This window comes from Mustela nivalis (genome assembly GCF_964662115.1).
Source record: "Mustela nivalis genome assembly, chromosome: 2".
Classification (NCBI taxonomy): Eukaryota; Metazoa; Chordata; class Mammalia; order Carnivora; family Mustelidae; genus Mustela; species Mustela nivalis.
Window position 1 is genome coordinate 172,922,305 of NC_139021.1, and position 248,803 is coordinate 173,171,107.

Sequence of the window (248,803 nt, forward strand, 5' to 3'; positions counted from 1 at the left end):
CCCACCCCTCTGGGCTGGATCTCAGAGCACTCAGAAGCGCAGGTGATGCTACCCGCTGAACCACCTCAGGCTTGTCTCCAGGAGCGGGGAGGGAGGAGCACATCAGAGAGCACTGGGGACAACCAAGGGATGCCTGCTGAGGATGAGCAGAGAAGACCATCCCATGGCTAAGGAGAGGAAGCTCAGAAGAGGGGAGGGCTGGATGGGGGAGCTGCCTGCTTGGAGGATTAACATCACCCTCAGATTGCTGGACTCCTGAGAGAAGCTTGTCTGTCTTCAAAAAGCCAGGGTTCCGTGTACAGTGGGCATCTGGCAGAGGAAGAGTCAATCTGGGCAGGACTACACTGAGAATGATTTGGATGAAAAATCCCCAGGAGGGGACCCTGTTAAACTGTTAAGTGATAAAGAACAGGAATGGGCACTGGGGCCCCCATAATCGACGTGAAAGGGATCAGAGTCGGCCCATCCTCTCAAGACAACTCTTCCTTGTGAAATGAGATGGCCCCCCAGACAGGCACAGCCCAGGAGGGAGGCAGCAGCAAAACCACCGACTGAAAGCCTCTGCCAGGAGAGCGTGTTCTGATGCAGAGTCCTCAAGGAGAATTCTAGACAAGAGACTCAGAACAAATGGTCACTCGAGAAGAAGAGTTGGGTCAGAGTCAGGAAGTGTCAGATACGTACATGAGATGCCTCTCTTAGGGATGAGAGGAAAACATAGCTGCTAAGGGTTTCTGAATGAATCCTCAGTTGTTTTACAGTTTTAGAATTTCTAAAAGGAAATGTCTTCCCATGTCGTCCAGATATCAGCTCCGGCTTGCTTTCCACCAAGACACGGCTGTCTAATTCAAGGGACTCCGGCTATTCTTGTGAGGACGAAGCTCCTATTTGGATCGGAAAGGAACACCAAGGGACCGCAGGACACTTACACCCATGGCGCCTGGCCTCCTGCCGCGCCTTGATTTTGCTCTTCATCTCTCCCAACTTCCTGAGTTGAGGGCAGATGGGTCCTTCTGTCCTCCCTGTTCCCAGCCCCTTGGTAACTCACGCCCATCTGTTGCCACTGCTTTTTGGTCTTTCTCGAAACTGTTGGTCCCCCATAGTCTCATTTGCTTAATCAAAGAACAGAAGCAACAAAAATCACAGGGATATGACTCCAGGAGATCAAGAACAGCGTTGAAAGGGAAATAGAAAATGCAAATGCATTTAAGCAACCCTTTTCTGGTCTACAGTTTATTGACTCAAATAAGTCACGCATGTCGGACTGCATGAATGAAAACTTATTTTCTAAACAATAGCTCCTCCAAGGCCACTGTTTTGTAAATAGTAACAACAGAAAAACATTTTTGCTCGTTCTAAGAAAAGAATTTGCTAATTATACCAACTCCCACTGCTTTTACATCTCGTTTCCCAATAAGCACTTAACACTGACTCAGAAATGCTTCCCCTCTCCTCCCTTCCCAGTTCAGCAGATGGAGTGTTTGGGAGTGTCAACTTTAGATAGAGGACAAAGGGACAAATGGGCGACAGGATGCCATTGGAGAGGACCCATCCTCGGAGCGTATGGACGATACCAGCAGTCTTCACAGAGACCAAATTCAAGGCCACAGCAGCTCTGGAGAAACCCTGTCCCATATTCGATTAACTCGAAGATTGCTTCCAAGACATTTTTTACTTTAAGATAAAGAATTATTAAATACATATTTTTTTAATGAAAACCACACTCCTCTTAGAGTCTGGATACAGTTCACTATACTTAATAAAAATAATCTGTGTAACTCTTAACTCATACTCTAGGGGCTTGAAAAAATTCTGATATGGGAAAATAAACATGGAAGGGGCATTCTGAATCCTTCTCTGTATTGTGCACTTCTTCCTTCATGTGCTCTATTCAAAAGATATTCAAACAGATATTGGTTAAAGATACTCAACACCAACTTGGAATGAATGTGCTTCCAATCAGTTTGGCAGTAGTGCCCTTTTTTTTCATTCTCTCAATAAGCAGCAGGGCATGGCTAGACTTGACCTATGGTCAAGTCTTGACCATAGTCTACATGGACCTAAGACCTACTAGGACCTACTGTTTCTGTGTTGTCAAAATCAGCTACAATGAGACGCTTTCTGCAGAAAGATCCCCTTACGTCTGCTGATACCCCAAATGCAGGGCCTGAGGGACAGGAAGTAATGCTTTTTAATGTCAGTATTGTTGCACAAGGAAGTCAAAGATTTAAGTCACTTGCCTGCTTTAGTCCCATGGCAAGCGATGATGGTGTTTCGGGTCCACTGTGTTAAACTGGGAATCACGCTGAATGGCAGAAACACCCGCTTGGCATGAATTTGTAAGAATCTCTCTAATGTGCTGTCATCGAACAACCTTTCCCCCTGTTTATTTCATCAGCAATTTATTTTCAAATTTAGAATTTGGTAACTCTAATATGCTTCTTTCTGAGAAGAAAAATGAGATCTTTGTTGGTGATCGATGAGGCTTTCCCAAATTTAATTTATGGGTTGCACATCCCCGTGTTCGTCACTGAAGGCCACCCTTGTTAGCTCTGATAAGTCCTATTTCCTCTCCGGTCATCTGAAGCTAATTACAACGCTGCTTACTGCAGAAGGAATCAATAGCTTTCTACAGTAGATCACATAGAATCAGACCCATATGCAATTAGTCTAGTGTAGATACACAGAGATACCTTAATTAAAACAAAATATGCTCTGTAAGAGATAGGCTTTCATAGAGGACCGGAATTCCAAATGTTCCGACACATTTAACGTTGTTTATTCAAAGAAAGAGTCTTCATGAAACCTTTCACTAATCAAATCTGTTTGATGAATTTTCCTTGGAAACATTGTGAACTGAAAAAACACGGAACTTAGTATTATACATTATGTTTATTAACATTTGGATATAAATGTACTTCAAACACCAACAGAGCTAAAAGACTATGCCTTTATCTTGGATTGAATAGATTTCCCACCCCAGTGATTTGATTAATTCTTACAAGGCAAACATCAGCGGGCAAAGGGGATCAGTATGAACTGTGCACCTTGGGTTCCTCCTCCAGCCCCTCTACTGATGTGGGGAGAAATAATGCTCCCAGCACTCCAGTTGGGTGGATACTCCTCTTATCTATTCAGTGTTGGAGAAGCATGGCTCCTAGCGCTCGATAGCTGTAGATTCTGAATGACCCCATCAACCAGCCTTCAAAAGTGCACTTCAAGGTCTACTCGTTTAAGAATGGAGAATGATGGAAGTGATGTGCGGAGAACAAGCCACACGCCTTGTTTCCAGAGTTCTGTTCTGGTCCGCGTATCTTTTGCCGGCCACCAACTCATCTCTACACACCTATTGTTGGTCTTCTTGATCCACAAGCCTTTCTTTCTACACGGTCAGTCCCCGTCTGTCATGGAGGACGCATAACAAGACGCGAGTTGATTCCTGATGACCTCCGGACTAAATCCCTCTAAACAGTGGGCAGGTCATCACCGCTGAGTACAACCCTTAGGAAAACAACTGCGTACCCCGGCATGGATCAGCTTCAGAAGAGAGGGTGGCACGTTCCTGTCCCCCAGCCCAGTCAAACCGGCCTGTGTCAAGTAACATGGAAGCTGAGGTCCTGGATTATGTCAACCGGCACGCATGCCGTCAGCCGCTGCAGCGCATCTACAAGGGGCCGCCAGTTTCCTCACAGGTATGCAAGCTTGTGTTTCAAGAAATGACAAAAGACAACACTTGGCTGCTCTGTTTCCTCCTGCCTGTCCACAGTTACGTGATGCAGAGCTTTCTGCTAAAGCACGAGGCTCCTCAGGGTCTGCTTCTGAAAAGCTGTCTTCGTGAAGTTAATATTGGAGCTAACACTATTTAGGAGAGGAAAACGAGCTCCATGTATTTTGTATTAAATCATCAGTAAAAAAATGAAGACAATATCATTACTTTCAAAATATAGAAAGCCAATAGTTGAAATCATTTAGTAGTAAAATTTTTTTCTACATATAACCTCATACATGTAGAGTATTAGAATGACATGTCAGCTATATTTGACTCTTGTTAGTGAAAGGGCTTCTCCCTCAGGTAAGGCTTAGGTCTTTCAGTGATCAAGGTACTGTTAAGTTTCACTCACACTCTATTCTGACTAGAAGACAGACACTACATCTGGATGAGACAGGTGTCTTTTGTTTGGTAGGAGAGCGTAAAACTCTTCACAGTACACAAACAGTGTGGAAAATGCCAGTACATATAGAAAGGGGAACACTGGCGCAAGCTTGTTTGCACGAAGTCCATCAAGATCCTCTGGATAAGAATCTTTGCTTTGTGACAAAGTAAGCTTGCATCCACCCATGGTAGGCTAAAGTGATGTCATCAGAAACCAAAGCCATTATAGGAGATATGGAAGATTTTTTAGAAATACTAAGTCCTTCTCTTGCTAGGAAAGGTCAGAATTAAATTGTTAAAATCATCCCCATCATCATCATCATCACGTCGAACATGGGCCCCATTGGTTTTATAGCCAAATTCACGCACTGCCCCTCGACAACACAGCAGGCCCCAAAGCCTTTTCAGTATGGAATGTAGCACTGTATTGGGTAGCCCGCAGAAGCCCTAAGGATCACAAGAAGATTTCTTAAAAACAAAAAACAAAAAAACAACAAAAACAAAAAAAGAAAAAAAAAAAGAAGAAGAAACAAAAGATAAAGTTCCAGTTGGATGAAACTGTTTTCTCAGTATCTCAACTGGGCTCCTAAAACTGGAATTTCAGATACACAAGAGGACAGGAAACAGCTTGGTTTTTGTCTTTTTACATGTCCATATTGTTGTTCAAATGCAGCTACGATGTTTCTGCCAAAGACAAAGATAATAAGGTGGACAGGGTGGTGACCACCAGAACCAGCAGTGGGCTCAGATTGCAGCGTGGAGGAGCAGCCATTGATTTTGTGGTTATGTGGCTGGAAGGACCAGCGAGACCATTCTTTTCGTAATCACGCTGTAAGAGAGAATATTTTCATTGTCACCCACTGCATGTATTCCCCCCATCCCAGTATATTTTAGCCACACTCTTTCTCTCTCCCACCTCCAACTCCCAACTAGCTGTAGCACTCACCCAAGCTGACCTAAGATAAGACCATGGAAACTTCAATTCCCTGACAGAAAAGAATCATGAATCTGGTTGAGAACTGGATATACAGACTTACAGAGTTTACGATAAACTGGCCAATGCTTGCTACTTGCTCCTCCACTGTGGCTTTTACTGAAAGCCATTTGTGGGACAGCTTTGCGTCTTCCTTCACTCCTACCTTCTGGATCTCCCCGTAGCTAGGGGAACGTCGAATGCTTCTCCTGGTACTGACTGAGGAGGAAGCTTGCTGTCCCTCCCCGTCCCGGAGGAAGGGTAGGAAAAATCATCTCAGAAAACTGGTACAGGCAAGTGTCAGTTCACATGGAGATGGGCCACAAATCACACTGAGATAGGCAGGGCTGTCTACAACTTTTCTCTCCATTTGCCCTTTCAACCCCAGATTTTCTAGATGAAGGCGCCTGCCCCTCACATCACTGGGACATCCCACACCAGAACCCTGGCTTTCGGACTCCCAGTTGGCACAGCTCTCCTTCCCTAAGATGGATGCCTCCGTCCCCACCACAGCATCTACTCAGTCCCATAATGCCGCATCCCACCACAACGACTGGCACCTGACAGCATCATTCATCTCCTCTGTACAATGGGAAGAGGAATGTGGTCTGCCCTAGCTACCTCTGGGTTGCTGCAGAGGTCAAAGGAGCTGTAGACAGAAAACCTCTGGTAAGCAGTGAGAGTTTCTGAGTGTCTTCTCTGTGAGGGCCGATTCTACAAGACTGTGGTCACACAGTCTCTGGCATTGAAACAATGGTATTTGTGCTGACTCTAGCTTGGGATGAGGATCCTGGGTCCCATATGTAGTTGGAACTTTGTGCCCTGGGATCCAAAGACCTCACTTGGCTCAAAGGGCAGAGGGACATGGAGGGTGCTTTAGATCTTTTTCCTAGACCTGAAACCTCATCGTCCTTGAACCTTTCCATCTTCACCACGGACCCATTGTTCTATGTCTAGAAATGCAGGGAGACCCAGAGAGAAACATAACTTACATCAGAAAGACAGAGGTGTGTACTGCCCGACATATTGGATTTCAGCTTCTGGGCCTGGGAAAGATAAACACATACACACATAAAGTCACTCACATTTCATAAGGAATAATGGTTACCGATGATCCACTAATCAGTTGTCTAGGACAGGGCCACTGGTAGAAATATGTGAGCCACAATTATGAGCCCATATATAATCTCAAATTTTCTAGTAACCACATAAGAGCTAAAGGTAAAGATAATTGTGATGACATATTTTATTTAACCCAATATATTATCTTTTCAACATGTATTCAATATAAAAAGTTATTAAATACTTTACTTTTTTTTTTTTCATACTAAGTCTTCAAAATCTGGTGTGTTTGACACTGCACATCTTATTTCAGACCTGCCCCACTTCAAAGGCTCAGTAGCTCTCTGTGGCTGGTGGCTAGCAGGGGCCACACAAGACTAGGTTACTAAAAACAAAGTTTTGTTTTTGCTTTTGTTTTTTTAGAGAGGGGAGGGGAGAGGCTTGAGAGCATGGGCTAGGGACAGAGGCAGAGGGAGAAAGAGGATTTTAAGTGAGATCCATGCCCAGCACAGAACCCAACATGGCACTTGATCTCATGACCTTGAAATCATGACCTGAGCTAAAATCAAGAGTCAGACGCTTAACTGATAGAGCCAACCAGGCACCCCAAGACAAAGCTTTGAAGTCATTCACATTCAGAACTCATTTATACCTATGAATGTTCATTCTGGGGATGTGCCTTTGAGGTAAAAATGTCACAATAAAAATCGGTGTTTGTTAGTCATATAGAGATAGGTCTTCCCGAAGCTCGTTTGATCATTTGTTTTATTTTTGCGTCCGTCAACAAGCATGGAGCTTGTTGGGCATTGCTGGGCATCAGGTGGTCGGAGCCAAAGGATGTAGTCACTGGGCTCATGGGGCTGACCTCTAGTTGAGTAAACCACTCATGGCTTGAGAGTTTGGACACAGGGCAGGGACTCTAACAGACGGATCCCCCTGGAGGAGCTGTGCAGGGTATTATGGGTCCCGACCCGGTAATGATAAAATTGCTTCCAGGGCTGTGGCAGGGGGCTAAGCTGTGAAGGCTGTGAGCTCCCCAACTCCTCACACCAGAACTAGTCCCCACTGAGCTTCTACCAGAGTTAAAGAAGAGTTTCCATCACTCAGACAATTATAGTAAGAACTGCTGACCCAATATCGTCCTTTTGTTTTGTAAAGGAAAACAGAGTGCAGTGAAGTTGAGTGACCTCTCCAAGGTCACATATTTACTGTGCAATTTACTGGTAGAGTCAGGATATAGACCAGGTCTCTAAAACTCTTGAAAGGAAAATGTGCTCTTTCCTCCATTACAGTATTTCTCCCAGGCAATCTTGGCACGCTTGGTTCTTCATGCTCTACCTGCCCCCAAATCTACATGAAGAGCCCCCCGCCCCACCCTTTCTCCCAAAACAGGAGTCTGTTGGCACCAAAGACAGATGTCTTTGGTGCCAACAGGATGATGCTGGTCAAGCATCACACCCTAAGGAGTGTCTGGGCACCTGGCTCCATGTGAACGGCTGCCGGTCGCAGGAAGACTTCTGGAACTCATTGGAGACACGCTAGGCTGCGGATGGCATGTTCACCCAAGGAGTAATTTATTGACCATAACGCTACTTGGGAGGCATCATAATCTTTACCTATATTTGCATATGCCAACTGTGAATATGAAATAGAAACCTTTAAAAAGGCATCGAGAGTAAGACAATGTGAAGCATCCTCAGGCTGTTCAAAGGTCACAAAATGTTATATGTAAGAGGATCAAAGGAGGAATGGGAAGAGGAGTCTTTTCCCAAAAGCCTCCTTTTAATCTATAGTACTAGCAAATCTGGTCCCTTGCATTGTTACCTGCAGAGAATAATGTACAGAACTTTACATGTTTTATTTCTGTTCAAGATTGGAATTGTGCCCAGATACCAAAATGGCCTTAAAACATCCCATTCTCTTTTTCCTTTGCTAGGCCATAATCTACAAAAAAGACACAAACCCTTGCTGTGGGCCTTTGCGTAATGAAGAAGCTCACTAAAATGTGCAGAGAAAGCAGCCAGACTTCTAGTCTGAGAAACATTATACCTTCAAGTTGTTTCTGTGCTTGTGATCACAGCTAAACTATGCCTCCGTGTTGTAAACCACAGGCCTCTGAGTTCTAAGGGTCGGGGAGGCCTCTTTCCTACTTTGTTCTGTATGATAGCACCAGTATGTAGGTTTTTACTCACTAAGTACACAATCTGAGAATATTCACCAGCTATACTCAGTCACTTTAGGAATGTGCTGAATACTTGTTCAATACCCATCAATATTAAATAATTATAAATTATAAATCTACCAATTATCCATCTACCAATGGATAAGAAGTCTCCTGTCTTGACAGATTGTCTGAAGTGCACTCTAGATCTGCAGAGGTAGATTTCTGACCCTCACTGGTCACCGAGGGTTCACACTGTTTAGTGCTTTACAGGCATGCAGGCTCTCGCCTTCCACCCGGAAAGAGCTCCATAACCCAGGAAAATACATTTAAACCAGCTCCAGGTCTGGGATGTCTCTGAGCTCTTTACCCCGCAAGGCAGGCATCTTGGTATCTAACTACAGGAAATGGTCAACCCCAGGTCTTGTCTCACTGTAGCCCCATTGGCTTCACTAAAACTAGAGGCAGCATCTCTAAGCTCGTCTTACCGGGAGGACCATTCTTGTTGGCATAACTGGATAACCTGCAGAGAGCAAAGGTAATAATGTGCGCCAGGGCCCTACAGAGGCTCTGAGAAAATGCTTCCTCTCCTGTTAAGCACCTTCCCAAACCACCAAAGCCCTTAGCACTCTAGAGGCTCAGCTTTGCATGCACACTGGCCTTTAAATGCCCTGCTTACACAGTGTGTTAACGCAGCGTTCCAATGCAAGGCGTGGGTAGAAACTCCCAGTACATGGAGGCAGAGTGGAAAGCCCTGGAATTCTACCTGAACTCTGCAAGGACCACGGTGAGGTCTGGCAGTCTGATGAGAAGGTGACGGGCAAATGTTACCAGTTATGGGAATAGCAGCTGGCTTCTGGGTAACAGAATCACAAGACTGGACAGACAGGAGATTTCCCCCCCCCAGCAAACCTGCAGTGCGTATGAGGAGACGAGGACCGTGGGTCTGCTGCTGAGACTGGCTAGCACTGCGTACAGGAGGCGCGCGGCCACACTGGGCGTCTAGGGCCTCTACAGGTTTGTCAGCTGCACATGGAGGGGCAGAGCCTGGGAGTTTAGGTTGCATGCTTGTGAGTCCTGTATGCAGTCGGAACCCCTCCGGTAACGCTGAGGGTCAGAAACATCCTATGCAGATTCAGAGTCCACTAAGGAAATCTGGCTCTTAGAGCTCATCTTAGAAGCCTGAGCAACCTGTTATTTCCACACCTGAAGGGCTTTTATCCCGAGCATTTTCGGCCACATCATCAAGCTATCGCTGTCTTGCTAATCAGGTAGGATAGATGCAAACAGAATTACAAGGGGGCTCCGCCTTTGACTACTGCGAAGTGCACTTACACGCTTGAAACATCATCTCACAGGTGATTAAAAATGGGGATGGTCCCAGGAAAGTTAAAAAAAAAAAAAAAAGTTAAAAAAACTTCTGAGACCTTGTAAGAGACTAGAAGTGTGCTTCTCCCTGCTGAGCTCTCGCCCCAGAAGACAAAGCGTGGAGCAATGGGGGAGCCAGCTCAAGGTCCTGTCCGTGGGCCCAGCAGTCTGGCTCATTAACGGGGGTCACAGGGACCCAGCACAGAGCATGGCCAGCCCGGACCTATCTAGACACCAAACCTTACAGTGTGGCTTTAAAATAGGACCTCTCCTAAAACAAACAAACAAACAAACAAAAAAACAAAAAGGAGAGAATGAGAGAGAGAGAAGGATAAAGAAGATAACAAAGACAGTGCATTTCGTTCTCCAAAAGTCCATTTTAACCACTGGAATGACGTGTTGAAAAATGAATCCTTTAATCTCTTTGAGGAAAGAGGGTTTCCTAGCGGCTAATTCATAGTCCTGTGGTTACTGGGGAAACCACCTGACTCTGAACAGAGGGGAAACGTCACCAGCAAACCACGGGACCACAAGGCTTTCAACTCGAGGATGAGGAGATGAAAGGGACTGGTGAGCCCGTTTCCAGCCGAGCAGACTTGCTGTCATTTTGGAAAACTGGAGAACTTGTATTCAGGCCCCTCCTAAGACCTGTCCCTCCAACAGTGTTGTAAAACTGTCCCTGGAGGTGATCTGCTAGTCCAGGTACGTCGGGTAATAGAATTTCCACCGCATTATAATTGTAGGGCCAGACCTTGCCAGTCCCTGGCACCAGAGGGTTAATAAATGCATTAGATGCTGTTAACCTCTGTTACCTGGAGTCAGACTGATGAGGCTCCTGCTTTTTAGCCCAGTGATTAGCATTTGGAAAGTCAGCCCTGGTTCCAGGAGGCTTCCTGTTCAGAAGACACAGATACACCCCTCGCCGGGAGGCCTCCATCCAGTGCCCTCCCCCTGCCCCAGGCCAGCACACAGACACAGGAGCTCTGCCCACAGCAGGATCCTGGCTTTTGCTGCCCCAGGACTCCGTTTCTGCAGAGAAGTCGGGGCTTCATCTTGGGCTTTCAGGCAGCGATCAGCGAGCAGGGCAAGGACCATTTCTCCACTCTGCTCCATGCATAAGGGCAGCCCGTTTCTGCTCTATCTCCAGAAAATAAAACCAGAGGAAGTTACCCAATCCAATAGCAACAGACTGTCCAGGCTGCAGCCAAATGGTCATAATTAATGATGCTTCTGGATCTTTTCTCCCTTGCTTTACTGATTAGAGAGATTTGCTATATTAGGAACCTGTTTGCTTAATGACAGAATACAAGCAATAAACAGAGAAATACACAGACTGTAAAATGCAATCAACTTCGCTCTCCAGCACTCACTAAGTACCGAGCTGCATCTATCACGCTTGTCAATACCTAGTTTATGAGCGTACGGGTCTCTTCGAAGCAGCACAAATTGGACCTTTGTGAGGGGAAACTGCTGCAGGAGTTCTTCCTGAAACAGCCCTTCCCCAGCTTCAATCTACACATCTTACATTTTCGGGCAGGACCAGACACAGGAAGGAAGGTTCTCTGAGCAGAGGAACCTGCACTTTTACATTGCATTTGAGAAAGGCAGACTCCCCTGACTACAGACTTTCGTGGGCAGTACTCACCGCACAGCAATTCTATTGTGACCTTGAAGCATATTCGTCCAAATTAATTTCTACACAAAAAAAGACAAAACAACTGCCTCATGAATCCGAGCTGTGGTCTGTCCAGGGCTCTGTTGTGTTACGCTCTTTTCAGCTTTTTGGATTTTGCCTGCTGGATGTGGGCGACCCTGGGAGATTTTACCACTGGTCTGGTCACAAGCCGCTGGCCGGCCTTTCTAAAGTCCCTGCCACGGTCTGTTTTGAAACTCACCTTCCTACGGATCTGCTTTTCCTACAAACTTGTTAACAACCACTTGCAACCACTGGTCTGAATAATGTGCAGTAAAGTCAGCTGCGTAAGACAAGTGGACACATAAATAAGCCTTGTTCTGAGCCCCTGGGCTTGAATGTTTGTCTTCTCGCACCCGTGCTCAGCAGGGAAGGGGTCCATTTCTACCAGGCTGCTCTCTGCCAGCCCCCCGGACGCTGGCATAGATTGGGGAGAGGCCGAGGGGCTATGGGGACAGGAAGCGTGAGATGGGGCGAGTGTCCTTCCGGGAAAGGGGCTGCTTTTCTACTCTCTCGGCAAGACACCATGTCGGAACTGAACTTCAGCCAGAAGACTTCCATTACACGAAGCTCTAAGAAGGCCTTATAAAGATATTTCCCTCAGCATGGGTTTGGGAAGGCCCCCTGGGTGCCAAGTTTCCTTAGTCTGGTATGCTCTGGGCAGGTTGAGCCTGGTTGTAAGACGGGGGCAGGGAAAGGCTTGGAGGCCTGGAGTCAGGCCTTCCCCAGAAAAAGTGCAGGCTCCGATCCTGGTTGAGCTGTTTAGACAAGGCCTCCAAAGTCAGTGAAGTGAACTGAACTGAGGCCAGATTGCGGGGGGCGGGGAGGTGTCGTAGCCTTAAAAGAGAGGTGGATTCCTGTTCTTGAGTCACACCCACGGAGGTCTTGGATTCCCGGCACCCACGGAGTATCCCAAGTTTAACTGTGCACTTGAGCTTAGGGCCAAGCCTAGAGCAGAAACCCTCTCACCTGACTGGTCTGGGGACGGCACCCGCAGAGTATCTGTCACTTGAGAAATGAAGTTAAAGGGCAAAATCATTAAAGTACTCAAAAATGACACATTTGTCTCAAATTTTTATTTCAAAGTTGCTTTTTTTTTTTAAATTAAAGCGTGAAATAACACTGAATGTGAGATCTACTCGTAACGAAATTTGAAGTACACAATACAGTCTTGCTGACTATAGGCCCAATGCTACCCATCTTGCATCACTGAAACTCTACACCCGCTGAACAACCACTTCCTGTTTCCCCTCCCCCAGCCTCTGGCAACCACAATCCCATTCTTAGCTTCTATGAGTTGGAGGATATTAGATATCTGATGTACGTAGAATCATGCAGTATTTGTCCTTCTGTGGCTGCTTATTTCACTAAGTATAACATCCTTCAGATTTACCCCTATTGTTGCATACGGCAGGATTCCTTGTTTATTAAGGCTGAATAATAATAGTTCATTGTATGTGTCAAATCAAATATTCTTATGTCAAATCTGAACATCAGGCATTTATTGATTTGGGGAGACAGGACCAAGGCCACCTTCTTTAAAAAAGTGTTTTCAGGCACCTGTGTGGGTCAGTCGGTTCGGTGTCTGACGTCGGCTCAGGTTATGATCTCAGGGTCCTGACACTGAGCCCTGTGTCGGGCTCCACACTCAGCAAGGAGTCTGCTTGAGAGTCTCTCTCCCTCTCTCCTTTGTCCTTCCTGCTCATAAGCACTCTCTCTCTCAAATAATTTGACATATAAATCTTTAAAAAAAAGTTTTTTAAAGGAAGAGTTTCCTGATTGGAGTTCCCTGGCTTATGTTCTGCAGAATCTACCTCTATAATTAGTTCATGGTCTATAATTTCCAGGTTTACTTTCTTTAAAACAGGAGACACTTTGTTTGATACCTACAGAGGAATCGCAGAGCAGATTTTTTTTTACCATTTTATAATTTTTCTCAGTCTTTTATGATTTTGCCCCACCCACACCTGATCCGAAGACATTTTCTAAAGGAATTTGGCTTTCTCAATGTGTTCAACTTAGTTTTCATTGAAACAACTATGCTTTCTTTTGTGCTTTTATTTCAATCCTTCATATAATACTGATTTAAATTTGCAAGCAAAACACCAACCATAAGAGCATAAAAAAGGTTTGAGAACAAACGTGCCTGACCCTTTTAACCCTGTCTCTCAACTGGAGAGACCAAGGGCAGAGGTGAACAGGAGAACAGAGGCACAAGCTTGGGGCATGCAGTCGGCCTTGGGCATTAGATATTTACAAGAGAACGGAGAGGCTGTCTTCTGTGATAAGTTGGTTACATGAGGGTCCATTATGAAAGCTTCTACTATGGTTTAGAACTTATTCCTGGTACCAGCTTGATTGATAAAAGATGATAAATGGAACACAGGCTAGGAAAGTCCTGTTCTTGGCTCTTCAACCGTCAGTTTTAATGATAATAAGCCCCGCCCTCCTTCTTACCTCCCAGAGTTGTTCTGAGAATCAAAGGTAAAGGGGAAAGTCCCTTCAGACCTCAGGGTGATGTGGAGGCTTGCCTGGCCTCTCTGTGTTCTCTAGGCTGGTATTCTTGGGCCAGGGCAGGGACTGGAGAAATGCAAAAGCTCAAGCTAATTTGGCTGGTGAACACAATATTGACTAGAACGGGCTCACGATCTTCTGTGAGTCCTCGGATTTAAAAATGAATGCACTGAAAGAGATACAGTCCAGTAAGATATATCAACAGTCCTCCATTAGCTAAGCAGTCCCCCGGGCTTGGTCATCAGTCTCCAGCACGCCATAAAAAGGATGCCTACAGCTCCGCACTTGTAATTCAACACTAATGGCACGATGGTGCCGACACTGTCTCCAGCAGGAAGCCCTAACACGGCACTCGGGCTGGCCTCTCTCCCTGCCAGACTTCCCGGGACCGTCCTGCAGCTGTGTCCCTTTTCCCTAAGCTGGAGCAAACACAGGCTGCAAACTACACCAGAGAACTGTGTTTTCCTTCATGGTTAACTTGTTTGATTTGTAATGTATCCAGACAAGAACCAATTATGACCTGTGTTTTAGAAAATGATGCCCTATTAACAGTGAGATTATACCAAACAGTGTGTGAAAGACATTTGGGCGTGGGGCCCAGGGGGTGTTTTGCAGAGCAAACCTTCAGTGAGTAGGGTCGAAAGGCGGCTCAGGGGATGGACCCAAAATGAAACATTCGTTTTCTCAAATGTGCAGTCGGAAATGCAAATGCGCGAGAGCAACAGAAAAGATTCATTGTGGTTTCTGATGAGAAGTGCATGAAGCCTGTCTCGTCAGACACGCATCCTCACCGCCATCAGATAATATTTATTAAGTCTCTCATTCTCCCGTGCATTTACGTGCAGCTGAGTGCGGCCCCGTAATGGTTCCGTGACTTATGGTGGTAACTAAGGGTTCATATAAAATGCTGTGGTCTGCCGACGTACTCGACCCTGGGCTTTTGTTCACCTCCTCTTCAGAAAAGGGAGCACCCTGTGTGCTGTGAAAAACCAGGTGAAAAGCCAACCTTAAAAAACTTTAAAGAAAAGCATGCTTTTAGTAGACGGAGAAAACACAGATAACTGAGGGACACTGAGCAGACTCACCGCAAGAACTGTGACCAGCTCCCGTTCACGACAGTCCCCTCCTATAACTGACCCCATGGGCGCCTCCCTGAACACTCCCCACCGCTCCAGGACTTCCTGAGCAGAGCTCTCCCCTAGCACCGATCGGGAAACATGGGCTCAGAGAGGCGGGCCCTTTGCCGGGTCTCTGCAGCTCGAGTGGCCGCACTGAGATGCATCTGTTTGACCTCAGTCCCCTCAACGCCCAAACCCATGCCAGCGGACTCTGTGCCGGACATGGCGCGCACGATCTCCCATCACCCCCAGACCAACCCCTGGAAGTAGTTCTGGTTATCCTGCAGACAGCCAAGAAGGTGCCCACCTTCTTGGAGGCAGTAAGAAGCCGGGGTCACGCCGGCTGCCTAGGAAATAGACAACAATGACCACTCTGGGGAAAACTCTTGCGATGTCCACTCCATGCCCACCATCCGCAGCTTCCCTTCCAGACAGCTCTGTCCATGGCCTGACTCCTCTAGGGCTTCAAACAGGAAGGGTCCAGTGGAGGGGAGCCTTTGGTTGAACCTCACCAGAGAACAGGGCCATTTTCCTTCCGTGCACGAGCTCCACGGCTCAAACACAAGGCAGGGGCTGTTATTCAGGGAGGCAGAGCTGGTTAGAAGTCCTGAGGATAAAAGGTCAGTAGGGGATACAAGAAATTGGATTTATTTATGGTATGTGACCTAAGTGTGCTGAGAGGTATTCTCATAGGTTACCCAGAACCAGAGAGCGTATTTATGGCCAAGATGGTGCAGACGTCCTAGCCCTTTTTATTAAGTATGTTTATTACCCAGCAATTGGGTTAAGCAATTGTCCAACTGCTGAATTACTGTCCCTCTGATGGGTCAGCTCACTGCCCCCTAAACCACAGGTGCGGATGGCCTAATGGCTCTTCCTAGAATGCACTGAGCACCGTTCTTCCCATCCCCATCCTAACGTTATTATTCCCATTTTTTTTTTTTAATTTTTGACAAAAGTGGTAAAGAAAAGATGTTTGGGGGAAGACATGGTAAGTAAGTAATCATAACAAACAGCTTCAGTCTGAGGCTGGCTCCCTTCTGCAGGACACACGCCCTGTATGATGCCCAAGTTCATGTTCCCCAGGAATTTGGGGGTAAAGGTCACCAAATGCCCCCTTAGTACAAGCTGCTTCTGTCTCATGCTCGAGCACAGACCCACCAGGAAGATAAAATCATGATAAAAGCAGTTGCTCGGCTGAACTGGAGGCTCAGTAACTACGCTGGAGAATTTTAATTCGTTTAATGATGACCATCCTCCGAGGCAGTAGTGCTCATTGTTCCCATATCACAGGGGATGAATCCAAGGGTTAAGGAGGCGAAGTTACTCGCCCCTGAAGTCCACAGGAAGGTTTGATTCTGTCGTAGCAAGAAGCCTGATCCTTCAGGATTTCCTATTCTTAAGCCCACCCTCTTTTTCTTAAAAACAAAAGCACTCAGCACGCTGCTGTAGGCCTACTGTGCGCATGGTCGATCATCGGGCATCAGCACACTCCATGTTTGGGTTATATTATCGCAAAGCCAGCTTGGTTTGGGTATAAACTGAGAGATGGTGTTGCCTGCGTGCTGCACGGACTTCAGAATCAGTAAGTGCTGCCTCCCCCCCTTGTTATAACGTCGGGGAGGCCACGTGCTGGGGCACAGAATGGGTACAGACGGCAGGTGACACCTAGGACAGCAAGAACGCCTGCCACCTGTGGGCAGCGTTGCTGATGTGACGGTGACCTGGCAAGGGCTACCCAGACACCCTTGGGACAGACAGCCGTCAGTTGTTGCCAAGCAGCACCACATTTCAGCCAGAAGATCTCTGGAGCTGACCAAGAAGGGGGAACTGAGTGGGAAGCAGGGAAAAGGAGCCTCTGTCATTTCAGGGTGATGCAAGAGAGAGTTTACCACTGCAGGAGCTTCCTTCCCACTCCCAGCCCAGGGGGCGGTTCAGAGTCAGCCTCTCCACCATTACGTCACAGCCACTGCTGCTAACAGAGCGGAAATGCGCTGTGAGCCCCAAGTCCTTGCACCGCACCCCCACCAGGAAGGACTCCAGCCACGTGGGCTCTTCCTTCCATCCTGTGCCATTTCTCTGCGATGGGGCCCTGACCCACAGCTGGTCCACCCAAGGATCACTGCACCCAAGGGTCCTGGGACTGTGGTCCCAGGGTGTGCTCCATGGTGACTATCTGTGTACCTGGTCTGGAGCCTCCTCTTTTAACGGTTTCAGTTGTCTGACAACATAACCCTGGAAAATCCCAGAAATTTAACAGCACGAACTATAATTCCAATGACAACATGAGATAGTGCCTATATGCTATATGCTAATACTTTTATTACTCTTAACAACAGTACACAATTATGGTATAATGTAGGGCTTCCCATTTTGCCACACACTCACAGAATGGTGAGGTCTGGGCTATCTGGAGGCATTATTAATACGGGGTTTTATTTAAGTCAGGAGCCGGGGTTGAAGCACTGTGATCAGGGGTCTTTGGTAAAACAAAGAACCTTCTCAAGAGAGAACCAATTTACTCCCTGTTCCTGCTAAAGCCCTTCAGGCCTTGCTGGTGTCCACCTTGCGCTTGGCAAATAGACTTATTCTGGCTGTAGGAGATTAGGGAAAAAAGATTTTTTTAAAAGAAGGAGAAAAAACATAACTCAGATACAGCGCTCTGTGTGCTTAATTTGGAGGGCTTTGTGGTTGAGAAAAATAGATGCGATGATCTACCTTCATCAAAAAGGTGACATCTGGGTTCATTAAAGATATACGTTAGATTTTGATAAAGGCTATTTTTCTAAGTCATTAAATTGGTTTTTAGAAACCTTATACTCTCCTTCATTTGAACAATTATTAAACTATAAAATAGAATTGCACAATTGCTAAAACCGTAATCTGAAAGTTTATAGCCGGCTATAAAACGCTATATTATTAAACTATACTGAAGATGCTCAAGCCCATTACAACTTTTTAAATGAATTATAAAACCCTTTACTGCTGATAAAATAATCTTAAATTACAGTACTGTGTATTCTAACAATATGTTCAACCAAAGTTTGCTACAATGCAAACATGCCAATCACAGAAAATCGTTCCTTGAATTAAGTTTGCAGAAGCTCGTCGGTGACAGCAGTTAGGAGAGGGGACACTGGCAGGCTGGGTGGGTCGGCCCTTCTGCCCCAGGGAGGGTCTTTCCCCATGTCCCTTCCACCAGAGGACCAGCCAAGAGGGAGTCTCTCATGTTCAAAGTCTACACAAGAGACAGCAGAACCCTGTGTACTGCATTGCAGGGAGGCTTGTAGCAACAGTGATTTTTAAATTCACCCCATAAATGAGATTTTTAAACTGTCAAATATTTAGTTATGCAGGACCTGCCCCTCCCACATATGTTATGGACGGAATGGGGTCCCCCCCCCAACTCATATACGAAAGCCCTGTTCCCCAGGTCTTCCGGATGGGACTTGATTTGAAGTCAGGCCTTTAGGGAGGCGATTCAGTGAAAATGAGACGGGTCCCAGACCAGTCGGACTGGTGTCCTTATCAGAAGAGGAGATTTGGACATACAGCGGGACGCTGGGGACGCACAGGCACAAGGAAAGGCCACGGGAAGGCTCAGTGAGAGGGTGGCCATGTGCAAGCCACAGAGAGGGGCCTCAGGAGGAACCAGACCCCCAGACCTTCCTCCGATTTCTGGCCCCCAGAGCCGTGAGGAATAAATATGTGTGGTTGAAGCCCCCAGCATGGGTGCTTCGTTGCGGGGGCTGAGCACACCGTTGGGGGTGCCGACGCTGCTGTCGGCGGATGGGCCGTGTGCGCACCTACCCACCGCGGAGCCTGACTCCCAAGAGGAAACGTCTGTCTTTTTGGTCCCAGTTACACGTTCCAAGCTTCCAAGCCTAATGGGGTTCGAATGCACTACGGAAGGCGCATGTCGGCAGGCTGCGTGGCAGCCTTCATGGAGTCATCCCCAATTTTTGAGCTCTGAATTCAAGCACTCTCCTGGATGAAAGGCTTTGAAAACGCTCTACAAGCAGTTATTCCAAGAACTGTTTTTACAACAGCCTCTTTCCTCCCAGGGCTAACGTGGGCGGATTCTGGGAGGCAGCTCCCCTCTGAGCTCATCGGCTGGCACCTGGCGCTGCGAAGATTAAGTCCCAGGAGGCCGCTGTTGGCCTCTCTGCGCTGGGAATAGTCGGGCCCATCACGCAGGGCCTCTAGGCCACTTAGCAGCCCAGTCCAGAGCTCTGCTGTGAGGCTTCCAGGGGAGCCCAGAAGCAGCCTGGGTGGGGGGGCCCCTGAGGCTTAGCACTTCTGCTCAGGGAAGACCCCTTGCAGCTCATCTCTCCTGGAGTGGGGGAAATCAACTCGCTCTGAGCATTATGCAAAGGTAGCTCTAGCCAACATTTGGACTTTTTTTTTTTTTTTTTTTAATGGGACCGACATGCTGGTGGGGACTAGAAAATACTCTGTAATAGCCAGAAATGATGGAGACCTGACAAAGACCATAAACCAGATACCACATATCACAGGCAGCACCAAGGTCGTTTTCTCAAACAAAAGGCTCAGGAAATGGCATCTGTGTGGCCAGAGTCATTTAGATTCCGCACACGAGCTGCAGCTCGGCGGTGACTGGTCTGGCACGGGCCAGCGGTGACTGGTCTGGCATGGGCCGCACAATCCTGCTCGACTCCCCTCGCCGCCCCCCTGAATGCCCCCATGTCCCGGGTCCACATGCGAATCCTGAAGGGGGTCGGGAATACACATTTCCACCCACTCTGGTCAGCTGGCAAAAGTCTCCTTTGAAATGTCCCCTCTGGGTGGCTCGTCCAGGGTGCTGAGTGGTGAGAACACATTCGTCAGAAGGTTGAGGGTGTGCGGGGCCCTGTGGGCTGGGAAGACCAGCAGGTCCTCGGATGACGAGAAGCCAGCGGAGAGCCTCAGTCAGTGCCTCCACAGGTTCCACTCCAAGAACAGTGTCACCTTGGGAAAATTAACTTAAATATCCCAACATGGGCATTTGGTGACTACTGCTGCCCCTTCCCATTGTTTTGCCTGTGCGACCCAGGGAAGACTTGGTCCAGTGAGGCTGCTTGCTCTCCCATCTCCACACGCCCCTTACCATGCAGGGAACCTGAAAACACTCTCCAACAACTTAATTTCCCCTGTTATAGAAAGGAAAAGGGGGTCTTTGAGGCAGCCCTCATTTCCCGGGCAGTGGTCCACCTTCAGGGACGATTCTGCCCTCTAGGGGGCATCTGGCTCTGTCTGGGGACGTGTGTGGTTGTCACCATAGGGGAAAAGTGCTACTGGTATTTAGAAGACAGAGGCAGGCGTGTTGCTCAACATCCTACAGTGCACAGGGCAGCCCCAAACAAAGAATTTCCAGACCAAAATGTCAAGAGGGCCAAGGCTGAAGAAGTCTGATCTGGGGGAACTGTCCAGTTCCTGACCAAGAGATCACCCCACGGTCCTTGCTGAAGTTTCTAAGATCGGCGCAGAGGCACACAGTCCACCTCCTGGAAAGAACAGAGAAGCATCTGACTCTAAATTATATTCCCAAACCACCACCCTGACAAGATCTCACCTTTCCTTGACCTTAACAAGCCTGTGCTACCCGTGCAAAGCCACTGGAAAACGGGACCCATCAGGCAATGCACAACACAGCCCGGCCCCCACAGGGCATTTCTCTATGACTGGAGATGGGACAAAAAGGACCAGTGCTATCCAAGGGCCAAAAGCATCACAAAACTTACAAAGAATAAAGACTTACACGGTATCTCCTCTGAGCTGGGCGCCACACTTTACACACAGGATCGCACCGAATCCCTGTAACAGCCCAGGAAGCTCCAGCCCTCCTGGGCGGCCATGGCCATCCCCACTTCAGGGATGAGGAAGTCCAAGCTAAGTAGTTTGCCCAAGTGGGGCAAGTGGGGGAAATGAGCCCACGCTAGAAGTTCAACTCCAGCTTTCTTATGAGAAGTTTCACTCTTTGGTCCTAGAATTAAAATTAGAATTTGGCTAACTTTTGTTCCTGGTTTCTGGGAGAAAACCTTTACACACTTGGAAGTTCTTCAGCAATAGGAGTGCCTTTGGTATTCATGAGCCCTTCCGATCCTACCTGTGTTTATGGTAATGAGATCGGGGTTTGGTCACCAGAGAGACCAACTACTGGCCAAGGGGCTGGGGCTTTGAATCATGGGAGGTCCCCCCAACTGCTTGACCTCCAGGCAGCAGAGAAGGGTAGAAGACTGCATTCAATCACAGGCCCAATGGCTCAATCAATCACGCCTGTGTAATGAAACCCCAATTAAAGCTGGTCACTGCAGCTCAGTGGCGCTCCCTGGTGGGTGAATGCATCAATGCCCTGGGAGGGGGCAATGTACCAACCCCACAGGGAGAGGGAACAAAAGCTCTCTCCCGGAGACTGTCTCAGATCTCAGCCTCTGTATCTCTCCATTTGGCTAGTCCTGATCTGTTTCCTTTATAATAAAACCGTAATCCTAAGCAGAGTACTTTCCTGACTTCTGAGTCATTCTAGCGGATTGAATGTGAAGGGTCTTGGGAAGCCCTGAATTTGTAGCTGGTTGGTGGCCTGGGGAATCCCTGAAGTGTGGCTGGCACCTGAAGTCAGGGCCGTCTTGTTGGGGACCGTGCCCTTAACCTCTGGCGTCTGTGCTGTCTCTGAGAGCTGGCGTCAGACCTGAGTTCCAGGGACACCGGTTGTTGTCAGAATAGATGTTGTTTCCTTTCTTTATGCCGGTTTACGAACCAGTCTGGCTCCTCCATCTGCCAGATGTTGCGCAAGAACGTAGAGACTGACTTTCATCTCTATTGAGTGAATAATGTTACCTAGAAACCGAAAGCTAAAGTGCTCTGATTTAGGTAACACAGTGTAGTCCTTTAAAACGCAGAGAAGGGAAGATGCTCCTTTGGTCGCCCCCCTCCCCCGATCCAGCCCCTCTGGGTCTCAGGCCTATTGTCGGAACAAATGGGAATAATAACAGTACTGACCTCATCAGGTTACTGTGGGGATTAAGGGAGTGACTCTATATACACATAATGTGCTTAGAACAGTATCGACTCGCGGGAAGAGCATATACACATTTGCTTTATTAACATCCAACCATAAGAACTAGCACTGATGTGCGCTATCAGAGCAAATAGTTCCGGGTTCTGTCATATTCAATGGTTTATAATGCTTCTCAGAGGCGGCTTTGGGGACCACTGTTGTCTGTGACACTATGTAAGGGACATTACTAACATTTTTAATTTTAATATTTATATATGGATTATGTAGAGAGAACTAGCACACTGACTCACGTATATGTCACATGTGATTTAACAGCTTTGGATGAGTCTAAAAATTATGGTGTTCATATAAATAAGTATATCTAAAAATTGAGTTGTTTTTTTTTTTTTTAATCAGATTGAGAGAGAGAGAGCACAAGCCCGCAGAGCACCGGGCAGAGGGAGAGGCAGGCTCCCCGCTGAATAAGGAGCCGAACGCAGGACTCCATCCCAAGACCTTAGGATCATGACCTGAGCCGAAGGCAACCACTTAATTGGCTGAGCCACCCAGGCGTCCCTAGTAATTGAGTGTAAAGATAAATATGAAGCAAATAGTAATACTGGCAGAATGCAGACGTGGGAAGGAATCAAAGTCCTGGGGTCAGAGGCTGGGATGCGAAGCTGGTTCTCAGACACTATCTTTTCTGCAGCTACGACTGTTTCCTGTTTACAGCCGTGTCACATCTTCCCAAGGTCAGCGCTGGTTAAAGAGATGTGGCAACAGCCCCTGGCAGACAGTCCCACTCTGGGACCAAGGTCGGACCAAGATCTGACTATTGTCACGGCCCCAGTCATACCATCAAGAAGCTGGTTGTTAGGGTAACACTCCTAGGAGACCCTTCTGGGCGCGGGGATATGGAGTTTGGAACTGTTATAAGCCTCAACACCTTGTCCTTTCTCCCTGCCTTTTGGTTTCCCTTCCTCCAAAGTACACTTGTACTTCCCTCCGTCCTTAGGACTTTTGACAATGACCAATTCTTAGAATCAGCTGGGTATCACCCCGTTCCCACGGTTCTTAAAATCTAAGAAAGCGGCCCCATCTTTTTTCCTCCATGGACTCCCAGTCCCTGGGAAGAGCCCTTCCTTTAGGGTCCCAGGGTCCAGAGAGAAAGCGCTCACACAGCTCATGAATCACGCGAAGAGTGGTAACCCCTTAACCACGTGGAGAGGGTTGGACAGTCATGCTGGGCCCTTTGCATAAGGGAAACCAGGTCTGAACCTTCACAACCGATCTGGGAAGCAGATGACAGTGTAGAGCAGACATTCGGAGAAGGTAGGAAACGTGCCCTAGATCACAGAACAACAGGAACAGAACCAGGGTTCTCACTCTAGTCCATCTGACCCCCAAAGCTCATGCTCTTCCCAGCAAAGCCCCTCCTGGGCTGTCAACCACAGGTTAAAGGAAAGCACCGAAGAGGTGCCCCAGGGAGGCTCTGCCTGCTGGCGTAGGAGGACTGAGTCCAGGGGTGAGCGTCTCCATGCCAGCGGCCTAGTGTGGAAGCAAGCACCTCGCTCCCTCCCCCCCAGCTTCCCGCCCTCCCACCAATCACCCAGGGCAAGATCCCACCACCCTGGCCTGCCTCTCAAGTGCCTCTTCTCCAGTGGAAGATTAACAGGACGCCAAAGCACCCCATTGCGCTGCTAGCATAAATTGCAAGAAAAACATTTAGAATATTGATTAAGTGCTTCATGCTCGAAGATTTAAATTTACCTCCTGTATTTCCAGGATTAGCTGACATAATGGGGTCAGTCTGCTGGCACAAATGATTTACGGAACACCCATTGGCAGCTTTCCTTTTAAAACTCGACACTTAAAATTTTCACTTGGTCACAGCCAGAGGAGTCCTGGGTATTGAGCAGGTTTGGATGACTGCCTTCCTGCCGCCGCATCTAGAACTTTTGGGGTCTGGCCCTGGGAAGAGCTTTGAAATCATTTCTGGTTTGGTCTGACCCTATCAGGTACAAAGAGACTTTGTTTAGGTGACGAGGTCCTAAGGCGGTGGAGGGTTATGCTGTTCTTCCGGGATGGAAAGTCTTGTTTCAGGTCTAGATAAGTTTCAATATTCTAATATTTAATATTCTAATTAAATATTTGAATATTATTCTAATATGTAGGAGTTAAATGGCTGGGCAAATCTTGCCTGCCCTCTGCTCCTCTTACCAATGGGTAAACATCCTGCATCACATAAGCTCCCAGCCCATTTCTTTTTTTTTTTTTTTTTTAGTATATTTTGGTGAATATATTTCTTTCTTTTTTTTTTTAAAGATCATATTATTTATTTGACACAGAGAGATCACAAGTAGGCAGAGAGGCAGGCAGAGAGAGAGAGAGAGAGAGAGGAGGAAGCAGGCTCCCCGCCGAGCAGAGAGCCCGACGCGGGACTCGATCCCAGAACCCCGAGATCATGAACCGAACCGAAGGCAGTGGCCCAACTCACCGAGCCACCCAGGTGCCCTCCCAGCCCATTTCTATAAGCTTCAGACTATGCTCTGCGAAGAGAAGAACTGGTTCCAGTCAAGGAGGCCAGGAGTTAAAATCCAGTGGGTGCTGCAGGTTCTCCGCTCCAGGAAAAACATTCACCTCAAAGTCTTTGCCCCCACAGCCAGAGAGGATCAGTAGTGTCCCTGTTGTGGGGCCCTTAGGGCCAGCATGGTCTGACCATCAAAGCAGATGATGGATGATCGGTGGGGAAGAGAACAGCAGCCCTCGGCACTGGTGATTTCAGCAGTTAGCCTTCTCACAAAGACTATCCCTGGAGATGCTCCCATAGCTCCTGTGTCTGAGAAAACCACATTGGTGGTTTCTTTCTAGAGTGCGGCCTTAAAAGTCCCACTAGGGAGAGGGGAGGAACCCTACTTGAGATCGGTCTACAAGCTCTGGCCCTCCATGTCTCTCCACAGAGAAGCTTTCTTTGGCTCCTAAGAAAAACGGACTTTGGTCGTGGCTCTCACCGTGCACTAGAGCTCACCAACTGCTCACAGCTTTCCCCTACCCACCCGCCAGCCCTGGATCGGACTGTGTGTTCCCCAGGCTACCAGACTTTCTCTTCTCAATCACAGCCCTACAGAGTGGAAAGCGGAAAGGGGCAGAGGCAGCAACCTTTTGCCCAGCGTCCTCGGCTACGGTCCCTGGGCTGTCTTCCTCAGCCTCTAGCCCCCTGTTTGACCACAGAATCCAAGACCTACAAATGTCACTCTAAAGGGTCTTTACTTTAAGCTTCCAGAATTAAGTGGTGTACAATGAGGCAAAGTAGGGATTTTTCCAACACCTACTTACATCTCCCAAAGATATTTACTTTAAATAAGCGACGAGTACAGTCCATTTGGTTTAAATATCCTGAGCTTTTTCCAGCTAGCAGATCACTCAAGTGCACAGAAGATGAAATAATTGGTAGAATTTTTAATCTTCCTTTGTTTTTCATGTGACCACTTTGTACAATTCAAAAGGATATTCCAACAATAGCACAGCCTGCGTCATGCTTGTTACTAATATGACTGCCAATTAATCCTGACATGGGAGCTTGGCGGGTTACCCAAAACCTGGTATTTTATCACCTCAGGGGGTAAGCACTTGGACATTTCTATGACATTTTATACTAATCAATCAACTTTCCTTTTTTAAAGGCAAGCCTTTCACAGGAACTACAGAAGAGTCCTATACGCCCCACACCCAAGGCCACCCATTTCCCCACAAGAAATGCATTTAGTTCTGTTGATTATTACACTTCGAAGCCGACTTTTGAAAATGTTTATTCTTATCTCTTCCCTTCCAAAGGGGAAATCTATCTCAAATGTTAAGACAGGAATTCAAGTCCCCAAGAGTTTCCTCATATTATTGTATATTTTAAAATATTACAGGAGGGTGCCTCTCGAGGGAAGTGAACTTTAGAGCTGCCAAAGATAGTTGACTTTCTCCAAATCTGCTACCTATGGATCCCAAGCTGGTTTAAGTCAGTTCTGTTCTGAGTAATGACACACGCAGCTGCGACAAACGCCATTGTAAGATATTTCCAGGACCCCCTGGCAAATGGTAATTTATCTGGAGACCGCCAGCCAGGCAGAAGAAGGACAAATAGGGAGAATGAATCTCCTGGGAGCCCTCTTCCAAAGCAAGAGTCCTAAATCAGTGCCAGGGACCATGTTCTCGGGGTGAAGGCCCATCTCTTATCACTCACTCACCCCCCATCCTCTGGCCTCTAGTGATTCTTTCTATCGTTGTTAGGATAGGTCATTCAAAAGACATCGCCAAGCTGTGAAAATTTTACTGGCAAACTTTCAGTCTTTTCCTATTCCCTGTCTCCTGGAATTGCATGAATAACCCCAACCTAAAGCATGAGCTTTGTGCTTCCCCTATGACTTGAATGGCTGCCTTCAGGAAGCACCAAGGCACATGGTCCCTCACAAGGAGCTTTGCCCTGCCGCCATTTCTATCCTCTTCCCCCGTCACAAGCTTTACTGAGGTAACATTGAGAAATAAAAATTGTATGTATTTAAGGACTACAACCTGATGTTTTGATACACGTGTATCTGAGGAAAAGTTTATCACAGTAAAGCTAATTAACATATCACTTAGGTAGCTACCATTTTGGGGGAGGGTGGGAGCAATTAAGATGTACTCTCTTGGCAGGATCCAAGTATCCGATACACTATTACTAGCTGTAGTCACCATGTTGTATACTAGAGCTCTAGATCCCATTCATCCACGTGACTGAAACCTGTTCCCTCTGAGCGGCACCTTCCTGCCCAGCTTCTGGTAACCACCATTCTCCTCGCTTTAAAAATCGGAACTTGGGGCACCTGGGTAGCTCAGTAGGTTAAGCCTCTACCTCCAGCTCAGGTCATGATCCCAGGGTTCTGGGATCAAGCCCCGCACTGGGTTCTCTGCTCAGCGGGGAGCCTGCTTCCCCCCGACTCTCTGCCTGCTTGTGATCTCTGTCAAATAAATAGATATAATCTTTAAAAAAAAAATCTGACCTTATCAGATACTACATGGAAGTGAGATCAGGAACCTGGAGGCATTATGCTAAGTGAAATAAGCCAAATGCAGAAAGACAAATACTGTATAACTTTCTGTTTTTTTACTTCCTCCTTTCTGTCCATTTCTAATTCAAAGAAAGATCCCAGGTTGGTTGTCCAAGGTCATGGAATAAGGTGGAAATATACCGGCCATTAGGCAGAAATCCCAGGCCCTCCAGAGAATTACTGTGTGATTCTGGTTAAGTTGCTAGCCCTTCCCTGACTGTTGCCTTATGTGTAGTAGGGAAGGATGTCTGTAAATCCGGCACAACACCAACTGTCTGCTGTCAAGAGACCCAATGGCCAACTGATTGGGGATCAGACATCACATGGGACATTTTTAAAGTACCATTCTGGAGTATTCCTTCTGCCCCAGGCCCTGAGGTATTACCCCCATTTAATTCCCCCCATGCTGGCAGCTTGACCACCCTTGAGTTTCGTGAAAGCTGAGGCTCAGAGAAGCCCGGGCGCTGGTGAGGAAAAGAGCCTGGGTCTGAACACAGGCTTGGCTGCAGAGCCCAAGCTCTCACTCTCTGCTTCACGTGTGCAAAAATGGGTTCAAGCAGGCCGTTCCCTTAAGAGGAAAGGTGAGGTCTGGTAGAACCCTGAAGGACTCCCCAGAAATGAAATGCCATTTAGCTCCAACTTATGTGGATTATGTGTGTGTGTGTGTGTGTGTGTGTGTGTGTGTGTCTCCCAGGGAAGACAAGTATGGCTGCAACCTTACTCCTTGGTCAACCCCCACTGCCATTTCGCCCTCTGCAGAGAAGTTAACTAGCAGCCTCAATGTAAACATCATGCTTTAATTTTACTTTGCCCCTCTACTCAAGAGGCAGATTTCCTATCACTAATACAGGGGAAGGCAAAGCGTTGTTTCTCGGGAACAGAGCTCATGTGTCCCCTGACGTTGCCAGGGCAACCTTGCGGCAGCACCGAGTCCTCCTGACAGGGAGGGGTGGCTGGGCAGAGCTGTGTTCGAGGCACAATACTGTGGGGCCAAGACATGCGGGCACCACAGGAAGCAGAAGCCAGGCACTTTTTTAGGGGGGGGCAGTAGCAGAGGCACAGGGAGGTGGGGAGAGTGTCTCCTTATGGCTGACAGAGTCCTCTCTCATGGAGAAGACTAATTTCATAGAATTTCCAATGACGGCTAGTCTTCTGAAGCGTCATCTATTAGTTTGGTCTGACGTCCCAAAAATGTTGACAAGCTGCATCCTGCGCATTATTTATAAGTTCACTGAGGAGAGAATTGTTTCTGAGTGCCCATCCCCATGAAGTTTCCAAAACACCGAAGGAGCTGGATACACAGGCTAAACACTGCCCCCACAGCCATGCTCCCTGCGCTCAGACACCTGCAGAAAAGAACCCGGTTTTTGCCATGGCCAGAGCTTGCCTCTTCTACCAGTCAGGAGCCATCTCTGGCCCAGTCTTATCACCAAAGTACACCAGGGTCCTATCTCTCATCTGGCCACTTGTCTTACAGATGCTAGAACCAAAGCGGACCCAGTAAGAGCAGCAGGCTGGCCTAGGAGGAAGCAGGACGCCGGGGACCAGCCAGAGACAAAGAACAGATCCTGTGTCTGTGGTGCGATGCCTGGCTCCAGACTCTCCTCTCCCTGGCTGGGGGTGGAGGATGGCGGGGGGGGGGGGGGGGGGGGGCTTTGTGCAAGTCACCTCCCCTCCCCAAGCCTGAGGGCTCTGCTGCAAGAGGGAGCAGTTAGAGGCTGTAATACTGCCCAAGCATCCTACTTCTAGCAGTTTCCGCACAGAGCTTTGGACATGGGACATGCTCAGGAAATGCTTCAGAAGCATGAAGAACATCTGGTTGACCTTGGGCCGTGTGGCTCCCCTCCCCACCTTCCCCCTTAGTGCTGTGCGTGTGAGTGTGTGTGTGAGTGTGTCTGAGGGTTTGGGACATGGGGGGACGGGACAGAGATCAGTCGTCAGCTGAGCGGCACGCAGGACATCCAAGAAGAAGGGAGACATTGGGGAAGAGAGACCGCAAGCCAATCAGAAGCAGAAGAACTGCCCCAGGGTGTAGGGTCTGTAGGGAACGAAAGGGATTGTGAGTTAAGAAGGTATTGGCCAAAGAAGGTTTCCGGTGAGCCTGGTCCTTGGTGGCAGCAGAGTGGGGAGAAAAGAGAATAAACTCCAGTGACCAGTATGAAATGACAGCCAGTGCTAGGCGCCTGTGCCCTCCCCTAGCACGACAGGAAGCAGAGATCACCGCGCGGTCACTCCTTCCCCCCAAATACAGGAAGAACCATGAAAGCGGCGGGAGTCTCCTGATTCCCAGCACCGGTGCTGTGACTCACCAGCTCTGCGGGCTCCCGCGAAAGTGTTACTTCACCAAGCCCCGGGGCCCTCCAGTGCAAGCACGAGGCCGACAGTAACACTATTACTCTCCCACAGCCGTCAGGAGGGTAACGGCCGGAGACCTAAAGTGTGTGAAGAGACTTTGCAAACATATAAACACGTAATGTCTTGCTAAGTAAGTAGCTGAATAGTTGTTATTATGAAAAAAATCAATAAAAAGGCAGAATAAACACTCCGCTTTGACTAAAGGCAGGAAACCACTGTTCACATGCCATTGTGGTTCTGCCCTTGGGAGCTCTGGATTAACCCCAAGGAAGTCTCCTGGCCACTCTTCACTGGCCTCTAGTCCCACGTGAGGCTTTGCAGGGTGGCTCTACCCAGCTCCTTTGACTTCAGAAAAAAACGTTTTCTTCTGCTTCTGGAAGAACGAACCCATAGGAACTCTTGGAATTAACACCTCACTAGTGACAGTGCCCCTGGTTACCTTAAGACAGAGTTACACTCTCTGTGTTAAGTTTAAATGATACTGGTGGTGACCAACCCAAGAGTACTTTCTCTTTCAACAGGCTGCTGCTTTGGGGGGACACAGAATAAGCATAATAAAGAAATTGATCCCAGTTTGACTCTGCCGCTCCACAAATAGAAGGCCTGAAGAGTCATCACCCCAGCCCCCTCCTTCTACAGGTGAAGACACCAAGGCCAGCTCCGGGCCCAATGACCAAAGTCACACTCCCAGCAAATGCGAGTCAATCCCAGAGTTTGTCCTTCTCCCGCTCTGCGGCGCTTCGCAATCTTCATTTATCGTGGTTTAATGCACTTGTAAGATTCAAACCCAAGCAGCCCTCCCTCATTAGCCATCCATCTTTAAATGCATTGCAGGAAACTGGTCCCTGCTTTCCCCAGCCCCCCCGCAAGTGAGCTCCAAACGGGAGTTTGGTCCCCGCTCTTACCTGCAAATTTGCACAAGGTGGTAAAACGTGAGTGGGGATTTCATTCTCAGACCCTGCTGGCCCCAGGGGCTTGTTCTTGGCCCGGAAGGCTGTGGTGGTGGTGGCAGTGGTGGTCTGAACTGGGAGGGCTGGCTGCCACACGGTCACATCAGAACCATTGCCAAAGGCTTGAATTGCATTTTCTGCAGTAAAACAGGAGGAAATCCAATTTCAAAGTCAAGCAGCAAATGTAACAGACAGGATACATGAAGCCAGAGAGGCACACTAGAAATTCTGATTACAGTATTGGACTTCCCTGAACAAAACCCAACCATCCCTCCGCGCGCGGAGAGCCAGCCATCGGGTCAGGTACTCAAAAATCAATTCATTCATTAAACACCGACATGGACACTTCGGTATGCTTGAAGCACAAGACAGATCATGTTCCTTTTTATGTACCAGGGGCTGAGCAAGGTCCTTGCCCTGAAATACTCATCAGTCAAGTGCTTCGAAACTCAGCCTCGAACCTGTTTTTGGGGGATCACGATCTTCTAAGAACATCCCTGTACTCTGTTAAAATACTATACTAAAAGCAAACTAGTTAGTGATTTTTTTTTTTTTAAAGTAACATATCCCTAATCATGAGGCAACTTGGTGACCCCCACGCTAATTTGGCAGGCGGTAAAATCAAACAGCCAAAGACGTGACTCACTACCATAGAGCACCCGGCACAGGCTCTGAGCAGCTACTATGAGCCAAATGCAACTAGTACAGATGCAACTAGATTCCTTACAAGAAAAAAAAAAAAAATCTACCCCAAATCTCATCAATACATAGTGAAAATTTAAGTAAGATTATTTTTTTCCTTTCTGCTCCCAGTCTTCCAAACAAAATCTGCATAATTAGGTAGGAGCAGCCCTGCTTAAATGAAAAGTTTAAAATGTAAAACTTTAAAAGCTTATTACAATTTCATGGGATTAGATTGTTTTTATGGCAAGAGTAAATTGGTTGTGTGTTGTTCCCCTCCCCAAAATGAATTAAAAACAGTTTTTAATCAGGTCCTCGGGGATTTGGCCTGGCTTTAGGAATTTTTTATTTCATATTCATTGTATAAGAAATCAAACTCCTCCATTTGAGACCTGAATGTGCAAATTGTTAATATATGATTCTTAGCTGGCATCTTCCGATATACAAGACAGAATAATTTAAGCCTAATCTTCCTCTTAGAAGTGACATTTTGTTCTAAAATTGTTATCCTTTAAGTTCAGCAAATTGGAAGCTTGTTTTCTCAAACTTTACATTTTTCAGGCCGTAAGAAACAGCCTGGAATTAATATAAATTTGCTCCTAGCGGTCTTACATGGCTTAACGGGTGGGTGCAATGCAGAGAAAGAGGGACAGGGGGACGGGTTTCTCCGAATGGCCGAGAACCACCACCACCACAAGCTGCAGAACGCTCCTTCCTCTTTCCTGTTCAGACACGGAGATCCAGGAAACCCCTACCATGTATGGGCACTACCTGAGCTTTTCCCCTGTGGTGGTCTTGCCTCCTGGGGTGTCTGTGCACTTGCTCATTTGTTTACTCGAATGTCAGTGGAAGCATGGACTGCGTGCCAGGCTCTGCTCCGTGGGCATCCAGCAGTGAACAGGGAGGATGGCAGCAACAGACCAGAGCCTCTGCCCTCCCTAGAGCCCGTGCTGGCTGGGGAGGGTATTAAGTGAGATAGAGAATCCATTCGGTGCTGAGAAACGCCTGGAGGAAATGAAGCGGGGGCTGAGAGTGTGACGGGGAAGCATAGCTCCCACACCGCGGTCCAGGGAGGTGAAGGAGGCGTCTGGAGAAAGACCCAAGTGAGTGGAACTCTGAGCCTACCTCCATCTCCGACTCATTCTTCTCTCTTCCCCTCACCCTGGCCATCCACTTTGGCTTAAAAATAACTGCGTTTCCCCCCAAGAACCAGAAATAAACAATCGGTTAAAGCTGTGTTCGTGATAGAGGAATCTGGGAGAGATCTGGTTAATCTGAAGGCGGCAGAACAGGGTTGTGACATTCGGGTTGGAACCTACAAATTTTAATGCCTTCTACTCTACAGCCTTTTGCAGGATGTGAATTGACGGCCCTGTGTCTTTGGTGGGCTGTGCCCCTTCTCATCCAAGTCTAAATGGGATGACTGTGAAAAATTCTGGCTGGCTTTGGTCCCTGTTGAAGACCAAATGTATTTATTTTTATTGAGACGTCATCAGCAAAACGAGACCAGACCAGTCTCCCCTTCCCCAAAATATTATTAAGCAGAGACACCTTTAATTTCTCCATGAGGGAGCGGTTTTCTAGGCAGTGTGACTACAATCTTTTCTCACACTGACCTATACTGTCATTGCTTTATCTTCATTAAAACTTGCATTCTGCCAAAAGAATGTGGAAAAGGAGGATATATATATATATATATATATATATATATATATATATATATATATATGCTTTTCTTTTTTTAAGTCAAGACCAAACTGGAGAGCCGAGGTTCAGTTTGAGGGTACCCCCAATATCTCAGCAAATGTCTCCATACTTCCCACTAGTTTTGTGGTTTTCCATTTCCCTTAGGTGTCCAGAAGCTTGTGTTAGTTTTAAGATGATTAAAGCATTTGGTTACAGCCACATGACTGAAGCACCTAGTAAGCAAATCATTTAGATCTGTCTTCTCAACAAAGGAAGCGATAAAGAGGTTTGAGAATAAGTAACACTTAAAAGCTTTTCCGTGTACACATGGTAAATTGTTAGCTAATTCTCCGGCCGTCAGTCACCAGACAGCAGACCATCATGGAGAGTGTTCATGGCTCTCAGAGGGGTGGCTGAACCTTAATTCCTAGAAGCTGGCTCCACATCTCTCACCAGGAAGTCCCACTTGGTCCCCGGTGTTCCGCCATATGTTCTCAACCAATGGGCCCTTTGATATGAGGCATGACACAAAAGCCTCGGGGCACAGGGGCTGCAGAAGGAGGAACTCGAGCTTCAGATCCAACTGTGGCCTGGAGGACCCATGTGAGTAACAGCTGTCGACTCACCTGTGAAATGGAGAAGCTCCTACCTACACCTCCTCGCACTCTTGTGCAGAAAACAGTCAAGGAGACCATGTATCTATCGCACTCCCTGTGGAGTGAGTTGAAGGCCCCCAGTACACTAACGGCAGCTGCCACCAAAGGAGAGCAGGTCCTCAAGCATGTCCGCTGGATCGTCCCCTCAAACGATGCGCATCTCCACAGACAGAAGGGAGGCTCTGCACGGTCTGATGCCTGCCCATTGTTCACACCTGCATGCCTCTCGCTCTCCCTCTCCCTTTGGGAAACAGGTTTCCATATTGCCTGAAGAAAGTGGCAGTAACAGCCAATACTATTTCCAAGCAGGAGCAAGCTTCCCACCGCCCCCCCAGCTCCCGGGTGCTCATCTCTGTCTCCCGAGATAACGGACATCCCGAGGCTCCCGCCTGCACCGCCAGCTTATCCCACTCAAGAACTGTGACTTCTCCTCTGAGCCAACCCTGAACATCCAGGGGGCTATTGATGTGAACGCTCTAATTTTTCTCAGCAAGCCCTCGGAGGCTTACCCCCACCTAATTTGTCTGAGCTTCTCACACCGCATATTAGACCCAGGTTTTAAGAACCTTTGGAACAGACTTCATGCTGGTGGCCAACATCAGAATTTGATCTGTGGGTAGAAGGGTTCTATCTGACAGGATACACCCTCTGTTGTTCGAATCCTTTGCTCTCTTAGGCCTTTGGATTCACAGACTTGGCAGCACCCACTCGCTCTGTTCCCTGCTGCCTTGTGTAGTATGGCCAGGAGAGGCTGAATTCACCATCAGCGAGCCGGAAAAAAGAGAGGGGAGAGAGAGAGAGAGAGAGAGAGAAGAAGGCAGGCACAAGAAATGCAAAGGTATAGCTTGAACACAGAGAGGAAAGTGTGTTTGTGTGTTTGCCCCCCCCCCTTTTTTTTAAACTCACTGAGACAAGTATTGTCCTTGAAGAAGTTCAAAAATTTCAGGCACTCTTCTATATCGTTCCCACTGTTGCTGCAGTCACACCACGGGGCCACGCTGAGGCTGCTGGAGTCTATGTAGTTGGGGGTCATGACTGTACCTAAGAAAGTAGAAACAAGGCACCTTGTTCTTATGTGATTGTACAGAATTTACTCTAGCCTAAGGAGAGACAAATGTTCCTCTGACACGGACACATCACGGATAATTACAAACGTTGTGTTGGCTGAGTGGGAAATTATGTGAAGCAGTGCGTTTTCTTGGTAATTTATCTTGAGCACATAAAATAATTTACACATTTACTTAAAAAATTTTAACAGAACTCCTTGAGCTGCACTTAGGGTGTTGTTTTTTTTTTTTTCCTGCCCAAATGGTATGGATGTTATGGAGCAGGAGAGAATTAACTTTGAATGCATGAGTTCCCAAATCCCTTGCATTTTCTTGAAAATGTCATTAATCTCCATAAATAGATAGAACTGGTTTCACGTATCTTAAAAAATCCTTTTAGGACTTTGCATCCACTTCCCTCAGAAGCAAATGGCTTCTTCAAAGGAACACAGAGGAGCTTCGAAGCTATCTTTTGGGTTCCCTGACATCCGGAACATATATAATGAGGCCTCTGCTCACCAGACACTCAACTGCTTTAAATAAAGTCTTCCAAGTTGTGAAGGAATTGGAACTAAACTGGAAATCCTCTAAGCTGATGGCTTCTAGAGTATTGTCTCAGAAGTCCTCAAAAGCCCTCAGAGAAATGCTGGGTGGTCTCTCTTGCCTACATCTTCCTATGCTCATGGTTTTTCTGATGAGCTCTGTGCTGGCGCAAATAAGCAAAGCATTTATACTTAATACAACCCAAATGTCTTCTTCTGGGTGGTTCGCACCAGGCGATGCCTAGTCATGCCAAGAAGCCTTCTGTTTTTCTGTATTTTGTGGACATAAAAGTAATAGTGGTCAGTGAGTCACAGGATATATTTTGTTCATTACAGAAAACAAAAATTCTTTGTAAGCTCTTCTAAGTCAAAGATACGTCTTTTTTACCCTACATTCCTTACCAATTCAAACACCATTATCTCCTGTTATACCTTGGGATGGGAACTTTGACCCACAACAGAGAGTAAGCACTTAATTTGGACGAGAAAGGAGAAGGTACCCCAAACCCTGAGTCCAGAGGTTAAAATGTGTCTACTAAGTAGCCAGTGAATGCCGGACACCATGATGGGTCCCTGACATATGGAAGAAGCAGGCACAAGCTTTGTCCTGAAAGACACCAGAACCCAATGACCGGTGCGGAGGGAAAGATCCAGACCTAAGAGGGAAATAGATTTTGGTCTGTAAAATGCATTGCTTCAACCATTTCATTCCATTATATGATGAGTCTTTCATCATCCTGGCCATGCGATGGCTTCCAAGCCAGAAATGCCTGGCAGCCCTGTGCCTTGGCTACTCATGGAGGATTTAATGAACACACATGCCTGGAAGAATATGGATTGAGATATTCATAGGGATTCTATCTGGGAGTGGAGTTGTAGATCCTTCCAGCTGTCTCCTTTGGGTTTCTCTATATTTATATTTTTAACTTTTTAAAATGAGCACGGCTTAATTATTTCCATTGTTGCTCACACCTGTAATTCCATAGTTGATAAGTAACCCCTCGCAGAGATCAACTTACTTAAGAAAAGGAAAGAGCGAATGCAAATTTGGGGTATTGACTCAAGGAAGTTACACTCGTTGGGACATAGCCACAAAAATGGTAAACAGCACTGGGGAAAGGTCTTGGCCAAGAGAACACAGGTATTCTTTAAAAAAAAAAAAAAAAAAAAAACATGGGGATGAATGCGCAGGCACCTGGAATATCCCCCCATTAAATACCATCATTGATTTTCCCGAAAGCTCTTTCCAGTTTTAAGCCACTCTGGTGATTAAAAAAAAAAAAAAAAAAAATTGAGTCTGTGCTGTCATTCTTGGTGGGAAGTTCTTCCTGCCCGGTGACTTGTGCAGTCGCCGTGGCTGAGCCATCACGCTCCTGACAAGTGTGATTTCCCTCATCCCTCCACAGCCTTCACTACACGTTTGTCCTCAAATGTCAGTCGTGACGGAACCCTGCCATCGGGGCTTCTTCAGGCTCCAGGCCCCGGAACACCTGCCTCTCTGCCTGCCTGCCCCCTTTTAGCCATGGACACAAATCTGCCTCACTTCTGACCTTCTAACTCACTGGGACCCTAACCGCACTGTTGCCCCGAATGCCAAGACCCCGCTTCCCTTCTGGAGAGGCAGAAAACACTGTTTCTGCTAGGTCTGTTCTCCTGGAAACATCCTAGGCCACCTCACTCCCTGCACATCAGGAGCTGAATTACCAAAAATATCAATGGCAAGAAGGGCCCCAGTGGTTAGGGGTTTTATTTCCATTTCTGGGGAGCAGCCTTTTTTATTTCCCCCGGACGGAATGACTTCCAAGTCCCCTAATTCAATGAGCTCAGGGGACTTACTCCCCTCTTCCATGGCCATGTTATATATTTTTTCCTTTCCTGTTGTTCTGTGTGGTTGGTTCCCCGCCCCCCAAGATACTTCTCAGGTGCTCACACCACAGTCTTCCTGCACTGGGAGATTCCTTGCTTCCTGCCTTGCCTTGGCACAGCCGTGACCCCCAGGTTTCTTTTTTCTGCAGGTAAGTCCTAGAGGGCTTCATGTCAAAACCCCAGCATAAAGGTTACTGCGATTTTTCCTCTCGCAGACAGTGGCAGGCTACAATGGGAAGAGTCCGTGAGCATCTGTAAACCAGACTTCCCTCCCGTTCCGCTTCTCCCCCATCTTACCGATAAGCCCTGAGTACGCGAGGAGGCAGTCGGCATAGTTTTCCTTCAGACAGCTGCTGGCGGACCTCGACTCGGGTTGGCAGTTGGTAAAAAAATCCGCAAGGCGAGATCTGTAATGGGGAGAAAGGGAAGCTGTGTGTTTCGAAATACCCTAAACTTCTGGACCAACTTTTCTTTGTTCCTTCGTCAATACGCCTTTTTCCGCACCAAAAGAAAAGCTCTTAGGATGGGAGCACCCCCTCTTACCCGACTCCCCCACCCAACCGTCCCCTCCTTCCCCAGCCCTCTGCCCACCTGTGTGTCTGCTTATTTGCAGAGAAGTCTTCAGGGCCTGTAGCTGGAGAAATCTAGATGCTTTGAAGTTTCCATTCAATATTTATTTCTGACAGACTTATTTGCATCTTTAGGAAATATGCTTCTCTACACACTCACCAGAGATCTACACTGGGAAAATATTTACTTTATACAGAAACATGTCCCTGGCATCCAAATAGGATCCTACAGCCCATCTGCTCCCGTAATTCCTGCTGGCTTTAAAAATACGTGTATTTGTCTTGTAAGTTATCTCTCACTCCCCAGCCCAGGGGACAGGGATTGATTCCTGCCAAGTGACACTGAGGAGGGGCTCACTGCTCCAGAACCGAAGGAGGGACAGGCGATGCTCACTTGAGGCACTGTTTCACTGTGTGATGGGGCCTTCTGGGGGAGGAGGTACCTGGAGGGGCCGCTAACCATTGCTGCACCTGTCCACAGCTGGGAAGCTGCCCAGGGGCCAGCGCAGTCCACTGGGAAGCCATGAGTGGTGGCAAAACTGCAGAGCCCCAGAGATGAAGAAGGGCCACAGACACGCTGGTCTGGGGAGGCAGAAGGCTCTTTGTGGCCAAATGGCTGTTTTTCAGTCTGAAGAGCATATTGTTGGAGAGATCCTGAATGAGAGCGGGGCCACTGCCGAGGTCATCTCAGCAGACAACAGCTCTGCTTCTGAGCGAAGAACACAATGGACTTCAAGAGAATTTAAATTATCCGGCAATTATGGGAGACAATGGATGGTTGTCTCGGCTCTTTTCTCTTCAGCATACCCAAATTGGCAGACAACATACATAGTGCTGTTTTTCCCTCCTTCCACCCAAAAAACTGTCTTTACTTAGCATAACTTGGGTTATGTGCGAGCTTGCGTGGCGGGGCAGAGCCAGGTAGTGTGTATGGAGCTCACAGGGGTTTGTAAAAGGTCTGCAGGAAGCCCATGATGTGTCCCTTTACTACAATCGTAGCTCGCGGGGAGTTAAGAGGCCCAATGAAGTTGTCTGAGTTCATAGCACACTGCAAAGGCTGCAGGGTGTCTGTGAGGGTCTGCTCTCTCCTCAAACCCTTTTAAGCAGGGGTATCTGAGCCTCCCGAGCTGCGCCCATCTGGGCCCCGTCCATGTGTGCCTGGTGCCATCCCTGTCAATCCCCAGGGCAGGTGCTACAGCAAAGCTTTATTTTCTTTGCACAGCACCTGGAAGTCCTCAGAGAGGCCCCCACATCCCGCTTCCCAAGCAGGGCCATGTGCTGAAGCTAAGGGTCTTGGCAAAATCCTCCAAATGAGACTTGAGTGTGAGCCCGTCTGCGTGCCTGGATCTCCCAACCATCTAAGCCTCGTTGGTGTTTTCTGACTCTAATTGAACACACTGGAGGGCATAAAACCTGGCCATTTTCTGTAGCCTGGTTAGAGGATTCATGTTTCCGAGGAAGTCCCTAAAGGTGGCCCGGGCTTACTCAACTGACTCCAATGGCATCCAGCTTGGACTGAGTGTTAATTTCAGAAGAATTTTCCCGGTCATGAAAGTTAATGATCTGGTGCTGCCGGGCTTCTAACTTTGCAGAGGCCAACTGTGGTTCAGGCAGCTGGGCTTCCAGTGCTGCCCACAACCTGAGCAGCTCTCTGACCTGGCAGCCCTGCACTCCCAGCCTGTCCCCCAGAGATGGACAAAAGGTCGCTTTGTCTCCGAGTCCCTGTTTCTCATAGTCTCTCAAGCAGACTTTTAACTGAACGGCACCGCGATGCGGATTACTATCCTTCAGCGCGAGGCTAATGCCACCAGACTCATTTTGCTTAACAACCTCAGAATTGACTCACAATTGGACTCTGAAATGAAAGGCTAATTGAGTCAGTCTGCTGCACAGAGTAGAACCCTGATTGGGAGGATAAAACCAGATACATGGCTCTGAGCAGAAGCCCGGACAGGCTGGTTTGTGACAGAAGACTGTCAGCACAGATCCCGGTCCTAAGATGCGCACGGCTAGTGGACAGACAGAGTTTCAAGATGATGATGAGCCCAAGTAGTGTTGCCCAAACACCAACATTTGCCTGTTGTTTTTTTTTCTCTCTCATTCGACCCACCAACATTTCTACTTGGAGACAGGACTGTAACTTCAGAGGACTCACATTTTATAGATAGAAAAACTGAGGTTTACACAATGCTGTGCTGGAGGTAGCCCATGCTTGGATGACTGGTCCGTCCTTGCCAGTCGGTTAACATCACAGTGGTGTTCTGAGAGTAACCTCGAAGGGAGTATTTTCACCGCGGTGATGGGCAAACACCCGCCACATCAGGGCTCTGTGTCGTTCTTGGATAACCAGCTACTTAGCATGTATTGGCACGACCCTGTTTGAAGACCAGCAGGAGGTATTTAGTCCTACTGATAAAGCCTGTTTCATGCCTTGGGAGTGAAGTCCCAGCCCATCCAGTCTGACTTCCCCTTTATTTCCAGTCATCTTTGGGCCAAATAAAATGGTATAGGACCATTTAATCTCCAGTCCTTAGGGCCTCTCAAAGACCCTTCCTTCCTAACATCTTCTCCTTTGGACATGGTCCTGGGAAATCTCTTAAAGGAACATATGAAAATGGTAACAGATGGTTACATGTATCCTTAAAGCCACTGAGTCCTTGTCAGTTCCATAGTTCCATGGCCTGAATGATGTGTCAAGTGCCTGAGAGGCAGGAAGTTCTGTCTCTGAACTCGAATCACCCACCAAGACAAACAAGGAAACAGATTACACTACTACTGTGACGAGGCAGTATTATTGTAGAAAGGCAGAAAGGCTGCTAATAAAATAATATCTAACATGAATGAAGTATTTATCATATGCTAGGTATGTCTTTATATTTTTCCCTGAGAACTCTTAATAAGGTAGAGGCAATTATTTTCTTATCTGAATTTCACAAAGGAGGAAACCACAGCTTTAGTAGCAGAACCAGGCTATAAGCCCACGACTTAAGCTTTTAACACTCCTTGGCTAGAGATGTTTGTTCCAGAGAGCCTGGGAGTCAGAGGATGGCTCGGGTCCATCAGGCAGAGGCGGAGGGGGTATCTCAGGCAGAAGGAGGCAGCACAGGATAGAGTCAGTAAGTTCATACAACACCCGGGGTAATGATAATGGAATGTCTGTATGTGCCAGAGACTGATTTAAGAGCTTGACATGTGTGCACACGTTTAATACACCAACTTTAGCAGGTGATACTATCAGTCCCATTTTGCAGATGAAGAAACTGAGGCAAAGAGAGTTTAAGTGAACTCCCTCCAGGTCACAGAGCTCTGTGGTGGAGCTGGGACACGACTACATTCAATCTGACTACAGAGCTGGAAATCATTCGCAACTGCTACACTGAACACACGTATCACCCGGAACATTGTTAGCTGTCCCCGTGGGACGGCCAAGCCACGGGAGGCAAATGGTGAATGACAGGTGATGAGATGGCAAAGGCTTGAAGAGCCTTGAATGACCTCAGAGTTTGGATTTTATCCTCAAACCACTGGGAACCACTGAAGGTTTTTACTTGAATTTAATTTTATGTTTTAAGATTTTATTTATTTATTTGAGAGAGAGAGTGAAAGGAAAAATGAGCAGGAAAAGAGGCAGAAGGAGAGCAAGAAGCAGGCTCCGTGCTGAGCAGGGGGCCTGACGCAGGACTCCATCGCAGGACCCTGTGATCATGATCCGAGCCTAAGGCAGACGCTTGACCGACCGAGCCACCCGAGCCACCCAAGCACCCCTACTGAAGGTTTTTAAACAAAGGAGTAACATGATCAGATTTGCATGTTGGGAGGACTTTTGGATCTCTCAGCCGCTCAGCAAAGATTTGCTTGAGACGTATCCCATGCCCTCACTGCCCACAATGGGGAGGCAAGACACTGGCCAGTGGGAGACATTGCTGCTTAGGAGACTGCAGCCAGTGGGGAGCCAGCGGGGAGACCTGGAGGCCTGAAGGAGAGGAAGAAAGAAGGATGCACCGGAGGCAGGTTTTACTAGAACGGAAGTCAAGACTGTCGAAAGGAGGGGCAGAATCGAGGCATAGGCAGCTCGGCACAGGGTGGGGCTGCGGAAGATGAGGCTATACAGAGTTCAAGGAAGATGAGGCTATACAGAGTTCACTGCACCGTGGGAGGCAAGTGCCTTGCAGGTTCGAGCTTAAGATCTTCACCTGCCCAGTCACCAACCAAGGCCTGAGCACCTGCTATGCCCTGGTCCCCAGCGTCCAAGGCTGCACACACTTGCCCTGCCCGCCTTGGGTTAAAGAGTCTCATTGTAGCCTGTTGTGGTTGCTCCCCTGCCTGGGCTGCACTGATCCAAACACAAAAGCTTAAACGTCCAGTGTGGGATTAACAAAGAAATTCCACAATTGGATCTCTTCTGGAGACATGAAATCTCCATGACTACAAGCGGTGATGAACCTGATTTTCTCTAAGAAAATGAAAAGGAAATGAATAGGCACTAATGTAGAAATGTGTCTCCCTCCGAAAGAGAAAATTCCCACCCTTAGAAAGGAGGAAAACACCGTAAATGCCAAGGTAGCCTCAGGAAACCGGCAGAAGAGAAAAACAGTGGTTTATGCAGAACGTATCACACTAAGGGCAGCATGCTGCTGCTAACGGGAAATAGAAAAACGATTCTAATGATAAAATCTAGGAGAGTCTTCTCAAACAGCAGATGGTCTTTTGACAGTGGGTGGGGGAGTCATTTACCTACTTTTTCTGTAATATTTTTAGGAAAATAGTGTTATAGCAAAGAGTTAAAAAAAAATCCAACATACTAGTAATGCTCACTTTAACTCCTCCTGGATCATCCTATTCTTTTAAATGTGGTTTTTTTTTTTTTCAGGATGAATCTCACACTTGGACATAAGCCGTGTGGTTCACGGAAATGAGCTCTGGACCAGGAATTGTGAGGTCCTGAGTGAGATCCAGCCTCTTGACCCGAACTCCCCAGAACTCCCACATTCATTGCTGACTTCTTAGCTCTTGGATTTCTCTTCCACTTCAGCGATAAAATCTAGGGCTGCTTGAAGATACTTGGGAAAAAAGAGTACTTGTTTTCAAAGCATTATTATTGTTCTCACCCATGAGTTTACTTTGCTATGACACATGATTTCGCATCGAGGCATCAGAGATCCAGATTTTTCCAGTGGACCCCCTTCCTCTCCCAGGTAAGAAAACCCAAGGCCAAAAGGTTTAGCTCCTGCCTTGAGTCACACGGTGGGTGGCGGCAGATGGCAGGTGTCAGCCCTAGAAGGGGAAAATGCAGAGGGGATTGGCCAGACTGTTCTTCATTTGACCAGACTGTTCTTCAGAGCCTAATGTTGTACTCTAGCCTCCATGAGCGCTCTGAATGGCATGCGGGAGACCAGCAAAGGTCATGGATGCATCCAGGACCCTGAATCTGAGCCTGACGAGTCTATCGATGCATTAGGCTTCCCTTTACTGAGGGGCTCTGGGGCCACCGCTGGGGTCCATTGAGGACTGCAGAGCTTGACTGACTGGTCCAAACCCGGAACCTTGGGAAGGGATCCCTTTATTCACCCGCTTGGGTAAGAAATGACTAGCATTTGTCTCTGACCACAGCGGGACCATCAGGGCTTTCAAGTCTCAGTTTTCAAAGCAAGCCATGTAGTCTGGAAAGGTTTTCTTAATTAGAGGAAACCAAAGTCCGAGGAAACAAAGCACGCCAGGCCCAAGAGGGACACGCACCTGTCTCTAGCCCCAGCTCTACCTTTCATCTTCTCACACCTTAGCAAACTAGATCACTTCTCCAACTCCATTTCTTCACCTGGAAAATGGGGCGAATGCCATCCACAGTCGCTTTACGTGGCTGCTGTGAGAACTCATGGAAAGTTCTATAAAGCTCCTCACCCAGGATCCAGAATACACATTATCCAATACATTTTCATCTCCTAGCCCTTCTTTTTTTTTTTTTTTTCTCCCCAATTTCTGGTCCATTTCAACCTGAAGCCCTTGTAGCCCAGACCCACAGCAAGTTCAACACAGGGGGACATGCCTCTTAGTCTACCTTCCGCCGGCCTCTTGTATCACACACGGAGGCTACGTCAGTGGAATGACTCTGACCAAAACAAATTTCAGAAGCCTGAAGCCAGGAATCCTGTGGTGTTACTTAATACCGCTCAGTCATATGAGCTCATAGAATAAAGGCACTTTTAAGAAAAAGCTACTTTTCCCCCTGGGACTTAGGGGGAAAGACATATTTTTTAAATGACTAAGTATCAGTGAGTTTGTTAATACTGCTAATCTCTTATGCAGAATAAAAATAATTTGAAAAACATGCTGCTAATATTAGCACCGGGATGACAAAGCAAGAGTTCTAGAATGGTGATTTTCTGGTACGGTGACACAAAACAGATTTTTCTCGTTCCGTTTTTAGAAAATTACCTTAGCCCTTCTTCCCCGGCAGCCTACCGAGAGCACATCTGGAAAGCATCGTCTCGCAGATCAGAGCCTATATTCAAGACATTCTGCAGAGGTGTTTTCTTGCCTTGCTGTTCCCCACTTTGTGGGTGCATGTGAGCTTCCGGCGGGAGTGGGGGTGTCAAAGCCCAGCATGTTCTCTGGGGCACAGTTTGCAGAGCTGGGGGGATGCACAGCTTGCCCTTTAGAAAGCCAGGGTCTTCCCCAGGCCCGTGAGAGAGTGTGGCTTCCCTGGGGCAATTCTGGGGCAGGTTCACACCCCCAGACACACATACCCACAGCTCTGCGCACATTGAGTTTCTCAGCCCCCTAATGTGGGTTTCCACCCTGGTGGGATGATTAAAGCCCAACCAGTTAATGGACGTCTCATTGACAGCCAAACTATGACCCCCTATTTTCGGGAAAGTACTGTTAAGTCCAAGAAACTTTGCCTAACATCTCTGTTTCCTGGCACAATACAGCCCTCGCAGCCAAGAAGAGGTTTGCCCTGTTCCTCCCAAAGCCCTGCTCAGCTTCATCATGATACTTGGGAGGCTACAGCCCATTTAATACACGCCGCTGTCCTCACTTGCCCTGGGGAAGCCTGATCACAAGGAGCTGCTCGTCCAGCTCCTTGGTACCTCTTGGCCCAGCATGTGGGTCACAGGAGGCTATGATCACCACCTTCAGGGCTCGACCCCTGGTGTGGTGACAAAGCCCTTCCAAGGAAGGACTTCGGGAAGTGCAGGTGTCACCCAGGGCTTTAGTCCCTGTGTCCTGCTTGGGGGTTCTCTCCAGGGTGAGGGTTCCGGGCAAGCACGCCGCAGGGCAGAGATGCTGTGTTTCCTTAGCCTTTCTGAGGACGTGAAACAGCGGCAGCCCCCTGAAGGGCGTCCAGGTCGGCATCTGATCGATCTCGGCATCCCTCATGAAGCCACCTTGCACAAGCACTGACAGCTGTCAATCAGCAGCTGCGGAGGGGCTGACAGGGTTTGACAGCTAATCTCTACGTGGAAAATCTGAAAAGCAAGCTATGGCAGTTGGCAAGGGAATCCATTCCAACAGTGAAGGGGCTCTTGACAGCCTTGGGTCGGATGTCCCAGAGCTGCCCTCAGGCCAGAACTCCTCCCTTCAACCCCCCTCTCCAATCCCTCCATGGACTCACGGATGGTCATAGTGTAAGCAGACTGTAAGTCCCCCTCGGGCACAAAGACCCTGCCAACAGTCCTACACTGGCTACACGGCCAAGGCAAATAAAGTTGTTCTGTATTATCCACGCTAAGAGATGTCCTCCAGTGCACAAAACTCCACTTGGACAGTGCTTGTTTTTATGAGAAGCAATGGAAGGAAAAGAGAAATTTGAGGTTTTCTGGATGATTAAATTATCATAAAACATTCAGATATCTACTAACGGTCTGTGACAAATCAGCCAAAACTCTTTGAGAGTCCATCTTATCCAATCAGTCTTTCATATTTCTGCACAAGTATTAGTCATCAGTGTTGTGGCTTTGGGCCACAAGAAGAAACAGAAATCTAGACGCTCAACCAATCTTCATCAGTACAGCCACTCCTTAAAACTCTAGACCAACATAGGAGGAATTTACTTCGTGAAACTCTGCAGGCCCCTCCATCTTCAGGAGTGAATTATAGCAGTTGCCCTACATTCAACCCGGGAACCTGAGAAGCCCCAAGTCAACTAACTGCTCAGGCACCCCTGGGGCAGCAAAGGTCACCCTCCATGGTTTTACTGAATTATTTATGCCCACTCTCACTTTAGAAAGAATTTCAAGATGCCTTCAGATGTAGCTTTCTTTGATGCAACAGATAAATGTAAACGGAGTGAAGGTCTTTGGGGCCACTGAAAAATCAGACAGAGGGAGTAGTACTATCACTACAAAATGCACACATACCCTCGGCTGGATGAAAGTTACATACTTGGCTCTGTGATTTCTAGCAATGACCGGGGACTAATCTGTTCTGCAGTTCATGATATACTACCGTAGTAGTAGGGGACTAATCTGTTCTGCAATTCATGATAAACTACGGTAGACAGAAGATGTCTATACTCTAATCCTGGAACCACGGTGTGAACATGTTACCTGGCCCTGTGATGAAAAGGGCCTTGGAATATGTGCTTATGGTTTTAGGTCTTCAGGTGAGCAGATTCTTCTGGATCACCAGGTGGGCTCAACATAATCACAAGGTCTTTAAAAGTATAAGACGAAGGCAGATGAGGAGGTCAGACGCCATGTGCAAAAGACTGGACCAGCCTTTACTGATTTCGAAGACGGGGCCATGAGACAAAGAATGCATGTGGGCAAAAGTCAAGGTAATGGATTTGTCCCTAGAGCCTCCAAAAGGAACTCAGTCTTGCGGGCGCTTGGATTTCGGCCCCACAAGACTTGTGTATAGCTTCCAATGTCTAGAAACGTAAGAGAATCAATTTGTGTTAAAGTTATCATGTTTGTGGCAACCTGCTATAAGAGCACAGAAAACAAACACTCTTCTAAAAGTCAGTGTAGAGTAGAGGTTTTGAATACAGAATTTGAAAATGGACCAGGTCTTTAGTTTGAATTCAACCACTTGCTAAACATGGCATTTGGGGTGAATACTTTAACTTCTCTGGAGCTTGATTACTCCAGTTGAATGACAGTAACGCCTTCACAGCAGTCCTGGAAGATGAGCGTGCCAGGCACCTAGCCCCTGTGTATGACCTCCAGTTTCCTGGAGGAGGATAGGATTCGTCAGTGTGGTGTCTTCTGTTTTGCTCGGGACCAGCCCAGGATGCCCACACTGCCCTGGAGACCTCTATGAAGCCTTAGGGTAGAGACAGTCACAGTAATCTTTTTCTTCAAATTCTGCTGCTAATAATTTGGTGTATGAAATGCTTCATCCTGAGATCACTAATCTACATGTCTAAAGTCTATATGTGCTCAAATAACATCATGCTTAATCCTACTGTTATCACCAAAGAGTGACGTCTTCTGTGAGTCCTCTGCATCTTCTAGCAGAGGAATGTGTTGTATAGGCCAATGGAATCACACTCAGAAACAGTTCAGGGCAATTCCACAGGTCACTACATGTGGTCCCCAGATGTGGTCCATAGTCTACTGAGCTGGCTGGCATCAGGCCGGTATAAATTTAAGGAGGTGCTGTCTGACCTCTTGGAAAGAAGCGTTGCATCATGTAATGCTCAGAGCCAGAGAAACTGAACTCTAATTACTTTAGAGAAACATAAGTAAATTCTAGAAATTATCCCAAATGCTGCCTGGCCTCCTTCAGTCAAACCTTGCTTCTTTGGGGGTTCCCAGAAGATGAAAAATTGAAATTACACAGGCTCTCTTGACTTTAATAATTTGCAAAATTCCTCCCTTTGCCCTTACCCCCAAAGGACAAGCGCTAAACACCTCTGTGGTACCTGATCTCCAAGCTCAGCTGAATGTTAATCTACCCTCCACACATTAAAAGAGCCTAGCTTCTGCCTGCCCTGGGAGGGGGTGGAGGAAGAAGGCAACGGATGTCTGAATGGCTAACAGCCTACACTTGCACAAATAGACTTTAAGCAGAAACATATGAAAATAAGATTCCCTATTAATCTTTAATAGGGTTGCAGACTTCCTAAGGAAAATTATGTTCAATAGTAAATATACACTAGGTCGTTTTTCTTCCAGGCAAGTTGTTTTAAGGTCAACAGAGACTTTGAGCTCAGCAAACAACTAGTCCCTAATATCTTCCTTTCCGGATGGGCCAATGCTCAGGAGACAGGGAATTGTGGTGTTACACGTCAAAAGAATAAATCACTTATTCCGTTGCCATCAGGTAACGCCCCCTTTTCCAGAATATCCAAAACTCTCCTCGGTAATCCCTTCTCACACTGAATGTCCTCTTGTCAACAGCAGCCCCTCCCCCACATCTCAGCCCCATTTTCCACATTTTCCCTAACACTCTCTGCTGAATTTAAAACATTTTCCCCTTTATTGTTTAGGGCTGAAGAGCTGGTTTCTATGGTTCCCATCAGCCATTTTCTAGGACACCGTCCCCTCAACCAGTCTACCCAACCAGGTGAGCTCCGGCCTTCCTATAACCCACTCACAGTGCACTCAGGGCTCTCCTGGGAGCCTCCCCCAACTGCGTGTCCTTAGAGCCAGTCTCTGTGGGCAATGTTTTCTAAGCCCGTGTCAATGAACACACAAGAGCCTGATCACTGGGGTTAGCCCTCCTTTACAGTGGAGGACACTGGGGTCCAGAAAGGTCAACATCCAGCCGAAGTCATGGAGCTGGTTAAGAGTTAGAGCCAAATTTTCAAAAAAAAAAAAAACCATAGGTTCTCCAGTTCCTACTCACCCCCACAACACGGATAGGAAAATGAACGCTCAATTAAAAAAAAAAAAATTTTAGTCTTGGGCTTTTGACGCCATTTTGACAAGAATTGTGTGCTTGAGAAGCTGAAATCTGATTTAAGTGGATGTAAGTGATATTTACCGGGTCCAATAAAGTGTAATGACAGAATGAGTGGGCATCCTTTCAGTTTAATAGTGTTTGCAGTTTAAAAACATAAAAAAGTAATATCTGTTGTTACCGCTCAGTAAGGCTGAATGCAATCCCATGATACAGCTCCGTGAACAAGTCCCTCAGCCCAAGACTTCCCCCACTGAGCACCCTTTCCCCACCCCTGGCGGTGTATACACTCCCCCCGGAGGGTGCTACTGAAGTCAAGAAGTGCGGGGTGTAAGACAGGCCGCGGGGAGAAGTCAGCAGCCTCCCCAACAAGGCCTCTCTGGACTGCAGAGAACACTCTTGAGGCCAGAGACAGAAGGCATCTGGCAGGAGCTGGCTAGGCTGGGGCCATCTCCCTGGCGCCTTCCTGGAAGAGGAGACACATGTGTGGTCCCTTCCCAGAGCTTGTGAGTGTGGGGCATCATGGTTTGAAAAGCCAGAAGTCCTGAAGTCAGACCACAGGTTCAAAGCTCCATGGTCCCTGCTGCTGTGTTTCATCTCTGCATCCTCCCATATGGGGAGGACTGAGGTCCAGGACCCACTGCCTGGCACAGAAAAGGGCTGGATACGAATGTTACTGTGACTACACTCAAGGTGTTCCAGCGCTGGCTCTTTCTCTCTCCTCCCCCACAAGCCCAAGTCCTGCGAGGCAGGGAATGGAGCAGGTGTCTCTCCTCCGTCACATGGAAGAGCAGGTATTACCTAGTAGATTATCAGGAGCCTCAGCCAGGGAGGGCCAGACCCCGCATGGAAACGGCTTCGGCTGGGTCACCCCCTGCCCCACGTGGACAAGGAACACTTACTCTAGCTCCCTGGAGGGGCGCTCTCCCCTGTGGGTTGGAACAGAATCCAGCGGACAGGCAGTGTTTGCTGGTACCTCTTGTACACCCAGAAAGCACCCCTTCTGCTTTCTCTGAGCTCGGGGATGCTGGGGTTGCAGCCTGAGGGCTTCAGGGTAGACACGTAAGGCCGTATCAGTATTCAGGCACCCATCGCCAAGACTGCTCACCTTGAGCTTGGTAGTCCTGCCCCAGCCAGCCCAGCACCTGGCCCAGACTGCAGATGGCTCCCACAAAGCACTAACCTTCCAATGACCAGACATGATACACCGTCAGTCCAAGACACTAGGTATGAGGCCGTGGCCATGGTGAGCTAGGGTCAAGGCCAGAGATCGGTTCCTTTTGGGATATGGCCTCCCCCCACCAATATCCTCCACTGTCCCTCTCTTACAATAAGCAGCGAGCTAGTTCTGAGACCACACTGTCACTGTCCAGGCCTAGGTTCAAGGAGACCTGGGCTCATGGAATCACAGCACTTTGGCAGGTCAAACACCCGCGTGTGTCTGAGTAATCTGCATTACAGTGCGTCACCAGCAGTGCTGCCCACTCCCACTTCCTCCTGACAACCACAGACAGATGCTTCCACTCGGCAAAAGTGACAAGAGCAAAGCAAAGTGTCTATGTCAGCATTCCTCATTTGAATGGTTCAGGTCAAAGACTGCTCCAAAGGTCATTCTGGAAGGAGGATTTCTTTTCAAATAATTACCTCAAAACCCTCTGTTTTACTTCGTATTTTCCAGGCATAACTCTGCCAAATGAATTCCAATCTCTGGCCAAGCTCAGACTACGGAAAACAAACTATCTGTGTCCTCTCTGCAAAGAAGACAAGCTCCCGCCTGGCAGCCCTGCTGCTCAGGTGCCAACTTACTAGACACACGGTAGCCATTCCTCAGTAGCCTTGGCTTCTAAGGCCCTAGTCTGGCTTGGGGGTGGGTATCAGAGCCTTTCACAGCGGATCCCCACAGCCTTCCAATTAGAGCCGGACATCAGTGCAGCATGGAATCTGAACTGTTGTCCTCATTCTGCCGCTGCCACCACAGGGCTGACGGCCCACGCCGCAGCCACAATGTGCTGTCCTCTCCTACGCCCCTCCTCACTGCCTCACAAGTCCAATCTGGCTACTGCTCCTTCTCAGCCCCATTTTGCAGACCCCTCTGAGAGCAGAGCAAGACCATCAAACCAGTGTAACTGGGTCAACATTCTCGTGGCTCTCCGGCCAAGTGTGGGCTCCAGCAGCATCACTGGGAATGCTCTAGAAATGCAAGTTATCAAGCCCCATCCTAGGCTTCACAAGTCAGGAAGTGATCCCAAAGCAGGCTAACATTGGAGAGCCACTGCTACAGAACAATGGAACCTAGGAGAAGTCCCCGAGCCCAGCTCTCTTCCCTCCGTTGGGCACATTCACACTGTTCAGATGGCTCACTTGTCTCTGACTCTCTGGGTTCCTCAAAGCACCTGGCACTGCAGTCCTACTGAGCCACTGAATAAACCAACCACCAGCTGGTATGCGAAGCAAAAAAGCACATTTCTCAAGCCATATACCTAATTTTTAGCTAAACCAATTTTTTTAAATATTCTATTTATTTATTTGACACAGAGATCATAAGTAGGCAGACAGAGATAGAGAGGGGAAGCAGGCTCCCCGCTGAGCAGAGAGCCCAATGTGGGACTTGATCCCAGGACCCTGAGATCATGACCTAAGCTGAAGACAGAGGCTTAACCCCCTGAGCCACCCTGGGACATGGAAGAGGTATTTCCCCTTTTGCTTTTGCCTATTTCCGAGAGAGGTTTTCCAGCAGGGCAGTGTCAGGATTTTACACTGAGGTGAATATTCTTGCACAAAGGGCATTCTCTCTCCCCACACCTCCATCCCAGCAAGTTCAAAGCCATCAGATGGAGGCTGCCAACTCTCCAGTAGGCATTGCAACTGCTGAGCACTCACAACCAACCCTCAAACTTCCAGGGTCCTGCCGTTTGTAACTGGAAGGGTTCTCCCAGGTCCAACACCAGTATAATCCCGTAGCTCTCGCCATGGCAAAGGATCACGTGGGATGGCTCCCCTCAGGCTGTATCACCCCACCCAGCACACCAAGGAGCAGAGGCTTGCCTGCAGCATGGGCTCCTACCTATGAGAAGAGAACCACTGAGTCTTCCGGACACAGATGGATTTTACACGTCAGCCTAGAGCTCTGCCTCACTGAGCAGAACGTGACACTGAACCCCTCTGGCATGCTAGAACAGAGAAGGAAAGGCCGTCCTTGAAGGTGCTGCCCACCAGGAGGGCCTCTCTCGGAGTGAGGGGCCAGGCACGCCAGTCTGTCACACAGCCATGGGGGTGGCGGCTAATGGGAATCAGCAGTTCTGTGGGGGATCAGCATCAATTCCACCTGGCACTCGGCGGCCCCCCCCACTCTCCCAACCTCACCATTCTGACCTGGCAGAGCTGAACGGGTTGGGTACACACTCAGGATGTCCTAGTTCAAGGATGCTATGGGAACGTGTGTGCCCACACACGTCTTCCAGCCCGAGACCATTCTGGTCCTTCTAGTGCAGCAGTTGTCACAGGGAGGTCCAGGGACCCTGGTAATCTCAGCTTTTTAGGGTCCATGAGGTCAAAGCTGCTTCCTACCCATACGAAGTTCTGATTTACCTTTCTGTGTCCCATGCTGTCACTGGAGGACCCTGTTTTTTCCAGAAGCCACCCGATGTGGGATACTGCAACCAACTGAAAGCCTAAGCGAGTAGAAGACCCCAGGTGTTTTACAGGCAGACACTAGACTGGAAAAGTAGAAAACAATGCCATATTTCACCTTATATTTTTTGTTTTGTAAATATAGTGATTTTCAATAAAAATATTTTCTGTTATTTTGAGTAACATGTAATGGGCTGCTCGGTGTTATTTTTTCCCTTGATGTTATTTTTAAATGAAGGACTAAATATGTAACCCTTTCTTCACCTTTGATTCTCAATATCGTGTCAGTTAGATCTGTCCCCTGCCCCCAACAAAAACCTCTTGGGATTCTCAGTACTTTTAAGAGTGTAAAGGAGTCCTGAAACCAAAAATTAGAAAGCCACTGTTTGAACGAGAAGTGAAATGTGTTTTGTGAGGGGCACTTGAGCTCTATCTGGATGAGATCCAAAGGTCTCTTGTCCAAAATTTTTGTTTTAAGAGGAATCGATTGTGAAAACAGAGTCCCCTCAGGTATCCAACTCCACACACGCTGAGCGGCTCAGGAAAAATTCTGTAGGCTGCTTGCAAGAGGCACCCACTTCGCACCAGAGACGGGCAGCACAGCGTACACAGAACCTGGGCTCTGGCGCCCACAGACCCTCTGGGCTCTCGTCACTGCCTCCACCTGGGTGACCTCCTCATCCATGAGACAGGGTAGGAGCTAGTGACAGCCCCGCTTCAGGAGCTGTGGTGAAGGGCTCAGCACAAGGGCCTGGCACACCATAAATGTCACACAAATGTCACTCTCCTCATCATCCTTCTCATCACCATCACTGTTATCCCTGCCTTCCTGTCACGCTGTCCCCGGCTCCGCAGATTCTGGGCTCCGGAGTCCTGCACCACGAGCCACTCTGCCCCCGGCTGTGGCTAGCCTCCTAATGGGCTGATGGAATGATTCACAGCACAGAACCAGCCAGAGGACAGGAGGGACCGGTCTCAGTGGCCCTGAGTCAGTCACCGCCCTTTGCTGCATCGCTCACATCACTGACTCAGACCCAAGCCCCTCTGAGAACCCTTTATTCACAGTTACTCCGGGTCACTGAAGCAGCACGTGCCCCGAGAGGCTGCCAGGGGTCCCCCCACTGCCTATTCAGTTTCAACAATAGTGAATTTAGCACGTCAGGCTGAACAATCTCATGGCCACCTCCGTTCATGTCTTACTGGGTTATCTTTGCATGCCAATAATTGTCCATTCGCGACAGGAATGTTCTTGAGATGACACATGCTCCAAAGACCTCTGGACTTGGTCCGCCCCCGCCTCTGGCCCCCACTTTTCTCGAACGGTGCAACACTGGAAAGACGGTGACGTGTCAAGCTTAGCAACATGGTCTCACATAACGCCGTTGACATTTCCACGCACTGCTTAATGCTGTGGGTGCACAGAAGTGTAAAGCAAAGAATCTACCCCCTCCACCCACCAAGCCTACTTTAAAGGTCTCTGCCTTTAAAGGGGAAGGGTACGTTACATCGGGGATTTAAGCTTCTTTATCCTTTAGGATAACAGCTTACATGCAAAGAGTGACAGATATCATTTATTGAGTGTTTGCAGTGTTAGGCGGTAGGCACGGCGTTGATGCCTTTGCATAGATACCTCCCTTAGTCCCTAGAGCTGCCCTGGGAAGAATGGAATCCTCAGCTTCCTTTACAAACACCAGACTGAGGCCTCCAGCCACCCGCTTCCTAGAACCAGCACAACCAGGGTGCCCACTCAAGCCCACCTCACTCACCAACAACACTGACAACCACAGGGGAAGGAGAAGAAAAGTCCCAACTTCAGCCTGGAGTGGAACTTTGCACAAATTCTTGTTTTCCTTGGATGCAAAATTTTCTGCATAATTAATTGCTTTTGGAAATTACAGAGCAATTTCCCATTCACTGAATTGGAAATACTCCATAGAAATGTAAATGCCAACGTGACTGTGGGATACCTAACTTAGGGTAATGCCTGAGTAGGGGTCTGGGGCCTCCTGGCTGGAGCAAGACTCCCAGCCTGGCTGTGACAGCCTGGCCCAAGCGCTGCACAAGAGCTACCCCACAACTGAAGGGGCAGATCTCCTCCTACCAAAATGAGACTGCTCTGGGCCATGGGCTATGGGTCCTTCTGTCAACCCTAATCTTGTCTCCGGTAAAGGGCAAGTATGGAGAGGGAAAAGTCGGCTTCTTGGGGCCAGCATGCTGGTCAGCATGGGATGCCCCTGGCCCCCAAAAGTTATCGGTCTGGATGAGAGGGCTGCCCCTCCGGAATACTGAGGTCTCCCCTTTTCCCATTTTTTGTCCAGTGGATAAAACTCATTCGCAAAAGGAGCTGCAGGAAATCGAAACAACACCTTCCTTTGGAATTAAAAACAAGAAGACATCATAGACTCTATGTGGTTGGGATTAGGATGACTTGAGGAGGAAGCCAGTTTATTTGTCAGTGAACTTTGGTCTTAGCATGTGACATGGCAGCTGGGCAGAGCAGCAGACTGCACAGAGGAGCAGGGGATCGGCTGGGTCTCTCTGTGGCCGGCAGTCTTGGACAAGGCGTCGGCCATCTTGGGCCCCCCATGTCAGCACTTTCAGAAATGAGTCCACATCTCTCATCTACCCTCCCCCCCTTTTGCCCATGCTGTGGTCAAGATGCAATTCAGAAAATGGAGGTTTTCCTCTGATTAATGACATGGCCTCAGGGCAGGGAGAAGGTAGGCGGGCAAACACCTGGATGACCCCAACCTGGTGACATAACCGTGGATTATTTAGAGCTTGTTGTCACTCCGTGACAGCAAAGAATTCATCTCCCATGAGATACACAGCCAGGTCTCCGATTTCTGCTGCCTTGGGGTAGGTGAGGGTTGAGGACCCTGAACTCCCATGACAGCTGTCAGGGAGTTATGGAGCCCAACCGGGGAAGTGGGAGCTGCTGGGTGAGGGGCACATGACTTACATGTCCAGAACCCTTGAGGTCAAATAGACTGTGCTCAGTAAATGTGCTCCTAGTGAATGACTGAGTTAATAATAATAATAATAATAATAATCAGAGTAAACCAGTGTGGTCCACAAGGGTTTTCTCTTATTTGTAGAAACAGTTTTTGTCATCACTAAGCTGTCACAGAGAAACCACTCTGTAATAATCAGTGAGTGCTCAAAAGGAAATTAGATAAAGAACTTAATGAGCATGTATTACCTGAGTAGTTTTTTTTTTTTTTAAATGATGCAAAGACGGACATTATGTCCTAACTGTCTGCGAAAGCGGTCTTTAAAACTGGTGCTGTCTTAGCTACTGAGCCATGAAGTGCGTCTGGATTCAGAGGCTGGCCGGGATCATCATTCCGCCTGTCTGGAACTGAAAACCGTAAGGCTGAACAGTGTGAGAACATTGTATTCTTGTCAGGAAAGACAATCATTTGGAAAAAAGGACAGAAACCAGGTTTCTGAGTTAGCAAGACCTGGCTGAACCCCAGGGGCTCCTCGCCCACCGCCTGTCCCTGCAGGGCAGCTGGGCTGCTCAGAGACCACCTTGTGCGCTGTGTCCAGTGCTGCTCGTCGTCAAAGCCTGGTGAGTAGGTTGTTGCTGACATCCCACGCCTTCCTCACACCCACGGGCCCAGGCCTCTGTCCCATGACCACCAAGCCTCTCTCTCCAGGGCTGCTCATCCCTCCGGCCCAGCTCAGAGGCAGCTTCTCCAGGAAGCCATGCTGACCCACCCTGCTGAGGTGGCTGGTCTCACCTCTGTTCTCCCATAGCACTTTGTCCCCTCTGAGCACAGACTACCACACCAGGCTGCAATGACTCTCGGTGCCTGCCTTCCTCTCTGCCCTGTAGATGAGAAGCTGAGTCTTTACTCCTGGCACAATAACTGAAGGCCAGCTGGATGGATGGACGGACAGATGGATGGAAGGACGGACAGACGCAGGTGGATGCGTGGATGGAGAGACATCTTTATGGGTAGATGGTAGATGCACAAATGGACGGATGGGTGGATGGGTGGATGGAGAGATGGACAGATGGGGTGGGCAGATAATGGGTGGATGGGCGGATGGCTGGATGGATGGACAGATAGGTGGGCAGATGGACAGATAGGTGAGTAGATGCATACAGGGATGGCCTGATGGGTGAGTGGTCGCATGGATGGACAGATTTCCTATGTGCTAAAATCAGTGTCATTCTGAGTTCTACTCCTTTTCCCCCTCTGAGTGACTGACACCTGTGCTCACCATGATTTTCTTCCTAAAATTCTCTTCTCCCCTCAGCTTTGGGGACTGTGCCTTTACCTCTGAGGGCCTCTCTGCACAAGCCTTCCCTCTCCGTGTGGAACATGGACATCCTCGTGCACCACAGACCCCATGTTGTTTTTCTGAGCCCAGCATGTCTCCTCTGACTCTGGTAGTAGACTCTGCCAACTCTGGCTTCAATTAAGCCAAAATATACATTCCTTCTCACCTCAGTGGCTCATCCAGGGATGAGCACATGCCACAGCCAAGGCCACTCAAAGTCCTTGTGCAGGATTTTTCTAACAGGTTATAGTGGGGAAGAGTCCGTCTTTGATTATGAGGTGGCAGGGTAGGTGCCTTGCAGCTGTGGGGGCAGCATTCACTGAGAAACAGGATGAGAAGGCAGCAGAAGGAGCAGCGAGGTGACAGTGTAGCTCCGGTGACACTGTGCCTGGCATCTTGGCCGTGACCAATTACCCTGCCTCCCCAGGCCTGAGTTAATACAAGCCCCCTCTTCTGGCCTAGCCACCTAAGCTAGGTTTCTCTCATGGAACCAAGAGTCCCAAAGAACACAGCCCGCAAACACGGCAGGGCCCAAACAATTCATGTCCTCTTCCCACCCCTCCAACCCTAGAGACAAGTCTGTTCCTCCTTCTCCTGTTCCCCGTCTTGGCTACTAACGCCATCATCTCTGCCTGGTCACCAGGCTGGAGAGACCCACGGTAGCCTCTGCCCATGCCAGGCACTCTCAGTAAACTCTCCTTTCTAGGGTGCCTCACGCTTCCCAACTATCACCTTCTCCTCCTGGTTCAGCTCCCGTCCCGCTCCACCATAAGAACCTCCCACCTGCCTCCTGGACTCTCCCCAAGCTGATCCCCCTCCACACTGCCTCCTGGGAGCCCTCTGAGGCCCAGCTGGTCATGTCTTTCTTCCTTCCTAAAGCTTCCATGGATAAAGTCAATACTTCAACATGGTACTGGAGGCTCCCAATCTCTTGTCTTGTTATCACACATACGCTTCTCTCTCCAGGATGGTCTTCAGGCCCCTACTCCCACCTCCACCACAGCAACCTCCCTAAACCCAGCACCTTCCTTCTGCTGGACTTTCCCTGCTTCTCACCTCCTGAGGCCCTTGGCTCCTGAGACCCTCCGCTGTGACACCTCGCCCCCTGAGGAAATATGGGCTCTCTCTTTGGGCTTCCCGGGCAGACTCCATTCCATCCTTCTTCCGCCCACCTTCATCCTCGAAGACGGTCATACACAGTTCTGGAACCAAGGCTCCATCTGTCCATGCAGCTCTGGTAACTGACAGAATGTGCAAATATAAAGTCTCTGACTCTTTCTGTCTCGGGCCGAGAGAGGCAAAAGCAACACTGGTGAGGACGTGGGCAGGTGAGGGAAGGTGGAAGAAGGTGAGGCAGAGACTCTAAGCTCTGGGAGGCACTGGGAAGGGGTGGTAGGAGAGAGACAGGATGTGGTATAAATCTAGACCGGCATTTTTTTAGTGACAGACTCCAGCAGGAGCAGACAAATGGCCCCACACCCGCCTCTGCCCAAGGAGAGATAAGGAAAGAGAAACGAGGTGACAGGATTGCACAAGCTGTAGCGGGTTCTGTCTGATTCACCCTTCAGGTTACCCCTATGAGCTCTGACACCGCTTCCGCTTCCGGTGTGGACTTCCAGCCTACCTCAAGGGTGCACAGGCCCGGGGCAGGGGCAGGGGCTGGGGCCTGGAGGACCTGAGTAGAAGCACGTTCTTCCCCCTGCTGCACTCAAAGGCAGCAGCAGCAGAGGTCAGAGGACAGCCTGGCTCTTCTCTCAGGATCCTGATGTTGCCTGCACACAGGACCTCCCCCCTCAAGAGTCTTGGCCGGGGGGCAGGTTCCAGCACACAGTCTGGGTGGCAGGCTGCTCATGTAGGTGGGACACATCAAAAACGCAGCCGTTCACCACTCCAGATGCATGGCTAAAGACTCCCATGTAATCATTTGAAGTAAAAACTGCTCAAATGAACTGGAAAATGTTTTACTTGTATTTTCTCATATTCCCGAACCTTTCTTTCCATGGTTCAAAAGTTTGCATTGTCTAATTGCTGATTTCCATTTGTGAATGAATCAGCGTAAAATAAAATTAAGTGCCAAATTAATCTACCCATCTAGTTTTAGGCATTAATTATCCTCTGAGCCATTTTCTCCCTGTGTTTGCCACATGTTGAGACAAGCCCAGATATAGTAATATAGAAGAAGCCAGTTTGCAACTCAGGAATGCAGCCCAAGCCATGGAGGAGATGTCCTTGGTCTCTAAGATCCACAGTTTACTGCGTGGAAGGGATCTGATTCTAGGCAAAGGAAATGCTCCTCACTTTTTTTTTTTATTTTTTTTTTTATTTTTAAAGATTTTATTCATTTATTTGACAGAGATCACAAGTAGGCAGAGAGGCAGGCAGAGTGAGAAGGAAGTAGGCTCCCTGCTGAGCAGAGAGCCCGATGTGGGACTCGATCCCAGGACCCTGAGATCATGATCTGAGCCAAAGGCAGTGGCTTAACCCACTGAGCCACCCAGGTGCCCGCTCCTCACTTTTTAAAGGTTCACTAACATCTGTCAGACTAAGTTACTGGAGCAGAAATCTGTTGGATAGTTTTGTGATGTGTTTCTCAACTGCCCAGTTAATAAATTAACAACAACACATTTCCTCTAAGTGTAACAGAGTCGGGCCCAGGGTGGAGAGTGGTGCTCTCCACCTGCTACAGCAGGATTTTTGAAAATCACATAGCGGTTCTTCTGAGGCTGTATCAGAGAGACCTTCCTGGTTCTGCTAAAAACAAACAGAACTAAATACAACAAAAAAAATGGGTCTCCAGGATGCAACTGTAGCATCCTCAGTCCCCAGGAACAGGTAGAATCATCTACTTGGTGACCTGATCAAAGCCAGCATTCCTGGAAACTCTGGGGTACACGGAGCCAAAGCACCAGGACAAGCAAGTAGATGGGGGACAAAGGGCACAGAGGCCCTGATATCTTCTCTTTTGAGGTTCAGCATTATCAGAATCCTTCCAGAAGTAACGAGATATCCCTGACCAAGCACTGTTTCCTTAAAAAGGAAGAATTTCCACAATAGGAGACAACAGAGATGAACCTGGAGGAATTTATGCTAAGGGAAATAAGCCAGTCACAGAAGGACAAACACTGCATGATCTCACTTACACGAGGTATCTAAAACCATCCAACCTATAGAAGCCAAAACTGTATCACAGTTGCTGAGAGGTGGGGGAGGGGAAGCAAGGAGCCGCTAATTCGTGTATACAAATTTCAGTTATGCAAGATAAATGAGTTCTAGTGATCTGCTGCACACCCCTGTGCCTACAGATGACAACGCCAGACCGTGCGGTCAGAGGGTAGATGGCATGACAAGTGCTCTCACCATAATAAATTTTTTTTAAAGGAGGAAGGAAAGAGGACGAAGGAAGGAAGAAAGAAAGGAGATGCAACGCTGCAATGGCCACTTTGGAAGGTACCGCCAGTAAAGCAGAAGTCTTAGCTGGTGGGCGGGCTCTGGCTGGAACGTCTTAGGGCTCCACCCCTAGGGCAACACGTCATGCTTTGGGAAACAGCAGCTCCACACTGAGCATGAACGAAATTACTCGGGTGCCCAAGGTTGCCCTTGTGCAGAATGGCCAAGAAGGGCCCCGCCCACAAACCAAGAACCCTCTGGGTTGTTCTCAACAGCGACACCATGAGGCAGCACCTAAAGCCACAGGCAGGTAGCTGGTCCACAGCCTCCAGCTCACTCTCCGCCTGGCATGGGAAGCAGAAGGGGTTTTGGAGTAGAACTCTGTTGCTCTTAGCTGAGAACAGAAGGGGGCATACTCCAGAGGAAGATGCCAGACCTCTTGGTAATAAAATTGAGCTGAGGCATCTTTTTTAGTTAGAAAAATAAAGGAGAGATGAACATATTTGAGCACCCAGAGCCGGTGAGCAAGTGCAGAGTTTATTTTGGATTATCAGACTTCGGGGGAAAGGAGGTAAGGCGGAGGTTTAAATTATGCATCTGTAACAACCTGCAGCAGGAATAAAGGACGATGCCTCCTTTATGGCCAAACCCAGTCCTGACATCCTTCCAGGCACTAAGGAAAGCAACCAGAGGGACGACTGGCAAGGGAGACGCTGTGCTTCAGGGGAAGAATGTGTGCCTTTTACATTTCATCACATCCTCCTCAAAATACCTCTGCATTTGCTGTTCTATAGACAAGCTTGGAGGCCCCAAACCCCCCAAGAGGAAAGGAACCAGCCAGCTTCTCTACAAGGGAAAGGAGAAAAGAAAACAAAGTCAAAAGGGGAGACTAGCGCTGCCTCTCTTCTGTGGGAAGGCACAAGGCGGGAGAGAGACAGGTTTTGCCCAGGGGCGGCTGGACACTGATGGTGGAACCCGTGTGCCGCGACCAGGAAACCAGCAAGTGCAAGGGGAGGTTTAATGAGCCCAGGCAGCTCTGTGATGGCTGCTGATGCCAAGATGGAGGGGGGGTGTCTGAAAGGGTGAGCTTTCGAAGAAAACTGTTTTTAGGAAGCAATGTTTCTTCTTGCTGTCCCTTGCCCTTTGGAAGACTCAGATCAGGGCCTCGGTCATCCCCTCCGCGACACCTCCCTGTCTCTGGGTGGGTACGCGTCGGAGCACCTGTTATGTGAGCCCCGCTGGGGCCCCAACTCCGGAATCCCAGCTGCTGCCCGGGGCAGCAGGCACCCCAAGGGCCTCCCCAAGATGGACGGAGGAGGGATGGAATAAAAGGGATAGGATTAAATACAAGATTAATAAAATATGATGAACGAAAACACCCTGAGCCTACCCGGCAGCTGAAATTACATTTACCACATCTGTCAGGGAGGAGGTCATCCTGAGTAATACGTCCAGGCCCTGGAAAGAACTTACAGTCTAAATCCCTCACCGATGGGTACCACTGGGGAAGGTGCTGGTTTACTTTCCCAGGAAGTCTCAGCACAGGGTATAAAACCCTTCAATTCCGCTGAGACAGATCTCACTTGGGAGCACCCCTGCATGGTGCAGAATCGGGATTTCCAAACACCTTTCGAGTCATGTGCACCTGCCCTCCGCTGCGTGGCAGCTGTGGTCACCACATCCCTGCCTTGGTGTGACTAGGCACAGTTCTTATCAGGCAGGACTGTCCTGTGCTTCCCCCAGGACATTTCTGCACCATCAGCTGATGCCATTCTGCCACGGAGGCTGTGTCAGCACAAATAATTCCTGGACCCTTCCTAGAGGGTCAGTCTGAGCCCCAAACAGCACCCAAATCACCCTGTTACCTGCACACTCCCCCTGCCATCCCCCCCAGAATACTGCAAGCTCCCCATCTCTCAGCTACTTCTCACTACATCTCAGCAAAATACCAACCTGACTTAGCGAATCTACACCAACCTTCCAAGGATTCTTTAAAGGTTTTATTTACTTATTTAGAGAAAGGGGAGGGGCAGAGGGAGAGAGAGAATCTCCAGCAGACGCCAGGGTGAGCACAGAGCCTGACACACAGCTCCATCCCACAACCCTCAGATCATGACCGGAGCCGAAATCAAGAGTTGGACACGTAACTGACTAAGCCACTTGGACGCCCCCAGGAGTCTCTGTTTTGCAGTAACGCCGATGAACTGCTCAGGGTCGGCTCTCAGCCCATACAGGAGCTGTCTCAGACCTCCTCCGCAGCTTGTGTGCAAGACCAACCTCCTGAGAAGAGAAAGGAGAGGCTCCTTCACCTCTCCCAGCCCCCGTCCGCTGCTCAGCAGTCTCACACATCACTCCATTCCCCCCACTGTACAACTTCCTATCTTGAGGCCGCCTGGTTTGGACCCATCAATGAAGAAGACAACATCTACCAAAAAGCCAGGGAAGATCCTAGAAACTCAGTCCTGCTCCTAGAAGAGGGATCTCTTCTGCTCTTAGACTAACGGGGCACCAGGAACTTGAGTTTCAAATCCAGGGGTTTTCACAGGAGGGCTGTTCAGTACATCTGCTCCTTCCTGGCCTGTCCCTAGGCCTCTCCCCGTCCCACTCCTCAACCGCATTCACCTCCAGCGAATGGTTCTTCTAGTCTCTGGTTGATCAGCTTCCCCAAGTTCTGGATGCGTGGGGTCCTGCCTCATCCTTCCAGCAAGCTGCCCCTGCTTCTAGCCCGTACCTAAGAAGATCCCACGGAAACAGAGGTCCAAGAGGGTGCGAGCCCTTGGAGAAACTCCACTGTAGGAACACCTGACTCCTCCCAGGACACAACTGCCCATCTGCATTCTATCTCATATAGCAAGCCACCTGCTGAGAACTTTAAAAAAAGGTGGAGGGACATTACTTCCAGAAAAATCTTGAGCATGTGAGAATTCTACAGATAACGAGGACTTTTAATTTTCTTTGGTCCCTGTTAGAACTAGTTTAAGGAAAGAATGGGATGCCATTGTCAGCTCTACTCAGCTCACCAGAACCTTCAGAATATAACATTTCACCCTTGCTCTCTGCTCTTTAGAAATGGGGAGCCTATAAGCCAACGAGCACATAGTCATACCCTCCTCTGTTTGTCCGCCTGTAAACACTCATGGAGTGCACAGGATTTGGTCAGAGAAGGCGTTCGAAGGCTCCTGGCTCTGCCCCGGGGACAAAACACAGCTGTTGTCAAAATGGTGCCCCCTCTGAACCTCCAGCCGGGGATCCCGCCCCCGTGTCTGGGAGCAGCAAGCTCATCACCTCAGGCTACAAAGACTTGGTCTCTGCTGATCAGAATCGGCTTGCTTCCATCAGCCACTAAATTCAACCCCAAGATTTAGAAGGACACCCATCAAATTATTGACAGTGACAGTTGGTGGAAAGTGGGTGCAGAGTGAAAGCGGTCAGCTACCTAACTCTATATTCCTTAAAACAAAACAAAACAAAACAAAACAACAACAACAACAAATAACAACCATGGAGAGTATGTTCATGGATTCCTTCAAAAAGTAAAATACATTTTTTAAAAATGGCCAAAAAGGCAAAGGAAGCCACAGTTTTCAACAACAGGGCCAGGCTTAGCAGGGTTTCCGCTGGGAGCTGAGTGGGAGGGTGCCCACTTTCCTTAGCCATGGGGATGACTGAATGGCCCGAGGCATTCTGGAAGTTCTTTTCAGGGATGGACACAGCTCAGGCTCTCACGATGGTCTCTCCCAGGCTTAGACCTTGACTGTCAAGAGCCTCTCTATTTGCCACTCCCCCCACCACCAACTGAGTTAACCCCTAAGATCCCAGCAGCAGCCCAGAGTTTGCTGAGTGGGCGTGAGTTTTCACGCTCACCTGGCCTCAGGTGACCCTCTATGCTTACTAAGCACCCCTCAAAGCATTCCCCAATTAAAGACGGGAACATCTCTCATTAAAAACGCCTGACTAGCTCTGGAAGAACCTGGGGCCGAGGGTCGAGGTCTGTTTCTGGCCAGCAGGCTCCACTGCCTGCCCTCCCCTTGGCTTCCCTGCCCCAAACAGCCGCCCTGTAGAAACCCAGAAAACAGGAGCTCGGCCAGGAAAGCAGCCGCAAAGGTTTTCCCGGCCGAGCTCCTTCATCACCCAGCCCCCAGCGCCTGCTTACCTGCAGATGTAATTCGTCTTGCAGGAGTCCTGCAAATTCAGGCAGTTGGGCTTCTCCCTCTCCTCGTAGGAGCACACGGGCACGATGGTCTGCCGCCGCCGCTCGGTGCACGCGATGTCCCGGCAGGAGCAGAAGAGCATCCCGTAGCTGTGCTTGGCGGGGACCTTGTCAAAGAACTGCCGCAGGGCCTTGTGGCACTTGCGCCGGTTGCAAACCTCATTGGACATGCTGGTGGTGCACGGGGTGATGTAGGCGGACCGGTACTTCTTGCAGGTGTCGTCGAGGTTACAGGCCTTGGCGGCGTCCAGGCAGTTGTTCCCCTTGGGCACGGGCTCCACTGCAGAGGAGAGAAAGGCAGGCGTGACCCCAGGGTGGGGGACCCCGAGGCTCACATTCGCTCTGTTCTACCTGAGGCTCGGCCGGGTCCCGGGCGATGCTGGGAGCTCTGATCAGCTCTGTGTCTTGAAGCTAATAGGTAATGAGTTCATGACAAGGAGAAAGTATATGGAGTGCAAAGGCTGGGAGCCCAGGGCAGCCCACAAGCCCCTAGCGGTCCCTTAGATGGATAATTAGGTGGTACTGAGTGAGGCCAAAAGGAGCCAAAGGAGCCGAGGCACCTGCCTGACGAGGTATAAACAAGGCAACAGGAGAACACGTTTCCAGCTCCTGGTTGGTAAACTGAAATTAGGATAAAAGAAAAAGGCAACAAATTATATACTTGTTCATTATACAGTATATAAAATGATATGCTGAATCTAAGTATAATTGCCATGCAATCCTCCAGGAATATAATTATGTAATAAATGCATATAGTACATGCTAATTACTATATGATTACAGAGTAATTACATGGTTATTTGAGCCCAGAAGACAAACTATTACGCCAGCTCTCTAAACAGGAAGAAGTAACTACAGCGAACTTGTGTTTAAGTTCTAGCTCACAGACCACTGGAAGAAAACCAGAATACATTACGTGAAAATTTGCAAACCTCAATTACCACTTAACTTGCCACATACAATATGTGGGATCCATGAGTATTGAGGGCTGCAAACTAGAAAAATTCAGCGAGGATTCTGGATAGGATTTCAATGGGCTTACAAACCATAGGCCTCAGGAATCTTATAAAACATATGTTGCCTTCTACCCAAGCTCTCTGTGCTCGTGCTCAGAGAAAACAGGGTTGTCCACTGCCATGCTGCCCACTGTGCCTGGAGAGAGAGCACAGGGGAAGCAGGGCCCACTGCAGCAGCCAAGCAGACTGGCGGACAGGCCCAGGCCCAATGCCACAAGTTAAAAGATGAGCAGACAAGGTTAATGTAGCTTGACATGATGACACAGGTGTTTTCACAGGAGGGAAGTGATGGAAAAACCTTGTAGGGCCTGGTTATAAGGGGATCCATGGAAAACCGATCATTAGGTGTAGCAGTGACCTTCTGGAGACAGCAAAGAGGTAGAAGACAACCTCGCTCAGTTGTGAGAATTGTTTTCCCCACACCCTTCCACTAAGTTCCTGCTCAGGCCTCGGCCCCTGCTTTGGTTCTGGAACGCCCGTTCATTCTCCTTGTGCCCTGGTCAGTGGAGGCCACGAAGGCATTTGGGAAATTACAAGAGGCCAGAGAACTGATTAAGAGAGGAGAAAGGGTCCAAAAGACAGGGCAGTGCACTTAGTGTACATTCAAAGGGCACATGGCACATTCCCCAACCTTAAAGAAGGCAACCCTGTCAGCAGTGTGACAACAAGGATGAACCGTGAGGGCATTATGCTAAATGAAATAAACCAGTCATAAGAGGATAACTACTATATGACTCCACTTACAGGAGGTTCCTAAAACACTCAAGCTCAGACAAACGGAGAGTACAATGCTAATGGCCGGGGCTTGAGGAGGCAGAAATGGGGAGTTTCTATTCAAGGGGCATCAAGTTTTAGTTACGCAAAAGGAGTAAGTTCTAGAAGTCTGCCATCCAACACCATGCCTACCGCCAGTGCTGCTGTATTGTACACTTAAAAATCTGTTGAGAGGGTAAATCTCCTGTTAAATCTTCTCACTACAATTTTTTTCTTAAATGTAAGTAAGTGAAGGGCACACAAAGAGAGTCTACATTTCAGGCAGCGAGAAAGACCCCCTGTTTCATGATGGTGTGTCTTGCTTTAAGAAAGCCCAGTATGCAAAAGTCTGAAGTCACCCAATTACACCCTGGCACCACGAGCTAGTACCCTAGTATGCCTTAGGTTCGTGTTTCTGCGATGACATCTGAATCCAACTATTTAATGTGAAGGCAATAAACAAGACATGCAGCCCTTCTTGGGTAAGCAGGACAAGAAGCCAGCAGCCGCACAGAGATCCCTGTTGCTTTAACAAGCACACCTGGTACATTTTCTCCATCATGACCTTCCCAGACCAGCTTCTCTCTGGCTCCTCTGCCTTCACACTCAAGCTCCTCTGCACTCAAGAAATGAAATAGGCACCATGTGCCCGGACGGCATCACCAGGACCTATAGGCCTTGGTAACCCTTCCTGTCTTTTCCTCTTTTGAGACTTTTAATGTTGTGCTGTTGGGCCCGTCAACAACAGTGGTTTATATTCTCAAAGGTCTAGAGTTTCACAGAAGATTTCTAAATTATCCATTTTTCATGAGAGTCTAAAATAAATTAATATAACCAAAGACCAAATTCTGGACCATCTGGATTAGGCCCTGCAGGGGAGATACAGGAACATAATTTTACTGCCTGCATTTACACTTGTCCTGGTATTGAATGGTGTTTTACGATCTCTAGCTAAAAAGGGAAGAATAGAGGTGCAGAGATGCACCTAACACCTAAATGATGTAGCCAGTGATATAGGAACAAACAGTTGAAAGAAGTTCAGATGGAGGAAAATGGCGGAAGAATTAAGTCATCACATGACAGCCAGTAACACAGGCCTGCTCAACTCCAGAAAACTCAGGCTGACACAGGAGTCTATCCCAATTGGAAGCACTGATTTAGCTTCAACAAAATGGTATTTTACCCCTTACATGAATGTCATTAACTTGCATTTCATTGTTTACAAAGTTCTGTTCATATTTAATTTGTGAGTATTGTTTTTACAGTTGTGTAAAATTACAAAATAAAAGTGTATAGTTCTGGGGCGCCTGGGTGGCTCAGTGGGCTAAGCTGCTGCCTTCGGCTCAGGTCATGATCTCAGGGTCCTGGGATCGAGTCCCGCATCAGGTTCTCTGCTCAGCAGGGAGCCTGCTTCCCTATCTCTCTCTCTCTCTCTCTGGCTGCCTCTCCGTCTACTTGTGATTTCTCTCTGTCAAATTAATAAATAAAAGCTTTAAAAAAAAAAAGTGTATAGTTCTATGTTCATGTGTCAAATAAAATTATAGTAAAAATTATAAAATTAAACACATAAGGTCAAGGAAATTTATTTTTCTTTCTTAAAGTAAACTGTATAATATATAAGTTTTTTTAAAAAATTGGTCTGGAGAGAGGCTCCTTGACATGGGTCTTCGCAATGAAATTTGGGATATGACACAAGCAACAACATCAAAAATAAACAAAGGGGATGATATCAAACTAAAAATCTTCTGCACAGCAAAGGAAACCATTAATACCATGAAAAGGCAGGCTATGAAATAAGAGAAAATATTTGCAAATCATATATCTGATGGGGATTAATATCCAAAATGTATAAATAACTCAGACAACTCAGTAACAAAGTAATAATTATGATAATAATAATAATAATAATTCCATTTAAAAATGAGCAAAAAACCTAGATAAACATTTTGCCAAAGGAGATATTCCGATGGCCAACAGGTACTTGAAAAGATGCTCAGCATCACTAATCATCAAGGAAATGGATATCAAAACCCCATTGAGCTATCAAAGTACACCTGTTAGAAGGGCTAAAGTCAAGCCAAGAAATAATAAATTGTGCGGGGGAAAAGGGAACCTTGGGCACTGCAGGTAGGATTGTAAATTGACACAACCATTATGAAAGACGGTGTGGACTTTCTTTGAAAAATCAAAAATAAAACTATCATGTGATCCAACAACTCCACTTCTAGGCATACATGTGAAGGAAACCAAATCACTATGTCAGAGAGATCTGAACCCCTATTTTCACTGAAATGTTATTCACAATAGGCAAGACATGGAAACAACTGAAGTGTCTGTCAGTAGATAAATGGGTAAAGAAAACAGGCTGTATATACACACAATGGAATAATATTCAGCTGTAAAAAAGGAAATCCTGCCATGATAAGTAACAAAAGTCAGATAAAGAAAAATACAGTATGATCTCACTTTTATGTGGCATCTAAACACACACACACACACCATCAAAAAAACCAAACTCATAGGAAAAAAAAAAATCAGCTTTGTAGTCACCAGAGGCAGGGGAAGGTAAACTGAATGTAGGTAGCCGAAAGGTACAGACTCTGAGTTATAAAATACATATGTGGGGCGCCTGGGTGGCTCAGTGAGTTAAAGCCTCTGCCTTCGGCTCAGGTCATGATCCCAGGGTTCTGGGATCGAGCCCCGCATCGGGCTCTCTGCTCTGCGGGGAGCCTGCTTCCTTCCCCCTCTCTCTCTGCCTGCCTCTCTGCCTACTTGTGATTTCTCTCTCTCTGTCAAGTAAAAAAAATCTTAAAAAAAAAAAAAGATACATATGTAATGGGAAATGTCAAGTAAATAAAATCTTAAAAAAAAAAAAGATACATATGTAATGGGAAATGTCATGTACAACATGATGACTATAGTTAACAATGTTCCATGCTATATCTGAAAATTGCTAAGAAAATAAATCCTAAAAGTTCTCATCAAATACACAAAGACAATTTTTTCTTTTTCTGTGTATCTATAGGAGGTAACAGATGTTAACTAAACTTGTGATTATCGTTTCGCAATATACACAAGTCGAGTCATGATGCCATACATTTCAAACTTCTACAGAGCTGTCTTTTAATTATATCTTAAGAAAATTAAAAGAAAAACATTGGTCTAGTGTATTCCTGCTTTATTACAATAATGTCAGCTTCCTTTTTGAAGTTGGTAAAACTACATACACCATGATTTTTTCCTTCTTAATGTTACCAAAAAGAAAAGCGATATCTTAAAGTAAAAGCTCTGTACAAAGTGGGAATAGAATGAATTATTTTATGTCCAAACCAACTGCTTAAATTTTACTTCATTTAGCAAACTCACTTTCAGCTGATTCAGTTTTCATCAATACATAACCCAGCCAGTGCACCATCTCTTTACCATTATTTCAGAGCCTGTGACAAATCCAGAATGCACAACCTGAAACATTCAGAGAAGCAAACAAAACAAAACAAAACAAAACAAGTGAATTGATGTCCTGCACACAGGTCAGTGTGTGACTAGCTTTTTGTTTCTGATTCTCATTCACACAAAATATTCTCATGACCCTTTTTCCAACTTTTTATGTGAGGCCAATCTTACCCAAAAAGCAGAACCTGGTAAAGACGAAAGAAGAAAACTGCAGACTAATATTCCTTATGTAGATTCAAAAAGTTCGGTAGATAGCATTTAGCAATATGTTAAAAGGATAACGTACCAAGCTCAACTTGGGTTTATCTCAGAATGTGAGGCTGGTTTAGTATTTAAAAATTAACATAATTTATCATATTAACTAACCAGAAGAAAACCATATGGCTGCTTAAGTGGACAAAGAAAAAGTGTTCAACGAATTTCAGCACTCCTTCCACAATAGAAAATGCTCAGCAATATAAGAATAGTAAAAAACCTTAATCTGATTAAGGGCATTTATGAAAAACCTACAAATAAAAATCATATTAATAGTGAAATATTGACTTTTCCCCCACAATGTTAGAAACAGATGAAGGATATTCACTCTTACCACCTGTAGTCAACACTGTTGGACTAGGACTAGAGGCCCTAACCATTGCAATTAAGCAATGAAAAGAAATAAAAGGTGTAGAGATTGGAAAGGATGACATTTCTATTTGCAGATGACTTGGAAAATCTTAAATAATTTACAAAACAACTATTAGAATCGGTAAGTGTATTTACCAAAGTCAAAGGATATAAAATTATATATAATAACCAGTTGCATTTTTTAAACTATTAACAAAGTTTTAGGAAATAAAATTTAAAAACATAATTTCATTTGTAAGAGAACCAAAAAAGGAGTGCTTAAAAATGAACAAAAGACATGCAAGATCTCTACACTGAAAACTAAAAAGCACTGCTGAGAAAATTAAGGAAGACCTAAATAAATGGAAATAGATACCATGTTCATGGATCAGAGAACTCAGTATCATTAAGATACCAGTTATCTTCAAATCATACTATGTTTTGACATAGGCAAGTAGATTCTAAAATTTATATGGAAATGTCAATGACATAGCATAGTCAAAGCAATCTGAAGAACAACAAAGTTGAAAGAGTTTATACTGATCCCAAGATTTACCACAAAGCTGTACGCATCAAAACAGTGGGGTACAACACAGGCATCAACAAGTCAATAAATGGAACATAAAACAGAACTTGGCTTAAATACACCCACACACCTAGAGTTATTTGTTTTTTGACAAAGTCACTAAAAAATATCTAACAGTATTAGAATAATTAAAAATCAATGTAAAAAAATAAAAACAAAACCCCTTATTTCACACCATACATAAAAATTAATACAAGATGGATCACAGACTTAAATCTAAAAGTCAAAATCACATTTTTTTAATTAAAAAAAAAAAAGATAATATTGGAAGTAGGCGAAGATTTCTTAGGACCACAGAAAGCCAAAACATAAAAGAAGAAAATTGGTATGTGAGATTCCAATAAAATTAAAAAGCTCAGCTCATCAAAAGACAGTGATAAAAAATGAAGAAAAGGAACAGACAAATCACAGACTAGAAGAAAGTAATTGCAAAACACTATCTGACAAAGGACCAGTATCTAAAACATATGTAGAATACCCAAGACTCAACAATAAGAAACAATCCAATTAAAAAGTAGGTGAAACATGTGAGCAGACACTCCACAAAAGAAGATATATGAATGGCCAATAAGCACATGAAAAGCACTCAGGATCACTAGTTATCAGGCAAATAAATGGAAAAGAAAACCACAATGAGATCTGCTATACACCCACCACAGTGGTTAAAATTAGTCTGACAACCCAAATACTTTCAAAGATGTTGAGCTTCTCCATTGTTGGCGGGAGTGTAAAACGGTCCAATCATTTTGGGAAGCTACTGAGCAGGTTTTTAATAAAATGAAGCACACCATTACCCTATAACCCAGTATTTCCACTTCTAGGTATTCATCCAAGAGACATGGGGATATATGCCCATAAAAAGGAATAAGAGTACAATTATACTATATTGATAATAATCAAAACTGGAAAAACAGCTCACATATCCATTAATAGGAAAACAGCTACACAAGCTGTGGTCTCTTTGTGCAGTGGAATACCACTCAGAAATAAGAACTCATGAACTACGAGATACACACAATAGCATGGATACATCTTTAAAAATACTACACTGGGGTGCCTGGGTGGCTCAGTGGGTTAAAGCCTCTGCCTTCGGCTCAGGTCATGATCCCAGGGTCCTGGGATCGAGCCCTGCATCGGGCTCTCTGCTCAGCAGGGAGCCTGCTTCCTCCTCTCTCTCTGCCTCTCCCTCTCTGCCTCCTTGTGATCTCTGTCTGTCAAATAAATAAATAAAATCTTAAAAAAAAAAAAAACTACACTGAAGGAAAAAACAAAAGTCTTACACAAAGAGTACACACTGAATGAGTCTATATATGTTCACTTCTAGGGCAGAAAAACCCAATTTATGATGAAAAACATCAGAAGAATGGTTGCTTCTAGAGGTTGGAGGGGGGAATTGGCTGGGAAGGGGCAAGAGGGAACTTTCTAGAGTGACGGTAACTTCTATCCTGATACAAGTTTGAGTTAATGCCCACAGAATGGTACACTTAAGGTTTGTACATATACCAAATTTTACCTCAAAAGGAATAAGTATTAAGCAAGGATTAAGAACTGGTCACTAACAGGTATGCTAAAGCATATAGAGAAAATATACTGATATCTGCATTTTTAAAATGTAGTGATGGGTGGAAAGAAGGATAGGTAGATGGATACTTAACGAAGCAACTGTATTCTAATTTAATGATAGAATCTAGATGGGTTAACTGTAGAATTTTTTCCACACGTTTGAAAACATTCAAATAAACAACTGGAAAAAAAAATAGCCCCAATCCATATAAATCCTATTATAATAAAAAGTTTATTTTAACATGCACAGGATATGGAGCAACTCTTGGCACCCCTGAGCCTCCTTTCCCGGTTAAACACTCCTGAAATCATAGGAGACGTAAGTAAGAGTTGAGTTTTCACTTGGTAAGAAGATTGATTCCCGTATCTATATTTGACAGACACCCCCCACCCCCAGTGCACGCACAAAACGCTACATTGATGACTCCAGGTCAGAGGGAGGAACATGCAGAAGGACTCCATTTAGGCCACTTGAGTCACACCCAATTCACCAGCCGCTCACACGGCGCGGGGAGGAGCAGGAGCGCGCCTGTGTTTTATGGGCTGGGCACACGCGCCTCCTCGCCTGCGCGGGAAGGCTTCCGGACAGCTTTGCCATAACTCTGAGTGCCATCCTCTCCACAGCTCATTTTAGAGCTCGGCACTAAAATGCTGCTTTCCCCTCCTCCCTTCCGTCTCTAATCTCTCCCTCCATCTGCTGTTATTCATTCTTTAACTTGGTAGAATGTCTGGGATGCTGCCTGAATGGGGAGTATTCTCAGAATGAAGGCTGTTTACTAGAAATCCTTTTTTCTTGTGGGAGGACGCGTGTGTGTGTGTGGGCTGTGGAGGCTGAGAAGCTCCTTTCCAGCATCAGCCTCGCCCTGTGTTCTGGAGAATGCCACCGAACCAGCTTTTCCTTCCAAAGTTGGATAAAACCATGCTGTTACTTTGCAGGTTATGTACTGCTTTTCTCGATCATCATTCTGAGGCTCTTTGGCTGGGTTCACATCTGATGTGACTTATTTCCTGTTTTCTTGGGCACATGAGGTAAAACCTGCATAGCGAAGGGAGGGCCAGCTCCCAGAGCTGTGGAATATAAAAGGGTCAGGTGCTGCTGAAAAAAAACAATGAATTAATTAAGAGTCACAGATTTTAAATGTGGTCCAGTCATTCCATGGTCTTCAAACAAGTCAGCTTTCCCCTGGTGGACCTCAGTTTCCCCATTTGGGAGATGATATATCCACGTTCCCTTTGTGCCTCAAGGTTCTTTGATTTGACAGTTATAATTTAAGAAATGCCTTTTCTGATTATGACATCAAGTATTTAGGATAAAACTTGAAGATCGGGAACACAATGTTAAAAAAAAACAAAAAACACAAAACCTGGTGCTCGAAAGTGCAGGGCTCTTGGCTATGTGCTATTTCAAAGAGGACATGGACCAACATTTCCAACCCTGACCTACAGGCAGAGCGAATGTAAAACATCCCTCCAACGCTGGGAGACATGGAAGTGTCAGGCATGAATTATGCACCAGAAGAAGCTTTCACATTCTAAATTCCTTTGGAGCGAGGAACTGCCTTTATTCCAAGTACAATCCTCACACTGTCCCCAATCAAAGAGGCGATCACTGTGGCCACAGCCCCTCACTACTTACACTTAGATTTATACTTAGAAAATGCCACCGTTATTGGCAGATGCTGGAGGTAGCTAACGAGTCAGAATGATTCAGGAGGAAACACATATGGAAGCAACTAGAAATCCATTGCTGTAGATTATGAGGTGGAATAAAACAGTAAATATATTAAAATCCGCATGGCCTGCATGATGTGGGTTATCAAGAAGAAGGTTCATAAGGCGCGTGGAGAGAACGTTTATGAAGGCCTGCCAATTTCTGGGAATCTTTCTGTCTTTCTTCTTTTGGGCAGCAGAAGCGAAGTCACCACCGGTTTCCTCTTTCTTTCTGACATGATTAATTACCATGTTAACATAACTAGCGTTCTTCTTCTAATAGGATCCCTCTCACGTGTGATTCCAGCAAATAAGCAAATGGGCAAAAGCTTCAAGATCTTCACGGAGTAGAACAGGCTTTTCTGGAAGCTTACATCTACAGTCCGGTCTTCTGATACCCACGCGCGTCAGATGGCAAATCCGATCACACAGGTTGCGACCTTCACAATCGATCCTTCAAGAGCTTGGCCTTTTCCAGATGGGGGGCCAAAGATTACATTTAAAACGCACATGTTGCCCCTTTGGAGCCCATTTGGTCTTCACACACCGTTCCAGGCATATTGTATTACACCATGATGGATTTCCTCCTCCCTCGATTTTTTTTTCCCTTTATGTTACACAACTATTCTGAGCCTCGAGCCATGCCCATGTTGTCTCTGGGGTTCACAGTGACTGAATTATGCTGAAGACCTGTGAATTGGGAAATAACGCTTGTGTCTGATGAAGATCGTGCCCAAAGTGAACCACTAGTCATGGGCTCACTCGGTGCTCACTCACCCCAAGCTCACCCCGATCGACCCTCCATTTTCATAATGCGCACCCTGGGGTCCACCACCCCCATCTGTACCTAAAAAAAAAAATCAGATGCCTCCTGTAAGTGGTATGCAAGTCGCATGCTTGCTGCTGCTAGATGATGAATAGTGCTGTCTCAGCAAATGGGATCATTACATTTTTAATTAACCTTTCCAACCTCCTCCACCTTTTCCTTTTGTTATACATCGGATCTCTGAAGTTTTCTCTTGTTTATGTTCAACTAGGTTGGAAATACAGGGATGAGAAAGGATAGCAGGTGACGCAGGAGGGGTTGCCCAGGTGAGAAGGCTCGCGAGGTGCCATGCCTCATGGTGCGCGGAACATGGGGACAGGCGCTCCGAACTCGGTGGCTGGGTTCCCACCTAATTTTTGTTTTGGCAGCTTTGTGTTATTTAATGGCCTTGGCTACCAGGAAACTGGCTTTTTAAAATCTCTTTCAACCTAATTATAATTACGGTGTATAAATCATACAATGATCGATTATAAAAATCTCAGGTTCATAAATATTTAACTTAGCATTTAAATCCACACTGCAGGAGTGCATGAAATTTCTGAGCCCATTCCTCTGCAAACAACTGCTTTATTACAGTTCCAATGCCAATTACTGAAAGCTGAACCAAGTTTGTCTTGCGGCACACTCAGGCACATATCTGAGCACCACGGCTCTCTGCGTATTAAGATGGCACGATTTCGTTATTTCTAAAATATGCATGCCTCTCATTAAAAAGATATTCTGCAAAGTCTTCTAGCGTCATCTTTTAATTCCTCAAGTATGGAGAGACACAATTATGATATTACACATAAAAACACTCATTAAAATATATTTTATCTAATGTAAGATTGATTCTGAGATAATTGAGGTCAGATTTGTTTGGAAAATGTATTGTGATATGCGCAGACTCTGATGCAAAGAGGAAATGATCTTCTCCGAGGACGCGAGCAAAACAGCTAAATATTTTTCAGCAAAATCATAAAGCCATAATTGGATTTCAATTTAGTAATAGTCGGCCCAAGACAGGCCATTTTTAATAATCTAATTATGTGTTCAGGGCCTACCCCAGAACTCAACGATGGCTTCAGAACTATTAATTGTACTCAATCCTGTTGCATCTTCAACCATGAAATTTGCTATTACATGTAGGATTGGCTCCTAGTTATGAGTATTTTTTTTTCCAATCTCAGATAATCTTTAAAACATCCCCCCAAAATGCCTTCTCCATTCATTTTCTACAAGTGAACTATTTTAATGACTTTCTCTGGACCAGAATCCTTGAACCCAAGGAGCTCAGATGCGTGGTCCTTCTACAGAAAAAAAATTCACAATGAGATCTACAAAAATCTTCCCTATTTTTATGAAGACACAAACAACAGCCCTTTGCTTTTGTCTGATTTTCATTAATTAAAGGTATTTAATTGCTAACATCTCATTAGCAGTAAAATTAATGAGTACTTCAACTACAGAAAAAGATCTGCATGATAATGTAAACCTAATTCATTTTATGAGTACAAACTGTAGCTCTACTAATATTTAGGCTGTGCAAACTCCAGTGATATTTAGCCATTTCAACAGTAAAAGGCTAAACACGCCTTCAAAACCAGTGCTACTTCTCTCCAGAGAAAAACACTGGATGTGAGTCAAACAGGTAACAAAGATTCTAGCTCCCTCTGCCCTCTTCCACTAACATATCGTCTCAGAGAGGACTAATTAGAAGGCAAATACACAGTGGTTTGTTTTCACTAATTGTCTAAGTTACTGTTAAATAAAAAGGTAGACTGAAAATAATATGTCCAAACTTTTAAACTGGCATACTCAAATTTAGAAACTTCTAAGTGTGTGCCAGGAAAAAGAATCGCTCTGGGAAGCTGGACTCTTATCTCAAGGAGGTTGCCAGCACTCCAGACATTTCTTGAAACTCTTCCCTAGGAGCCTGAGGCATGTTCTTTGCAATACTCTGAGCTACAACAAATCTCGGCATCGGGGACAGATTTTAAAAACCAAATGTCACTTAGCACCAAATGTGGTAATATAGCAGGCAAGGATGCTGGGCAATGCTCATGGGGAGCAAATACGTGATAAATGCACGTAAGGATTTTTTTTTCCCCTTTGGGTGACTTACCAATCATGTCTGACAACGATCTGTGAAGTGGGGCTTCTTGAGAAGGTGTTGAGCCAGTGATAGCACGGGAGTAAGGAACTTACTTGAGAAGTTTTGCTTCTCAAGGTGAACCCTGTGAAGGACGTTGGTCATTTGGATGTGTGCCTTCTTGGTAGGCTCGTTAGCCATACTCACGCTGGGCATTTGATATGTTTCTCCAAGGAGCTAGAGCAAAAGAATGCCACCAGAAGGCAGGCCAGTGGCTCGAATGTCACTTCCACTACACAGTCTATGGAAATGGTTCTGGCCTCTGCTGTACACAAAGAGAAGGGAAAGTATGCATTCTAAAGTCAAAGCACTGGCCAAAACGATGAAAAATGTAGAAGCTGAGGATCCTATTAAGTAGCCTGAACGATGCTGAGATAATAATGAATCACTGATGATGTTGGCAGTTGTCAGGACCCTCGCCGTGCGGGATTTCAGCAAAGATAAGCTAAATATCAGGTCTTTATTTTTAGTTAAGGAGCATAAAATTCAATGCCTTTCCTCCCACGAGCCTATTTACATACCTGCTGTGCTACCTATTTGCCTTCACCTGCTTCCCAATTAATACCCCATTAAGCCGCTCCACCTGCAGTGGCTTTTTCCTTCACCACAGCCCAGCAAACATCACTCATCTGCTACAGCTCAATTGTTTCTTTGGGGAAAAGAAACAAAAGCTGCATGAATAATAATGGCAGGACTTTTATAGAGTTTCCAGAGTGTGCTTCCTCAAAAGCCAGTAGCCAGGGCAGAATGTCTAGAACTGAGTGTAGACACATTCCGGAAGACGACAGACAGAAGGAGTGTCCATCTTCATTAGTCAGATCTGTGAATCTGGCTTCTACATATACAGGTGTTTTTTGTTTTTTTGGTTTTTTTAAAGATTTTATTTATTTTTTTGACAGGCAGAGGTCACAAGTAGGCAGAGAGGCAGGCAGAGAGAAAGCGGGGGAAGCAGGCTTCCCACTGAGCAGAGAGCCCTGCATCGGGCTCCATCCCAGGATGCTGAGATCATGACCTGAGCTGACAGCAGAGGCTTTAACCCACCGAGTCACCCAGATGTCCCTCTACAGATACAATTTCAATGATTTTTGTTACATTTAAAAAGGGTTTCATGACAAGTCGGGTTAGTATTTTGTTTGGTGAAGGGTGCTCAAGCAACGTATTTTAATTAAGATTAGCACATTGCTTCTCTTTGATGCAAAGAGATTTTAAGCGTTTCAAGAGTTGGTTCCTTCAAGTAGTGACCAAAACCTAGGGGGCGTCAGATTCCCCTAGAGAACAAAGTTTCCAGCATGGATTCCCCAATCCTGTCCCAAGCCCTCAGAATCTGTGTTTTCAGGTTCTTCTGATGATCAGACTTGGAATTCACTGACTTTCAATGAGCAAAACCTTTTGTACTTACAACCCATCTGTACCCCCACGTATTGTCCTAGTAAATCCTGGCTTTCTGGTTGGTTCTGGTCAGTTTCAGGAACGTAGTCCCTAAGAGGAGCCTTCTCATTGGGTAGCTCTTAGGGGCTTCCTTCCACGACAATCCTGTTGACAAGAGGGTTTTTCTTGCCCACGTTCGCAGTGTAAGTTCAGAATCAAGCCCAGGCTGGAGTTAGCAGGCGGCCCTGGCACAGATACTTCCAAGATGCGCTAAAACAAAGCCTCCTCCCCCCACCCCTCATCGCCTCCCGTGAGCTGCAGGGGAAGCAGGCAGCAGAACACGCATGTGCGCGTCCACCTACATGCCTCAGTGAACCTCTGTGTTTTATCTCAACATTATGCTGGCAAGTGTTCCTGCTCGTTTCATTTCTAGCTTTAAATTGGTTCCAAATGCATTCACACGTTTACCCTTCTGAGCCTCAGTGTAACTCCTGTTAGATCCCCATTTGAAGAACTACACTAGTTAGCTCAAGGATTAAGTCTAAACCCTGGCACTTTTTCCATTAAAATTCCTTACTCAGGACCTCTGTGGTGTCTCTGCAACTTAATCTGCCGCTCTGTCTCCTGTAGGAATTGCAAAGTAAATACAGCTATATCTGGGTGGTGTTCCGTGGGCACCAAGCCACCTCGCCCTGGGAGGTCCTCGCCCACCTGGCTCCTGTCCACGGGATGCTGAGTGTGTGGAGGCAGGTGGAGGCAGGTGGGAAACCCAGTGCACTCAGAGTGTATCTGGAACAACTTTTCTCAGTGTCTCACACAAGCATATCTGCTGTGGAGTTGTCTCTCTAATGTGCACACATAAATTAAGAAGCCTGGGCTCACTGAGAGCAACCCCAGCTCCTAGAGCCCTATGTTTCCGCTTAGCTAGGACAGGTATAGGAAGGGGCGCCTGGGTGGCTCAGTCGTTAAGTGTCTGCCTTCAGCTCAGGCCATGATCCCGGGGTCCTGGGATTGAGCCCCGTATCAGGCTCAGCGGAAAGGCTGCTTCTCTCTCCCCCTCTCCCCCTGCCTGTATTCCCTCTCAGACTGTCTCTCTCTCTCCCTGTGTCAAATAAATAAATAAAACTTAAAAATAGGAATTAAAAAAAAAAGACAGGTATACATTAGGCAAAATGCACCTGTTCCAATCCCAAAACTCGTGTAAGCCTCTACGTGTGCCTTCCCTGACAGAGATCTGGACTTGTACACCAGCTAGTTTTTGTGAGAAATGGCCACTTAACGAGTGGCAAGGCCGAAGCTGGCTATGAGTGTTGGGGTCAAGATGATCTTATGGGGTTTATGCCTAGAGAGATCAGAATGACATCCAGCACACCTGTGGCTGTACAGGCCAGCTACTGCTGCTGCTCTTAACACCCCTGGATATGCCAGAGGTACGGAGTCACCCTTTTGCTAGGGCATTCAGGGACAAGAGATGTGAGGAAGACCAGCCTCACGATGGCCAGCCATGCTGCCCTTCAGCAGGGAAGGTGTGGAGAGATGAAGAGTAACAGTGAATTTCTGCCTTATAGGAAGATAGCTTGGGTCCCCGATCCCCCTGCACTGGTAAAAGAGGCTCTGTATTGTAGAAAATCCTGTTTTGTTTTTATTTTTGTTGGGCCCAGACTCACAACCCTGGGGGCAAGACAAGACCTGAGCTGGAATCAAGAGTCAGGTGCTTAACTGACTGAGCACTCATGCACCCCAGAAAAATCCTGTTTTACCATATAGGAAGAACCACGCCAGACCTTGACTCTTTGTGATTTAGACTTCTTACTACAATAGCACCAAACATAGGTATTAGCCTTTGTACCGTTGGCCTTAAAAATAGAATAATGGCTCCTGAGAATTTCCCCTGATGTTTCTAGAGCTGCCCCCATTATCAGAAGTGATCAGACAGACTCCTCCCTATGGCATTAGCTAATGAACTGAGTCAAGAAAGCTGAGAAAGCTCTTAAAGTGTAAAATATGGTAGAACTAGGGTTCCCAAGATAGTAGCATGAAGGTTGAAATGGAGACTGGTCTGACTCAGTAAGAAAGCTGGCATTCCTCAAACTAGCGAGTGCCCTCCAAGAAGTTCTTGGGAAAAAAACAAAACAAAACAAAACAAAATGGAAGTCCAGTTGGCCATTTGGTGGGGAACAAAGTTTTCCCAGTTTCTATTTTATTTATGAGGTGTGACAGACGGTCTTCAATATTAAATTTCAGAGCTGTTAGTTTTAACTGAAAGGAGATCCCTCCTATAGAGTCTTCTATGAGCAGCCCCCCCATGATTTCACATAAGAAGTTCTGTTCACTATTTTAAGTGGGACCATTTTAAGTGATTTTGCGAGTTGTAGTGGTGGTTTATGCAGTTCAGAGATTTGGCTTACGAATACATTCGTAAAAAGAAGTAAAAATTAAATATATCTTCCAGAAAGATAGGTCAAATAGTAAAATAACAGAGAACCAAAGCTTTAGAAGTTTAACCTATGCCCTGAAAATTGGGAACTCATTTCTAGTATGGTGTCTGCATGTTTAAAAAAAAAAAAAAAAAAGTGAAAGCAACTGTTTACATCTATTTCTTGATACCAGTAAGAGGTTCTCCTAGTGTGGCGAAGACTTCTTTAAATGACCAATAACTGGAGTGCTCTGCATTTGAGAAAGAACAGAAAAAAAAATTATAAATGTGATCACAAACCTCACACAATCTTCTAAGGAAAGGGTTCACAATCATGTGGGTAAAACCCAACACTGCAAAGGGGGCAAAGGTATCCACAGGAGATTAGTGTGTCAGTAAATACATAAAGTACAGAAGTCCCACATATTTGACATTTGAAGAACAAAGCTATCCATCAATGTCCTGGCACAGATCGATCAAACAGAATGCTACTGTTGAAAACCTAATAGTACGATGGTAATAATGTAGCCATAAAACCTCTGGTCTGTAATTGACTGTTTCCACTTGAAGCTAAAACAGTGACTAATGCTCACCTAAAGATTTCACTTGTGTTGAATGACAATCAGTTACACCTGACACTAGTCTCAGTGGATGGTCTGTGCTGGATAATGGCTCAGGGACAGATGCCAAGGGGGTGCAGGGAGAGTCCATCCCTACGAGCAACGCAGGTATGGGATGTTGAAATATAGATCTCAGGTATGTTCCCCCCTGGCTGCCTCCTTTTCAAGGGCTGAAGCTGTCTCTCTCTGACAGAGTAATTAGAAATGTATGAGGCTGTAGAGTCTAGTACCATTACAGAAAGTTCCTCAGGGCATCCACGTCTTAGTTGTCGAGTTTTGTTTAGTGAGCATATTACTATAAATTACATCCCCAGATCCTAAGTGCTGATGCTCTCTCTCCTTGCAGTAAGACACTAGACCTGCCAACCCCATGGACAGGGGGCCAAACGGTAAGGGCAGCATCTGCAAGACTTGACCTTCTCTTTTCTTCTTCTTCTTCTCTTCCCTTCTTTTTCTTTCTTTCTTTCTTTTTTTTTTTTTTTTTTTTTTTTAAGCTCCTACATGGTCTGTGAGTTCTGGATGCCAGTCTGGTGAACGGTTGGTTAAGTGGGTCTTCTTGGACAAGAGATGCAGCTGGACTGTCGACAGGGAGAACCAAAAGTTTGAAAGGAAAGCTTATTGTTGTTGCTAGATGACAAAACGAAAGATTATTTAGCCCTAGCACCAATTCAAAGTCTTCCATCAGTATCAATGGCTGCCAAAGGAATCATTCATTGTGGGCCCTTGCCACACCCAGACTGCTCAAGTTCAACGATGCCCGGAGACACACACAGTAAGACCGTGAAAGGGCTGTGTCACACCTCTTCGTGTTCTCTTTTGTTTTTAATCTCCAGTGAGGTTTTACCTGCATTACCCGAAAACCACTACCACTTTGGGAATGCTTCATTTTCAAAGCATGAGAATTCCACCCTTCCTTTCAAGATGCACCCGTGAGGAGCCCTCTGCATCTTTCAGTTCATGGTCCTGAGTAAAAGCCCTTAATGCGCTGCATTCAAGTAAAAGGAAGTCTTCCCTGGGTTTCATTGTGGCAAAAATCCCCAAGACCTTTTCATGCCCCAAGATGGATTTGCACATCTCAGCTGTTCAGTTGGCTGGTAACTGTTGGCTACCAAAAGCAGAAATTTTTGTCTACATTGTGAAGCTCACTGTAACTAGAAATTTTAATTAATATGTCTGGTGACTTCTAATGGACTTTGAGTATACATCAGATTGCTTTGTGCCCTTTGATATATACTTAAAGGTAATTGGGTAGTCTTACTGATGTATTTTTAAAGAGCAAAGTATTGATTAATAATGTTTCAGTATTAATATAACCACTTTGTGCAGATCAAGAAACATCAATAGTAGAAAACCCATATTTATCTACAAATTAACAACTCCATATAGATCTGTTACTTTAAACTAAATGGGGTGCATCCACTCATTACATTCCAACAGAATGAGGCTCCTCATAACAAAGATTAAAGCGAGAGTTGGCCTTATTTTCCCACTGCATGAAATGAATGCTTTTCACCACTTCATGCCCCAGTGCAACAGAATAGCTACAGTAAAGCACACGATCGCTTCCCCTCTAACAGGCTGATATTTTTAATGCCTTCCTTGATGAAAACATTTCATACTTTGAGAGATTTAATTGCTGCCACTGCCGAGCAGAGTGAAATAAAAAATGATTGTACCACTCAAGACGGAGGTGGGGATGATCCTGGCTTTATTCCCGCTTAAAACCGGTTGTATGGTTCATATATTCGGAGTGTAAGTCCATTCAGATTGAATTACTGCAAAGAGGAAGTGCTGCAGTCTTTTGGCTTCTCTTGATGAGCCGGTTCCTGAGGCTGGGTTTTAGGACCCCGCGCCCAGTGCTTCTCCAACAAATAGGACCAATCTGTTCTCTTGTGTTTGTTTATATTTCTAAAACCTAAGAGTCCCAATGATTCTACTCAAGAAGTTGGTTGGAGTAAAATTCTTCAGTTGTCTGTAGCAGAGCATAAAGGGTCCACTGACCTCCTGGCAGTTACTCTGTGTGGCCAAGACAGCCTGCAAAATGGCAGCCATGGGTTTCCATGCCAGAGGCATGGAAATTTCTGAAATTTCTGAAAGACTCACTTTGCTCTGAGTTGATGACAAAATATCCATACGTTGCCCCTGCAACCTGAACATTATGTCGATTTAGAGAGAGAGGAAGAGAGAGCAGCTGGCAGGGCTCCCTATCCTAGTTAACCCCCACCCCCCATCTCTCTTCTATAATAAGGAAAGTGGCCGCAAAAGCCACAACCAGGGAAATCCAGACTCAGAACTGAGGAGCCTCACCCAAGGAGATCACATGAGAAGATGTCAGTACCCTCAGAAGACAGGAATATGAGACTCCTGGAACCCAGTCCCAAGCCCATGTGTCTCCCTCTGATGTGTTTTGACCTGCAAGTCCACTGGCTTTGTTCAAAGAGGTATGTGGACCGAAATGTCATTGCTCTGTTTGGGAGAACCTCTGAACGAGGGCTCTGAAGGACATTTCATTAAACCCGTTTTTGAGCAAATGAATCTCCCGGCAGGCGTGAATCCCACTCCCATTAGAGTGTGACTCAGGGGACGTGGGGTGGGACCCAGGAATCTGCATTTGAACACACTTCCCATGGGATTCCGCTAGACCACATTTTGAGAAATACTACACTGCTAAAAGAAATGGCTTCCTAGAAGACTGAATCTATTAATGAATCAATTTTCCACATCCAGAAGTATAACAAGCCAATAGTAATCTAAGCCATAATGGGGAATGGTACTCTTTAATAATTCTATCGGAATTCTATCACATCATTCATTGATTTGCCCACTCATTCATTCATGGCGTTTGTGCTAACATTTATAGTGTTCACTACAGGCTAAGCCATTTAAATTTTGCCCCTATTTTTCCAAGACCAATCTACCTATTTGTATTCAGTTCGAGTGAGTGGGTACTAACTAAACAAATGGGGTGGTATAAATGTGCTATTTACCTGTAAGGAATAAAAAACAAAAAACAAAAAACAAAAACAAAAAAACCAAGCATGTCATCCAAGCAGAAAATAGTCCCTTCCTAAAAACTCAAGAAGCAAATATACCTAAGGAATAAAATACAGTTAGAGATATATATGAGAATTTGGCAGAAACTATCAGCTGGCAAATGATGAACTACTTAAAAATAGTCCTATGACAACTGGGTATCCCCTTGGAAAAAGATAAAATTAAATTTCTTAGACAACCATACAGAAAAATAAATTCTAAAGTGGATGAAAGAATTAAATGGGAAAAAACAAAATTTTAAAACTTTCCAGAAGGAAGCAAGGGAGATAATCTTTTATGACTTTGAGATAGGAAAGAAATTTTTTAAACAAGGCACACATACTCCAAACATAAAGGAAAGATATAATAAATTAACTACATTAAAATAAAGAATTTAGTACGGGCAAAACATTCCAAAAACGAAGTACAAAGATAAGCCATAGACCAGGTTAAGATGTTTAAGACCACAAAGTAACAAAAGAATGACATCCAGAAATCCCATGAACTCGTATGAATCAATACAAAAGAAGAATATGATGAGGGGATCAATAAAAGATTGCTGGGGGGAGGGCGGTATGGAGAGGTGGTTGGGATATGGACATTGGGGAGGGTATGTGCTATGGTGAGTGCTGTGAAGTGTGTAAACCTGACGATTTACAGACCTGTACTCCTGGGGCTAATAATACATTATATGTTAATAAAAATAATTAATAATAAAAAATATTTAAAAGAATATATTGCATTAAGATAAATTCCAAGGATGGAAAAGAACAGAATTTCAAGGTCAAAGGGCAAAAAGTGATATAAACTTTCTATTAAGAAAAATCTTAGTAGTATATTATTTAAATGGTGCTAGTGAGAATCAAATCATTATGCTATTTTCATTTTATCAAACTCTTTGAAAAAAGTGCTCTTAATTTTATTGTTAAATACCTACATTACAATATTACATGAATTAAACCCCTTCCAACTACATGAACTTAAGTGGAAAATTTTATATTTCTATTTAACAATGATGAGGTTCACAGTTTTCTAAGATTCTTTTGGGGGGTATCTGAGCAAAAGCACTTGAGGACCACAGCTATAGAGAACCTACAAGACATATAAATAAACACAAGATTTTTCATTATTCATTGCTTACTTCCAATTAGCCATTATTATTACCCAAATGCCCACTGACAGAAGACAGGATAAATGAATTCTGAGACAGTCACATACTATAAATGGCAATGAAAATGAATAAACAAGAGCTGTGTGCATCCAGATGGATAAAGCTCAAAAGAATGTCTGAGAACAAGGCAAGTTGTCAGAGTCTAGATATGAAGTGGTAACAATTACATAAAGATAAATACTTAAAAACCAATTGTGTGCACATCTATGTATATATGCATACATGTAGTGAAGATTAAAAAAAAATGCAAGAGAATAACAAACACCAAGCCAACCTGGGAACAAATCCAGCAGATCCCAGGTCAGGAGGCTCTCTTTAAGAAGAAGAATACAGAGTTTTGAACAAAAATTGATGTGGATTTTATTGTATATGCTACATTGTCAAGTATATTCTGGACAGGAGAGCACTTGAGCCGGTGTTTATAAGAATAAAATCATGTATTTATTTGAGGGGTTGCATGGTCTGCCATGTTTTCCCTGGACTAACTTCGGGCTCCATACATTCCGTGCTTTGTTTCTCTCTCAGGAGTAGGCACCACAGGACACATTCATTTTGCTCTATGACCTCTGGTCCTGTGCGTTCGAGTCGTGCCACGTTGCTCGCGAGTGGGCAGCTGGAACATTCCAGCAGCTATGCCACCAGTCCTGCCCTGGGATGTCTAGCAATAATTTAACCATGAAACCAAAGTAACCGGGACCACACAAGACTATCCTGCTAAGCCCAAACTCCGCTTATGTCACTGTTTACCTTTGTTTGTGTATTTGAAATGTTCCATGGAGAGACAGAGGCAGAGAACATGCTGAGTGTGCTCGCATCCTGAAGTCCCCTGGAGAACAGCGGTGGGGAGTTCTGCAGAAGTGACTGAAGTGACTGGGAGAGCTGTCTGGCTCCAGGGGTGGGGCCACGGCTAGATCCTGTGACAGCTGCCAGTCATCAAAGGTCAAGCTCACGTGCAGCCCTGGCTGGCACAGGAGGTTCGCACCACACCATCCCATCTGGACACGCACACAGTGACACATCCTTTCTTCCAGAAGAGACCGGTTTATGCCCCCCGCTCCTGACTCCCCACAGAAAGGGCTACCTGTTTTATCAAGACAAAAGAAATCGCTAGAGCCAAGCGGGACTCTGTCACCACATGTCACTTCATATCAGCCAGTACATGTCAAAGAATGACACAAAAAGCTGCCACCTGCCATCCGCTCACAGAGCACATCACACTTCTTTTTGTAAAACACTTCAACAGTAACCAAGAGAAAATTTCCTTTATGAACCACAATGCCATCTCGGTGAATGAGAATGAGTGAAAATCTCATTTTCTAGAACGGGAGACAAACAGAGGAGGAAGGGACTTTGCAAAAGATCTTAAGTTAAAAATACACCCTCCACTCTCCCCCCTACCATCATTCCTCCCTCACATATCCGTTTCCTGGGGACCACAGCGGAGGTGTCAGAAAGCAGCGTGGAGCCTTTTTTGGGAAAGGAGTTGTAACAATTTCTACCTAAAATGACGGATATTATAGGCTATGACAGTTGGGATTCTTCCCACTGTGCTTTTATCAACAGTGATAACAACCAAAGTTATTTGCTGGGGTGGGGGAGGAGGCTGTTCTGAGAATCACCCCTTTTGTCTCCTGGCTAAATCCTGGAACCCTTTGGAACAATTACCAAGAATTATATAATTGAAGGCCAAATGTGATTTTAGAGATAATCTAGTCCAGTATTCTAATTTAAAGGTGGAAGAAAGCAGCGAGGTGTCCGAAACCACACAGCCAGCTAAGGGCAGAGGCAGCAGAAAAGCTCCTGTCCTTCCTGTGGCAGAGAAACGTGAGTGGTGGGCTGAGCTTACGGGGGCAGACCCTGACACCAGACCCTACAAGTGTGTGCCTTGGGCAAGTGACTTAACCTCTGTGCCTCCATTTTCTCATCTGCTGAATGGGAATGTGGTGGTAACAATATGAGCCTTTAAAGGTTGTTGGAAGGATTCGATGAGATAATACACGCCCCCTAGCAAGAGCTGTTAGCACTGGCTGTTTTCGTTCTACCGTGAACCAGCTCACTCACTTGTTCCACACCACTGCCATGACTCTGCTATCAGAGCCACTGTTCCAGAAAGAGCTTTACCGGGGGTATGGACAGACAGCCTAATGAATGTAAAATGATCATGTCTGTATGATGGCTGATGTAAAATAATTGGCTTTGATCTTAAGGATAAAAGTCACTAAACACAAGGATGCAGCTTTTTCCAGGGAAGGGGAAAAATGAGGGGAAGGACGAGAGAGAACAAGGAGACGCACAACGGAGACGCGGAGAAAGATGCATCTGTATTCTAATGGGATCAATTTTTAACTTGATTCAAATCAAATTGCAAACGCATTATTTTTTAAAGGAAAGAGATTGTTCTAATAACCAGAGCAGACTGTGTGGAAGGACGGCTGCACACATCCAGACAAGGGACTGGCTGGGCACCGGCACCACATAAGCACTCCACAAGCCTAGGGGGGATCGCTCTATGGATCAACTACCTCCAATGCCATGCATGCTTTTAAAAGATGCTTCTAGAATGTTCCTGGAAGACAGAGTCACCATCATGTTGGAGAAGTTATAGCAAATTAATAAGGATCTCGACATGCTTGAGAATACTTGGTGTATAAAAATGAAGTCATTACTCTTTATCTCCTTAAATTCCAAGAAAGCAAGAAATAGCAGCACAATAAAAAAATCTTTCATAACAGTTGATTAGAAAATATGGCCTGCGGAAAACCAGGCTCTCGTCGTACTTCGCACATTAAAAATCCAAATATGTTAGAGAAACTGGGATTTTTAACCCCCCACAGCTTTAACACAAAGGATCACATTAATAAGATACAATTTAGATTTGCATTTTTTAATAAGCTCGGGATCAAAGGGAATACATAGCTGAAGGGGTATTAAACTGTGAGCACACAAATTGCTCTCCACACACTGGAAGAAGAAAACACGTTTCCTTACCGCAGGAAGACATCTATAATTTGAGAAGCAGAAAATGTATTCTTTCTTTGGTACATTAGGACTACGTACCATTTCCAGGCACTTCGACTCAGTCCAGGCAGATGTACCTGTGCTGACTTGGTCCATTGTAACCTTACACGTTCCAACGTGTTATTTGAGGACATCAGCCAAGGAGCTGATTTAGAACTTTTCATCTCATGTCCATTCCTCGTGATGTAAAGACAAGAATAAGTCCTTTAACCCCTCAGGTTGGGTAGGATATAGCTGTGGTTTACTATTTATCAAAGCATCCTTCATTATCATCAAAAACAAAACCACTACCATTCTAAAGCTTGAACTCAGGACTCCAGGGGCCATAGAGGCTCGCTTGTAACATGTTTCAAGCACACCAAGAATGACCTTCTGGAGATGAATGGTTATGTTAGTCAATATTTGCTGGGAGTTCATGATGTGTCTAGCACGGTATCGAGGAAGCACTCTACATGCATTATTTCACAGTGTTCTCCCCCATTTTAAAGATGAAGAAATGGAGGCCCAGAAAGACTAAGCGGTGTGGTTGGGATTTGAACTCAGGCAGATCCCTGCCCTTTGGATCCACTGCACCCCTGAAAACCAAGTTATTCTTTCCCTGGCTCCCCAGCCCAGCCACCAGACCCTGGATCTTCTCAGGAGCATACTCAGAGTTTGCATGGGTCCTCCTCTTCCCATGTGGTGAATGAAGTTTTTATTTGCTGTCCCATTGCTCTTCTTAGGAAAAGCCCTGGCTACACTATATTTCCTTCAGGAACTTTCCCAGATCAGAGCTGGCCAGCCTTTTCTGCTGGTGCTCCTGCCTGATGTGTGATCTGGAAATGCTTCTGAGGGGTTCCACAGTAGGTGTCTCCTGGCTATCTTCACAGACCACACCTCCCAAAGAACAGTTTCAATATTCAAAGAGCATCTCTCTGGTGTCTCCTGCCCCAGCCTCATTTGCTTAAACCAAGGTGTCACTATCTGGATCAAATACTGCCTTGAAGAAATCTGATGTTGGAACTCTCCATTGGAGTGCATAAAATAGGACTGGGAATCCAGGCACGGCCCCCTACAAGCCGTGGATGTGTTTTTTCTCCTGCTGGGTTTCCATGAAACATACCTGAGTTCTTACTCCCCTCTGTGAGTTAAGCAAGTTGAATTGGTTTCTGCTACCCCAAACCAAGAGACCACGGACTACGAACCACCCCAAAGAGGAGCCTTTGTAGTTTATGCTACTGAACCGAGGACACAGGGAAGCCCCTCCCCTGGCAGGGATGCTGGGAACACACATGCACCTGTCACAAGGCCAGACAAGAAGGGAGCACCCAGTATGCCACAGCCACTAATTCCTTCTTGCGGGAGAGACAGCTGATGATCATTAACGTGGGATGAGAGCAATAGCTTTGGTTACTGGATAAAATGATATTTAAGGAGAGACTTTTGAATGGTAGTGATGGATCTGCTAGGGAGGTAAGAGGCTCCATCTCCTTTGGCAAGATGGAAAGAAGAGGACCCATGTGGGATTTGTGAACGACACTGAAGAGGGCAGAGAGCAGGGCTCACTGGTTGGTGAGGGGAGGGCGCGGGAGGGTATATCCGTGATGAAAACCTGCGAGGCTGGCAGTCTGAAACTCTTGGATGGGCACAGGCCAATAACAAATGGTCATTCATTTATTTAACTGGTTATCGATCATCTACCATGCTCTACAAATGAACCACAGTTTAGATTCCAGTGGGAGAGAAAAGCAAAGCAGAAAAATGAATGAAAAAGATACGTATTATGGAGGGAACAATTTCACGGTATGATGAGGAATCTGCCGCCGGGTTTGGGGAGAGGAGTCAGGGAAGAGCCCTCCCTGTGGGTAAGAGAAGACCTGGGGCAGGGAAAACCTCTGTCATGTGGGGACACCAGGAGTAAGGCTTTTGTGTCTGGAGCAGGATGGGAGAGGGGCAGCAGTAGGAAATGAAGTCAGACAAGCCGGCAAGGGTCAGGGATGCATAGATTCATAAGCATGGAAATGAGCTGGGATTTTACTCGAAGGGCAATGGGAAATCGTTGCAGGCTCTGAGCAGAGACGTGACATGATCCTAATCGCATCTGCTGGGTGGTGTATGGAGGGCATGGTAGAGTGCGGTGAGCAGAGAGCAAACAGGAATCGTGGTTGGAAGGCAAGCGCGATAACTCAGGACTCCACACTGTGCTATCCCACAGCCTCGACTCCGGAATCACCACTTAAAAACGTTCACCAACAGGCACCTCTCTAGCACCATACTCACCCACTCCGCAGCAGTAGGTCCATTCCAATGTAAACACTGTAAGACAGTGTCTTTTAGGTATTAATTTATTTGGGGGAATGTTAGAAAATCACACATGCTTGCTACCGTGACCGTGAGGCAAAGTTGTGCTGTGGACTTCCTAACATAATTTAGACTTATTTTAATATCTGCTGCACTAGTTTGCTAAGCTGATGACTTTTTATTATTCAGCAAGTAATTATCACTTGTTAGGAAGGGAGGAGACAAGTCCTTTTGTTGAGCCCTGAACTGCACATCAACAGTGGGCTGAACACGCTATCAAACTACTCTTATTTAATGGTCAGCACCATCCACTGTGCATCTGTCCATCCAGCCAGACAGACAGACATCCAACATACAAATTCTCCACGTGATCCTCTTTATTGTTCCAATTTTACAGACCAAGAAACAGACTCAGGATGGCAAAGTGATTTGTTTAACACTACAAAGGCAGTAATCCATGGAGTTCCTGGGTCAGGAGAGCAGGTTTAGAAGATGGACATGAAGGTTTCAAAAGACATGGAGACAGGGAGAGTAAGGGGAATGCTAAGCAAAGCATGAAGACTTCCCAGAGCCCTCAGGGCTAGTGTGTCACTATGTCCCCTCCTTCCTACACCGTTCTGGAATTCCTGGAGTGGGAGTAGGCAGGTAAGGTGAGGACTAGGACACCTATGAAAAGTAAGAAGTTTCCCATGGCTACCCGGTCAAGGTCAGGCCCTTTGTCAAAGACATCCCACCTGAACAATGCCAGAGTTCCTGCCAGGTTGGGTGTTATCTGTGGCTTTGGACATTAAGCATCCATCCCTTTAGAACGTCATTTTGGATAACTTTCCATTTATTTGAGAGCTCTTTCACAAGTAGGGACGCCACAAACTGTGAAAGTAAACAGTAAAGGTCCTAGAAAATAGGAAAATTTAGTAAAGACCTCAGATAGGCAAAGATCTCGTAAACAAAGCCCAAAGAGCACTTACCATGAGGGGAAACTGTAAGTGGGAATGTAGTAAGTGAACAAACTTCTGTTCATCCAAGGAGGCCATTTCAAAAGTGAAAGGCGATCTACAGTGTGGGATGAGATATTGCCGATACATCTCTGACAAAGGGCTTCCATTCCAATTGTATAAGCACTCAACAGATCAATCATAAAAAGAGACAACGGAGTCGAAAAACAGGCAAAGTACTCAAATACGCAATTCACAAAAGAGGACATTCAAGTGGCCAAAAAACAAAACAAAAGGAAAAGCGCTTAACATCATTAGTCATCAGGGAAATGGCAGAAAGAAAACCACTACACACCCACCAAGATGAGCACAATGAAGGGACAAAATTAAAAAATAAAACAAAACAAAAAAGTGCATGACTGAGAATATGGAGTTTCTAGTACTCTTACAGTGCGCTGGTGAGAGCATCAATCGGTAGGAGCACTTCGGAAAAATAAACTGATGGTACTAAAGCTGAATATAAGCTTTCTCTTCTGACCCAGCTGTTTTAGTCAACAGAGATGTGGACATGGATTCCCTGAAAGAAACCTACAAAAATTTTCATAGTGGCACTATTCAATAGCGCCAAATGAGATGTGAGCAAATGTCTAATGACCGTAGGACACATAAACTGTGATGTGGTCACGGAAGAATACTAGACGGTGATGAAAATGGGCAGTTGCTCCATAGATGAATCTCCGGAACATAATGACATCCAGCAAAAGAAACCAATCTCAAAAAGCATAGGTGGCATCATTCCATTTACGTAACATTCAAATGGGCTGGAGCTGGAAAGTTGGCTCCTGGAGGGGTGGTGACTGGGGAGGGTGAGGAGGGGGGGCCCTGGATCCTGGCAATGCCCCATTTCTCCACTGGGTGGGGCTTACGTGGCTGTGTTCACTTGGGAAAATTGCATCTAGCTGTACAGTTCGTATGGTTTGTTCGCTAGTCTATTAACATCAATAAAGAAGTCAACTATAAAGTTAACTTTTCAAAAGTGACTCCAAACACCATCGCAAGCACTGTCTGAGCACCAGCTATGTTCCAGGTGCCGGGCTGGTGCAGAGGGGACAGGACATCTGCCCATGCATAAGAACATGAACTTATGCATGAATAAGACCAGGTCCTACCAGCTTCGACATCCCTGGGCCTCTCTCCCTTGGTGACCCAGGCTAACCAGAGAGACTGTTAAATACAGAACAATCAGGAAAGACCTTACATAAAGTAACTTCCAGTTCTTCAGAAAAGGGAGGAATCCCAAGTAACACAATTATCCACCCGGGATCTTAGCTGTTTTCTAGAGTAGGGATTTACATACCCAGTAGAGTAAAGCTGAAAAACGCTTGTCATTCTCAGCCCCATTTTAAAGTAATATTGTTAGTAGCATCTCAGAACTCTTCCTTGTCGAGAACTGTGTGTCATCTAATCCTCATGGTGATCCTAAGAGATATGTGTCATTACTCCCATATTAAAGCTACAGAAATAGATTTAAAGCAGGTAAAGTAACTTGCCCAAGGTCACAAAGCTGATGACTGGCGGAGTAATCTGGATTAAGTTCACATTCCTGTGCTCCCACGCCCTTTTAAGAATTGGTGGTGCTGTTCTAAACACAGCACGGTTCCAAATGCAGACTGTCCCTCTAAATCTTTCCCCCTCTAGTGGAGGAAGGGAAGAGTCAGGCAACAGACACCACCTGTCACCTGCCTTTCTCTTGCTCAGGGGGTGCTGAGAGGCAGCCCCAGAATGAGAGTGATTTGTTCCGAGTCACCTGCAAACATCTAGAAAGGACCCCGGTGAAAACAAAGGCTTTTCTTCCAGAGCCCAGACACGGATAAAACATTAATGGAATACAAAATTATAAAATATGAGTTTATAGTTCAGCCCCAAATTCACTGATTTCCTCAGCAACTTTTATCCTTCAAGCACGGTCAGCTTCAGGGAAAGATGGTTAACAGAGGCAAAGCTCTGAAAGCAATGTGCTGAGGAAAATGCCGGAAAGCACAATTATTCCTCTAGCACCTCATGAAAAATTGAAGGTTTGGCTGTCAGGGTGTAAAAGCCGCCCGGGTTTCGTGCCACCAAATCATCACGCTAGACGCATGCTGGAAATACAGGCAGCACCAGAGCCATCGAGGTTTACGACTTGGTAAAAAATAGATGGTTGTAAAGACCAACTCTGGTTTATGAATCTGGCCAGTTGGAAAGAGAGAAGTCCTCTGTCGGAACAGGCTCTCCAGCACACGCGCTAGAAAATGCTGGAAAACAAAGGCGGCTACCTTCCCATGGAGGCCAGAGTCGCCCCAGCAAATCAGCGGCACCTGAAGCAGGAGCCAAAGGAGACTGTTTCCACTCAGCCATGGATGGGAGAGATGCAAGGCTCCCCAGCCAAGCCAGACGAAGTGTGCCCCTCGGAAGAGAGGACGGGGCCGGAGCTTCCAGAACTCCTCTGAGTCCAAGATTCGAGAGGGTAGACCGGCAAGGACAACAAAAGAATATTCCTTTTAATGAGAATAATCTATCACCACTGTATCAATCTGATTAATGTAATGGGACCATTTCAAAAGGAGGAAATTACAGGTCATTAGGCGTAATTTAAAATTAAGTTAGGGGTTTAAATGATTTTCCTCAGTTTTCTGAAGAATTTACCCAGAATTTTATTTTGCATGTTTCAGTCAAAGGATAAATGGTATTTACGGGACTTTACAAACCTTTCCTGTGCAAAGAACTGTGTGTGTGTGTTGGCCTTGAAATGTGGAATGCAGCTAAAACCGCCTCAAAAATCTGCCTTGCCCCCCAAGTCCCCCCTGCAGGGCTTTTTTCCTGGTTCAGTGGAACCTGTATCCCCTCCTGACCTGTTCTTTATTTATTTTATTCAGTGATAAAGCAAACACCTCAATTCCAGGTTGTTTACAAAACAGTTTGATAATCCGATTCCAATTAAACGGCTAAGAACTACAATAAGAACAAAAATATAAATTATGTTAACCATCTGTTTTTGGCTGACAAAGGCGGCAAATGGAAAGGTTAAGTTGATACTCTGCATTTAATCTGTGCTATTGTGGAAGGAAAACCCAATTAGAGATGGTATTTCATTGCAGGCTTTACACTGTTTCCCCTTTTGTTCTTTAATGTGAGTTGTACCCATTCTGTTCCCGAACCAGGGGAGGGTTCATTATCTCCTCCTCCAGCGAGCTACACTAGGGCCCTCATTTATAAACAAAACACCGCCACGGCCGGCAAATTAGACCCAGTTCGTCAGCTGCCCCGTCACTCCTTTGTAGTGTTCAAGAACAGAACTGTCTTCACCCCATCACAAGACAATGGGCTCCCACTGCAACCCACGGTGCTTGCCCAGGTAGGATGAGCAAGGTCGGAACTCAGTGAGCAAGGGCTTTCAAACATGAAACAAGTAAAGGTTAATCCAACCATTTCCTCTGGCATTAGCTCTCCAGGCCCCACTGGTGTGTGGACAGCGTAGTCTCAAGGAGAACATCTGGAAGTCTTTCACTGAAGAGATGCTGCTGGTTGACCTGGATGCAAATTGTACCCCAGGTGAACAAAAGTAGGGTTTTAGTGACTTCTCCAAAAGCTGCTAGATCTATGTATCCAATGTCCAGGAGGGGCACACATGTTGTCTGAACTTGCCACGGGGGTAATTCCCAGCACACCAGCCCTGTGGGCGATGGGAGGCACCACCCTACCCATCACTTGTTCCAGAATCAAGGGTTCTGCTCACCTAAGCTTTCGTTCTTCTGAACATGCTGCCCCCATGCCTTGAGCACCTCCTTTTCCTCCTGGTAATTTCCTACATGTCCTTGAAGAAAAGCTTTCCCTGCTGATTCTCACCATCCTGTCTTCTTCGCCAATGGGGCTTCTCCTCCTTCTAGCCCTGCCACACCTTCACAGGGCCAATGGCACTTGTCATAGTATCTGCTCATGCCTCTGTCCTGCTAAATTCAGAGTTCTTTACTCCAGATCTACCTTAGTAAGCTTTCCATCCCCAGCACCGTATACAGCAGATGATGGCCTGATGGAGGAATGAATGAAACTTCCACAGTCCAGTTTCTTGCCTTGAATCTCAGGGGTGGTGATGTAGGGAACTCAGTTAGGCTCTGATGTTCTCCTGGCTATGCACAAACACAGCAATCTGAAGAGACTAAGAGCCTTCCTTTCCCTACTTAGTGAGCTTGGTGGGTCTGAAAACTTCGGTAAGAGGAAGGGTTATTGCCACTAATGAGTTCTAGTGGTGCACAACTTGTCACCCACATCCTCAGGGACTGTCCCTATAGAATTACAATCAGATCCACTCCCCCCACCCCAACCACCACTACCACTAAAACCTGTGCAAGCAGTAAGATTTATTCCACAGAAATTCAATGGCCATAGGGCTGGAAGATGGTATCACTACTCTTGATCAGTATATGCTACCAAGAAAGCAACGTAATGACAGCTACCCCATGACTGAAAATCTCCTTGTGACAATGATCACCAAGTACATCCAGAAATTCTATGACCAGATTTCTGAACTGTAAACTCCATGAGGGCTGAGAACCAAGGATGGGTTGGGTGCCAGGCTGGAAAGATATTTGTTGAATGAATGAATGAATGAATGAATGAATGAATAATTTGGGCCAAAAGCTTGGATGGTGGACAAAAAAGGTGGTTTTCTCTCCATTTCCTTCATGAGAAAACCCAGCAGGCCCAAAGAAGTGGTCTGTGGAAAGTGGGGTTGAACTCTGGGCTTCTAATGTGAGGCAGGAATAGGGCCTACGGCCCTGGAGTGAGGCCTGTACCCTGAAGGGAGAGCATTATTCCAGACGAGCCAGCATGCTGGGAGGGCAGAATCAGCAGGAGGACAGAGGTGGACACTGGGGACCACCAAAACAAGGAAGGGTAGAGAGATCTGCTCCCCCTTTCCCCGGGGAGCCCTCAGATCAGGCAAAACACTGAGGTATTCAGAAAGCCTAGAGTCTAGGGGGCTAACCCTTGGCACAAAGGTACTGGGTTCCCAGGGGCATAGGGAGGCTCATAGGGAGGGACCCAGGGAAACCAAGCTCTGTTACAGAGCTGAAGGTCCCATACTGATGCAGTCTTGGTCCCCATGAGCAGTACATGTGGTTCTTCTAAACAGGGAGATACACTTGACCCCTAAACACCACCAAACACAGGCACTGCCCCTAGTCCGCAGTAGAACCTCGTACCTGCAGAAAACAGTGTGCTGTCGTATGCTAATATAAATCCCGAGTGCCTTCCAATGCGGATGAGGCAGCTATGAACCCAAGTCATAAACAGAGATCAAAATAGCAAAGGAAAAACAAAGCAGTCTCTTTCATGACCTCAAAGTTACTATAATCAGCATCCCCAGTTACCTTCTGACCCTGCCACTCTGCAGAAGCCAAGGAAACCTGCTCTGGCCCATTGTGTTCTAGTCCCATGAGACTTCTGACTTAGCCCTTCCCAAGTGTGTTCCTTGGAACTGGGGGAAAGGGTCACATGATGAAGCTTTTCTCCGTCAAATCAACTCCGACCCTCCGGGTCTGAAAGTAAGGAGCACATCATTTTTTTCCCCCTCTTTCCTCCACTTGTCCTTGCGTCCCAGGTCCCATACCCAGTCCTTCTCCTCTGAGCACTTCTCCTCACCGAATGTTCCATGCTCCTGTATGGTAGACCCCTAGGCAGGTGACACCCAGTGCTATCCTCGGTTTCCCACCTTACTTCAAAGACTGAGACACAGAACAGGGGACGTGCAGAGCTCTGAGTCTAGAGAGGCTTCCCCAGGGGAAGGGGCTCCCTTTAGGGTATAAAACGCCATGTTGCCCTGGGCCCTAGGTCTGCCTGGGGGTGTGGGGGGCTGGCCAGCAGCAAGCACGGTGGACTTGCACTACACATTACGCTGCTTTTGTTGGCTTCACGGCCCTCTTCGGACAAGTGAAGTGAGGGACTGTGGCTGCAGAGGAGGTGGCAGAGGAAAGCAGAGGAAAGCCCGCTCTGCTGAGCTCCAGGTACCCCCACCCCCCGCCATGGCATGAGGGCCATAGGAGACCATGCACACAGGAGCCCAGGGAACCGCACATCCTCTCCCCTCCTCCCACTCACCGGAGATGCTCTTAGGTCAGATCAGAAAAGAAAAAGCGAAGGTGGCCAACAATTCTGCAACTTACCAATCACTTAAGTTAGTAATTAATCCCAACTCCCATCCATAACTATACCATAAAGACTCCAACATAAGGAATACATTTTCTTTGCAAAAACGGACATTTTACTTTTGTTTTGTTTTGTTCTGACTAACCCGTCTACCGGGGGCATGTTTCCCGGACAACACACAGAACCGTCTCATCAATGCTGTGGACTTTGTTCTTCCCCTTGTAAGGTCTGTCACTCACTCCTCAGCCCCCCCACTGCTGGACATTACAGGGTGTTGGTTTTTCTCTTTCGGCTTTTGTTACTTGTTGTTACAAGTCATGTTGCCGTAAACATTCTGGAATTTATGTCTCTGAGCACCACATGTTCCTACACAAAATTCCTCGAAAGAAAATTGCAGGATCGAAAAAAAGGGTATTTTTTAACTTTAAAAGATATTATCAAAGGACTCTCCCAAACTGCTGTTAACCATTTTACATTCAGACCAGCACTAAAGAAGAGGGTGCTTATTAGCACTTTTCCCACAATAGTTACTTGCGTGGGTCTCTTAGTCCCTCCAACAGTCAGAAACTGCCTGGCAGGCAGGAAACGTCATTTATCCATCTCTGTGCATCACGTGCTTGGCGTTTCATCTCCCTCACAGTAGATGCTCGAGGAATATTTGCTAGATGAATGTCAGTAAGAAATCATTAGACATCATTCAAGTGCCTGGGATGAAACCATACTCCACAAGCAATAAACTAAGATCCAGTGTTATACAACATGACAAAGGCATACAATTATCTGTAAGAATAACCGTCCTAAATGGGCTGGAGATCAATGACCAATTAATGGGCAATATAAGTTTCACAAAAGGATGTATTGCCTTTAACAAATCATGCATTTAGACAACCCCCAAGCGGCGGGGACCACCAGGCACACAGCCATGAATAGATCTGAATATCCACTCACATGCCACATTAAATTCTACACAAGACAGGGTGGGTTCCTGAACTGCTCAGAAAGGAAGACACCTGTCAATAACCACAATGCATTATTAATTCTTTGGTTATAGGATCTTAATTTACTGCTCACCTCCTCAAAGGAAATCCATGCAAGAGCAGAGACCAGGGCAAACCTGGGACTCGTGTCTCCTTCTCAGGAGAATATTCTGGGCAAGATGGCACCACAGGTAACCAGAGAAACAGGATGGCTTCCAGCCCTGGAGAATGGGCCCGGGAGGCAGAATTCAGAAGCACAGAAGCCATGACACCAACTTGGAAATGAAAGGCGAGTCGTGGTGCCATGAGACTAACTGGATGAAGGGGAAGGTGAAATCTGCGTCTTTGAGCACGGTTCGGGAACACTTCCACTAGGAAATGCATGATCCATTACCTTCTAAAACTCTGGGTTTTCTTCAGTGTGGTCACCGCAAGGTCAGTCTTCCTGCCCAAAGCTTCCACGCCGACTCACAGCATTTGAGGTACTGTTTGCCCTGCTGATTCTCAATCCAAAACCCTCACCTTCCAGCTCTGAAACAAGCGGTTCACATTTATGATGAATCCCACCATGTGTTACAAGAACCAATTTGGAAACAATGGCATTTCTGTAATAACAAGAGCATGGAAACTTCTTACATCAGGAAGGAAATTGATTATAACCATGCCATGGAAATGTACACCCTAGGTACCATTTTATTACTATTGTGCAAAAAATTACAGGTCAATCAGCAAATTGGTCATTTGACCCTATTCAAATAAGAAGCAGTATTTACGGCCGTTTAAAACATTTAGAATTATATTAAGGCCACAGCCTCAGATCAGAACACCTGGCTGAGAAGGGTCTGGTTTTCCGGATTGTTTCCTGCTCACTAGTTCTTTCTCAGGCTCAAGGTTTCTGAGCAAGATTAGCTTTCCTGACTTTGTTTTTGGGGATTACCCCAAATGTTGACTGCCTCATGTTTTACCAGCTCTCCCAGAATCCAAAGGTGCCAAGACTGGGTACCCAGCAAAAGCAGGACATGAGTCTACACGGCAGGCCTAGTCTGCTATGCCCAAGTCTACACAGCAGGCCTAATCTGGCCCATATCATGGATCTGAGAAGGAGATCAAAGCAGAGAAGAGCAGGGACTTGAGATCTAGGTAGCAAGAGGCCACAGATCAGAGATCCTATGAGATTCACATGACCTCTAGTTTCAGAGCTCAGGGCATAGATATCCCCACCAGCTGCAGCACTGTGCTCATCATGGTCAGGAGGTGGCTGGGAAGCTGGGGCAGCCCAGATGGCCTCCCAGCGCTGCTGGCTTCCTGAGCAGGACTTCCCAAGCTCAGCTGGCTCTGGGCTCCCTTGCCGAGCTCATGTGGTAGGCCTCGGAGTCCATTCCAAAGACATTCATCTGCAGAAGCTCTGGAGAATGCACACATATGCACGTGCACACACACACACACATAATCATACACACACACACAAAACCATTAACCATTGACTTAATGGAAGAATCTCACAAGAAAGCAAAAATCCCATGGTGAAAACCTCCGATTATCAAAATAGATTTTTAAGAAGACAATTATTCCATCGTTCAAAGGATGGCTGCACAAACTTGTGACTATACTAAAAAGCACTTTAAAGGGAGAAGACTATAGTATGTAAATTATATCTGAATTGTTTAAAAAAAGACTGATTTAGAGAAGATTTCCTTTTGAGGGCTGTGCTTTCCTTTCTTTGTTGGACAGACAATGTGAGCAGACCCTTACGGACAGATTTGGGGTCTGGCTCTCCTGTCTTACAAAAAGCAAATACACCTGGGCCGGGAGCAGGAGGACGGGCAGACAGCCACGCCCTCACTGTCACGGTCACAAGGCTGCTGACAATTCTAATGTCATGTGCTGCTGCTAGCAGGCAACCCCCGATTCACAGGTGGGAAAGGCCAAGCCCCCTGCTCTTAATCTCCCCAGGCCTAGATGAAGAAAATCAATGTAATGACCCATAAGAGGAACCTGCTCATAAAGAAGGTCACTAAACACCTCCAGTTATCCACTGGCTCTTTAGGAAAGAAAATACCATAAAAATCTATGAGTAGGGCATAACCCCATGCTCCATTAACACATATGATTTGGGGAGGAAAAAGACTCATGGGCACTCTTGCTAACATTTTCTTCTTTGCTTCTATCCCTACCCACTGCCCCGGTTTGGATCTGGTGTTCCCTGGGTGTCCACATGCCAGGTACTTGCATGGGAAACACCAGAGGCCACAGCACACCGCCGACAACCTATTTGTTCTCAATGCATTGAAGACATTGTTGGAAAACAATTTATCCCCAGACCCAGATTTCCAGTGTCACTACGGTGCCTTCAAGGCCCATTTCATCTTGGGTTGTCAGTTGCTAAGTGCACACTCTAAGCAGCATCTTGAAATTCATGCGAATTCATGAATAAATACAATTTGCTCCTTGGAAACATGCCTTCACCTTTCTCACGAGACCTCCCTCCCCCTCTCCCCCAGGCTCTGCGGACTGGCTGCCCCAGTATTTGGATGGCCTGAAGTAGGTCTACTGAACCCAAAGCCCATGGCCCCCACCATGGTCTTGGTTCTTCGATTTTCCCTTTTTAGAGGACAATGCAGCTGGTAAATTTGTGAGTCACGGGGGGAGGGGAGGATCTAGAAAGGCCACAATCTCACACTCGTCTCAAATATGGGCCACCGATTTCCTTCATGTGGCCCTACTCATTTAGGTATTCTAATTCATGTGAACCCCCAGGGGTGTGTGTCCCTAAGTTTAATCTCTCTCTCCAGCACGAGGGAGACATTGGACACTGAATGCCACTAGACCTTGTGTAATGCCAAGAAGGCCTTGCTACAGACACCCCATAAATGTGTTCACTGTACCCCCAGTGCTTCTGTTCAGCAGACATCATTCCTACTCTTGAAGAGATCTGCCACAGCCCCAGGTCAGGAGAACCTGGCCTCTCGCTTTCCCTGGGGGGATCAACACGAGAAGCCACTCTTCTCAGCCTTTCTTGTCATCATGGTTGTGCATATCACAGACAGAATGCTGGCTAATTCAGGCTGACAAGCCCCCAAATTAGAGTCCACCAGATAGCCTCTCATCCCCCAACTCCTCATGACTGGACATCTGATGCACTGTATCAATTAACACCAAGACACAACCTGGGGCTTAGTACCATGCACCGGCTTAAAAAATCAGCAGCACCTCTGTTCTGCATTTTCCTTTAAATAAAAATCCACTGCTGACCCCAAAAATCGCAGACTGTTTTGTTTTTCAGTAGTCTTTGTGTAACCAATTAGTCTCTTTTGTGCTCTCGGTTCTGCTTTGGTTTGGGTAAGAGTGAACAGCATTTAAAATGAAGGCATTGTTTATTCACAAATCAAATAAGCTCCCGACAGCTGCCCCAGTGGCTTCCTCATTCAGTTAAATTAATGCCCAAGGCCTCAGGGTGAATGGTCTTCTGGGGAGAATGTGGCCATTCATTTTCGGATTCCCATTTGGTGTTGGGTCTTTTAACGCCAAATCCTATTTAATGTACTCGTGTTATGTTAAACTGTGTGCAAATTTATTCTATGGACTACTTGACAGAATTCATACTATTAAAGTCAAACACGATTTGCACTTGAAAAATAAGATCTTTACTTCACTTTCAAAGAGCAGCAACCCCATGTTACCTTCAGCGGAGGTTAAGTCCGACCAGATCCTGCCCTCCCTCTGAAACCAACCCTCATTTTCTTCCCCCGACCACTGTCGGAAAGGTGCATTCTGTTCCTAACTCATGAAACCATTTGTACAAAATTTTTCTAAGTTTCCTGTAAAAACTGTTGGGTTTTTTTTAGTATGTTAGTAGCACTACTTTCCAATATCGTACTTTCTCATTCTGCCTTGCAAAGGACAGACAGTTCTTAATAACATGATGTTGAATTTTATAACTGTCCTTCAGATTTTGTGTTCTTTAAAAATGCTGAGCTTTTAAGAACTTTTCATCCTGAAATCTCTGAGCCTGAAGGGTTTTTAAATAAATGAGAGCCTAAGTTTCTTCGGTAGTACTATCTGGAGTCTCTCGACCTGCCTTCAACCCATCCTAGTCCTCAAAACTATCCAAGAATGCTCAAAATAGTAGACACGTGGTAATTGTGTGTTGCACAGTATTTGTTTTTATCACTCATGTATCCTTCTCCTGCTGTCATGGCTAAGAAATTACTTTACATACTCCCGAAATCGTAGGTTCATTTTTCCCCTTGTAACTCTGAGGGTATCCCCCGAGGGAAACCCTGACTCAATCACAGTGCCAGGCTGTAAATCAAATGAAATTGTACTTTCTGTTCTCTCACATGGTAACGCAGATGAGCTATCCAACCATGGTCATTAATGGTACTTTCCTTGGTTTCCGAAATCACTTCTAACCAGGATAAGTCTGGGGGATTACTGGTTCTGTCCAAGCACAGGAAACCATTCTGGAACTCACTCTGTACATGCACACGGTCTCCAACACTGCCTTAACCTTGGGGTCACTCTCCCTCTCTCCCTTTATTTCTCTCTCTCTCTCACACACACACACAAACACACAAGAAAGAGACAGACGGGCAGACAGACAAAGACAGACAGAAGACTTCGTGGCTGTTTATACTCACTACACAAATGCTCCCAGAACCATGTTTCTTCTGTGAAGGCACTTCACTTCTTTCTTGCATCTTTAATACATCTCTCTTCCACATGGTCCCCTCTTAACATAAACACAGCCAGGCCTCCTTCTCCAAAAACACCCTCCCACCACTCCCCAAGTTTTGATCTGCTGCTGACTCCCCACGGTCAAACCCCTGAATCAGGAAGAGAAGAACTTCCAGCTCAGTCCCCCTCTCCTCGCCCGCCTTATTCCCTGCTTTTACCAAAACCCTCCACGGAATTCCCTCCCGTGGAGGGTCCCAAGAATCTCCTTAACCTCACGTACAACAGTGTTTTCTCAGACCTATTTTCTTTAACTTCCGATCAGCAGAAGATGGTCAGCTGTCTACCACTTCTGGACTTGCCCTCCCTGACATCAGACTTTCAAGGTTTTCCTCATTTGCCAACTGCTCTTCAAGCCATTCCCATACCAATATTTGGGCCAAGAAATCCCTCAAATTTGAGCTCGCCCTCCCCACCATCATGGACTGGGATGCCTCTGGATCGTCACAGGCCACGCTCCATGAGGTCTTCCCTTTGCTCCCTTGTGTCCTTCTGTCCCCTGAACGACTGTAGCACTTTATCTGATGTACCCTCTTACTCTCTCTGTCATGTTATCTCTCCTCCTGTCATCTCTCCCTGGCCAGATCCTGAATTTGTTGTGGATAGAAACTATCTCAATCCTCTTAAAATCCCCGTGCGTTTGGCCCAATGCCTGGTACGTGATGCCTGCTGAATGCTGAATGAGTTCATTTTTAAATCAGTTGTGACCAAAGTCATTTTTTTCTTCCCAGTTTCTTTGTGAGACTCTCATTTCACACCACTGGAAGACCAAGCTATGTCTTTACCGAGTAGAACAATCCATTCAGACAGCCTGAGTTTAAAATGGAGATTCCCAGGTTTCAGACCATGTGCGGTACTGAGTCTAGAGTAGATTCCAAGAATCTGCATTTTTATCCAGCATCCTAAGTAACCGGGCCACGCTCAGAGGAAGCCTGTTTTGTATCCCAAATCCTGAAATAGACACTGCTACGAAAGACCCATGAGAGTTAACCTTTAGGTCAGGGGCAAAATTTAGTCCTCAATCACAAAATTCCTTTTTTTTTTTTCCATTTCATTTTTTTTTCAGTGTCCCAAAATTCATTGTTTATGCATCACACCCAGTGCTCCATGCAATACGTGCCCTCCATAATACCCACCACCAGGCTCACCCAACCCCCCACCCCCTTCCCTCCCAAACCCTCAGTTTGTTTCTCAGAGTCCACAGTCTCTCATGGTTCGTCTCCCCCTCGGATTTCCCCCAACTCACTTCTCCTCTCCATCTCCCCATGCCCTCCGTGTTATTCCTTATGCTCCACAAGTAAGTGAAACCATATGATAACTGACTCTCTCTGCTTGACTTACTTCACTCAGCATAATCCCTTCCAGTCCCATCCATGTTGATAAAAAAGTTGGGTATTCATTTTTCTGATGGAGGCATAATATTCCATAGTATACATGGACCATGTTTTCTTTATCCTTTCGTCTGTTGAAGAGCACCTTGGCTCTTTCCAGAGTTTGGCAACTGCGGCCATTGCTGCTGTGAACAATGGGGTACAGAATGGCCCTTCTTTTCACTACATCTGTATCTTTGGAGTAAATACCCAGTAGTGCAATTGCAGGGTCATAGGGAAGCTCTATTTTTAATTTCTTAAGGAATATCCACTATTTTCCAAAATGGCTGCACCAACTTGCATTCCCACCAACAGAGTAAGAGGGTTTTCCTTTCTCCCCTGAATCATGAAATTCTTAATTCTTAGTAAGAGTTAATCACCAAGAACCTCACAGATTTTTTTTTTTAAGGTGAGACAGACGAGTTCAACTGTAAATAAACAATAATTTATCTACTAAGTACGAGAAACTCTCCTAGGCATTGGAATACGGCAGAGTTTAACAGACAAATGAAAATTCCTGCCTTCCCGAGGCTCACCTTCTGGAGGAGGCTGGGTGTCCGTGCGCCCAGACCTGTTACCATTTATGTAGGTCTCAGAAGAATGAGGACAAGGCAGGGGAAAACCCGAAGTGTTTAATAGGGCCAAAGCACACATGTTTCCACAGCATGTGTAACTGGTTCCCACACTGGGTGGCCTTGGCCCAGTGTCCTTCTGGGTCAGCTATTTCCTTCCCCAAATGTCTACCTGCTGTTGTGTCCCCCATGGTTCTGGCCTCTGAAGGAAGTGTGTGGGTGCTAGCCTGTGGAAGTAAACAGTCCAGCCCCCTCCGGGGGCCTATGACCAATGGTGGAGCAGGGCAAGCCTGTGGGGGCTGGGCAAGGAATTCTCGTAGGGTCCCCCGAGAGCCTCCCTTCCATTGTCTGTCAGACAGAAGCCGTGGGGCTGGTGTTGAATCTTTCATGGGTATTGGCTGCTGCTGGGATTGTTTTATTCATCATTACTTTTATTTGATCCAACTGTTTCTTGAAGCCATCCACATCCAGCATGCAGATTATATGCGTACCAGATTTTCTTTCAAAAATAAAACCCACAATGACTCTGCTATGTAAACACTCTCTCGGTACTTCAGAGCACTTCAATAGCTTCCCTTTGAAAACAAAACCCTAAGTGGTATTTAGACACGGGTTCCAGATGGGACAGTTAAGTGCACCTTGCCCCTGGGAAACGAGCGGTAGCTTCACGGCTGCCAGCTCGGGGGCTGGTCCCTGATCCTTGGCGGTGCCTCCTCCCCCTGGTCACTTCACATCCAGCTCCCTTCCCTGGTTGCCCTCGCCACCGTGGAGCCCTGCCTCCAACTTCAGGACACGGGTCCAACTCCAGAATCTCCAACAAACTCACCCAGCACCCCTGAGCTCACCCAAATCCTCCTTGGCTTGACCGGTATAGCTCACGCTTTGCCTTCCAAAGATTCTCCAGGAATCTATAAACTTTAAAAAGTGAAATGAAAAGCTCCTTCCCACAAAGCTGATCTTAATCGCCTGTTCGTCAAAAGTCTCCAATAAGCTCCTTTTAAATTTAGGGCCAGGAGAAAGTCACCAGGGCCACTGATGAGGTGACACTCAGCCTGTCTTGATACATAAACAGGGCAGGAAAATCCTTAACTATTTTCTTTGGCATCAAACGAGGTAGGCGGCACTAAAAAGGAAGGGTAACATGGCTTACAAGTTTCTCGATTTTTAAGTTATCTGTTGAGATAATTCACATTAAATGCTGGAACATGACCTGGACTCTGTTAACTATTCAGCAGACGCTGGCTCTATCTGCCCTTCAAACTCCTACCAAATCAAAGGAATCCTATACCCTGTTTGTTACTGACCAGAGTAGCAGGAGTGCCATGCACCCTCTCCTTTCCCGACATCCTGCCCTTAGATACTTAAAATGCAGGCTCCCTACTCCACAACTTTGGGACACTCAATGCATATTTTATAACAACTTATCTTTGTTCGTCAGGCTTTGGGAAGTCTCAGTTACAGACTCAAGGAGGTTCAGCATTCTGCTCTTCAAAAGGCCCCTGATTTCTCCACTCCGATCTTAGTAAATCAAATGAAACAAACTATACTGTTTATGTAAATATAAACTTCTCAGTTGATAAAACTGGGCTCAGATAAGCAAGAAACCCCTACGAGTTTAGACGAGAAGGCACCAGACAAAGAGCTTCTCCTGAAAGCTTATCTGTTCTCCAGGGACCTTGATTTCAACGGCTGCTGTAACTCGCTGTCTGAAAGTCCTGGGAGAATTCATTTTTAATTTTAAATATTCACAGGACACTCCTTTCTGATAACATACCCTGGCTAGGGCTCCAAAGTCATCCTCACAGTTCTTCTAGGCTAATCTTTCTACGTTTAGCTGTAAAAGCTGTCAATTAGGAAACCCTCTCTCCCTGCCAGTCAGGAACCGCATCCTATTCTCCTGTACACAGACACACAATGAATCACAGGCTTCACTAATCCTTTAAGAATGTTAGAGGTCCCCAGGGACTGTTCCAATGAAGGCAAACCCTGCCCTGTATTATGCTATTTCCTACTAATCCTAGGAAAATGAATGTTAATTTATCATGAAAAAGGGTTAATTATGCATTTATTTCCGACGTAGGTATATGAGATCAGGCTCAGAAATAATACTGAGGATAATTCTCTTTTAAATGAGGATTCCATTTTAAGCATTTTTATCAAACAGACGCTAAACTCGGAGCAACCGTGCAGAAGAAAAAGAGTGGCAGGGTAATGACAAGACCCAACCATAATTTTAATTAACCTTGTGATCCTGCTTAAATATATTTTGCCTTGTAAAAATCTGTAATAACATCTATTTCAATCTCCTCTGCTATTAGTTATTAAATTGAAAATGGATGCCTAGACTGATGCGGCAAAGATATTTCAAGAAATTTTTCTTTATTCTCCCTGGTTTATTAAAGTAATAATTTGTAGCATAAAAAGTTCTCTGATTAAGTAATTTCGTGTAATTAAATCACCAGATTTATGAGGCTTCCTAAAGCAGCACACACAGCTGGAGTGATGGTGACTGCCGGCAGATGCTGAACCACAAATGCATCTCGGCCATGGTTTTCCTTGAACTTCGCCGCTGCTCAGACCGAGGGTTTGTCGGTTCCACGTGACCTCTCCCGTGGCCACTGAGGTTCTGAAGTCTTCTGCCTACTGTCTCCATCTTGCTAATCAGTTAAAGAAGGGTTCTCAGGAAAGAGTCATTCTGCAGGTGTCAGTGTGGGAACGAAAAGGAGGAGTGGCACGGAAATCGCATGTCCATCAGCCCACACACGATCACCCTGTGCCCCAGTGTGGTAGCCTCTCCTCGTCCCTTCTCCTGCATTCACTGTGATTCCCCACTGCTCCCTTCTGAGCAGAGGAGGATCGACTCCGAGACTTGAGCCTTCTCGGCCGTCAGCTCGGACAGCGCCTAGGAAGATGGGACCAGGTTAAAGTTCTTGAGCCAGACTCTCTAATCGTTACAAAACCTTCAGACTTTTGCTAGCAGAAGAGCAGCAAAAATCCAGGATTCCTCACAATTTTCATAGAATATGCAGTCCCTGATCTCTCTGTGCTGCTTTCACTCCTGACAGTGCATACGTCGGAAGTCACCAGAGCAGGACCAGGAGCTTGCGAATGTCTCCTTCTCGGGCCACCCACCCACCCAGCACGTGGTTCCTGAGAGCCTAGGGTGTGCTTTCTGGTGAGCTGGGATGGGGCAGAAACAAGGGCCCAGTCGTCCTGTTCTCAGTAAGTTCAGAGTCCAGCAAGGAGGCAGACACGGAGGCCAAAAATTACAGTACGATATGGTAAGGTATGGCAAGGTGGTCGGTGAGAGGGAATGGCAGACTTAGTTGGAAGAGGGGATGCAAAGGTTTCTGGGCACAGGAAGTGGCATTTGAGTCCCTTCTTAAAGGATATATACAAGGAGACAACTAGAGAGATGGCAAAAGTCTTAAGAATTCAGGACCATGTGTCCCAGGCTGAGGAGTAGAGACCTCATTTCAATAGGGCTGGGCCGTCACCACCTGGGGGCTTCCACAGAGCACCCCCCCACCGCCCATGCTGGCTGGGACAGACCCCCTTGCTCAGACTTGCTCTTGGGGAAGCTCTGTCTGGCAGCAGTGAAAAGACGGGCTTGAGAAAAGGCACACACAGAAGCCAACAGCCCTTCGTGAGCTTTTGCAGGCACCCAGAGGTGTGAGGACAAAATACTGATGTGAAAACATCCTCAGCAGGCCATAAGCAACAACTTTTAGGGGTCTACTTTGAAGGAGACAGTATTTATTTGGATATATAATTCACCGACTCACACGACACATATTTGTAGAATATTTTCTCTGTGTCTGGTACTGAATACAAATATCTATTTTTAAATTGGAAATTGTTACATGCTCAGATTCTTATATCAGTGTACTTTTGAAAGCACTTTCACGTGACTATTCAATCGCAGGCTCACCTCCGTGACACTGAGTACTGAGCACGTCTAAGTTTCTGGGGACAGGGGCTGTGGGGCTGGTGCTTTCCTGGTTGCTGAGTCCCCACCGTATGTGATCCCTGGATGCAGGAGACTGGATTATGGTCTGAGAATGTGTTTGATGAAAGCATGATGGGTGTCGTGGCTCCCGTTTTTCAGATGAAGAAACCAAGGTTCAGAGGGTCCACAGTCATATCAGCTCAGTGAAGGAACAGAGTCCAGATGCCCCTTCCAATCGCCCCAACACAGGGCTTTCTCCAGTACTGCGCCACCTCTGGTATAAGACACATTTTTTTTTTTTTTTAAGATTTTATTTATTTATTTGTCAGAGAGAGAGGAGTGAGAGTGAGCACAGGCAGACAGAGTGGCAGGCAGAGCCAGAGGGAGAAGCAGGCTCCCTGCCAAGCAAGGAGCCCGATGTGGGACTCGATCCCAGGATGCTGGGATCATGACCTGAGCCGAAGGCAGCTGCTTAACCAACTGAGCCACCCAGGCGTCCCTATAAGACACATTTTATATTTTTAACCCACATGTGATGAAGAATATCCCCGCTGCTTTCACAGAACTGCCTTTCCAATAATCTACACATTACCTCTGAAAGGCACGAGATGGATTATCAGCTCCCCAAAGGATTCACAAAGGTTCTGTTCTACACCGAGGCACAAAATCTGATTGTTGTAAAACAAAACACTATATTAAATACCCACCTAAACTACAGAAGGCTTTCTGTAATGTATCTGCTTGCTTTGGACTGAATAGTTTTTTTCCCCCCAGGTGAAAAAAGTCAGCCAGTGGCCAGACCTGCCAACCCTGATCTTTTCGATGAATTAGGCTTCTCAAAAAAAAAAAAAAAAAAAAAAAAAAAAAAAAATCGCTTTTCTTTTTCTTTGCAAACCTCCAAAAAGTGATTGTGTCCTTGTGGGTTAAAATATGATTCCAGTAAATTTTGATCTATATAAATTTGCCAGTAACCAAGGAGCCCTTCTCAGACTCAGATATATCTATATTTCAGGAAAAAGTGCTAAGTGAATTCTAACGAACAAAATGAGCTAATTTTGTGAATCTTCCAACTAGTCTTTTTCCTGCATTCTTCTCCTTAATAACCTATAAATTTTAGTCATGAGAATCGTTCTTCAGTGTCTGGGCAGTAAAACTCTTGCTAAAAATCAATAGTCTGCCTACTTTTAAGACTTCAACGTGTTGTGAGGCGGCACAGGCCTTTCTATATAAAGCTCCATAATGACCTAAAACAGATTTGATTCCAGAAATCAGGATTCTCACGCTAATAGGCTTTCTATTTAAGAAGGCTCTAGTAACTGAGAACAGACTACCAAATGGGTTAGATTTTTCAATTTTATACCTTAGTCCATAAGTGCTAATTTCTCAGTGGAACAGTCAGATAATATACTACCAGGGATTACTGAACTCTTGTCACAGTTCTGAAATATTAATTTAAAAGGTTACGCACCAGTGCTAATATAAATTATCTTTTAAAACTATCTATATGGGTAACATTTTAATAAGCCTTAAAACATGATTTTTCTCTCTCGATGTTGAAAGCAAAATATAATATATAAATGGCTCTGAGAGAGTTGTGGATTTATTGTATTTTTTTCCAAATGATTTGCCCGACCATTTCCCATAACTGATGAGAAAGCCCCAACGGGGGGTCCTGCCTGCAAATGCACTGTCCTAATCAATTTAAGGTGGCAGGTGCTCCCCGCTCCCTCCATCCTAGGACTCTAAATGAAATCTCTTTCTTCCGTAACCTGTTAGAAAACCTGCTCACGGCATTCAAGCTTCACCTGAGCACATCACGAGGAAGAGGCAGGATATGGTCAGGCCCCTGGGGAAGCAAATAAAATACCAACACTGCAGCAGGCTGCAAAAATGTCAGCTTTCCTCCAGGTTAAGAGCGTCTGTTCCGTGCCGAATGTGCACCCGGCTTTATCCTCAACATGGAGCCATATCCTTGGGAAAGAGGATGACTTGGAGGAAATATGTGACTTCGGAGCTGTCTAACTACGTGCCAACTCCAAAAGATGCCTTGACATTTATCAGAAAGCGTGAGCAAGCGGGAGCCCAGCAGGCTGCCTTCAGCCAAGGACAGAAGAAGAGAAATAAAATGCAATGTTAGATTACTATACATAGATCATTAAAGGGTGAGATTAATGCGGGTTGATTTTATGCTCGTTACAATCCTCGCCTGGGAACCTCGTCCAGAATTCCCTTGCCAGCTTTGCTTTGTGAGCGAAATTAGAAGCTTCAAAAAAATCAGTAAAGGTAGCTGGCCCAGACCTCTGCCATCCTCGGGGTCTCTTGGATTTGCTGTGGTCTTACCATGGGCTCAGGCTTCCCTCTCCTCTCTCACCGTGGGACTGCTCTATCACCATAGCAACAATATGTAAACATCAATATGGTAATAAAAATAAACAAATAATTCAGTTGCACTACATTTTAAATTCAGGAGGAAATGGAATGCCTTTTTTTTTTTTTTTTTTTTTTTACATCCACTGCCTTATTTTCCAAAGGGACCTGCTCATTTCAACTTTTCAGGGCCTCAGCATTAAGTCAAAAAGCTGGTCTACATGTGAGGTAGAGTTTCCAGCTGCTTACTAAATGATTTCCTTTAGTTTTTCCTGTGGATTAAAAAAAAAAAAAATAGGGGCTACTAATGTCTGACGCAGGCAGACTGTTTCCACCACAAATAACCCAGCAAGTGCACTGTTTTTTTTTTTTTTAAAAAGACGACAACAAAATCTTTGATTTATAAACAGACAAAATATCAACCAGTTGCTTGTTTTTTGGTTTTTTACAGCCTGAGAATTTCAGAATACATTTTCCACAAACATATGTCAATCTTCAAATACTTACAAAGAGCCTACTACGTTCCAGTGCCCCTGGTTAGCTTTGGAGCAGGGAATTTAAAAAGGACATGGCACCTGAAGCATTTGGAGACGGGACAGAAATGCATTTTTTTTCCCCTTTTCTGCCTCCCTCCCTTCCGTCCTTCTAGCCAGCCTTCCCTCCATCCCTCTAATAAACCTACACCATTGTGATGCCTTCCATCAACCAGGCACTGGGAAGACAAAGATTCAGTTCAGCCCTCCGGAAGTTCACCCCTACTCGCAGGCCAGCAGATAAGCCGGAGATGGCCATGCAGGGTAGCAGGTGACACGGTGGGACTGAGGTCTGGGGGCACAGCTTCGCAGAGAAGGGACAAGAGAGCTAGGTCATCAAGGAGGAGAGGTCATTCACTAGGGAAACAAACAAGGTAGACCAATGACACGATCAAAAACAAAAAGCCTGTAACACACCTGGCTTGTCTAGGGAAAGGAAAAAGGTCAAGTGAGTCTAGAGCACAGAAGATGAGGCTGGAAAGAAAGCCAGAGGCCTGACTATGAAGAACATCAAAGGCTCTGCTAAGAAATTGCTGCCTTGGCCATAAGGAGTCATCTACTGTTCTAGAACCATGACAATTACAGGAGCATATCTGTATGTTATGATGGGGACAACCCTGGGAAGACAGAGAGAGAGTGTTTCATCAGGAGATTTGTACAATGGTCCAGGTGAAACTGTGAGGGTCCGGGCTAAGACAGAGGACACAGGCCTGGAAACACGGGGAAGGATCTGAAACAACCCAGAAAGTGGAATGCCAGGTCCCGCCGACTCTTCCTGTGATGAGTGGAGGAGGGAAAGAGCAGGAGGAAAACAGGCTGACTCTGGGCTCAGAGCCAAGGCAGTGCTAGGATCTGTGATGGGAAACTCAAGGAGAGGGCAGGCCTGGGGCTGGGGCAGTGATAAGCCTGAGGAAGCTGAAGGAGAAGCATCCAAAATAAGGATCTAGAGCGCAGGAGGAGGGCCTCGGCCGGACGTGGCAGCTGTCAGAGTGTAGGTGGGTAGCCGAAACCACCAGAGTAGATGAGAAGAACACAAGAGGCAGCAAGCATCTTCACAGGGACATAACACAGCATCAGGGAGATGACAATTTGGCTAGAAAAAATGAATCACATGAATGAGAAACAGTAAAACTGCTTCCGAAGATCTGAGCGGTATCACTATCCATTAAACACTGCTACCCACCTCCCGCTCTTCCTTCCGCCTAACAAATAAGTACACACGTCTGGGCCAGATGTCCCAATTCCTGAGATAGAAAAGGAACATGCCATGAAACAACGTCCACCAAGGACCTCAAGTCAATGGCAGCCGGAGGCACGAGGCCCTAGAGGCCCAGGCCTGAGCCCATTCTGCCGCTTCCATAACAACAAGGTCCGCCGGCCAACGCCATGGCTGCATTTTTTTAGATCTTTTAAAGTTGTGTTTGGTACCTCTTGCTGGGTACCAAATTCATTAGACTTACAAAATGCACACTTTCAAAAGCAAAGACACTTCTGCCTGCAGCCTACCTGAGTTGGAATTGCATACAGATATGGTTTGCACTTGGCTTCTTCCCAACTGGTAAATTGTGAAGTTTTCAAATAAGGCCAAATTATAAACACAGGAATCTTTGCCATGCCCGGAACCCTTCCCTGGAGCCCTCCAGCCCAGAAGGGCCCGGTGGGGGGCGGGGCAGTTCTCGCCCCACACACTCATACAGTACGCATTGTCTTTACGGTCTTGTACTGCTAATTAACTACTTCCTCATTTATTATTATTTCATTGTCATTTGGCCAGATGTCAGGCTTCTTGAGAACAGGTTGAGTTACACTATTCTGGGTGTAACAAGGCAGAGACTCTGTGACTACACCACTTGGGGCATTGAATTTGGGAGTTTGGGGAAGCAATCCAAGGTTTCGAAATTGGGTGCAGGAGACAGATTCATGTCTGAGGGGCAACTGACTAAGTTCTACAAGAGGCAGAAAGAGTGTGCAGTGGATGCCCAAAAAAGGGCGGTGACAAATCACACCTGATTTGACCGGTGGCGGTGGGGGGCGGGGGGAGGGGGCGGCAGGGGGCATAGTTCATGACTTTGCTGGACTCAGTAGATAGACTCAAACCAAAGAAGCCCTGAAACCAAGTGGAGACGCTCTCCCAAAGAAAGAGAAATGTGCAAACAAAGTCATCACACGGGCTCTTTTGCAGACTCAGAGCTCTCTCTTCTGTTCTCTCTTAGGGTTCTTCCCCAGTGGAGTCATCCTCTTGGGTCCATCCTTTGAACACCTTGTGAGCACTGGAGCCCTCTACACGTAGGGGCACACGTCTGTTTGCAGGAGCCAGAGCTCTCCCCAGCCAGGGCCCTGCTCCCAATCCGCTCCCTCCCTTAACAATGGCCCATGTACACAGTAGTGTTAAATGCAGAGAGAGTTACACAGAAACAGAGGGTTGGTTGGCCTCCAAGCAGCTTCCAATCAGATGAGGACACCAAATATAACCTCAAACCAACCAACTACACCCTCAACACCAAATGACTATATTCTCAGGATTTTGTTCAATTTAACGTACTACCCTCCTGCACATCAGGCACTGATCTAAGCACTTTATAAATGGTAACTAATTGACTCTTCATAAAAGCCCATGAGGTAGTTTGTTTCTCACCATTTTGTCAGTGGGGAAACTGAGGCATGGAGATTAAGTGACTAGCTAGTGGTCATGTGACTGGTAAGGGGCAGGATTTGCACCCATGCCTTTCACTCTCAGCATGTACTGTCTGCGTTTTACTCAGATCCAAGAGCTGGACAATGGACACACAAGATAGGCTAGCTCTTCAGGTCACGAGGTCTGAGATAACAGTCTGAGACAGAGAGGTATGCCTTGGACCTGGAATAATGAATGGGATTCAGACAAGAAGAAGGGATAGGGACAGGCCACTCCATGCAGAAAAGATGTCCGAAAGAGAGCCAACAAAGTACATAGAAGTGACCATGAACACAGTGACTTGACTGGAGTACTGGGAACACAGGCAGAGTCCACAGGAAAGCATGTTGGATCACCTGCTGGGCACAAAGCCAAGCCTACCTCTCAATGGCAGCGAAGGACAATTCATCCCACTCCTGAAGGCTTTCAAGAGCCACAAGGGTTTGGAAGCAAGTAGACGTTGTATCCAAAGGCACACGTTTTCTGGTCACAGAAAGGCTAGTTCAGATTCTTGAGCTCTAGGGGTGGTCGGCCCAAAGAGGCTGGCCCTATGCACAGTCTCCTGGAGACGAAACACAGATTCTAGGTGTCACCCACCAAGCCAACCTTACAAAGGCGACATTTTGTTTCCTATGCTGTGCATCTCGTAACTCTGGCAATCTGCAATTGGTCAAATGAATGAAATTCCTTAATAATCATTATTCCAATCCACGGCAGTCAGCAAATATTTCTTTCCAAACAAATACATAATTAATCCAGAGAACACCTTTTTGACTCAAAGGTTTTAAAGCATCTGGCTGAGGTGAACATGCAGAAAAAATAATGGTATTTCCAAAGGAAAATTCATACACAGTTCAATTTACAATATTGTAATAAGACTCTGCAGCATAAATTCCAACACACTGGACAGAAAACCTATTTGTGTAGCGTGTGAGAACATAAATAAAAGCCAAATACTTAGACTGTCCTCACAAATATGAAATTTTCTTTTGTGAATCTACGTTTCCTGACATGTATTCCAAGAAAGTTGGGTCCCGTGATAAATATTTTGACTCAAAGTTCTTCATCAATATCAACTCTCTCTCTCTCATTATTTAGTTACTAAATAAAAAGGATGGTAATAATAGAGTAACAAATAACAAGGTAATATAATTAAAGTTATGTGTCAACGGGCATTCAATAGTCAGTCACTACAAATACTGCCAACAACAGCTTCCTAACTTTTTCTCCCAACATAACTAATTATCTCATCCTTACTTTCTAGCTTCAACACCTAAAACGGTGGCCAATCATTGGACCCTTTTCCCATTTTTCAGCTTCTTCTATGCCCAACTTCTAAGGTCCCATTCTAAGTAAGTCTCATTCTGTTTTGGTTTCGAATTCTGGGGTTAGAGCTGCATTTTGTGCTCCAACTGGAAACACTATCCCTTCTGGGCTTCCACAGCCCCACAATCACCCCCTCTATAAATACCGTTCTTTCTAGACCTTTCTATAAACCACATCAGTAGTCTCTTTTGAGAAAGCCTCCCTTTTCTGAGATCTTCATTCCATTTCTGAATAGTGTTTATAAGTCTTTTTATGGATCCATAATTTCAGCAAGGAAGGGCCCTGGGTTCAGAAGCCTGATCTTTTCCCTCCTTCTAAATCAGCACCAGCAAGCAACCACTGTCGTCCCTAAATAACGTGTTTCCTGATAGACGACTTTGATGAAGCTCTTGAGGTGGATGATAATAATGAACTTAAATAAGCCTATCAGACTCCATTTGTGAGAACTTAGGGAAAAAGACACCATTATTCTCACGCCTATAAGAAAAATAGCGTGCAGTAATCCTACTGCTGCTCTCGTATGTGAGAGGCACTATGTTTCTTCTTGAGCAGCAGGAAACATGGGCTATGTGCCATGTGTACAGAATAAGAGAATGAAGTGAAGACTGGCTAGAGGCCTGGGTGCTCAGCCTCTGGCCCTAAAACTTTATAAGGATGCAACTATGAAGACAACCAAGGCCAGGGCCACCAGGCTGGCTCAGTCGGTACAGCACGTGCCTCTTGATCTCAGGGCCATGAGTTCAAGCCCCACATTGAGCATAGAACCTGCTTTAAGTAAATAAATTAAAAAAAAAAAAGACAACTAAGGCCAGACTTTTATAGGCTCAAGTCACCAAGGGACTGAAGAAAACCAAGGTCATTGGCCTGGTAGTGGAAAGGGCACTCATTGGGCCAGAAGTCAGGAATCAATAAGGTCTAGCCATGCATCTTAACATATGTCCCCATGCTGAAAGTCTTAGTTTAATGATTTGTAAAATGGCCACAATCACATCCCATTGAGCTATTGGTTCATTTTTTTCCCTTCTCTCAAGAATTTATTAAAAAACTCCCACAGCAGAAGCTATGAATTGGCTATACAGTACAAAATCATAAACTGATCTCTAAAAGTTTTGAGTAGAAATGTTAAGAAACGGAGCCACTTCTGTTATACAATATCATGTGTATGAAAGAACACACAAACAAACGTGGGTGCCTAAAAAACACCTTGTTCGAGGATACGCATGTACTTGAGAACACGGACAACACACATGTGAGTTGTGGCTCGGGTGGGGAGGATAAATGGGGAATGGTGTGTGAAACACCTCAATAAACCAAACACAAGGGGAACCTGGGTGACTCAGTAGGTTAAAGCCTCTGCCTTCGGCTCTGGTCATGATCCCAGGGTCCTGGGACCAAGCCTGGCATCGGGCTCTCTGCTCAGCGGGAAGCCTGCTTCTTCCTCTCTCTCTGCCTGCCTCTCTGTCTACTCGTGATCTCTGTCTGTCAAATAAATAAATAAAAATCTTAAAACATACACACACACACACACACACACACACACACACACACACACACACAAGAGTTGTCCCTTCCCAAGGCAGTGTTGACAGCACTCCATAAATCGAGGAGGATACCATTACTACTAATACTAGTAATAATAATAACAACACAACAATAACTCTCTTGCTGGCTCTGTATTTTATTTGGGAACCATAAAAAAGAAAGTATGTCTTAAATGTTCAGTGAAAGAGTAAATCTGTTTTAAGTGGCAGAGCTTGGATGGAACATGGCTCTGTCTGTACTCACTCCCTTACTCCCAACCCCCAGAAGTCAAAAGTCTAATTAAAGAAGCACTTTGGAAAACTGCTAACTAAGCAAATCTGGAGAGCTCTTGCTTTTGTGGCCAGCACTATCCTGAACTACATTCAGGAGCCCCCCTGATGCTAAGGCTAGTTCCAAAACAGATCAAGCTGTCCCCCATCTTCTGAGCTGGAGATGACCCAGAAACAGTCCAGAAGTTGCCTCCGCAAGCCAAGAAACCATCATTTGACTCATGTCCAACTCTGGGAGCACTAGCAGACCCCATTCATCCCTTCTCCCAAGTCTCACATGCAAAGGACCTGTCACCATCGCTCAGAGGGACCGCATGGAGCAGCCTTCATTCTGAAAGTTGTAGCCACTGTCACTAAGCTTTCTGGTAAATACCCATGTTCAAGTCTCACCAGTACTTGAGCACTCCTGGAAGACATTTCAAAACTATCTTGAGATCCTGGTTTCCCCATGCTTCCAAGCCAAAGGCAGCCCAGTAATTTGTGATGACCCAATGCCATGAGATTTATCTTGTAGAAACAAGGTCACCCAAAAACCTTCCCAGATGTCTGGCTGGACACATTTTGGCCTCTTTATTTTGCTTTAGCTTTCTCACTTTTCCCAAGTCTTGACTTCAAAGGGGAAAATGCATTCTTTTCCTCTGAGTGAACAAGCACAGCATTTGTTGATCCGTGTCCTTTTGTTTAACCATTTCAAACCACCTCATCAGTGCACTCCAGGAAGAGGAGAAAAGAAGTTTCATTCTCACTGGGCCTGGGGTTCAAGGCTGGTCACCTCAGGTCAGATGAGGCCTGGTAGGTGAGGACAGCACTATACACTGGGATGTTACCACCCACTCAGGGAGCACTACAATGGGTCCAATTCAATTCTAATGGCTTATATTCACTGACTGCAGTGAGTGACACATGCCAGTGTCTGCTAAGGGCTTTAAATACATTATATCATGGAACTGTCTCAAAAGCTCTATAAGCTGCCCTTAATTATTGTAAAGGTTCAAAGGCATTAACTTGCTCAAGAGCAAGAAGGTGGATGAGAACACTGATCACTCTGACATCATGCTTTTTCACCCCATTCCAGCCCTTCACTTACTTTTAGCATCAAGAGAGCAGAATTCAATGGATGGAGGGCCAGGTGCTCACAAGTCAACTGATAAGGGCAAGAGAGATGAGTCAAAAACAGTATCACCCAGGTTCCCCCTTTTCCCAGGCTCCTCTCGGAAAAAGGCTCAGCGCCCTTGCAGGCTGGGTGAGATGTCCAGCTTCTGGTCCTCCTTTTTCTTTCCTTCCTCCTCTTCTCTTACGTTCAGTCACTCACCCACTCTTTCATTATATCCACTGGGTCTCTTAGGTCAGGAGAAGCTGATACTGCTCACTACGACATTTTGATGCCATTCATCTGTGTTTGGTAGCACGCCAGAGCCTCTGATCCGAGCATCACTGCCCACCTATCAGTCCCGGTTTCTGTTCCAACTCCCTGAAGGCTGGGGGCGTCCTCCATCTCAGCATCCCAGCGACATGCTCCAATTTCACTATCAGGACCTGGGACAGATCACCAGATCAATGCTCTCAGCTTCACCCCACCGCCTCCCCTACGAAATTCCCTTGAGTGAAAGTCACTGCCTCGGCCTGTGCTTTGGAACATTCCAGCACACTAGCTGTTGAACATACTTCCTGAAGTTGCATGGAGCATTTTCATAAGACATGGCACCCATCCCACCTGGAAGACTTCTAAGAAAGTCACGTGTTTCTGCATAAGCCCAACTGCTCATGAAAGACATACTGATTATAGACTCTGATTCTCCTTTAATTATAAAGATAGCTCCAGAAAGGCAGCTTTCCTGACCCTGTAGTAACCAGTTCATGGACTCTCCAGGTATGCAGAGGAATTGCCTGCCAAATTGCCCCAGGTGGCTTGGGGGAGCCCCTGAAAATCCTGAGCTGCTGAAACCAGTCACTTCACCAGACACTAGTCACTATAAGAGGGAGAAGATGTCCGCAGAACTTGGAGGGGGCTGGATCAGCAGCCTTCTCTCTGGGCCCACGTACCAGAGGGCTTTCCTGGTCCTCAGAAATGCCCTCACTTACCCAGCTGAGGAGTAATGACAGCATTTCCCCAGAAGAGTGATGGGTTTTTTATTGGGCCTGGCAGGGACCTGTAGCTCCCAGGTATAGCCCCAAACCAACTCACCAACAGAGTGGGGGTGGCATCTGGCCACCAGAGTAGGCCCTTCCCTGGCCAGCCCCTGATATACAAGAGGAGGTGGCACCACAGCTGGGTTCCCTGGCTGGCTTCTCCAGCTCTCATTGAAATGTCTCCTCAGAGGTCACAGCGGAGACATGAGGTGCTCTCAGTGGTCTTCCCTGCCCTGAAGTGAGGCTAGATCGAGTTTTGCTCAGAGCAGGAGGCTCGGGGAAAATGGGCTGCATCAGTCATCTGGGGTTCCTGGTTGTTTAACCAGAGACCTGGCCATTGGTCTTGCTTGGACCTTCTTGCCCCTAGAGCCAGGACCAAGGCAGAGAGCCTCCTGGTGGGGACACCTCTTTTACTAAGAGACCACCCACCTTCAAGAGGCCATCATCTGAATTTCCATTGGCTTCTTCCATTTCCCTATCTTCACTCCCTGTCCCTTACTAGTTTCTTCAGGGAGCTCCTCCTTAAGAGATCCTTGGCACACATATTCTCATCTCAAGAGTCCACTGGACAGGAGGCAAGATGATATGGGCTGGGCACCACTGATTGTCTTATCTGTTACTGTGCCCTTCACAATGCTCAACGATATCCCCAAAAACCTACAACTGGATGACCTCTAGCCAATCTCTAGACATGAACTCTGTGTATCTTCAGGAAAGCTGCAGTCCTGATTCTTTTTATTTTCTTTCACTTCATTCTTTGTTCTGGTGGCTTGGGGGTGGGGAGGGAGCAGGAACCATGGGCAATTCTTTCCCAAGGCTTCAGAACACAAGGTCAGCCAGCAGCAGCCATACTGTGGTTTGACTAGGCCCTCAGCACATGACCCCAAAATGGCACCAGAGGCATGAAAGCCTCCTGTGTTAACCCAAGATGGTATGGTAGCAGGCATGGTGGTCCCAGGGACAAGTCCCTGAGAAAAAGAGATGCTTGGGAGGGAGTTAAAACAGTCCTGGACCACCTTGCCATGTTCCAAATAGGTCTGTATTTTAACCAGTGATGAAATGTGACTCCCCCACAACCCCCAAAGGAACTAAGTGACAAGATAAAAAAGCCACATTACTTCACACAACGGTGATGGCAGTTCCTAATTACTGACGCACCACCAAGCAGGGGATGGCCAACAGCCAAACGAGCGGGTGCCCTTACAAAATGAGGGCATGTGGCACAACGGATTGGTTGACACAGATGCCCGTGACACTGCACGATGCTGGAAGGCCAATCTTTCTTCAACTATATAAGTCAAAGGGGAAATCCTCTTTTAAAGAAATCCACATTGAAATACCATATTGTTTCCCACCCAATTATCTCTGGAGTCTGTTTACAGACAGGGAAAAATGCTGAATGTTCATTTTAAGTGCCATCTATCATCTGCTTAATTAATCGCAAACAAACTCCTACTAGCATTTCAGGTGAACAGAACATAAAAGAAATGAGATTTTTCCTGGCAAATGAAAGTACTTATAGTATTTATAAGAAATAGGACTCGTCCCCGGAAGAAACAGAACAGTTTTAACTGAAATTCATGCCTCAAGACCTTGTGAGCTTTTTTAAGGAACTTCAAGTGCTTCTCTCCCTTCTCAGGCTCAAGCTAACATCCTTGCAAGCTGTCACCCCAAAACCTGGAAGGTGACCTGTTCACACAGGGTCACATCTCAGTCCTGTCCCCAAGAACCAGTAATGTTCCAGGGAACTTTAGTTAAAATTCAATGAAAGAGTAGCTGGAGGTTTTTCACAGGTGTGTTCAAATAACCATGCTATTTAAATGAAGAAAGCATTTCATTTAAATGGAGATAGGGTTTTAAAGGGAACAAGGTATAAACAAAATGACTACAAAACTTGCATGAGTCAATAAAAGCACCAAGTATTTCCGAAAAAGACTTAACTCTTCCTGAATGCAAATATTCTGTGAACATTTAGTATCTGCATGTTATTTTCTCATTCAAAAATGCCCATCTGGGATCACGAGCCCTGGATTCCAGAGTCTGCTTGGCCAGCATCTCTGGAGAACACTGGGTGTCCCCTGTTGTCACCTGCCTGAAATTTTCTCTTTCACACTGAGGAAATTGTCGTCAGTGCTCTCAGAGGCCATTCTAAGACCTCAGGCTTATTCAGGAAGCATGCTGTAATAATACCCCAGGCCTGAAAACTGCTATCTTATTTTTAATATTAATAAAGTCTAATTAACATAATAATCTAGGAGTTAGTGGTTTGGATAATCCAATAAAGGAGCTCATCCATAAGGCATTTTATCTAGCACCAAAACGCAGGGATTGCCTTCTCTGTAACAGGTTTTAGCCTTTAATTGTGTTTTACGTAGGTAGGTATAAGCTTGTTTACCTTCTCTGAGCATAGGCCCATGGAGGGACTAGAACAAAACAGTCCAAAACCTTACCAAGCTATGAGAAGGGAGCTGTTTGAAATCTAAACATTCATCACGGAAAATCGACATGAAAGCAGTACAGACCAGGAGGGATGGCAGCAGCAAGTCAGCGATGACCTCTGAGGCACTCAAAAGGCGGCCACATGTATGATCTCATAATAGTTCTTGGCCAAGGTTAGAGATAGAGATGCATTCTTCCATTCCTCCCTCCACCCTGTAAGTGTTTACTGAGCACTAGCTAGGGGATAAGCACTGGGTTATACTCTAGATATAAATCTAGACGGTAGATGCCCCAGTCTTCTCAGGCCTTAAAATCTGGTAGACCAGTTAGCCAATGTGGAAGAGACCATAAATTTACATATACTGACACACTGGAACAGGACAAATAGGGCAAGAAGCAGACTACCAGGACCAAGAAGAATGAGAAAGGGGACATCTTAAGATAGGGTGGGCAGGGTGGGGGCCTCTTAGAGGCACCATCACTTAAGCTGAGGCCTTCAGAAAGGTCACGGGTCCAGCCATATATGCAGAGGTCCCCACAGCAGCTGAGGTTCAGAAGAATGAACACTATCGCCTCCGCTACCTAGGTTCCTGGGGATTCAAAAACGTGGGTGAGAGTGAAAGATACCAGACAAAAAGGAACAGACAATATATGATTACACTTACACGTGCTACCTGGAATAGTCAAATTCTTGGATTTGGAAAGTAGAAGGGTGGTCACCAAGGTCGGGGGAGGGGAGGAATGAGGACTTAGTGTTGAATGGGGACAGAGTTTTGGTCTGGGTTGATGAAAAAGTTCTGGAGATGGATGGCGGTGATGGTTGCACAACAATGTGAATGTACTTAATGCCACTGAGCCGAACACCCAAAAATGATTAAAATGGTAAATTTTACGTTACTGTAATTTAAAAGGGGGCAGGGCAAGCAACATAAAAATTTATGCTCCCGAGCCTGCTCCTCCGGCCAGTTAATGAACCCCCCTTCAGCCACAGCACTGGTTCAGCCCCTTTACTGACTTAAAGGTAGAATAAATGTCCTCCCCAACAAGATTTGGGTCTTATCCCACAATGCTTCTGTTCCTTCAAACAGCAGTTCAAGAAACACTTCCTTCAAGAAGTTTCCTTGAGGCACACGTTTTGTTTATCGAAGGAGGAACATCCCCTCATTGCCAGCATGTTCTCTGGAACACTCACGCGTATCTGTCTTCCTACCCTTCCTCTCTCTCTGTCTTCACCGGCTTCCCCCAGCCCAACTCCAGCTGTGCTCCAAGCCCATGTTAGCCTTTGGGGCAACATGTGCATTTGCAATTAGATACATTAACTTTCTTAAATTTAATTCTCTGTAAATGTCAATCGAAGCAGAATTATTACATAAACAGGTTCATTCATTCATTCATTCATTCACTCTTATTGAATATAATATCTCTTAGGCAACAGAAATAAGCAAAGTAGGTTGAAAAACACTGACTTCCACAATTTAACTCAATGCTTCGGGTTTGATTTTCTATTAGTTTATATTTCCAATTTTATCCAGTAGAATGCTTTTTTCTAAGCCAAAGACAGAGTTTTCTATGAAGCACAGATATATAATAGTTGTCTCTTCCTCCATTTATAGCACTCATCATTTTAGAAGGTCAAGGCAAATGCATTAGGCCAGAGGTTTTTTTAAGGTCTCCTTTCCCGATGAAAGTAAAGATGGGCATAGCTCCCTATGAGAAGACAAATGCCCCCCAGGGAGGCATTTCAAGCTTGATGAGAGCCCCAGGCAAGGCAGAGAGGGGGAGCAGAGCTCGGGAGGGCACCACAGCAGAGCGACTGGGACATAGCTCGTGAGCCAGATCAGAGCCAATGTTGCACACGAATGCAACAGCCAGCTTCCACGGAAAGAGAAAAGAATCACTCATTCAGACAGACAACTGAGCTTCTTTTCTATGAAGGACTCAGTGTTCCTTAAGACACAGAGCTGGCGAACGCAAAACTTGACTGGTGTTTGAAATCACATTTCTAGAAATAAAAGCAGTCACCAGACCTTCCTTGACCTAGACAGGTCCTCAAGAGAGGTCAGCACTGTGCCCTCCTGCTGAAGTTCAAGAAGAATGGGGGTGCTCCGAGGAAATCAAGTGCGCCCCAAGCCAGCGCTCTGCAGACAGGAGACAGAAGGAACCCAGGTCCACAGACTTTTCCAGAGCTCCCACAAAGACGCAGGTGCAGGGGCTGAGGTTCTTGAAGAGATTTCCAGGATGCTGCCAGGATCCCACCTTCTGTCGACCTCCTCTGCGGGGCCTGGACAGGACACGCATCTCATCCCGCCCCTGTTCAAACAGAACTGTGATCCAACAATACCCAAAAGCCATTGACAAGAGGCTCAGAAAGTGAAAGCAAGGAAAGGGAGAGGGACAGGGGAGAGAGGGAAGGAAGCTGGATCTGACTTTGCCCCAGAAAAAGAAAAAAGCCACAAAGCCTTTCCTTTCCTTCCCTTTGCGCCACTGATGTGCGTCATTTATTTGGTGACAGAGCTCTGAATGTTAATTGAACGCATTAAAGGCATAATAACACAATCCAGAAAATTGTTTTGCTATATTTTTAAACTTGCAGCATGCCTGGCTACCTACAGCTGAACAAGAACAGGTAAAAGATCTCCTTGAAATAAAAACAAGGGAGCTCGAGGGGGGAAGCCGGCACCTACTCGAGAGTTCACCAGGTTCCCACGGAGAAAAGGGCAAGTGCCTAGTGCCAGGCAGTTTGGTATCAATGCAATAGTTTCTGGAGGGCTGCCAGCACTAAGGTTAAAAAGCAATATTACAAGGCTTCTATGATGACAGCCTACTGGGAGACATTTGTTGAAAATTGCTTTGCCTATCATTTAGTCAGCAAAAAAACCCCACAGTACTAGTTATGCTAGAACTCTGTTGAGTGTGCATCTATAAATGATTCAAATTGTAAGCACATAAAGCCCCCATACAGGTAGATGTAATCACCATAAAAGCCTGGAGCCTCAGCTCTGTTCTTTTCCATTGATAGGCCGTATAAATTTTCACCATATGTTGCCAAATAAGAAGCATAATTATAAAGAAAGTATATTCTGAGTTTTAAATTCAACTTTCAAAAATGAAATCAGAATGACTGTATTTGGCGCGAGGCAATGAACTTTTCAGCAGCCACGTCGTGAAAACCTGACGTGCCCAACCGTCCAACATCCCGCAGCTTGACTTCATGTTCGCGCGGCCTTTGCGCCCTAACAGAAGGGGTGACTTACGTGCGGCTGGGGGGAAGTGACAAGGTTTTACTAGACTGTCTCCTCGAGTCTCCAAATACATGAAAACATGTTAACATGCGCCAACACATTGAGAAGAAAAACGAAGGCCTTGTATTTCAGCGATCGGGGCCGTGTGGACAAAACAGAGTTAGTCTGCAGTTAGCGGAAGGTTAGGAGAGGCTGGACTAAGACTTTAGAGTCTACATGAATTCTTTCTTCTGCATCTCACTGTGATTTAAGGAGTCATTTCATTTCTTAGTGGTTTGGGGCTTTTTGTCTGCACTCATGTCAAATGCTCTTGCTTTATTGAAGGGGCACCCGCCGTCCTGGTCTCCCTGGACCAGGAATATCTATATTGATGGAAACAAATCCTCATTTGCTACCACAGACCAAGAGTTTGGGTTTGTAGGTTGGATATCTTGAGGCCTCCTGCTTATGAAGGGGCTTGGGGTCAGACCCTGCTTGTAGCCCTGCCGGGGACCCCCAAATGTTAGGGGCAGGCCTGCCCGGAAGCTTCCGTTTCGTGACCTGGCCTCGCACCATCACTAGGCTTTGCCTTTGAAAATTCCAGTGAGATGGTTCTACCCCTGAGAGACCATATTTAAGGGCTGCCTCAGATGACGTCAGCATCATGGTCTGGTGAAAGGTGAATGAATCATAAAAGGCAAACACACGGCTTGCTTTGTGGCAGGCTGATTCCACAAAGAGTCCAACTGCAAATTGTGGACTGCCTCGTGCACGTCTGCCCAGCGGGAATCCCCTTTTCTCAAAGCTGAGAGACTCTGTCCCTCCCCTCAGCGTGAGCCCACCCCCCCCCTTACCCCCTTAGGATCAAGGCTCAGGAAAACACAGAAAACCACTGGAGTGTGGCTGGGCCTTCTGAGGTACTGAAGATCCAAACTGGCCAGCCCCGTGAGGAGTTATAGGCACCCCAAACAAATAAGGAAGAAAAGAGGCTTCCCCTTCATTCTCAACCTAGCTTGGGGAAACAGAGGCAGTCCCAGAGGAGCGTTGAAAAGTGGATTTTCTATCCACACTTCCTTTTAAGGGGTCAACTGAAGGCAGAAACAGCAGCCATCTTGGAATCCAATCCTATGCCCTTTTCACAGCCCGCCCACTCTGTCTCTCCCTAGCTCCCTTCCACAAACACATAGCCGCATAGCCTCCCTGCCCCCGACGTAGAGCTATTCCCCAATCAAGCTGGGGAACCATATTTGTCAGGCTAATTTTCAGAAGTTACTAAAGTGGCCTAGAAAAATGGGAGCCAAGGAGCGTCAAGATTACAAAATAAAAATAGATTTTTTTTATTTTTTTATTATCCAGGCATTTTAAGAGCAATTATGTTGCTGCAGTCATAACAGCCACTTGTGCAAACAGCGGGCTGAGGAAGTACAAAAGCCTCCTGCCACCTCCACACCCACACCGGGGGCCATTAAAGTTTGGGGAGGGGAAGGAAACAGAAAGGATTTTGAAGACTTTGGGTAGGTTTTTTTTTTTCTTTTTTTTTTTTTTTAGTTGATTCTTAAAAATCTATTACCATATTCTTTATCATTCAAAAGAAAATAAAACCAAACACACTTTGGGGAGATAAAATGACAAAAACTATACATGGGAGCTCAAAGATAAAAGGTTTCATCAAGTCCCAAGTTCACAGAAATGTCACCAGTCCCTCCCTATTAATCATGTCTGATTTGTATTTTCTGATGTGGTCAGCCAAGAAGGACGGGTCTCCGGAGAGACATAAATCCTGCTTTTGTCGGGAAAATTTTGTGCTCTGCTACCTGAGCAGACAGGCAAAGGGTGCAGACAGTCTCTAAGCCAACCTGGGGTGGGGGGTGGGGGGGTACTATGGCATTTGGACCTGCTTCCAGATGGTCCTTCCCCTCCCCCCACTCCATTTATCTGTGCCAGTCTTGTCCCAAAGCCAACCAGAATCAACAATCTATAAAAAGCAAGTTCGTTATAAAGCCTCAAATGAAGAGCCTTAAAACAGCCAGTGAGTTACTAATAATTTGCTCTCCCTCGACCTGCTGTAGATCGAGAAAGTGCTTTCTAACTATTCCCATGAACTTGTTTTACTATTTACAAGTTGGGTCTGCTAGGTAAATCGATGTTGCCAAAGTTGACTGATAAATGAGAACAGAATACCTAAAAATAACCACATGAATTCTTTCCCACCAGAAAGTCAAGAAAATAAGCTGTTTCCGATGAATCATTCGTGACCCAGCTCACCTTTCCAGGTCAACTTTAAACCACCCCTCTCTGTGGATGAACCCGGTAGAAACTATGTTCTCTAATTTATCTTGAGGAAATCGAAAGGGAGTTTGAAAGGTTAATTAAAATTTCTGGTATAGCTCTGTGGATATCTAGCTAAGGATACAATATTTAGCTGGATCAAGCAGTGGCGTTCTGAATAATGAAGTATTCTGGCTGATACAGAATTACCTTGTATCCATGGATTACCAATGCTCAGTAGTTAGAATAGAGACAAAACCACAGCAGATCGATCCTTCCTTCCTTCCTTCCTTCCATCCTCTCTCTATCTCTCTTTCTGTCTAGGTTTTTTTTTTTTTTTTTCTGTCTTTCTTTGAGGATCAATCCATAGCCCACTGAATCACACATAGTGGGGTATCAGCAATTGTTTCCAGGGCACCTGGGTGGCTCAGTCAGTTAAGCATCTGCCTTTGGCCCAGGTCATGATCCCAGGGTTCTGGATTACTCCCTGCTCAGGCGGGAGTCTGCTTCTCCCTTTCCCTCTGTCCTCCCCACCAATGTGTGCTCTCTCTCTCAAGTAAATGATAAAATCTTTAAAAAATCAATTATTTCTACATGACCAAATTAAGAAGATACTTGAGCATTCAGGAGCCCCTCTGAGCCAGGGTTGTCTCATGTCCTCACTCTACCAAGATCTTCCTCTTAATTCCCTAACCAGCCTGAGAACCACTTCTGAAACTTCTAATTCAGCATGGTTTCTGACCAAATACCAGCTATGGAGATGGAGGAAAGCTGGGGTCAGCAAACACTTTCTGTAAGGGGCCAGATAATAAACGCTTCCAGGCTGCAGTCCACACAGTCTTTGTGGAAACTATTCAACACTACCACTGTGGTACAAAGGCAGCTATAAACGATATTTAAATGAATGGGCATGGCTGTGCTCCAGTATTACTTTATTTACAAAAGTAGGTGGCCAGTCGACAGGCCATAGTTTGTCAACCCTTGGAATGAAATAATATTTTCTTTTCCTTCATGGCCAGGTTTAGAAAACACCTCCCCCATGGAACCTGCTTTAGTGTATTCTAGAAGAACTCTTTCTTACTTTAAATGCCCTATTGATTCTGTTCTATCTTTTCTTGTCATACTTTCCCAGTCAGACTGAGATATATGGTGTGCCAGGCAGACTGCTAATTTTGTTCTCTCCAAATTGTCAATCTTTGAACAGTGGCTTAGCATCCTGGCAGACAGCAGACTGACTGCTATGTGAGGGGTGCATCAGTGAGGCACTCAGATTCCTAAAATTGGCTCCCAGCAATTCAGCTCAGACCCCAACTTGCAAACTCAATTCAGGGAAACCCAAGTCTCACCAAAAAAGAGGGTTCCAGTTCTTATCCCCAACTAGTAATCAATCTCCCCCATACATATCCCATACTCTTTTCCAAAGAGTCTGTCTGGTCTTTTCTAAGCCATATTTGATGATGTTTAGCAACCTTCCCCATAGATAGGTGCCCTAAGGAGCTGCTTGGTTGGCCCACCCATCATTCATATACAGACCACTTTCAGCCTTGTGGTATTATTCTGACACTTGTCTCATCTTCCTCATGAACTGTAAACTCCTAGATCAGTGTTTGATTTTATTTTTTTAAATACAGCACACCCACTCTGTGCCTCATGTAGTGCCTGACACATAACAGATCTTCCATAATGTTAAACGGAAGAATAAATATGTAATCCTCTTGCCCCAGAAGCCTTCCTGCCCTTAGTATTCTTAATCTAACCGTAATGGCCTCCCTATCTGTATGAATTTCTTATTGGTCCTGTAACAGATTACCACACTTACTAGTTAAAAACAACACAAATGTATTATCTTACAGTTTTAGAGCTCAGAAGTCCTAAAATCAAAATGTCAGCAAGGCTGTGTTCCTTCTAGATTTTCTAGGAGAGAATCTTCTTCCAGCTTCTAGAGGCCATCGACATTCCTTGGTTTGTGACCCTTGGCTGGATCTTCAAAGGCCAGCAGCCTAGCTTCACCAAAGCTCACTCTCTTTCTCCTTCTATCTTCTTCTGTCAGTGCATCCACTTCTCTCTCTTTGACCCTTTTGCCTTCCCCTTAAAAGGACCTCTGTTTGCATGGATCCTGACCGGATAATCTCTCCAAACCCTTAATTAACTCACATCTGCAAAACCCTTCTTCCCAGGCAACAGAATATATTCACAAGTTTGAGAGATTATGAGGCATACACCTTTGGTGGGCCCTTATTCTACCTACCACACTTATCTTTAAAGGCTAACGAAATGGGAGGGGGTGGCTAGGAGACAAAGAGACAGGCATTACAGTGTCTGAAGAAGAGATACACTCCAGCTGAGCCAATCCCTACTGGGAATCCTTACCAGACACAAAGAAGGGCAGGGAAGGGCACACTTAGAAATTTTCCAAGTAAGGCTTCAAAATCTCCTCCAAAATTCAGACTGACTTTTCAGAAATCCACACATCACTACTTCAAATAAGAAGCAAATGACAGAAATTGGGCAGTCTTGGGCTATTCCAAAAACCAAGGCAGCCTCAGGATGACTAACACTTTGTCCAGCACAACACGCCATCCTCGGCTAGCTATGTCACGGGAGATGCTGAGACCGAGGAGAGGCTTAAACTCTAATCAAGAGGGAAAGATACATGTTGAGGGAAACACAAAGGTAAAACAGTTTGGAGGATCAAAGCAGAAGTGGTTGGAATTCACCCTTTCACAGACTAATAGACTGTACAGGGTGAGTCCTCAAGATGATGTCAAACCCTCTCACTGTACAGATGAGAAAATTCAAGCTTCAAAACTATCTTTCCCAATATCAAATAGCAATTAGGGATGGTGCCCAAAAAAGTCCCCATACCCTCTGAATGTTGGTCCACTATGACATGAATTTTCTACTTTGTATCTGTACTTTTTTCAGATGTTGGAACAATCACTCTTTAGTGGCCATGGGAAACATAAGGAAAGGCAAGGATTTAATATACTACTGACCCACTCAAACACATAAGCTCTGACCATATAGCCAGGGGTCTCCTTAAACAGAACAGAATGCTGACATAGACCTTCAGAGAGGCCACATACATAATCATTTTTCTAAATTCTATAGCAAGTCCTTTCTCAAGATTGCCTTTACCCCAAGGCTCTACGTCACCCACCTGTATCCAGAAATTTATCCAAACATCTATCAAATACCTACTGTGTTCCAGGGGCAATAAAAGATGAGTAGGATGGGTCCTACCCATGAGAAGCTAGGCCGGTAGGGGGAGTGGGAAATTCATTCTATTTACCGCCACATCCTATTTTGACCCCAGATCGGCAACATCACACCTGATGATTCACTTGCTTTATTTAGCCAAAGAGACTCTAAATGACCCTTAGTTTTTTTCTGAAAGCCAGATTTGTACTCATGTATCTAAAGCATGCACTAGAAGAAGATATTGTACTCTACACCATCTTGTTTTCCTCAAGTAAGAACCCAGCTTTATTTATTTGCAAAAAAAAAAAAAAAAAGTAAAGAAAAATTTAGAGCAAGGACAACAGTAACTCCCGTTGGTAAAGAGTGTAATAAATGTCTTGTATGTCTGTTCATAGGTACTAAATCTGAGCCACACAGAACTAGGGTACACAGGAAGCTAGAACAGTTAGGCTAACACATCAAAGCATATTTCTTTTAATAAAAAAATTGAGAGTATGTGCATTATTTACCCAAAAAAAGAAAAACCAAGTTCAGTTTGTGTGTGTGAGAGAGAGAGGGAGAGAGTAAAGCTGATGGATGGTACCAGCTCAAACTAATAAAGAAGCCGGTATACATCAGGGCCACAAGAACTAAAAAGGACAACTGGTCAAGGCTGAGAACCAGCCCAAAGAGTCAAGGGTGGGTAGCAAGGGATATGTCAGGAACCAAACCCACAAGTTGATCAAGCCCAAGGCCAAACTGCAGGGTCCAGATAAAATCTAAAGGGTGATTGAGATGTGCTAGCATGACCAGTGGGATAGAACAACAAATCCAGGTTTTGGAGGGCAGAGAGGAAAGGAGGAGCACCCATCAGAGTTACAATTCATCCGAGCGTGAGCCCCTCCCCCATCATCCAGTCGAGTGTGGACGGCGTCAGTTTCCTCGTCGGTCATCCCTGGGAGACTCTAGCCTTCACCCTGTGGCTATCCAAGCCAGCTACACAGCTCCGTGCCTGCATGGGCTTCCCTCCCCTCCAGGGCAGGCTAAAACTCCAAGCCCCTTGGGGAAAGTTCCAGGTCCACTTTTGCAAGGGTTTAAACTGTATTTTCTGAATGCCTTTCAAAATACATTGTAAAGATACCAAGGACAATCTTTTTAAAATAACAACAAAGTTTTTGTGATATGTGAAAATAAACCTAATCTAGGGGACCAGAAAGCCTGAGTTGGAGTCCTGACTCTTCCAAATGTATGAACTGGGGCAAGTTAATAAACCTCCTGGGTATTGACTTCATCAACCAGAGAGGGAGACACCAATTTAGATCTCAAAGGGTTCATTAATTTAAAAAATCCTTACGGAGGATTTAACGATGGGCCTGGCGCTATACTTGACGGGGGTGGAGGGCTGAATCATACAGCAAAGCCCTTGCTCTCATGCAGTTTATATTCTAGCTGGAGAGACAGCCAAGGAATAAGTTAGAAGAAGAAAAATAAAAGAAGAACAAAATAATTTCAGGTAGTGTTCGGTGTGTATTCATCTCCTAGGGCTGCTACAACAAATGACCACCCATTTTGTACAAGTACTAGGAAGAAATTAATTGAGCAAAACGGGGGGCAGTGTCTAGGGTGGCTCGGGAAGGCATCTCCGAGAGATGATTGTCAAACAAAGAATAGCAGCTACAGGAGGAATATTCTGGGGCGCCCAGGCAAGAGTGAGCTCAGGTGATGGGCCCAAGAACCAGCACGGAAGCCTGAGAAGCTGACTGAGCAAGGAGAGGGGGGAAGCACTGAGAAAGGGGAGACCAGCAGCGCGCTGGGACCACAGCATAAGAGCTGACGTGAGTAGTGAATGTTGTACAGGATCTCAAGAACTAACAGGCACCACCTCCTTCTCCAAAAGGCTCAAGGGCTGAACCTGTAATCCATCCACCAAAGAGAGTGGGTGGTCCAAGCTCAGGCAGCCCCAACCCCCAGCAGGCCTCCATTCCAAGAGCGCATTAATTTATAGGCCTCTCTCCTACTCCCCCAACCCCGCAATGCAGGTGATTTCCTGATGCAGGATATTAACTTTCAGCAGCTGGAAGTCCCTAACCTCCACACAGGCCTAAAAGGTTTCCTCAGGTTTGGATAAGCCTCAGATAAGGAGCTGAACTTTTGCAGGCTTATGAGAACAGCACCTCCAATCCTTCCGAGACTCGCTCATCATGAACCTTAATCCATCTCAAATAAAACCTGTGCATACAGTCGTGGTCTCCCACCATGGCTGTTTAACAAGGAAAGAGAACAGCTTTGTCTGTTCTGCAAAAGCCTCCTCTGTTTACACTGTGCCCATGGATTTAATTTCTGAGATTTACATTTTAATTCTTTAAGATATATTCAGGAGATAAATGGATAGAGAGCACTATGGTGAGACCCTGTTCGTTCCTAGAAAACCTACTTGCCTGCCCTCTCTCTCTCTCTCTCTCCACCTGTTTCTTTATCTTGCCAAAGTTAATCTGGTTTCTTTCTCCACTCTCCTTGGGATTTGCTGCCCTCCTCCAGCTCCTTACTCTCTTCTCTGATGCATGAAGATTTTCTCCCCATTTGGCCCCCGGGGTTGTTTGGTCATCTGTCAGGATTGAATGGTGTCCTGCCAAAATGCAGGTCTACCCTGAACTTCACCATGGGAAACTCTCTGGAAATAGGGTCTTTGCAGGCATCATTAAGGTACGTAAAGGTCGTATCAGATGAGGGTGGGCCCTAAATCCAGCGGCTGGTGTCCTGATGAGAGGAGCAGAGCCGACAGAGTGACACACAGAGAAGCAGCTATGTGACCTCAAAGGGAGGGATGAGAGCAACACAGCTAGAAGGGAAAGAGCCAAGGATTGCTGGGCCTCCAGAAGCTGGAGGAAGCAAGGAAGGATTCTCTCCTCAAGTCTTCAGAGAGAAGAAAATCCCCACTCATATCCCAACTTCACACTCCTCGCCTCCCAAACCATGAAAGAACAAATTTCTATTGTGTTAAGCCACCAAGTTTGTGAGAATTTGCTAGAGCAGCCCCAGGAAACTAGGAGAATGCCTGGAGGCTCTTCTCCACCCATCTCTCACCTGGACCCAGGCCCTGCCTTTTCCTCTGGGGTGGTCCAACCCCTCTGTGGCCTCTGCATCTGTGGCTAATGAGGCCACATGTTCTCTATTTCTAGGAAGATTCCCAACTGGGGTCTCTCTCCTTTTTCTCTCAACATTTATCGATGAAGTTTTGAAACATACAACAAAACTGAAAGAGTTTACAGTGAAAACCCTATACCCACCACGGACAGGAACTAATTAACGTGGCTCTCTACTTGCTTTACCATGGATTAACTCATCTCGCCATCCGTCTATCCATCCATACATCTTCTTGGTTTTTTAGATGCATCTCAAAATAAACTGCAGACATCAGGGCATTTGCTTCCAAATACATCATTAACTGGAGTTTAATATTTGCTTTCAGTCTTCTCCTTTTAAGATAAAACTGATATACGGCAAAATGTCCAAATCTTACGTGTACCTTCTCTGAGTCTGGGCAAAGGCACACAACTGCATAGGCCAAACCACCATCAAGAGTCTTACCATCAGCCCAGGGAATTCCTTCCCGCCTCTTCCACATCAGCCCTCCCTCCCCTTCCCCCACAGGCAACCACTGTTCTGAATTCCAGCCATCACAGATGAGTTTTAAGAAGTGCATGTGAACGGAATCATACGCAGTGTCCTCTTTCACTCAGCCCAACATTCCTGAGAGCCATCCGTGCTGTGAGCCTCAACATTCTGCTCCGTTCCATTTCTGAGTGGTGTTCCATTCCGTGGGTATACGAACTAACCACCCTTTCTCCTATCGATGCGCACCTGGGCTCTCTTCGGTATCTAGCTATAGGAGTAAACCTGCTACAGAGACTGGGGTGCATGAGTCTTCTTGTTGAACACCTGCTTTCATTTCTCTGAGGTTGGGCTGGGCCCTCTCACATGACAATGGCACTGACCATCCTCATCCACTGGCAAGCCCAGCGCAATCTCAGGGTCCCTCCAGGTCGTATGATGTGGTCATTGGGAATTCAGAGCAAGCACAACTGTCTGTGTCTGAACTCAGACTCAGTCCTTCTCTAGCTGGGAGACCTCCTAGAAAGTAAAATTACTTAAGCTTTCAGAATCAATTTTAGCATCTGAAAAATGGGGATTCAAAATGGTGGTAAATGAGTGTATGAAACTTCCAGGGTTATTCTGGAGAAGTGAGTTCATGGATGTGCCTGGCCCAAGCGAAGTAAGGAGAGGCCCACCTTTGTCCTCTACTCCCAATACCCAGCACAGATAGTTAGAGCCTGTGCCCAGTACCTGCTATTTCTCTGCTCAAAAAGCTACAATTCTTGGGCTTCCTGGAATAAGTCTCAACTTTGCTGCCTAGATTTTAAAACCGTTGCACAGGCTACCTAAAATACCAAGCCAGTTTTTGTTTGTTTGTTTGTTTTGTTTTTTTTCATGGACTGGAACTTTATCAACTCAGGGACATAACATTCACTGTGCTGATCAGGAATGGTCATTGGCTATGGGTCACCCTTGAGTAGCAAAAGAAATAATAAAATGAGTAATAAAAATGGGAAAAGTCAATAACCATTTGGTAGACAAAAGGTTTCCAGTCATATGGGAGTGCTGGGGAGCACAGGAAAACAAACAGCGTTTTGGCAATCAACCCTCCATAACTGGCCCTACCCAATTCCAACCCAGACCTATCAAATTCACTACCCCCTCAACATCCCATAAAACCACCTTGCTCGTCTTTGTCTCCACCTCCATCCACACTGTTCTCCTGGGTCCCCCCACTCATACACTGCCCTGGTCCTACCCACTTAGATTTTCTGCTTCCTCCAAAACTAGCCACAGCTTCACTATTTTAGCTGCTTCCCCTTTCCCTGAGACCCCCGTCCTCTATGACTTCCTCCTGAACTGCGAAAGGACCTCACCCATTGGTCTTCAGACTGACTGACCTTGGGTCTCCAGTGAAACTGTCAGGTCTTAGTAGGTAGGGACAATGTCTACCACACATCCCATGCTTCTGCTCATTTCCTGCACAAACTTTAGACGTAAATATTTACTGATTCATCCTAAGTCCCCATATTCTCCCCTAAAAAAAAAAAAAAAAAAAATCAATAGTGGTGGAAGAACAGAAGAGAAAAGGCTTTGGGGGAGCACCTGAGTGGCAGAGTTGGTTAAGTGTCCGTCTCTTGGATTCAGCTCAGGTCATGATCTTAGGAATGTGGGATCCAGCCCTGTGTTGGGCTCTACACTCAGCACAGAGTGTGCTTAAGTTTGTCTCTTCCTCTCCCTCTGCCCTCTCCCCAGATAAATACATTAAACCTTAAAAAAAAAAAAAAAAAAAAGAGGAAGAAGAGGAGGAAACTTTTGGGACGCAAGGGTAGGAAATGACTTGGCTTGGCTATCAACTTGACCATCGATGATACTGTGAGAATTCTGTCTGAAACTTTTTAAAAGAACCTAGACTGCTTGTGCATGCGTGCGCACACGCACACGCGCACACACACCAGCCATACACAAAATGCCAGTTCCTCTGAGCTGTGTTATTCCATTCCACTTTCTTTTGACAAACATCTATTGAAAACTTACTGTGTGCTAGAGATTCAAATAAAAGACGTGCTCCCTTGTCTCTAGGAGCTCAATCTATTGTGGGAAAACAGATGCTAAACAGATCATTATAGCAAGGTGAGGGAGTATAGACAGAAGCATGAGGGGACAATGGGAAGTTCAGAGTGGAAAGCAGAATTCCCCACCCAAAGGGTTGGGTGTGAGGCGGGATAACCCAGCAGAGAGGATTTAGGCTGAATTTTCAAGAGTAAGTAGAAGCAGGGGCATACCTAGGAGGGGAAGTAGGTAGCATCTTCTCAATGATTTCTAAGTAAAATGTCACGATGATTATGAATATTGTGTTAACAAGACAGTAAGAGGACCATGTGAAAAGGACAGTCCACTGCTCACACATACACTGGAGGCATCAATGTCAGGCTTCTGAACACTCAGAGCACCTACCCCTGGGCCAGCCACCACAGTGGCAGAACCTGGGTAGTTTTCTGAAGGTAGGGAGCAGAACAAGACAAGGCTTCCTGAAAAGAGGAGAGAGCATTCCAAATACAACAATCAATAGATCCAAAGGCACTGAGGTGCGGTTGTGCATTTTGAACATTAAGGATCAATCTGATAGAGCCTTATGGGGATGAATGGGACAAGTTGGGGGAGAGGACCAGAAATGAGGGTGGGCATGGCTCAAGGAGGTCTTGCCTGGTGTTCCCTAGAAGAAAGCTATTTGTCAAATCAGTGCCCACATCCAGCCATCAGCCTAGGAACATGTCACCAAATTCACTGTCTAGTATAAAGAACATATTTCTACAATCTTAGAAACTGCTCCACCAAAGATGGCTTTGGCTGTGAACAAAATATATGAATAAGTCAACTACAACTGTTTGTTCCATGGCTTCCAGCAGGCCAGGTTCCAAAAAGAACTGGAATGAAGCTCCCTGACATTATGGGGTTCAAGAGCCCCCACTCCCTGAATGCTAGGCTAGAGGAAACCAGGTGCACCAAAGGTAGCAGAGGGCATTCACCAGTGGTCACCAGCTGTCTCCACAGGCACCCCCATCGGCCGGCTGCTGAAGGTAGCTATCACACAGGCAAGCCTCCAAGTTAGAACATTTCCTCTGGCTGGAGGGGACAGTGCAGTAGCCCAGGCATCTGGGAAGGGGTACCCGAAAGAGGAAGCTGCAGGATACTGGCAGGTCAGTACAGCCCAAACATATAAACAGGCTCAGCCTCTCAAGTACCCTCTCTCCCAGGCAGAAAGCACAGACTCAAACACACCCCAGGACAAACAGCAATTTAAAGGGTTAGTCTGTCTTGGAACCCAGTAGGCAGCAACCAATCTAAGGAAGGTGCAGGGAAGTTTAAGCCCTCAATAACGGGAATATTATGAACAGACCAGTTATTTCATCCCTGGTCTGCCCAGGCTAGAAGAGAAAGTGCAAATGTCTTAGCTCAGAAACAAGGCACTATTCAATCAGTCTCTGCTCTAGAAAAGACAAACCCACTCAGAAGCTTGCAGAGCAGGAACTAGCTCAGAAGTCACGACAGCAAGACCAGGTCTGCTGTGAAAGCAAGAGAGGAACTGTGATGGACTAAATGTTTGTGTCCCCTTCCCAAATTCATATGCTGAAATCCTAACCCCAGTGTGATGGTATTAGGAGGTGGGACCTTTGGGAGATAGTTATATCATGAGAATAGAGCTCTCATGAATGGGATAGTACCCTTATTAAAAGGAGGTCTGGAGACCGCCTTCCGTGCTTCTGCCATATGAGGACGTGACCAAATGATGGCCAACTATGACCAGGAAGTGAGTTCTCAGCAGACACAGAATCTGCCAGCATCTTGATCTAGGATTTGCAGCCTCCAGAAGCATGAGAAATAATGTTTGTTGCTCAGCCCCCACAGTTCATGGTATTTTGTTATAGCAGCCCAAACTAAGACTCCTCTGCAACTGGGCCATCATGTCGGGCCTTGAGAAGGGTCAAGGATTTGTGACTGTGTCCTCCCCCCAGGGGTATTCACAAGCCTGTGGACAGCATGTCACTGGGAAAAATCAGGACAGCATACTGCAGGACCAGAAGTCAAACTACCTGAGTTCAAAATCTTCCCTCAGGTATCCTTGGGAGGGGGAATGTACAGCTAAACAAAGGCAGGAGGCTAGGATGATTCATGTGGTAATGGACTAGAGTTCGAGACTTTAGTAAGAACTCAGGTTTAACACAGATACACCTGGTTACATATAGAAATAGATATGCAGGGGCGCCTGGTGGCTCAGTGGGTTAAAGCCTCTGCCTTCTGCTCAGGTCATGATCCCAGGGTCCTGGGATCGAGCCCCATGTCGCGCTCTCTGCTCTGCAGGGAGCTTGCTTCCTCTTCTCTCTCTCTGCCTGCCTCTCTGCCTACTTGTGATCTCTCTCTCTCTCTCTGTGTCAAATAAATAAAATTAAAAAAAAAAAAGAAAGAGATATGCATATATAGGTGGGTTAGTACATACACTTCTATTTCTTTGCTCTGTCAGCTGAGAGGTCCTTAACAAATGACACTCCCTTAGCAAAGAGCACATTTAGCTCCTAGATCTTGGTTTCTAATATCATTCTCCATCATCTTAAAGAAATGGCTGAATCTAGGACAAGGGTGGGAAATAGGCAAGGTGAGCCTCGTGTATCGTCAAGTATCAGAAAATATTGCACAAATGCTCAGCCGAAAATTGTCAGGGATATGTCAAAGGGGCACCAGAAGCCAGCTGAGAAGGTTCCCAGGGGCCAAAGCCAGAAATTAAATAAAGCTATACTGCATTATAATCCAAGGTAGAAAGTAAATATGTGTGACTCCGTATCGATCTTAATAAATGATTGAATAAATTAATAAATGAGAGCTAAGAGCCCAATCTCCCAAGCAGAAGAATAATTTATACAGCTACTCTCCTCTCAACAAGACGGGGCTTAATTCCTCCCTCCTTAAGAGTGGCTTATGCATACATTTCCTTCTAGAGTACATTATGAGGGAAAGTAACCTCACAGAGGAGCAACTTGACAAACACTACTTCAGCCAAGTGATAAAGATCAACATCCACAGTCATAGATCATGTTGATAGTAGGTCACTTTTATATGATGTGATGCAATGGCACTTTACCTCTGTGATCTTCTGAAAATCCATAACCTCGGTCTAATCATGATAAAAACATTACACACATTCCAAGAAAGGGGCATCCTATGACATATTTCTCAAAATACCAGTACTCCTCAAAGCTGTCAAGGTCATCAGAAACAAGGGAAGTCTTAAAAACTATCACAGCCAAGAGGAGCCTAAGGACACATGACAACCAAATGTAATGGGGTCTCCTGGACGGGATCCCAGAACAGAGAGAGGACATTAGGTAAAAACCAAGGGAATCTGAAGAAGCTATGGAGTTTAGTGAATAATAATGGATCAATATTAGGTCATTCATTGTAACAAATGTACCATACTAATGTAAGCCATTAAAAATAGGGGAAACAGAGTATGAGGTATATGGGAGTTCTCTGAACTATTTTCACAATGTTTCTGAAAACCTAAAACTATTCTGTAGAACAAAACCCTCTCGATTTAAAAAAAAAAAAAAAAAAATGGCTCTACCACTCATTGGTTATATAACTGTCACAAGTTCAATTCCACTCTGTGCCTCCGTTTTCTCCTCTGTAAAGTGGGATTTTTATACCTACTTCACAAAATTGAGGGAGGCAGATTCTATGAGAAAATGTATGCAAAATACTTGTCCTAATGCCTGGAATATAGGAGGTACAGAAATGTGGCATAATTATTATTACTACCACCCTCATCAGTAAAATAAAAATTTAAACTTATTAGCAACCACCTCAACAGAAGAATCTAAAAGTTTCCCTTTATTGATCTGGCAATTTTGAAATACAAGTTACTGGGAGGAAAGGCTTGAAAGCCTCACCCCAAACTCATGCCCTGGGATTGGAATGGGAGCGAGACGAATTTGGTAAGAAGACAAACTGGTTTTAAGGTCACCTGGCAGGGAGCAGGCCATACACAGCCCACACACAATGTCAGAAAGCATCTCAGAGAATGCGGTTATTAAACACAGTTATCCTTTCCTCATACACCCCATACCCACACACAACATGAATGTATGTAAAATCAAATAATAACTTCGTTCAGTTCGTGCTGGAAAGACGGATGCATTTCCTACATAACTCAGAATACTCTACTGATTCCGGACAGAATGGGGACTAGTACACATACATAGTAATATAGGCACATAGGAAGTGTGACCAGGGAAGCAGCCACTTCGCACCATAAAAATGTTAATGCATTTTTCTCATTCTCTTGTGAGCATCATGTGACAACTTGGAATTTTTAACTGGAAATAGTAACAATAGATTTAATTTATTTGTCCAAATCCCACACTCATAAAGAAAACAATATTTCATAATGTATAACATTACCAAGGGAGCCATAATTCATGGCTAAAGGGTCAGAGCTTTATAACAGATGGATTTTCTGAAGTGATTGCGAAAACCTAAGATCCAGCCTCAGCAGCTTGACCCACCGGTCTGAGATATGCAAAAGAGCTCAAGGCAAACACATTATAAATGACATTGGTCCCTGTCACCAAAGCCCACCCCAACGATTTACCAGGCTTGGCTGGGCTGCCAGAAACCAAACTATGATTTATTGTTCTCTTCAAATTAGTAAAAGCAATGCCATCCATTGTGAATTCTGAAGCTGATGCTTCAAAATGGGCTTGTGAGTAGGTTAAGCTTTTGAAACCGCAATTCTTTTAACCTTAATTCCCAGCCACAAGGCTCTGCTTTCACCCAAGTTCTTTAGACAATGGTCATAACTGGTAGTATGGCATATTTCTGGACTCTATTAACTCAAATCCAACTAAAACTCACCAAGACAGAGAATCAGCAGGAAGCCAAGTCAGGTCAGGAATCTCCCCAACTCTCTCATTTTACAGATGGGAAAACTGAGGCTACAGGGCAAAGCAACCAGCCTGTTGGGAGCCACACTGAGGTCTCCTGCACATTTATTGTATATATCACTATGTAATACATATGATACACTTTGTTGTATATCGGAGAGAAGTGGCTCTTTAAAATCTAAAGGTAAGTAGAGGAGTATTTTAATGATGCCCTTGATGGGCACAATTTGCCAGCCTTAAGGAGAGGAGGTGTAAGTTATGGGCACAATATTCCCCACGGGTAAAGTGGGCAGAAAGTGGGACACTCAGCAGAGGCCAGCTGGCCAGGAACAGGCTGCAGGGACCCATTAAGGGGAGTGCTTAGGGCCTGGGGGCAGGTGCCCATCTCAGCCAAGCCTGAGCCCCTGATCCTGGCTTTAACTTCTCACACATTGTTCTTACGCATTTTCACAGAAACCAGTGTGGGACCTTTCCCGTAAATGGACCACACCTTCTGACTTCCTTCCTCCAGTCTCCGGAAGACACTCCTACCCTCTTCACATGACTTCATCTCACACAACACTCTCCCTCACTTGCGATCTCTCGCCTCACCAGCTTCCTTCTGGTCTTGGAGGTGTTCCTGCCTGTTGGGGTTCTTCCATATCCCCCAATGGCTGGTCCTTCTTGGCATCCACTCACCATCCCATCCAATGTGGCCCTTCTCGCCACAAGCACCCCATCCTAGGACATTTCCCTCACTGTCCGCGTCCCTCAGACTGTGCCTTGATTGTTTACTGGCGTGCTTGGCATCGGTGCCCCCCAAGCTAGACCGCGAGTTCCCCGAGCACAAAGCCCTTGCTGTCTGGTCCGTCCCCGTCTCCACGGGGCCTAGAAAGTGCCTGGCCCATTATTACCGGCCACATAATAAACAAGTGCACTATGTTTGAGAGCTGTCAACAATTACTTGAGCCGAAAGAAAAATCTCTTTAATAGCAAGACCCCAGCTCCAGGCGAGAACAGAGCGGGAGGAAAGGCGAGGCGTCCTCGGGCTCCCAGTGCAGCCGGGACTTCAGTTCACAGCACAGAGCGCAGAATTAACTCAGTGGTGAAGTCTTTATACTGCGCCCACTTACGCTTTCCAACACCCTGCCGAGTGGCACCGCTCTGATTTCCAAGCCACTCACCCGGGGTTCTGTTCGATTTCAGAATCAAGGCTGAGCCTACGGATGAGTATTCAAAAGGTACTTCAGTAACTTCAAATGAGGCGTACGTGCGTGTGTGTGTGTGTGGTCCTGACTTCATTATGAAGCGATGGATATAAAAGTGCTCTAAAACTCGAGATTCCAGACACGTGTGCCCGCACAGCTTTTTCACCTGCGTTTGATGTTGTGAAGGGCCGCTCTACGGCACTTGGGCAGCGCTGAGAGCCATCCACGGGCGCAGGAGCGCTGCGGACAACAGAGAACGGGGGTCACTTAAGGCTCCTTGAAAACCTTGGCCCCACCGCCCTGGAACTCGGCTACACAGTGGGCGCAGCTGCGGGCCCACTGGTCCTGGACGGTCCTCACGCCCTGTGGGTCTAACTGCCCCAGCAAGCGGCCTCTGCAGATGAAAGAAATGAAGCAAACTCTAAAATGGCCCAGAAGCCGGCCGGAAACTCGCTGCCACGTGCACACACCACGGACACAGCCAAGAAAACCCCAGCAGTCGCTGCGTCGCTGTCACCTCCTCTAACAAGATTGATCTGCAGTGAAATAAAAGATAATGCAATCCAGGGGAAATAACTTTGGTTTCCTCTGAGAATGTCTGATGTTGGCAGCTTGCGAGGCTGCCCCTCTCTTTGGCCTGCCACGGGGCCCTACGGCCCAAATGCGCAGGTGGACACGTGTCACTCACGCACCACAGAGGCGCGGACTGACAATGGGGCGTCTCCTGCAAGCACCCCAGGCTCCCCCCACAAAGCCAAAGCTGGCAGGGCCTGGATGCCCACGGCGGGGTCAGGAAGCCCCAGCCGCTCGGAGTTCCCACTGTGTGTGTGGGTGGACGGCCCCCTCCTGCTGTTCATCTGAAGCCACAGTTTTCTGGTTGCTTATTTCCAGAGCCCTCCGCGGCCCCACCGCGCATTTCAAATCAATGACACAATTCTGGAACAGAGCTTCAGCCACAGAAGACATGGCCCAGTCGTGTTTTGGACTCTGTAAGCCACAGACCTTTTGCCTTGGTCTGACTTGATCATCACCAACACATCAGAACCGTCGCATTTTACTGGGCACTTATTTCTTCCGCAGGATGGCCAGAAGCAAAAGTCAGGAGGGGGCACCAGGTGGCGGGTTCTTGGCTACCATCTCAGAGAACGTGCCTCCATATGAACTGGTCCTAGAAGGCCAGCACCATGTAAATAATTCACAAAAGCCAGTTGAGCTCTCTTCACTTGAAATCCTAGTAATACCATACACGGGAGCTGCTGCCCACCCTCCCGTGGGGCGACAGGCGGCTAGCAGCTTCCATGTCTGGAAGAGGCTCTCAAGTCCCGATAGCCAGTGATTTGCAGATGATTATAACTTTTGCTCTGCATATCACTGCTACTGACAGGCAAACCCTATCAATCCAGTGGCATGATGGATAATAAAAGGAGGCAAACTTGACATCGGGAGCCCTAATAAGCCATTTTTTATACCAACCATGACAGCCGTGAATGCTCACGATCGTTCGAAGGAAAACCAGACCCCTTAGAAGCCTTTTCTCTCCCTGTTCTCCCGGGACCTTGGCACTCGTGCACCAGAGAGACTTCCTAAACCCAAGCGTTTTGTGTCTCAAAAGGAGGAACACAATGCAGCGTTGCATGGCGCCTGTAGTCTAGTTCATGCAAAATAAAACCTTCTTATCCTCCCAGAGTGTCGCCACAGGCCCCCAGTGTGTCAAGGAAGGACACACACGGAGCAAGGGGGCCCTGACAGCAAGGACTTCAGTACATCAACAGTCACGGCACCTTTTCAATTTTGCTCATCTCTTAGTCTCTAGCCAAATGGAACTTATTACTTATAGCTTGTTGGGATTTATGAATTATTTATAAAAGTAGGTCTATGACTCCAGACTCTTAAAAGACAAACACAACAGTCCCCTCATTGTTACCCACAAATGCGCTTCTATCAGAGAGAGCAGGCAGACATTCTCCACAACACACGCCGCATGTTTGGGCTGAAATAATCGTTGTGAAAATATCAAGCCTGGGAGATTATCCGGAAGCTATTTATGGGATGCCAAGATGTATTTTTAAACCGGTGTCTTTTCTTCTGTGCCAGCCTTGGATTCAAGAGAGACATAGCAAACGTGTGCCACAAACGTATTTCCCGGCCTGAATATAGTTATGCCCTGCCGATGCTACCCAATGGTTCCAGACTGTGATTTAAAAAAACGGGGGGTGGGGTGGGGTGGAGGCCGCACCCCCTTCACATTGTCTGGCAGGTTCAACGAGGCCACGCACACGAGTCTCCCTCAGCATCCCAGAGCACAGGTGCTGGCTGTGCATCCCCGGTGAAGATGAAAACGTGCATGGGAAGACTCAGTTCAACTTTCCATCTCTGGCTCCCCAGAACACATGACCTTGGCTGGAGAAATAGGGTAGACACTGCATGCCCTCGCCGGCCCATCTCTGTCACAGGCCCAGCTAGAGGGGTTGCCAGGGATACCTGGGTTGAAGGTATCCTACCAGGGTCTTGTCTGCACCTCCTCTCAGGACAGCGACATGTTTGTTGGGCAGAAAAAAGAAACCCCCACGAGAAACCGGCATCCGGAGCCCTGCCCCAGCGGCAGCTGGCCCTGTACAGGAGCCCTGAGGGATAGGGGCCTTCCGGATGAACCCTTACCCCAGAGACACCTGCTCCTCACCGTCCCACAAGTCCCAAGCATGCTGTTCCCTGACGTGGATCCAGCCATGACTGTCCCCATTGTGCCTGCCCAGACGGTCCAGGCCCCACCTCTAGGCATGGTCCAGAGGCAGAGGTGGGACAAGCAGAGGCCCAGAGGGGCCGATGGCACTTCAGGCCACCTCAGGCTATTGTCCCCATGGTGTCTCCTAAAGCCGCGGTGACGAGTCCACAGTGAATGAAAAGTTCCATAACCCTCTGCGCACAGACAACACCCTTGTTCCCAAAAGAGCACAGCCAGTGGAGAAGCAGGCAGGAGACCGTGAACTTACCTTGCTGGAACATATCTGCCAGGAGGGCGGAGAAACAAGAGAGGAGAGCAGGGGGAGAGAGAGGAGAAAAACATATTAATCATGATGCTGAAAATGACAACGACCATCATCACAGCTAACAGATGCTGACTTCGTTGAGAGCTCTGGGCACAGTACTTCCTTTAACTCAGAGGTAGTGGTCAAGAGCTCGGGCTCTGGGATGGAACTCCTGGGTTTAAGTTCTGGCTCAACACTTACTAATGCTGTGGCTTACATTTCCCAAACCACAAATAGATAGGAGTACTGGAAAGACCAAACAAATAATGTCCTCTGTTTTAAGAGCTTAGGTTAGTGTCCAGCACATAGCAAACAGAATTCAGTGGTTGTCATTAATATTAATAATATTATTTTTCACAACGACCCCATAGAGTAGGTTGTATTCTCATCCTTATTAAACATACTATTCAAAGTGAGATTGGAGAAGGTTGGGTCCCTCATCCAAGGCCACGGAGGAGTAAGCAATGGGCTCAGCATTGAAGCCAAAGATCTGATTCCAAAACCCGTCTCCTCACCCACCACTAAGTGTCTGACTGGTTTATACATAACACAAAAGCAACAACGCCACACAACAGAAGAAACAGAGGAAGCATCTACAAATATATCAGGGTTCCATATTTAAATCCCAGAAAAAAACATTCGTATGAATTCTCCGCTTCATAACTCACAACTAATGATACCATGTCTTCACATTAATCCTAGGTCAAAGTCTGTTAAAAGGTGAAAAAATATTAATTTTTTTTCAACAAATACTGGGGAGGCCACCTGCCAAGCACTCTGTCCAGCCCTGGGAAACATACGTCTAGCAAAAGGCATAAATGAACAAGAAGTCACTAATATCCCCTAAGGGTAACCACCAACAAGGCATCTAACAGCTTACATTCACTTTTTCCTGTTTATAGACTTCATATAAATGGACTCATATGGTATGTATTTTTTCCTTTCTGTCTTTTTTTGGGGGGGGGTTTGCTGCACAGCAATTGTGGGAGTCACCCATGCCCCATGTAGCATGTAATAGTGGATCATTCATTCTCTTTCCCATGTAGTATTCCACAGTGCAATTATGCCCTAATTTATTTTCCCCTTGTAATCTTAATGGACATTTGGATTGTTTTCAGTGTTTGACAGTTAGGCATGGTGATGAGTCTGTTTGTACATATCTTTTGGTGAACAGATGTGCATACGTCAGGTCCTTTTCATTCAGGCTCGTCCTGCTTCTACTGCCTCCCAGTCACCCCAGAAGTACTCTTGGCCGCTCACATCTCTGACTCAGTAACTTCAAGATGGAAGACAGTGCTGGTAGGAACACAGTCCCACCCAGACGTGAGCCAGCGCCTGCCCTGCTAATGGGGCTGCAGATAGGTACAAAACTTCTGGAAGACAGCTTGACAAGATGTAAGGAAGTGCTAACTATATAGTCCTTGACGTAACTGTACTGCTTTCAGGAACTTAATCTAAGGAAGTAACTCGAGACACTGAGTAAGTCTACAAGGATGTTCATCGCGGCATTGTGTATAATGGCAAAATGATGGCTATTGACTGTTTGTCCCCAGGGAATCAAACCACAAATAATTTATCCCACACGATGGATTATGGTGCAGCCATTTAAAATGATTATTTAAAGACTTAGATTGCATTTGAAGGAAAAGAAATCAGACAGCAACGTGAAACATGTATCCTGAGCCCACTTTCGTGGGTGTATGCCTGCGTCTATCTCCACGCAGACAGACAGCCATGGAAATGTTTGTCTTCAGTGATGAAATGTGGGGTCACGTCTTTAAAACTTACGTAAGCACTTCTGTATTATTTTAATTTTTTAACAACGCCATGCTTTTCATCTATACTCTGAATTTTAAAACTTTATCTTCATATTAAAAACTACATAAGAGGGGTGCCTTGGGTGGCTTAGCAGGTTAAAGCCTCTGCCTTCGGCATTTCATGATCTCAGGGTCCTGGGATCGAGTTCCACATCGGGCTCTCTGCTCAGCAGGGAACCTGCTTCCCTTCCTCTCTCTCTGCCTGCCTCTGCCTAATTGTGATCTCTGCCTGTCAAATAAATAAATAAAATCTTCAAAAAAAAAACAACAACAACATAAGAACTGTATCGTCAACATCAAATTTGCTGCCATTCAACAGCTACAACATCAGCTCCTTACAAGATCACAGAGAGTGGAGACAAAAGGGGCACATGCACCTTTCAAAGAAGGAATATGAACCTGGTAGACTGAGCAGCCCACAAGGACAGAATCCCTGTGGGAGCAGTTCTCATTCTGCTGGTGCAGATGTGATGCTCGCGAGGGGCATCTTTCATAAGCCATACACAAGCTCCCCAGGGCGCAGCCAGGCTGTGGCTCAGGGATCACAGGCTGTAGGCTCACGATGCCCAGGGAGCAGGCTAAGAACACCACCCCATCCCTCATACTCACAAAAGCTAACTGGGATTGTAAATGGGCATAGTGGTCTGTTACAAGACAGCCAGCTCTGCCCTAACATATATAAGCAGTATATTACCTCCTAACTTCAATCATTCTTCATTGACACAGGTTTTGACCCAGCAGTGTGTGGCTAGCACTGCCCCCACAACTCCATACTGTCCGGAGACCATGAGATCCGGACCACATGTGGCTTCCTAAATACATCTGCCACATGCATCTGCTGCCTGGAACGCACCATCAGAACCACCCACCCTCTGACCAGCCTGCACACCGGAAGGAGCCCTCCTCCTCACCCTTCCAATGTTACAGCCACTGCGAAGTTTCACACAGCCTATCCCAACAGACAGGAAGTCACTGTTTCCACCTCTGTGCCCCTAGAGTAATGTATGCACGTTGCAATTACCGCTCATATTATAATTAGTTATTTATGTAGACCGTGAGCTCCCGAGGACAAGAATTACGTGTTTTAATCATCTTTGTGGGTCCTCACTGCCTGGTGTGGTATGCTCCCACACGGGAGGGAAGGAAAGAGGGCTAGTGTGTCTCAGTGCTCATCTGGTCCAACCCCCTCACTTTACAGATGAGGAAACTGAGTCCCACAGAAGTAGGAGACTTTTCCCAAGATCACACATGGCCCTAAAGACTCAGCAAGGACTACATGAGATCCATTTAACCTTAATGAAGCACAAAAGCTCATCCTATTATTAGCAAAGTACAAATTAGAGATTTATCATTCTCCTCTAATGAATCCAGACAAAAATTTCCAACCTTGAAAACATCAGTGAAATAAGATTAGTCTCTCAAATACGGATCCAGTCTCGACATCCATCCAGGATCCTCACCCTCTCCACGGCTTTTGAGAGGGATGGCTTCCTTCGAAATTCAGTACTGATTGGAGTCACTGGAGAGTATCAGGGGAGGGGAGGGAAGAACTTCAGGCAGGGCTTTAGTCACGTTATTCCTTCCAGTTTCACTGTATATTTCATGCATTAGCAGATAAATCTGCATAGAGTGCTATTCATGTCTTCTAATTCCAAAAAGCTCTCTTGATTCTCATATAGGCTATTTTAGATTTAAGAAAAAAAAAAAAAAAGTTTTTCAGCTTCATTTACATTTTGCACCTTTTCATTCAAATGTAAGTTTTAATAAACACTAGTATAAATATTACAACAATTTTGCACATGAGTTATCTTGTAATTTACACTCTAAATTTATGTCTTTTGTAGTCTGTGGCATAAATCATTCCGATCTTAGCATTAGTTAGCTCTTTGCTCTGGATAATAACGGCTTGGGCACTGTCTTCAAAATTTCACTTTGCTAGACTGAAACAGCCATCTAGACTCGGGCTCAAATGATTCATGGACAGAAGAACCAAAAACAAGTAAGAAGAAGGTAAATCCTGCGCTGTTTGATTACATTTTACCTTCCCCAAAATTCCGGCTCTCAGAAGATATTAGCCACAGAAATACTCTTAACATCATGTACTCTGGTGTTTGTGCCCATCACCCCCAAGTCAAAGGGACTCATCACTCATAAAACTCAAACGGTCTCAAACCTGAGTATTATATTTGCCTTGCAGGCTGACCAATCACTAGGAATCATATGGTAGTTGATCACTTACATGCTCTGAACTTGAAGTTCCTTGTTGATGACCCAGGGACATTTCAATGCCCGCACTTTGGTCTTGGGCAATATTTAAGTTAGATAATTTACACAAACGTTCTCCCATAGGCTGCTGTGAACACTCACTCTGAGGGTAACACCCAGTGCCATCTTTCCTGCTCTCCCAGGAGTGGGGAATCACACAAGCACAGAGCTGGGAGGTGCCAGCAGCCACCCAGCCACGGTCAGGTTGAGGCCAAAGGACACCAGAGACACTTGTGCAGAGGAAATAAACCCCTTCAGACAAAGCTCTGCTCACACTCACTTCCCTCAAAGCCCAGTCATTCACGTGAACAAAGGCAGCCTGTTCTCCAGCCCTTCCCCCACCCCCTGGAGCCATTCTGTCCTATAGATAGAAGAAAGGCCAAGGAGAAGTGGGTGACTCAGCTGTGGGAAGAAGAAAGTGAGAGGGAACGCATATTTGTCTTTCTTAGCCTCGATGTCCAGTTTCTTCCATTAGGAGTGAGCATCAGGGGTACTTGCCTTCCTCTCCCACAGCTGCTGAGAGATTCACACCCCAGAGATCTTTAATGCACTGAGTCCTCCAGAGACAGGGGCCATAAAAAGACTAGATTACTTACTTATTATTATTAATAAGTTATGGCAATTAGGCTGGGTGATTCCTAAACGTTGCTGATTAAAAACTTTCTTGAGTGCTACTCATTCACATGGCTAGTGTTTACCTCTATTAAAAATGATTTAACTACACTCTGGGTGAACCCCTCTCTTGTGCCTGGGTTAATAATTAGCAGTGCACCGAGCCACGCGGGTTAAGTGAGTTGGCTCTCCTTTATTTATCTATTGCTTTATTTTATGGGGAGAACTGGATGGCAGTCTTATTGCCCATTCAGTCTGCTAGGAATAATTTACTATTTCAATCCACAGTCCATGGCTATGGTTAGAGAAACCTTCACTATTATTACAATATCACACTTAGCCCACACCCCACAGTATTCAAGATATGCCAAACAGTGAAAGTGTGCCTGACTTCCATAAGACTAAGGGAGGTAAAGTTACCAGTTCTCAAACAATGTAATCATACTACTCTCTCAATTTTGCTTTCTTTTCTAGGTTAAATTATATATGAGGGGAGTTTAGTTTCTTGAAAATGCATGCACTTAACTCCCATTTAAGAAGTCTCACCTGGGGAGATAGCTGTCTTGTGAGTCCTCCTGTGGTTTGAGCTACAGAAAGAAAATTCTCTTTCAAGTACAAGTGCTTTTACAGTAAAGCACTGTAAATTTTACTGGGACCCACTAACCAGGGGCCAAGGGAGGGACATAGGGAACAGGTGAAATGAACGAGGCTTTCTTGAATGGGCTAAGGTTCACCATTAACCAAAATCAGTTTCAAGACCAGCAGAGCTACCCCCTCACCAAATTTCAAAATCCAGCCAGCTTTACCCATGAATATGAAGAGTAACTAGAATTCAGTCTGCATACTGCTGTAAATCTCTATGAATGAAGTGAATTCTTTCTTTTCTATGTTGAAAAGTGGGCACACCAATGCCTCCTCTCTCGTCTTACACCAGCACTCCAGAGTAGTTCTCTTGACATTGATAAAGCCAAGGTCCAAAAAATGGCAGGTGGGTTTCCCAAGGAGGGCTGTGCTAATTCCTCCTCTTTCAGATATGATCCACTGCCATGTTACCACATAATTATGGCCACTGGATCCCATGACCTAAGACTGGGTCCTAGCCCCCAGCCAGGGGTAACCTCCTGTAGCCAGTGTTCCCATCTATAAACCATGAATGGGAGAGATAAGCTTCTTCCCTACCTTGAGGCTATGATGAGGATCAGGTTGGGTAATTTAATCAGAATAGAGAGAAGGACTTTGGCATCAGATCATAGAAGCTCAAATCCTTGCTAGTTCACCATCCTAGCCATGTTGAACTAGCTATTTAACCCCCCTGGGTCTTAGTTTTTTCATTTATAAAATAGAAATAATATAACTTTCTTTTTAGACTCAAAGGGATAGCCAAGATGCATGTGAAGCAATTAGCACGTAGTAGTTGGTTTATGGTACATGCTCAATGAGTGAAAGTTAATGTTATTGTAATAATAAGCAATAGGATAGCATAGAAAAGAGCTCAGGTCTTGAAGTCAGAGCCGGTTCCTCGCCTGACTGTGTGACCTTGGGCAAATGACTTTAACCTTCCCAAGCCATGCATTTCTCATTAGCAACATACAAATTAACAGTAGCTCACTTCTGTGCTACCTCCTCATGCTGTGGAGATTAAATGAGGTAATATATATATAAATATATTTAAAAAAAGGTAATATATATAAAAATTTTTATATAATATATATAAAAATATATATAATATATATAAAAATATATATAAAAATGTAACTAGTACTCCAAAAGAATTCTATAAACTGTAGGATTATTAGTCAACACACATGTATTGATGGACTACTATTTGAGAAGCCTTCATGACTTGTATAGGACTGAAAAAGTATTAGGGGGAAAAAAAACATTAAAATAAAATGATCATTTTAATTCCTTCTTGTCATGTAGCTACATGCCATTAAGAAACTCTAAAGCCATTCTCAAATATTACCCGATGAATGAACTATTTTTAATGTGTGAGATCAGAGACCCAAGGACGTCCTATCTCCAAACACTTGTGATCTGAAGAGTTGTGCCTGAAACTCAGAAGTTCCACAAAGCCAGGGCCTGGCCTTTCTCTTTTGGCACCACTCACCCTTCTGAGGTTGCCTATCTCTTCTAGACCTGTCATTATTTCTCAAGGTCACCATGTAAAGGGCTCACCCAGCCCTGCCCTGAGCTTTGACTCAAGTTTGAAACCACATTCCCAGAAGCCTAGGGTTCAAAGAAGGTAGGGGCATGGGGACAGCAGGAGTAAGACCCATTCTGCTGGACACAGTAGAGTTCTATGAAGAATTTGCCTTTAAGAATAAATAAAGGGTTCTGCTGCTTGATTAAATAAATTTTAAAGTCTGAACACAACAGACCACTTAAGTGGAGCCCCTTCCTATCCAGGTGCAAGTCTGTGCTCTCCTGGAGTACGGCCAGCGCCAAGGCTCCTCCAGAGCCCCAGCATGGCCTCCATGGCACCACCCAGAGCTGTGATTAGTCTCCTGTGTCTCCAAAGCCAGACAGCTCAGGCAGCCGCATGGCCATGAGCCCATCTCCACACTCTTCCTGTCTCCCCCAGGCCTCCTCAGGCAGCTCGAACTGAACACAGCCCCCTGAGTCACGGTGACTGGGCACTAGGCCTCCCTCCTCAGTCTCCAGCCCTTGATGCCAAACACTCACCCATTCTTTCATGCGCGTAGGCCTCGTTATCTCCCTCTGCTTTTTCTTCACTGTCTCCCTCTGGGTGCTGGCTAGGGAAAGTTCTATGGTGTTCCTTGCTCCTGGCCTCTCCTCACCTTCTCTCGTGTTAGAAATGAAGACCAATACGTTGCCTGTCATTGGCGGACCTCTGAAGGCACGTGGCAGTCAGTAAATGTCTTCTAGTATTTGTGAGTAAGAAAAAAAAATTTTTTTTAAAGCCCTGAAGTACCTTCCTGCTACATTTTCTAGGGAATGTGCTACCAACATCAATCTTGGGCCACGCGCTTGTAACCCATCAGCCAGCCCTGACTTGGGGAGGCAGTGTAAGAGATACAAGCTAGGAAGCCCTGAAGATTTTTACGACAAGCTATTCCTAGTATATCTCATTCCTAGCACAGAGGGATAAAGCTCTTAACTATTGAAAGAACATAAAAAAATAGATTTAGGAATAATACTTTTTATGATTGCATTCTGTATACTCTGAAAGTTATGTTCGAATGTGCTAGTACTTTATGGAGCTGATAAAGGAGAACAGTATGGCTTCCCAGCTAACAGTGTATTTTATATCCATTTAAAATGTTTTCTCTTAAATCGAATTACTTTTTGAGTAATTATAATAAGACTAATCTGGGCTTAATGAATTCATGTACAAATACTTTAGACTGCATTATTAAAACCTCTATGATATGAAACTATATTAAACTCAATCCCTCCAGCAACCAGCATTTTTCTTGGAAAAGAAAAGCATACATGACTTTCTCTGAATTCTTTTAAATCAGCTAACTGAGAAATCACAAGAAGCCACGTTGATAGCTCAAACAAAAGAAGAGTTTGATAAATAATACTGTTCTAATTTCCTCAAACTTACATGTCTGAATATTAATTAGGGGGGTCACAGAAAGGTGGTTTTTTTTTTTTTAAGACTTTATTTTTCTGACGGACAAGAGATCACAAGAGAGGCAGGCAGAGAGAGAAAAGGAAGCAGGCTCCCTGCTGAGCAGAGAGCCAGATGGGCTGGATCCCAGGACCCTGGGATCATGACCTGAGCCGAAGACAGAGGCTTTAACCCACTGAGCCACCAAGGCACCCCAGAAAGTATTTTTATTAGGCATCCACGTATGCAAAGGGCTGAAGAGGCGGGCACCTTCCAGAAGAAATTAGTTTGGCTCTGATTAGCAATACTAAGACCACTATTGGTATTTTAAAAAAAATAAATAAATAAAATCAGCGTACAGCAATCAAGCCTTATGTTCTAAAAAGTCTCCCAACACAATGGCCTAAATATCTGGATTCTATCCGCAGTAGAGGCAAAGCCACTCATCTCTGGGATTTGATTCCTCCGGCTACAATCTGGTTTGATCTCTGAGGTCCCTTCCAGTTCTAAAGCATGATGGTTTTAAGTTGAAAATTACACACATTATATCAAATGTGCTCTTATGGCATACAGTTTATTCATCATCGTACCCCTGTTAAATTACATTCACCGAAAAAAAATTTTCATTCCCTGCATTTCACATATATCCACAAACATATCCATAATACAGCTGGTGGTTTCTAATTTATCCCAAGATATTATCTCAGGAGTAAGGTCTTTTTTCCCATTACACATAAATTATAAACCATCTGAAATCTTTAAGGTTTTCATGCTGTCTTCCATCAATTTTTTTGCCCCCCACCCAACATATACTTCCCAAAAGATGTTCTAGACGCTCTGTTTCCAAGTCAACTGACTTCAGTACCTGTATGTTCCTCACGCAGGTCTGGGAGAGCCAGGCTTTGATAAGATTGGTTGCCCAGATTTCTAAACTCAAACTAGATGTTTACAAATGTCCAACAGGATATGTCTCTCTCTTTGCCAGGTGATCGTTACCAGGATAGACAACTTTTAAGTAAACATAAGACAATGGCCATCATCATTATTCTGATGGTTTGGCACAGATTACTATCAGGAGAGCTCCCAGGAGCCAGAGACAATTAAAGTCTGAGTTCGGAGAAGCTCCCCCCAGCATCAAGCATTGCTGATTAGAATGATTTAGGAAGTGAATATGTTTTGGCAAACTGGCCTACATCTTCAGGGAGAACGTTTGGCCACGGGAAACACTCTGGCCCGACCTCAGTTTCAGTCTTGCCCTACCAAAAAGCCTCGGGATAAATGGGGACAAATCATTTACGCACCCTAGGTCCCAAAGGGGGTTTGACTAGAACACCTCTGCTATTCTTTCCAGGTCTATTGTTCTCACCTGAACGTCCCAGGAACCCTTCCTGGGGACTCAGCTGTACACCCCAGATCACCTGCCTGTCCCCCTGGTGCACTAATGCACTCTTGCCATTTTCTCTCTTTCTCTCCGCCTGAGCTGGAGGTACCAGGATGCCAGGGATGTTCTGTCCATCAGAATCCCAAGGTCTGAGGCAGAATACTGGAGTATAGTGGACACATCTTCATAGTAATAATAACTAAAATGCTTTCAGAGTGTTCAATATATCACCCACTATTTTAAGTATTTCATACAGATTGCCTTAATCCTCTCCATTCCCCGAAAAGTTAGCAATCATTATTATTCTCATTTTACATACACAGAAACAGAGGAGCAGAGAGGTTAGCTGAAGTTACCAAAGGTCACAGGGAAGCAAGTGATCTGGCTTCACACCCCAGCTCCTAACCCTGACGCTACACTGTCTCTTAATGAATGGCCAATATGGATAGACGCGTGGAAACTTAACGGCCCAAGTACCTCAGTCCTTCAAACAGTTCAGGGAGTTAGCACAAGCCATACCCATAATGTTTTTTTCATATCCGCAGCCCCATAGTTCCAGAATGCCAACCACAATTTTTTCTTTACCTTTATTATCTGTGGACTTGGGGTCCCATTGTGGAAATCACCTGGGTGAGCCCTGACTTTGTTAAAACTTTACAAATAATCTTAAAAAAAAAAAAAAAAAAAACTACAATCTCTGTAGGTTTATGGCAACCGCTGAGGTAAAGGAAGGATATGAGGACAAGACGCAGAGCCAGATGGAAGGCTAAGGATTCTAAGAAGAGGCTAAGGAAAGTGAGAACGATTCAACACAGGGCCGCACACCAGAGTGACAAAGATCGGTGCGGCTCACAGACGGGTCATCTTTCTGAGGCCCAGGGAGAGGTAAGGGGACGGAAAAGGTAGGGTGGGAGGAAGTGCGTTGTAGGCTGTACTCATACGGGCTCTGCACTCACATGCTTGGAGCCAGGAGCTGGTTCGGCCACTGGCCAAGTTCACTGCCCCCTCCGAGGCTCTGCACCCCCACCAGTTACCCTGGGAGCCACAGATGCTCTCAGGGGGATTCAACCTCATGCAGCTCCTAAAGCCAACAGCGTCCCGCACACAGAAGGTTCTTAGAAGCAGGTGTTTGGGGCAGAGACTTGTGAGAAATGAAGTTTCCTGATATCACGAAATCAACACACTCTTTTGGACCCCTAGACCCCACGCTTATTGTGATGAGTAAAACATACTTGCCGGGGTCTGAATGCAAAAAGCCTGCTCTCCATGCCCAGCAGCCCCCTGGTCAGATTTGTTCCCGAGGAAGCAAGATCAATGTTTATTTTGCAAGCAAACATTAAGCCCTGAAGTATGACCCCGTACCCTACATGACATACATGCCAGTATCTTGCCGAGAGAGGTGGGAGCGAGTAATTAAATATGAACGACAGGTACTTCATGAACCTTTCAGCGTGTGAGTCTTTCTTCTGGAAGGCAGTACGTTTTTTTAAAGTCATCTGCTCACAGGCTTGGTAGATAACGCGCTCCTTTCTCTTCCCCATCATGCCCACGCGTGGCAGGACCTCACGCCAGGCTGAGCTCTTCTGCGGGGGGCCGGGACCCTCCAGGGGGCAGAGGACCAAGAGAGCTGAGGACCTCCCGATCGGCCTCTGCAGCTGTAAGGTTTTATCCTTGTGAGGAAGAGCCGGCAAGTAATAAATGTTGGCACCACACAATACACCCCACTGGGCTGCTTTTCAGAATGACAAGGCAAAGTTCACTCGGCAGCTTAAGATTCTTTTAAACCTGTATGATATTATTCACTGGCTTAGCACAGTCATGAGATGTAAATGTCATCCCATGAAGGATTTGCGCCGTTGGCTGGCCCTGAAGGAAACGATCCCAGCATCTTACAGAGCTTGAGAAATTTTAAGCATGCTTTCTGTATAATATGTATACATAAACACACACACACACACACACACGTGCACCCTGTGCATACACAGGGTGCGTGCGTGTGTGTGTGTGCATGTGTGTGTGTGTGTGTGTGTGTGTGTGTGTATTTTTTTCCAGCATCCTGTCTATTATTCTTCAAATCCAGAATCTGGGTTCTAGCTCCAGCCCTGTCCCTAACTGTTCATGGCTGGCGCTTAGTCCCTCCTGGAGTCCCTCAGTTTTCTCACCTGTAATTGAGGATAAAGCCAAACTTTACTGTTTTTCCGACGAAAACATAAGATAATGGATGTAATCACACCCAGAAAAAATAAAGTTAAAATTTTTGATGCCTTTTTAGCATTCCGTGGAGCTGATGTACTGTATTAAACAATCAATGCACCTAAAAGAAGCTAAAACCCAGATCCTACAGACAGTTTATGATAAAAAGGAGTGTCAGACACACGCAAGGCAAAAGTGTTCAATTCTTCAGAGAAAGTAAGACAGCAGAGTGAGGAAAGAAGAAATCTCAGGAATGGGGCTTCAGGGACCAGGTCCAAACTAAGTTGGATCGCGAAGGGCAGTCTGAAAGCCAACATTTATTGAGTCTTTATTTCTAAGGGTCCTCTTTAGAAATTACAGAATATATAGAGAGATTATATAGAAAATTATAGAAAATATAAAGAAATATATAATTATATTATGTATAAAATAGATAATATATATTTTGTTTATATATTTGTATATAAAATTTATTTATATATAAAAAGATATAGAAATATATAATTATAGAAAATATATAGAAAATACAATGCTCTCCAAAACTCTGTGAATTAAATATCATTTTCTATCTTCTTTTTATCAATAAGTTAATTTGCCAAAGATCCCAGCAGCAAATCTCACTGTAGGACACTTCCTCGTCACCAGGGCACTGTAGAACCAAGAAGTGGAAATGAGAGAAAAGGGAGAGACAGGACAAGTGACTCCAAAAAAAAATAAAATGGGCTCATGGGAAGCCAGAAAAGACCTAAGGAAGTGGAGATACATGCTGTATTCACAGACTGGAAAGCTCAATAATGTTAAGATATCCGTTCTCTGCAAATTGATCCATAGATCCAACACAATCCCAACTGTAATTCTGCCAGACTTTATGCAGGAAGTGAGAAGCCAATTCTAAAATTTATAAGAAATACAAGAATTAAGAATAGCCAGTCATCTTTCAAAAAAAAAAAAATAAGAGCAGAGCAAAGTCAGAGGACTAACACCACTCGACTTCAAGACATATAATAAAGCCACAGTAATCAACAGAGAGTGTTACTGGCATTAAGACAGACAAGTCGATCAATAGAGTAGGATAGGGAGCACAGAAACAAACCTGCATTTTTACAATCATTTGATGTTTGAGAAAAGAGTCAACTCAATCCAATGGGGAAAGGCAAGTCTCTTCAACAAATGGTACTGGAGGATCCATAGAGAGAAAAATCAACTTAACACCTGCCTCTCACCACACACAGAAATTCATGATATGTCCTAGACCTATAAATAAATGCTAAAACTATTATTTTTCTAGGAAAAAGCATAAGAAAATATTCTAGTGTAGGAGTAGGTAAAGATGTCTTAAAAAGTATTCTGAAAGCAACAGCAATAAAAACAAAAAGAAGTTAACTTTCATCAAATTTTAAAACTCTGCTCAATAAAGGACATCATTAAGAAAATGAATAATGAGCTATTTGGGGGAGAAAATATTCACAAAACCCGTATCTAACAAAGGTCTGGTATCTAGTATTTGTAAAGAACTCCTTCAACTCAGTAATAAAAAGACAAACAATGCAACATTTAAAGTGAGTGAAACACCTGAACAGACACTTCACAAAGAAAAATATACAACTGATCAATAAGCCCGGAAAGAAGTGTCTAACATCGTTAGTCATATGGGAAATACAAATTACAACTGCAATAATGTATCAGTATGCACTCAGAATGGCTAAAATTAAAGAGACTCACAACATCTAATGTCAGTGAGGATTCATAAATTGCACCAGAAACTCCCCATTGTTAGTAACAGTGTAAAATGGCATTACTTTGGGGAAAGGTCTGGTAATTTCTTAAAGACTACACATATACCTACACCATGATCCCACAATTCTGCTCTAAGGTATTCACTCAAGAGAAATGAAAACATACATCCACAAAAACAATGTGTACACAAATGTTCATAACACTCAGAAATAGTCCACATGTCCATCAACAGGAGAATGGATAAACAAATTTAAGTATATTCAAATAATAGAGTACTATAATATAAAAAATGGAAATCGTGATATATACAACAAGAATAAATCTCATTAATATCATGCTGAGCAAAGGAAGCCTTACACAAAAGAGGACATACTGCCTGGTTTCATTAATATAAAATTCTAGAAGAGGCGAATGAATCAATGGGTGAAAAAAATGGCAGTACTCCCCAAACTGATCCACAGATTCAACACGATCCTATCAAATCCAGCTTTCTTCGCAGAATCTGGCAGGGGATCCTAAAATTCATATGGAATATTAAGGAATCTTGAAGATCCAAAACAATCTTGAAAAAGGAGAACAACGTGGGAGCTCTCATACTCCTACGTCCCAATTTCAAAACTTCCTACAAAACCACTGTAATCGGGACGCCTGGGTGACTCAGTGGGTTAAAGCCTCTGCCTTTGGCTCAGGTCATGATCCCAGGGTCCTGGGATCAAGCCCCACATTGGGCTCTCTGCTTTGCAGGAAGCCTGCTTCTTCCTCTCTCTCTCTGCCTGCCTCTCTGCCTACTTGTGATCTCTGTCTGTCAAGTAAAGAAGTAAAATCTTAAAAAAAAAAAACAAACCACTGTAATCAACACAGTGTTACATGGGTTAGACACATAAATAGATCAATGGAACAGAATTGAGAGCCCAGGAAAAAACCTTTGCTCACATTTATAATCAACTGAATTTTGGATAATTCCATGGGGAATTATGGGGGAAACATAATCTTTTTAACTAATAGTGATGGGATATACCCATGTGAAAAACTGGACTCTTATTTCACACTACATATAAAATTAACTCAGAATGGATCAAACATATAACAAAACTACAGAACTCTCGGTATAGTCACTATTCATATTTTGCCATGTTTCTTTCTATGAATATTCTTCTCATGAATATGTATTTCTTGCTTTTTTCCAGTTGAGATTACAATATAACAATATGTCAGTGTTAATACAAAACACTTTATATGTATAATTCTGAAGAATAATTTAGGTAAGCACTAATTTTTCCTCTTTAAAATCATTCTCCTACCTTTGGACACATATTTCCAATTTCTTGTGTTAAACTGAAATTGAGGGGCACCTGGGTGGCTCAGTGGGTTAAAGCCTCTGCTTTCGGCTCAGGTCATGATCTCACGGTTCTGGGATAGAGCCCCAGATCAGGCTCTCTGCTCAGTGGGGAGTCTGCTTCCCCCTCTCACTCTCTGTCTGCCTCTCTGCCTGCTTGTGATTTCTGTCTGTCAAGTAAATAAATAAAATCTTAAAAAAAAGAAAAAACTGAAATTGAGATCAGGAAAAAAAAAAAAACCCTCTTAAAGGGCTAAATCTTTGTGGATAAATATTTGTACCACTGAGCTGTATTGAGCTGAGAATTTAAATGAATGAATATAGTTTCTTAACTATGACATCAAAAGCACAAGCAATGAAAGAAAACACAGAGAGCCTAAATATCTTCAAAATTAGAAATTTCGTGTATCGGGGAGCATCTCTCTACTTAGAAGGGATGCTGCCCAAGTCACTTAATAAAGCCAACTGCATCTTAAAAAAAAAAAAAAAAACCATGTCATGTCTCAGAGAGCACCATCGAGAAAGTGAAAAGACAACCCACAGGATTACAGAAAGTAACTGCAAATCATCTATCTGATAAGGCACTCATATCTAGACTATGTAAAGAATTATTATTACTTAAAAATAAAGAGAGCAATAACCCAATTAAAAAATGGGCAAAGAATCTGAATATACATTTCTCCAAACAAGGTACATAAATGGCCAATAAGCACATGGAAAGTCTCTCAACGGCATTACACATCAGGACAACACAAATCAAAACCACAGCGATGTAACACTTCACAGCCACTAAGACGGCTATCTGCAAAACAACAGTCAATACCCAATGTTAATGAAGAGCGGTAGAGACTGGAACACTGCTGCTGGGAATTCGAAAATACAGACTTGGGAGAAGAGTCTGGCATGACCTCCAAAGGTCAAATAATGAGTCACCATATGATCTTCATTCAAGTCCCAGGTATACACCCAAAAGAAAGGAAAACAGATAAGGGGCCCTTGGGTGGTTAAGTCAGTTAATCATCCAACTCTTGATTTTGGCTCAGGTCATGATCTCAGTGTTGTGAGATCGAGCCCTGCATCAAGCTCTACACTGGGTGTGGAGTCTGCTTGGGATTCTCTCCCACCCCCCTCGCTCTGCTCGCTCTCTCTCTCTCTTAAGAAAAAAAGAAAGAAAGAAAGAAAGAAAGAAAGAAGGAAAAATGAAAGAAAAACAAAAAGGAAAACATATGTCCCCACAAAACCTTATATATGACTTCTCACAATAGCATGAGTCATAATCACCAAAAGTGGAAACAACCAAAATGGCCGTCAACTGGTAAATGGGTATTTCCAATGATGAGCTATGCCAACCTCTGCCTCTCGGGGCCACAGCTGGGCAAGCCAATCTCATAACTGCATTCAACTCTTCATCTTATGAACACCATCTAAATAAACTCACGTGCTCGGATGTTGGCACCATGCTGCGTACTGGGCACAGATGAAAGACAGCATCTCCTCTCAAGGAATCGCAGCCTGGTGCCTCAGTCTACACCCAGCCATGGGCGGCCACAGAGCCCTGGAACATGGGGAGTCTGAACTGAGATATGCTCTGGGTATAAAATAGATACTGCATTTCAAAGACTTGGTCAGAGAAAAAAGTAGAACAGTTAATAATTGTTTATACTGAATTACATGCCGAAATGATATTTTGGATTAATGGGGTGAAATTAAATGTTAAAGTTTATTCATCTGTGTGTTTTTTTTTTACATTTGAATATGGTACAGAAATTTTTAAGTGACATATATAGCTTTGTACTCTTGGGTAGTACTGGTTTAGATTTTTAAATATAAATAAATCATTGAAATTCTCCTGGTCCCCTGTGCGTTAGAGGATCATTTCATGCAGACTCTAAATGGTGATTAACTTTGAAGTCCACTCAGCAGTTATAAAATGCTTGCTGCCCTGCAATTATGAAGGCACAAAAGGTTCCTTGTTTGCTGCCCTCTGCCAATTGGTCCCTTGGACTAGAGTCGAAGATGTTCAGCACGGCCTTTAAACATTGGTGTGCCCAAGTCGTTACAAAGCACAAATGTTTCCCAAATAAGGCAGGCCCAAAAAACTTTGCCTGAACTCTTTAAGACTCATGATCAAAAGGACTGCCTTTTAAAATGATGGAAGATCGAACTGAGATGACAGACCCCCATTCACAGAGAGAGAACTTTTCCTAAGAGGGGTTTCATCTCAAAGGGGCTTTGCATGTCATCTGGGAGGCTTCCCCTGGGCACGCCACACTTGTGAACCCTGAATGGTTCAGGCAGGTTTCTGCTTCTCCTTCTCCAAGTCTCTCTTTGATCTTCATGTCCAGGTTAATAAGAACAGGGTCTGCGAAGCAGAGGCAAGCTCTAGGTCCTGGGCCCTGCTGAAACTTAACACAAAATCCAGAGGTATGTCTGCACCCCAAGAAAGGAAACAGAAATGGACTTCAGTGTGGCTGGTGATAAAGATGTCATCACTGGGCAGCAGAGTCAAGATACCCCATGTTGCTTCTTCTCCATCCCAACAACACCCAAAGAACCCTGTAAAACAACGGACGCTTTCCTTCCTATACTCTGGAGTTAAGAGATCAGATTTGGAGGCAAAGTAACATGGTCAGAGCTGGTAAGTGGCACAGCCATGACTCCAACTCCATGCTACCTAATTGCAAAGCTACTGTCCTTAACAGGCACCAAGCCATACCATCATGCTCTCATTCCACAAATGCTACTCACTGCTGCATGTTGTGGGATGAGGTGAGGGTGATCTTTTTTAAAACGATGTAAGAACTAGAATCCTGCCTCCGCAAATGAGATACTCTCAAATTCTTGTACTTTCTTCTCTTCAGAGCTTCCAGTAAGTTGCAATAGAAGACAGTTTCATTGACTTGATTGCCTCCATTACAGAATGCATTATGGAAGCCGAGACAAAATTTCTCAGAGTCCTTTCATTTCTTCGGAGAGCTCAACAGGTAGACGTGGAAAGTGGGCTCAATTGTGTGTCCTGTCACATGAGAGACGCTTCTTCTGTGGGCTCATTCATGAAAGAGTGTGCTGTCAACCACCCCGGCCCCAGCACTGAGGGCAGGCACCCACTGTGCTCGGTACCAGGCATATACAAAGCCCAATAGACCATAATCTCTGCCCTCTAGGATATTTCGCAGTAAGTGCCTATCAAGTTATTTTAAAGGGCCTTTGTTTGGGGCAAAGTGTGCTATAAAGAACAGAGCTCATTTCTGGAGCCAGTCTGTGGCTTGAGACATCTTCAAATTATAGCAGTTGTTACAAAATGTACCTGACTTAGAGTTTCAAAAGAACTGGCTGTAACATGGCTATTTCTAGCCGGAGTGTTTCAGGGCTTGGGTAATCAAAACGTCCTTTTCTGTTCTTCTCCCACCCCTCCCATTATCGCCCAGGCTTGGTAGTCAGTGAGCAATTGGCTGCCTTTGAAAGCCCTGGGTGGTGTGATTTGGAAAGTTAAAGGAATTATGATGGAAATGTCATTGCAGGCTAACAGAAGTCGGGAGGCTCTGAGGATGAGATTTAAAGGGGTTTCAATCATCTCCCAGCTGGGCAGCCCTAGGAAGCCAGGAGGGCTCCAAAGAATGGCCAAGGGCACTAGGCTTCTCTCCCTCTGCTAAGGTGTGCAGAATAATGGCTCCCTAGAGACATCCACCTTCTAATCCCTAGAACCCACGGCTATGTTACTTACATGGCAAAAGGGACTTTGCAGAGGTGATTAAATTAAGGATCTTAAGATGGGGAAATGATGCTAGATTATCTCGGAGGACCCAATCTAATCATCACTCTGAATCCTTGAAAGCTGAAAACCCTTCCCAAGAGAGATGTTCAAGCAGAACAAAAGGGCCAGAGAGATGCTAAGTTGCTGACTTTGAAGACGGAGGAAGGGAACCAGCAGCTACGAAATGCAGGTGGCCTCCAGACGGTGGGAAAGGCATGGAAATGGATTCTCCCTCAGAATCTCCAGAAAAAAATCACAGCCCTGCTAACACCTTGATTTTAGCCCAGGAAGATCATTACTGGATTTTGAACCTAAAGAACTACAATAACTTTGTATTGGTTAAGTTACACAATTTGGGGTAATTTGTGAGAGCAGCAGTAGAAAACGAATATGCTGGTTACATCCAACCAAACAGTGGGAAGGTCAGGCAATGAGGCAGAGGGACTGTACAGTGAGTGCACAGCCAGAATGGTTGACTTAACCAACTAGTCAATTCTATCCAAAACAAAGCTCAAGTATTTTTATGGAATAACCTAGTACAAACTTCATCAGAGCACGGGGACGTGGAGAAGGAGCCCACACTCTGGGCTGATTGTGTATGCTCTTGTTGTCCCTACCCAACTCTCAGTCCTTGTTGATCTAGAGCCGCTGAGCACCAACAATGATATCAGACGGACCTGTTCTCCTGTGAAAGGAGATTAGGGAAAGGAAGGGCAGTATTCCCCGTCTTAGTCATAAGACTTGAACCCTCCCCAACTCTCTTAATGGCTACATCATGTGTTCAATACAGGGCAGATAGTTGCAGTGACTAATGGAGATGAGGAGGTGGCTCTCCTCCTAGTTTAAAACACAAACATAGACTCACATTTCTATAGAGATAGTCAGCTGCAGGATTGCCCTTCCCCCTAATACATGCATGTTTTAAGGAAATCTGTTAGTGCTAGGGCTCTGTTAATGATGGAGGACTGCATGCTGGAGGGACTGGGGGCATCCTTGCCCCTCTTCTTTTTTCTGTAAAGGTGAGATGATAGTTTATCTTAAGCAGTTCACCGATATAAATATCCATGTGGGAGGGGAGGCTGTTCCACAGTATTCTGTATCCCCACTTGGCACCCCCTGGGAGCTTAGTTTTCCCCTTGATTTCCCTGGAGATCACTAGCTGTGACTTTGACTTAAAATTCACAAGGAGCTTCTTTTGGCCATTTTTGTACTTTATGAAACCATTTCTCCAAGGGACTAGTCACCCACCCATTTGACAACTTTCTGGAACACTCTCTCCATGTTGAATCTCATCAACCCAAAGGGCATCAGGTAATTGAGGACTTACAACCCAGTCTGAAGTGGGGTTCCCTTTTTTTTTTTAAGACTTTTTACTTTTTTTAAAAAGCTTGTATTTGTTTGTTTGAAAGAGAGACAGAGAGAGCAAATGGGGGAGGAGCAGAGGGAGAAGGACAAGCAGACTCTGAGCTGAGCATAGAGCCCAACAAGCGGCACAATCCCATGACCCTGAGACCATGACCTAAGCCAAAAATCAAGAGTCAGGATACAAAACAAAATCAAGATGCTAAACCAACTGAGCCACCCAGGTGACCCTAGACTTTATTATTATTAATTTTTTAATTAACATATAATGTATTATTTGCCCCTGGGGGACAGTTCTGTGAATCGTCAGGTTTACACACTTCACAGAACTCACCATAGCACACACCCACCCCATTGTCTATAACCACCGTCTCCCTACATCCGTACCCCCCAGCAACCCTCAGTTTGTTTTGTGAGATTAAGAGTCTCTTATGGTTTGTCTCCCAATCCCATCTTGTTTCATATAGACTCTTTACTTAAGAGCAATGTCTACACCCAACATGGGGCTCAAACTCATGACCCTGAGATCAAGAGCCCCATGCTCTACCGACTAAGCCAGCCTAGTGCCCCTACAGTGTGGTTCCTGACCAAAGGGACTCCTGATCGATCATGATTTTTACTACCATTTCCTAAGTGCCTGCTCTATCCCAAGTACATCACATGAATTTTCTGATTTAATCCTTACAGCATCCCTGAAAGATAAACAGCATCATCACATTTTAGAGACGAAGACTAATAACTTGTTCAAGATCACAGCGATAGAAAGGAAAGAGCTGGACTCAAATGAGTTCTCTCTTATGACAAAGCTCAGGTTTTGCTCACTAGACATGTGGTCTCCCAAGACTGGAACTATTTGCTCCCCAAGAGTTTCTAGGAATGTTCCACATAAATATGCATACACACAAAGGCTGCTGTATGCCGGTTCTCAGTTGAAATCCAGCTTCTCTGGTTAGTTTAGGGAAGAGTTCTTGATGTTATAAACAAGACTGGTTTCAGGGGCACCTGGGTGGCTCAGTGGGTTAAGCCTCTGCCTTCAGCTCAGGTCATGATCTCAGGGTCCTGGGATTGAGCCCCACATCGGGCTCTGTGCTCAGTGGGGAGCCTGCTTCCCCTTCTCTCTCTGCCTGCCTTTCTGCCTACTTGTGATCTGTGTGTGTGTGTGTGTGTGTGTGTGTCAAATAAATAAATAAAACCTTAAAAACAAAAAAACAAAAAAAAGAAGAAGAAGGACTGGTTTCACTAGAAATATTTATTGAGCAACTACTAGATAGTAGCCATGCATAGAAACAGGGCTCTGGCCTTGAAGAAACCAGGTATACGTGCACACACATACACACACACACCACTGAAAGACAAAAAAAAAAAAATACTTTATCTAAGCTGTCAGCAAGAGAAGTGTTACTTTCCTTGTAAGCAGCAGCCACCACAATTAATTCAGTAAACTTCAGAGAGGATGAACTTCGACTTCAAAGCAGAAGCCGAAGGAGAACATGGGAGTGTGGAAATACAGAACGTCTTCTGGAAGAAGGAAGCATCTTTGCGTTTGTAGGGGAGAACAGAATGAGAGGAAGCTAGAAAGGTAGGACAGGGCTAGATTACAGCGTGGGAAAGCCTGAATGCCATGTTAAGGAAAATTTGGACTTTATTTTCTATTTTCAAAATATTTTTATACATCTTAAATTCATTCCATGGGGAACAAAGAAGAGTTCTGAGCAGGAAAGTAAAATGTTGTGCTTGGAGGGAATTCCTGAAAGAGGTAAAGGGACCGTCAATGGCAGATGGGTCCCAGAGAAGGCAACCAAGCAGGCACAAAACCCATCCCCAGGACTGTTTCAAGAGCCTGTGAGGTCTGAGATCCAGCAGACGGCCTCAATTTCCGACTCCAGCTTTTTCATTAGCTGGCTCTGTGACATAAGCCACATGAGCCTCAGTGCCCCCATGTCTTCAGTTCAGTAACACGGAACTAAGTAATTGCTAAAACCACATCTACCTCTAAAATGTTATGATTCAAAGTTATACATTTGTACCCACTGCAGCAAATACACCTTTGTATCATTTAAAGCATGGAGATAACTCATCCTAAGATCATTTGGATCTTGTTGCTGACTCAAATGATGTAATTTGTAGGAAGTATTTTTTTCAGTGTGTGTATGTTAGGTAAATCCAAGTGAAAACTTCTTGTTCTGAATGCTACCTTGATGAAAAAATGTTTTTCTTTCTTAAAAAGTATTCCCTTTTTCCCCTTTCCAGATTCTAGACCTCCATCTTAACTGAAAACCGCTGCCAACCTTTTCCCAACTCACCTGCTTAGTGAAGAAAAATAATCTGTTGGAATATACCCATAAATTTAAATTCTAACTACAATATAAAAGCTAATGCCCTGTGACAGGCATTACTTCACATTTCCACAACACCTAAATCAAGACCTAGACACACAAGCTTATTTAGAAATAATTCTACCTAGTTGTGGATCAAGGGCACTTCCTTCTGCAAACAAGACCATTTCAGAAGGATTTCCTTAAAATGTGGTTCTGTCTATAGCAGACAAGTTCATGTTATTTGCGGGGTCCACCTGGGACCCCAGGAGGAAGACAGAGTATAGAGAGAGGAGGAGAAGGCAGACCCATCACTTTCTTCCTCAATGGCTCACTATTCCTTCTCATCAACAAATGTCCAATAATTCAAATGGGTGAGAGAGTGTTGGTCCTTTATGCCAACCAGCCAACCCTGCTGCTGGACTCTGGAAACTGTTAAAATAAACAAGTTAAAAAATCAAACATGCTTCATATTATTTCAAAATAATATGGGCTAAAACACTAGCGAGTTCATCCTCCTGGGGAATCTACATTACCGAGTGTAATTTGGCAACCCTCCAGGATCTTGTCTTCAAAAGCTGTTGGGTGATTTAAAGAGATGAGTATTTTAGTGCCTTGACTTCTCCTTAAATATACACCATTTGAATGAATCCATTTATTGTAAATATCAAGGCATTGTGTTTAAAATTTCATCTCTCAAAAAAAATTCTCTGCCATTTTTCTTCAAACCTTTTATGATATTTAAATGATCCCTAATTTAAAAAAAATACTAATCCCAGTGTTTAATGATGATAAAAGACTTTTCTATTTTTGTAACAAATCAGAACAAAAGCTATTACAGAGTAATTAAACACCACATTCAGCAGAGATACCGAGAAAGGGAGAACTGCAAATTACTTTTTACAGCTTGTTCTGAAGTTTTCTGAAGTGGAACACATTTTAATCATTAAACTCCTCAAAGGTGTTCAAAAGTAATCAGGAGGGTTGTGGGATAACCTCCACTTGTAGGGTACCAAAGCTTCAGATCTTCCCAGGGGCTTCCATCAAGGACTGTCACCAGTCTGAGGGCCCATCCGTCAGAGATAACTGCTAGAAAGCCCACTTTTCATGTGTTTTCCTACTTTGGGGGGGGGGGTTGGTGGTGGTGGGGGGGGAGTGCTCAGAGATCTCCAGCCTTTAATTAAATATAACAGGCTAATTCAGGTTAAAGAACAAGTGACTTGAAGTTCAGGTCTAAACCAGAACCCTGACAAGTCAGTCTTTAGTTCTTTCCTGTTATTATTTTAAAAGGTATAATTAATTTTAATTGAATGAGTCAGCTTTCTGAGTATACCTGGCCGTGTGTAAGCATATTAAAATGTAAGGATTCCCTGCCTTATGGCATTCCCAGGATTCGTTCCCTGCATCTCCGTGCAATCCAGTTAATAATCTCTCCAGGCAGGCAGCCTGGGCAGACGATGCGGCCGCCCATAAACCCCTCGGTGTACACACCCCTCACTCAGCATCCTCTCCAGTGACACCCTCCCCACTCATTAGATCACAAGCTCCCTGGAGGCACAGCCCTCCTGCTCCCCTTGGCCACCTGGCCCCCCTCACCCGCTCAGCAGAGCCACGACCTATCAGCTGCCCCCAATCCATCAGCAACTTCCTCCTTTAAAGCTATCCGTCCTGCCCAACTGGCTCTTCTTTGAAAACTGAACCATCTAAATACAGTTGATCCTTTAACGACCTGGACATTAGGGGCGCCCACCCTCCCCGGTCCCTGATCTGCTTTTAACGTTTGACTCCCCCAAAACTCAACTACTGATATTTTACTGGAAGCCTTACGGATAAACAGTTGGTTAACACATATTTTGTGTGTTATATGTATGACGTACTGTATTCTTGCAATCAAGTAAGCCAGAGAAAAGAAAATCCTAAGGAAGAGTGAATACATGCGTGTACCAAACCGTAAGGGGGAAAAAATGCACATATAATTAGGCCTACGTAGCTTAAACTTCTGTTGTTCAAGGGTCAACTATACTTGGCATGGTTTCTTCTAACAAATACACTTGGTTTTTCATTTTTCCCCAACACAAATTATGCATAAAGGCCCACCTCACATAAAAGGGGGAAAAAAGAATTATTGTCCTTAGAGCTCACTGAACATGGCTTTGGGGAAGAGTCTGTCATTTACTATAATCAATGTTCCCTGACATGGAGCATGGGAATGGGCTTCTGCAGATCGATGCATTTTGGGATATGACCCCTTTTGTCTCTCTCCTCAGTCCCTGGGTTGAACGAGCATTTTAAATCTCCCTTCTCTATGGGAGAAGGTAAAACTGTACTAATATTTACAACCCTGATGAATGAAGGCAGTCTTTTTGTGCTAAACCAGAACACAGCTCTGACTATCCTTCTGCCGTTTTTCTTTTCTTGGTCACCTTTGAGGAAAAGGCCCACAGCCAGCTTACCTTAGTTTCCCTACCCAGCGAGGCCTTGAAAGTGCTGAGAAGAACTTCTACCCATTCAATCCTAATCTGGTCAGGGTTCTAACTACTTTTAACTGGATAACATCTTGGGAATCTAGAGAAATAAAGGGACAAGCATAAAGAAGAAAACAGCTCCAACTGGCGTGGAGAAATAGGGGCTAGCATCCTAAAATTTAGCCAGTCTTTTTCACCTCGGGATTGCTGTTTCTGAACCCCCAGGGCATAGCCTAAACTTAAAATACAAGGCAGAAGAGACCTCACTCGGTCGGTCCATTTGGATCCAGTTTAGCAAACTCCTCATAGACAAGGGTCTCGGAACCAAGTCATGTTCTCCACTAGATCACTCAGTGGCCTTGGGCAATGCGTTTGGCCTCTTAATGTCCCTCCTTGTATATACAAACATTCTTTAATGTAAAACACTCCACACTTAGGAAAACTGTATAACTCAGGGACCCAACACAGAGCCCTGGGGAGGTGCAGAACAACACTTGGAAAATCTCAGTATTCATTCTCCAGACCCAGGAATGAGGGACATCAGCACTGCTCTCAGCAGACAAGCAAACCGAACCATCCTCTTGGAGGTGGTTAACCAAGGCCAGCTGAAGGCAGGAAGCATGTGACTAAATGGTCATTGCAGCTTATCTGAAAATTTATGATAAGCCAGAGTTTCCCTAGGCTGTTAAATTAAAGTTCCTTTTTCTGATCCACAGTTTCTTTTCCTAAGAAATGAGTCTCAAACTGCATCTATCCTGCCAATGATGAGTAAGATGGCACTGATGACATCGGATTAGACATCCTAACATCTTGTTGAAGTCCTGTACAAAACATCCCTGCACCTCCGAACACTGAGAAACTTCCAGTCCACCCTCCTCACGACCAACCCCCAACACGCGAAACCCTAATCCAAACTGAGAAAGCAGCTGGTGAGAGGGTGAGTCCACCATCAATGGCGCCACCAACCTTCCCTCGCCCAAACCGACAAATGTCCACCCCATTTGGTAAGGACTGAATGTTTATATCCTTCCCAAATGTTTTATGTGGATGTCCTATCCCCCAACGTGATGGTATCTGGAAAGAGAGGCCTTTGGGAAGTGATAGGTTTAGGTGAAGACCCCAACCCCCCATGATGGGATTAGTGTTCTTCTAAGAAACACCAAAGATCTTGCTTTCTCTCTTTTCTCCCTGAGCAGCACAAAGAAGTCATGTGAGCACACAGCATGATGACAGCCACCTGCAGACCCAGAGGAGAAGATTCAGGATGAAATCTGCCTTGTTGGCAACATGATGGGGAACTTCCCAACCTCCAGAACTGGGAGCAATAAATTTCTGTTGGTTTAGCCACGCAGGCTATGGTTTTTATTACGGCATCACCTCTGTGAGCTTTGTTATAGTCCTTCAGGACAGTAACAGAAGTGGAGTCCAATGAAGGCAGCACTGAAGACCATCTCTGTTCCCTTCAGGATCTTCAAGCACTGCGGCCTCTGTTACAAGGACACAAGCTGCACACCATGAACGTCGGCGCCCCCTAGTGCCCTCCTGGGATAACCACCCCAGCTCAAGATCCCCAGAAGGGACCTGCCCTCCGATAATGATAATGGGGCAGGCACTCCCTTCCATGCCTGGTCCAAACAATTTTGGGTGCTTTGCCAGGAACCACAGAACTGAGAACAACAAGTCTCTTTCAGCAGAGAAAGGGGCCTGGGATGGAAAATTTCCCATCCATTCCCAGAAAGAAGGTTGCCAGTACCTTCTCAGATGGAGAAAAAGTGCATACTGTTTCCTATTTATAAAAATTACCAAGTATGAACAAATTACAATGAAGAAAACAAGCAAATTAATATGGTTCCTGATTTCTGGGAGGCAGGTGATTTAGGAAAAAAAAAAAAAAAACAGACCCAGAGGAAAATAAGATGATTAAAAACAGGCACTGATGAAAACTATTGAATAAATCTCCAAATAGATACAAAGGAAACATACACTATGTGTATCCCATATGAGGGAAGGGGTAACTGTTAGAATTAATTAACACACTTACTTAGTCAAGAAAGGAGATGAAGGAGGAAAAGGAAGGTGGAGTCCAGTCATCACCTCTTGAGGTGAGGCTCCTGTCTTTCCCCAAGAGCTGAAGTGCAACCTCATCCATGCTTCTGGAACATTCTCCCCCATCCTCCACCAGCACACTGGTTATATCCTGTGATTATCTGTGTCCTCCACCAAACAGGAAGAGTTTACTTCTTATATGCAACTTTGTTTCAGCACTACCACCACAATAATAATGTTAGTGAAAACATAACCTGAATGCTTATTTGGGCCCATGTATTGAGATAAGTGCATTATCTCACTTAATCCTCACAACTTACAAAGCTGTACCATCATTATGTACTATTATTATTGTTTCGTAAGTGGTAATATGTGTATGTTGTCCAAAAATACCCCCCCCAAAAAAAGAAGAAGAAGAAGAAGATATACAGTGAAGTCTCCTTCCCACTTCCATCCCCCATAGGCCAAGTTCCCATAACCCCTTCACATATGACTATTATTGTAAGTGTCTTATATATCCATCCAAAGTTTATGATTTTAGAAGCACCTAAAAGGTAGCATATTATACAAGTTGCTCTCCACTTCACTGATCTTGGAGGTCTTTACCTAGAAAGCCAACTGAGACTCCTTTTAGCTATACAGCTTTCCACTCTGTGGCTGGACCATAAAATATTTAACCGCACTTCTACTGATGGACACCTGAACGTTTCCATTATTCCATTTTACGGATGGGAAAAACTGAGGCTCAGAGAGGTTCGTGATTGTCCAAAGTGACACAACTGGTAAGCGACAGCGGAAGCCCTTCAGGTGAAGTTGGTTAGATTCAAGCCTAACACCCTCACTTTTTTTTGTTAGAGAGAGAGAACACATGTGTGCATGAGTGGGGTGGGGCTGGGGGGGCGCAGAGGGAGAGGGAGGAGGAGAGAATCGTAAGCAGGACCCACACCCACAGTGAAGCCTGACACAGGGCTCTACCTCACGACCCAGAGATCATGACCTGAGCTGAAAGCAAGAGTTGGACACTCAGCCAGCCACACAGGTGCCACCCAGGTGCCACCCAGGTGCCCCTCAAGCCTAAAGTCTTGAGCAACTTGTTGTATTTATCACCCAGAACACCACCGGGTGAGCAGCAGACATGCCATGAACACTTGGTAGACAGATGAATGAAGCAACAAAACAACAGCGGCAACAACCGCGAGAGGAAGGACTGTGCTCCTCTCCAGTACCCTTCCCTTCTCCAACAGCGAGAGGAAGGACTGTGCTCCCTCTCCAGCACCCTTCCCTTCTCCAACAGCGAGAGGAAGGACTGTGCTCCTCTCCAGTACCCTTCCCTTCTCTCACGGTGCTTCCTCTTCACTCTCTAGGTAGCTGGAGCCACACATGTCCACGCCGGGCTCTCAGCAGAATGGCAGACACAGACGTTTTCCGCCATTCCTCCATCCCGCATAGACCCGGGTCCTGCCTGGTCCCCACACCTTTATTTAATCTCACTCGGGTCCTGGGGTAAAGGACATGCTAGAATGGATACAAGTGTTAGCTCTGCGGGCCAAAATCCCCCCCCCCCCACCGTCTGCTCAACAAGGTCATGCGGGAGAGGGGAAAGTGTTCCTGGGGGCCAACGACACCTGTGCCTACCTCCCCCAGCATCACGGGGACACACGGGCACGTCACTGCAGAGGAGATGGCCCCCGGCCCTGTCTCACTCCGGGGCTGCACGGCCAGCTAGCTCTTCTCCACGGTGCAGGCGTCCTGAAACCCTTCAGCTCCTTCCAAACGTGCCAGAAAGCTGACACATGTAGCCTCATTTTAACACTGTGTTTTACATTCGTCTCGGCCTCCCAATAAATTTAACACCGGAATTATATACAACATTAAGTGCGTTCAAACACAGCTGATGTCTTCGCAAGCTCTTGGGTGAAGCAGCTGCCGGGAGGTGGGGCATTTGACAACAGGAGAGCTGAGTCTTTCAACATTCGGGACCCCGGGGAAGGCCGGCCTGAAAGGTAACCTCCATATGACCTCGCAAGGTATCCGAATGGTTTACTTTTTCTCATTTGTAAGTGTTGGAAGCCCACTGCAAACTTTACCATCTGCACTCAGCCTTCGAGTCCCTCAAAAGATAGGAACAGCTGCCTTGGGAAGGCCCAGACTTCAAAATGACCCAGCATGTGACATACACCATTCCCTGTCCACATTCTCTGAATACATTCTGTGTCCATGGGCAGTTTCTGGAAAGTGATTGACTGCATCGGGGAAACTCACACCCGTCGTTTCTCTTGACACTCTGCTGTCCTGTTTGATGATCAGGGATATTTATTTAACAAGGGCTCAGAATTACAACTTAATTGGTTGTAATCTGCTCAATGAAGGAATAATGTCTTCTGCAATTATTCTAATCTAACGCATTTAATCTAAAATCTATGGGACATTACAGATTTTTCTGAGACAGAATATTTAAATCTCTTCCTCCACATTTAATTTTAAACTATTGACATGCAAAACAAATGACCGTTCCTTTTAAAGGCTGCAATACCAGGAAAAAAAAAAAACTATAAGTTTTGCCCATGTTTAGACTCGCTCACTAGCTATAGGATAAGCATTTACAATTCCCCTAAAGTGAGAAACTTTGAAAGCTTCTGTGTTTAGTTTTTCATTTTCCCTACTGGATTCATGCTGAAGCCTGTGGAATAAAAATCTCAAAGCAGCAGTATCACGAGCCACGTGATATCAGAAACAAATAGGAAAATTTATTTTACCAAGATGCCCAGAAAGAAAGGGAAAGAAGTCATCAAGCCAATCAATGAACAAACATGTTCATCTTTATTTGTGGGTTTCCACTAAAAATGTTTATATTTACATTCTTCCTAACACATCCAGTTAATAGATTTTGTTCAAACAAAGCCTTAACACTGTTATGCTTTGCATGCCTTTCATTTCTCAGGTTTCGTGTATAGTCAAAATGCAGATCACGATGGAACAATTTCTTGACGTTTTTGTTTTATAATTATTATCACAGTGCAATTCTAGCGGGGCTTTGCTGGATATATATCAGAGGTGAAAATCTTTTTAAAGTAAATCATTATAAAATCCCTTTCCTTTATAACATGCTGGAAGTGTAGTGTCTAAAGGTGTTTTGGGAAAATAAATAATGGAAATTTTGTTATTGATCTCATGCAGAGGCAGTGAATCTAATGAGTTATTGTTATTTTACCCACAGCAAATATTATGAGGTCCAAAATAATAACATTCAATTAAAAAAAGAAAGCCAGATAGGATGTAAGACAAAAACGTAACTTAACAATGAATTCTTTTCAGTACTTCCTAAATACTAATTTAGACTTGTCATACATTTAGAATGAAATTCTTTTTAAATAGTTTCCCATGCCACAGTCATAATTAAAATGATTATTTATCTTGTGATAGGCAAGTATCATCTTCAACAAAAGAAGGTTACTGGTCTTCATTAAAAGATAATTTATACTTGGGATATTGTTTTAATCTAACAATGAAAATAAAACCTTAAACTGCGAACTGAATCGCCCAGAATTTAACAAAATTTTTGAAGAGTTAAATTTCAGCAAAAAAATGAAAGCAAAGTTGAAAGTGTTACACAATGGAGCCCTGTTAGCATGGCTCCTCATTATATGAGTAGGGGGCCATCAGACTAAAAGGTCACGACCAATGTGTCCCTTAGAGCTTCCCGAGATCCAGGAAATCACAGCTCTTCGTCCAGGGAGAAAGAACATCTACAGCAGGTGTTCGTTTGATTGCAACGTGTTATAAAAAATGGGAAGCTGCTGCACTTTAAAATTCCTTGTCTGGTTCATCAAGTGACCAGAAAATCCAAGTGACTTCTGAGATTTAAGAAGTTTTAGCAAGCAGCTGCCATCTTGAGTCTTCAGGACAAAGCCCCCACTGTTGTGCTACAGGCTGACCTAACACGCGGGCCTTTTGCTCCCATCGCTGTGAAGCTGACGGACAGCTCTGCCATTCCATCACTGGGTAGTAACACCTATTTTCTTTCTCATAAACCCTAACAAAACCAAATTCACAAAGAGACATTTTCTAGAGATGGATTTCTCTTCAAGAGGTCAGTTCCTACCATCTCTCAAAAAAATCAAAGCACCTAAAGGGTGAATGACTCACTTTAAACTTCTGTCCTTCACCAGATAGCATCACTTGTGCAGAGTACAAAGAACGCCCTGAAATAGGGGAGAAATAACTAGAAAAGATATATCTATCTGCCCTCTAGTCACCACAGTGTAGCACAGGTAATTTTCACCTGCTTTTCTAACCCATTAGCCCCTGAGCTGCCTGCTGATGAAGACAGACAAAACCACACATTTCTCCACAAGTGTCTGTGGAGTGAGAGGAATAAACGCATACCAGCTAAAAGACAGAGTGCTCACTCCACGCCAGGGATGATGCTTTTAATCTTCAAGGCAATGCAATAAGGTAGGTACAATTAAGATCATCCCATTTTACAGATGACAAAACTGAGGCCTAAAGAGAGGTTATGATTATCCAGCTAAGACTTACGGAGTTGGAATCTGACACATAACCATCTGCTCCAGACCCCATGCTCTCAGTCTCTGTACTAAAGTTATTAACAAAAAAATAAAATGGCTCTCAGTCCTCAGAAACACGTCCTTACTTAAGACACACCTATTTTCACATAATGGGTAATTTATAATTTCATAACACATTGGATTTCTAAAACATGTGTGGTTTTGCAAAACAATACTCTCGGATACTGAAGTGACAGAGTATCTTCTGCCAGAAGAACTTAAAGAACTTCTAAAACCAACAACAGGGGGAGAAAACCAATTCACATGTTTCCAAGAACCTGTCACCAAGAGGATCACGGTCCCCATGTTTTCGTCCAACTAGCTTGTGAGCATTTCAAATCGCCTGGAAGAGACTGAGAAAACAGAGCGAGGCCTTGGAGAACCAAACCTGTCCAAACAAATCTCAACCACACAATTTCTGAGTCCTTACACTGCCTTCATTCACATGCAAAAATGCAGAGTCTCAGAAGGTCTCAGAGGCCTCCCATCTGAGGGTGTCCTCATTGTCTCTTTCTACCAGATTAGCATCCTCAGCTGATCCTAGCAGCAGCTCAATGGGTATTAATACATATTGCCACATGATGCAGATGAGTTTGGGAACGGAATTAAAATTCGTTGGCTGAGATTCCACATTGGCAGTAAATGGAAACCCATCAGATGCAGGTACCATCTGGAACCGAAATGATGGTCAAATTGGATATTTTTCTAAACACGGAAGTGTTGGCCATGTTATCTGTGATCATTGGATATAGGTGAAGACGAGCTTTTTTATGTGTAGGATTTCATAGCTTTAGCTCAATTATTGTCTACTTTTTTTTGAGGCTACCTAGAAATGATTTCACTAGATCCAAAGACAAGGTTCTTCAACACAAGCCTTGGGAAAATCAATGGGCTATCCAGCCATTTTTCACTGGAAGGTAGCAGGTCATACCTAAGGATCTGAAAAGTGGGCTCAAGTACACAATTCCTGAGCAAGAGTTTTGATCTTGAAAAATGGTGATTTCCAAAAGGGAGACTTAAAAAAAAAAAAAAAAAAGAATGTCAATCATACAACAGCTGTGTTTACACATACAAAGTGAAGTGGAAAACTGTGGCAATTACTCAGATGATTTCAATCAAAACATCCCCTCAACTGAAATATCCAGAAAATGGGAGATATGACATGGGGAATTCTTGTTTTTTGGCTTGAATTATCCAGATAATTGCTTCATCTCCTCACTGTTCTTATTTAGACATAGCCTAAAACCCATCCTGCGCATTGGCAGTTGAAAGTGCAATTATTTGCAGATGTACATACTTAGGGACAAGTGTCTATGGTTACAATTATGTGCAGATGTAGCTCAGCGTAGACCAGAGTCAAGTCTGCAGTTTTAAAAACCTGTTTTGAAAATTTGACTACAAACAGAGATTAATCCTTTTAAGCCCCACCCCCATAAAAAGTCACTTAAGCAAATAATGACAACTTGTCATTATTAAAAAACCCATCTACAATAAAACATGTCCTTAAAACTGCCATACTTTGATCCTTTCATTATTTGGGGAGAGAAAGTATCCACAAAAACAGAGTTTTTAAGAACAAAGAATCCCTTCAAGAACTGTCCTCTTTCCACTTCACAAATCACATTTATATCAAATGTATTTCCTTTAGTCAGCTAGAAAAACTACCACCCTTCTAAATATCACTTCTCGCCTTGATTTTCTAAACAATCTACTTTATCCAACCCCCTCAAAAACACAATTTCCATCATTTCTTGTGTGACATTTAAAATCTCCTACATGTATGCCCCCTAAATTTAACTTACTTTGTAATACATTCTCTGAGTACAGAATATGTTCAAATATTTGTATCACAAAAGAGAGGCAGAGAATGCCATTAACTAAAATTCAGCCCCAAACTATAAATTCATTTTAATTAAAGATATGTGATAAGCACACATGCTGAAAGAAATGAAGGAGGGCGATGCCAAAAAAATTATCTTTTGCAGAGAAATTAAAAATTGCAGGAAGAATTCAATAAGGCAGGGAGGCCTTTTGAAACCTTCTGTTTGCATCCTTTTACCTAAGCATGTTGGTTAAAATTTGGTGCCTCTTGGTTATGGTGACCTGAACTAATACAACCTTCCCTCACCACTCCAAAAAACCCTCCAAAAAAACAGAAAAGAAAGAAAATATTAAATGTAATATAGTAACAACAAAAACAAAATGAAAGAAAGAGAAAACTGGGGAACTAGGCATATGCTTACAGGGCAATGTTTTTCAACTTGGGCTGCACATTTTGAATCATCTGGGGGCTTCCAAAAATCTTAGGGGGGTGGGGGTAGTCCAGGCAGCAAGACACTAGAGTTCCATGGTGATTCCAGTGTGTAGCCCATCTTGAGAGCCACTGTGACAGAAACAGGAGTGAGCAGCCACCAGGACCACAGGTTCTTGGCCAGGAAATTATCAAAGACCTCCCTGCATGAAACCAGTGGCTTGGAAGGTTCAGATTTGAAAACAGGCCCAGAGTATCTCTGCTCACTCCCTGGGGACAAGACACAGAAAGAAGCTTGAATTTTGTAAGACCGTGGACTCCTTGAGGATGTTCGTCACATGCTGTGTGGATCTCAAGCCAAGCAATTCACTTAAAACTAAAAACCCGTAACCCACGAAACCTGTATGGCCCAGCCAAACAAACATTTCTTCAAGACTGTTGTGGTATTAAATATGGTTTCTGAAGCAAAAAGGGGTCAGTTTTTGAGGGGCTTCTTTATCATTAAAAACTCAATTTTCATGGATACCTCCTCTCTTCAAATAATGAAAGAAGCAAAGTAAGATAATTTTAAGGACATGTTTTATTATTTGTGGATTAGCTTTTGGGGGACAAATTATCATTACCTGCTTAAGTGACTTTTTATAGAAGGTAGAAAGTAAAAGGAATGATCTTGGAGAACCTGGGTGGTTCGGTCAGTTAAGTGTCTGCTTTCAGCTCAGGTCATGATCCCAGCGTCCTGGGATGGAGCCCCACATCAGGCTCCTTGTTCAGCAGGGAGCCTTCTTCTCCCTCTCCCTCTGCCTGCTGCTCCCCCCTGCTTATGCTCTGTCAAATAAATAATTTTTTTAATTTTTAAATAAATAGATAAAAGAATAATCTCCGATTTTAGTCAGATTTTCAAAACAGGCTTCCAAAACATCGGACTTGCTGGTGTACAGGTGAGCTACAAATGTAGGAACATATGAACATATATAGGACTCCCAGGGAAATCCACTGTCACTGACGATGAACTTATAGTTGAAATATTAAAACATACAACAAGGTGCACCTGAGTGGCCGAATGGGTGAAGCATCTGCCTTCAGTTCAGGTCATGATCCCAGGGTCCTAGGATGGAGCCCCACATCATGCTTCCTTCTCAGCCTAAAGTCTGCTTGCCCCTCTCCCTCTCCCTCTATCCTCCACTCGTGTTTTCCTTCTCACTCTCTTTCTCTGAAATGAATAAAATCTTTAAAAAACTTAAAAATTTAAAAAATAACAAAACAGACATTCACGATAGGGTCTGCAGGGGCAAAAAATGGGAGTAAAAATTGTAAGAAAATATGTTAGTATGTTCAGGGAGATAGAAGAAATGGAAACCACAAAACACACCTCATAAAAAAGAATAAGATTAAAAACATATACATATATGAATTCTAAAATGAAAATATGTAGCTGTTGAAATAAACAACTCAACAGATGGGTTCAACAAAACCCCAGAGAGAGAATTAATGAGTAGGAAGGCAGGACTGAAGGCCTGACTCAGAGTGGACCTCAGAGAAATGAAGAAATCGAGAATCTGAATGTTTTTAGATATGGAGGAAAGAATAAGAGCTCTGTCTCACAGATGTTCAAGAGGAAGAGAACTTGAGAGGATGGGGAAGTATTAGAAGAATCACTGAATACTCCAGAACTAAACAAAGACACAAGTTATCCAGATAGAAGAAAAGTCATATCTAATACCAAACAGGAGAAATTCAAAAAATGAAACCATATTAAATATTGGTAAAATCACTGAACAAAAAACATCAGGAAAATATTAAACTATTACAAAAGAAGAAAAGCAAAAAAGGCTAGCTCAAAGGAACAATGGTTAGACTGACAACAGACTCTGCATCAGCAACAACAGATGCCACCTGGCAGTGGAATGATGTTGTAAAAGTACTGATAGGAAATAATCACCAAACCAGAATACACTCAAGAATGAAGCTAAATAAAGACATTTTCAAACATAAAAAAACACAGTGAAACAATAGCTGATATAACACTCAACAACGAGGAAACCACCAAGTGTCAAAATGAGTCGAAGATCTGAACAGACATCTCACCAGAGAAGATACACAGATGGAATATGGGCACATGAAAAGGTGTTCAACACCACATGCCATTAGGGAATTGCAAGTTAAAATAAAACCACCATGAGAAACCACTGTACACCTATTAAAATGGCTAAAATCCCAAAACCTGATTAATACCAACTGCTGACAAGGGTACAGAGCAACAGGAACTCTCATGTGTTACTGATAGGGTCACAAATGGTACAGCCACTTTGAAAGACAGCTTGGCAGTTTTTGCAAAACTTAACCTAGACCTAGAATACAGCCTACCAATCACCCTCTTAGGTATTTAACAAAATTAGTTGAAAACTTATATGCATACATGCAAAATTGAACCTAAATATTTATGGCAGCTTTATTCACAATCTCCAAAAATTGAAAGCAATCAAAGCTGGAAGGAAGATATCCTTTAAGAGGAGAGTGCACAAAGAAGCTGTGGTACATCCAGACAATGGAATATTATTCAGTGATAGAAGGAAATGAGCTACCAAGTCACAAAAAAGACATGGAGAAACCTTAAGTGCAATTGCTAAGTGAAAGAAGGAGGTCTAAAAGGCTGTATGATTCTGACTACTTGACATTCAGGAAAAGGCAAAACTATGGAAGCAAATCAGTAAAAAGATCAGCAGTTGCCAAAGGCTCAAGAGAAGGGCAGAGGCAAACAAATGGAGCAGAGGTGATTTTTAGAGCAGTTAAGACAACTCTGTATGATTCTGTAGTTGTGGATACAGGATATTATACATTTATCAGAACCCTTGTATGGCAACTATGTAACATTAAGAGGAATGCTAATGTAAAATATGGACTTCAGTTAATAACAATGCATCAATATTGGTTCATGAATGGTAATAATGCACCAGACTAATTCAAGATCTTAACAATAGGAGAGTGGGAGAGGATATATGGGAACTCTGTACTCTCTGCTCAATTTTTCTGTGAGATCAAGCCCCATGTTGGGCTCTGCACTCAACAGGGATTTTACTGGAGATTCCCTCCCTCTGCCACTCCCCCCACTTCTGTGTTCTCTCTCTCCCAAAAAATGAAACGAATCTTTTAAAAGAAGAAAATGTACTGATTACTTAAAAATAAAATCTAGTTTCAGTGCATTTAAAAACAAGGTAAAAATCTGTGTCTCCTTAAATGATATGTGAATTATATCTCAGTAAAACTGTTACAAAAATGTTCATACCCACAAAACCCAACAGTTCTGTTTATAAGTATTAACCCCCGCCCCCCGCCGCCACATACGTACAGAGAGGCCAGGATAAAAATACTCCTGCTGGGGTGCCTGTGTGGCCCAGTCCTTAAGCAGCTGCCTTTGGCTCAAGTCATGATCCCAGCATCCTGTGATTGAGCCCTACATCAGGCTCCCTGCTCAAAAGGAAGCCTGCTTCTCCCCCTCCCACTCTCCTGGCTTGTTTTCCCTCCATCACTGTGTCTATCAAATAAAGACATACAATCTTAAAAAAAAAAAAATTCTTGCAGCATTATTTGTAATCTCAAAAGCCAGGAACTAACCTAAATGCCTATCCAGAGTGGAATATTATTCATGGAAATATATACGTCATAAAGCATAAAATATGGACAGGATGAACAACAGCTCCATGATGACTGAGTTCCAGAGAGGCAGAGAGGAAGACATCTGCTCAGAAGAGCAAAAGGCATTTCAAAGTTAATATATCCAAAATGAAAGTCTAAATCTTCAACTCCCAAAGCAAAAATAACACTCATTCCTTGGTTTTCCCTTCACCTCAGAAAATGGCACCATCATTCACCCAGTTAAATGAAAATACCTTCCTCTCTTTGTCTTCATTACATATTCCTTTACCATCTATTTCCCCCCCAGACAGAATGTAGGCTCCGTGAGGGCAGGACCTCTATGTGGTGTGTGCCCACTACACCCTCAACATAGAGAACAATGTCTAGCTTCAAGAAGATACTCAGAAAATACTGGTAGAATTAATCAATTATTCAGCGATTCTTTTGTAGACTTCAACTTTACTTACAGTCATTCCCTTTTAAAATCCTTCAAGGCCAGCGGGGCAGCCAGCGGTGGTCCACAGGCTGAATCAGACAGATCTACTGTCTTAGGCCCTTCTAGAATGTGGTCCATGTGGGGAGAGGAAGAAGGGAGACAGCAGGAGACCAGAAGAACTGGAGAATAGAAGACCACGGGGTTCTGCCTTTTTCTCACTATGAGGCTGGGGCCAAGTCACCCATGGTCTCCAGACCTGAGCTTCACCTACAACCTGCCAGGTTTGTTCCAATCAGGTGGGAAGATGAAGAGCTGCTCCTTCCCCTGGACCCTTAAAGGGAATGAAGGGGACATGCTGCCTGCAGAGGATAAAAGGAAGATGACCTTGAGATGACCTCAAATCCCCAGCTGGAAGACAGTCTCAACAATTCACATCTCACTTTCCACAGGTGAGCAAAAGGCTCCCCCAAGTTCCTTCCAGCCCAGAGCTCTGGGACTCATTGTTTCCAACTGTCTTGAATTCGTATCCCTTCCCACAGTTGAAGGAAAATCAAAACACCCAAAAGCAACTTGGCTTTGAACCATGGAGTTTACAAAGCATCTTGCCATGTGTCATTCCAAGCGAGGCAGCCAACAGGTCTCTGAAGTACCTGGGGCAGGTATGAATATGAGCCCAATTCTCCTGAGACTGGCAGGTTGGGGGTGGGGGGTCAGCCTAAAGGGAAGGGGCTGCCTTAGAAAAGCAAATGAAGCACTTGTGTCCCAGCGTTTCTTTTTCTCAGATGGGTGCATCTGGGCCTCCTCAAACATGACAATGATGCCAATGGCTGAGCACACTGCACAGACCCCACAGTTCCTGCCACGGTGCACTGGCACGTGGAGGCACACAGGCTGAGGACACAGGCCTGCTCCTCCCCAGAGTTCCAACCAGCCAGAGATGACCTCCTCCATCTCATCTCACACACACCTTCTTGTTCACCTGCTTCTTCACACCACCTGCCTCTCCCTCCCCCTGCCTGGAGCACTTCTCCCACACAGACCATGTCTGACCCCTATTACAGGCTCTTACATAACACCACCCAACCCTCCTTGAGAGCACTCTTTACACTTGGAATTTTCTATGTATTTGTGTCTTTCTCCCCTGCTAGATGATAAGTTTCATGAAGACAGGACCAATCTGGCTTTGTTCACCACTGTATCACCAAGCACCTGGCCAAGGATGGCATGTGTGAGGCTGAGACGTCTAGGAACCCGAGGCCCCTTTGTGGCTATGAAGGAGGAGTACGGAGCTTCTGGAAGATGTCACTCTGTTGACCCTAAAGATGATACCTTCACACAAAGGGCAGATCCAAGACTGGAGGTCAAGAAGTCATGTTCTTGGTGACAGTGCCAGAAACTTCCTTTACCCCCAGATATACTATAAATTCTGAGAGCTAACAAATTCCCTTTATTATGACAGCCCATGACACATAACAGAAAGAAGCCTAACAGGTGCACCTCTCTAATAATCTGCAAGCTCTCCTGAAGCATGGTTGTGTACCTTTCTCTCTTACTGCACAAGTGCTGGGCTCCTAATACTAAATGGTTCACATTTTACACATTCATCTGCTCATTTGCCAACGGTTTGTGAGGTATGCTCTAGGTGGCTTTCTAGGAATGGGGACAGAGACCTGAATGAGCCAGATGAGCCTAGGTCTTTGCTTTCATACAACTTAACGTTCTAGTGAGAGAAACAAACAAGGAAAGCAACAAAATCATCCTGGATAGTGGTTAAGTCCTATGAAAAAATGAAATAGGGAGCTGTGATAAAGGATGGGGAGGGGGAGAATATTTAGCCAGGTGGTTCTGGAAGCCCAAGCCCACAGGTTGAAAATGACAAGGAGGAGTCAACCAAGTGAAGACGAAGGGGAAGAACATTCCCAACAAAGAGGGGAGCAAGACCAAAGGCTCTGAGACCGAACAGGCCTGATGGGTTTGAGGGCAGAAAAAAAAAGGCAGAAGGGCTAAAGAGTCTTCTGGAGAGGAATGAGACAAGATGAGGCCAGTGAAGTGGGCAGGGAGCCAGTTATTTAAGAATTCGTCTTCGGAGGATGGTCCAGATGCCTGCAGGAACAAAGCTGTCACGCCTTCAATTCTCTTCATCCTCCAGGCCTGTTTTTCCTTGGACATTCTGCATATGTCTGCCAAAGGCAGAGAAAGGGATTTGAGACTCAGCTCCTGGGACCAGTCCGCCCTTAACCATTCTGGCCTCCAGTTCTGTCAGCCAGGCATCAACCACAAGATGGACTTGAGGATCCTAAAAAACTCTTTCAACTCCAATATTCTATCATTATTTCCCTCTGCACTTTTTTTTTTTTAAGAGACAGATCAATAGAGTATAGCCCCCAAAAGAGAGCTAACCCTGGAGAATTACATTTTCAAGGCACAGGGTAAAGTAGGTCACTCTGGTCACACTCAGACACCAAGTCTCTGACTCAGACTGTTGCTTTGTTCACAGCTCAGAGTTCTAGAGTGTGCTAATGCAGCCATGGATGCCTTTTTGTGTAAGTTACATGAGCCCCAAGAGCAGATGCCAGGGCTTGAAGCCTCCTACTGCCCCCACCATCAGCCCCCTGACCATAGTTTCCTCCCCCTCCCGATGGTGGCCTTCCCCCTCATTGCCCAGGGCAGCAAGAGGTGGTCATCACTGACAAAAAGATGCAGGATTTCACCACCCAGGCATCCCACCTCATGGAGTGCACCAGTCTTTTGCCCCACTGGAGGCCTTCATGCTCTAACGATGCACTTCAGCCAGTGCTGGGAAGGACAGTTCTTCCTTGACATTTAGATCTCGGGTCAAAGTCACCTCCTCAAGGAATCTCCTGATTTCCCTGTGTAATGGGATTTCGTTTTCCCCTCTATTTGCTGGCACAATGGTCTATCTTCTTCAGAGTACTTACTGCCAACCAAAAATGCTTGCTTTCACTCATTACATCTCCTCCACAAGACCATACACTTCCCGAGTTCAGGGGCCTCACCTGTTTTGTCTGTGACCCTGCCTCAAAATGGACTTAGCACAATGCCCGGCCCACCAAAGGTTGCCTTGGTAAACATTTGTTGCTATTTTCAAACTTGTTGGTATTTAAAAATTGTGCTGATGATTTGTTGAAGTCATCCCAAGACCCTTGACAAAGCATGGAAGGGCACATGGGGAGTCAGAATAGAAAGTTCCTGGGGAAATCGTCTGACTAGAGCACCACCACTTTCAACCAACACAGCTGGGATGGAAACAGCTTCCAGAGTACCATACGCCACCCCCAAAGGACAACAGCAGCACAAAACGTGTGAAGGTGCCAGGTTCGAACCACCGGGAATGACCCACAGACCCTGCTCTGCCCATTATTTAATGGGATGTTCAGAGACTCAAACCCAGATCCAGGAGGCATGTCAAGAAGTTCTCAAGCCCCCAGTGCCGGTCCTCTGGGAGTTTAAACGCCACAGTCTACAGACTCCCTTTACGCCTGGAAGCTGGTGGGGAGGAACATCTGCCAACTCTGGCACCCATGCTCACGTCGTGGAGATGTGTCAAGTCCTCCAGCGGACACAGTGCCATATCCATAGTCAGGACTTACAGAGCAAAAACACCGGAGTCACTGGGGCTGAGGGGAGGTATGTGTCCAAGAACAGAACATGCTTGAAAGCTGAGTGAGCCAGGGGGAGGGCACAGAAAAGGGCAGGCCAGGGAGGACCCTGCTTTGTCGTCATTCTGTGTCATAAAAGGCAGCTCAGAAGAAATCGAAAAGCAACATAGGGCTTTTTTTTTTTTTTTTTGACAATTACCCAATACAAAACCCTGAGTATAAATTTTTCTATTTTAGGGTTTTCTAAACAACCTTTAACTTAGTGTTTTATACCCAGGGTAAATATTTGCCGGGAATTTCTGGCCCACCTCAGAGTGCTTATCTAAAAAGCGGTTTGGTTCTGCTCCTAATGGGAAAATTCTGCATTCAAGTGAGGAGACTCACCCTGCGTGTGAACCCACCATAACCCTACTTCCCTCAGTCTCCAGGGCACAGGGCAGCAGGAGATGAACGCCGGCGGATCTACATAAGAGCCCTTTCTGGAAGATCTATCTGTGTCCATCACACTTCCTCTTAATTAAGGGTGAGGGTGTGGAGGAACAAGTCAGTGACCCGCCTCCCGCTCAGGTGCTACAGCAGCAGCCTGGCCAGGCCATGGGAATGCTGGGGAAAGTTAAGTAACCAGAAGGCAGGGCTGCGGGGAATACGCAGCCCCCGCACAGTCCCAGTGGTGGGGCCGCTCTCTGTGACAGAGGAACCAGGCGACGGTCATCGGTCGCTCATCTCGGAATCCCAATTCCAAACGTGGCACGAAGGGGTCTGCAGCAGCGGCCATGAGTCTGAGAGGAAGCTAAAAGGACGGCACAAGGGCCAGGCTCACCCACAGTGAAATGTCTGGAGGCCAAGGAGTATGTTCTCACTTTTTCAATAAGAACCTCCATCATTTTGGAGGGCTCCCATGCAGCGTGTCAGACACCCCCACCCCTGAGATCCCAGCCTCATGGGGGACTCTGCACAGCAGCTATTATCCCCAGGTGACAAATCAGGCAGGGAAGCTGAGCGGAGTCCAAGAACTTGCCTACATGGTGATCTGATGAAGTCTGAGGCACATCGGGGCCCACCCCCAAATGCACTTTCTTTCCACCACAGCACTGATCCCCTCAACATAGAGAGACATCTCCTTACGACTCTCACATGCCTCTGCCTCACTCCTGGCTGAAGAGAGAAGGCAAGTTCAATAGGGAAGAACTGGCCAGACTTCTGGCCAGAAGAGCTTGATGGGACCATCCGGCAGGCAGCTGGGTGGATATATTCTCAACCGGAGCTCCTCAAATTGGGAGTTCAGACTCCGGGGTCCTGGGAACCCCAGGAAGGAGATATAGGTCAGAGCAAGGGACTCGGTAGATACTCCAAGGCGTGGCACCAGCACATGGGTACATGCCAAGAGCACAAGGATGCCCGCGGGCAGTCCCACCGGCACTCGACAAACTAAACCAGGGTCAAGAACAGGGAAGCAGCCAGGAAAACTCGTGGCCACGTCCATAGACTTCTTTCTAAATCGTCCCCCAGATTAGAAAGACAGCATCATTTTTTTTTTTTCCATTCAGATACAAACTACTGTTCAGCCCAGCGGTCGCTGAGAATTCATCTTGCATTTGGTGGCTTTGGTTCTTGACCTAACAGTCAGGAAGGCAATGAGCAGAACAGCACGCCAGGAGCTAGGCTTCTGGAGCTGGATAACCTTGGCCTGTGTTCGACATCTCCCACCAGCTAGCTGTGTGGCCTAAGGCACATCACTTGACGTCTCTGAGTTCTGGTGTCCCCTTATGTGAAAGGTGAATAATCCTCCCCTCCCCCATACTGGGCCAACACTCGGGGCTGTCGGGAGGATGAAATGCCACAACCTATGAAGGCATCTTGAATTCTCCCGCTGGGCAGCCAGCAGGCATTTCACAATTAATGTCTTCACAACTGCTCTGCCAGCTTTGACTGTGACTTCAGGGCCGGGACTCTAGTTGGAGGCTTCTCAAAAACATGCCTGGGGACCATCACAGCGAAACCTTCAAGCCTGAAGAGGCGTCCTATGGAGATGCCACCCCTAGCTGGCAATGCCTATTTTTAGAGGGAGACTTTCGCACAAGAAGGGTATTCTAAGAGCCAGATCGTTGGTGAAGGTACATGGGATAGAGCAGCAGGCCTTCAAAAAGAAGTTGTCACCAAACCCAAAAGGAAGTCATCCCCAGCAAATCGAGGCCAGCAAATCCCCAGCAAATACCTTTCTACGAGACGATCTAGAAAGATCTCAAACCCAGACAAAAGGGACTGGGAGGAATGGACGCTGCTCAAGAATTCTGTCCCCCAGCTGACCCCATGCACACTATAGAAGCAGTAAGTTCACGTTCTCTGCCGAGTGAGGTAGCCACCAACAGCTGTGGAATGTCAAAAACAAGACTGCTTGGGTCTACAGTTACCCCTCCTCCACCAGGAGAGGAAAGAAAACGCATTTCTGAGTCTCTACTTCTTTATGTTTTGCTTATGAGGAACAAATGTCGACAAGATATAGAAGACACGGCTCTGTTTGCCACCAAAATGCACAGAACATAATTTTGTATGAAACTACACTTGCTTAATTGTGATGCATTAAGTATTATGTTCATTGTTTCTGAAACTGGGTAGAAATGAATAATTTATTTCAGACAAAAGAAACTCTTGAATATGAAATGCCTCATCTTTTAAAATTACAATTTGGAAGACAAGAATGAAAAAGTACCCATAGCCAGTGAACCCTATACCGCTAATAGAAAACAATGCTTCGACTATTTCTACTTTGTTTGCAAACATTACATTTTTTAAACATTCTTGAGAATAATAATAATAATAATTCCCCCTAGGTTTTCACCACAGTCACATCTGCTCAACACAAAGCTAGCATATCCAATATAAACTTTCCATGCTGGGTGAACACCTTTTCTTTTCCCACCCATGTGCCTTGGCTCACCTGGAATCCACTCCCCACATCCCTGCACTGCAGTCATCCCTGCCCCCTCCTTCTAGAACTTTCTGTCATCCATCAAGTTCCCTTCATCTTTTCCTTCTCTGCCCCCACCCCACCCTCCCTCCATGGCATTCCAGTCTTCCCTGAACTTTCTTTCAGGCTCTCGACCACCTCCCCAGCAGCCAGCACAGTGCCGGACACAGAGTTAAGGTCTCCAAGAGCGTGACTCCTTTTATTTTGGTAGAGATGATCCATGCTTTGGACTGAACTGAATCGGTGACCTTCATCTGAGGGATGGGTACTGATGTGTCCCTCTCCTTCTCCTTTTATTTTTCTCAGAGCAGAAGAGATCGACATCCACTCAAATCATCTCCTATTCCTGTTTCACGCTAATAAACTGGGAGAGGAGAAAGAAGGGAGCTCGTGCGCACATTAAAAGCAGAGAGAGGCAGTCACTCAGCCACCATTTATTAGGCACTTCCGAGCACTCTTCCTAAGTGTTACCTCCAATAACCTTATGAATCGGATACCATCATTATCCCTATTTTCAGATACAGAGCATAGAACGGAGTGAGGTACCTTTCACCCTTAGTCCCATAGCTCGTGGGTCCCGTGAATGTGGAGCTCCAATCTGGGTGTGTTGAACCCCCGAGACTTCTGCTCTTTACCATGGCTCTTCCATATTTCATAATTTTCCAGGATCACCAGGACCTCATCTCCTGCCCCTCCCCAACCCCACCCCAATCTCTGGAATGAATGCAGATGGTCTGCCTGGTGAGCCTCGATGTGGGAAAGGGCTGGCCAGCCCTGGGTGCGTTCCTACCCAGAGATCAGCCGCAGCCCAAAAGGGCAGCACCACCTCTCCCTGCTCCTGCTCCAACGATAGCATTAAAACCATGTCATGAACACACCCTGGGCTCGAGAAAGGACACAAGAGCCAGCTCAGTCACTTCTTCAGAAGCAGCTCCGTGAGCTCCAGTAATTAGCGGCTGCAGTCCCAGCAGCCCTCCTTCCTCGGCCTTGCCTCACCAGGCATGCCCCAGGGTGAGCGGGCATCTCTTTCAATTAAGACAACTCCCTGCATTTAGAATCTCTGAGTTTTCATTCAGACACTCTCTTGCAAAAGGTTCTGAAGCAAGTTGAGGATCTGGTGCAGAAAACAGCCAAGCGAGACACAGGACCAGAGAGCAGAAGAATAAAAGGATCTACAGCAAACAAATGAAAAAGCAAGCCCACACGTCGAATCTTCGAGTCTTCCGAACAGGTACTATCCATCAGGACTCCAAAGGGCCACAAAGAGGCCAGGTAGGCCATAAGGACAGCCTGAGCCACTTGTTCCATCCCAAGCCCAGGACAGAGGGCAGCACTGGCGTTGGGACTGCGAGGCTGGGGAAGCGGGGGTGGAGACTCACTCCTCTCGGAGGTCCCAGACTCTCCCCATTCCCACCGCCCACCAGGACAGGCCTCCTTTACCCAGCCAGGTAACTCAATGTCTAAGGAACAATTTGCAGTGACGTTCTCTCCGACCATGATCATTAAGACCCTTCAGGCCTGGCTCCAGACTGCTCTGCCTCCTTCCTGCTGATACCTGTCTGCTCTGTTGACCTCTGCTCCCCACTTCCAACCCCCCCCACCTTCCCAGGACCACCCTGTGAGGCCCAGGCAGCCTCACTAACTCCTGACTCCTCCACTCACCTCTGGCATCTAAATGGGGAGCTGTGTGCACTTGGTCTTTGCATTCTGGAGCCTCGCGCCTCTGTCCTCCCCTCCAAGAAGAAAGTAATTCTGGGAGAGAGGAGCCTGAACCTGACTTACACTTGCCCTGAGCCCGCCAGGGACTGAGGCTGACAGCACAGTGCTGCAGGCCGCATTTCTTACTTCCCCAGAGAGTACTTTGTATGATAAGAAGTTACTCATTCTCGTCAGGCCTATGCCATACTCTAGCCTAGAAGCATCCAGAGTCCTGTGTATGTTTTCACAACACAAAACTATACTACGTCGAACCACATGCAATTTCTGCTTTTCTGCCATGATGGTCTACAAAAATGGCAATTCCATAGGATTCAGCCTCAGAATGCAGCAATACCAAGGTAAATTGGCCATCATTCTGTTTCCAGTTCTGCTGAGGCAAAGGCCAGCCCGTGAGCGTGGCAACCCTGCCTCTCTGCCCGTGAGCGCGGCAACCCTGCCTCTCTGCCCGTGAGCGCGGCAACCCTGCCTCTCTGCCCGTGAGTGCGGCAACCCTGCCTCTCTGCCCGTGAGCGTGGCAACCCTGCCTCTCTGCCCGGCTCTCCTCCTGCCACCGCTGGCACACAGGACTCCAGCCACAGCAAGCAACTTACTGCCAGCACCCTGGACACGTGGCCCATGCCTTTGCCCATGCAGCTGCCTCTATCCAGAATGCCCTCCCAGCCACACCTTTTTACCAAGCTCCTCTCCATGTCTGAAAACCCAGCCCCAAGTCACCTGAGGCAAACCTCCTCTGACCCACAATCCCATCAAGTCATTTATTCTCTCCTCCGGTCTCTCTGTGAGCCTGGTGAAGTTCTACTCATTCGCATACCACTTTGCATCATTGATTTTTATTGTTTATCCCTATCTCTAAACCAAAAAAGAGGGTCCTCTTTACCTTTGAATTCCCTAGGCTTCACACAGGGCTCACAGTAAGTTCTCAATAAGTATCAGATGAGTGAATCTGGCAGAAATGTCATTCCATCAAACTGAAATACTGAAAATTGACAGAGGTCATGGAAACTGACCAACTCTTCTCTTTATTCTAAAATAAAGATATGCATTATGTATATAGAGAGGTTACAGGTATATCTCTATCTCTATATATACATATATACACATCACTCAGTACAAAATGCATGATAATCCTTCATGGAGTCTATGCACTTAACTTTCCCAAGATTCTCTCTCCTGTTACCTATGTGCAAATGGGGGCTACAGCATGGATTCTAGAACCAGACTTCCTGGATGAGAACGCGGCTCAGCCAACTCTTAGGTGTATGCCCTTTGACAAGTTTCTTATTTGGACCTTGGTTTCCTTATCCATCCAGTGGGACAAAGACACAATTATTGTTAAATAAAACATAGACAAGGTATCCCATGTAAACATTTAGTTCATTCCCTCTCCCAGCTATTGAAATTATTATGATTTTTATTCCTCTTGAGGTCTCATTAGGAATATGCTTAGAGTTTCAGTCCGGTCACTCCTTTCCTCATTCAAAATGCCACTGGCTACATTTAAAAGTGCAAGAAAACAGTGGTTCCAACCAGGGCTCTCCAGAATGCATGGATTTCCTGGTCTCTTCTTCATCAAGAGTTTGTTTGGAACTCATAGTAACAGAGATCAATGAAACATTTCATAAACATGGGCTTTAAGAAACCTGCTGGACTGTTCCGACAAAGAATGCAATCAATACTTATTTTCATACATTATTAACTGTATACCACATGATAATGCGCAAAGGATAACAAAAATAACAGTCGGCATGGTGTTTCTTAGACCATTCAGAGGGACAGGAAGAAAGGGGGACCAGCATGGTGGAAGACAAATGCATAGCATATTAGGTCACCTTAAAGTGGGACTAAACTATGTATTCCTTTCTTCGCCATTGTGTAATGCTATTTATATGACAACATGACAAAAAATGGCCCTAGGCATTCTGCTGTACTTTAGAAGCCTTCCATCTCACACCAAAATGAAAAAAGATACAATCCAGAAATTGCTTCTTTGGTTAATATTTCTGCAGTTCCGCAGGAATGGTTTTAATAGTGTGTGTGTTCTGGATTTCGGTTGTCAATTAAGAACCCAACAGAATGCAGGGATAAATATGAAAAGAATAGATACTGCCTTCTGTTTCAACGTTGGAGACCCTTTGTCAAACAGTGTTTCAAGATATAAGACAGAGAAGGAAAAACTGGGAATTAAGGAGGGAGACAAGGAGCTAGATATCTTCACTGTAAGATCCACATAAAGGATCCCATGTCTGCGTTTAGAACTTCGTCACCTAACAGTAGAAAGAGATGCCAGAGAAAGATGCGAATCTAAACTCTTCCGCTCATCGGCTGTGCAGTCCTGAGAAAGCTACTCAACCTCTCTGAACCCAGGTCTCCTCCTCGGAAATCGGAGATAATACCTAGCTTTTAGTGAAGTTGGGGACCAAAAGGAAATCATGCCCATGGACAGGCTGGGCAGTGTGGAGCACTCAATAGAACTCTAAGGAGTACTCTTTCCCCACACCCACCTCCCCTTTAAAAAGAGTACAGGTCCAAAGATTACATAGCTCTGGGACTGATGGGCAGAATCCCTGAGGGAACTGTGGTTTGACCAAAAATAGGCCATTTGACCAAATGATTAAAAGTCTGTCATATGCTAATGCTTGGACAGGGTGGACCTTGGGCCAATTTAGTAGGAGTAAATTGCAATTGATTTTCGAAGAAATTGCTTGTTCTCTTGCCTTTCCTCAGCTGTGTCACACTCTCTCACACACAGCTGCCTTTGTCACAGCCAGAACCCACTGAAATACATGTCACGGAAGATCTTTTGGAGGCACATTTTAATAATACACATTCACACACACACACACTATCAATACACTCAGACATGAAATACAGTATAGATACACAAATCCATCTATAATTCTGCGTGTGTATATGCATGTTTATATAGGTTTTTAGGGGACTCAAATTTAAAAACAATTCTGCACCATGGTTGGATGCTTCTGGATGTTTTGCAACTCCCTCTGTTGTTGGAGAGCTATCCCGAGTCATTTTTATATTTTACAACAACATACTATTTGAATAAAGATCATACAAGAGCACAGCCCTGCCTGAACCTCCTCTCCACACACTCCCCAGCCCTATCTATGTAAATTCTTGGCTATGAAAAGAAAATGGTTAAAAGATCACACAAGATAAAAAATCATAAGAATAAAGGTTAACAATGGCTGCTTTCACCCCTAATTTCTGATATGGTGATAGACCCTCTTAGAACATTAATTAGAATGGAAAGAGATGAAAGAAATGCCCAGGGGACATAATAAATTAGCCCCTTATGCAAATCACCCATTCGTTTTCATCACTGACCCAGCTAGCTGAGTCTCTAAATTACGGGAAGTGGTTAGCTTCTTTAACAAAAAATTCCAGATGAAAGATTAATTTTTTTTTTAATCTGAAGGCTGGGAGGGCTTACAGCAAAAAATAATTTCTCACTTTCCCTTGCAGAGGACTCTGAAGGGGGCCAAAAAAATATGAAAATTAACATCCTTGCTCCTGGTTCCTGTTGCCAAACAGAGACTTATTAATTAACCCTTGTTCTGAAACAATTCCAAAACAACAGACAACAATCCCCTTAACTAAAGCCAAGGGCTGTGGCTCTCACCCTCCGTCCAAATGGGTGCACAGACCTGAATAGGTGAAGGCCGATTTAAAGAGGGAGAGGGGGAATGCCAGGATGTGGAGAGTCTGAATATCAATTTAAAAACAAACACACACCTAATTTTACTTGTCATCACTGTCCTGCACAATTTATGTTCTACTGCCCTAGAAATTTATGGAACTCTCAGGTTTCTTATCAGTAGAATAAAGGGATTGGACTAGAATGACCTCCAGAAGTCCTACTGTATCTATCACCCAGTGATTTTATTTATCCCTTTGTAAGCAAACAAGGCACTTCTGATCATTTAATTTGTCTAAATACAATCTTCTGACACGCAGCGTGTCTACGGGACTCACTCCGTTTCATTTTCTCTTCCCCATCTCATTTTCCCCTTGTCCCTTATTTTTCCCACTTACTTCTTACTTTGTTTCATCTTCTTCCATGTATCCAAATGAGATGCTTTAAACACACTCTGGTTCAAGGAAGGTGTATATTGAATAAATCATGCGTTATAAGTGTTATTAATGTGAAAAATATATATACCAAGATCACAAGTTTCTTTGGCCTGAAGACAATGCTCGAGAGAAAAACAGTAAGTCCTAAAATAATTCAAGATTCAAGATGCAGGTCCTTGGAAAAAGAAGGAAAATATGTGAAAGATCATTCTAGTCCACTGCTGTCATTTTATGAAAGGAGTGGCCACCTCTCCTTTTACAGGAAGTGTTGACATGTGCCCAAGGTCACCTGGCTAGTGACAGGTACGGCTAGAAGCAGGACACCAATCTCCTGACTCCCAGACCAGTGCTCCTTGAACCAAACAATCCTAAGTTTGATGGCTTCTTTTGCTAATTAGTACTATATCCCAGAGAACCAAGAAAGGACATCCTTTGGCAAGACTAAGTTTGGACAGCAGAAAAATTAAGAGATGGCAGAAAGAAACACTTCTACGGACTAAGGAGAAGGAATGAGGACAGACCCGCCGGCTATAAATAATTCTGCACCTTGTAACAATCTTCGGTTCATCCAATTACGTGTCACTCACAGATGTTTTATCTCCCCTCTTAGGGGAACGGGACCTACAGTCACGCTATGCAAAAACATTTGACTGTCTCTACCTTCACAGCTTTCCTCGAACATCCAGGCCTTCGCAGTAAGTCTCTCGCCCCTGTTTTATCCATGAAACTTCTTGAGTTTGTCAGTTAATCTAAGTAACAAAACTTGCCTTTGAGACATGGTCAGTGACAAAAGAAGACACACATTCTTCAGGTCATCATGAGGGTGATCAGAAAGTATGTGTAGCCCAGACTTTATTTTTGTTTAAAAAAAAAAAAAAGAAAAAGAAGAAGTGTACACACACACACACACACACATTCATATATAAAGGAAAAAATTCTGGAAAGTCTCATATCAACATGTTTACAGCTGTGACTAGGGGTGATTTAAACTCCTTTTCCTTTTTTAAACCTGTTTGTAATTGCTTATTCTACAAAAAAGTAAAATGAGGTGCTGAGGGACTAGACAGGGAGAGAATTTGAAGGAAAAGTAGTGGTCTGTGAAAGTGAGATGTTAAGTGTACTCGGCTCGGCCTGTGGAGACGGACGCCTCTCCCAGGTTTAAGGCATGCCCTTCTCAGGGAGCAGTAATTCTTCCTGCTATGAGGGGCGTTGGAGAGCAGATTTATGAGGAGAGGTTGGAAAAATGGGAATCAGTCAAGCTGAGAAGGGAGAGCTGATCACAAGAATCCGTAAGCACAGGAAGAGCCCCCAGCCCGGGGATCACCAGCTGCAACACAGCCCCTCTGACCACAGAGCGTAGAAACAGGGCCCAAAGGAACAGAGGGATTCAGAGCAGGAATAAGGAAGACCTTCCCCAAAGCGAAGTTAGGACCCAAGCAGGGTTATTACTCTTAATAAGGCCTTGGCTCCAGGGCCCTTCAGATAAAGGCTGGATTTTTCATTTTTGTCCCTGGTAGTTTAGGAGCAGCCTTCCCGAAGGCTCAGGATGGCCATCCTTTTGTTACTCCATGATCAGGAAGCAAGGTCTGCTTGGAGTCAGGAGGGAGAGAACAGGGAGCATGGCCATGGCAGAGCATTGAGAACGGTGGAGACTTACTGGGGGTCAGGGATGCTTCAGGGGCTGGGTGGGTATTTTACATGCAGCATCTTCAAATCCACAAGAACCTATAAGGGAATAACCTTCATCTCTTTCTACATGCAAAGAGCCTGAGGCACACTGAGCTCAATCGAGGTGCCCAAGATGAAGGAAATGGCAGGGCTAGGAGGTACCCAGGTTGGCGGACCCCAGAGCATGTGTTCTCTCTCCAGCACTGGCATGCACCAAGGGATGGAGGCACAAAGCTGCCGGGGGCACTGGTGGGACAGCAGGTGGTCAGTTGGCTTGTTTGGGCACAGGGCAGGTGGGGTGAGACAGGAGGTCACTTAGTAGAAGAATCTATGGAAGAAGACTGAAGCCAGACACTTCTTCTAAGTCACTGGGGTGCTAAGATAAGGCCTGCCAGTGAGGAGACCAGTTTGGATTGGGAGGAACTTGACTTGGGAACGCAGGAAGAAGGTCAATGCAAAGTTCAAGTGAGAGGTAAGAGGAGTATAATTAGGGAATAGAGAGAGTGGAGAGCAACTCAAAACACAGCAGGTAGGACTGCAAAAGAATTGGTGATGGGTCCCCTGAAGGAATGAGAAGGCAGAGGAGGGTGGCAGGAACCCTGAAGCTGTAACTCAGGCAGACAATGCCATAGGGAAGACAGGAGGTTCTGGAAGAGAAAGGTATAAGGAGAAAAAGGGCAGAGGTGATGAGCTCCGTTGTAGATGTGCTGTGTTTGAAATAACTGAGATATACCAGGCAGAGCTGTCCGCGACTCAGCTGGAAATGCTGGTTGAGAGCTCAGGAGAGGCTGGAACAGGAGGGCAGGCACGGAGTCGCCCGTGTAAGTGGCAGCGGCAGTCCCAGGAATGGATGAAATGTGTCCAGAGAGCACGCAGAACAGAAAGAGGCTAACACTGGCCTCCCCGAAGGCATTGCGATGTTCTAGCAAAGGTTCTAGAGGCTATCAAGGACTGTGTCCCTGGCCAAGTCACTTTCCCTCTCTGAGCTTCAACTCTATAAAAGCAAAAGGTTAGACTAGTTCTCTATGACCCTTCTCGGATATTCAAACACCCATGGTTAATGGGATGACTACTCAGAACCAGGAGGAAGGCTCCAGGCTGAGCATACACCCCGCATAGCAAGCAAGTCCCCCAACTTTCCAGTGGGAAAGACAGACACATACTTAAGTCCCCTCGATACCCCATGATCAACAGCTATCGTGAAGACAAGAACAAAATGCAGCACGGAAGTGTCTTAAGCGGAAGTGCCTCTCTGGGGGAAACTCCAGCATGGCCCCCAGAGAGGAAAATGGATCTAGGTCTCGGGGAACTAACAGCAATTTCCCCATCAGAGGCAAGAGCATGAGCAAAGGCATGGGAAGGCAAAGACACGTGAAATGCTTGGGAAATGGACTGCTCAGTGAGCTTGAGGGAACAGCGGGTGATGGGGCTTAGAGAAGGATGGTGGGACCGAGCCGGCCTGGGGAGGCCAGAACAGGCGACATAGGCCTGAACAGGGACCAAGGGACCAACAGGGATGCTCACCTACTGGACAACATGATTAGAGGGGCTTTGGAGAGCTGAGTGGAAGGCAAAGGACCACTACACAGCCCAGCAGCTGGAATTTACCAACACTTCTCTCTTGTCTGATAGGACCTTATCAGAGTCTTCTTCAACATGTAAAATTTTTAAGAAAGCTTTTTTTTTTTTTTTTTTTTTTTTTGGCGTAGTGACCTAAGTACGATGGCACTTTAAAACAGAAATGCTAAAATATGGCTAACGATTCACAGCATCATTCAGAAAAAGGGGTCACACTCAAAAGAGTGTTCAGGGGCATCTCCTCCTGAAGCAAACCATTTCCAACTGCATGAGAAGCCATGTCAAGATCCTAAGGCTTCTTGGGGAGGTCTAAGCCGTTCCTAGTATCCTAATATCCAAATCCTAATATCCCTCTTTCCCCACATCCGTATTGCTTCTTGTTTGCCATACCATTGGCTCCGGTTATTTCTGAGAAAGGTCTGTCCTCTCTTGACACTTTTCTACAAAATCCAACCTCCCAGTCAATACTTTTAAACCCCGGAGCCCCCCCCCCCGCCCCCGCTCCGGTGCTTACATCCTTATAAGGTGCTTATATCCCCCTCTGACCCCCTATCCTCAGGCTCTTCTTGGCACGCGCTGTGCTTTCAAAATTTCTTTCTACTTTGCACTCTCCCTCCAGAGAGTCCAAAAAACATGGCCAACAGGTTCGTCTCCCTTTCAAATCACTATTTACTTCTTGCTGCTTCTAGAACCTGCACAAAGAGGAAAAGGCAAGGTTAAAGAGCAGAGAGTCGTGGCAGATGCGAAATAGACGTGGTGGCTTTATCCTCCGAGCCTCCATGTGCCCACACAGTTCTGCTCTTTTGGCTCCCCAGACCCTTTTCCATGTTCTCTCCTCTCCCCCCACATCCTCTCGCACTGGCTCCCTCTTTCCTTTGCATACTTCCGCTCACCGCTTGGATCTTCCTCTTTGAGACCCCTAAAAACGACGCTGGCATCAACTCACAACGAAGGCCCCTCCTGGAGCCCTTAAAACTGATTTCAAGGCCAAACGCTTGAACCGACACATTTCCACCGAGGCTGTGGCACCGCAATTCCCCAATTCTCGCCTGACAAGGCTGTTTGATTTCCTTCCTGCAGCTCAGGCTTCGGAACAGAGGTGACAGGTTTGAGACTCTATCTCATTTTTGTTCCCTTCCTTGTTCCTGCCAGGCCCCTGACAGCACCTCAATATGGCTTTTTAACTGCTGATCAACTAAACAATGGCAAAGATGGCAGTGGCTTTGAGGAGTCCAAAGAAAATGGAAACACGAGAATGTCAAACATGTCTTGTTCAGTGAGACGATTCAGCTCATACGTAATGTATGTGGATAAACATTCACTTCACATTGGGCAAAGAAACCCAAATATGGAAACTCTGATTGCTACCATATCTGTAAAAGGCAGAGGCCCTGTTGTCCTGGTTTCCTCAGAGAGATTTTTCAAGACAGGGGAGATGTTCTAGAAACTTAGAATCAAACCACAAAAAGCAACATTTATCATCCCGCTCCTCTGTCCTTCCCTACCCTACAAATGCCAAACTGGATAATATGCATTATTCAATGACTTAAAACCTCTCAAGGTTCCTATACCCACTTAGGGAACACCGTCCCTGTCAGAGGTCAAAGCTCACCAGTGCTGGAACCTAAATTCAATGCCCTTGAGAGATAAAATTTAGCTCCAGACAACGCCTTCCTGGCTCTAATTAATTCATTATGACTTCTGGGTTCTCAGCAGGACAGGTCTCACAAAGTCAGGGTCATATTTGCTAAGAAAAGAAGTCTGGCTGAGAAAGGGATCAGGAAAATGAATGAGTGAAACTTGGTCCATATGCAGAAGAATTCCTGGTACTCATAGAAGAAATTCAGACAACCCAGGGGTATCTGAGAATGACCAAGCCATTTTAACCATACAATGCGTGCAAGGATTGAAAACACAATTGAAGGGGTGCCTGGGTGGCTCAGTGGGTTAAGCCTCTGCCTTCTGCTCAGGTCATGATCCCAGAGTCCTGGGATCGAGCCCCACATCGGGCTCTCTGCCTGGCAGGGAGCCTGCTTCCTCCTCTCTCTCTGCCTGCCTCTCTGCCTCCTTGTGATCTCTCTCTGTCAAATAAATAAAAAATCTTAAAAAAAAAAAATAAGAAAACACAATTGAAGAGCACACTGAATGGGTTCTGGAGGTGACCTCAATCTTCCCTCAGAATCATGAGCTGTTAGGACTAGAGATTATTTATACCCATGGTCTCATTATACCAAGAAAAGAGAGCACCAGAAAGGGAAAATGAGTCTGTTGCAGTCCTATAGTCCACAGAAGTTCTGAAATTAAAACCCAAACGAGCCTTCCTCCTTGCCTGCGTCCTCACTCTCACTGTCCACAGAAAGGCTCAGAGCCCTCTAAGCATCAGCACAAAGACTAAAGAGTAAGGCTTCCAGGGACAGGCAGCAGGCAAGAGGCACTGCCCTTCAAGCATCAGGAAGGCCAGGTTCACTTCTGATATGCCATGGACCACATCCCATCTCAGCTCCTAAGGACCTGCCCCTGAAAGAGCTCAGATGGGTCTGTGCATTTTTTCCTCCGGTACATGAGACACTGCCCCAGCTCCCCAGGAGGGAGCATTAAGAGGGCTCTGGGGTGGAAATTATCAGCATTATTTGGATAATATATGAATGCCTCTGATACTAAACTTACACCAGTATATCTTATCCCAAAACACACATCTTAGACCAATGCACACACACACACACACACACACACACACACCCCTCCTCTGAACCCCAAACAGAATAATGTAGAGGAATGCTTCTTAGGCTTCATGTGTATATCAAGCACCCGGACCAGCGGTCTTCTTAAAACCTAAATTCTGATTCAGTAGGTCTGGGGTGGAGCCTGAAATTCCACACCTGTAACCATCTCCCAGATGATGTCCATGCCACTGCTGAAAAGACCACATTCTGGGTAGCAAGGGGTGGGTGTCACAAACACCTAGAATCAAACAAATCTGGGTTTAAATTCTGGTTTCCTTAATCACGAGCTTTGTGATCTGACTGGTTTCCTAACTTCACGCTGCTTCCACTGCTTCATTCCTAAAATGGAAATAATAATACTTCAGAAGCATACGAAGATTGTTATCTGAGTTAATGATAAAAAGTTAACACAGGGGCGGGCGCCTGGGTGGCTCAGTCAGTTAAGTAACTGACTTGTGATTTCCACTGAAATCGTGACCTTGGGGTCTTGAAATGGAGCCTTACACGGGGCTCCATGCTCAGTGCAGAGTCTGCTTGTCCCTCTCCTTCTGCTCTTTGCATCTCTCTCTCTCTCAAATAAATAATAAATAAAATCTTTTTTTTAAAAAAAGTTCTTAACACAGTGCCTAGAATATAATAAGGGCTCAAATAAATGCAGCTGCTGGCTGTCTCTGAGATTCAGGAGGGCAGAGGCGACATCTGTCTGGCTTACTGCCAAAATCCCAATGGCTGGAACGTAGTGGGTACTCAGTGGGTGTTTGTGAGTGAATGAAATGTATATAAATACACCGACACATAATATCAGTATTTACATACTTCCTTAGTTCTATGGGTTTCTGCAGGAAAACAGAAAACATTGAGAACACCAGAACACTCTCACCCATAACAAACCATCATCTCACAGAATTCAACATTCACCACCACGTACAACCGCCAACGAAGCGTCTCATTTGTGATGGCTGTATATACTTGAGTAAATGTCTTAAGTGTAAACCAATAAAGACAACATCAGTCTGGAATCTGAATGTCATTAAGAGAAATTACTGCCTTGCTCATTATTTATGGGGCTGTCTGAACCCCAGTGTTACGAAAACCTTAATTCTGAAACTAAGTTCACTTCCAAAACAAATGTAGAATTGCAAAGACAGATAAAACAAACCAAGGGAAGCAAGACCACTTTGTAAAGGACCAATGAGGCAATAATACCGTCTCTGAGACATGCACACACTTGCTCAGGACAAATTAAAAATAGAATCGTTAACAAATGGTAAAGCTGAACCTTTTCAATCAAAGGCAGACAACTGAGTCCATCCGAAATTCCTCAACAACCTAAGATTATCTTCAGAAGTCTCAGAAAGTAAGTGGCATCATTGACAGACCCCATCTGCAGGGAGGCTCTGTGAATGGTACGTAGCAAGAAGGGAGTATGATTGCCACCTACAGACAGAAGTCCCTATGCATGAGACAGCCAATCGTATTTCAACGTGGAAAAAAAATTCAACGGAGTCACCTCCCTCCAACCTCTTTCAAATCACCACACCACATTACTTCATTTAGAATTACTTTCAAGTCATACAATCATCTCTAGGCATTCTGCCGCTTCATTATCTTCATCCTATTTCTAATTTCCCAGAAACGCTGTGCCATTCAACTATCTACTTAGATGCTCTCTGAGAGCCGGAGAGAATGCAACCCAATGGATTTCAAGCAGGCAAAGGCATCGTGTGGAAGCATGAATCTGCTTACCTGGTATGAATGGGACCACCCGGAATATATCAGACAATCTGCTGTTAACTGGCTCATAAGGGGAATCTTCAAGCAGATCATTTCCTAAAAACAACAGGAAGATGGGGCTTAGATCGCAAAGCAGACATATTTCAGAGTGGTTTTCTTTTCTTTTCTTTTTTTTTAACGGAATCTAAATTCTAATGATGTTATGATTGTGCAACAAAAAGATGCCGAAACTTTCCAAGGTCTCAAATGCATCTATTTGGCTATGGTTACTTTGCATTCCCTCTGCCTTTGTTGTCCTTCCTCTCCCCAGAGTGCCATGAAAACACTGGAGAGCAACCCAGCCTGATCTTGCCAGAAAACTCTCCCACTCTTTGCAAAGGAATGAAATAAGAGAGGAAGGAACCAGTGATGTCACCGGTCCAGCTTACCTCCAGGAGCCAATGGAAGAAAAGTGACCCAAAAGAGGGCCCCCATTTCTATGCTCTTCAACACAGCAGGGGGCCAGAAAAGCCCCGGTGCTGGTTATTCAACAGTCTCTGAAATAGGTTTTCACTGTAATAGGTTCTGGAGCAAGAGGCAGCAGAAAGGTCAAATCTGTAGGTTAACAAATGTTTGGTGTCTCAGGGGAGAATGGATGCCCTGGACATCTGTGTTAGATTTACAAACACTAGGCACCTCTGGCACACAAGGACCAAAAAATTCCCATTGGAATGGATGCTTGTGACAAGTGGTCCTTTTTCTCTCAAAGCCACTTCTGTGTTAACCAAGGTTGAACCACATCAGCTGGCTCAAGACTCAGTTAATCTAAGACGACAAATGGTTTTTCACACAACTGTCTTTGATCAGGTTTGAGGAGGGTAAAGATAAAATAGAGCCTAGTGGACCTTTTATTCCTAATTCTTTATCTTATGTCAGAGTAGCTAGAAGGGAAGAAGAAAGGGGAGAAACTGGGGACACGATTCAGGGCAGGTCTTTGTATGCTCATCCTCTGAAGCTCTCCTTGGAGAGAAGTTGTGAGTTCCTGCCCTGTCCTTAAACGGGCTCCTACTCGGATGCTCTGACCAGGTTTCAGAGAGGTCAGCGGGGGCCGGGGGTGTCCCCTCCCCAACGGGTTTTCCAACAACCAGGCCCCCACAGTGCTGCTCCGGAGGCAGCAAACACCAGCTGCCGCTGTCCCTGGGGGCCAATGAAAGGTCCTCATTCTGCAGCTGGGGAGAAGCGAGTAGAGGATGAGGTCAGCGGGCCCCGCTGAGGGGCCCGCCGCCTGCCTTTGTGGAGTAGGGGTGAGGAATGGGGGTGGGGGACCAGGACGGTCGGCGCGTACCCTGCAGGCTCTGGTACATGCTCCAGTAGATGCGCAGGCAGTTCTTCTCCTTCTTCATACCCCGCTTGCAGCGGCAGTTGTAGAGCGACTTCTGCTTGAGGGCCTCCATGGCACTGCGGCACTCGTCCTTGGCCTCCAGGCCGGACGTCAGGCTGAAGTTGGTCTCCTTGCCCGCCACGCACTGCCTCAGCGTGCGGTACTTGGTGCTGCAGCTCTGCTCCTTGAGGCACTGGTCGCTGGCTTTCACACAGTCCAGGCGGTCCCCGCCGCTCACCTCGGCCGACAGCAGCACGTCTGCGGGAGGAGGTGGGGGAGCGTGAGGGCGGCGGGCCAGGACCCGGAGCCTCCGGCTGCGGGGAGGGCGCGTGCCTCACCCGGCTTCTGGGGTGCCCTGCGCCGCCCGCGGGCCCGCCCCTCTACGCCGGGGACTCATTTTCCCGCCCCGGGACCTCCGGCCGCCGGCGCTCCCCGCAACGCCAACCTCCACCCAGCGTGGCTTTGCGGGCTGTTTGCGGGTTGCCCCCCGAGCGCGCGCTGCCCGCCGCGCGTGCCCGCCCCGCCGCTCCCGGGGCAGCCCGGCCCGAGCAGCTGCTCGGTCTCCCGGAGCCGCTGGCTCGGCCCCGCCCGACCGAAGCCGGGGGCTTTCCGAAAAGGAGGGCCACTGCGGGCCGGGCGCGGGGCGGGCGAGCCCTGGTCCGCGGCCCGCCGGGCGGGGACCGCTCAGACACTGTTCGGGGAAAAGTTTTCCCTTCGAAGTTTGCTCTCCCGGTCCAATGCTCGCCCACACCCCCACCTGCCCACTGCTCCTCCGAGAGCTCCCAGGACTCGCAAGGAGCGCTGGTCCCGGAGCTGGAGGGGCTCGGACCCCTTAACTCTCCGCCAGGATTGGCCATTACAAAGCACAGAAAATTAAAACCAAGCACAAAAAGCTGCGGGCGAGTGCCGCGCCATCACCGCCTCCCAAGCCTAGGGTGCTGAGGATTCAAGATCCCCTTCCCCAAAACGAAACTTCGCCCTCCCACATCCACGCAACCGCGCTGCAGTTGGGGGGTTGGGGGCTGCCCCGAGTATCCCCTCGGAAAGACTCAGCGGGTTAGGAAGCTAGCGGCGGCCTCACTTACCCAGGAGCGGCAGGGCGAAGTACAAGGTCGCCAGGAACATGGTGCCGACGCGCAGCTGGTCCCCGCCCCCCAAAAAATCCCGAGCCGCGGCTGGGTATCGACGAGGGAGCTCAGCATACAGCAATCCCCGGACGGCCGCGCTGCTCTGGCCGCCCAAAGTTCAGCTCCATCCAGTGCGAGAGGAAACTCCCGGGTCCGTCCGCCACCAACGCCGCCGGCGACTCAGCTCCCCGCGGGCGGCCGGCGCGAGGGTGGGAGGCGGTTCCGCTTTTAGGGGTTCAGGTCTGACCCAACCTGGAAGGGAGAGCGCGCTTTGAAATGAGAGCCGAGAGCGCTGGAACCTCCCCCGCCCCCTGCCCTCCCCTGCTCCCGCCTTGGGGGACTTTCTAGCGCCCGGGTGAGGGCCCACCCCTAACCGTGTCGGGGCGCAGGAGGGGGCACGGGGGGGGGCATGTACGTGAATTCCGGGGAGCCGCCCGCAAGGGCAGGGTAGGAGCTGGAGAGGTCGGACGCCAGCTCCCAAAGTCCAAGGAGTGTCAATCGGGTCCAACCCAAGAGGCTGAACGCAAGCAAATAAATAAATAACGTTACTTTCCGAGCGCTGCGAGCGGAGCCAGCAGCTGCCGGGAGTCGAAGCACACGGCGGCGGCAGCTCTTTCTCCAGCCCTGGCGCAGAAAGAGCCCCTTCTCCCGGGAAGTTCACCGCCCCCTCCTCCAGCCAGCTCGCCCGCTCCGCTGCCGGCCTCTTCACCCAAACCACAATCGCTGCCCCCGGTCGCCGTCTCCCGCTCCTCCCCGGGCTCGCCTCTTTTCTCAGGCAGCGGGGCAACCGGGAACCGACGTCCGGGCTAGGGCCGAAACCCGGCTCGCGCGCCCCTACCCGCCGTGGGTCTTCCGCTCCCTCCCGGGTGTCTGCGCCGCGCGCAGGCTCTCCCGGCGCCCCGGACTCGGGCTCATCAACGCCACCGCCCGGGGCGAGCGCACTGGCCGGCAGCCCCGGAGCGCCAGGGCAGGTGCAGCCCCGAGCCGCGCGCGCCCCCGGACCCCAAAGTTGAGGGGCGTCTGCAAGAGGGGAGAAGAGGGCGGGGAGCGGCGATGGGCTCCCAAACCCACAGAACGAGAAAACTCTCCAAATGCCACCAACCTGGACTCAACCGACCGTGTCCAGCTGTGTCGAGGAGCCAGTTTGTTTATTTATTTATTTATTTTGGGGGGTGTCCCCGCCCCTTCCTTCCCTTTCCCGGCTCACTTCTCTGCGTTAGGAAGAAGATGCGGTAATCTTCGAGAGCTCAGAGGGGCTGAGTTGGGCCAGGACGATTTCCGAGCAGAGTCCCCCCGGCTCTCGGCTGCCGGTTGGGATATTGGAAGCTGAGTGGAGGCTAGCGGGTTCCGAGGCCAGATTTCTTTGCCTGAGGACCCTCGGCCTGCTCCTGCTCCCGCCGCCCCATAGCACACCCGCCAGCCCCCTCTGAGGCTCGCACGCACGGACGCCGCAGATGAACACACTCGTCCGCGGCGGGACTCAGCGCGGGACCCAGCACGCGCGCACAGGACACGCAAGGCTATGCAGCCGCCCGCGAGTGCTGCCAGACACTCTCTCTCTCTCTCCCTCCCTCCCTCACTCTCTCTCCCTCTCCCCTCCCCTCGCAGACACACACACACACACTCAGACACAAAAGGGCACAATGCACAAGGGCTCTTTCTTTCTTCCGTCCTAGTGCAATCGAATCAGACCTTTCTAACGAACACAAAGTTTCTCCCCACGTCACTCGCGGCTATGACTCAAGACTTGGCGCGTTAAACTCAGACCCAGACCCTCGGAGCCGAGATCGCAAGATGTGCCCACGCACCGATCCACGCCAGCGCGCACGCACTCATATGCACACGCAGCCTCTCTCTCTCTCTCTCTCTCTCTCTCTCTCTCTCTCTCTCTCTCCTGGAGCTTGGGCAAGGAGACAAAAGCGGAACCCCCGGCCACTGCATTTAAACCGCGCCAGACCTGGCTTTGGGAAATTCATAAGCTAACCTCCATCTTGGCTGTTTCAAGAGTAAATTTTAAGATCATAAATTTAAAAACCCAAGATATACACAGCCTTTCCCCCCAATTTCTGGGTCCACTCGTTCTCAGCCATGCTACCGAACCCCCCCTACCCCGACCGGAACACACACTCCTCTCCCCGAACACCGGGGGGCGCCCGGGACAACGAAGTCTGCTCTGGGTTCCGAGCGGAGTCTCTGGAACAGCCCACAGCTCAGGGCTTGGGTTCCCGGTCTTTGCTGATATCCAAGTTCATCATTTATGGGAACCGAGTTTGAATAGAGTCAGGGTGAGCTCAGCTGTCAAATCTGCAAACCCATTGCACCAGACAATGGACCGCGGAGGAGAGAAAAGAAATGATCCTTTTGATTAAGTCGGCGGGGGGCGGGGGTGTTAATTGAAAAGGGCACAGGCTCTGGAGACCAGGTGGAGAGAGGAGAAGGTGGGTATCTCTCCATTCAGCCCCACACCAGCCAGGCGCGCCCGGGGCTTCGGTAGCGGCTCAGATGCTTACTGCGCATTGTTTGGGGGGTAGGGGAGTGGTGTTTGCGCCTCCTCGCGCGCCCAAAGCCCAGGGGACACCCCTCAGATCTGCACGCCTATGCACGTGTTCCTCAGGGGATAGGTATGAGAGGATTGACGCCCTCAGGGAGCACCCTCCTCAAAACGTGTGTGTGTGTGTGTGTGTGTGTGTGTGTGTGTGTGTACACGCGGGGGGGGGGGGACGCGCGCACACACACACACACACCCTCAGAATCACACCATACACGGATTTCTTGTTCAGGGTATCAGTTTACACTTGGTTGTTGAGTAAACAAAGCAAACATATGTCACATTTTCGCGACAGATGGTTCAAACCAAGGGATATTTAGTTCTCTTTCTCGAACAGTGGTAACGGTGTAAGTTACTGAGCGGACTAAGTGAAACGTGATTGAGTCTCCCAATCAAGTTCTTCACCTTAAGTTTATTCTCATATTTTCACACACAAAACAGATAAATCCCGGGGAGGTGGTTTTAGCAAGGAGGGCCCAAAGTGAATTAAGAGTTTATCGGAAGACCCTGTTTCACACATGGACACCCAAAACGTAAAACCCTCTTTTGTCATCCCATTTTATAAGTGAAGGTGAATGTCTCCCTTTGGGAAACCAGTAATTAGAATTCCGAGTCTCAACAGATAGCTGAGTTTCCATCATTGCTGACCACATAGGATGACTGGATAACAATGAGGTTTCATTTAAGGATATCACCCACATCTCTTGTAAGTGTTCTTTGTTTAGAAGTGATTCTATGCCTCTCTCATGTTCCACAGACATGTTTCAAATGAAGTTTTAATAGGATGGAAGAGGGGTGGAATAAAAATTCCCCAAATGTAAAATATGGGGCTTCTTTTAAAATATTTGTAGCTTTAATATTTTTGAACCATTCACTCACAGTAGTTCTCATGAAGTCCTTACTGATGATGGGAACAGAGCTTTATTTTCTCTAAAAAAATAAACCACCAGTCACTATGTGTTGTCCAATACAATAGTCACTAGCCATATGGCTATTTCCATAAAAAAATAATTAAAATTAAATGAAAGAAAAATGCATTTGTCCAGTAGCACTAGCCTCATTTCAAGTGCTCAGTAGCTGCCTATGGGTAGTGACTACCTCATTGCACAGCACAGATTCAAGGGATCTCCATCATCACAGAAAGCTCTACTGCACAGTCGGTGTGAAAGTAGTTAAGGTGATGTGTATCACCTTAGAACAGTAGAATAAGTCAGGCCTGAAATGAGTGCCTATCCTGAAATAAGGAACAGTAGTAGTAATTGTTGATTATGATAACTTGCTAGTTTTTTGAAGAAGGCGGAGAATCCATGAAGACATAGCTCACTGCTGGTGTGTCCTCCACTCAGAATGGAGATCACCAAGCAAAGAAACCAAAGAAAGGGGAATGGATATGTCAAAAACTGATCTTCCAACGAGAGCTGTGTGTAAAAGGATGCGGCCCTTACTCTACCTTAAGACTTCGTGTATAACAAGTTAACAAAAAATTACTGCTTTACAACTATATCCACTAACTTTTAGAGATGAGACAAACGCACAACTGGAAAGCCCTTGGAATATGGAAGCTAGAAATGCACGTGACTTACTGTATTAATATTATCTCTGTTTCCTTGGAGCTTATCTGTTCTTATGTGTACAGGACTGATCTCAGGATGAAAGGTGACATCGAAATATCAAATATTATTAATAATGATAAAGGTTCATGCCATCCTCTGTGACATGTTTTCTCAGTGGGAAATTGGCTTTAATGCTACAAAATTAGGTTCAATCTACCCATAAGCATGTGAAATGAGCAATTTTCTTGCATTTCTTCATGTAAGTGTATTTTCATAAGTTAACATATGAGTCATGGTGAGAATGACAGTTTTATTCCGTGCAACATTTTGTCTCCTACTCTCATTGCCTTGGCCCTATAGAGTATAACGTAAAACACATTCATTTTGTAAAATTATGCTGCTGTAAAATCACTCGAGTTTCTCTAACTCAAACTAGTCCATCAAAGTACTTGACATTAGGCAGTTTGACAGACTTACCCTCTAGCTATGCAAAACACTCACTATTCTCTAAATGAGCTATGTTTTTATTTATTATTACTACTACTATTGCTACTACCGCTACCCTTATTATTGTTATTATTTGCTGATGCTACACCTTTGACCATGCTGTTCCACCTGCCCAATGTATGTGCTCCATCCTGAAATTTTAAGATGCAGCTCAGCTCCAACAGGCCACTAAGAATAGCAAGGAGTCCTTCAGCCAGACTGGATAGTTCTCAGTAGTGTGTTCCTATGGCATGGTTGCGATTCTTATCATTGCTATTGTGACATGCGTTGCTATACCTGTTGCTATGCCTATATATTGCTGTATCGTTAATTGTTATACCTGTCTCTTGAATTAGAATGTGAGTTCCTTGAAGGCAGGAAGATGCTCTATTCTCCTCCTCCTCCTCCTCTTCCTCCTCCTCCTCCTCCTCCTCTTCCTTCTCTTCTTCCTCCTTCTTCTTTTTCTGCATCCCCAGCATTTAGACTGATGACTGACACTCATCACCTCCAATAAACGAATATTGATTGCATGAATAATGAGTGATGTTGTTTCTCATTTTCTTCTGACACAATAATTCTACTGAAAGGTTTACATAAAATTCCTTTACTATACGAATCATACTAAATATAAGCACTTCATGCAATTACTGGTATTGCTGTTCCAATAATAGTTTCAAATATGTATTATTCCTTTGGGGATTTGACATTTACATTTTTTTTAAACAAAACCCATTATTGTAATAGAATGCTCTTTTTCTGGTTCACTTTAATAGTAACATATGACATATTTCATTTCTGGGAAATGATAGCTCGCCTTAGGTCATATTTTAAGGCATAAAGCCAGAGGCAGAGTAACGTTCCCACCTGAAGTTCTCTAATCATCTAGAAATGTGCCTCTCTCTGGGAAAGAAGGATTTAGAAGGGCCAGATTACAATTGCCCTGGAGCCTTCATCCTCGAAGGCAAATTTTTAAAAGCCAAATCCCCCCCAAAGTGCTAAAAATGCTTTTATAGACACACAAGACCTGGTGCAGTCCTTTAGGAAAATGAGAAAACAGTAACCATCCAAACTTGGAAGGCTGGCGTAAGGGTCTACATGCTGACCCGGATCTCATCTTCTAAGGCTATACTTCAACATTTGCCCTCTGGCAGTGCAGCGAGAGCTTAGGTGCTCTCAGGTTTCAGAGCCCTCTTCCAGGCTGACTATATTAAGATGTGTCCTTTGAACAGTATTTGCAAATGGTAGCTTCTTATTGGCTATCAAGGTGCCTGACCCCTAGGAACCAATGTTAGGAAATCTCTCTGCCTCCTTCATTTTCAAGCAATTTTCATTTCTTAATACGAATAAGCCAGTGCAAAGATTTTAATGCATTTGTTAAAGAATATTGCATTTCATGAGCATTGAAGTCATTCGTACTTTGGCCTTCTGCCACAGAATGCATTCAAGGTGTGCAGCCCCAATGAAATAATGCGCCTGTCACGTCTTATTGCTTGAATATATGGCAAAAGATGGCCCATCTTCTGGGGACTTGCAAGCGTTTTTTAGTGATTGCTGAAGGTGTCAGATTAAAAGCCCTCCTTAACTAGACAGGATGGAGAAGAAACCCCTTTTCTTTCTACCGCTCTCCTAATAAGCCCTAAACCCTGTTCCAGAGAGACTGTTCCTTCATAAGGGCAAGAAGGAAGCTTAATCCCCAGCTTTGTCCAGTAATTAGCCTCTCTCTCTCCCCGGAGACAGCAAACACAGATGCCGGTCCAGATGAGCTCCAGGACGGGGAATGAAAACACTGACTCATTTCTTCGGAAGCCTTTTAGCAGCCTGTAAGACAATGAAAACTTCTGGTTTCTACAGAGGCTCATTAGGTCTGAGGTGGTGGGATGAGGCCTCTCCCAGCAGTGGGGAAGCAGGGGGCTAGTAAAGGCGACCACAAACTGGGAGTGAGCCGGTCAGAGGTCCCGGCTGCAAGAGGGAAAGGCTTGTCCTTTTCAGGCCACTTGCCCAGGTGGCTTTCCATAAATGCCATGGAAATGCACTGTTTACCCAAACCCAAGCCTCTGGAAGCCCCAGAGTAAGCTAATGCAATTAGCTTACCATTGATGGCAATGCCTCCACCAGAACTAATTAAGCCAACGGTGCTTGTGGCACAAAGGATTTGGGGCCTGTTTTAAAGCATCTATTGTGACATCATGTAAAAGTCATTTCAAACTCATCCAAAACTGTTGCTCTGAAAACAAATGCAATGTAATATTCTCTGAGTTGTGGTTTTTATTTTCCTCTGTCAAAAATCTGACAAAAGTCAGTTGGAACTGTCAAGAAAAAAACATCACAGGAGATGAGGTTTTCCTCAAATTTGAAGTCTATAGAAGGAATGACAAATCTGATCTATAGATTACTCTAGCACAAAAGTGAATTAGGATAGCCTAGGAGATACTATCATATTGAAAATACGAGGTTGCCCTTGAGACTGTTCATATATTTGGGGCCATGTCAAAGAATTAAAGGGAAATCCGTCTGGTTTGGGTATGAATTATCTGTTCAGCTCAAAATACAGAAGAATCAATGGGATGGATGTTTGTGTTTGTGTTTTATCGTGTTAAGAAACAACTCATGTGGGGCACCTGGGTGGCTCAGTGGGTTAAACCTCCGCCTTCGACTCAGGTCATGGTCTCGGGGTCCTAGGATGGAGTCCCACATGGGGCTCTCTGCTCAGCGGGGAGCCTGCTTCCCTCTCTCTGCCTGCTGCTCTGCTTACTTGTGATCTCTCTCTCTGTGTCAAATAATTAAATAAAGTCTAAAAAAAAAAAAAGAGAGAGAGAGAGAGACAACTCATGTTAAGAGACAAAAAGAACTTCCCACCTCTAGAGGTTCTCTTGGTGAAAAGGACCCATTAGCCTTCAATATTTTGTCTCAAGGGTCAGTAGAGATTCTGTCTGGACTCTCTTTCTCTCTCTGAGCTTTCATGGACTACTTCATTGATTCATTGACTGATTGCTTTGGTTGATTTGTTTGTTTTCTTGTGCCTACCCAGTACCCAGTATTGTGATGTTCACCACAAAGAATGCAGATAAATGATCTTGCCTAAGATCAGACCTGAGTGCTTCCTTCCAAATGGTACAGACTCCCAACTGCCCCCTGGGATTCTTCTTTCTTCCTTCTATGACTGTGCCTTTCTAGGCACAGGCCATTCTCCAATTATTAGTTACAAACACCCTTGTTTTTATAAAATATAAACTATAAAGATATGAAAATGCACTACACAACGTATCAGTAAGTGTTGTTTCAAAATGCTTTTAATTTCTCTATGTGTATGGCACCTGTATTGGATTGTCACGTAAAATGTCTTTCTTTTTCTGAGTCATGGTCAAAAACTTTGGAAACTACTGCTTCATTTAGTAATACTCTGGTTTTTCTTTGGAAGGATGGCCAGCCATATTAAAGACTGTAGTTCCCAGCCCCCCCTAAAACCATTGTGGTCACGTGGCCAGGGTCTGATGATGTGAAGACTGAGGGGAGTCTTACTCTACACGATTCCATTGCCCACCGTCCTGCTCCCCTGGTCAGGTTGCGGGGGAGAGTGGTGCGTGCTCTGTTCCACCAGGCAAGTAAGAATAACAAGAGATGACAGAATGACAAGAAAGAGGTGACCTGAGTCCAAATTTGACCTCCTGGAGTGCAGCTGTCTGCCATGGATTTCTACCATAGATTTCTACCCCTACACTATTATTCAAGAGACAAATAAACTTGTCTTATTTAAGCCACTGGTGCATTGGGTCTCAGATCCGTGCAGTTAATCTTGCACACCTAGTACATTCAGTTTCTAATGAGAGAAGAAAAAGAAAGAAAAGAAATTTAACTCAACAATTATTTACAGAGACTATCACGGGCCAACCCTCCACTAGGTTGCTATAGGAAAATACAGGAGAATGCTGGCTCTAAAGGAAAATGTAATCGCTTTGATGCACAGCGTATCTAAAATAATCAAATAATACGGTAAAGGAGTGTAGAATGAATAGTCAACCAGAATGGAAATAAAAATCAGGTTCTACAGAATCAGCATCACCATCATGATAGACCAAAGGCCAAAGGCTCCTTCATTAGAACCTTGGGAAGAACAGGAGGCTATCCTGTGGGAAGTCATTCTGGATTTGATAAGAAAGACTTCCCTATGGGGTCAGACCAAACCCATCCAGACATACCTCTATTTCAAGATACATTGGTCTTTGCCCTGTTCTACAAGATGAAGCTTTTATTATTTCTTCTAGGTAACTGAGCTGCTAACAATGTGGGTATTCTGGAATTCTGGGTTTTTTTTTTTTTTTTCATACCCATTCAAAGCCATTTAAGACTCTGGCCTCCTTCCTTGGAAGATGCATAACTTGGAGATGCTTGCTGGCAAGGCAGGGGCCCATGAAAAGGAAAAGTGTTATTTCAGCAGACTCACCACAGAGGTATGTGTTAATTAAGTTAATTGCGCCATCAGTGATGCAGACGATGGCAGTAACTGCTCCCCGTAATGGGGCTGGGTTATTGCCATCATTTATTAAACGTGCTGGTTTTCTTAAATGTAGTCACTTTCCTTTTGCTCTTTAAGCACCTCCCCACACACAATTGATTTATAGTTTACCACATAAACCCAATTACATTATTTGGTTTTCGTACCTGTTCTGTAATGAACACGTTATTTTTCCCACTGAGCAGATGAGGAAACCGGAGCTCACACTGACGAGGGACTTGCCCAGGACCACCTAGCTTCTTACCCCAAGAACCAAGTTCTAAGCCCAGTGTCCTGTTCTGTAGGCCAAACTAGTTAAGATTCATGATATTCCAAAGGGCAAAAACCAAATTTTTATATTCTACATCCCTTGCACGTTGAATTGACAGGTGTTAAATACTAATTTATTGCTTGAAAATGAATATTTAATTATCTGATTGCTTTATTTATGAAAAACTAAAGTAGTAACTTCATATGGATTGATTAAGACTACATACAACCTGGGGCACCTGGGTGGCTCAGTGGGTTAAAGCCTCTGCCTTCAGCTCAGGTCATAATCCCAGCCAGGGTCATGGGATCGAGCCCCACATCAGGGTATCTGCTCAGCTGGGAGCCTGTTTCCCCTCTCTCTTTCTGCCTGCCTCTCTGCCTACTTGTGATCTCTGTCTGTCAAATAAATAAATAAATTCTTAAAAAAAAAAAAAAAAGAAAGAAAAATCTCCGTTTGCCCACTGAAAGGCAGTACTGACATGACATCTCAGTCTTCACAGAAAATCACAGTGGAAATAAGTCAGGTGAAGCCAACTGTACCTTAATATTTTAGAAAAATGTGTGGGAGGGGTCCTGAATAACTCTCCAAATTATCAAGTTTCTATTTAACCAGGTTGTGTGTAGTCTTGTTTTTGTTTTGTTTTGTTTTGTTTTGTTGTTGTTGTTGTTGTTGTTTTGACAGACAGAGATCACAAGAAGGCAGAGAGGCAGGCAGAGAGAGAAGGAGGGGAAGCAGGCTCCCTGCTCAGCAGAGAGCTTGATCCCAGGAGCCCGGTATCGTGACCTGAGCTGAAAGCAGAGGCTTTAACCCACTGAGCCACCCAGGTGCCACCAAACTGAGATTTCTATTGAATGTTACCAACTCCATAGCAAGTGAAATTCCCATTTTGGGACTTAAGGACAGATTCTTGTCCTGCCAGAATGATTTCCTAATTTTGCTGCCTCGTGTTTGAAAGTCCATCATTCCCCATTTAATGTAGTGTCCCCTGCTATCCTCAGAAAACCCTGCTTACAAGGTTGGCCCTTGGCTGATGTCTGGAAATTTGGATTTCAGGATGGTTCCCATCATTTCCTGATAAGAATAGCTCATTCTGCCTGAACAACTTATTAAAACAATACCGTTTATCCTAATCACTCATTTTCCTTCTGGGAATCTAGAATTTTGGTCCATACTAAGAAGAGGATTATTGTATGACCCAGCTCCCAATAGAAACCTTGGGTATTAAGTCTGTAATGAGTTCCTCTGATGGAACAACATCTCCCATGCTGTTACAACTCCTTGCTGAGGGAAGTAAGTGCATCCTGTGAGATAACTCTTAAAGAGGATTCTTGAAAGCTTGTGCTTGGTTTCATCTGGATTTTGCCCATGCATCTTTTCCCTGTCTGATCTTGCTTTGTCTCCTTTCATGGTAGTAAATCACAGCCATGAGTACCACAAGATCCTGACTTCTGTGAGTCTTCCTAGGCAATCATTGAACCTCGCGATGGTCTTAGGGACCTCCAATACAGAAATATCCCAACAACTCACCCAATGAGCAGACAGCAGTCTAAAATTATTAAGGATTATGTTAAGCCAGTCAAGGCAGGAGTGGCTTCATGAGCATGAGTCTTGTGTGGTCATACAGAGCCCCATGCTTAGAAGAGCCCAGATCTTGACTTAATGCTCTGCTGTCAGTTTTTTGAAGTTAATAATTTCTGAGCAAGAGATCCTGCATTTCCATTTTACATTGGGTCTCACAACTTATAAAACCACTCCTGGGTCAAAGTAATACTTAGAGATCAAAGAATGGGACATCTTGTCACCCCAAATCTTGCTCGCTTTCACTCTCTCTGTCTCACCATTGGCAGTTTTTTTACTCAGCTTTCCACAGGATCTAAACATTTACTAATTACAGAGTCACTTTGTGGGAGAAAAACTTGTCTGAATGTTAAATGGCTGTCAGTTATTCACAGCTTATGGCAACCTTGTTCATTCATTCACTTACTATGTATTCTCCTCTTTAGCCTTTATCTTAGTTCAGGGTCCCAGGTCAGCATCTCCCCAAGTGTGTTACTCAGAACACCAAATCTCATGAGATGCACGGGGGGAACATTTTTTGTTATCAAATAAGTTAGGGAGGCGCTCTACCCTTTTAGAGACTTAGGGTGTACCTTAGCCTATTAAAGACTCTGAAAAGTCTTGCACTGTACTAAGCTCTTCGGCTTTGTATGAGTTTCCCAGAGCGGCCATAACAAAATGGCACAAGCGAGGCAGATGAAACAACAGAAAAGTATCACCTCACAGTTCCAGAGGCTGGAAGCCGGAGATCAAGGTGTTGGCAGGGTTAGCTCCTTCTGAGAGCTGTGAGGGAGAACCTATTCCATGCCTCTCCCCTTCCAGTGGTTTGCAGGCTATCTTTGGCATTCCTTGACTTGTAAATACATCACTCTAGTCTCTACCTTCTTGTTCACATGGCACTGTCCCTGTGTGTGGGCCTCTTGTGCCCAAATTTCTCCTTTTCACAAGGATACTAGTCATATTGGTTTAGGGCTCACCCTAATGACCTCATTTTAATTTGATTGCTTTTATAAAGAACTTATTTCCAAATTAGGTCACATTCTGAGGTACTGGAGGCTAAAACTTCAACACATGAGTTTTAGGGGGGCACAACTCAACCCATAACAAACTTGATCATTGTTTCCCAACATATTTAAATACTTGAAGGCCCAACTCCTACTAACACCCCACAGAACCAGTGTTTCATGGCATTAGCTGAGAACGGTGCTACTTGATGAAGAAAGGAAAGTCTGTGTGGTGGCACGGCTACAGGGCAGGGTGCTGGGGGAGGTGGGGAGGAGGAGGGGCAGGGAATGGCAGGAGGCCAGGCTGCTGAGATGGATTGGGGCCAGAAACTGCTCTGGATTCTGAACTCTGGCAATGTGGATTTATCAGTGGCTCATCTATGACTTCTCAGAGTTTTCTAGCCAGCGAAGTGACATTATTAAACCTGGCAGCTGTTTGGTGATTGGGAAGAGGAGAGACTAGAGGCGGGGAAGGGAAGAGACAGGAGGCAAGGAGACTGAAGAGGTTGTTTCAATGTCTACGAGAGTCATGAAAAAGAAGCCTGCACCAAGGCAGCATTAGGGCATGGCAAGGGAAAAGGAGAAAAGGCCTCACCCAAAAGGTAGTAAAATGTCAAAGACACACTTAAACACACACCGATAAAGATACACCAAATACGTAGGATATATTGTTCACATTTAAAATAAATATAAACATATATTCATATATAAAAATACCTATGGAGATGCGTGCATACGTATGTGAAAGATTTCAGAGGAGGTGCCTTTGTACTCTGACTCCTTGCTTTGTCTGCCTAATGGCCTCAAATAGAAAAGCTCATGGAGTAATGGTCTGAGAAATATGTCTGGCTGGGAGGATGCTGTTTTGTCCTTGTTGGGGGCCATGACTGTGCCAAAAGGTCGAAGCAGCAGGTAGGAAAACAGGGCCCTGTGTCATTCTTGCCGGCCTCATCTTGTGCTCCTCCCCCTTGCTTTCCCAAACTCTAGCCACGTTGGCCTTCTTTTTCTTCCACCTCCAAGCCTTGCCCTTGCTATTTCCCTAGCCTGGCGCTTGACGTAGCCCTTCCTTTGTTTGACCAAAGGTCTTGACTTCCAGGACACTTCCAGGACACAGGAAGTCTCTGCATTCCCCTGGCATTCTGTTTTCAGCCTGCAATCCCTCGTTCAATGTCTTTCTTTGATGTTAGACTCTAAGCTCCATGAGGGCGAGGAGCATGTCTGCCATGTTCTTGGTGTGCCCTCAGCACCTGGCACAGCGCCTGGTACATGTGGGCAATGAGTGAATGAATGCTTTACTAAGGAATTTGAAGCAATGTAATAAAGGAAATGATTTAAAAAAAAAAATAGATGAGGAACTAGGTGATGTGATCATTTTGAAGTAAGTATGGAACCCCTGCCCTTACCAAAATGACTTTTAAACTTGAAGCCAAAGTCAAGTCCTGAAGGGTCTATATTAATTTAATCTTATCCAAAAAACACTTCCCTTTTATAGGAAGGAGCCCAGCAGGGGGAAAAAAGCAGTAGGGGGCGGAGCGTACCGAGATTTATTTTAAAAGCTTCATTAACTTCAAATCATGTTCATAAATGAAAAAAAAAAGAAAAAGGAACTCTTTAGATGAATGTGTTTAAGTAGAAATGGCCAGAAACATGTGGATTGCATTTCCCTTAAACTCTCTTGGGTTTGCAAATTGGAAAGAAGGGCCTGGAAGAAAAAGCATTTTCTATTTTCCTAAAGTCAGTATATTTGGGAAACAGTGATGTTTGAGATGTTCAGGAAACTGAAGATATGTGTCGGTACTTGTTTAAGTACTGTTATTTCCAGTAGTGCGCTAAAGTGGCTGATAAGAAAGAGGAAGTGGGCATTTAACATCTGAAAAGAACCAATTCAAAAAAAAAGTGTTTTTTCTGTGTAGCTTTCCCATAAGAGAAATCTTCCTCTTCTCCAACCCCCCTTGACCACAGTCAATATTTTTAGGGGATGAAGGCAGAAGGAGGAAAACGTTATTCGGGCTTTTGTATGCAACTGAGCTGTGGAAACAGATTTTGCTAAATCTGCCCATTAAGTGCCTCTAAGTGCTTTTAAAATATGTCCTAGAGCAGAATGGAGGGCACAATAAAGAGAAACTGGGAAATAAGGCTAACTTATTACATTTAAGTGTCTTGATAGTGGAAATGTCAGAAAAAATAGCAGGAGGGATGGGCAGATAGAACTTGGACGCTCCTTTTAAATCTTCTTTTTCTGAGCATTCCTAAGAGCTGAAAAGCTGGCCAAATTATGTCATTTTTGTGGAGTGAGAACTTATTTTTCCTATGTATCGGTATCAATATATAATTTTCCCTAGATGTGGTAGATACAAATTGTGTTAAAATACACCAGCCTCAGTGTTTAGTATGATTATCAGGCATTTCAGTCGTGCACTGCAATAGATAAATAAGATTTAATTTCTAATTTACATGACTTGAAAAACACTTTCCCCATAAAATCAAGATGTTTAATTACGTAAAGAAAAACAAATTGAATGGGAAGGAGAAAAGTGAAGAAAGAAATATTTGACCAACAATGTCAGTAATTTTACAAACGATCGGATGATGTTTAGATCATATGAATCTATTGATATTTAGAGATGCCAATGGCAAGTCATCCATTTTTAGATTTGAAACGGTTATAGCAAATCCTTTTGTGTCTGAAAGGTGGACTGCTAGAGCCCCCTAGCTGTCGGAAATAATTCTGTCTTCCTCCATGTAGGTAAAGAACTGCAAAGGCAGCAAGTCGTTCACCAAGAAACCTACTAGAAAGCAATGAAATAAAAGGGTACAGCATGATCCTCCGCTCTTGCTTTACCATTTGGGTTGGTAGTAATCCCAACAGTGCTCTTAGCATCATGGCATCTATCCTGGCCCGCCACGCCCCTGAACATCTTGGCAAGTCAGTTATAAGGACACTGTCACCACCCGTGTTTTGATTGATTTGATTGATTTGAAGTAGGTGGTCTCCTAAACCCAGAAGACCAGTGAGCATTACCTTAATAGGAGTTTCCAGTTCTATTTTCGGTAGAAAGTGGGTCTATCCTAGAGACCTGATACCCAGGCTTGGGGTCAATCAGGAGACACACACTCATGACCCATGGACAAATGTGGGGTTTTTTTAGTTCGCACAGAGTTTTTAAAATCTTCAAATAACTATGTGACTTTTATATATGGAGCAATTGCAGATGAAAATTTGTATTTTTAGCTTCTTTTAAAGAATCAAAAGACCCGGTAGCTCTGCGCCTGAGTATCTACAGAGCACCAAGGGCAAGAGTCAGTACTGACCTCTCGTATATAGCATGGACAAGTTCAGTTCACCACAGCGCCCACCATTTCTTCTCAGATAATATAAAGCCAGCATGACGGATGCCATTACATTACCTGCATGGAGCCTGTAGGCCTCTGAGTCTGGAACTCTCCTGCTAAACCCTGAGTAATTATACTCTTCCTCCTCCTGGTAATAATGATAATAATAAAGCAGCTTCTGGCAATTGAACACTTACTATGAACCTGGCGTGGTGGGAGGTCCTTCGTTTGTATTCTCTCAAATCTTCATACCAACCACTCCAGAAAATTATTATATTTTACAAACAAGGAATATGAAACTCATGTTCAAATAAAGTAATTCAGTCGGTATATAATGAAGACCACTCTGGGCCAGGTGTTGTAGTAAATGCCAGGGCTTCCGTGCTGAATAGGACAGTGACAGTTCCTGCCTTCAAGGAGCTTACGAGCCAATTCCAAGTGTGATGATAAAGTGAAGGGGTAGACGTTGGTGGAGGGATGCAGCAGAGGGACTGTGATGTGGTCTGGATCAGGTTCTCAAACTTGTATCAGAGTCACCTGGAGAGATTGCTGGTCCCTGGGGCATCCCTACCCCCACCTCTCAATTTTCTGATTTATGTAGGCCAGAGGGGAAGCCAGGAATCTGCCCCTACTTTTTTTTTTTTTAATTGTGGCATAGGATAGAAAACAAAATATTTACCATTTTAATACTTACCATTTTAAGTCCGCAGGTCAATGGCATTAATATATTCTTGTTGTCATGTAAGCAGCAACACCACCCATCTCCAGGACTGTTTCTACCTTCCCAGTCTGAAACTCCATAGAATAACTCCTCCTTCCCTTCTCTAGCAACACGATGTCTTCAAGGTTCATCCGTGTTGTACCATCTATCAGAATTCCCTTCCTTTCTGAGGCCAAATAGCATTCGAATCATTGTATCCATGGAATAGAGAGTATTTTGTTTACCTATTCATCTGTAGATGCACACTTGGATTGCTTTCATCTTTTGGCTAATGTGAATAACGCTGCTATGCACCTGGGTGTGTACATATCTGTTTGAGGAGGAATCTGCACTTGGACCAATACCCCAGGTGAATCTAATACAGGTGGGTCACGGGCCAGACTTTGATCAATGATGCTCTAGGAATCGGGGAAATCCTCCCTGAGGAATTAACATTCACACTGAGAGTCAAAGCACGAGTAAGACTGGATCAGGTGAAGGGGAGGTAGCAGCAGTCACGCTGTGAAGGGTGCACTCTCCGTTTACCTGAAATACTGAGCTCTCAGCTCTGAGAACTGATTAAAGTATGGACACATTAGTCATTTAATTTGCATGATATTTATCACGGTCTACTTTATATTGCAGGTTATTGTGTGTCTGAATGATTTTGCCTTACCAGATTGCAAGTTTCTTGAAGGTAGGAACTACTTTTTAAGCATATTTGATCATCGTTAGCACTGAGTAATTCACAGCACTGAATAACTCACACTATATTATGCTGCTTTAATAAAACAGAGATCCCCAAAAATTCAGTGAATGAACAAGTAGATGAACATGATTCACAGAATAGCAATTTTGGAAGAAACAAAAGTGCCTTACTGGATGCTTAAAATTGACACATTTATGTGGTGGAGAAGGTGGGCAGCAAAACAATTATGAAAACAAAACGCTGCAAATAAAATCTTCACTTTTTTTTTTTTTTTTTTAAAGAAAAGCAGTCTCTCAAGAAGCTTGTAGCTTATCCTTCAAAAAGTGCTTTTCTGGGACACCTAGGTGGCTCAGTGGGCTAGACCGCTGCCTTTGGCTCAGGTCATGATCCAGGGGTCCTGGGATGGAGTCCCGCATCGGGCTCCTTGCTCAGCAGGGAGCCTGCTTCTCTCTCTGCCTCTGCCTGCCTCTCTGCCTGCTTGTGTGTACTCGCTTGCTTGCTCTCTCTCTCTCTCTCTCTCTCTCTGGAAAAATAAATAAAAAATCTTAAAAAAAAAAGTGCTTTTCTCAGAAGTGGGAATACTGTAAAGACAAACCAGACCAAGCACCAGAGCAAGAGAAGTTGAGGACCCTGCGCTCCCGGAATAAAGGAACTGTTCAGGGTAAGTTACAGAATTTGAGAAAGCGAATCGACATATTCTGTTGTCTGTGCATTGAAGAATCCAAGGGCTCAGACCGAACCCCAGCAGAAGTTTTAACTTGAAGTTGTAAAGGCTCATGTCCCTCTGTTCCAGAAATAAAGAGATTAAATAAAGTAGTCCTAGGCAATAGAATCCTGCCTTTATTTATTTGTTTATTTACTTACTTACTTATTTATTTTTTTAGAATCCTGCCTTTAAACTGAGAAAATCTTGCAATTTGCCATGAAACGGATAGACCTGGAAGAATTATGCTAAGTCTAACAAGCCAGAGAGACAAATATGGCAGGATCTCACTTATATGTGGTGTCTACAAAAGGCAAATTCATAGAAGCAGGGAGTAGAACAGTGGTTCCCAGAAGCAGGAGGGTGGAAAAAGTGGAAGCTGTTGGTCAAAAGTATAAAGTTTTACTTATGCAGGATGAGAAAGTTCTGGGGATCTAAGGAGCAGCATGGTGACTATAGTTATTAATTCTGTACTGTGTCCTTGAAATTTGCTGAAAGGGTAGATCCTAAATGTTCTTAGCCCAGGCACACAAAGACATACATAGCAAGAAAATTATAGCTAGTAAGTAAATAAGTCGGGAAAACAAAGATTGAGCCTCACAATATTGTTTTAAGAGACTCTGAAACATCTTTGGAAAATCTTTTCTAGAAACTGTTGTTGGTCATTTTCGAGGGAAGAAATCCTTGCCGTCAGGGCTGCTTATGTTGAGACTCACCTACACCTGCTTGTCTGCCATCCACTATTTCTGAGAGTTAATCATGTCCCAGTTACTGCTTCACTGGTTTTAATGGGAGTTCAAGAAAAAAAAAAATCTTGAATCTGTTTATTTCTGCAGATTCTTGGCAACTGGCTTTCTGGGCATTTTCCTCTACTGCGGATGAGTCCCAGTTTTTTGACCCACATTTAACCAGAACACTTACTTTTGCATGTGACCTCAGATGAGGCCACATTCTTTGTACACGAGGGGAGACTGAATTAGCACACCTACCAGCGAAAGAATTTAAAAGTCAGTAGTGAAGGCTTGGAAAGACAGAGAGAAGAAATTTGCAAATTCCTGCAGGTTCTCTCCAAAAGCAAACATAAAAAGGTCATGCTGGCTGACATGGTGAAACTTAAACCATATTGTTTCCGGAGACTATGATTCTTCCACATTTTTAAATGCTGTCTTCTCCTGGGGATGACTTAGGGAGTCGGAGCAGGAGGGGTTCACAGTGTATGTCAGCAAGTCAAAATCAAGTGGGCAAGCTTCCTTTCTGCTTGTTCTGGGCTGCGTCTTACAGAACTGGGAATAAACCTGGAAATGCAACAACTCCCTCTACCATCTGACCCTGTCTCACATATCATTTCTGGTAACTTTGCTGGCTCTGCTAAAAAAGTAGATTAAAACAACAACAACAACAACAAAAGCCTTGGGAATTATTAACATAGGGAAATCACCACGGGAAGCTATTACTTAAACAGAAATTTCTACCTTCCAGGACACAATCTGAGGTACAACTTCAGTTTTTAGAACACCGGGATCTGGAGGAAACCCCCACTATGACAGGCATCCAGTCCCCATTAGTATTCCCTCAATAACCTGGTGCATTGGGGAAGCCCCAGCAATGTTTGTGGAGTGGAGTGGAATGAATGCAATGATACTGTGCAGATAATTGTATAGCATATAATTAGGAAGAGCTTTCTAATTCATAAAGTAAGTAGTGGCCCGTGTGAAGTGATTACCCGATACAACCATTGTTAATTACTCAGCCCTTTGGATTAATTCAACGTTACCAACAATCTGCTGCTTTTATTAGGTGGAACTATATGAAACTGCCAACACTTGGCCATTTTTGATCGCCCACGTGGAAGTTTAATACAGTTCAATAGAATATTCTAATTATCATAATTATAGTAGTAATGGGTTGAACGACACAAGATCTTTATTTATGTAGGTCAAACGCTGTTGACTACCAACAATTTCATGCAATTCAACAATAGTAATAATAAATTTGTCATTAAACAGCAGCTACTACCTACCACCTAATGAGTATCTATGATGTCCACAATTTTGCTAGATAGTTTATGTACATTATTTAATCTTACGAGATAGTGGGTTCTAATGTTATCACTCAAATTAAGTAATTAGTCCAGGAAATAGGAAGATCTTAAGCTGTTGGTCATACTCACCTCATGACATCAGCTCCCTGCTGGGTTTAGCAGCATGATTTCAAGGATAGAAGGGTTGAAGTTTAAGGTGACAACCTTTCAGGGAAACAATTTCAGTGCAACAGTAGCTTGGGGTCCAGGTTCCATCCAAGTGACTTTTGGAAGAACGAACCTGATTTCCATACATGGTTCCCAATTGGTCCTGAGGCGACAGCTATGCCCTGGGAAAGGTAGTGTGTACACTCATGGGAGACAAGTCACGCACATGACACACACAGGAGCTCTGTAGATTATGCACCGAGAGCAAGGGGAATATTAGACCTCATTGTACCTGGGATAGGATGGATTTATGCTGCTGTCCCTGCTGTCCTCCGCGTTACCCCAACAACAGAGCCGGAACTTGGGGAATGAAGTGAGTGAGGTCTCTGGCAAAATTTAGGGGGGCACCAAAAACTCGGGAAACATGACAAATCACAGTTTAAGACAATATTCTTAAAAAACCTAAATTAATACCAGAAGATCCTTGGTTAACAACATACAGAATTTTAAATAAAAGAAAGACCTATGTTACTGATTCTTCCTTTTGCCTCAGGCCCCCACAGGGCTCCATAAGGCATTGTTCGAAAGCATCCCCATTCGAACAATAAATTACATGGTTCTTTCATTTAGAGTACTTCATGAAATAATGGCTAATGCTTACCTAGCTATTCCCAGAGGGCCAAGGACTACTCTAGACTAATGATGAGACAAGTACTGTGATTACCCCCCATTCTCGGTCGAAGACACTGAGGCTTGGACAGGTCGGGGAGTTAGTTAACGGTCCCACAAGTAGGAAGGGGAGGGGAAGGGGGCGTGTTTGGGGTCCAGGAAGTCTGGTTCCATGGTCCAAACCAGTACACTACCGTCAGATCTTGAGAAAGAGCTTAACATTTGCCACTATTTTGAACATTACTATAAATAATGAAGAGGGAGCGGACAGTCTGGGAAAAACAGGAGGGAGGGAAACCAGCTTTACCTACTTCACAACTTGGCCTAAGCACAGCCCAGAATACAGCTGTTTGCCGGCTGTAATTTAACCTTGTGGAACCTCTGCTTCCTGTCGAACAGAAAGATCAGATCCACGGATCTCTGAGGTCTCTTTCATTCCAAGTAAGAGCCTGTCGTTCCCTGAATCCTCATTACGATCTAGCATGTCTCTGGCACTCGCCCGTCTTCCAAAGTACTTTTTTGCTTCTTAGAGGTTCAGTTTCCTCTGGGCTCTTCCCCGGCCTCCATCCGTGTGTTTCTCCTGGTGGTTCTCATTGATGTTCCCGGGCTTCCACGCTCCTCTCCCTGCGGCTGCCTCGCAGGTGTGGATCTTCGCTCCATCCTCTCTCCCAACCACATTTCCAGATGTCTGCCGGACTTCTCTCTCCTCAGTCTCAGGCCGGATACTTCAAGTCAGCGTGTCCGGAATGGAATTCATCACCTCCTACTGCCCTGCCCTTCCCAGGCTCCAGCCCTCCTTTCTGGCCGTGCCTCCCCAACTCTAGCGCTTGCTGACACCTGACAGTGGGACCTCCTCCACATCTCCTCTGTTGCTCCCCTCATTTTCAGTCCCGCTGCCCACACCCACTCAGCCCCTCACTGCCTTTCTCCTGGACAGCTCCAGTGCACCCTGACCCTCCCGTGCAAGAAGAACAGTGCTGGACAGACCTTCCCAGAGTCTAAGTAGGACCCCGGCTCTCCTATCCAACAGCAGTAACCTCCCTCTGCTGCAGAGAAGTCCAAATCATGGACTTTTCATCATGAAGACCTGTCCTGCCTTGGGTGCCTGAGTGGTTCAGTCGGTTAAGTGTCTGACATCAGCTCAGGTCATGATCTCAGGGTCCTGGGATGGAGCCCCGAGTTGGACTCCCTCCCTGCTCAGCTGGGAGTCTGTTTGTCCCTCTCCTTCTGCCCCTGGTCTCTGCTCGTGCTCTCTTTCTTTCTCAAATAAATAACTAAATCAATAAACCATCCTGACACAGTTTGGCCTCAATCTGCTTTTCTAGTCCTGCCTGTTCTAGATATTTTATACGCCACATATACTGAACAATGTTTCCTGAACACGCTATATATTTTCCTGCCTTTTGCTGATGTGCTTCCCTTTGCATAACGTTTTTCCCTCCGTCTCTCTTTACTCGCCCTTCAAGATTCAATTCAAATGCCCACCCCTTCCTTGTGAGTCTTCTCAGATTCCCCAAGGGCAGAGACAGTCTTCCCTTTCCTGTAGAATTTATCACTTCATATCTCTGCGGGCACTAATGTCCTCCAACATGATCTTATAGTCCTATGCATTGCTTTATGCCCCACTATGCTAGAGGCCTCTTAGCGGCCAGGGTCTTGTCTTTCATTTCTCCCACCACCGTCCCCGCCACCATGCCCATCACATCATCCCCCAGGAGGTGCTTGACAAAAATGCAAGCACTCGAGTGCTTGATGTAATTTTTTAAAAATTATCATGTCTGCAAAAGAAAGGAACTGACCTATACTTTTGAGTGAGCGAAAGGACAGAATCCAGATTTGCTCTCTCCCGGAGGGTAGCTGTCCTCTCGGACAAATGTTTCCCTCTGGCTGGCAGCAATCCCCCAGCGACAAGCTTGCCCGGCCAAAATCCCATATCCCTTCCAACACTTTCATAACATCTCATCCCTTGTGAGGAACCTGGAACCTTCTTCTATCTCAAGACGACTCCCAGATTCTTGGGTGGCAACTCTTTGACTTATACCTGAGTGTGCAGAACTCAAGTGTTCCTTGAAAGGTTCATGACTCAGCTGTTCCAAACCTCAAACCTCCCCTGTGCTGGGGCATAGAATGGGGAGGGGCAGAGAGAGGCCTTGAGATAGGCTGCTCTTATGATGACTAACGGAAAACACTGGTGACACTTAGAAATGACTCAAGATCACTTTTCACACTACATTTCTATTTGGCTAAGATCAAGCACAAGAAATGAGTAAAGAAGAGCGCAAACCAAAGGTCACTCATCCTTAATCTAACAGCTAAGGGACAACATTTTTTTAAAAAATGCATTTCCTGCTTGGGTTTGTCCTTGAACTAACAACTGATTATGGAATTTTAATTTAATATTACAGCATATGTTGTCTTTCTGAATTTAAGAGCCATGACTTGACTCCAAAATGTTTTCAAGTACTGCTGAAGAGTATTCTCACCAAAATAAGGTCATCAGTGGTAGTATTTATAATAAATTTACAATTTCTGAAAAAAATGGAATCAATATATACAATTAATATTGCAAATAAATGTCAAAATGATATACTTCCCACCATATAAATGAACCTTGTTTCACACATAAATGTGCTCTGTGGCAATGGTTCAAAATCCTTTTTCTTCAACAGTAAGCAGATTGAATGAAATAAAAAAATGATGTGCCAGGACTTAAAGGTACAAATGGTACAAATTTCAAATTATTGATTGCTGACTGTGCTTACAGACATCAAACAATACTTTTTCAGGCAGCTCTAATAGTCCACTTCAATGGAGACATGATCTATTACAGGAAAATTGAAAATGTGAGAACTCTGAGTGGTCAATGGTCATTTTAAATTATTAAGGTTTGGGGTTTTGTTTTGGTTTTAGTTTATAGAAAAAAAAACAATGCAAACTAAGACAAAGCTCATTAATGTCAAACCTTTCTTACCAAGCACCTTTATTATAGTTTGAAAAGTACCAAGATACTCAGAATATAAATTCACTCTATGTCAGAGGAAGTGCACATTTGGGCAGACTCCATAGTCACTGACATCCTTTAGTGGGAACCCTAGAAGGCCAAAGCGGTCACTCTTGAGGGACCCAGATGTATTTATGTAGGCAAGAAATGTTATTGGGAACTAATCTCGGATTAATAGGTGATGCATGGGCTCAAATAGAGTGTGATTCTGAACCCTCTTGCCCTACCCACTCCTATAAAATTGTCCTTTGGTAACGTTTTACCAATAGTAGCTGTCAAATATACCATAAAAATGAAGTCGGTGGTCCCGTATCATTGTTCTTGAAGGGCTTTGCCCATAGCCTGAAAATGAGAAGCAGATCTATATATTAGAAAAATCTATTGGTCACTCTTCCAGTTGCATATGAGAAAAACCAAACTCGAGCTAGCTTAGTCCAAAAAAGTCATTTATTGTTGCGTGTTATTGGTGAGTTCAAATAAGGTTGGATCAGGTGTTCAAATGAAGTCATCGGGAAGGTGTCTGTCTCTGTCTCTCAGCTGTGCTTCCTCTATAAAGGGTTTATTCCCGTACTTGCTGTAACCATGTGGAGACCTCTGACAGACAGGGCTGCTGAGAGTTGGTGTGGCCTGCAGGAATCCTTTTTTCAGGCATTCTGGAAAGGATAAACCAGTTAAAAATCTTTATACTGGTTTCGTATGGATCAGTACCTGGAGACACAGAGCACTCTTCTGGCTCTCTTACCCCATAATGTGTACTATCTTCTCCCCTCCGCACTCCCATCTGTCCCATCTCATTTGTCTAGTTCACGGACTTCCATGATGATTTCACAAGGTAAGAGGTTCCACCTGTCTCTGTCTTGCTCTGTTTTTGTTTCACATTCTCTCTTCTTCCCCTCCTCAACTCCCAACATCCCTCCCAATATGTACTTAATTTTGAAACAAGACACCAATTGGTTCTGCTAAGGTAACTACCCCAACCCACCAATCACTAGGCCCAGGGAATGGAGTGTTCTGATGAAGCCAGGACACGCCCATGAGAATAAACAGCAGATCATGATGGACAGTCCCACCAACTCCATGTGCATTGGGGGCAAGAGAAGCAGTCCCCCAAAGAAAGTGTTCTACTACATACAAGTAAGAAACAGACTCAACTATTGGAACTACTCAACTATTGGAACCACTGAAAGAATCAGGATTTGTTGTTTTATGTGATTTTTCTCTGATCTCAGTTTTCCAATTCAGTTGACACCCATAAAGCCAGTTGAAATAAGTCCCTCCTCACCCAAAGTGTGCTGCACAAACTTGTTCAGGTGTACCTAGACTTTAAAATGTAGACATGGTGGGTTGGCTGGGTGGCTCAGTCCACCTTCAGCTCTGGTCGTGATCCTGGTGTCGGGGATCAAGCCCCACATTGGGCTCCCCACTGAGCAGAGGGAGTCTACTTCTCCCCCAACCCTCCCCACCTCATGGTCTCTCTCTTGCTCATTCTCTCTTAAATAAATAACTAAAATCTTTAAATAAAATAAATGAAATTTATTTTATTTTAAAATTTTAATTTTTTATTTTTAAAAAATTTTGAATTTTTGAACTTTTAAAATAAAATAAAATATGGTGCCGAGCCATGGAGCAGTAAAGCTGACATTTACTGCAAAAAAAAAAATGGAGGCATTAACATGGGGAAAATTCTCTTCCCTTGGAATTTGGTTGAAGTGGTATATGGGCCATTTCTGGTGCAAACCTGATCAAATAAAGACGCACTATGCACCTCTTACATACCAAGCATTATGGGGGCATATTGGTGAATTTTTAAAAAATTCCCTGCCTTCAGAACATTCACAGTTTTCAGGGGAACACAGAAAAGCCAATAACCAACTATAACACAAAGTGATTAATGTTAGGGGAATGGTATAATGAAGTGTTAGAGGAGCAAAGGGGAAGAGGTGATTCATTTTTCTGGGGATGGAGGGAATGAGCGGTCATCAGGGAAGTGGGGAGAAAGGGATGTCGGTTGAGGTTTCCTGGGGGAGGTGACATCTGACCTGAGGAATGAGAGGGAGTGTGATAGCTTAGCAGGGGGAGCACAGCATTTAGGCAGAGGAAACAGTAACAGGAGGGGGAGGGAAATCAATCCGACATCTCTAATAGTTGCTGGCCAAGTTCCCACGGCTCTCGCAAGGGGGAGAAGAGAAGCAATTATTGAGCACACTGTCTCAATCTTTCCTTTTCTCCAGGCTGTGGAAATTTGGCCATTGCTGCATTTTTGTAAGAAAAAGAGCCCTGATTCCAGAGACCACACAATGGTAAGGGATGGAAGAATTATTTTTGCGATAGGATAGAGAAAAACCAGAGCACCTGAATTCAACGGGGGAAAACCAGACTTCCTAAGGAAGGAAAACAAAACCCATTCTTCTCTGTCTCTCTGTTCCCCCTCCTCTTCCTTCTCCTCTTTCTTTGGAGAGAAGGAGGTGGGTAGAGGAGAGTTTTACTTCAAAGAGCAAATCCATTAAGCGAAAACCATGTGTCCGCAGCATTTGATGCCTTGTGAGAGCTTAATAAATTGTTGTAGTAGGATGACGATAATTATTCAAATAATTTCTCAAGAATTTCCTAACACCAAAATTAAAATAAAGTGCGACTCCAGGAATTGATTTCCACACCCTCTCCTCCCTTATCCCATCTCCCCAAATGCCTGAGTAGCTTGTTAGCAGTCAACACATCCTTTGAAGATTAAATAGCATTAAATTTTTGCCTTGCAAGGGAAGAGATTATGAATTTATGTGAAAACAAGTCTTTGGGAGAAATGTATGCAGAAATCTAAACAAGGATGAGATTTGGGTTTAAAGTCCACAAAACATTCCACAAATGAGCAGAAACTGACCAAACAGACTTCAGTTCGAGGTTCAGCACCACCTTTTATTAACTGTGTAACTCTGGACTCATGTCTTAATCTCAATAGACCCAGTTTTAAAGTGGGAATAATGGGGGCTCCTGGGTGGCTCAGTCGTTAAGCGTCTGCCCTCAGCTCAGGTCATGATCCCAGGGTCCGGGGATGGAGCCCCGCATCTGGCCCTCTGCTCAGCAGGGACCCTGCTTCCCCCCCCCCCCCCCGCACCTCTGCCTGCCTCTCTGCCTACTTGTGATCTCTGTCTGTCAAATTAAAAAAAAAAAAAAAATCTTTAAGTGGGAATAAAGGCAGTATCTATAATATAGAGGTATTTTGAGCCTGCAAAGGGATATTTCGTCCAAAATGCTTTACGCAGTGCTTGGCACATAGGGTTATCTTGAAATCAACAGAGCAATGAATTACAAACAATTGCCTTCACAGTCGATCTTAACCACAGAAGTAGATATTATATCAAGATTCTAATCTGTTTGTTCCTTCATTGAAGTGTTATATTAACATGATTTGCAGACTGTCCTTAAGACATTATTCTGTGTTGGATATCCCCAGAGGACTTAGGGATGATCTTCAGTGCTCCTTACCCTTCCTGAAAACCTTTCTGCTTGAGAAAATCATTGAATGCTCTTCGCTGAAAATCTTGCTCATTTGGCACCACATGAGTTTCATGGAGGAGAAGGGGGAGATCTTAAATGACAGTCACACTGAGCTCCAAAGGCCACGACACAGAGCCCCTGTCCCAGGACAAGAACATCTTCCTAAAAATACATCCTCTGAAAATACATCTCAGAAGCACGCCATTCCATTAAGTCTTGCAATTTGCTCATGTTTAGCCTTCAAGCTTGAGTAACATATTCTTTTCATAAAACAGAAGGCAGCATACATAAGCTTCAAAATGAGGTGCAGAGTGGGTAAGAGACAAGTTGTCTACAGCTCAAATGTGGGTAGGAACATTCTCTTTATTTTACACACAAGAAGTAGGAACATAATTCAGTGCGGCATGTCTTTAACCAAAAATATAAATATAAATAAATAAATAAATAAAATAATATATTTGCTTGTTGGACTCCTGACTTGGAACTCGTCTCTTACAAAGGAGCTAAAATATAAATTTGTGTGAAAACAGAAGTCATGGTAAAATTTTCACTCACCTGCGTTGTAAATTAGACCTTTATATTCTTCACTTGCATGTTAACTGGTTCAAACGTTATAATTCATCTTATTTAATATACAAGGACTAAAGTATGACTGATTACAGATACCAGATTGAAAATAAACAGGTGGAAAAAAGTGCTCAGGGCTATCCACTTTGTGGACAGACTTTCCCCTGACTTTGTTCACAAACCTGCCATTTAAATTCATTTTTAGCTGGATAGGTACACCAAAGGGATGTGTCGACTGTTTGTGATTTATTGAAACATCTGAACAGTTGCAAGATATAGCTCCTTCTGGTCATCTATCATTCCAAATGATGATTAAGTACAAAGGAAGATACAATTTAGAAAAAGAGCTACATGAAGTTGGGATAACAGGAATGAGCCACACCGTGGCTGTATTCATAATAAAATCTGAGAAAAAAAGATTTAATAGGAAAATCACAATAGATACGTTCGATTTTGCAAAAGCTAATAAACATGACTGTGGAATGGGTAAAAACCATGATGCCTACTCGTAATTGAATATTGGTTTCTTGGGTCAATTTTTCAAGTGACATTATAATGGTCATTGGTTATGCGTGTAAAGACTTTTCACCTTTCTTTGTTAAGTGTGAGGTTGAGAGAATTTTTTTAAGGAGAAAGCAGCTCAGTTCAGAAAAAGTCAACCAAAAGTGGGAGCTTTAGAGTCTAGAACCAATTCCTTTTCTTTTTTTTTTAAAGATTTTATTTATGTATTTGAGAGAGAGATAAAGAATGAGTGGGGGAGGGGTCTAGGAAGAGGAAGAGACTCTCCCCGCTAAGCTCCGTACTCTAGGCCTGGCTCAATCCCATAACCCTGAGATCATGAACTGAGCGAAAGGCAGACATGTAACCGACTAAGCAACCCACATGTCCCCGTTATTAGTATCTTAAGATCAATTAATTTAAAGAGAATTACAGTTCTTAATTCTGCTACAGTGCTTACATGTAGTCTTGTCTGGGAGCAGGGTGACATAGGCATTATTTCCAAAGGAAACTGTTGTCCTCAAAGTGAGCTAGTACTGTGCTATTTGTTTTATAATTCTATTTTTATTCTATTCTCAGGCTGAGGAGACCTAAGGACATATTGGTCACACTTAGAAGTCTATGGGAATTAATGTGCATGCGTGAACCCACATCCGCATTTGTAAAAATGAGCATGTGTGTATGTGTGTTTGTGCATGTGTATTATTAGCCTAATAGCTAATCCTGGAATTCTGGGACCAAGTGGCTTAAATTTGGATCCTACTTACTTGTTTATAAATTTGACAAGTAACTAAATCTCATTCTTGCTGTGTCCCAGTTTCCTTACCGGGAAAAGGGGAAAAATATGGGTATGTTCATACAGAATAAATGAGTTTATACCCTAAGTACTGAGAATGGTGTCTCTACATGTCATTAGTCCCTAATAAATGTTCATTATTTTTACTGTCAGGAGGACCTATATTTCAAGCAAAATTATCAGTGGTGATTTACTTTGTTCGAAACACACTCATGTTCTGTCTGCCTGGTGATCAATAATTTATCAGAATGTTAGCATAGACCAGGATCTCAACTTTTGGAAATCCTTGGGAAAAGAAAGCTGAGTGGCCTGTGGACAAGGTCTGGTAGCTACCTAAACAGAAATCATAATAGGCTTAACCATAAATTGTATTTTGTAGAACATCTTTGACCCTACCATGGTGCAGTATGCTTCATGAGGAAAGGGTCATGGACAAATATGTTTGGGAACATGGTGTTCAACTCTACAAATCAGGTTTCTCCATCGCAGATTGCAGGATATCTCAGAACCTTTAATAAACTAATGTGCATTCTGGGTCTCCGGGGACTACAAAATGTAATTCTCAACCTCTTTTTCTACAGAATCACTGCTTTTGCTTTTTTTAAGGAAAGCCTTATAAAATCACAAGGAATGTTAGGAATTCCTTAAAACACAGCTTGGGAAATGCTTCTTTAAGTAATTTTTCTCAAATTCAGATATTTTAGGCTGGTAAAAGACCCCAAGTACTCAACAAAATGCTCTATCAATGAGGGCAAGTGTTCCATGGATTCTCCCACTGGAAGGTCTTGGGGTTGTCGTTGTTGATAATGAGTTAATAATGGCTTGTCAGTGATTTAAAAAGAACATCTCCCAAGCCCTAGAGATTGCTGAACACTAGGAACCACGGGCTCTAGGCTTAAGTGTGATCTTTTGGGAATCCATTTGTACAATTTGGCGATGATGAGAATTTCTTTTTTATGGGTTAAAACAAAATTGTTAACTGCAGAGCAGAAGTTGGGTCAGACAGATATACTGCTCTCAAGAATGTGCTGATGATGATTTGTATTTTATGGTAGCTGCAGAGTTTGAGCTCCTCGTTAATGAGATCAAGCACCATTACATATATTACTGGCATCCTCTGAAACTGCAGATCTATTTTGAAATATCTTTCTGCTACATTTGTTCAAAGCATTGTCTTCCTGTTAAAAGAATTCACCTGCACGTTAAATTTCCTCTATAATATACTACTGATAGCTTAAAGAAATATTTCTATGTATCTCCCTGTCTGAATTTGGAAGCTATGTATTTTCTTTGAGTTCCATTTCTTCTGAAAACTAGTTGTTGACAAATACAACTGTCACAATGATTGTAGGACTGAATTACCCTGTTGATTTCCTAATTCGTTGCTTGAATTGTAATGACTCAAAATAAAAGCAGTCTCTCTAAAATATTTTGTCATCTTACATGGTTTGAAAGATAAATGGCCTTAAGCAAAATAGTTGCTGAAATTCTTTTGGGAGGATGAAGTGTTCGCATCAAGGCTTTATCTAAGAGAATGTAGGTGGCAAGGATTACTCTTTGGGGAATAGGTTTTCTAATCCAAGGAGGGGAATTCTGTAGAGTCAAGTCTAAAGTAAAGAAAGGAAGGTAAAAGGAGATGGATTTCCAAGTCAAAAGGAGAGCTGGAATGTGTATTAAAAAGAGTACAGGGTTTAGGTCTCGATCTGAAGCCTTGGGTAAATCAGGTAGCTGTCCAGTGTCAATTTCTCTGCTTATGAGATGAAAGGGAAGGACATCAGTAATCTGGAAGATACAACACTTTTCTTAAGAAAGTTGGTATGGAAGGAGAGGTACACAAGGAAAAATACGAAGTTTAGCAACTTACTATAGAATTCTTTCCATGTGTTAAGCATGGGGGAAAGTCATGCTGTTGGGCCTCGTGACTCTGTATTCTTTGGTTACCATTTCACATGCAGATTAACAATGGCTTTGCTTTGGGGACCACAGCGTTTCTAAACTCCATTCAGTTTTCTGCCTAGAATTTTCTATGTTGCTGTTGTATGCCTAGAATGTTTTATCTCCCCACCACCCACTTCTCATTTGAAAGGCTTTCACTTACTATGCCTATAAGCTATGATATTAAGGTTCAATGCCAGCAAAGTTTCAGGGAAAAGAGTGAGAAAATTATTTAAAAGGACTACTTTTTGATAATGGCAGTGTTTTGACAGTTTTTGACAGGCAATTTGGAATAATGCAACCTCCTGGATTACAGCCAACCTCTGAAATGGGCTGTAATTTAGAATGATGGCAGCTTCTATAACCTCTATGTTGGAGAGTCACTGGAATTAAAAAAAAAAAAAAATCTCCAAATAGTTTAGGTTCATATTTGAAAATCTGGCTTAAATGTTCTGACATTGAGCCATTTTATTTAATGAAAAGATTTTCTTATCTTATGCAGAGCTCCAAATACTGATCTGAAAGCTGGGGAAAGATTTCTCTGCCTTTTGCCTTTTTGTGGGCGGTAAACGTCTTCTTCTCAGGTTCCACTCTCAACCAGATCGTGAGCATTCTAATGAGCTGGTTGTGGGCACGTCTGCCCCTTTTCCCCACTGCATGAAATCAGATCCACGAAGGCATGGGTAATTGTATGATGCCGTCATCCTGTAGTGAAGGAAGTCCTGGGCTGTTACAGCTTCCAGCTTCTGCCTTTAACAAAAAATGTGTTGTCTCAGGTTCTAAGTCTGGTCCTCCAGGCCCCTTTGAAAAATAGTTTCTGTTACTTCCTTAATGCTGAGAGTTAAATGCTTTTTAAAGAGTTGTATAAGTTAAATATGAGCTGGGTGTGCAGTGTCGGATTTGTAACAGAGCCGCAATTCTCCAAACATACCAATATATTCCAAAATTGCCAGTTGCAGGCCATAAAATATTTACATTATGGAGTAAATAATGTATGTTTAGTAAGAAATGATGAAATATTTACAGTTTTTCTAAAGATACTATATGGTTAGGTTTTTTTTTCCTCTACCACAGCCATTTTTCTTAAAGCAGGCAAAATGGGCAACTTTCGGAGCTCTGAGAACAACAGAGGAGCATCTAGGAAGGGAGAGAATGTTCTGAGGCGCTAAGTAGAAAAGTTTCCACAAGGAGAAGGAACAACAGCTGACCCCAGATATCAAGATACATATTTCATATGCTTAAAGGTCTAGGGAGGCATTAGCAAACAATTTTGGTATTTTTACCATGAAACTGAAGGGTTCCTGGGCCCCATTCACGTGACACAGTTTTTTGCCAGAGTCATTGTGTGGGAGTATTCTGAACCTCAGAGGATGGTATGACCTTCCAAGCTTCCAAACAAACACATTTTTTAAAACCTCTCCCATACGCTCATTGACCCTGAACATGATCTAGAAAACCCAATCACAGTGTCATAAATCCTCACCGCATGTGTTTCAAAAAAAGCCTGAAGAAGCCCTTAACGGAAGTTTTCAACAGAAAACAGAGAGAGTCTCACAAAGAGATTTTCAGCCCTCGACCCACCCTGAGCCATTCCGATAGGATCACCCTCCTGCAGGACCTGGCAATCTTTATTTTTGAAAAGCTTCCCAGGTAATTCTGATGATCATCTGGGTTTGGGAACTGCAGTAGAAAGAATATTGATCCCCAAAAATATCCACATTCTCTTCCCTCCTGGGACCTGTGGGTGTTACCTTATGTGGCAAAAAGGGGGTTATGGATGTAGTTAAATTAAGATTCTTGGGATGGGGTTGTCTCAGGTTATCTGAGGGGCTATAAATGTAATCACAAGTCTCCTTTTCAGAGCGAGTCAGAAGGAGATTTGACAACAGAAAAAGGCAAAGTGAGGATGGAAGTAAGATGCTAGGCTGCTGGCTTTGAAGATGGAGGGAGGGGCAAGGAGCCAAGGAAAGTAGGTGGGCCCTGGAAGTGAGAAAAAGCAGGAACAGATCCTCTCCTAGAACCTCCAGAAGGAACCAGCCCCACTGACATCTCTTTCCTTTTTTAAAATTTGTATTTATTTATTAAAGATTTTATTTATTTATTTGAGAGAGAGAGAGAGAGAGAGAAAACAAGCACAGGCGAGAGAGCATAAGCAGGGGAATGAGGCAGCAGGAGAAGCAGACTTCCCGCTGAGCAGGGAGCCCAACGTGAGGCTCGATCCCAGGACCCCAGAATCATGACCTGAGCCCAAGGTAGATGCTTAACTGACTGAGCCACCCAGGTGCCCTGGCTGACATCTTCTTAGCTCAGTGTAAGAGATTTTGGACATCTGACCTTCAGAATTGTAAAATAATAAATTTGTATTGTTTTAAGCCATCATTTTCCCTGAAGCAGTAGGAAACTAGTTCACGAACCATTGCCCTAAGCCACCTCAGTTTTAGGACTCCTCTGATGCCAGACCCTCAAGGCCTTGGGGTTTAACCTGTTCCCCAGCACAAGTGCAGCCTTGCCTCCAGAAACCACTGCCTGCTGGTCCTCTTCCCATCCATGGTGGGCACTTCCCTCCCAGCCAAATGCCCTTGAGGATGCCATAGGTGCCCAAAAGAGAAAAGGCATCAGTGTGGGACCGTGGCCAATAACTGCATCCCTCAAGTTTGGACATCAAGCCACAAGAATTCATCATAGCCTGCCTGCGTACTCAGCGTTCTGCAGCTCCTCTGGGCAATTCAGAGAACCCGGAGAGGTCACTCCTTATTCTCGAGCTGAGTCCACACACTGCAGAGTGACTGTGGGCACTTAGGTTGCATTTTCCAGGAATGCCAACACTGAGGCTCCCTTGGCCACAGAGGATATGGTCTCATTTTGGGAGAAGAGAAATGCATCACTGCCGTTTAGGGGAAGAAGATGATATCAAGGTATGGGCTTCCCAGTTATATGAACTCTGATTAGAAGACCTGGAAATCCAATCATTTTTCCATAAGTTTAGGCTCTCCATTAGCTGAGGGACCCATTAACAAATTGTCTTGCAGCCCTTAAAATGTAGCTCTATTTTCCAAGGAGGGGCGGGGGGGAAGCTCGGTATTGTATCAGTATTTGCTCCTATCAGAACTCCTCGCAGTGAAAGGGGCGGGCGGGGGTGGGGGTGGGGTGGAGATGGCAGCTGCAGAGAGCTGGGATAGCATCTTGTTTCTATGACAACAGTGTCTGCTCTGCTCCCGAGCTCCATCTGGTATTTTCAGGCTTAACAGCCAGGTAGCATCTAAATGCCTCGTGGAAAAAAAAAAAAAAAAAGTATCGATAGAGATTCTTCAGATCAGGCACAAATAAATACAGCAACACCCTGTCCTTTCTGAGAATAACAGTGAATTAGTTCACCAGCAACAGGGCATCACAAAGACAAACCACTTGGTCCATGGAACATGCTCGCCTCTATATTATGGACTAAGCAAGCACAACGCGCACATAAAATAAAGTGCTATTGGGGCAGATGGGGACTTTTTCCTAAAGGCAATCTAATGAGGCTCGCACGGGATGATTCTCTCCTTAGTCTCGTGCTCTCTTCCCATCCCGCTCCGTGGAGCTCTGTGTGCTTTAGGTAATCTGGATGCAGCAGCTCTTACCTACCTCACTGACCTTCCTTTCAGATTTTATCCTTGTTGATTACTGTTCCCTGGCAGCTCTGCAGAATTTATGAGAAGCTGAATTTCAGTCCTCCTCCATGGGCACTCGTTCACAGAAAAGCATGCTTTTAAAACAGCACAACACGACACAGCCGATTTTTACCTTCCCCTACCCTCATATTGAACATAATTGAGTGAAAGCACCTCCTTTTCCTTCCTTTATGGTACAATCATTAAAAACAACATTTTTACCAAGTCATAATTTATCTGAAATATGATGCAATACGGCTCCATACCTAGGTTGTCATGCAATACCTGAGATACACTTGTAATAAAAAATCACTCATTGTTTATCAGACGTTCAAATTTAACTGGGCATGCTGTGTCTTTATTTGCTGAATCTGGCAGTCCTGTTTATAGGCAAGAATACGGGCCTTTGCAACTCACCTGATCGCTTAAGCTTTGATACATTATATCACAATGTGAGCACATTAAACTGAGTATTGGTTTCCAGCATTTCCTGGTTATTACAACAAACATTTAAATGTTCGTTGTTTACACCAGAAAGTTTATTTACACGAAAGTTTTGCATACATTCATTTTTCTCCTTTATTTACTCAATGCAGATTTCCTGGGCACCTGCTACTAGCTTGGCACCACTCTGGGAGCTGGGAATCCACAATGCACAAAACAAACTGGTGCTTCCTCGTGAAGCCAACATTCTCTTGTGGCTCCTGGTTTTTGTTTCAGGACTTTTACTCCCATTGCATACAAGGCACTCTGATATACAAAGGCCCATCACATAGGGGTCCGTCCCCCAAAGCAGATAAACTATACTAGATTCGTTGTCCCTTACTCATCTCCAAATTTCCCCCAGCCTCATCAAGTCAATCCCAAGTCTTTCCATGAACATTTAGTTACAGAAGAAATTTAAACTGTCATTTTTCACTTCCTTTGCCCCTCAGTATCCCAGATTGGGAGACAGGTGGTCCTGGAAGGGGGGGACATTTCCTTATCTCTTTCTAAAGTCCTCTCTTGTCTTCCCTGAGATCCATCCACTTGAAGGTCCCTGCTCTGTCCTCTCTCCTCTGCCCTCACAGGAGAGTCAGACAAATGAGTGGCCCGTAACTCCTTCTGTCCTCTACACTCCTTTCTGTGTTGCCCCAACTCTTTTCTTTTCAACGATTTCATCCATTTGATACTGGTCACTACTAAACCAGACAGGATAATTAAAGTTGTGCCATATTCCAGAAAGTTTTTGAGATATGGACCTATTGTAAATTTTTTTCTAGATGAGTCAGATTCTTTCCCTTATATCTCACATTTTGCGACACACTCCGTTTTATTTTATGAGAAGTCTAGGTAGGATATTATATACACTCAGGTATGATATTTAAAATGTATAACCACCATGGTAGACAAAATAAGGACCCCTAAAGACATTTCCATCCTAATCCCTGAAACCTATGAAATCCCTGAATCCCTGAAACCTATCCCTGAAAACAATGTCACTTTATATGGCAAAAGGGACTTTCAAGTTGTGATCAAGTTAAGGATCTTGAGGTGGTGAGAGCATCTTGACTTATCCTGATAGGATTACAAACATCCTTATAACAGAGTGGAAGGAATGTCAGAGGAGAGAGATTTTATGGGGCTACCATGCTGACTTGAAGATGGAGGAAGGGGCAGGAGCCCAGGGACGCAGGGAACCTCTATAAGCCAGAACAGGCAAGGAAGAAAATTAGCCTCTTGTGCTTCCAGAAGGACAGTGGATCCTTTGATTTTTGCCTAGGAAAACCCATATTGGACTTGTAACCTCCAGAGCTATAAGATAACACATTTGTGTTGTTTTAAGTCACCGAAGTTGTGGTGATTTGTTATAGCCTCAAGAAGACAATATACAGATAGGCTCAGACACTGAGAAATCAGAACTGACTCTGAGCAGGCTCCTCGAGGCGCTTTGCTGAGTGCTACCTCTTAGTTGCCAGGTTGTGGGAGCTCTGGATGGTCATAGAGTTGGGAGCCCCCAGTGGTGGAAGTTGGAGGTGGAGGTCTGGGGTGGTAGTTATTGACCAAACCCTGCGGGAGTATTTAAGTATTTTTATTGCCACAGTGGGTATACGTGTGGATTTCTGCTTGCACAAACTTATGCACAACTAAATCTGATGGATATAGGGTGGATTCTGGCATGACTCTTGAATTTTTCTTCCCTAAGTCCCTGATTTTAACTTTTAATCAAAGTGGACAAAACAATGATTCTAATATAATTCTATACTCATTTCTATCTGTCCTATACTGGAATTTTCCAGGGTGCGGACTGGGATGACTGCTTCTTGCTCAAGAGCTGTTAAAGATGAAATTCTTACTTGTTTGTTTGATTGTTTTTCCAACTTACTATCTGAACTTTCCATCTCTAAATATTAAGAGGATTTTTTCCCCTTTTCAACTCTCCTATTGTCTCCTTTCTTTAATCCTGCCTCTCCTCTCCACAGTGAAAACAAGTGAAATAAGGGGAAAAGAGAGTCAGTGACTTGCTCAAAGTCTCCTAGCTAGTTATCAGCCACCCTGAGCATTGGACCTGGGTCAACACCCCATCCAGGGGTATGATGTCACACCTCCACAAGGGAACAATGCTTAGGGGTCACCCTTTTATTCTTAAAATGCGTTCAGTCTCCTACAGATTCCTCTTTGGCCTTCCACTGCATTCTGAATACAATCTGGACTGCTTCCATTGCTTTCAGGGCCCTGCACGATGCAGCCCTGCCCTCTTCACCATCCTGGTCGGTGCAATGACCCCACTGGTCCTCTCCATTCTCAGACACCAGCTCTGTCCTGGCATAAGGGCTTCGTGAGAGCACAGATGTGTTGCCCACACCTTCGGCAGCGGGTGCTTGCCCCACACAGTTACATTTCACACTTACACTTGCTCTGTGTGCCTTGAGTTAATGAATGTGCATACTTTGCTGCCTGTTGGCTTGTAGGCTCCATGCGTGCAGAGAGCTCATTCATCTTGTTCACTGTTGCAGCAGAGCCTGGGACCCAGTAGTTCTTCAATGAACACTTTATGGAAGATGTCTGTGGTCATTCCTCACGGCCTCCCCCTAAAGTCATCTTCCCACTCCCAAAGCACAGAATTCCTAGTCTATCTTGCAAACCACTGACACGGGCTGCCAACCAGATGCAGGGGGCCAAATAAAAGGAAACACAAGGTGTCTGGTCATTTATGTAAAATATCATAGCTGGCACTTAAAGGAAGTAGAAACTAGCTTTCTGACCTCTGCAGTAATCAGCTTACACCGTGAAGCAGGAGATTTGAATCCCCTTATCTACTTCTAGATGAGAATATTATGTCTCATTTACAGTTACAGCCTTCTGGACTGAAATATCATATTTTATGAGTAATAGCATCTGTAAGTAAGATAAAAGACATCTCAAAAGAAAATGAAAGCATTTAAAATACAACAATTACCGAAATAAAATCATCTTTAGGACATTCTTCTGACAAGTTCTCTTAGGGTTTATTAATTTCTTCTAAGAATATCACCATGAATCTTTTTTATGAGTGTTTGGATCCTGTGTGCACAATCTTTGCATTTATTCACTTGAGGCTAAGGCACAATAGAGTTCAGGATCTCAGCCTTTTCCTGCTTTCCTCCGCATTAACATCTTGAAAAAGGAAATTGTAAAGGTATAGTATCAAACAGTTTAAGAAACCTATTGATGTATGCGTTTCATAAGTAGAATAATGAGATCTAGCAGGAACAGAATTACAAGACCAACAAATTTCAAATGATGATGTATATACGACTTCAGTAATTCTAATATTTGCAATATTTCCTTATTTGTTTTCAGATATTTAAACTCCTTTCACTCTGTATGCATTCCCTTCAATTCTATTCCACAATTACCTACTATTACCTATGAAATAATCAGCTTATTCTGTTTAAAATGTTTCTTACTGAGCTCTTTTATTTCAACGCTAATTAATTGTTTCCTTTAACCATCTTACAGAGTTTCCATATTCTATTATCAACACACCTGCAATGTCAAATAAAAGATAAGTTTTATGAGCCATGTAAACTATGATAAAACATTTTGAACTGTCTATGGCATCATGAAGGGTAAATAATGACAGTGTCTGGCTTTTATAAGGTAATACTATTGTATTAGGGCCGCTAAGTCATTCCAACATTGGAAACATAAAGTAATTTTATCCTGACAAATGAGCAATTTAGCAAATTGTTTTAAGAAGAAAAAGGATTTATATAGTTCGCCATATATGTATATATATATAGACATTACATTTTTTTCAAACTTTCTAAAGATTCACTGTGAATAATTCATTGAAAGTAATAGAAATATTAAAATTTATCCCAAATTTCCAAATAGTCACTATGACTAATTTCCTGAACTTAATAGAAATCTTCATAGAAATTATAATAAGAGAATATGTTAATTGTTGACCTAAATTTGAATGTATTCAAAGAGTCATTTATTTGCTGAGTAACCATGTACTTATTAGGTAGGCAAAGACTATGTTAATGATGAAAACAAATAACTGGTAAGATAAAAAACACACCTGGAATTTCTCTTTTAATTCTTTCTGTGTAATCCCAGACTACTTAAATTTATTGTCATGGAAACTACAACTTGATCCAACCAGATTTCAAGGCCCTCATTTATTCATCTTTATAATTGAAAATTCTTACTTCCCTTCCATATAGTGTCCACCAATAAATATTTATTAAAACAAATGAATTATACAAGGTGAAGAAGAGTGGTTTCCAGGTTCTGTTTTGTTTCTGTTTTCCAGAGCTGACAGGCTGATCTCCTGGATAGGGACCCCTGGGGCAGTCTTCCCGGACCCTTGCTTGGACCTTTTCTTGGCTCCTGACCCTGACAGTGTGAAAAGCCAAGTCCACCAGCATCACTACAGCTTTTTATTTCCAAAGAGTTTGCTGTTTCATGACTCCTAATGCGTTGTTGGAATTTCTTCATACAATATATTTCACAAGCAAAACAAGTTTGTTTTTCTCAATCAATAATTAAGAATTGACAGTTTGCTTTCATTTCTATTACAGAAGTGTAAGATGAAAAATTAAATTGATAGCTTTAAATATTTATATATATATGACTTTATCAAATATGTGTGTGTATTTTTGTATATATCCATAAGGATCTATGCATGTGTGTTTTCCCTATATACACCTATAGCTAGCTAGCTAGCTAGCAAGCTCCTAATCTCCTTAATGGAGAAGGGCTCCTACAGTAGGTGAATTGCCCCAGGCCTGCTCTGAACTTTAGCTGTTACACCCTTGCTTCAAACTCTTACTAGAAAGTTCAATATAGAAAAAAGATAAAAGAGGACTTCTTTTTTTTTTTTTTTAAAGAGGACTTCTTTTAACTAAAATACTTGAAAGCCACTGGTGAACAAAACAGATCTTTCATTGGAGCAGAAGGAATTAGGAAGGAGTTCCAGACCTAGCTCTGACATTAATTGCCTCTGCCATGTTGAGGAAATCCATCAACCTCCAAGGCCTCAGTGCTAACATCTATAAAATGAAAGTATTGTGCAAGATGTTTTTAAAGTCCAAGACAAACACTAAACATTAAACTACTTTAAACACGAAATACTTCGGTTGTAATAGAAATAAATCAGTCACTTAAGTTTAAAAAAAAAACAAACCATAACTCTTTCTTCCAACTTAACTTTTAAGGTCTGCTATATGCATCGAATTGGGTCCCCACCCCCCACCCCCCCAAAATACATTAGAGTCCTAAATCTCTGGTAGCTCAGAATGTGAGTTTATTTGGAAACAGGGTTATCACAGGTGTAATTATTTAAGATGAGGTCATACTGGTGTATGGTAGGTCTTTTATCCAATATGACTGGTGTCCTTATAAGAGGAAAGAGACAAAGAGACAGAGACAGACTTGGAGAACGTCAACGGATAATGGAGGTAGAGATTGAAGTGTTGCATCTAAAAACCGAAGAACACCAAAAATGACCCTCAGGGATCATCAGCTATGAAGAGGCAAAGGCCTGAATATCCTTAGAGAGCCCAGAAGGAACGAACCCTGCCAACATCTTGATTTCAGACATTTGGCCTCCAGAAATGTGAGAGAATAAATTTCTGTTGTTCTAAATCACTGAGTTGTGGTATTTTTGTTATAGCAGCTCTAGGAAACAAATATAAATATTAGGAATTGAATATGATACTTTGTATACAAATTTCATTTTTAGTTTTACATGTTAGATATATAGTGACTTAAATAAGCATTTACAAAGCATGATCCATTCTCAATTATTTTTCTTTCAATAACATTTGATTTTAATTGGTTATATATGGATTGCATTATTAGCCCGAATTCCGCTGTCAAAAAATATCTTCCAAAAAGATATTAACTTGTTGGTGATAAGTGTATTTTTGGGAAATATATCTGCTTTGAAATGAAACACAGCTGCTGAAACAGTCTTATTTTCTCCAGCCTCTAGTTTTTGGAAGCAGGAAATGAAGTAGTTAAGGATCTGCCTTAAGATTTTATCAGGGTTTAAATCCTGATTCTGCTACCATATGTGACCATGGACAAGTTACTCAATTCTCTCTGCCTCACTTCTCCAACTGTAATATGGAAAAAAATAAAAGCCTTGAACTTATAAATTTACTGGGTTGCTTAAGAGAATTAGGATGTGTCAAGGTCTCAGACAAGAGTTGGCATGTAGTAAGTTATTAATACACGTTAGCTGTTATTTTCTTCCTTTCTAGTGCTTCAAACCTCTGCCACAGATGGGCCACGTGGAGCAAATTTGACAGACCCCTCACCTGTGGAAAATATGAAAAGTGTTAAAGACCATCTGAATGTTGGCTTCATCTAACTGTCTTTCCCCACTCCCTTACTAGCTATCTACTGAAGTCACACCCTCCTTGAAAAGGTAGCTCATGTTTTATCCCCCAGTGATAAGTCTCCTGCCATCACGTACTTCAGATTTATTTTTTCTCCCTCTGCCATATTCCCCTAGCACAAGGGGGAAGCTCTTGTATACAGTCTGCTTAGGAGTTATTTGTGCATGCTATGTCCCATTTGATAGACAATGACCTCCAGGAGGACAGGGCTTGCACCTTTCAATTTTGTATCATCTGTAGTACCTAGCAGAGATTTTTTTTTTTATACTTAGTAGATACTCAATAAATGGTTGTTAAACTTGGTTGAACTTACATTTTGTTTTTCTTTTTGGCAGATGCCCTAAGAAAAACATTAAAAAAATGAATTACTTTTCTTCTTTTCATTGCAATATATATGCCCTGGGCTAGCAGGTATTTGCAAGCCTGGCTTAGAACCTAGGGAAGTCATCAATCTAAAAATGGGGAGGAAATACATTTTAAATCACAAGAGCAATATAGCCTTATGTAAGGCCTTCTAGCAAAGCAATTATCAATGACTCAATAACCCAGGTGCTAGAGTTATTATGAACAAAAGTCTGAGGTTGAGAGACAATGAGTGATCTTAACTTTTATATGCCATAGGTATGCAATTCAATGAAACATGTACAGATGGAAAGTTGAGATCTGAGAATCATATGTGGGTATCATAATGCAAATAATTGGCTTTCTTTCTGAAGAACATCTGTTGAAACATCTGAAAGCAGTTGTTTATACTGATGCCAAAATGCTGAAAAATATAATAATTCTCCAATGAGGTTAGAAATATCCGGGGGAAGAAAAATAGTTCTTATGTAGTTTTGTTTTTATTAAATCCTGTTGTTTCTCTAATATGGCACATAGGAGATACTCAATAATATTTGTTGAATGAATGTTGAATGAATAGCAGAGACTCATTAAACAGTTGTTGAATGAATCATTTTTTCAGGCTTATAAGATACCATTTTCAGAAAATGGTATGCCCTAGTTTTACCATGCCATATACCATTTTTATTTGGCATAAATTGAAGTAATGCTACTCTTGCTCTGAATATCGTAGAATGCAATGTAGAAAGTAATCAGCCTGTATATCTTTAAGAATAAATATCTTACTGAGGAATATATATGAATAAAGCAATATATAAACCAATAATGAAGTATATGATACATGAATATAAAGTTAGTATATGATAATAATATTTTAATATCCTGACATGTTTCTTTCACTCATTATTATAAAACACTTAAAATTTGGGGCCCCTGGGTGACTCTGTTGGTTAAGCATCTGCCTTCAGCCAAGGTCATGATCCTGAGGTCCCAGAATGGAGCCCCACAGTGGGTTCCCTGCTCAGAGGAGAGCTTGCTTCTCCCTATTCCTCTGCACCCCCCACACTGTCCCAATTCCTCAAACAAATAAATAAAATCTTAAACAAATAAACAGAAAAACACTTAAAATTTGAATTGTGGGCTTGCACAATCATGTTTGTTTCAACAAATAAAAGAAAAGGAAAATCCCTGCTAATGTCTATGGCAGTAGTGCTCTAAGAAAAATTGAACTTGGGATTTAAAAACACCAAAATATTCTGTGATATGAAGACTGCAGAAGATGAAGAAGCCACATCTT

General features: G+C 45.0%; 1 protein-coding gene across 8 annotated transcripts; it reads right to left on the minus strand.

The window, feature by feature from the left end:
• Positions 1 to 2,870: 2,870 nt before the first annotated feature.
• Positions 2,871 to 207,686, minus strand: GFRA1 (GDNF family receptor alpha 1). 8 transcript variants are annotated; one of them, XM_082721497.1, is made up of 11 exons: positions 207,237 to 207,686; positions 206,093 to 206,386; positions 204,972 to 205,265; positions 203,660 to 203,743; positions 145,762 to 145,776; positions 63,777 to 64,113; positions 37,197 to 37,306; positions 34,352 to 34,486; positions 30,378 to 30,559; positions 6,116 to 6,169; positions 2,871 to 4,979 (listed from the first exon to the last, which is right to left on the minus strand). In XM_082721497.1, exons 2-11 carry the CDS (start codon positions 206,130 to 206,132, stop codon positions 4,824 to 4,826), a joined length of 1,407 nt encoding a protein of 468 aa, XP_082577623.1. In that variant the 5' UTR covers positions 206,133 to 206,386; positions 207,237 to 207,686; the 3' UTR covers positions 2,871 to 4,823. The 8 variants fall into 8 exon arrangements, with proteins under 8 accessions (XP_082577623.1, XP_082577626.1, XP_082577625.1 ...); XM_082721500.1 differs by lacking the exon at positions 207,237 to 207,686 and adding an exon at positions 206,973 to 207,174; XM_082721499.1 differs by lacking the exon at positions 207,237 to 207,686 and adding an exon at positions 206,898 to 206,916.
• Between the last annotated feature and the right edge of the window lie 41,117 nt (positions 207,687 to 248,803).

What these genes read in the sequence shown, in the direction of transcription:
- GFRA1 (XM_082721497.1), bottom strand. Translation starts at nt 206,132, where the DNA reads ATGTTCCTGGCGACCTTGTACTTCGCCCTGCCGCTCCTGG. An exon ending in CGCGTACTCAGGGCTTATCG is followed by an intron (nt 34,487 to 37,196) that starts GTAAGATGGGGG and finishes CTACTTTCTTAG; the next exon opens with GTACAGTCATGACCCCCAAC. An exon ending in CACCTTGTGCAAATTTGCAG is followed by an intron (nt 6,170 to 30,377) that starts GTAAGAGCGGGG and finishes TATCTTTCCCAG; the next exon opens with GCCCAGAAGCTGAAATCCAA.